This window comes from Myotis yumanensis, unplaced genomic scaffold, assembly GCF_028538775.1.
Source record: "Myotis yumanensis isolate MYYU_CA2020_CCGP unplaced genomic scaffold, mMyoYum1.0.hap1 SCAF_1, whole genome shotgun sequence".
Classification (NCBI taxonomy): Eukaryota; Metazoa; Chordata; class Mammalia; order Chiroptera; family Vespertilionidae; genus Myotis; species Myotis yumanensis.
This window is the reverse complement of record NW_027223752.1, coordinates 39700138-39988495: the sequence shown is the minus strand read 5'-3', so window position 1 is coordinate 39988495 and position 288358 is coordinate 39700138. Positions and strand designations below refer to the sequence as shown.

The window sequence follows — 288358 nt, the reverse complement described above, 5'->3', positions numbered from 1 at the left end:
GAGAAATTATTTCATATGATACTACAATGGTGGCTACCATTATACATTCTTCTAAACCCATAGAGTGTACAACACCGAGAGTGAAGCCTAAAGTGAATCAAGGACTTTGGTTGACGATGCATCAAGGTGGGGGAATCGATTGTCACATATGTTACTCTGATGGGGATGTTGATGGGAGAGGCTGGGTGGGTGTGGAGCAGGTTTATATGGAAACTGTACTTTCTGCTCAATTTTTTGTGAACCTAAAACTGCTCTAAAAAACAAGGTCTATTTAAAATAAAGTTCGGCATGTTAAAAAGGGAAAGATATGGAGGAAACAGAATAAAAATGAGGCTTTTAAATACTTAATTTACCCCTAACCGGTTTGGCTCAGCGGATAGAGCATCAGCCTGCAGACTCAAGGGTCCCAGGTTCGATTCCGGTCAGGGGCATGTACCTTGGTTGCAGGCACATCCCCAGTAGGCAGCTGATTGATGTTTCTCTCTCATCGATGTTTCTAACTATCCCTCTCCCCTCCTCTCTGTAAAAAATCAATAAAATATATTTAATAAATAAATAAATACTTAATTTAAATTTCAGTTTTGGCCACTGAGAAGCTTCAAGGGCCAAAGGGGTGCTTCGTTTGTGATGTGTCTTTTTGATGCACTCCCATCCTCATTGGACCACTTTCCTCAACATCAGAACCCCACTCCCGCCTTCCTCTGTATCAGAACCTGGCCATGTGCCAAGGTGTTAGCTGCTTGGCATGTGCCTGTGACCTCAGAAGGCCCTGAAATGTGAGTGGTAAGAAGACCGTGCCTTTCCCTGGCACCCCTTTCACATGCACCCACAGACTGTGGACCTGCCGAAGGAGGAAGTTGCTATATAGCTAAAGACTGACTTCCACGGAAGATTGGACAATCACTAAGGACACACTGGGCTGGGCCATCATTGCTCTACTGAGGTTTGAGCCACCTGCCAAGGCCTGGCTGAACACGGATGAAATACCCGCCTGAGAATGGCCTGGACTCATAGAAAGACTGCAGCTCAACTCCTTTTCCCGATTTATTTATCCAGCTTGATAGTGACACGCAGAAAAGAGACAGTATGTACGGGTTTAACGGCAAGAGTGGAACCAAGCAGTAATTTTGCGATAGGAACTGATTGATTTATCCAGTTAATTGAAAATAAGTATACAGACTTGAAGCCTACCGTGCATATACAGAATCGTCATGAAAGTATCCATTTCCCCAGTATTGCAATCCTACCTCCAACACCACAGATTCTTTCCTCATCAGTCCCCCAGGCCTGTTGTCTTTGCCTGTATTTCTTCATTCTGCTGCCTCAGAATAAAGGACAGAGTAGACAAGAAAAGGAGCCTTTAAAAAGTACAGTGGGCAAGAGTGACCCCTGCTGGATGAATGAGGACACGCCAGCAGGGCTCTGGCCTAGAGAAAAAAGAAGAAAAATGTTTTAAAGTAGTGCTTCTGGAAGGGGAGAGAAAATGTTTTTGTTTGTGTTTTTTAAACATTCTCTTTTTTAGTTTTATTGGATTAAAAACAAATCCATAAGACTTCTTCTTTTTTTAGGTTTCTAGAAACAAACTTGGTTGCGCGTTTGCTACTTCAATAGCTTGTTGATACTTAAGTGATTTTTTTAAGAGCTCCGTAAGCAGCTTAACTGCCTAATAGCTGAGCTGTGTCTTTTCTGTGTAATTGCCTGCCAGCGCTCCAAGTCATCTGCGCTCAGGCAGGCATGCATCTGCGTGGTGATGGGGAGGGATTCTGCTAAACCTGAAAGCATATGGTAGACTTCAGGGCTGACTTTTCAGAACTGCCCGGGGGAAAGGGATGTGTCTGGGATAGGTCAGTGGGGTCAAGAACACTCAAAGAAGATTTGACACATCTTGCCACACGTTTCCCCTTGGCTGCAGTGGAATTTGTGTGTTTTCAGAATCCTTAGTTCCTTAATTTGGAGGGTGAGTGCTTTTTTAAGAAAAAGACCAAGTTTCCGTGTGCACAGCAGACATCCTGGTGTGTGGAAATTGCTCTGCTTTGGGATAGGACTCACCACACTCTGTTGCAGGTGAAGACAGAGCTGGTGTTTCAGTTCACTGCTTCTCACATCAAAATGCCTAATCACAGTGGTTTCTAACCTGACTCCACCACTTCCCAGTCAGACAACGTTGGGCAAGTTTTCTAAGTTCCCTAAGTCTCAGTTTCCTCCTCTGTAAACTGGAGTTGCTTACAGCGCTCACTCTAAGGGTGAGATCATGCATGCTAAGAGCAGAGATGGTAGCTGGCCCACAGTAAATGCTCAATAAATACACGGTATAATTATTGAAAGTGAGCTAGACCTGTACACAAACAGCTTCCTTCCTTCCTTGCTTCCTCCCTCCCTTCTTTCTTCTTTCCTTCCATCCCGACACTCAAAACTCTATACTAGACACAGAGGGGCATAAGATGCTGAAAAAAAAACCTTTCCTTGCTTCGGGGGGCTTTCAGCCTCTCTGATGTCTTATCACTTGGATATTGGTTAGTGATTCTAAATCCTGTTTGCTATCACCTCAGAATAATTCCAATTAGCTTTGGGTGAAAATGTTCACTCTTAGAGGTAAAGACATAGAAAATAATGATTTCTTTTAAAAACCCATGCTAAAAGATTGGCAATCACATATGTCAATTTTTTAAAGAGGAAAATAATTGATGGCAGGCAAGCCTTCAATTTGGCGGAGGATGAAGATGAGCCGGATTTAAGGTTTCTCTGGCTAACTCCACCGAAGGAAACCTCCAAGGAATTCCAAACCACTTTTGTGGAGGCACCCCCGACTCATCGGGCAGCATCAGTTCCTCCTTCGCCAGCTTTTTACCTGCCAGGTATTGGAAAAGATGCTGATGCCTGAGACCCAGCCCCTGCCCAGGAGCCATGCACGCTCTCTAGCAGGAAGGGCAGGAGGCTTCAGAGCTCTTCATGCTCTTGAGATTTGCACTGGCCCTTCTTCGCTGGAGTCCCACGCACTCGCAGATGGGCCCACCGAGATCTATGGCAACCATTCTCGCTGCGCTGACCAGATTAAAACTAGAGTTGAGGACCCAGAGCAAAATCTATTCCTTTCAAGCCAATTTAGCCAACTGGCTTAGTCAAGTCAGGTTCTCAACATTGTCCTTTAACCTCTTGGCAGAATTAAGGAAGCATCTTTCTCTTCAATAAGCAGATTGTGGACCTCAGGAGCTCCTAGCAGCAAAGAGGTTAACTGGAAGGGTTTGGGTTGTTCTTTATCTGCCAGGTAGATACCCAGCTGGTCCTGGCCTTTACATTTGGCCATATCTCAGCAGGGATTACAGGATGAACTTGACACTTCTGGGGCTCCCGGGAGAAGCCTTGGGAGGTGGGAATACATTCTTTTGAAGTTTGCCATGCGCTTCAATCTATTCTTTAGGCCAAATCCTAATAATCACACCTGTCCTCTTTATGAGAGTTTGATTGTACACGAAGCAATTTTTGCCTTTTCTCCCGAAAGGAGAGATTATTATCGTAAAAATAAAAGATGGTCTTATAAGAGGCAAGTTCAAATACAGATGAAAATAATAATACTACTTAGCATTTCCATCCACCTTTCATCTATAGAGCTCAAAGTACTTGGCAAACATTAATTAATTCTCAAAACACCCTTGTGAGGTGAGTTAGGGTATTATCTTTATAATAATATATAAATACTGGCTGGTTCATGAAAGCAGCCACTTAAAAGGGACAATTCCACAGGATCAATTTCAAAAACAACCTTCTCACCTGGTGTAGACTTAATACTTTTGAGTAACACATTTGGGAGTGCCAAATTTACTAATAACATGCTATCCTAGAGTCGGCATATCTACCCTTTCAAAATGATTTCTGTAGTGGATTTTGACAGTGTTATCTATATTAAGGATTTTTTTTCATGTTAAAAAAACTATAATGGTGGCTTTTTCAATGTAAATGATGTTCAGCCTCTATACATGAAAGAATTCCAAAGTGTCCTAGCACATAAAGTTTAATGGTGAGAGTTTGGGATCCTATTTCGAGTGCATGTGAACTTGAAGGGGGTGTGATGATTTCAGGGTCTTGTCCTGTTTACTGCCGCCAACTTAAATTACAAATGTATCTCGAGTCATAGTTCCATTTCTTGTCAGAATGGGAACCAGCCAGAATTTCTAGGTGAGGGACATTGACAGCTGGTAAAAACTGACCCGGGTGAATGAAATGGGCCCTCCTGCCCCACTTTCCTGTCCTCAGGAGGTTCACACTGCCTGGTTCATACCAAAAGGTGGCCTATTTTTTAAAAAATATATTTTATTGATTTTTTACAGAGAGGGAGGGAGAGGGATAGAGAGCTAGAAACATCAGTGAGAGGGAAACATCGATCAGCTGCCTCCTGCACGCCCCCTACTGGGAATGTGCCCGCAACCAAGGAACATGCCCTTGACCGGAATCGAACCCGAGACCCTTCAGTCCACAGGCCGACTCTCTATCCACTGAGGCAAACCGGTCAGGGCAAGGTGGCCTATTGTTATTTGCACTGTCTCCCTTCGCACATACACAACATCCCACTTGCCAGCTGCCAACCTGGGTCCCATCAGTTGCTAATCAGAGTTGATTTGGGGGCGTGTCTCCCTGGGTGAGGCTCCCCATATGTGCGCCAGGTTCTATCATCATTTCGTTCCATCTACGTGGGCTCGTCCTGATGACAGTGCCCGTCCCTGTGAAGTTTGACTGGCTTTTTGATCCCAGAGAGTCAGTGCTTTAGGTTAGTAGAAATTATACTTTTTTCCGTGCCTCCAGACTCCCTGCACATCAAGAATTCCGCTGCCTCCAGGAAGCACTCGGTGAACAGCAATTCAGAGTTTACTTTTGTTCTGTTGAAATGGAGAGACGTCCCCAGACGCGGCCTGGAGCCTCTGTGTAGAGTCTTGGTTGGGTAAATCCTCGCCACTAAACTTTTATATAAGTTGCTCTGAATTTCCTACTTATTGATCCCCATTAGGGAATGGTTCCACGAAACCGTGTGAGAAACCGTGTGTGGACCACTTAACTGGGCCATATTGATCCACTCAGCCCATCTGCTGGCCTCTGCTGATGGCTTCGCTTAGCAGCTCCGGAGGGAAAACCTGGCCTGGGTCTCAGAACTTTGGTTGAGCTGATGGTCTCCAATCTGCAAAGTGGGATAAACCAGATTCCTTCGCTGTGTTTATCTTGGCCCGCCATGTCTCTTTATGGAGAAAATGGTCCAAATAAAGTGCTTCCTCTGTGTATTTTGACAGGAAACACTACTAATATGCTTGCCTTTTGTTCCACGCCTTGCTCTCTTTCCCCCGGTGTTGTTTAAATATTTTCAGTACAATGACATATTTATTAATCCACGACTCGGCATGGGGCATAAAACGATGGGTTCCTCTGGAAAACCCTCCTAGAGAAGGTGGTTTCTCCAGTGAGAGTTAATAATATTACCACTCTTCATGTAAAAAACGCTGAGACAATCTCTTAAAAATGGAACACATTTATCTAAAACAGCTGGTAAAGAGAGCGCGCAGGCCCAGCCAGAGGCGGCGAGGCCAGAGGTCAGGGTTAACGCCGATCTCAGTGGAACTTTGAAGCTGACATTTTACAGATTATATGTGTCTCGGTGCACAGTGGGCATGGCATATAAATTGGACTTAGAGGCCCCTATTTGTTCTCTGCATTTTTATGAGCCCACAGAGCTCTTCTTTGAAGCAGCATACATAGAAAATAAAAACTCATTTTAATGTTGTGGAACTATTCACCATAAATCACATTTACATCCTGGCTTTTCCCAAGTATAAGATCTCTCTCTCTCTCTCTCTCTCTCTCTCTCTCACACACACACACACACACACACACACACACACTCATACACACACACACTCATGGAGTCTATGTTCCAACCTGGACAGCTTATTTTTTTTAAGTCTTGCAGTATTATAAGCCCAGCTTTCCCCTTTCTCCTTGCTTTGACTTAGAGATCAGGATCTGAGAGGCAGCTATATTTAGCCCCACAAGGACACCTTTTGTAAGTCATGTGCGGTGATTCAGCGAGAACGAGCCACTCTCTACCCCCAGGAAATCCCCTGATACCATAAATGCTTGCTGTAGCCCTGGCCCTTCAGCACCAGAGAAAGCATCTGATTTCAAAGAGATTGAGTTCCACTCTGGAACTAATTATATCATTCATTTTATGGATTTTTTAAGTTGCTAGGTGTTTTAACTGGAGAAGGCTGGCGACCCAGAGAGAAACATGGACTGGCAGAGTCTGCCATGGGCACTTTAGCCACCTAATTAATTTTCAATAAAAGCTCACAATAGTTAATTTGCTCTAGACCCAATGTAAATCAAACGGAGACAAATAGGTTAAAATTAGAAATGTGTGATGGAAACCATGTTTATGGTCCAAATTACCTTTCACCCTGGAAATAACACAGATTGACAGAGAAAGAAAATGAGACCACACAGGCTTTTGTGCAAATTGATTCTTAAGTGAATTAAAGATTTTATTAAGGAGAAAACCGACCCCCCCCCCCCCAAAGAAAAAATCTGAAATCTATGAAATAATGTTACTTTAATAAAAAGTATAGTTTAGAAATTGTTACCTTAAAAAGCACAGAATTAAGACATTGTTCCTATTAAACCAAATTGCTTGGTGCCCTTCATTTTTTCCCCCAGGCTTAGCATAGTGTAGGGTGTAAGAGTAAAAATACTATAAAGTTATTAAGTTCCCAGGTCTAAATTGGCAGGCATGCCTACCCAGCACCACATTCCTTTATAGCTCCTACATTTCAAAACACAACCTTCTAACATCAAACAGCCATTTTTACTTTTATGAGAACACAGACATGGACTTCTTATGATTTTATAATGATACTGCAGGTCTCCAATTAAAATACCTAGACAATATAGATATCTTTGGCCTGGACCATTGGACAAATATTATTAGTAAGCTTCTCTCCAGGATTTTATATTTGCTCAATATTCTGTGGGCTTTCATCATTTTAAATCGCCTTAACTTTGCCCATTTTCTGTGGGCCTCTCTGTTATTCCTCAGGCAGCCATTTCACTTTAACCCACAAACTACTCCTGTGATGCAAGGTGAAATAAGCGAACTTTTTAACATTTAGGGATGTTTGTCCCAGAGATCATTAGCTTTTTCCTTGTCCTCTGCTGAACATGGCCATTTAAACCACCCCTGGCTTCCATTTTCAGTTCGCTTTTGCCAAGTTCACGAATCCCCGATTTCCCACTCAATCTGGTTTTTCTTCCTGCCCCAAAGGAATGATGTTGTCACTGTCATGCCTTCTAATGCACTATAAATGCCATGATGAATTGGAGGCAGGCTGGTTTCTTCTGAGCAGGAGTCCATTATCCTGTCACAGTGTTCCTTCCCTGTAACTTAATTTTTATTGTAACAAATGACTAAGTACCAAAAAATGAAACAGTGTGATGGGCCAATCTAAAGGGGCCTGACTCTGGTGGCTAAGTGCGGCCAAGTGACAATTGTTTGCAGCTGCCTTCCACGGCCCTCTCCCTGATGACATCCACTGTTCAAATTGAAGCTATCAAAAGCATTTTCTGGATGTTTATGAAAGATCTTCATTCACATTGACTGGCTAATGATACGAATATAAATAAAGTGCTTTGCAAAGGACATAGAATGAGAATTAAGGATAAGAGTGCAAGAGACAGTCTCAAGTTTAACTGTGTATAAGAATCACGCTCAAATTTAAGTGTGTATTAGAATCACCTGGAGATTTGTTAAGCTGAAACGCAGGGCCCCGGCTCCCATCAAAGCAGATGCCGATTCAGTTGGCTAAACTTGTGCCTGGGAATATGCATTTTAAACAAACACTCTGCTAATTCTTTTAAAGGAGTCAAGTAGATTAAGTCTTGAGAAACACTTGCCCAGAACATCTGGTCAATCAATATTTTCAATAAGTATCTACTGAATACTTGACCCTTACTTTCTAACTAGAGGCCTGATGCATGAAATTCATGTAAGGGCCTGGGCCCCGGCCCCTACCTGCCACCACTGCAGCTGGGGCCTCTGCTGCCTCTGCCTCAGCCCCCTCCTGCTGTGGCTTTGTCCAGAAGGAAGGACGTCTGGAAAGACATCTGGTCTAATTAGCATATTATGCTTTTATTATAATAGATAAGGCACCATTTTATCCCTCCTTGGATTTCTAACTAAGATAGTTTTCTCAAATCATAGTTCTAATTTGATTATGAACTGTTCACAGTTGGCACATTTACACTTCATTTATTTTATAGATTAATTATCACCAACATATCTAGAAGATTAAAAGATTCTCTATGTTACCAATGATAAGAGAATCTTAATCTGGAATCCATAAATCCCTGAAAAATCCAGTAAATTTGATTTGTATGTGACTAGAGCCCTTTTTTGGGTTGGAGGGTTTATAGATTCCACCCTATTCCCGACTAAGTCTGTGACCCAAAAGAGGTTAAGGACCACTGTCCTGAAAGTGGACAAACTTAGTTGTATTGGCCTCATTTATATAAAACTTCCATATCAAATAAATGATTGGAATGTCTAGACCAGGGGTCCTCAAACTACGGCCCACGGGCCACATGCAAATACAAATATTGTATTTGTTCCTGTTTTGTTTTTTTACTTCAAAATAAGATATGTGCAGTGTGCATAGGAATTTGTTCATAGTTTTTTTTTAAAACTATAGTCCGGCCCTCCAACAGTCTGAGGGACAGTGAACTGGCTCCCTGTTTAAAAAGTTTGAGGACCCCTGGTCTAGACAGTAGAACTGATTACATGTCTAAATAGTATAACTGATATAAAGATGATAGCTTCATAGGCAGTTAACATTTTATAACAAAATAAAGCTTATTTCAACACTTTTCAAACATTAGAATTTTTCTGATATTTGCAGTTTGACATGTAGTAGACTTGGATTGTCCAGAAGCATTGAAACTACTTCCCTAAGAAATATTTAGAAACAAAGGATAGAATCACTGGCTTTTGCCTTTAGTGTTTCAAATGGTGTCAAATTTATTGGATTTTAGAGGCAGGGTGAAATTGAATAAATTCTGAAAGATCATGGAATCTCTGCATCAATTCATCTATCAGTTAAACATTTATTGAGGACTCATCAAGAAAAATGAAAACTATCGTATGTTTACTGGAGCCTGAAGCAAGCAGATTTGTGAAATATCCCAGGTTCATCTAAACATATGCACACCTGTAAGTTCTCATGGTGGAATTTTCCAGTCATTAAACACCCAATTGGAGTGATTCCAGTAAAAAAATCACAGTTAACATTATCAATCCATGTTATTTATGGGAACAAAGTGGCTGACTGAAAAGAAGTTTGAGCATCACTTAGTAAAAAAGGATGGATAGGAGTGGGAGATTGTTGGGGAAAGAAGCAAAATAATAGGTTTCTGTGTAAAAACACAAATCCTCAATCCATTGATTCCCAAAAAAGGAATGATGATAACCTTTTTGGATAATCATTGTTGATGTTTACAAAATAATGGAAGACATATCAAAGGAATCGCAAATATGCTAGCAATACCCAAATAATTGCTGGTAGTGAGGCAAGATGTTCTTTAAATGCTCTCCAAGTATTTCATTTTAATCATAAACCTTGAGGTGTTAAAGGGGTTAATGAGGTCTCAAGTCATTGTCAACTAATTATCTTTAAGTTGTTGTCATCACATTCTAACTGTTATGCTTCTGCTAACTCCACCACTGGGGGTGCACACTCCTAGAGTCATTGATTAACAACAAACAAAACAAAACAAAAAACCCAAAACCAGGTGGCTCCCCTAGCTGCTGCTTAGTTTCTTAACCTATACCATTGCTTTTGCCAACATACGCATGTGCATGCATACAAACACACATACTTGCATGCAAAAAGCTTTTAGGAACTTTCATCTTTTTTAAAGGGCAGGGAAAAATCAATAAAGTGGTAGCCTGGCCAACAGTAGGGGATGGTTGGAGCAGCATGGGTGGCTGAGCTGTATGAGAAACAGATGTAAGCTCTTTGGGGCTAGGGCAGGTCTTTCTCTTTACAGCTAAATCAACCAGCCAATGGAAGGCAATTAATAACCCTACCATCAGTCACCGACCCCTTCCCCAAATAGGTCTGGTCTATTTGTGGATGCCAATAGCAGAAAAAGGCACCCAACCAGCTGGGGAACCTATGATTTAGGCTCACACTTCACCCACGTAGTATTCTTAAAAATGATTTGTTTCATGGCCTGAATCAGCAGGGAAGTGCTTTCTTGCGGCTCTGATGTTGTACATTCTATCATCAGACAAGTTTAAATTCATCTTTTGCCATTTACATTCACTTCTTTTGAAAAATATTGTTTTCCTGGCCTGCGAATCCTTTTGGAGTTAACAAAAGACATGGACATTGCTGGTGTGGCCAGTCAGCTTCCAAGTGAGTTGGATGTTAGAAACTTAGAAATTTGAAATGATTCAACCTCTTTGAACAATTGGCAGTTTCTCAAAAAGATAAGCAAGCATCTACCCTACAACTCAGCAATTCCACTCTGCAGTATTACCCAAGAGAAAGCAAAAGATATGTCTACAAAAATAATCATATAGGAATGTTCATAGCAGCATTACTCATAATAGCTCCAAATTGAAAACAACCCAGATGTCCATCAACAGGAGAAAGGATAATCACATTATAGCATATTCATACAACAGAATACTTCCCAGCAATAACAAATGAGTGACTGATACGATATGGAGAAACTCAAAAACATTAGGTTGATCAAAAGAGGCTGGATAGGAAAGAGTATATACTGTATGATTCATTTGTATGAAGACCCTACACAGGCAAAACTAATCTATAATGACAGAAGTCAGAAGGCAAAAAGAGGTTGCCTCTGGCAGGTGGATAGTGAATGGGAAGGGTCACTAAGGAACTTTTGGTGGGGTGATGAAAATAGTCAATATCTTGTTTTGAATGATAGATGTGTTTGTGAATACAATGTACAAAATACATCAAACTGAACACCTAACACCTGTACCTGATATTGTGTAAAAATTACACCTCAAAGTTTTTAAAAATTAAAAAGTTGAGGATATTGGAAATACAAAATATATATTAGGAAATAAAATAGTTGAAGAAATCAAGAAATAGGCGATAGAAGGGGACATTAATGATGCTGGGGGAAGTTAAACTCATTAAGGAAGAGAATGTATGTAGATATATGTAGAAATACCTAGCTAGCTATCTAAAATTCTCTTGAGTGCTTACTATGTACCAAGCACTGTGCTTTTCCCTTAATTAAATATTATCTCATTTAGTCTTCTCTTTTTCTTTGACTCTCCAGGACGTAGAACTGTATTAGTCATATTCCTTAACTTATGACACATTCTCATCATTAGTCCATGCATGCATAATTTTATTTAATTAGCTAGTTATTCTTATTTATAATATGTACTTGCAAGCCCACCACCCAAACACAAACTAGAACCTTGACTAGAACCTGTTATCTAGTTATATGATCCTATCTCCCATTCTCCTACCTCTCCCCCACTCAAATTAATCATTATCCTGAACTCTGTGTTTATAATTCCCTTTCTTTTTGTTAATCTTCACCAGAGGATATTTTTTCTATTGATTTTTAGATAGAGTGGAAGGGCGGTAGGAGTGAGAGAGAGAGAGAAACATTGATGTGAGAGAGACACATTGATTGGTTGCCTCCCGAATGAGCCCCGACAGGGGTTGGGGATTAAACCCACAACCCAGGTACCAGAAAGTGAACCCAAGACCCTTCAGTGTGCAGGCTGACACTCTCACCACTGAGCACATCAGGGCCCTTTTATCGTCTTTTTACATACAATTTTATTAATGCTATGTGAATTCTTGCACATATAGATTTAAATGTCATTTAACTTTATGAAGAAATATGCTATACATAATATTTTGGGATTTACTTTTTTCACTTTATATTATATTACTAAGATTCATCTAAATTGTTATGTGTCTCTGCATCATTTAATCTTTAGTACAACCCTGTGACAAAGGTATTTTGTCCACATTTTGTTGAAGATAAAACGGGCTCAGAGAACTTAGTTAATGTGCCAAAGGACACACAGCTAAGGAGTGGTAGAGGCAAGATTCAAAGCTGAAGCTCTTAACCAATATGTTCTTCTACTTTTTCCATTCTATAGCCTGCATAGCTCTATCTATACTTATACCTCTCCTTGTCCACATCCACTGCTATGCATATAAACATGTATATCAGCAGGGAACCTAGGTTATGGAATATGAAAGAATCGGTCAAGTCTATCTAATAATTTAGGGGTCCTTACAGTCTGGTAGAGAAATACCAGTATTAAACATATGCATATAATTTCAAGGTACTTAGTCCCCTAAAATTCAGAATATACAAGCAGGTAATGTCTTAGGAAAAGTGTCTGAAGGTATAGTAGCCTGTGCGCAAGCACACATGCACACACGTGCCCATGCACTTTCTGGAGTGTGTCTTAGAACAACATCCTTATTTTATTTAATCTCATGCACTAAAAGTCACATGCATGGGCATTGTTTAGCCCAGTCCTTGCTCTGCACCTTATAACTGTATACCAGAGGCCATGGAAACTGGATCACCCTCTCAGGATGCCATTACCGCCAAGCAGAATCTCATTAAAAATCAATTCCTCGGGTCCATAAAGCCAGTTTATTTTATCTTCCCGGAGTGCCTGCTGCTAGCAGTTACACAGTTCCATTGTGTGGCAGTCTTGTCTGTTAAGAATACTGCACAAACCAGCTATTTAAACATTTTCCATTTTTTATGTTAAACTTTATAATTTTGCAGTAGTTTAAGTTTACAGGGTTTGTTTCTCAAGTGCAGGGTCTCTTGTTACATGTGTTAGAAGTTGCACTGGCAGTCCTAGGGTCCTGCTAATTAAATATTTGCCTTTATAAACTAGATGCTGTCCAGTGTGAATGTGTAGATTTAATTGTGTAGCGGGGTGGGGGGTGGGGGGGCGGGAGGGAGGGAGGCTCTAGAGCTAAGATTTGGTCAATTTCTTATTTGTTGACGTTTCCTGGTAGTTGAATTGTGCCTATGGCCTCCTCTGGTAATAACACACAAAAATCAGGTGGGGAATTTGCTCTTTGTAAGTGACTTCAAGTGTCTCTAAACATCCTAAAAATCAATATGTATCGGCCAAGTTTTATAAATGGGGAGTTGAAAGCACATAGAGGTTTAGTGACCTGTGCAGGTCACACCCTGAATGAGCAACAGAGGTGGAAGAAATTGGAGAGGCTGCTCTGGCCCCATCTGGAATCTTTTAACTCTTCTGACCCCCTTCAGTGGGTTGAGGGGCTAGCTGATTTCAAAGATCAGTGAACTTTTTGGAACAGGGCTTGGCAGTGAAACATAGAGGCTTGGATTCCTCGGGTTTTAGCTATCCCATGATGCAGGCTCAGTTTGCATTTTAAAAGTGTCCGTATTAGTGCAGACAATAAGGAGGAATGGGGAAGTGCAGGTCAGGCTGGGATTGGAATACAAAAAGGGTTAAGATCACTAAAGCCATCCAATGCTCCTTCTCCCCTCCACTCTGGGACTAAATAAGCCTATCATTTTTTAAAAGGTTTAGAAGTTGACACTGGGAGGAACCAAGCCCAAAATAAACCTCAATATAATCTTCAACATTTTTCAATTTTATCAGATTTTAAAGGAATAGGACTTTCTTCTGTTATGAACTCTTGCAATTTTGACAGTTTCATTTCTCTTTAAGCAACCATTCCTGGGGCACCGTTCTCCAAGATGCCTTATGTGGAACCCCATGTCTGTAAGATGGTAAATGGTGTTGGAACAAAAAGAAGTACTTGTTCACATATATTTGCAGAGTTTTGGGACACTGGATCTCCTTCCTGGAGATTCATAAGCACATTAGCATTTTAAAGGTTCTGAGAAGTCCTGCAAGAAGGAACCCCTCTTTTAACTTGTTTGACCCTGAACTTCCCTCACACGTCAGGAAATCAAATGCATGTAGCAGCTCATGGAAAGAAATAATCCACAGAAGACATTTCAGGGAAATGATTAATGCTCCAACATTAAAACAAAACAAAAAAAAACGAGTCCTATGTCCAGTCCATTGTAAAATTTTCCATCTAAATCCCAAGTCACAGAATTCTATCGCTGAAAAGGAATCCAACGGCTTAGTCTGATAGCCTCCTTTACAGAGGAGGAGGCACAAAACACTCAGTGACTTGTCCAAGTCACATGCTCAGGTAGTGACAGAAATGTGACCATACCCAGGGTCTCCGCCTCCCAAGCCAGTGCTTGTCTGTGTCACGCACCACTCTGCCACTCCAAGCACCTTCAGGTCTTCCCCGCCCAAAATCATCTGTGAACTGAGAATAATTTTAGTCTGGACTTGAAAACATAAAACTGAAAAATTGCTACCTTAGTGTTCTGTGTTATGTCTGCCTAGGATGAGACTTTGTGCTAGGATAAAGTATCGAGAGAGCTCCAGGACTATAGCCCCAAGAACTCGAAAAGGGGGTGCTCCAGGATAGGGGGAGAGTTTTTAAAAAGATTAAGGCTTTTAAATATTTTATATGTTTTTTTTTCATTATTATTTCAGAGAAAGGAAGGGAGAGAGAGAGGTAGAAACATCAAAGATGAGAGGGGATCGTTTATTGGCTGCTTTCCGTGCACCCCCTACTGGGGGATCCAGTCCAGAAACCCAGGCATGTGCCCTGATCAGCAATTGAACCATGACCTCCTAGTTCACGGGTCCACACTCAATCACTGAACCACACAGGCTGGACAAGGCCTAAGGCTTTTAGGAAAATTATAGATCCAGAGAGTCTGCAGTGCCGTAGAGCCCCTGAAGCTGCGTGAAGCCAGCAGGAGAGAAAGTTTTCAAACTTAAGGAACTTTTGAGGGTGCAGAAAGGATGGAGTTCATTGCAGGGAAATACCACCACGAGAATGGTTTGCGAGTGTCTTGCGCCAGTAGCTGGATGGGGCTGAAACAAGCCTCCTGGACCCCAGGGAGGGCAGATGGAAACGTAGTGTTCAAAGGGCCAGAAAAGGAACGGTCTCGGGAGAACAGGTATCAGGAATCGACTTTTTATGCCTGAGGCATCTATTAACCTGCTGTTTCCCATATTCGCGTACATTTTATACTACTAGAGACCTAAACATTGGTGTAAGGGTCTGTGTACATTAACATTTTTTTATTCTATGAGCTTTGCTGAATGGAGCCTAGGGTAAGAGGTGAGGAGGTGGAGATAGGTGATGGGGAACAAGAAACACAATTTTTAATATATTTTTATTGATTTCTGAGAGGAAGGGAGAGGGAGTGATAGAAACATCAATGATGAGAGAGAATCATTGATCGGCTGCCTCCAACACGCCCCTTACTGGAGATGGAGCCCGCAACCAGGGCATGTGCCTAACCCGGAATAGGACTGTGGCCTCCTGGTTCATAGGTCGATGCTCAACCACCGAGTCACGCCGGCTGGGCAAGAAACACAATTTTTAAAGGAAAAACAAAAAGCCTGATTCCTTGAGCAGGGTGGTGGAGAATGGGGTTGAAGGAAGTCCTCAACCGAGTGGAGTCTAAATTGACTGGGAGGCTTTTATTTGGGCGTCTCCCTTGGCAATGTTTTATCACTATATGGTTTCCATTCTTGGTGGAAAAAAAGAGCTGAGTTGGAATGGAATTGGCTCGGTCTTAGCTCTGACAAGACAGTCACAATAATGGGAGACATCTTTTCCCTATAACTTTGCAAAACATGAAAGCGGCTATTGGCTCTGTGTATGTCTGATGGTCTCACTTTATTTCCTGTCAACAGAAATAACTCTGATTTATATTTGGTTGTCAACTTCACACACTCACATACAACTCATATGGAAAGAGCAGAGAGAGATGCACTATACAGAGCCATGATGTATGTCTATTCAGCGAAGCTTCCTGGTCCAAAGTAGACCTCAGGGACCGAGAAAGATGCTTCAATATTCTCACTCTTCTGACACTCTATCCCCCCTGTGCATCCTTCCAGTGAGGCATGTGACACGGGCTGCGGATAGCTACGTGCCGGCTTTGATCTCAGAGCCCCTCACCTATCCTCTTTGTGATCCGGAAAGGTGTTGGCTCGTAGCCAGTCATTACAGTGAGATGCTGAAGGCCACGGGGCTGACCTATGCTGGCATGTGGCACATCGTTTTATTCTTCTAGTATTTGGGTACATGAGGGGAGTGAGAGCATTTCTAAAATTCCATTTCCTTCTCAAAATTGATTGATGGTGCAGACTGTGGAAATTGAGTGAATATGCCGTTGCCATGAATGCCATCTCATGTCATCTGGTTTTGAACTCAGAGACAAGCATTCTTTCCACTGCCCTGTTATTATACTTTATAATTCACCGAATTGAAGAAGCCATCAATCATAACATGTACCATTGTTTTATGCACCATATTTTTTAAGAAAAAAAATGCTGCCAATTAAAATAGGACCTAATCATTTCTGGCATTTAAAGTTTTCTATTTTATCCTGATTAAAAGGATTCTTTTATACTTATTCAGATAGATTTTTATCATGTCACTCACTGGTGCAAATGTAAAAAGGATATATATATATATATAAAATAAATTGGCTAAGTTTCTCCTAATACTCTTCCAAATCCCTCTGGAGATAGAATCTTCAATGTCTCTGTGATTGTACATAATGCAGTGTGTTGCCTCCAAATACAATGACAGGGAAGCACAAGGACAACAGCATGACAGTGGTCACCTGGCTGACAGTACGTCTAAGTGACAGCAATTGTAAGATGCTACGGGCAGCGAGAAGCCAGGAATTTGAGATACATCCTAATGTGTGTGTGTGTTGGTGGGGAAGGGGGGGGGGGGCGTGCATCTTAGTATGGAAGAAATATGGCATTTCAGTATCTAAACATGGTACAAGATTCATGTAGACAAGATTTTTAAATATTTTACAAAATTTCTACTTCTATTTTTTAGGTTTGGTGATCAACCTCAAAAAAATAAGCAAAGTTTAAAATCATCCACACTTGAATTACGGTTTCATATAAGCAATTCATAGGATCCTGAGTGAGTATATTAGTTTCCTTTATGAGAGACTCTAGAGCAGCGGTTCTCAGCCTGTGGGTCGCAACCCCTTTGGGGGTTGAACGACCCTTTCACAAGGGTCGCCTAAGACCATCGGAAAACACATATATAATTACATATTGTTTTGTGATGAATCACTATGCTTTAATTATGTTCAATTTGTAACAATGAAAATACATCCTGCATATCAGATATTTACATTATGATTCATAACAGTAGCAAAATTACAGTTATGAAGTAGCCACGAAAATACTTTTATGGTTGGGGGTCACCACAACATGAGGAACTGTATTACAGGGTCGTGGCATTAGGAAGGTTGAGAACCACTGCTCTAGAGATTTTCTTCTTTTTATTTCTGTTGAAGTATTTGAATCTTTATTGTTGAAAGTATTATATAGGTCCTCCTTTATCCCCCCATTGACCCCTTCTAGCCTGGCTCCATACCCGCCCCCCAACCCCAGGCCTTCACCACCCTGTCTGTGTCCATGGGTTATGCATATATGCATACAAGGTCTTTAGTTGATCTCTTCCCACCCACCCTCCCCCACCTTCCCTCTGAGATTCCACAGTGTGCCCCGTGCTTCTGTGTCTCTGGATCTATTTTGTTCATCAGCTTGTTTTGTCCATTAGAATCCACATATGAATGAGTTCATGTGATACTTGTCTTTCTCTGACTGGCTTAGAGGTTTGCTTCTTGAAAGAAGTGGCCATTGACAGGTTATTATTTGTCAGACTAGCAAGCCTCTGAGGCATTTTCATATTCCCAGGAGAGGTGCCTGGCAACATTGATCAGTCTTTCATTACTCACACACACACACAATTTCTAATATAAAATAACATATTTATGCCTACTTGACAAAGTTATTTGGTAAAAAGAAGAATAGTCGCCGTCTTTTTCATTTCTTTGTGCTTAAGGTTAAAACAAAGTAGCTGACATAGACTTTTCCACCATTAGCATCAGGAATCTTTCCTTTATGACACAGCTTTAAAATAAACAGGGTTTTTTAGAGGAAAAAAATCTTAAATTGGTGGGAACCACTAGAATTATATTTGAAGAAAATATTCTATATTATTTGAATAAAAATTAAAAGAAAGCATGTCAGTTCCTTTTTTGATAGATTAATTGGAATGTATTTAAAACTCACAGAATTATTATGCAATTTATAAGCATTCATTTTTTATTTACTCTCGGGAACTTTAATTTTTGAAGCTAGTGGTTCACATGATCGTACACAATCTCATAAAAACAGATCCCCCCCGCCCCCTTCCCACTTAGGCACAGAGGTAGTTACATGCTGGTGATTCTGTCTCCGTCCAGCGGAGGGCAGTAGTGCACATCTTTCGAAGCAAGATTCCCATTTCAGGTTGGACCCGCGTCAACCTGAGAAACCGCACACCACCAGCCGCATCTCTAGTGTCAGGCTTCCTCTGGTCACAGTCCTTGGCAGGGTCAGCAGGGCCACAACAAGGTGACTTCGGGGTGCCAGATGGCAGAGTGGAAACCTCCTCTTCCCAGTTCTGTAGACTCTCCCCCCCACCCCCGCCCCCCACCCTCCACCTAACAGCCACCTCCAGCCCTGGCGTGTGAGACACAGGGAAAATGTGAGAGTCTGGGACAGATCCCCACTGCTCGGCTGCTTGAGCTCACCTTTGCAAAAAACTCGAGGGAATGTGGTTCAAATGCCACGCATTTCCTTCCCAATATTTCTGCACTTAAATGCAGGAAACAGGAGGAACCGCCATCTAAGAGACGATGGGAGGCTTTGGTTCTATGGATCCTCCAAGCGGTTCTCAACCTGTGGGTCGCGACCCCTTTGGGGGTCCAACGACCCTTTCACAGGGGTCGCCTAAGACCATCAGAAAACACATATATAATTACATATTGTTTTTGTGATTAATCACTATGCTTTAATTATGTTCAATTTGTAACAATGAAATTGGGGGTCACCACAACATGAGGAACTGTATTAAAGGGTCGCGGCATTAGGAAGGTTGAGAACCACTGCTCCGAAAACTGCCTCTTCATCCTCCCCAACCTAATACAGTATTTGGACAAACTGGGAACGCGGGACCCACCAGAATTCCCTGGAGACTGACCAGCAGAGGCGCCTGTGTTCCTAAACTTTCCGTTGAAATGGAGTACGTTGGGCAGCAATCCATCTAATATCATTTTTATTAGTCAATTTAAAGAAAATGCTAAAAGGAAAACTTCTCCAAGGTCCTTAACGAGGTGACAGATGCTTCAGGGTGACTTAGTCTGACCTTGTGCATTACTTGAGTCTGGAGAAGCCCTGAAAACACCACAGAAAGGAGTAGAATAGAAAGCTGTCATGAACAATTTTTTAAATAAATTAAGCTATTTAAATAAATAAGTAAAATAGAATAAATAAAAATAAAACTGTCATGAAGGTGTAGTTGGTCTTAGAACCCTGGCCATGCTTTCCACTAGAGCAGGGTAAAGTGCCAGGCTGTTAGTATTTTCGTCAATCCTGTGCTATACGCACAATTTCAGCCATAATCGCACAATGGACACCAGAGTTCCGTCTTCCCCTTTAAGCAATAGAGTGTTACCAATACCTTCGGTGCCTGCCCTTGCTTCCTTCCATTTGCTTCTGTCTCTCTCAGAGGTAACCACTTTCCTAAACTGTAACCCTTCCTGAGCTTTTCATCTTAGGATGATTCCTTGTCTCTTCTGTCCCACCGGTCCAGTTGTCTACCCCTGTCCTAAAATCACCCGGTGTAAATTGCTGAAACTTTATAGTAAATCTTCATGTCCTGTGGGTCAAGCGGGATTCCAACCCCTGTTCTTCTTTCTCAGGGGTGTCTTGTTTTTTCCTGTTCCTCAATAAATTGATCATTTTTTGTTTGTTTGTTTTGTTAATCCTCACCTGAGAATTTCTTTTTCCATGCTTTTTTGGAGGCAGACAGACGAGAGACAGAGAAACATCGATATGAGAGACACATCCGTGGATTGCCTCCTGCACATGCCCCGGCGTGCAACCCAAGTTGCAGGTTCAATCCCCAGAGAAGGTGGGGACTGAATCTGCAACCCAAGTATGTGCCCTTGGCCAGGAATCGAACCTGTGACCCTTCTGTATGCAGGCCGAGGCTCTATCCACTGAGCCACACCAGCCAGGGCAGATTAATCTTAATATTCACATAGGATTCTAAGTCAAGTGTCTCAGTATGTCCCTCAGTCTGACAAGCTGGTTTGAATTGTGGCTGTCAGTTACCACCTGTCCTGGCTACTTAACCTCTCTGAGGGTCAGCTTCCTCAACTGTGGCATAGAGTTAATAGTATCTATTCACAGGATGACAATGTGATACTGTAGGTGTTTAGAACATTGTCTGGAAGTGTCACTATTGACTGAATAGCAGGAAGTGTTGCAGCCACACTGACCCCTGGCTGCAATCCTGGCTGTCTCTCGCCAAATGTGTCGCCTCGGACCAGTTGATTTTTCCAGACCTCTGTGTCTACATTTGCAAAATGGGGATGATATTAGGGTTGGCAAAATTAAATGAGAAAACCGAGGGAAATTGCTTAACATATCGTCTAGTGCATGGTTAGGTGCTTAACAATTTCATTTCAGAGTTTTAGCTAGGTTTAATTTTAAGAGTGAATTGCACCTTAACACTAAAAAACTATCTCTGCCCTCACTTCGGAGTATCTACAGAAACACTTGCCTAGGAGTCACTGGCAGGGAAGTTTGCAAAACCACCTCTTGTGTCTTTGCAGCTTTTGTTTGCTTTCATCTTTTTGAGGTGCTGGGACCTCGGGAGAGAAACTGTTCCTGACTTGGGCCTCACTCTCTGTCCTCGGCCCTTTCTCTGGTGCCAGCGCCTGCTTTGCTGGCTTAGGGCTGACGATGCAAAGCTGTTTCTTAACTTGTTTTCCAGAATCAGAGGAAAGTTTAACATAACAACATTTTATAGCTCCTGCCCAGTAACATATATTACTTAAAAAAAAAACACCTTTCCCTTATCATGCATTACTCTTTTACATGTACAATTTTCCTGACATATTGGAGTAATATTCCACAGTTTGCTGTGGCTTGCAGGTTTATGGCCCTTCTGTGGCAGATCAGACTAAACATAATTCATTCATAGCTACTTCGTGCTCAGGGAAACAAACCCCTAAACTTAAATAACTAGGGGGTGACCTCTGTTAAATATTATTTATGGTTCTAAAACGGCTATTATGTAGATACCAAGATGTGCCAAGTGTTATGAACCAAACACCAGTCGGCAAATGGGACGATGAGTGTTTCCTTTTATTTATTTATTTGTTTGTTTGTTTATTTATTCATTCATTTGCTTTCCTTTCTGGACCTTTCTCTGCAAATGTTATTTTTATTTAAATGGGTTCTGGGGTAGTTATCTGGCCAAGAGAAGCGGCGTTCATTTACATTTTATTACTTAGCACTGCAGAAAGTAAAAAGGCGCACCACAAGAGTGTAAACATTCCATTAACTCACTGCAGTTTAATAGGAACGGCATTGATTACCTTTGCCTATTAAGTAACTGTCCCCGTTATTAATAGATTAATGTAACCCAACTGCTATTCATTGCTGCAAACTAGTTTATGGAGGAAAACCTGGTTACACATGGAAGAACGTTCCAATGGGAACTTTAAGCTCAGCATTTCCACGCTGTTAAGAATATGTGTGCCTCCCCAGCAGTCCTTACTGGAAGATTTTGAAGTGTTTAAGGTGTCATCTCCATGAGTTCTTTGTTTTCTCAGTTATTTCCTATGCACCCAACTATATTGTAAGAAATAATATGTGGAGTGGTAGGAAAGTAATGGAATTGTTGGTTTCCTAATAATCATTCAACAAATGTTTGTGAACCCACCATGTGCTGGTCACTCACCTTGGCGCTGGCAATGATGAAGATGAATGAAAAAAAAAAATCCTCAGCTCTCAAAGACCTAACAGTCTGGATATGGAGCTAGATAAGCAATAAGCAGTTTCTAGGCAGCACAGTAAGTGCTGCCAGCGAGGAATGGGATACGCACAAAGGGAAGAGCCGGCTGAGGCCAGGGAGTGGAGGAGGTCAGGAGGGCCTGCAGTGTGCTTCACAGAAGATGGAGGACAAACTCTGAGCATAGCCTTGAGGATGGATGGGGAGGTTTGGGAAGTCAGGTGGACAAGTGAGACCAGCACAGGCAAAGACATAAGGGGATGTTGGGTTCAGGCATTCAAATCATTCAATATGGCTGGGTTTTGAGGGGCCTTGGAGGAAAAAGAGATGAAGATTTAGAACAAGATCAACCATGAAGATTTTATAGGCTCTTCTAAGAAATGTAGACTTTGTCCTATAGGCTGTGCATGGAATGAGAGATTTTAAGTTGAGGGTAACCTAATGTTTTGGCTAACTCATTGTGGCTTGGATGTGAAGAATGAACTGGAGCCCAATTAGGAGGCTCCTTCAGTTTCCAGATAAGAAATAACAAAGCCCCAGGCCAGAGCAGTGACACAGAGAAACCTGAATGAAACTGCCTTTGGGATATAGAATCACATCCAATCTGGACTTGGAAAGAAGCAGGAGAGGATTCAAGGAGGCAGGCCAGGTTTGGGGTCTGGGTGATTGAGAGCAACAGAGAGACTGTTCTTGTAAGAATGGCTTTGGGGGAGAGGTCAGAGAGTTTCGTGCTGACCACATGGAGCTTACTCTGCCTATAGGAAATTTAGGTGTGTTGCAGAGGCTGTTGGAAATATGAGCTTGAAGAGAAGTTAGGATGGAGATACAAATTCTATCATTTATATGTGCAATGTTCAATAATGTTTTCACAGATTCATGGAAGTGAGTACATGAGCTAATCTGCCTAGGTAAAATTGGAAAAATATCATAATTCAGATTTTTTAAGGCAAATTATTTATATACTAGAGGCCCAATGAATGAAATTTGTGCAAAAGTAGGCCTTCACAGCCACGGCTGCCTGGATCCCTCCCTTGTAGCCCCAGGGCCTAGCCCCGGCTTCGTCCTGGAAGGATATCTGGTCTAATTAGCATATCACGCTTTTATTATCTAATATATAAAAACCCAGGGTCCAAAACAACTGAAGGCTTAACCTACTGGAAGTCAGTGCTGGGTTGCCGGGGTGCCCCGACCCAGCACTGACTGCTGAGGGGGCTGCAGGTCAGACCCAGAGAGAGGCCCAAAGAGAGAGGGAAGGTCTGATCCATAGCCTCTGTGGCAGCTATTGATCAGCACTTGCCTCTCTCTTTTGCTCCGGACCTGGCCAGTAGCCGCGTCTCTTTTCCTCTAGGGCAGCGGTTCTCAACCTGTGGGTCGTGACCCCTTTGGTGGTGGAACGACCCTTTCACGGGGGTCACCTAAGACCATCCTGCATATCAGATATTTACATTACGATTCATAACAGGAGCAACATTACAGTTATGAAGTAGCAATGAAAATAATTTTATGGTTGGGTCACAACATGAGGAACTGTATTTAAAGGGCCAGAAGGTTGAGAACCACTGCTCTAGGGCCTCCGCTGGGGCTGCTGATCAGCCCCGCCTCTCTGATCAGGCCTGTTGATAGGCCTGGAGACACTGACTGGCATAGAAACCAACCAATCAGAACCAAATCTGGGTGAAGTGCGAAGGCAGAACCTAAGGTAGGGGCTGAAGTGGGGTTTTAAGGGCAACAGCTGTTTGGTGTAAGGTGTAAGAAAGCGGTTTAATTTTTTAATGACCAGTTTGGCAGTATATGCATATGGCTGGCTATCAGTCCAGATATAGGGATTATGTATTTTTGTCTGCCAAGAGCATCTCCTCCTGCTGAAAAAGGATCCCTCCCCCCCCCCCCCCCCCCCCCCCCGTAAGCAATCCTATCCTATATAACCTATCTACACTACTAAAAGGGTAATATGCTAATCAGACCGGGTTGACTGGCCATCTTCTAGACATCCCACTTCCTTCAGGACAAAGCCATGGTGGTGGGGGCTGAGGCACAGGCTGTTAGGGGCAATCAGGCCAGCAGGGGAGGGCAGTTTGGGGGCGAGATCAGGTCAGCAGGGGGAAGGCAGTTGGGAGCGAGATCAGGCTGGCAAGGGAGGGCAGTTAGGGGTGATCAGGCAGGCAGAGGCAGTTTGGGGCGAGATCAGGCAGGCAGGCAGAGAGGTTAGGGGCGATCAGGCAGGCAGGCAGGCAGAGGGGTTAGGGGCAATCAGGCAGGCAGGCAGGTGAGCAGTTAGGAGCCAGTGGTCCCAGATTGTGAGAGGGATGTCTGACTGCTGGTTCAACCAGTGGTTGAACATCCCCCAAGGGGTCCCCAGTTGGAGAGGGTGCAGGCTAGGCTGAGGGCCCCCCCCACCCCCGTGCACAAATTTTGTGCACTGGGCCACTAGTTATAGATATAAAAGCCTAAGTGACTGAATGACTAAATGACTGAACGACCAGTCGACCAGTCTGTATGACATTCACTGACCACCAGGGGGCAGACACTCTATGCAAGAGCTTCCCCCTGGGGGTCAGTGCATTCCCACAGTGGGAGCACCGCTCAGCTGACTGTGATGAGCTGGGCCAGGATGAGCGGGAGTGGCTCCTCCCTGGCCACCTGCTGCTTCGCACACTACTGCATCCCTCAGGGGATGTTGGATGCCAGTTTCAGCCCGATCCCTGCAGGACACGCCAAGGGACCACACTGGTGCACAAATCCATGCACTGGGTCTCTAGTGTTGATATAACAGATAACTCTTAATCACTACAGCCCTGAAGGAAAATAGTAAAAAGTATCTTACATTCCATCACTTCCTATGAATGGGAAGTGTTGCCTTTTCCACATTGGATTCTACAACACGAATGGGAAATGTTTTGTACTTATTAAGATCCTAAGAAGAATTAATCAAGTCTTTCACTGAAAATACTCAATGGTCCGTTGAAATTACTAGCACTGCCATACCCAGAAGTTAGGTTCTTGTTTAAAGCACTGTTTAGTTCTAGAGAATTCTGACCCAAACTGAGTAAAATAGAATGGAATATGCTTCTACTTCATCAGTCTTGATGACTTTCTAAAAGCTTGTGCGTTTTGATGTGTAAGATTAATGAGACCACATAGTGTTAAGCACCTTGGACGTTCAGAACAAAGGCCTTTTAGAGAACAAAGTATCATTATTAATGACATTTCATTTACAGTTTTCATCAGCAATGTAAGGTTTCAGCCACTTTAATGGGAACTTTAATGCTCAATGTGGAGGGCAAGGCTATTAGCGAAGGTTCTTGACAGTGATACCTTGGCTTCTAAGGAAAAAGATAAATCATACTCATATGGATCAAAAAGACAAGCTGAGGGGCTCAGAAGGACGGGACCCACTTCTGGCTTACTGAGTTTCTCAAAGGCCTTGTCATCCATGAGTCTGCTAGTGAGCTCTGCCCTCTGCTATGGGCTCCCTTCCCTGCCCCCCCCCCCCCCCACCACCACCTTCTGTACACCTTGATAACCCAGAAAAATGCCTCATGCTCCAAACCTCACCTTTCCCTTTTATTTGCCCTCGCCTGTCTTTCTACACTCCCAAACAGTCTATGTTGGATTTCACCACTGCAGGATATTATTTGTCCTTTGGTGATCTGCTCATCCACATACATGAAATAAAGAAATTCTAGTGTGGGGCAGGAACAAACACTTTCCTCTACCTACAAGTTCTTTTGACTGGTCTAATGATCAAAGACAGGTGGCAGATTAGCAAGAGAAAATAACCCAATTTAACACATACATTTGTAGGAGAAACCTGCATACCTGAGCGAGTCATAGACTCCACATGCCTGAGAGGTTCAGAGACAGAAAGAGAACAAGGATGTATAAGGCATCCTGAGCTAGAGATGAGGTAAGGTGCCCCCAGGGGAGGCTGGGGGACTTTAAAGAGTGACTGCAGAATGCTAAGAACATGCTTAGTAAATAGAAATTTGCCCTATCCTAAAGACAGGCCAAAAGAGGCTATCTCTGATCATCTCTTATTTATTTTGTTAATTTTTGTTATATTTGTGGGGTGATATTGGTTAATCAAGTTATATATAGGTTTTAGGTGTACATTTCTATAATATATCATCTGTATATTGTATTGTGTGTTCACCACCCCCAGGGACATCTCCTTCTGTCACCATTGATCCGGCCTTTACCCTCTTCTGGACAAGGCCTTTATTTCAAGTTCTTCTAGATAGTTGAGGGACAGAAGTTTCTCTTGAGTCCAGGCTAAAGCTGACTTTAGCTCAAAACAATCTGCATACTACAGAGGCACATCTTGGGGTGAGTGGTTCTGAACCCCGATACTGGCTTGCTGCAGTGACCTGATTTACTCAATGATGCTAAGGTGGGACTCACAGCACAGGTACCAAAACAGTGGGGAAATATTCTTTCCTGAATACACATCATTAGTCTTAGGGCAATTATGGGAGATGGCTGTATATGGTCAACGCTGTTAACATTTTTGCAAATTCTTTACACAAGGTGCTGATTTCATGTAAGAGCTATTCAGGACCTTAATGTGTTTCAGATTCACTAGGGCCTTCTTAATGACACTTTAAAAACTACTTTGTTTTTGTCAGAGGGAAATTAAGAAAAATTATTCTGAGGGGGCTGAAGTAAAAAATTTTTTTTTAAATTTGTTATCTAAAATGAATCAGCTATGTTTTAGCTACAGAAACAATATCTGGAATGCAAAGAAATGCCTGATAAAAATAAAGAGGGAATTTCCTATTATGACAGTAACTGATTATTTATATCCAAGGGCATGTAAGAAATTGATTATATTGCAGCTCTACCAATAACTCTGAGAATTTAAGATTGTTGAGATTACCAATGACAGGAAGGGAACAATGGATTTAAAGTGAGGCAGAAGCCGGCTGGTGTGGCTCAGTGGTTGAGTATTGACCTATGAACCAGGAGGTCATGGTTGGATTCCCAGTCAGGGCTCAGTCCCCAATAGGGGACATGTAGGAGGCAGCCAATCAATGATTCTCTCTTATGATTGATATCTCTATCTCTCTCTCCCTCTCCCTTCCTCTCTGAAATCAATATATTTTTTAAAAATAAAGAATGAAAAAATAAAGCGAGACAGAAAAGGCTGTGGTTATATAGTTAATTGACATTTGTTACTAAAGGAAATCTCAGATTATTATTTTGTCTCTGATTTTTTAGAAAATATATTTGTATTGATTTCAAAGAGGAAGGAGAGGGAGAGAGAATCATCAATTGGTTGGGGACAGAGCCTTCAACCAGGTAACCCAGGAATCAAACCGTGACCTCCTGGTTGATAGGGCGACTCAACCATTGAGCACCATTGGCCAGGCTGTCTCTGATTTTTAACACAATCAGTAAATTGTTGTTTTAGTTGATTTAATTCTGGAGATACATGGAAAATCTTTGTTATATTATTATGTTTTGGGAGTTCCCACTGGCCACTTAGTTGTTTGGTTTTGTTTTTGTTTTTTGCATTCTATTTTTATCAAGATAGGTCAAAGAACATTTCCAGTCCCATTATTGAGATTCACTTTTTTTTTTTCTCATCCCAGAAGACCAGTTAAGGTAGGACACATTTATTGGGCAACAGAGAATTCAAGCCTGGCTAGAATCCTGAGATAGCAAACAAAATGCTACAGCACAGGAAAATATTTCACACATTTTTGTTTTTAAGGTTTGAGGTTTTGTGGTATAAAATACCTAACAAATAATTGCAATTCAGAATTTGAGTAAAGTGCAGATATGAATAAGACTGCTATAGTCACATTCATTAATTACTTTTAATACTAAATACATATTTTTAAATTGACCACATTTCACCAAATTCAAACAATTGTTGAAGGTCATTTAATTCATACTACATATTGATGTTAAAATAAGTTCAAATTGTTTTAAGTAGCTAGCACTGAAAGATTGAGTTCACTTTGAGCCATATTCTCAAAGATGATTTTCTTGCTGCAATATTAAGTCTGCTAATACTAAATGAGCAAAGAGGTTGGTACTGTTTGTGCCTTTAAGATCATAGTTCAAAAGCATTAAGCAAACGCGATAACAAAGGTAAAACAAACATAACCTTTATTCTTTCTCAAAAACCCAGAGAACAGGGCCTGATTCACTGATTTAATCAGATACCTTACATTTTGTAGTCTCACTTAAAATTTTACAGCAATAGACTGAATATTGTACAACTGATAGCAAAAATACATTATTGCTCTCAGCTACATAGTAAAAAAAAATGGAGTAAATTCTCTTATCCAACATAAAGAAGGGCTAACTAAGCTAGTGAGCTGCTGAATTAAACATTCATAATAAATAAAAATTCCTCTGTATAATGATCATATTTTCATAGCCTAAAATCTGACATACAATTGTGTCACCTTCAGGGTGTTGGGAAGCCAACAACACCCTGGAATTGCTAAAATATATGTATTTGTTATGCAAGTAGTGGAACAGAATCTCTGAAATCACATTCCTGAAGATCTGACCAGATGTCATGAATTTGCGTGCTATCCACCCATCATTATTTTTTAAAGAACTAGAGTAAAATAAAATTAATGTTAAATACTCAATACAATTCAGTATTTCTTTGACTACTAAAAGGAAACTCCTCCAAGGCCTTGCATTACTTTATATATAGGCCTGAGCAAAACCAGTAGTAACTGGGAAGGAGCTGTAAGAGCAGACACTGACAGGATACCATATAACCACTTTCAGCCGGCAAACTGGTTAACATGATATCACTAAGGTGTTTTTTTCTTAAGTTCCTTAGCCATAAAAAAGTGTTTTAAAAATTCTTTTGCTTCTTAGAATAACTTTGTATATATTAGGATATTTTTAGAGTAGTCAGAATTTAACATCTCAAATGTTCAAATAATTCGTATGATTCTATTTACATAAGACTACTAGTATAGTCCTTAGCATTCATTTAAACATAATTAGTAGGAACAAACCAGCTCCACTGAAGAACATAAATTAAAAAGTGTTGTTGTTTTCTTAGACCTAAGGGAAAAGGTAGGAACTTAGCCCTTTCTCTTTAAGCATAAGACATAATTTAATGACACAGAGGACTGAGTCAGAACTCAGGAGACACAGATAAGACTTAGAAAAATCACTTTCCCTCTAAGATCCCTTCCAGCCACCTGATTCTAAGATTAAAACGTTCCCTTCCGGGTTCAAGGAGGAGTGCTAGACCAAACCTGCAACACCTGTTGCCACTGGCCCTGGGAATAAAGGACTACCTGAAAAGCTGGGCTCAGGGGATTGCTTCAGGCCCAGCCCCAGGCACAGGGGGAAATTGGGGAAACAATCAGTATTTTACTTGTTTCCTGATTTAGGAGGAATCTCTGGAGGAGCTTGATAAAACGCAGTTTCAAGGGTCTCACCGAGGCCTCATTGTGTTAAAATCGCTGGGGATGGTGCCTCCTAATCTACCTACATTTTAAACACGCAAGGTCTCCCCCACATCATCATACCTCTGCAGGCTATTTGTGGGCTTCACTCTCGACCCCGACCCCCGCCAAAAAAGGAACGAAACCACTGTAGTAGTGGTAAATGCTCCGGAATCAGAGTCAGGAGCCAAAGAGTAGCTGCCTGATCTTGAATGAGTTATTTAACACCTCCAGGTCTCTGTCTCTTCATTAAATAGATGAAAAGGGAGTCTCTACCGTCCCTTTCGTTCTCAAATGCTACGGAACTTAAAACCTAACGCGTCAACTCGGTAAATCGTGAAGGAGCTGGGGAGATCTTGCAAGGTGGTCATATTCCACAGCCCAAACATCCCAACAAGTCTGGTAGCCCCCAATAGGGTGCAATTACTCTCTCTGGTCCCCTCATCCACACAGGAGGAAAAGTGAGGCTAGGTTGGAACCGGGTGAGGGGCGCAGGGGCGAGAGGGAGAAGCTTGCAAGAGAGTTTTGGCAAGAAGCAGGACAGATGCTTTGAAAGCAGGTATCACTCGTGGTCCTCAGCCTCGTCGTTCTGGTCCTGGTAGCGAATGTAGACGACCAGCATGACAAAGCCCGTGAGGATGCAGAGGGACCCGACGACCAGGTAGGCGATGCCCAAGAAGGGGTTCTTGCCACCCATCCAGGAGATGTTGCTGAGGATGATGCGCTTGTGGCCGCCGAAGGCGTGCACCGGGTAGTTGTAGGTGATGTTGACCCGGTAGTTGCCGCGCGGCAGGCCGGCGGAGTAGTTGCCCTGGCGGATGCGCGCGTACAGCTTTCGGAACCAGGGCAGCGCCGCCGTGCGCATCCACACCACGAAGTCCTGGTTGATGAAGCCGGTGTTGTTGGGGTCGGGGCTGAGCTGGTAGACCGGCACGGGCCAGTTGGGCGGGCGCGTGGTGCCCTTGAAAGCCAGCGCCAGGCTGCCGTTCACCAGCGGCGGGTTGTGGAACTTGACGTGGTAGTCGGTCCACCAGGCGATGCCGGTGCGGTCGAGCGGCACCTCGACGTAGGGCCCGCCAGGCAGGCGCTGGTGCCACAGCGTGAAGGTGTCATTGAAGAGGCTGTTGGCGATGGCGCCGCAGGGCGCGATGGGCACACCCTTGGCGCTGAACTGGTAGGGGAAGCACTCGTTGACCGGGTGGCGCAGGGCGCTCTGCAGCCCGCTCAGCTGCGCGTCGTCGCGGGACACGCCGTAGCGCCGGTTGTTCTGGTAGAATTTGGTGAGCTCGTAGTAGAGGTACACGGGGCCCTGGAAGAGCTCGGGCAGCGAGAAGTTCCAGGCGCACCGGCAGCTGGGCGGCGGCGCGCGGTCCTGGTCCGCCACGCCGCACAGCGAGCAGTCGCCGGTGCCCGTGTTGCCCGTGTAGTCGTACCCGCGCTCCTGGATGCCGTTGGACGAGTAGTAGAGGCCCAGGCCCAGGCCGATGAAGGCCAGGCCCGCGCAGAAGAAGAGCGGCAGCGTGATGCTGGCCGACAGCAGCGGCTGCCAGGCGGGGAGGCGCTGCTGCGTGAACGCGGTGTTGTCGGGCTGGTGGGCGCCCCGCGCCGTGGCGCTCCAGGTCATGGCGGCCCCGCCGGCAGGGGCGCACGGGCCGACAGAGGGTGGCTCAGGTGGGGCCAGCCGATCGCCTCCGCCTCCGCGCTGAGTAGGATAGTTTTCCGCGGGCGCAGGTGAGTTTTCCGCGGGCGCAGGTGAGTTTTGGCCCGGCCCCGCCTCTGGCCCTCGCACAGGTGAGTCTAAGTTCCCGGTTCTGGGAGCACCGACCAGACCCCACAGTTTCGCTTCGGCTCAGGTGGCCCGGGCCGGCTCCGCCCCTGACGGTAATCGGGAGCTGCTCCCGCTTCCGGAGGCGACGGGGCGGGCGTTCCCTTCCTCACCTGGCCGGCCGAGGCTCGCGTTTCCTCTGGGTCCGGGTGGGTCTGGACGCCAGCTCCTCCTCCTCCAGGTGAGTGGCGGCCCCAGGCTGCCTCTGAATGGCTCACACCTTGCGCAGGTACCACCTTCCCTCTGCCTTCCCGGAGGCTTAGAGTGCCTGGGCCAGTCTTTCCCAAAATTACAGGAGCTGCAGCCTATAGCGCAAGAGGGATTGTCCCGCGGGTCCTGGAGACTTGACGATTTCAGGTTATTAATCCTATTTTATCCGGGGGGCGGGGTGAGGGGGGGGGGTGGAGGGAGGGGAGAGGTAACTCTAGATCCTCCGTTTCAGTCAACTTTCAGCCACAAATTGTAATGCCCAGGGGATTACACTATGGGAAATCTGTTTTGAATTCAATGGCTGCATTCACATTCTAGCATATTTTTTTTTTAAAGGGAAAATGATTTTCTGGCAGGTGCCCCAACGTGACTGTATAACTAAGAAAAGTGGAAAGTTCTCTAAAAATAAAATGGCTTTAAAAAGAAAATCTGGCCTGCCTGGCTGGCGTGACTTGGTGCTTGAGCACTGACCTATGATCCAGGAGGTCACTGTTCCATTCAGTCAGGGCACATGCCTGGGTTGCAGACTTGATCCCCACTGTGGGGTGTACGGGAGGCAGCTGATCCGTGATTCTCTCTCATCATTGAATTTTCTCTCTCTCCCTCTCCCTTCTTTTCTGAAATCAATAAAATATATTTTTTAAAAAAGATTTTAAAAAATCAGGCCTGGCCAGGTGGATGGTTGGAGGGAGCATCATCCCATACACCAAAAAGGTTGTTGTTGGATTCCAGGTCAGGGCACATACCTAAGTTGAGGGTTCAATCCCCCATGGAGTATGAGAGGCAGCCAATTGATGTTTCAATCTCACATTGATGTTTTTCTCTCTCTCCCTCCCCTTCTCTCTGTCTAATCTATTTCTTTTCAGATTATTGGTCTGATTATTTGCAGGAGGCCTGATCCAAGTTCCCAAAAGGCCTAGCTGCTGTCCACAGTAAGGACCTTGGAGTGTTTGGCCTAAGGAACTGAAACTGAACTAATAAGGATTTATAGGGCTTATTATAAAGTGAGGCCAAATTAGCTCTGAACATTGCTTGGGATTCTGGCTTTTATATCTGGGTTGGTACAATATACACAGGGGGTGTCAGGCCATTTCAACTTTGTGCTAAATCCTCCCTAGCTGTTGAGGTCTTCCTGCCTCCCATGCAGTTCATAAAATGCAAATAACTTAAATATTTTCTCTATTACACTTCTGCACGCAGAATAATATACTGCATTTAAGAGTCATTCAAGACCCCTTGAAAGATGAAATGTTAAAATACTTGCTAAATTAAACAGCAGGATTTTATTTCATTTTTATTTTTTCTAGCATCTTCCAAGTGTCTAAACAATGTTAAAGAGACAGAAGAGAATGAGACTAAAAAGGACCCTTGACCTCAAGGCCTTTGCAATCCGATAGGGGACATGTTATTTAGGAGTAAGAAAGAATCAAAATAGCCAATAGATATCATGTAATCAAGTACCAAATTGTACTTCAAGAATGGTACTAAAACTAAAAAGTAATACTATTTTAATAAAGAAAATGTCATTGAATGGAATGAATACAGTTTGGAAGCTTTAACTGTTAAGAGACACCTGGGAGAGACCCAGAGGATTTGAATTCCACTTCCCTCACTTCTAATCACACCCCAAGAGAGGAAAATGCCAACATTGTCGACAGGTTCCTACAGTGTGATCTAGTCTCCATTGCACTTTCTTTTTTTTCCAGTAAGATAAAAGAATAAATAGTTCTCTGTTTCGTTGTGCTTGAGTTCCAGCCACCTCAAATCATTGAATCATTTGCCGGCTTGACATGGAGTCTGCAAAACTAGTCTCTAGAAGGAATTCCGGTCTCAAAACTTCACCTAATAGGTCTTACCTCTAAGAGCTGCCACGCCACCACTCCCCGCAAAGGGCAAGCTTCCCTCTTGAGCTGAAAGCCTGCCTGTCCAGCTCTCTCCTCCCTGGGTGGCCTGAAGTTTATTCATCCTGTTAAGTAGGGTAACACCAGAGGGTCCCAAATGCCAAATGACAGGGAATGGTCAACAGGGTGGAACACAGCTGAGGGTTCAAGTGAGATAAGAAATGAAAAGGGACATTGGGTTTGACTTCGGTGGGAACAGTCTGGTGGACGGTTGGGAGGAGCCATTCTGTATCAGGTGAGGGAGAGGGAAGTGGAGACGGCCAAGGTAGGATGCCTGTTTTGTTTTGTTTTTAAATGTGTGGGAGGGGTGAGGAGAGGCAAGTGGTAATTACTTAGAAGAGTATGCCTCTTAGAGGAAAAGCTTCCTTGTAGATGGTAGACAAGTTTATTCTGAGGCACAGTTGAAGACAGGGGTGACACGCTCATGGATTACAAAGGCCAGAGCAGGCAGGGGGTGCTGGGTCCCCGTGAGGAAAGGTCACCTCACCTCTGAAGGTGGAGGGCAGGGAGTAAGGATGGATGCAGAATGCACTGGGCTTTGGGTTGGGCTCGAGGAAAGAAAGTTTTCATTTAAGAATTCCTTCCTGTGCAGGAAAAGGCATTGGGGGAGGGGAAGGCAAGGCAAGTGTGAGGTAGAGGGAAGACTGCAAGGAGCGAGAGAGGGAACTGGCCAGGGACACGTGAAGGTGGCGTTGTCTAGGCTGTGAGATGGCAAATGACTGGCTGTGTCCAGCAGGTGGGGGTTTTCAGGGCAGGTGGATTGGATAGGTAAATGTTCAACATATTTTGGTTCTTGTGGAGGGGGTGGCCAAAATGATAGGCCTCAGTTGAACGACAAAGAAAATAAAACCTAGCTGGTGGATCAGAAGAAAACACAGGGACCAGTAGACTGGCAGTCCTAATGATGGTAAGGAGCAAGTGGGATGAAAGCTGGGAGGAAAATAGTGCCGGGATGAGAAGGGATGTTAATGATTTTGGAGGTGGAGCAGTGCCAAGATATGCCATGTATATGTCATAGTTTCTCCACTGGCTCCCAAGTCCCGAGAAGTCAAGGACTGATTGATATACATCGTTGTATCGCTGAGAGTTATTGTATAACTAGGGATACCTGGTGTCTTTCATTTGATTATACATGTTATCGTGATGCATTAAAGGTCACTTGGATCATTTAATCTCTTCTCAGTACCAATAAAGAAAGTTCATTCTAAACAACTCCTTATTGCATCTCTTAATATAAGAGAACTCAGAGTGAAAGAAAAAGACTTTCTCAACCTAAATGTTTCTAAAATGACTTCATTTTTCAAGTTTTATCTTCTGGATTTTATGTAAATATTTTATGTAAGTATTTCATTTTTAATTGGTTATACTTGAGATAAAAATTACAATTATCATTCTACTTGTTAAATTACCTCCTTTTAGAATTAGATGAAGAATAAAATAAATATTTTCCATGTTTCTTTGTGGTTTCATAATTTTTTATGGTTCCAAAACTCACGGATCTACATTTACTCTCCTGTTTTTGGGCATGTAGATTATTTCCAGTTTTTCAGTATTTCAAAGACTTTTGTAGTGGACATCTTTTTGAATGTAATCTTTTATATTACAGTTGACCCTTCAGCAACACAGGGACTAGGGGAGCTGACCCTCCACATAGTCAAAAATCCATGTATAACTTTTGACTCCCCCAAAACTTAAGCACTAATAGTCTGCTGTTGATTGGAAACTTTACTTTAAAAAAAAATTGTTTATTGATTTTAGAGAGAGGGGAAGGGAGAGAAACATCAATTTGTTGTTCTACTTATTTATGCATTCACTGGTTGATTCTTTTTTTTTTTATAATATATTTTATTGATTTTTTACAGAGAGGAAGGGAGAGAGATAGAGACTTAGAAACATCGATGAGAGAGAAACATCGATCAGCTGCCTCCTGCACATCTTCCACTGGGGATGTGCCCGCAACCCAGGTACATGCCCTTGACCGGAATCGAACCTGGGACCCTTCAGTCTGCAGGCCGACGCTCCATCCACTGAGCCAAACCGGTTTTGGCTTCTTCTTCTTTTTTTTTCTTTAAAAAAAAATTTTTTTTATTGATTTTTTAGAGAGAGAGGAAGGGAAAGTAAGAGAGGGAGAGAAACATGATGGGAGAAACATCCACCAGCTGACTCTTGCATGCCCCCTACTGTGGATCAAGCCCACAACCCAGGCATGTGCCCTGACCAGGAACTGAACCAGCAACCTTTTGGTGCATGGGATGAAACTCAAGCAATTGAGCCACATCCGGCCAGGGCATTGGTTGATTCCTCTGTGTGCCCTAAGCAGGGATGGAACCTGGAACCTTGGCGTATGGGGATGACACTAACCAACTGAGCTTCCCAGCCAAGGTCAGAAGCCTCGCTTCTAACATAGACAGTTTATTAACACATATTTTGTATGTTATATATATTACATACTGTATTCTTATAGTAAACTAGAAAAATAAAATGTTATTAAGAAAGTCATAAGGAAGAAGAAAAATACATTTACAGTACTGTATTTATTGATAGCGTAAATGTAGGTCATTTGTTTACAAGATCCATCATCTGTCAGTACCTACATTAATATTGTTTTATATGCTACAAAACACTGTAGATGTTATACATATTATTAACACTAGACATCAAAAATGAAAAGATAATGTGAAAAATTCATTTATTTACAGATATACTGATTCATGCATTGATAATGAGGAAGCAGCATTATGATTGCTTTGGTTATCCCAGTGTAATTGAAATGATTGCTGCACAGTAGTAAGGAAATCTGCAAAAATTGTCCAGTATATTGAAAAAGATCTATAGATAAGGACAGTTTAAACCCATCTCGTTGAAGAGTCAACTGTATTTCCTTGGGATAAATTTCTAAAAATAGGAAGGGGGCTAAAAGTTAAACTCTTTAAAGATAACATCCTGCTAAAGTCTTTGACACCACCACAACAATGTGTACTTTGCTACATTCACCAAAACTTTACCAACAAAAGCAGTTGTTAACCACAGAGGATATTTAGTCTATGATAATAAACTGTCAGATACTAGGAGAAGCAGAATAGGATAGGGGAAAGGGCGCTATCTGACATCAAGGAAGTCCAAGTTCTACTTTAGGATTGGTCAGGAAATAACTGTGTGACCCTGGTCAGATTGCTTTATTTTTCTGGCCTCCTGATTATTTACCTGTATTAGTGTTTTCTAATGATAGTGAATACCTCTTTTATTGCAAATATTTTCATTCTTTGTCATCTCAAGGTCTCCTTTACACTGACTTACTGAATAATTAGTATTCATTGAGAACCCACCATGGCGCACTCTGTAAGCACTTTATATACATTATATCTCATCAAATTCATACCACAAACCTTAATGTTAGGTACTATTATCATACTCATTGAATTGATGCAGAACTAAGATTTAGGCTAAGGAAATGGAGCTGGCCCGGTTCTCATAGAGGCAAATAGGAGATCAGGGAGTCTGAGATCTGCCTAATCCCAGCATCCTGTATTTTCAGTTACTACACTGTAATGCCTGGGCATACCTCTTAAAAGAACCCAAAAGACCTGAACCAGTTTTTAGTGTTGCAGTTCTTCTTTCACACCCCAAAGATAAGAGAATTCTGTCCCATTTATGCAGAGTCCGGAATGTTCTGAGTTGCCATATTTTTGTTTAACCAAAGCTTGTTTTGAAGCCAACGTTTGTTCAGCATGCCTATTTCTCTTGCTGAAGTAAAAACAACTTCACTTGTCTGGCTATGCTCAATTTTTGCATTTATTTAATTTAATTCATGACTATTTATCTTACTGTAATAGAGCCAGAATTTTAATTGGCATTCCCTTATATGAGTTTATACTGCCCAGGATTGTTGCCTATTACTCTGCCCATGGGGCAGCTTTTATTTAAAAGGAATCACATTAAAGTGCTTCATAAAATTACAGCATGTGTTGAGAAAAGTTTTAAAAAATTCACTGTGCCTGGACTTCATTTTTCATTAAGAACTGTATTCAGCAGACTTCCTGTTTCAAAAATTATGGGGTGGTACCCCCTAGTGGAAGATACAAAGAAACTTCAGTGAACTTACTGGAGGTGCTCCTTGCTGCTGTGTGTTGGTTCTTTTGCCACTAACTTAGGAAAAACAGTGGAGGCCCACTATGAGCTGAGTTAGGTGAGTTGATCTGCAAGGGGCAGTATACAATGGAACATGAGGTGACAGTAGACCAGGCATTGACCTTGGGTCTAGGATGGCCAGGTTAGGTGGGGTTGGATTTGAACTGTGTGGATGGAGTTTGGGGGGTTGTGCTGGGTGAGTTGACAGGAGAGAGAGACCCAAAATAGGAGGAGGACCAGTGACAGAGGGGAAGGAAGAGCTCTGTTACTGGAAATAAGAAAGGAAGTGACAACGGAATTGGACTGTCCAGTGTGAAGGGTGAAAGGGCGTATATACCCAGGGTGAGGACGTGGGAGGGAGGGGACACCAATGCATAGCAGTGTCTATGGAACCAGCCCATCTGTTGAGGTCCCTCCCCGGCCGTCTCCCCGTCTCTGAGAGAGTGAAACTCGCTGGTGTGGGGATGGCCTCACTGAAGGCTGTAAGGTAGATGCTGTCTCTCCCTTCCATCCAGTGACAGAATCTATTGGAAACTTTAGGGATTCTTCACTTATATACCAGGAGTAAATAAACATTTTTTAAAAAGGCATTAGATTTTGAAATTGAATGCAGTAGATGTCTGCTTCCATGTGAGGGCAAAGCCATATGTCCTAACGTCCATAAACTGAGGAGGGAGGGCTGACATCTTTGGAAACTGAGGTGCTTAACAAAGATGTGCTTAGGTGCTCTTCCCTGTATGATGGCATCAGTAAACATACTTTCAATTCCATTTTCTAGGTCACAGATTCAAATGTTTCCGTATTTGGCTCAGCACCCTGGGAACCTGTAGTTGTCATGTGCGCTGATCAATATTGACTTGTTAATATTCAATCTGGAGGGTTTTAGGGGGCCCTGAACTTTTCCTCTGAAGAGTAAATCTGAATTTGGGATGGCGATGTTTGAAGTTTTTGTTTTGTGTAGGGAAAGTACTGTGAGGATGGCTGTGTTGTGTCAACTTCAAAGCCTAAAGGGACCAAGACCTTCCTAGATAATACCTGATCCAGTGGTTCCCAAACTGGCCAGGTAGCAGAATCATTGGGGGTTGGAACGATGTTTAAAAATACATCCCCTGGAGCCCTGGCCAGTGTGGTTCAGTTGGTTGAGTGTTGTCCCAAAAGGTCGCTGGTTCGATTCCTGGTCTGAGCACATGACCAGGTTGTGGGTTCGATCCCCAGTTGGGGTGCATACAGGAGGCAACTGATTGATGTTTCTCTCTCACATAGATGTTTCTCTCTCCCTCTCACTCCCTCTTTCTCTCTCTCTAAATCAATAAAAAGATATTTAATTTAAAAAGAAAAGAAAAAACATTCCCTAGAGGCCAACTCTTGCCACTAAATTACCATCTCCAGGGCCCGGCTCCCAGGAAGCTCGCTCAGAACAATCTGATAATCACCTAGTCTGGGGAGCCTGATAACCCATGTGGAGATGCTCTTTGGTCTTAGGGGTCTCTGCAATGCAAGGAACAGAAACTGGCTCCAGTTAGTCAGTCTCAGTAAAGGGGTGGCTGTTGTTCAGAGGTGCAGAATGTCTCAGAAGGTGGGAACTGAAGGAAGTGTATCTGGCTCGCAGAGGAGTAGAAAGTCAGCAGGCAGCTCCCCTCCGTCTGCATTGTTTCTTGTTGCTGCTCTTCTCTGCGCTTTGGCAGGCCACCTTCTTCAGCAAGGTTCTCGGCTCCCTCCTCCGCCTCTCAGCCCTGTGTGTTTTGGGGCTGCCGCTGCTCTGGCTGGGGCACCAGTGCTGGGTCACCTTACAGCTCCTCCTGTGCTTTAGTTCACGAGAGACTCGAGTGTGGGTCCAGCCCTGGTCCAGTCTATTATGGGAGGAGTCGGGGGAGCTTCCTGTGACGCCTACATGGCTGCCTACACTCACCTCTTCAAAAAAAGTTGAAAGGACTCTTCCAAAGGAGGGGGCGGGGTCCGCTAAACACTGAAAGGGGGTCCACCACACCTTTGTAACTTTCCAGGGAGGGCGTCACCTGGGCTCTGCTTGGACACATCTTGTGACAAGAAACACCCATTTGTGAGGTCCATTCCTTGTCCAGTTCTAAGATTTGAAAGGTTTTTGGTAATGACCTTCGTGTAGTCTAGGTTCATTCTCTGGAGTCAGAATCAACTTACCGCCTGCCCTTTAAGAACTCCAGAGATGGCTATCATGTTCACCTCAAGGTTTTTGTTACCTGACGGAGCATGCTTGGTTCCTAGACCTGGTCCCTCGCGGGTCTAGGCCCTCAGAATTCCAGCCTCCTTACTTGTTACAAGGTTTGAGTTGGTAGATGTTATTAACAAGAATTTACTCACTTATATACAATCATGTCTTCATTTATTTTTTAGAATTTTTATGCGTTTATTTGAGCCAAACTGACAACACTGTTGGGTAGCATGACCTCAAATGTTGCAAACAATGACTGTTTTATAGTTTCTTTTATACTTTTGGAATTACAGAGGGAATGCAAGGAAGATTACATGAGGGTGGGAGGAAGCAAGGCAGGGATGGGGTTACAGGATAATTAGCAAGGTCATGTTCTCTCTTGAGGGTTCCGGGGATCTCTTGCTGGCTTTTTGTCACAGATCTCTCAGTTGAGCAGTCCTGGTGTCACCAGAAAGGGACCAGGCCAGGTGTAGGTTTGCCTCGGACAGCGTGTAGTGTGTGGGTTCTTCATGCAGGAAATATTTCACAACATGAGTCCAGGTGATTGGAGTACGTTTATTAGCCCTAGCCAGTTTGGCTCAGTGGATAGAGTGTCGACCTATGGACCAAAGGGTCCTGGGTTTGATTCCAGGTTCCTCCCTGACCTGGGCCCTGGTCAAGGCATGTACAGGAGGCAACCAATTGATGTGTTTCTCTCACATGGATGTTTCTCTCTGTCCTTCCCTCTCTCTTCCACTCTCCCTAAAAATCAAGGGAAAAATATCCTCTGGTGAGGATTAACGAGAGAGAGAGAGAGAGAGAGAGAGAGAGAGAACGAGAGCACGTCTTAGGTAAAAGGCCTGGGGTTCAATTCTTGATCAGGGTACATATCTAGGTTTCGGATTAGGTCTCCAGTTGGAATGCATACCAGAGGCAGCCGGTTGATATCTCTCTCTCTCTCTCTCTCTCTCTCTCTCTCTCCCTCTCTCCCTCCCTCCCTCCCTCCCTCCCTCCCTCCCTCCCTCTATCAGAAACAAACCAAAAAAAAAAGGAAGAGGAAGAAAAAAAGAAGAAACAGGAGAGAGCCTAGTCTTGTGGGGACCCTTAGAGTTTAGGAAAGAAAAGCAAAGATGCATGCCTGAGAGGAAGGCGTGGGCATGTTCCAAAGAGAGCCCACCTACAGTCAGGTTTTTAAAAGGATCGAGGTGGCTTTAACATATGTAATAGAACAACATACCAAAAACATTTCAAAGTGAAAGAATGAAGGCAAAGGGAATACGTTTTGTAAAATAAGGTGAAACTGGGCGGGAAGTTGATTCATAAAGCGCCTGCCATGAAATCCTGTGGCTTGCTCAGGGGGGTCTGCAGGCTTCCTTCTTATGCTTTCTAGTGGCTATAGCCAAAGAGGGAAGGATGACTCCATGGGCAAAAACAAACCTCAGAAGAATCTAAATGATTTCTGGTGCGAAGAATGGGAAACATGTACTCCTTGGGGTTCTCCCAGAGAAGATCTGAACCTAGGTAAACAATATCTTTAACAATGTCCTTGCAGTAGATGTTGCCTTTATTTCCTGGGACTGTTTCTTACAATGTCAGCCAGAGTGGGACCGTAGGCAGGCTCTTCACGATTCAGTGAAGCCATTCTAGGGAGGCCCCGTGATCCGGCCTGGCTGTGCCACTCGGCTCTCTGCCCCATGGTCTATGGATAGATGTTAGAAGATCTAGCAGTGGTTTTCAAGGTGTGCTCTGCGTGGGGGTTTGGGTGACATAAATGGTGGGACTCCAAGCTCCCCATCCCTTCTCAGCATCCCATTCTCTGACCTTGGGTTTCTAAGAATATCATGTTTTCCCCAAGGATTCTGTGGTTAAAATAAGAAGTTTGAAAACTGCTGACCTGAAAGAATGGGCGCAATGCTATATCTTAAGTAATCTTTCACAAATATTGCTCGTTTTCCAAAGTTTTCAGCAGTTAAAGAGGAATAGTGAGTTCCAAGTTTAAACGTCCAGCTAAGTCCCTAGAGCGCATTGCTTCTATGTTGCCGGTTAAACTCAGAGCCATATGTTTTAATAACAAGCAAGCTAGGGAGAGATTGACAACTTCTTATTAAATCTGAGGTACCTGATAAGGACATATGGTGGACAGAAGGCGGCTGCACACACTTGGAGGGGGGCGAAGAAAGGGCCATCAGTGCTCAGATTCGCCTTCAGAAAGACTTGGGTGTTTGATCTGACAAGATGATACACAAAGTACAACCTCAATGAATTTTAGCTTGAAAAAAAAATTTAATCTCTTATAACCAAACACCCATTTAATCCATAAACAAATCACAGTAAATCACTCATAGAACACCTAGCTTTTTTTGTTGTTGTTGTTCTAGCAGGGTATATATAAGTTTAAAAATCTAAAATCTGTAACCCTAGGAAGTTGGTGGTTTTGAATAAAGAATAACCAATAAGTAGGTCAGATGTCTATGAATGCCCTTCTGGTTCTTGATATTAAAACTATGGCATTAAAAACACTACAAAATAAAAAATAAATAAGTAAAATGATGGCATTGATGTACCAGAGAAAAGCCATCTTTCTACGCCTTGTAATTGGAGTAAACCCTGTATCTGACCCACAGGTGGGCTGTTATTCCCGACCTGGAAAGAGTGGGATTAAGTGCAGGTTTTTGATAAGCCTTGTGGCTGAGGGTGGGAATGGACCTGGGGAATCAGCCCTGAACCTGCGCATCTCAGTCTAGAACTGATTTCAGTCCTCAGAGTCAATGATTATGGAAAGATCGATAAAAGTGGCTAAGCCTCTTGGGGTTTTCTTATCAGATTGCTCCACAAAGTTGACAGAGTTTAATAATGATCAGTGGCAAAATAGCTGTGCCTGAGAGTCCCAGAACTTACAGTTTATCAAGCAGGAAAGTGATAGACACCTTAGGTAGACCACCTGGTAAGTCAGGAGGAGAGTAAATGACTGTCCTTAGGGAAAAAGTGATGGACTAAACTCTGTCTAATCAACACAGAGACATTTCTCATTGAAATACCACCAACAAGGGCCTTCCCTATCTAGTCACAAACCCACATGATAGCTCAAAGAGCTCTGCAGGAAGAGCATTTATGTATAAGGACTCCTATGTATTCACTTGCAGATTGGAGAGTGAAAGTGGGAAGTTGCAAAATTGATCAAATGTAAGCTCATCTTTATTAACCTCCCAAGTTGGCACCGGGAATCTGTTGGGGCAAAACCCTAAAATTCCTGATTGGCCACAGCTGCATGGACTGGTAGAACGTCACCTCCATGGAGGGCCTGCCAGCTGGGGCCGGAAGCGGAAGCATCTGGCCACCCATAGGCCCTTTTTACCTCGTCTCAGGCAGGGACAGCACCTTGGGGCCCAAAATCCTGGTGGGGAGCAAGGATGACAGCAACAAAGACTAGGCTTGCAAAGGTTGGTCCCAGGTCTTCCATCCAGAAGCGAGGGCAAGACACCCCATTATGCCCTTCCGAAGGCTCACACAGCCCATCTCTGGCTGTCCTTACATCCGATGGCCAGGACATCTCATTCCCAACAGTAAATGGCAGAGTTCTCCCAGCCCAGCCTGTACACTTATCAAGGAGATCAAATCAAAATACCTAAAGATAAGTGGTGGTTGTTTTTTTGTTTGTTTATTTATTTATTTTTTTGCATATAAATTAGCTAAGGTTAGAGCTCTCTATTACAGTGATCTATGGGCAAAAACTCCAACAGTGTTATTTAGCTCGATTTCAAATATGTACTAAATGATAGGAGAGAGTCTTGCCAGGTCCCAGTCTGTCACGAGTCTGCAGACTCAGAGCAGTCAGCCTCGGGCTGCAAGCTGTGGAGAGTCTGCCTTCCAGGCAGCCCCCAGGATCTGAATGTCAGGCCCTCTCCCAGGAAATCACACCAGGGAACCCCCTGCAGAATCTGCCTGGTATTAGAGTGAATGACTAGGCTCTTCCGAGGTAATGACGCATTTATATTGAGTTTTACATTTACATGTTGCTAGGTGCCTATTTACAATTCTCATTGCTTATGTTGCACCACTAATCTCGCTGCGCTTTGCTGGTGCCTGACTGAGGTGGACACTTTGCCTGCCCTACCTTTGCCCCGTCTCAGAGTCAGTATGCTCTCCACTTGCAGAAACATGGGGTTTTGATAAAGAGATACTAGACAGACACTGTTTGAAGTTATATATTTATCAAGTTTTATATTAATTGAGGGTCATAATTTTCATTCATTAAGACTTACGTTCTGATTCTTTAAATCAAGTATATTAGCCCTCTCTCCGAGCTTTGTGTCATCCAAATATTTGATCACGATACCCCTCCATCCAAGTCACTAATAAAAATGTTGACCAGATTTGACTAAACATTTACTTGTTGGCTAGGTGGTAGATTTATCTGATGGGATATAAGATGAGCATTCAATGTGCTGTTACAGACCTGTTTGTTATCATGGGAAGATGTCCATAGTGCATTGAAAACTGAAAGAAAGCATTGAGCATTATGCACTTGTGGTTCTCATGTTGTTAAACTATATATGGGTACATATAAACCCAGAAAAGCCACTGGAAAGAGGTGCCCCCAAAAAGTCAGGGTTTAGCTCTGAGTGACCAGGCTACTAGTAGTTTTTCATTTTCTTTTTTAAAAAAATATATTTTATTGATTTTTTACAGAGAGGAAGGGAGAGGAATAGAGAGTTAGAAACATCGATCAGCTGCCTCCTGCACACCCCTCACTGGGGATGTGCCCGCAACCAAGGTACATGCCCTTGACCGGAATCGAACCTGGGACCCTTGAGTCCACAGGCTGACGCTCCACTGAGCCAAACCAGTTAGGGCTTCATTTTCTTTTTAATGCTTGTATAGATCTTCTGAAAAATTATTTAATAAGCATGGATTGCTTTAAAAATAGGGGAAACAACAAAGACGTCTGGATTTTAAAAAATTCAAAGGAATAAGGAGAAAGATTAAAGAGAGTCCTGTGGAGTATCTCTAACGACCTTTCTCCATGTTTGATAAAATGCTTTTCAGATTGCCATGCTGAACAGAATTATTGGAAGAGGTTTTAAAAAACATCTTCTCTGGGAGAATCACCAGATGATGCTCCTGTTGCCAGTCTCTGGACCAGCCAGAGGACTGAGCCAATTAATTAGCTGTGAATACACCCAACTCGTCTGCCTCTTTATAGTTGTAGGAGCTTAGGCAATGAACCTAAGCTTCAAAAACGATTATTTTTCTAAGCTTCAGAATGGGATATTAACACATATCTTGATAGATGGTGGTGAGGCTTAAATTGAGTAATGTACACAAGCTACCAGGCCCAGTGCCCCAACAAATGATATGTTGGTCTCCATAGTGTCTAGCCCAGGGATCTTACCCTCATCCACAAGTCATTCATTCCTCATCACGCCTCTTTCTTCTTCCCCCTTTCTAACACATTTTAGGTTCTTATCTGAGACCAGGAAGAAGGCAAAGAAAGTAATGGCTTAGTGTTGATATTGCTGCCAATTTGTGAAAATATTGTTGTAATGATCTCCCTGTAAAGTAATAAACCCTCAATAAATAACTTCTGTTTTAACCATTTTGTTTAAACTTTTTGCTTCCTTTTTGCAGCTTTTGCATTACTGAAATCTCCCCTGCTTTCTGGAAAACCTGGAACTTAATTTAAAAAAGCATTGGCATTGAGCATAAAGCAACATGCTCTCTTCATTCCCCAAAGAACTTAAAGGCAGGTGGGAAAGACCAGTCAGTAAAATATCAGTTTTACACATCATAATATGGAGTGGAGTTTTAGGTCAGTTTAATATTCTACTTGATGAGGGAAGAATGAAATAACATACTTTAAAAAATCCCTTTTAAATTAGAGCAGGATATTTTAAAAGCATTTCTTATGGGGAGTCATCAATTTCTACAGCAGTTGGTTCAAACCACCTCAGAAGGGCTGAGATCAAAGAGATGTAGCCTTGGAAAGGCTGCTGTGCTGGAAGGCAAGGCGACTCATTTGACTTGGGAGCTCTACAGCCAAGTGAAGTCTTTGAGGCATCGTCCTTGAAGTTGCAAGCTTAGCTGCTCCTGGTGGAGACTGACCAAGATAGTACACAACTGTGTTCCTCCCTTCCTCGTCCCACTTATGCCCTCAGAGTGAGTGGCATGTGGGAACAATGGAAAATTCCTTTGATCCCAGGGATGGCTGTGGAAGGGTCATGCCATGGACTGTAAATTTCCAAAAGGGAACCCATGAATGGCAGCTTCACTTTCCTTCTCTTGAGTCCAAGATTCATATAGTAGTCCTGTAATGTTCAGGGTCTTGAGAGAGTGTTTAGAAGAATTACTTTCCGTGCAAAATACTGGTCATGCATTAGCTTTGCAGAAGTCAGGGTAAAGTCTGTCTATCGATCCCCCTAATTTTCCTTTTTTAAAGAAGAAGAATAGAATTATCCTAGGTGAATATATTGTTTCGTCCAAGATGTTTCTAATGATTTTTAAAATTTTTACAAAATGTACATAATGTATGATTACAGTTTTGTCATAAATTTAAAATGTGATCTATAGTTATCTATGCAATATGATCATTTGTAATTATATAATGATTAGGGAAAAGATAAAATTGTTCTATGCATGGCCAGTTGAGTAAACAATTTTGAAACTTGAAATTTATTGGATTTTACTTTTATCATTATCATTATTATTAGTAGTAGTAATCATCATATTTCAGTTCTGGTCCTTCTTCTTGCTCTCAGTTTATGACTTGTGGCCATTAGATGGCACTGTGCATTTCAAATATGAAAAGCATGTGAAATACTAATGCCAGGCTGTGCCAAGTACTGTAGTAACACTCGTTAGTAAAAATTGTCACCTTTGGCCTGGCCATTGTGGCAGTGGTTGAGTGTTGACCCAGGAACCAAGAAGTCACTGGTTCAATTCCAGATCAGGGCACATGCCCAGGTTGCAAGCTCAATGCCTGGTAGGGGGTGTGCAGGAGGCAGCCAGTTGATTGATGATTCTCTCTTATCATTGATGTTTCTCTCTCTCTCCCCCTCTCCCTTTCTCTCTCTGGAATCAATAAAAACATATTAAATAAAAATTGTCACATTCTTCAATAAGAATAGAAATGTTTTATTTTTCATGTAAAATTTTTCAGTACTAGCATTTATTAAACAGAAATCCAGAACATAACCCCACAGTTACATGTGAAACATTCCTTGCACAAATAAAATATTCCTTCCTATGTGACATAAGAATAATGCATCTCAGACTTAGATTTGAGAGTGGGGCTCCTGAGTCAAATGAGATAATATAACTCTTTACTTCCCCTCAGAGCATCGTGCTACTGATTTTCTAATAATATTGATGAACTTGTATCAGTGTAGCTATTCTCTTTCATTTCGTGGTTCTTATCACTGAAAGCATTTACTTACTACAAAGGATGCAAATTCATGTACAATTATTGGAAATGCTAGCCTTCACTCTGGAAAAGAATAAAATTAATTTACTCTCTTAGGGATCAATCCCAGAAGCTAGCTTTATTAATCATTGTTAACCAGCTAATGGAGAGTGTTCCTGCAGTTTCATCCCCAGACTTTATCAATCCAGGCCACGGCCCCTGCTATACTGACAATCTCCTGTCTCCGGCTCTGCCAGAGGCCTCTAGTCCTCTCCTTCCACAACCTCCCTGAGCGGTCGGTCTCGCCTGTGCCCAGGACTCTAGTTAACGTTTTGGAGTTGATGTTTCCCAGTCTGTATCTTCAGCCCATGTCTCTACTTCTGCTACTTGCATGTCTTAAACCTAACACATCTGAAATGAAACTCCCATGCCCAACTCCAAACCTGTGTTCTCTCTGGAGCAATGCCGCCTTCATTTGTGACCCACTGAAGAGATCTGAGTCAGGTTCTACCTTCTCTTGCTCTCATTCCACGCCCCCCCTCCCACCCCATCCAATCTATCTCGTAGTCTGCCAGGCCTTACATTCCCTCGGCCACTATCTTGGTCATGGGTTGGATCATCTCATTTGGATGATGATCAGTCAACTTTCACCTACTCTTGGTCCCTTCTGACCTTTTTGTTGTTGTTGTTGCAATATAGCCAGACTGATCTTTGTATAAATCTCTTCCTGTTTGGCTCCTGCTTCAAACTCTCAATAGCCTCTAATATCTCTCAGAAGAGATCCAAACTCCTTAAGGCCCGGCCCCTTCTAATCTTTATCTCTTCTGCCTCAAGATCTGTACTCTGTCCTCAGACATGCCTTTTAGCACGTCAACTCAACTGTGCTTTCTTCAGCCACTGGCTGCTGCACAGTGTTCCTCTGCTTGCAATTCTTTCTCTCCACCCCCATCACCTGGATAATTCCTACTAAATTCAGTCTAGATGTCACTGGTTCTGGGAAGGGACCCCTCCAACTGCTTTTCCAAATAGGCTGGGCTCCCCTGCTTACCAGAGCCCTTATCATACTTTGTAATAATTATCTGTTAGTCTACCCTGCAGACGATAATAAACAGATCTATCTTACTCTCCATTATATTTCCACCCTCCAGTGCTTAACATGTAGTAGGCCTTCAATAAATATCTTTTGAATGAATGAATGAGTGAGTGAATGAAGACCTGGAGTACACAGCTCACTTCTATTCATTCTCCATAACCCCAGTCAGTTGTCTTCCCAGCTCATCCAGGCAGGAGCTAGTCTCTCCCATCAACGACTGCCATGACACTTTGCACATACCTCAATCAGCATGTGTGTTAGGTTGAAATGGTTCCAGCCCCTGTTCACTAGACTTTGCACTCCTTCCAGGCAGAGACAATGTCCTCATCAGCTATTCCCCGATAGTGTTTAGAGAAGGAACAGATTGTCCTGCTTCAAAAATCATGAGGCAAAGGGTGGTTAAGACAGGATAAGGTTTTCACCTGATTTGGGAGTCACTGATTTATTGTCTCCCATATGCACTTAGGTATGTGCCCTGACAGGTAATTGAACTGGCTACCTTTTGGTCTACAGAGCAATGCTCTCACCAACTGAGCTACACCGGCCAGGGCTCTTCCACTTACTTATGCATTTATGTGTTGATTCTTGTATGTGCCCTGTCTGGGGATCAAACCCACAACCTTGTCATATCAGGATGATGCTCTAACCAACTGAGCTATCCAGCCAGGGATCTTTTATTTTAATTTATTAATTACTGTATTATTTTCCATGCAAATACCTGTAAACCCACTTTTGCCACACTGTGTATATTGGACATCACATCCTTATCAGTATTTTACCCCGTTCTGCCTTCTCTCCTATTAGGACTCCAAATATATATATATATAACTTTAAATATTTAATTTTTATTTCTAACATATCTATTTTGTTTCTTTCTTTGCAGATACTCCTCATCTGTTTACTCAATATATTCATCTTTTCCTGTGCATCCTTAAACATATTTGTAATAGCTGTTTTAAGGACCTGGGGTGCTAATTCCAACATTTGGGTCTTCTTGGATTCTGCCTCTATTGACTGTTCCTTTTCATAATAACAGATCACATTTTCCTGCTTCTTCACAAATTTAATATTTTAAAAAGTATTGTTTAGTGTTGTTATAAGGAAGTTATAGAGAGTCTGGCTTATCTTTCTTTAAAGGGTGTTGAGGTTTCCTTTATAAAGTTGTTAAATTATTGGAAAATCCTCTCCATCTTGTTAGGCTTTGTTTTATTATTTGTTAGAGCAGTTTTTTTCAGTTTCATCATTAGTCCTGAGTTATGATCCTTTTTCCGGGGCATGGTACTTACCCCTAAGGTGTAGATTCTTTGGAGTTTCAGTTGAATGCATGAACTGCGTAAGAAGGCCTCTCTACTTTGGTCAGGCCAATATTAATGTGTTTCCAGCACTGCACAGCTATAGTATCTCGGCCAGCTCTCTTACATATAGCAGCCATTCTCTGCTAGACCTCAATGAACTCGCATCCTGTACATGGGCTGTAGGGGACCACTCATGAAGTCTTCTTTGTCCCTTTCTCTGCACAGTTCCTTCCTTTCCAATACCCTACCTTAAAAATCCCAGGGACCACAGCCAGTCTAAACTCTATGTGTACCTCTTTAGCTCAGCAGGACTTCCGTATTCCCTTGGATTCCACTTCCTTGTAGTCCAATTGGTGTCCCGAAGGAGAAAGCTGAAACGACGTGGAGCTCTCTTGTGTTAACGGAAACACAGTCCTACAATGTTTATTGTCAAATGCCTGAAATCAGTTACCTCAGATATGTGTAGCTATTTTCCGTGGGAAGACACATCCAGTACCAGTCACTCGGTATGACCAGAAGCACACATCCTTTTATATATGTTTTGGTGTATTGTGTATACCTTAATAAAGTACTAAATTTTTTTAAAAAATCACTTTCCTTTTTTATTGAAAGATCTTTGTTTTACCTATATCTCAGTGCTGTTCTTAATGAGTATTGTGTATTCTTTGAGTTCGCAGGCCGATGCTCTATCCACTGAGCCAAACCGGTCAGGGCGAGTATTGTGTATTCTTAATCTATCCTCAATAATTGGTAGTTTGTTGACGTTCATTTGAATTATAATTAACATTTCTAAATCACAATGCTTAATAGTTAACATCAATATATGTAAGACTCCTTACAGTGTTTATTGAGAAGATATTTTTTAAGCGTTTAAAACAAAATTTGGGTAGAACAAAATGTATTCTAATATCCTTCTGTTTTATTTTTTTATAAAATATTTTAAAATTGATTTTAGAGAGAGAGGAAGGGAGAGAGAGAAAATTCAATATGAGACTATTTAGGGCAATTTCCTTCTGTTTTAAAAAGTGGGATACAATAAAACTAGAAGACAATAACACAATCTGTGCAAACCTTGTTGTGCACTGGCACAAAATTTAACTTGTAATTTTCTTTAAAACAATAAAAATAACTTATTTTCACTGGTTATAATTTAACTGGAACATCAAAGGAAAATTCCAAAAACAAATTTGCCTGACATTGTATTTCTAAGAAAGCTGATATAAATCATGTAATTTATGTGTTCTACTTTATTGTTTAACAAAACATATCAAAGCAATATAAATGATACTGCTGTTTATATGTATCGATTAGAGATAAGACATGTGGAGTCAGTAGTTTACTTGAGACTAGAACCTGCTCTGCGGAGCTCTGGCCCACATTCTGAAGACCAGGGAGTGCAAAAACCCCCTGGGAAATGCTCAACTTATGGTGTTGACTCCTCATCTGTAAAATAAAAGTTTTGTCTAGAGTTCTCTAGCACACCTTCCAATCAAAGGGCCCATCCTTTCTGTATTTTATTTTATTATTTTTAAAATCTATATTGTTAAATGTATTCCATATATCCCCTCTCCCCTTTCTGTATTTTAATTTTTACTGTCTGACCCACCTTCACATCACAAGGCTGTGTTTTTATCTTTCATCTTCAAATGTTCGTCCCATACATTTATTTTCATCTCAAAGTAATGAAGGCCATATTTCTGAGCAGTTATAGCAATCGTTGAATAATTATAAATGGGAACAAAACACAGCATGTGGCTAAATGCCAGGTAATTTTAAAACAAAAAATATAAGTTATCCCATAAACATAATGCATTGCGTTTCCCATTGCTATTAGAAAAATGGATGCAAACTCAGAGAAACAGCTTGTGTATTTACATGGAAATATAGACGCTGGAATGATATCGCTGCCTGCCATCAGTTCTCTCAAGCTGAGTCCAAGCTTTTAAAGTCATTTCCTAACTAATGTTAACAAGCACAGGTGTTTCCTGATTTCAGTTGTTCAGAGTCTTTAAAAAAAATGAGTAACTCAGGGAAATGTGTAAAATTCCTTTGTCGGCTTCCTTTCTCCTGTATCAAGCCCAAGTTTCATCTTAGCACTGTATGTGGTGTTTGTATTTCCACACCCATTTAGCCCATGGGCTTATTTTCTCCCCTTCTATTTGTTATACTCATCAGATCTCTCTTTTGTTTTCTTGTTATTGGTGGTATTTTTTTTCAAGTTTTCCTTCATAATTAGAATCTCAATGTGAGTGGTTGTACTCCAATTAAGAGAATGTGTCAAAACTCTGCCTTTGATTGAGAGGGTCTCCAATGTGGGTGTCAGGTCTTGAGCACCAGAGCAGCGGTTCTCAACCTGTGGGTCGCCTAAGACCATTGGAAAACACATATATAATTACATATTGTTTTTGTGATTAATCACTATGCTTTAATTATGTTCAATTTGTAACAATGAAATTGGGGGTCACCACAACATGAGGAACTGTATTAAAGGGCTGCGGCATTAGGAAGGTTGAGAACCACTGGCATAGAGTGTGAGGCAGCAAGGTTGAGGTAGGGGGAAAGGAAGGGATGAGTCCCAGTGTGAGGCAGAGCAGATAGCATTTATATAATGCTGTAAGATTTTACAATGTGCTTTAAAGTTGGTTTCTCTTTAATTCTGTGCAACTGTATGACTTGTCTGAGGTCATCTAGCAGTTTTGAAGTAAGCAAACCCAAGTCTTTGAATGCTATTGTTGTGGCAGAAAAGCAGCACCAGGAGTGAGCCTCGATTCAACAACCTCAGCCCCTGAGTTCTGGCTAAGAGAAGAATTCAGAGCCAAGACTCAAATTATAATAGAAAGTTTATTTAGAAAGTCACAGAGGTAGAAGTGAGCTGTAGAAGAAATAAGGTACAGCAAAAGAAGCTTGGAGCTTAGGGAGGGGAGGGTGGAGAGAGAGAGAGAAGAGGGTAGGAAAAGGTGCCTGCGTACTCCACAGAGAGAGCTTCACAGCTTCTATCTGAAGGTCTAAGGCAGCCGTGGGCAAACTACCCGTTTGAAATGAATAAAACTAAAAAAAAAAAAAGACCGTACCCTTTTATGTAATGATGTTTACTTTGAATTTATATTAGTTCACACAAACACTCCATCCATGCTTTTGTTCCGGCCCTCTGGTCCAGTTTAAGAACCCATTGTGGCCCTCGAGTCAAAAAGTTTGCCCACCCCTGGAGGGGAGGATCCAATAGGATTCATCAGCTTTCCAGGGTCTTGGTCTCCACTGGTTGTTCGGCACCAGGGAAGGGCGTCATCAGTCATTGCAGCTGATCCTGATGTCAGCCATGGCATTGCTCCACCTAGTTTTGCTGCTTTTCTGGGCCTGGAACTGAAACACAGCTGAGGCCTAAATGTCATCTCCAGAGGTTGATGCTTAAGGGTCGTGCAAGGGCTTGTAGTTTTGCCTGTTGCTAAGCACCCAGGGCTCTCCGCCCTGGTGACCCTCTGCCCCTGCCCATCATTCCTGCTCTGCGCATGCCTAGCAAATTGCCTACTACACTACTATTTCTTATGCCTGAGGTTCTTAAACCTGAGTGCAGAGCAATCACCCAGGCTTGTTAAACTTTGTCCAAAAAAACTCCAATTCCTGGGCCTTCCAACTTCCCACTCTACTCCAAAGGTCCTGGTCAGAAGGTCTGAATTGCCCTTTTATAACTTAGCTTCTAGAGCTAAAATTATGTTGACTGAATAGTGGGACTTATTAAATTAGTATGGAAAATAAGCAATGCCTCGATTTACCTACTGTGCTCCTCTAATACAGAATCTAGAACAAACACTTGGTAACTTTCCATGTTCAAAATTAATTTCTCAATTCAGAGTTCTAAATAGGGAAAAGGGGAAGAAATTTGGGGGGTTTTAAGGTAGGATTATGTCTTGATCAGTTCTGTAGAAAGTTAAATTTTTCTCCTTGCATGAGAAAGATGGTTGGGGTTGATGTGAAAATGTAACATTTCATTACTGGGATTTCAAGGACAAAGGTCTTTTTTTTCTGCTTCCTCATTATGAACTATATGCTCTTGGCAACAGAGACAAAACTGCTTTTTCATTTCCAAGAATCAGAAAACGTTCAAGTTTCACCAGAAAGACAACGGGAAATGATTACAATTTGAAAGGGTTAAAGTCAACCTTATCTGTGATTTGGTGGGCTTTAGCTCAGAAACTTTTATTAAATTGCTAAATATTTCATTACAGAAAAAAAAAATCACAAAGTACGAATAAATGAAAAGAAGAAAAAGCTATCCATAATAAACGTTTATAAATTGCTTACAGCATGCAAGGCACTGTTCCAAGTGCTTTACAAATAACTTCTTTAAAACCCATAGTAACCCAATTTACAGATGAGAAAACTGAGGCAAAGTAAGGGAAGGAAGAGTAGAGCCTGATGTCACACAGCTTGGGAGCTAGGATTTGGGTGGAGGTAGAGACGGGATTGTGTGGACTCTGGCTCCAGAGTCTCATTTTCAACCTCCAACACTAGCCAGACTCTGCACTGTAATCTATGACCTATGATAATTACTGTTCACATTTATGCATATATCTCTATTTCCACATTTGTACATGTGCACAATGTACACATGCACATTTTATACCCAACAGGATCCTGCTGAATTACAGATTGATAGCCTGCTTTTTCACTAACAGTACACTGTGAAAATCTGTAATGGCTACTATAGTCAATAGTTTATGGCTACAACCTGGTAAAATATTTAAACTGAAGCTCCCTTGCCCCTCCCCCATCCTGTGTACAGTTGTGAAAAAGCATAGCCTAGAAGGCCCGAGAGCTCTTAATACTAAGATCATTTGATTGGGTGGGGGGTACACAGTGCAACACACAGATCTTGTAACATAGAAACCCACACCTGAAACCTATATGATCATATTAACCAATGTCACCTCAATCAATATGATTTTAAAAAAGGAAAAAAGATCATTTGAATGGACGAAGACCATTTTATGTATTACATTTTATCACTTACAAAACTGTTCAATTCAAAGGCTGAAAGAATGTGTAGAGCAGTGGTTCTCAACCTAGGCTGCACATTAGAATCACCTGGGGATCTTTTTAAAATCCTGATTTCTGGGCCTCATCCTCCGGAAATTCTGTTTCTTTGTTACTAATGTTGTGGCCCCACCACATAACAAAGAAACAGAATTTCCAGAGGATGGGGCCCAGAAATCAGGATTTTAAAAAGATTCCCAGGTGATACTAATGTGCAGCCAAGGTTGAGAACCACTGGTGTAGAGGGTTTTACAAATGACCTAAAGGCAATTCCAGAGGACTTTAAAAAGTCTGTGTATGATGCTCAGTGACCAGAATGGAATTACCGAATTGATTGGTCACGGAATGAATCAGAGAAGGCCATCAACAAGAGGTGGAGAAAACCCAGTAAAGGTTGTGAGAGAGACGCTATTAGACCAAAATAATAATTTTTCCTCTCACAGGTTTCTTACACAAGCCATAAAATCTGCTAACTCAGTTGCTACTTGTAGCCAATAATCACTCATTGAACTAGAACCAAATGACAAAAATTAATGGGACAACCTGACCATTAGCTATATTAATAATAGATATAGAGAAAATGATGACTATATTTAAACCTTATTCACTTGTTTCTATTATTATTTTAAAATGCCAAGAAAAATACTAAAAATGAGTTATAGTAAGTTCTGCATTCAGAACTAAGGAATTATAAACTATTTTAGTTTGAAAAAATATTTTGCCTCATTTGGTGACAAGCTACATTAACCTATTACTACAGAAGTGGACACAGAGACATGTTTAGATGACTAAAGGCAACGTGTCTTGGCCTTCCTAAACTATTTACTTCATCTTTTACTGTATGTAAGGTATGTCTTATTTTTTTTAATACACAAAAATGTAATTCAGCTAAAGACATTTATGAATCTGTTCCTTAATAGAATGTCTGTGAGGTTTTCCAGGTCTTCACATTACTACTAAGAAAGACACTTAGGTAATGGAAAAGATTCCAATGAAAAATTTTAATATGGGTTGATTCAAGTAGATGAGTTATGCCCCAAATAAAACAGTCATGGTAGAGATTTGTGTTTGTTCTCTTTACACACATAACATAGTTAATGTCACTTGATTTTCCTGTTAGAAAACAATGGCAGAAATGTTTTACGGAGTCATTGCTCTTGATCACCAGGCCATGCCTGGGCAGTCGTCAGTACAAAGCGTTACCAACATGACTGTGTTTTCTGGGGGTATTACTTCTATGCAGGCTCCTCTGTTCTCATCTCAACCTCTGGAGTCTTACTTAAGTGGGCTGTTGAGACAAATAGTAATTTAAGGCCCCCTTTTGGGGGGAAGCCTGAGGAAAGGAGAGAAGCTCTGCCCATCCACTCTGTCTGCCCTGTTAAGATTCTGGCTTTCAGATTCCCTTTCCCTCTTTCCCTCTCATTATGAGCTGTTCGCATTGATACACGGACTGGAGACCTTACTACTCTGACCTCATCTCACATTCCTCCCACCCCCCAACTTTGCCTCATTTCTTTCTCCTAGTCATTGAAGATCTTCCTTTTATGTGAGTGTTCAGAAACATCACAATGATGTGTCTAGACATGGGCCTTTTTTTTCACTCATTCTGCCTAAGTGTCCTTTTCAATATGAGACTATGTCTTCCTTCCATTCTGAGAAATGTTAGTATATTTGTGAAATATCTTACCTTTTCCTGTTCTTTTTGGAACACCTACAAGTAGGACATGGTGGCTTACTTTTGCCACATTAATGTACCTTTAATTTTTTTTTTTTACATGTACTTTTCTACACTTACCATTATATGTCCCTTTGCACATTCAGAATTAGATAAGGAACAGTCGTACCTCCTGGTGTGTCTCCCATTCTCTCCTGCTGGCTGGGAATCTCGATCTGCCTCCTTGTTCTCAGTGTGCAGCAGTAGTTTGCAATCCTGCTATGCATTAGAATCATTCTGGGGTGGGCTCAGGCATTTGAAAAATGGGTCAAATCTCAGCTCTACCATGTATTCGTTATGTGATCCAATTCACTTAACATTTCTCACCCTTGGTGTCCTTATTTGTAAAGTAGAAATAATAATACTTACCTCAATGATTCTCCTGAGGATCAAATGAAATTAGTCAAGTGCCTTGTTACAATGCTGGCAGGTGCTCAATTAAAGATAATGACAGCCAAGGCAACAGCTGACATGTAGCATGTACTTGGTGACGTGTCACATGATTTGTGTGAATTATTTTCTCTTCCGAGCCCTTTTAGATAGCATGTTTATTATCTGTGTGTAAGTCCAGCACTCTAAGAACTACTTTTATTTACCTGTGTTGCATTCCAATCTTTATCCTTTGGCATACATATTTTATGTACTACATAGCATATTTATATATCTTATTCTAGATTTCTAAAATGTTATTGACTATTTTTTTTATGTTGTTTGCCATCTGTCATTTTCACAACCCTGTACTATTCCATTGAGTTGCTATTCTGTAATTTACTTAGTCATGTCACCATCACTGGACCTTGTCAGGCAAAGAACTGCTTTCTTACTCTGAAGCTTCCGATGTATGATGTCAAATGCCCTCCACGGCCTGTGCCATTTCACAGTAACACGGGCTAATTTTTGACCTGGCTGTGTCCATTCTAAAGTCTCTAACTCTGTTTTAAAGTGGAACTGGGATTATGTAAAATGTTCCTTATGAGAAAAATAGCAGTGATTCAATCAATTAGGCAATCAATCAGAAAAGCATTTAGAATTTGTACTAGGAATCGTATATGGAGAAGTCCAAAGTTATGGTGTAACTAAGACAAGAAACAGTAATAGTGATAAGGGAAAAAAAAAGTAACCTCTAGTCTACAAAAGAACCTATGCTACAGATTTTGAAACAGGCAATACAAGTATGCAAGTTGCTATATTGCATTACATACAAGCTGCTAGTAAGCAGGATGGGATGTATATAGAGAAGGGACTTCTTGCTCCCCTGCCCTCCGTAAAAATTAGGACCAGCTCTGAATAAAAGCTGTAACACAGGTGAGGTTTGTTGGCAGACTGTCCCCTCCTAAAGGAACCTTGAACCATGCGCTATCTACTACCTGCCTAGTGTCCCCCAGGAGCCACTGAACGACACACGATGTAGGCTGGAGACAATCAGAATCTTCCTCCAGATTGATTTAAGGATGTTGATAGAGAAAATCTTCATTCTACTGGGACCCTGAAGCTGGAAATCTGAAGTTGTAGCTGCTGGTGACCACCTGCCCTGGTTGAATGGAGGCAACTTTGGACAGCAGGCCGAGAACCACAAACATAGATGCTTCTTTTTAAACTAAGGCCCATTTCTTCACCTGTGCCTTGGCTGGCATTCCCTCCTGAAGTCTCAGAACTGTCTGACCGCTCTCCTCTCTTGTATTGCTCATCCATACTACAATGGCCTCCATCTAGTGATTCCATCTTTCTCCCCAGTGTAGCCAAATCTCTTAAACACACACACACAACACCATTTAATCACATTTATTTATTGTTTGTTTTTGCTAATCCTCACCCTAGGATATTTTTCCATTGATTTTTAGAGAGAATAGAAGAGAGAGGGAAAGACAGAGAGAAACATTGATGTGAGAGAAACATATCGATTGGTTGCCTCCTGCAGGAGCCCTGACCAGGGCCAGGACTGGGAAGGAGCCTGCAACCAAGGTACATGTCCTTGACTGGAATCGAACCCAGGGCCCTTTGGTTCGCAGGCTGATGCTCTATCCACTGAGCCAAACCAGCCAGGGCGCCAAGTCTCTTGAAAGATTGTCTACGCTCTCCACTTTCTTATTTTTTACCTTCACCCATTCTAAATGGGCTTCATCCCCCAGCCCTCTATCAAAACAGCTCAAAGATGACTAAGGACCTGTCCATTGCCATCTCCCTATGGCCTTCTTTAATCCTTGTTTCCTTAATCTCTCAGCATCATTTGATCGAGCTAATTCCTTCCTGCTTGGTTGGTTTCCATCATACCTGGACACCACATCCTCCTGGGGTTTCTCCCAACTCCCTGGCTGCTCCTTCTCAATCCCCTTGCCTATGTCTCCTCCATCTGTAAATGTTAGAGTTTCTGCAGAGCTCTTCCCGAGGCCCCTTCTCTCATGCTACACTCCCTGTTTTGTCCACTGTTCTAGCTCCCATTGCTATTTACATACTGAACGCTCCTCAATGTAGACCTTTAGCTCAGAACGCACCTCTCAGCTTCACAGCCACAGTCATTGGCCCACTTCAGATTCTCACTTAAATGCTTTAGAGATATTCAAACTTGACATGCTTGCTGAATGTTTCATCTCCCTCCACAAATCTGCCCCTCCTCCAGTGTGTCCTAATGACTAATGACTCTCCAATCCACACAGTTTCTCAAGCTGGATTCCTGTAAGTCTTCCTCGATGCTTTCCTCTTCCTCATTCCTTTCATATAGTCATTCACCAGGACCGGTCAATTCTACTTCCTAAACACTTCTTACATCCATACACTCATCTCCATCTCCATCACCACCACCTAAGTCCCAGTACCATCTTCTGTCCTCTGGACTTTGGCAACAGCCTCCTAGCTGGTCTCCCCACACCCATGCTTGCTCCTTCCAATCCATTTTTTATACAGCCCTAGAGAGATATTTTAAAATACAAATCTCGTCCTGTCCTGGCCCTGCCTAACAGCCTTCACAGGCTTTTTGTGGCCCATAGTGAATGTCTGAAGACTCCCCATGACTTACCAGTGTGGTCGGTCTTGGACGCTGACCCACCTCATCAGGCTGGTTTCAACCACTCTCCTCCTTACCTTTCTGGGCTCCAACCACATGGAGTTCTCCCTGTTTCTCAAACAGGTCAAACTGTGCCTTTCCTCAGGACTCCTGGATAAGCTGAACCTTCTGTGCTTCTCTGGGAGCCCTTTCCTGACCACCCCCTCCAGGATCCACTGTCCCATCACACCAGAGGCTTTTCCTTCACTGCCCCTCCACATGTGTCACCTACTTGTTGTTTTTCCTCCTGGTGGGACTGTAAGCCCCAGGAGCACAGGCGCCAGGACCGTCCGGCTCCCTGCTCTGTCACCACTGCCTGCCTGTGGCTGGTGCTGATAGGGCAAAGATGGTCCATGTCCTTCACATCCCAACCCCAGGGCACCTGTGCAGCTGTCCACCATTTGGGGACAGTCTTCTTTCAGTGGTTCTTAAAGCTACAGTCCTGCTCTATGGAGGAGATGGTGACAGAGCTGACCCACGTGGTCTCCTTGACCTCTTCCCCTGGAGCACAAGAGCCACCCAGGAGCTCCCTGGATGTTTGGGAGCTTGCTTTACAAACCCTGCCTACAGCTAAGGTGTCATTAGGGCGATGTGCTGCAGCCCTGCCCTGTTCTCTTAAGGATGTCTTGGAGTTTTAAGACAGGCCCTCCCCCACCAGCCCATTGTTATTACTTGTTTTCATCCTAGAGTGCGCCTCCATTCACTGGCTTGAAATTGTGAGAAACCCCTCGGTTTGAGAGTCCCAACAGGGCACCGGGGAAAGGGTGCTAGAAGAACAATCAGCTCCTATGGGGACCTGAATAGCCAGACAGAATGTAACTTAGCATCTTAAGAACGGCCTAGGCTTCGTGAGAGACTCATTGGTTGTGGCTGGTCCTCAGGGAGAAAGATCTGTCATAGAGGCGAGTAGACAAAAAACTGCTGGTGCCACGCGTGGGACGAAGCACTCTGACTCGAAAACACAGCAACAACCCAGGGGGTTCCTTGAAGAGGCGACTTCTTCGGTGCCCCGTGCCAGGGACGGCGCGCGTATGCACGCCTTCTGGCTTTGCCAGGCAGGGCCCGGTGGACAGAAACCGCCGGCAAAGGAAGAGCCTTATTACATCTCGGCCATGGCTGTCTTAAGAACCAACCTTTCCTGCTCTTTGTGCAACAAGACACACCTCCCGAGGAAGGAGGCGGACAGGATTTCCCTCATTACTACTGCCCTGTTTAAAAAAAAAAACAAAAAAAAAAAAACCCCGTGTAATTACTCTCCGCAGGAAAGGCGCACAAACAGGATGGGCCCGGAGTTGAACCGGGATGAGCCATCCCCGTAAAGATTAGGAAAAGGAACCTCCCCGCCGGGTGCCCTCCTCCGGCCAGGGCCTCTCCCAGAGGGCCAGGCAGAGTCACCAGCCCACCTTTCAGGGTGGGAGGGAGGGCGCGGGCGACCTCGCCGCTCGGGTTCCCTGGTTCCTCCTCCTTCTCCTCCTCCTCCCCGCCTTCCAGCCCGACCCGAGCCTGTCTCCCGCGCCTCAGGTGTTGGCTCGCTAGGCTGAGAGCTCTTCCCTTTTCGGCCTGCACCTGGGTGGCCTCCAGCCGGCTCGCACCAGCGGGCTCGGCGCGGCAGGCAGGGAGCGCGCAGGCGGGGCGCGCGGGCGGACGGGCGCGGGGCTCCCGGCGGTGCGTGCCCGGCCTCGGGTCCGCGGCTGGGCAGGCGGGGCGCGCGCCACGCCCCCGGAGTTCGAAAGGCGCGGGAGCCGGCGGGTTTCGGTGAACTTGGAGCCCGGCGCCGAGAGGCTCCAGCCCGGGATGCGGCGGCAGCTGCTTCCTGGTTTGCAGCTCGCCGAGTGGGGGAGAGCGTGAGCCCGCGGAGGCGGGGGCAGGAGCAGCAGCAGGAGCGGGAGGAGGCGGGGGCAAGAGACGCTGGGGCTGGAGCTCACCGGACGGGTCGCTCTGGCTCTCCGGGGAGAGGAGCCTCCCGGCTCCGGAGAAGGGGCGAGTCCCGTGCGAGACCCCGGGAAGCGCCGCGCGCTCGAGGCGGACGGTCGGGCTCCCCCGGCCCGCGGCCAGCCCAGCGCCGGGCTCCCCTCCTTTCCACCTCGCGAGGGAGAGAGGCCGGGAGGGAGGGGAGGGGAGGGTCCCGCGGGAAAGACAGCATGGCCCGGCGAGGGGGACTCGGGCGCTGCGTTCCCCAGGAGCTGCCGCCACTCCTACCGCTGCCGCGAGGACTGGCCTGAGCCGGGGCTCCAGGATCCCCCACCGCGAGCCAGGGCGGCCCCCCGGGGCCGGGGCAGCGGCGCCGGCATGTCGTCCGACACCATGAAGTTCAATGGCTACTTGAGGGTCCGCATCGGCGAGGCCGTGGGGCTGCAGCCCACCCGCTGGTCCCTGCGCCACTCGCTCTTCAAGAAGGGCTACCAGCTGCTGGATCCCTACCTGACCGTGAGCGTGGACCAGGTGCGCGTGGGCCAGACCAGCACCAAGCAGAAGACCAACAAGCCCACATACAACGAGGAGTTCTGCGCCAATGTCACCGACGGCGGCCACCTGGAGCTGGCCGTCTTCCACGAGACGCCCCTGGGCTACGACCACTTCGTGGCCAACTGCACCCTGCAGTTCCACGAGCTGCTGCGCACCGCCGGCGCCTCGGACACCTTCGAGGGCTGGGTGAGTCGCTTGTGACCCCTCCGGGCTGTGTCCACTTGACCTCAACCCCCTCCACCTGTCAAAACTCCCGGGGGTCCCGCTTTCCCATCGTGCCCCCCCCCCCTCGCCCCCAGCTCCGCGGAGGTGGGAATTCCCTCCAGACTTTGGTCCTTGCCCAGCTGGTGACGCGCCCGCGGTGGGTGTGTGAGGGCGCAGGTGTGTCTCCAGGAAGCGGGTCTGGATACGGTCCCCTTTCGGGATGGCAGCTTGGGCTAACGGGATGTCAGGGCGGGGACGGTCACCCACCATCTGTCCAGACTTCTGGTGAGGCGCCCCAACTCCCCGGAGCACGCGGTTAACACGCAGGAAAGGAAAGGAAAGTGTGAGATGAAAAGGACTTGATTTGGCTAAAGTACTTTAAACGTTTCTTAGGAAAAAGCCATACATTCTCGCAAGTATTATTCATAGTGTTTATGGATACGTGTTGGCTCAGCCGCCCAGCCGTGCACACGTGTTTCGGCATGCCGATCCTTTCTGTCCCAGAGATGCACAGCCCGCACTGGCGGGGATCGCAGGACCTGGGGCTGCACTTCGGCAAAGTTTTATTGTTTAGCAGTTTTCTAAGGAGGTGAGGTTTACAGGTGTTTGCAAGTAAGGTATCTAGTTCAGTCTGGATCTGAAAGGTGTGAGTCCTGTGTTGTGCGCTTCTGCTGTTGGGTCGGGGGAGAGCAGCGGGAGCCCTTTGGAGTGTGTGGATCCCGCCACACCTGCTGGCATTCCTGCGTACTGACCCGCAGCTACCCGCAACTCCCCCTTGCCTCTGCTTTTCACATAGTTCCCACGAGGCAGCACGTGTGCTGTCAATAAATTAAATTTTCTAGGGCTCTCTCCGCAGTGCAAACATGCTTTTGCTTCTTAAGCCTCGTGCTGACTTTATGGTGCAGTTGTTATCCTTCCCACTTTTGCTCGATGAGATGGTAATTATAATGAAGTGGTCTGTCTCACTGGGCAAAATGGAGCAAGCTGTGTGAAGACCCTCAGGAGTCTAATGGTTTAAGTTATGGAGGACGTCAGTTCTGAACCCAGAAGGTGAAGCAGTATTGAAAATCTGTTTGAAATTTACAAGTGGTAGAATCAGATGAGTAATAATGAAGACTTATTTAGATATTTATTTTACACTTTAAGGAACTGATCATTTTGTTGTAGATTCTCTAAAATTACGAATGGCTTGTGGAGCTATCCCTTTCATTGAAATAGAAGTAAAACAAAACACCCGTAATGACTGTTTAACCCTGTCATCAAATTATGTTGAGTTAATTTTCCTTCAGCCAAACTTTGTGGAATTAAAAAGTGCCCTGGAGAGGAATGGCTAAACTACAATCAGAGATTGACATTTTATCCTGGGAGTTTCTGGATAGGAAATAGAGCTAAGCCTAGGACTCCATATGGAATTGAGTGGCTGATGAGGAGTTAGGTTGGGTAGAGCTCTGCCTAGGAAGTAGGTTGTGAAGGATGGTGGTGCAGACTGGCCAATGGCCAGTTAGAGGCATGTCTTCCCAGAGGGAGGTAGACTGGTCCCTCTTACTCTTAGTCTGAACATTTCAATCACTCGGGGAGCTTTTAAAACTCCCTACTTTTAAGTACTCTAGATAAGCACCCCTGCCGGTGGGACCCCAGCATCAGTACTTTTACGCTTCCCGGGTAATTCGAATGTGCAGTTGAGGCTGAGAACCTAAATGTAGGCCAAAAGAAGAGAATTAGAGGAAGCATAAGTGTAGGAATCTTAGGTTACCTGACAAGGTGTAGGTGTGCAGAACTGCTTATTGGCCCACCGGATGAAGAAAGATTTAAATGTCCATTCAATGTCCATATCTACAATTAATTAATTACAAATATAATTAATTATGCTTAGATGTTTAACATAACCCACTGGTGGTGTTTTGGAAAACATGAGTGTTTGGTAGGGCAGGTCAGCATTTAAGTGACCTTGAAACGTGTCATATGTCATGCATTTATATTCAATTAGGGGCAGAGATTTTTTTTTTTTTAAGTTCTGGGTATTTTGAACCAACTTTGATGATAGCATAGATAGAATGGTTAGAGTGTTTCCTTTTTTTCATATTTTTTAAGAAAAAATAATCTTAGGAAAGTGTTTGGCAACATTATGCATGCTTTTAAAAAAGATTCTTTATATAAAGTTCTAAAGGTGGTTTTGAAGTTTAGAACTGCAAAAATACTTATTTATCTTTACTATATTAAATTGAAATATGTAGTTTACTTGGACAGTTAAAAATGGAATAATCAAATTTACTCCACAATAAAGTTATGCTGCAATTGGAATTATAAATTGTTACTTTAAAAAAACCTAGCAACTTAGTTTTTGCTAGAGTATGTGAACAGATGAAAACAGAAGAAACCTTTATCGTTAGCGTAAACAAGAGTTGTTATGCCTTCTGACTTACTGTGTACTTTCGGAGTATCAAGGAGATAATTTAAATTGATTTTAGTATCAGTTTTGTCGATATTACCTTCTAAGCTTGATGAGAAAATGTTTTATGTGGCATATTCTTAATAGCAAACACAGTGCCTGACAGTCTTTTTTTAATCTAGATAAAACCTAAGGAGATGGGGATATAACTAAAGAAGTTCTTAAGCAGAAATTCACAGTATTAAACACTTTAATTTAGAAAGGTTCTCAAAAGACCTAAGTTTCCACCTGAAACTAGAAAAGAAGAGCAAATTGAACCCAAAGTAAACAGAAAGAAGGAAATTGTAAAGATAGCAGAAGTCAGTAAAGTAGAAAACGGAAACAATAGAGAAAATCAATGGAACGAAAAGCTGGTTCTTTGAAAAAATTAATACAATTGACGAACATCAAGCAGAATGATCAAGAGAAAAGAAAAAAGAGAAGATACTAATTACCAATATTAGGCATGAGAGAACATCACTATAGATCCTACAGACGTTAAAAATATATTTTGAACAATTTTAGGCCAGTAAATGCCGCAATTTAGAGGAAATGAACAAATTCCTTAAAAGATACAAACTACTCAAACTCACTCAAATAACTTGAATGACTTTGTCTATTAAGGTAATTGAATTTGTAGTTAAACCTTCCACAATGCAAATTTATGGTCCTCGTAGGCTTTATTGGTGAATTCTGTCATACATCTAAGGAAGAAATGTTGCCAACTTGACACAAACTATTTCAGAAAACAAAAGGAAACACATCCCAACTCATTCCATGAAGCCAACATTACCCTTATACCAAAACCTGATTAAAATATTAAAAAAAAAAAAAAAAAAGTACAGACCAGTGTCCCTTGTGGACAGAGATATAAAAATTCTTAAATCTTAGCAAATCAAATTCAACAGTATAGCAAATGGGTAGTACACCATGACCAAATAGGGTTTATAACCAGGACAGCAAGGTTGATTTACATACAAAAAATCAATTCGTGCAATTCTTTATATTAACAGGATAAGAAAGGAGATTCATATGATCTTCTGTATAGATCACATTTAAAATGATCTATTAAAAATCAATGAATTGGACTTAATCAAAATTAAGAAGTATTGCTTTTCAAAAGCCACTTAGAAAATGAAAACACAAGCCATAGACTGGGAGAAAATATTTACAACATGTTAATCATATAAGGAATTGTAACACCAGTATATAGAAGAACTCTTACAACTCAATAATAATTAGAAAAATAGCCAATTATACAAAGATTTGAATAGGACCATCATTCACAAATAGTACATTAAAAGATACTCAAAATCATTAGTTGTCAAGGAAATGCAAATTAAAACCAAAACCCATTGTAAAAGCTAAAATTAAAAAGACTGGCCATCGAAGTGTTGGTGAGGGAGTGGAGCAACTAGAACTTTCATGTCCACTGTGAGAAATATAAAATGCTATAGTCATGTTGAAAAATGGTTTGGCAGTTTCTTAAAATGTTACACATACACCTACCATATGACCTAGCTACTCTTAAGTATTTGCCAAGAGAAATTAAAGCATTTATATAAAGACACGCACATGAATGTTTATAGCAGCTTTATTTGTAGTAGCCCCCAAGCTGGGAACAACTCAAGTGTTAGTGAACAGTTGAATGTTTAAACAAATCGTGCATCCTAATGCTAATTAGTAAAAAGTGACGAACTATTAATACCTGCAGCAATACTGATGAATCTCAAAATAATTATACTGAGTGGAAGAAGCCAGACAAAAAGGAGTACGCACTGTATTTATGCAATATTCCAGGAAGTGAAAACTAGTGTGTAAGTGGCAGGAAGCACATTGATGGTTGTCTGGGAATGGGAGGATGGAGGTGAGGGTCGGCTGGATTACAAAGGAGGCGTAAGGAAACTTCTGAGGAAATGGAAGTATCCATTGTTTTGATTGTGGAGATCATTTCACAGTTATATACATATGTCCAAGCTCATCAAATACGTTCCCTTTTAAGAATGTGCATGTTATTGAATGACAGTTATACCTCAGTAAAGCTGTGGAGCAAAACTATGAGTAACTATTATCCCTCTCTTATGAAAAAGATGTTAAATAAGAAAGTGAATTAGATTTAAGCCAAGGTCGACTTAAAATGTGCCTTGTCTTTTTAGTGCAGAAAATATTTATCAGAGTAGGAGCATAAAACAAAACAAAACAAATCCATTAAAGACAGTTTCTGATTTTTGGACACAGTGTTGTTTTCTAAATTATCCCTGTCAATTTTCTTTCTGTTTATTCTGGAACTTGTTTATTTTGCATAATTTCTCTAACTTCTGAAAACCGAAGTTGTGTCTAAATTAAGACCTTATTTCTGTCTTTCATATATTTGCTCATGATTTGCTGGTTTTCCAAATGGGGACGGGCATCTGATACTTAATGCACAGCATGGGGACGGGGGAGGGGGTGGGGGAGACAGGGAGGGAGGCAGGAGGAGCTGGAGGCTGCGTCATGGAAAGACCTTGGCATCCCCGCAGGAAGGAAGGACCTGCTTGGCGCGCTCCCAGGCCCTTTTCCTGGTTCAGCCCTCTTGAAGACATTCTGTTCCCTGCAGCCCTGGGGGGCTGCTCTCTTCCAGCTTCTCAGCGAGGTACCTGCCTGGTAGCCTTGTCAGGTGTAGCAGCCAGGTTACCACTGGGCAGCCTTGGACTGTCTTTCCCTTGATTCCTGAATCCATGTGCATACATTTATAGCATCAACATTCTTCTAGATCAGGGGTGGGCAAACTTTTTGACTTGAGGGCCACAATGGGTTCTTAAACTGGACCGGAGGGCCGGAACAAAAGCATGGATGGAGTGTTTGTGTGAACTAATATAAATTCAAAGTAAACATCATTACATAAAAGGGTATGGTCTTTTTTTTTTTTTTTTAGTTTTATTCATTTCAAATGGGCCGGATCCGGCCCGCAGGCCGTAGTTTGCCCATGGCTGTTCTAGATTCATTATCTAGCGCTTCACTCTCTTTTGTGCTTTGTAGTGGTTATTTATTCTCAGTTATTTTTTAAAAAAATATATTTTATTGATTTTTTACAGAGAGGAAGGCAGAGGGATAGAGAGTTAGAAACATCGATCAGCTGCCTCCTGCACACCCCCTACTGGGGATGTGCCCACAACCAAGGTACATGCCCATGACCGGAATCGAACCTGGGACCCTTCAGTCCGCAGGCCGATGCTCTATCCACTGAGAAAAACCGGTCAGGGCCCCAGTTATTTTTTTCTGAGCCAGCTGGTGAGGCACGTCTAACACTGATGGATTAAGTCAGTGTTTAGGGGAAAGATGTATTTTAGCCTCTCCGGGAGGTTTAATCCTATGTACATGAGTTGTATTGGATATATTGTTTCACTGTAGGAACTTTGCTGTACTGGGGCTGCTGTTTATCATGCAGGTTGTGGCTCAGATGTTTCCTCCTCAGAGAGCATTTTCCTGACCATGTTATTATCTTGCCAGCCTTCATTGCACTCATCACTCTCTGAGTCTGTCTGCTTATTGTACCTTTGTCCTTCAGAGTGTAAACATCTTGAGACTAGGGACCCCCGGCTCTCTTATCCACCATTCAAGGTTCTAGCTCCAGCACCTTGAACTGTGTCTGTTATATAGTAGGCACTAAATATTTGTCAGAAAAAAGATTAAAACAATTTTTGTCACCCTCACTCGAAGAGTGAGGATATTTTTCCCATTGATTTTTTTTTGGGGGGGGAGAGTGGAAGGAATGGCGGGGGGCAGGGGGGGGGGGACAGAGACAGACATAGACATCAACTTGAGAGAGACACATCAATTGGTTGCCTCCCACCCGCACCCTGACAGAGGACAGGGATTGAACTTGCAACTGAGGTACCTGCCCTTGACTGGGAATCAAACCCATGATTCTTTGCTCAGCTGGCTGACACTCTAACCACTGAGCAAAACTGGCCAGGGCGAGAATGATTGTTTTTAATGTAATTTTGGGGCAAGTAAAATGTAAATATTTTGGGGACATCTTTCTTTAAACATTTTGTTTGTCTTCCTAAAGGAAAGAAATGAAAATAATTGGGGAGTGTCCAATAATTGTGGCTATTGCAGTGTCCCTCTTTTACATCAATTAATGATGTACCAATATGTGCTTGAAAGACTGGACCAGATTTCTCTGCCCTTGGAATATGGTAATGGATTGAAAACTCTGGGTACGGGAAACTCCTTGCTTTTGTTTCATTTTCAAAGACTATGACTTAAAAACCCATTAAGATGTTCTAACTTTGTTCACTAGTAACTTGAGAGCCTGACATGTTAAATTAGGAGCAGCAAGAAAAAAGCATTAAAAGGCTGTACTTGAACCTCGAAGAGCTAATGAGGTTGGTGGGCAGAGTGTGAATCATTTTATCTTATGCAACTCTTAGCACAGTTTTGATATTAGCAAGTGCTTAGAATGGCGACTAGTTGTAATAGTAAAAATGCACTACACTTTAATGAGATGGGCAGCATTTACTTAGATTAAGAGAGGTGCCTTGGGTTTCTGTAGTCTCTTTTCTATTTTATAAAACAATTGGCTAGATCAGGTTCTCTTTCTGTGTTGACGGCTGAGCTCCATTTTATTAGAATATGATGAAAACGAGGCCTGAGTGGAAACTCAGTACTAGTCTCCTCTTTTTCACTGTCATCATGACTGTATCTAAAGTGATCTTTCTCAGTGGCCAAGCCGACAGTCATTACTTGACTGCTCAGTGGTTCCCCACTGCTTCAGATAAAGCACAGCTCATTAAATGGTATAGAATGTTCTCCATGATGTGGCCCTTGGCTTTCTCTCGAGCCTTATTCTAACCCACACTGAGCTCCAGGCACCGTGAGCGTCTCTCAGGTCCTCCAGGCTCACATTGCTAATTCCCACCTGTGCTTCATTGTGGCATCACTTACCCAGAAAACTCCCGGACGTGTCAAGCCTGGGTTTGGTCCTCCTCCTTGGAATTCCCTCAGCACCCTGAGATCCCCACGGTCCACCGTCCCCTCCATCCTGAAGGAATGGATGTATGAATGGATTGGGCTCTCATGGGAGTGTGTGATATTGGTCAGAGGGAGTTCAGGATGTAATAATATGGGAAGTGCACTGATTCGTCCCCTCAGCTTCTGGGGTAGCTACTTTAACAGAGTCGTGCATGTTTTTGCACGAAATGCCAAGCCCTAGGTGAGCATTCGTCCACCCCTGAGCATGACCTGTGTCCTGGGCCTGTGCTCTGCCCTGGGAGGCAAAGTGGACAAGATGGACATGATCCCTTCCTTTGTAGACCTCATAGTTCCAGGAGTGAGACAGATTGAGGGGCGGGCCGATAACCAGGAGATTATAGAACAGAAGTACGTACTAAGATACCGCTGAGCACCTGGGACATTTTCCTGGAGGGGAAATAGCTGATTTTTAGGCCCCAGCATAGATAGCCACAGGCCTGCTTTATTTAACACTCCGGTGTGGGGTGAATTTCCCGCCAAAATATAAGATGGCGCGGGCAATTATTTAGGTTTCCCGCGCAAAATCAGGGATTTTTATGATACCTATTACCCCAATGGGTATGAAACGGTTCGCATACGCAGGTAGGTATCTTTGTGAACGGCAAACAAACAAATATTTGGTAATACGCAGTTACAATCGGCCCGAGTTTACACGTTTCCCGCACTCCACCGCAAATCTATATGAACCGAGTTAAAGACGGCTCCCGCGGAGTACGCGCAATTCACGCGAGCCGACTTAACTCGTTTCCCCCACTCCAAGTGTTAAATGCCTGTGGAAAATCATTCCTCAAGAGAAGAAAAGGAACTTCTGATGCAATAATGCTTTCCTGGAGAGACATCACAGGTGCCCTTTTGAAAGGTAAAGGTTCCTGACCCATGGAAATGTTTCCATCGTTGGAAAGTTTGGGAGGGGATTAAGTTGTCCTGCTTGCAAGCAGATGGCCTGAGAGAACATTTGAGTCTCAAAGGCAGAAAGCAGTAACACACTAGGTGAACCAACTCACACCCTACGCTTTGTATAGATCATAAAGGACTCACAGGTCCTGAAGCAGGAGAGTCACCTCGTTCAGAACAACCACAAAGCCGGATAGCTCTTAGGCCCCTGGACAGCCTGCAGATGTAGTCATTTGGCAGAGGTGTTTTTAATGTTGAATCCGGAGGCATTTAGCTCTTAGGATGTGCTTCAGTTTGCCACAGACCACACCACTCCCTATTACAAACCCTTCCTTCTGATTCATTCCATGCTTGGAGGTTTTTGAGGGTTTTTTTTGTTTGTTTTTTTTTTTAGACCTACTATAGCTCCAGCCTTAGTTTTCAGTGTGGGAACCAAAACTTCAGCTAAAGCACAACTGTTGCCTTAGCTCACGTGATTTGTGACAAATGGACACACACACACACTCAACATCTACATACATAGGTAGATCGACTTACTTAGATGTATTTATATATCTTTATTCATTTATAAATACATTCCATTAGATGTATGTTTATTTAGATACTTACGTATCTACAATTGTAGAGCAAGCTGGTTTATTATTATCCTATATAATAAAAGGCTAATCTGCAAATTGACCAAACAGTGGAATGACCAGGTTGCTATGAATGCACACTGACCACCAGGGGGCAGACGCTCAATGCAGGAGCTGCCCCCTCATAGTCAGTGCGCTCCCACAGGGGAGTGCTGCTCAGTCAGAAGCTGTGAGCCAGCCTCTCCCGCCTCTGTGGCAGTGCTAAGGATGTTCGACTGGCAGCTTAGTCTTAAGCTGTCAGTCGGACATCCCCCAAGGGCTCCTGGACTGCGAGAGGGCACAGACCAGGCTGAGGGACCCCCCCGCCCCGAGTGCATGAATTTCATACACCAGGCATCTAGTTAAATATATGGGGAGTTAACTGCAAATTAGTATTAAGTATTAATTTTAAAAAATCTCTTTGTATTTCATTATATAATGTCCAGCAATATGTAAGTGCATTGTCATCATGGGAGTAAGGCAGTGATGGTGAACCTTTTGAGCTCGGCATGTCAGCATTTTGAAAAACCCTAACTTAACTCTGGTGCCGTGTCACATATAGAAATTTTTTTATCTTTGCAACCATAGTAAAACAAAGACTTATATTTTTGATATTTATTTTATATATTTAAATGCCATTTAACAAAGAAAAATCAACCAAAAAAATGAGTTCGTGTGTCACCTCTGACACGCGTGTCATAGGTTGGCCATCACTGGAGTAAGGAGAGCTGGGTTCAGGTTGTGGCTTTGCTGGAGCACTTTCCTTCCCCGGACCATGACCCATACCTTCCCCTTCCCCCTCTTCTTTCCTCTCAGGAGTGCATCTCCTAAATTCCAAGGGTCCCCACCAGATTGCAACCAGGGCAGCAATGGGCAGGGATAGCTCTTCCCAGGCTAACCTCCTGACCCTATCTCCAAGGCCCCCTTTCTCTGACGTTCCAGTGAGCCCATAGTAGCTCCCTCTAGGCTCTCTTCTGTTGCTTCTTCTAAGCCCTTTCTTGATTCACTGCCCCTAGCTTTAATAAATGTACTCAAAATTAAAAAAATAAAAAGATGTGGCTTTGCCACCTATCGCCTTTGACTTTAGGCAAGCCTGGACCAGCAAGGTCTCAGTTCCCTGGTTTATATCATGAGGGGGTTGCACTAGCATATATCTGAGGACCTCCCATCTCTAAAGCCTCGGCCTCCATGTGTTAGGCAATTGCATCATTTCTTCTCTTTTGCAGTAATTGGTTTGGTTTTAAGTAGTCAAAATGAATTATGTCTTATCAAAGTTATTAACTCCCAAGAATTAAATTGGTGTAAATCTAAATTGCTCAGGCTTAGGGAAGACTTAGCTCAGGTCTAAATAAATTTTAGTGTTGATAGTGATGTTGATGCTATTTCCTTGGCTTAGAATCCTACTTAAGGAATTACCGGGGTCTTCATTTTAAGCCATGCAGCTATATTTCTACGGGAATGGCTGTAAGTCACGTGAGAGAGACTGAGAATCCCACTGTTTGAGCTTTTGCTAGAAGCCATTCTCACTAGTGCTGTAATTAATGCTTTGTAGACACAAAGTGTCTGTAGCCACCTTTTACATATCCACCCTAAGTATTGACAAATACTATAAATCACTTGTAGAACAGACATTTTAATTAAACAGAGGAATGAGCCCGAGGGTATTGGCTATCTAGTGTTTAAGTGCTATGCTGAAGAATTTCAGGAGATGGGAAATTGTTATTGAGAACGATGTTGCTATCCAGGGAGACTGATCAGAATTACTATGTTTGTGTATTTCTGTGGCATCAGTAAGTTAGTAGTGATTGTCAAAGCACACAGGACTTTTTAGTAGAAAGACTAACTATCAGTGCTTTTGTAATGTACTGTCTTCTAGAAAGTTCCTTTGCGTTTACATAAGTTTTATCTTGTACACCTTTGTCCTTATAGGGAGATGTTTGGTTTGTGCTTATGGTTAAAAAAAAAAAAAGAGAGACAATTGCCAGAGGATAGAACCACCCATGGCCACCACAAGCCCCTCGTAATTACATGAATAAACTCAGTTTTATGGGGACAGTGTGAGCATGTTCTAGACAGAGCCTTGTTCTCCAAGTGCTTAAACCCAAACCACAAAGCTGCATGTTCCTTTGAAAGTCATGCTTGCCCCTTGTACTTGCATAGCACTCTTCCTACACCTCTCTCATAGCACTTAAATACGATGCCGTGCCTCCGTCCTCACACTGGACTTTGGTGTTCTTGTCTGTGATGTCAGAGGGAGGGCAGCCTGAGCTCTGTGGCTCCTTCCAGCACCCGTGTTACATGGTTCTAGTTATGGTTCCTTTGGTTAATGAAAATTCTGCTCCCTTGTGAAGTAGCTGCTGGAGACTGTTCTGCTGATGCTCAGATTTGTTCTCGGCACTGAAATTAGTATTTCTGGAAGAGTGCACAAAAGTCATAAATATAGTAGCATAATTCCCTAAACAGAGTGCATTTGTTAATCTGGGAGCCATGGAGCTCTTCCGTGCTTTATTAGACATAATCATTGTTCCATCACAGCACAGAAGAGTGGAGAACAGGTCCTCAGCAGAAGCAGTGCTTCCGAGAAGGGCTTTGAGCCCTGGTCACGTTTAGTGCTGATGAAAGCGGTGGACTCTGTATCTAGGAAAGTGCACTACATGCATATTGACAATATGCTGGGAACAGCGTCACCAGAGCGGTGATCCCTGAGGCCTGACGTGAACACGGGGCCGCGGGTTAAGAAACACCAACTGAGAGAGAGGTGTCAAAAAGAAGGCCTCTGAATTTCTGATTCCCCGGGCATGGTTCTAACGTCTCCCCCTGTATTGGAGGACATTTTCACTGCAGTTAATCATGGAAGACAAACAGTAGAAAGGGGGAGCTATGAATTTTAGCGAAAAAGAGGTGCTTAAAAATGTATTCTCACCTCTGGCTCCTGGTGAAGTATACCAAATGATGACCCATTTTGGGACCTATTGAGTTTGTTATTTAGGTATGTTCAAAAGCCTCTATTTTTGTAGGCGTTTCTTTGAGGTTTGCAGATGAAAAGTTAAAAACACACACACACACACACACACAACCAAAAGACTAGGACAGTTTGAGTGACCTTGGCTTGGTACCTTTTGTTAATATAAACTTTTCCCCTGTAAAAAAGAGATAGGATTTATCTGTACTGGGCATTATGGTGCACACTGGGGTAGTCCACAGCAAAATGATGAAACCAGTGATGCTTGTCTGCTCCTCTTGCCCTGTGACCCCTGGTCTGCTATGGCCTGGGTCCCTTGACCCCACAAGATTTTCTGATCTTCTCTTGAGTTCCAGCTCACCTTGCCAATACCTTGGAAAACAACCTGATGATGGTAGAAACTGAGCTGAATGGAGGTCGCCTGCAGCACGGCCCCGTAGCTAGCAAGAGGTGACGCTAGAATCTAGCTCTCTGGACTTCGGCCCAAGCTGTTTTCTGGATGTCCCTCAGTGTGTGGCAGAGGCAGCAGGAGCGGCATTCATTGGTTTTTATTGAGTGCCTGCTGTGTGCCCGACTCTGTTCTAGGTGTAACAGATAGGGCAAGAGAACAAGACACCCAGAATCTACCCTAGCACGGAGAGGTACCTAATAAGCAAGCAAGCAAGCAGGGGATTGCAAATATAATAAATGGCGGTTAGATGCTAAGTGGAGAATTAACATTGGGGGGTGTGATAGAGTGGACAGAGAGGGACTCGCGGAGAGGGTGACATTTCAGTTGAGAACCGATAGACAAGTAGCCACCATATGAAGATTAGAGAAAGGGCATCCCCCGCAGAGGGAACAGCTAAGGCAAAGGCCCGGAGGTTGGAACAAGCTTGACATGTGGAGAAACAAACAGAAGCATTGGGAAAAGGATAGACTTGGTGTGTGTTGGCAAGTTCTTGGCATCACCCCAGCTCGGCTACAATAAGGGAGTCCCTTGATCTCTGACTATTTTCTCCTCTGGAAAATGATGCTAATGTTAGTACCTCAGAGGAGTGGTGTGAAGATTAGATTGACTACGTTAAACATGCCCAGCACAAAATAGGCCCTCAAGAAATGGTAGTTTGGGTTACTTTCAATCTCCCAAGGAAATTCGTATTTTGACAAGGGCCTTTGGAAAATAATCATATCGGCCAAAGAAAGCCCTTCATAAGGTTGCATTGTAGACAATGGGGGTGGCAACGTAAAAGTCTCCTGGGGATGGGGTAGGGTCTAGTCTTGTTGGTGCCCCTCAGATGACATAGAAGCATCTGTTTACATTCTGCCTCTTTCAGCACCATATTTTCTAAAGGGAGAATAGAGGAAAGGAAACAAAGACCAGGAAGTTTATTCCAAATTTTTGAATGATATATTTGTTTTCTACAGACTCATAAGTATTAGTGGAAAGTTTCAATATTTAAAAGAATAGGGTAATTATAATAATTGATAGGACCTGAAAGTGTTCCTTTTTAAAAAAACAAAAACAAAACTATAAATTATGGATGAGAATTAATACACATGGTGCCAATCATCATAAAGGAAATAAAAACCTCAAAAATTATGAATAACTACATAGAGTTGATTCTTGCTTACTACTGAAAGCTCATTTACTTTATTGACTATCATTTTGTGAATTAACTCTGGATAATTTTGCCTATTTTGAACAATTTTGGATAATGTCTATTTTGGCATCTTGCTGATTTCCAGAATATTTCTGACCTCCCCTTCAATATCCATTTGTGTGTACTGTAAAAAGACACACTAGCATTCGCCTAAGCCACATAAACTAGGATGCAGAATCTGCAATTACAGAGGAATAGTACACAAATACAGGCTTTGAGGAATATTTATTGGACGACTACCATAATTATCAGTGCATCATCGTGTGATGGTTGGGTGTCAGCCAGATTGGGGCTTAACTATTAGGTCTGCCTCTCATTAGCAGAGGTTATTTAACTTCTGCCAGTCCTGGCTTTCTCATCATAACATAGTCCCTACCTCACAGGGTTATGTGAGAATACAGTGAGGAATTATGTAAACTGTCTAGCTCAGTGTATGACACATACCGCTGCAGAAAAATTATCATTGTCACCACCACCATCACTCTACCCCAGTACTTAAATATGAAGTCATGGGTGCAGCCTTTTCTGAAATTATCTCTGAAAACAGTAAGACGTTTATTCACATACAATTTTAGAGTTTTTAATTTTAGAGAATTTAAAGTTTAGTAGAGTTTTTTAATAATAGAAACTTTCATAAGAGGTTTATGAGTTCAGCCTTCCCGTTTTCGCTTTTTATTTGAGATTCTGGGGTGTAAATCAGTAGGATGGTGACTGGTAGAAGAGGAGATGGTTTGCTTACCCTAGAAGAATAGGAGTTTGGGGTGAATTCTACACATATGTTCATTCTGGTCTTGCAAGGAATATGTGGAAATGAAGTTGGAATCACTATAGCTATAGTGTTGGCCAAAGTTAGTTTATGGAAAACCTTGAAATTGAGTATTGGTTTGTTCATATGATATTGGACAGAGATTCTGAGTTAGTGTGTATAACCAATGAGAAAGAAGTAAAGTTACACTATGCAGTTGCAAAGGACTTCAAAAAGTTCTTCATCTTTTAGTTGCAAAAAGTGGGCACTTTTATTGATGCAGTTAAGGGAAATGATGGTAGATGGCCTCTTTCAATTGGCATTAAAAGATGTTTCCTCAATTTAAGTTTGAGCCTCTAATCATTGGATATGAATTATTATCATGCTTCCAAAAAGAAAAACTATAGTTTTAAAAGTGCATCATTTGAACTTGTAGATTTGTGGATAAAATCAAGGGCACCAACAATTTTGACTTGGTTTGCAGGAAATATGAAGGTTTTCCCTCTATCTTGACTTATCTTAAAGCGAATTACTTCTAATTTTAACCGTTGACTGGGTACTTGTTTTGGGTTTTAGAGCTTTCACAGTGGTCAAGTTAGAGGTTTTCTGAAGTGCACATATTTAATTTTTCAGAAGAAAAGTTTCCTTTGCTCTATAATAAGGCCCAACAGTCTCTGCAATGATGTTTAGCACGGCCTTGGTTTTGGTTGTTCACATGTCTTGGTTAGCTCTTGGGCTATGAGGAGGATATATCTTTGAATCTCCCTGCTGGGCCTCCTCACCTTCTTGTCATGCACATCCTGTACCTGGGTTGTGGTTGCATTGATCTGCCGGGGCACTGTTGTTACAGAAGTCTGGGGGTGACTGAGAATGTGTCTGTGGGTGTCTGCCCTCCCTTCAGCCTGACCTGCTGCTTTCAGCCCAGGGTTACTGCTCTCTGTGTGAGCACTAGGGACCCTCCGCCTCCCCCAGCCCCTGGCAAAGTGCCCTGCACATAGTAGGAATCAGGAAACATTTGAAGAATGAAGAAATTCCTCACTGTTCTCATATCTTGAGTCTGATCAGGATTCAAAGACTGTCATCCCCTTTTGCTGAAAGATTTTCTCTTTATAAAATTCATATTTCAGCTATAGATAGTAATACTCTGTGTATGTGTGTGTGTGTGAGAGAAGGGCGGGGGAGGGAAGAGTTAAGAGTAGCTTAGAGAGAATGAATCTGCTAGAGTGATTTTTATTCTCTTGATTTAAATAAGTGTAAAATGTGTGTGAAAGGACCAGTTGAATCCCAGGTTCCCCAAACAAAATGTTAACTCTTATTTAGATGATAAAAGGTGCTTTTCAAAATAGGAAAATCTGAGAGACTTACCCTTCTAGCACACCAGAGGTCAGGAATATTAATGACAGTCTGCCCTTGGGAGGAACAGGATACCAGCAGCGAGAGGGTATAAACCCGATCATGGTTTCACTGTGACCTTGAAGTGGTAGTTGCCATTTAAGCTTATTTTCCTTAAAATATCCTGTTATGGCAAAATTAAGTGATTTCTATGTTGCCTCATTAGGACTCTAGTGTGCATTTTTCTCCCTGAACTGATTTTCTAATGGCTCATTGTTGACTCCTTCTGCTGTAATTTGGTCCTATTGAACTTTTATATGTGGGATTTTGTTTCAAAACAGGAAAAATAATGATTCTGAAAAATTGTTCCCGTCAAGATAGTAAGTGTCTTCCCATTAATATTATTTCCATTTATATCTTGAAGTCAGATTCACCGGGTGATAATTCTACTTCAATGACACGTTAAAAAAGAAGAAGCCAACTGACAGAATTGGAAGAAAAAAATCATGGTCTTACCACTCTCCTCAACCCCTTGTCTTCTAACACTGCCCTCCCCCCATCTTACTCTGCAGGCCCCAAACATCCTTACTTGTTTTCTCCTCGGGCTGTTATTTGGAAGAGCTGAGGTTAGAGTGTGAGGTATAACCAGGGGAGCTGGTGTCCTTGCACTCACATTGTTCTCTGTGAGCAAGTGCACTAGTCCCCCCGGAGCACAGGCGCTGACAGGTGTGAGCTTTCTGCTCCCACCTGTGGCAGGTCCTGCAGGCAGTCTTCCGATGAGGGGAACTGCCTGTTCAGGCCCAGTCCTCCACCTGCTCCGTCTGGGTCCCCTCTGTGTCTTCCCTGGGTCACGTGTTCCCTTTCTAGTACCTTCATCCTCTCCCTTCCTCTGGCACCTTCCCTGCAGAAACAGACCCAGATCTCTCCAAACACTCGTGTCCCCAGCTCCACTGGACAAGCCCTTCCCTTTTGAAGTGAGGCTCAGTTTCTCCCCTTTCCTTCTCAGACACTCTCCCGAAGAGCTGTCTACATCTGCACCGCCCCCCGCCCCTGCCCCATCATTCTTCTCCCCAATGCAGGCCGGCTTCAGGCTCTGTCACTGTGTGAACACGGTTCCTGCAAAACCAGGAATAACCACGTGTTCCTACCACTTACCTGTCTTGTTGGCTGCTACAGTCTCTTTGAGACAGTTTGCTCCCCTGCTTTTCTGTTACTTTAGCACCTTCTTGGATTTTTTTTTTTGGTACCTCATCCCTTAACCTCCTTCAATATTGGTGTTTCCTGGGCTTTTGTCCTTATATTTTTGTCTCTCTCATTCCAGATGTCTTATCTGTTCTTCTGGTCTGAACTATATAGCACACATGCTAAGGACTTCCAAAGCTGTGTCTCCCACTTTTGTCCCTGAGCCCAATTCTTGCTTCTAGGACTGGGGCAGGCTCAGGGCAAAGGGCTTTCTACTCCATCTCCTTCAATCCTTACAACAGCCTGTGTGGGATGAGCAGCTACCACAGTGCCTGCATTTCCTACCGGAGCAAATTGTGGCTTAGGGAGGTTCAAGAACGTGTACAAGGTCTCACGCCTTACATACTTGCTGGACAGACCTACTTGGAACTCCTTCAGGTATCTCTAAGTCAATATTGTCCATAATTAAATACTGTATCTTTACCCCAACCTGCTCCTCTGCCCATTTGCCCAGTCAGCACCGGCCTCACCTTTGTCCAAGGCATTATTGTGGAATTTTCTCTCTCCTTTCAGCTCTTTCCCCATTTCAGTTCAGTGTTAAGTCCTGCTGAATTGGCTTGCAAAATACTTCCTGAGTCAATCACCCCCCGCCCCCCCCCCGCCCCATTAGCACCCCACTTGTTCAGGCCCTTGTCATATAGATGGATTATTACAATAGCCTTGGAACTGATCTTCCTCCCTCACACCCACTCTCCACAGAGCTGCCTGGACAAACTGTCTAAAGCTCAACCCTAACCTTCCTCTTGTTAGAAATCTTTCCAAGGCTTCCATAGCCTATAGAGGTCAGGCTCCTTGGGAAGATTTGCAGTAGTCTGGCCCTTGCCTACCTCCCCCATTTCATTTCTCACCTCTCCTTGTCTCTCAGTTCATCATCTAGGTACAAATGAGCAACTCAGGCTTTTTTTGCTTCTGCTCATGACTAATTGCCTTCACTTATAGTAGCTGTTGGGGGAGGAGAGCAGATAATCCTTTGTACAAAGGACTTGTTATTAATATTGGAAAAGATAGGGGTGAAGGAAGTTGTATAGCACAGGTATGTCACTCTCCATGTAACTACAGATAGGCCCGAGCATGCACATACCCCCACACACTTCCATGGGTCAGTTCACAGCAGCCCCTGAGTACCTGAAATGGCCAGAGACCGTGTTAGGTGCTGGGGTTGCAAAGCTCAAGGAGCTCACCCTATGGTTGGGGAGATGGCACAAACCCACATCATGGGGTAGTTGAGTTTAGAATAGAAATGTGTGCAGGATAGGATGGTAGGGGATTGTGAGCCTGGGGAATTCAGGGAGGACTTCCTGGAGGAGGTGATATTCAAATTAAGGCTTCAGGGAAAATCAATATTCACCAAGTTTAAAGTGGCACAAACTTCTTTCCCTGTTCCCCCTTGAGGATTTGTATTTTTTTCTATGGAATTTTACCCACGTGGGTCATTTTACATAGGGATTGCAACACTTACGTACCTTTCAAAAGCAAACTGTACCTGGTTCGTACCATTGGCAGGAACTTGCTTTATGAGGGTGGGGAGATTGTCTTGGTCTCTGTTTACTCCTCGTGCAGGGACAGGTGCTGAATAAATGGTTGACCTGGATGCCTTGAAGTGACAGGTGAGAAAGTGTTCTTCTCTCTTCCCCAGAGGTGGTAAAAGTCAGTGTGATACTTGAGGCCTGTGTGGGGGTGGCCCTGTGAGGTTCTAAGCCTGGTGGCCTGCCTCTGTGGTATAACTGGGCTATCTCATGGGAGGGGCAGAGTGTAGTCTAGATGCCCAACTCTGTTCTGAACACAAGTGCCAAACTCATTTGCAGGTGAAGGGAGTGCCCATTTAAAGGCCAAACTGGTAATTACATTCAAGCAGAGGGATGGTGAAGGTGGAGCTAACTCATTTATTAGCATAGAATATGATCAGCCTAACTCACATAAATGTAGATTGCTGTGGTTTGTCCTTTTCCTAACTGCAAAAACAGCTTTGGAGAGAGGATCTTGGTTATGAGTTTGTCCATGAGCTTAAAGATCTCAAAATGCCAGAATATGTCATATCTGTAGGCTTTAACCTTTAGTTAATTACAGACTTTTATCTCCGTAGATGTGAAGTTAATGAGTATCTTGGTTTGGGCTCCGAGTGCTCTGCCCAGACCCCTGTTCCATAGGGCTTCGTCACTGCCTATTATTGGTGTGAAGCCTCTGTTTTTTCAGAGGCCTATTTCCACCAGAAGATTCGCACAGTAAGTGTTTCCACAGGAACTGCCCTCTGCCAGTGTCATTGTTGTGGCTGTATGGCAGAGCCCACAGGGCGGAGGTGTGTTAGCCCTCATTGAACATGCCACAGATCTTTCCATCTCTCACTGCAAACTTTCCAGTGTGTTCTGGTCCACCGTGGAGTCTTCAAACCAGTTTTACTGATTACCATATGAAAACTGGTAACTAGATATCTTAAATTGTCCGTTGAAGACTGGCATCAAAGAGGGTAATTTAGTGTTTAACATGAGACAATGCCATGTAGAAGGCGTTGAGATAGAACTGTGTGTAGCATCACTGCTAAGACAGCCAGAGAAGCATACCTATGAGTAAGGCAATTTTGTCTCTCTCACCTTCTCCACGGACCAACAGATATTGTTCCAAATGAATTACTCGGTTCATTGATTCTTCTCGCACAGATTTCTTGCTTTTACTTTTTCCCCGAGTGTTTGCAGGATGGCCTGGCATAGTCACCTGTGAACTAGACTTCATGTCACTGCCAGGTTGTCATTACAGTGGAACAATTGCCAAAGTGATCTCGTTATCTGGGTTGATAAGTCAGAGGAATGGTTTGGAGGCTAGTGTCCTGTCTCAAGAAAGGTTTACTACAACTTCTATTAAGAAATGAATGAATCTCAAATGATTATACCCCAAGTGAGAGAGCTTCCAAAAGAATGGTCCTGAAGAAAAACAGCTCGTTGAAAGAGAAGACACTAGATTGGATAGAGAAGACTTACGTGTTCAGACCCATTGCTTCCTCTTATAAACCTATGAAAAGACTAGACTATAAGGAAAAGAAGGTCTTACATTTTATTGGGGAGATATTTATTTGTTCTGGACTGGGATAGAACAAGGACTAGACAATCCAGGGCAGAATGACAGGTTCTTTAGACTTTTATCTTAAACATAGAGCTAGAGGCCCAATGCTCAAAATTCATGCAAGGGGCTCGGCCCTGGCAGCCCTGGCTTTGTCTAGAAGGTCGTCCATAAGGACGTCTGGAAGGTCATTTGGCTGTCTGTCTAATTAGCATATTACGCTTTTATTATTATAGATGGGCCAACGTAAGACCTGGCCTCTTTGTGTAGTCAAGCAATATTTTGAGTAGTATTCATTGTGTAACAGCATATGACACACACACTGTTAACGTATAAAACTTGGTTTATGAGTGTGAAGACGTTTAAAAAGAGTTTTGTCCAGGCAGGCCAGCGTGGCTCAGTGGTTGAGCGGTGACCTATGAACCAGGTGGTCACTGTTCAATTCCTGGTCAGGGCACATGCCCAGGTTGTGGGCTCGATCCCCAGTGGGAGGTGTGCAGGAGGCAGCTGATCAGTGAATCTCTCTCATCATTGATGTTTCTATCTCTCTCTCCCTCTCCCTTCCTTTCTGAAATCAATAAAAATATTTTTTTTCAAAAGAGTTTTTTTCCATAATCATGTTAGGCTGAGATGAGTGGAATTATCTTTGGTACCAGGAGACTGATCTGGATTATTTTGAACAGGTATTTTCTAGGTCCCCATCTTCTGTGAGAAAGCACAGCCTAACTCCTTGGCTTTCTCCCAGGTCCAGGGTCCCGACAGTCAGGTCTTAAATGTGAATCTTCTATCCCCAGAACCCCATCACCTTTATGCTGCACTGTGCCTGCATTTTGTAATGGTGGCTCTTTTGGATAGTGACTTCCTACTTCTAGTAATCTTCACTCATCGTCCTGGAATAATGTTACTATACCTTTGGAACTCCATGAAGCTTGTCTTTTGAGGCACCTGGCTTGCTTGCGGGCCTGGGGAGGAAGAGGTAAGGCCTTGGTTCAGGCTGTTGATGAACCAGGTGATCTCTGGAAGTTCCCCCACCTCTGAGAATTCTGATGTCATCCACACCTGTTGCCACAGTTGCAGCTTCATGAGCCTGGATGCGGAAGAGAAAGGGAAATAAACCTGAGAGACCCAGCTCCACCAAGCCTGTGGGAAGTGAGACAGGAGTTGGGTGAGAAGGTGCCTGGCATTTCCAGGCCACATCAATACAGATGTGTCCTGTGATGCAAACAGAGGCAGGTGAACGGCCCGTTGTGTGTTAGGTGCTCCATGAAAATAAGCTGCTGTGTGATAGGTCCAACAGGCTGCAAGCTGGGATTCTAGTAACAGCACTAGTCTTTTCTTTCTTGTTGATCTGTTAAATGATGTGCTTAATGTTTGTAAGTAACTTAACTTTCGAGAAAAAGAGTGGTGGAGAGTGTGGGACGGCTGCTGGGTGACCAGACCTGTTCTTTCTCAAGCCTGCAGGGCCAGCTGTGGGGCAACTGGACAGCTGCAGGTGCAGCTGGGCAGCACTGGGCCTGTAATCAACAGGTTTGCTAATGAATGAGATGGGTGGAGTGGTCACTTGCAGCTCTGCTCTGATGAAAGTACTGACCCTGCTGGTCTTTGCTTGGGCGACTCTTTGTGTGTGACTTCTGGAAGTTCCTTTCATGGCCTGCCTGTCACCTTCTATTTTCACCAGATCCACATACTCATTCTCCCCCAGTTCTCCTTTCTAGTATACCGTATTTCCTCACAAATCATTTTCCTCGTTCCACTAATTTTAGGGGAGCAGGTCCTAAAATATTCACATATAGATGACCTCTCCTCTCAACCTCTTCTAGTGAGCGCACTGATGCAAGGAGGTTTCTCTCCAGGGTCTCCTGTCACTTGTGGTCTCTTCAAGGCTGGCATGAGCAGGGTGTTTTCAGATCTTTTGTAAGAGTCTCCACTTAATACTTAACTATCCCCAGACTAAGTAGGTTTTATCTTCTTTATTTTTTAAAATTTTATTGACATTTTGAGAGAGAGAGAGAGAGAGAGAGAGAGAGAGAGAAATATCGATTTGTTGGTCCACTTATTTATGCATTCATCAGTTGATTATTGTATGTGCTCGAACCTGGGATTGAACCCACAACCTTGTAGTGTTGGGATGATGCTCTAACCAACTGATCTACCTGGCCAGGGCCAGACTAGATTGGTTTTAGACCTCATGTAAAAAGAGAGGGCCAGCATTCAGTGTCTTACCTCCCATAGCCTCTAGTTATCAGTGACCAGTACGTGGGAGAATTATGACTCTTGTATTCTTTCCCCATCCATAGATTAAAACTTTGAATATTTGTACTTGGAGACCAGATTGACAGAGCCTCAAGCAATAATGTGATTGTGGTGGAAATGAAATGTGTACTGTGCATGTTGAAGGGAACAAATGATACTCCACCATGAGTTTCAACTGTTCCTTCTGTCTTAGGTTCTGCTGCAGTGTCCAGAGGCGGCAGAGCAGTGCTCAGTGAAGTAGGGTCAATGCATAATAGTAGCAGGTTACTCAGTAAGGGCTACTTTGATGTCAGGTTGAGTGCTTTACATGCATTAACTCATTCAACCCTCAGAATACCATTGAGATAGTAGATAGATTCTCTTATTACCTCCTCTTTGTGAGGTGACTGAGGTCCAGAGAGGGTAAGATACTTGCCCCAGGTAATGGTGGAGCGGAGAGCCCCTAGGATGCATTATACCTGCTTTACGAGATGAATAGGCAAAATGAAAAACTTGGAGATGAACTTCTGTGTATTTGCTCTTTAAAAATATATATATTTTATTGATTTCAGAGAAGAAGGGAGAGAGAGATAGAAACATCAATGATGAGAGACTATCACTGATCGGCTGCCTTCTGCATGCCCCCTACTGGGGATCGAGCCCACAACCCAGGCATGTGCCCTGACCAGGAATCCAACTGTGACCTCCTGGTTCATGGGTTGATTCTTAACCACTGAGCCAAACCAGCCAGGCCATTAAAGGTAAGGATCTCTTAATTCTGATAAAGTGGGAGAGAAATGACTAATTGTTGAAGAGTTTATAGAGAGCCCTGGTTTAGGAAAGACAACTTCCATGTGCCTTGTAAGCTTCTGCAGCAGATGACAGACAGGTCCCTGGATAGCACAGTGCTTCCCTGGATGACGTGCCTGTACTGGCAGTATAAGGAGTGAAGTATCAAATTATCACACAGCACCAATTTGATTTGCCTTCCCTGGGATTTATCTCCCTTCAAACACGGTGCTTACTACCCTATATATTTCTGCTACCTTTAATTTTATGCTCTATTAATAGAACCCTGAATTACTAAGGTCATAATTCAATTTATCACTACATGGGCAGTGCGTAAAGTGTTGGGTACACTCTACAAAGAGTAACTTAAGGTAGCCAGTGGAATTTCCAGTGCTGAAGCCTGTAGTCTATAACAATGGCCTCCTCCCACTTACCCTTTTGAGATATTTAAAAATGAACTATTACTTTGCCAATAGGGTCACCACTTTATTGGAGCAATTATTATGTGTCTGGGGTTGTGTTAGACATAGGACACGCAGACATAAAAAGATAGATTCTCTGCCCTCAAGGCCATTATCATGTAAGGGAAACAGATACATAAATACTTTTAGGGACCACAGGTTATATTTTATGTGTCTGGTATGGCCTTGATGCAGAACTCTGTAAAGGAACAAAACATTCATGAGCAAAGCAAGCACGAGCAAACATTTCTCTCACTTTCTTTTCTGCCTTCTCTTATTTCTACCAGTCCCTTTGAAGCTAGAGGGTGAGAGGTGAGGGCTGGTGAGGGAGAGGAACCAAAGATAGGTAGTATTTCTAAAACTCTGAAGGTATTTTAGTGAAAACTCAGGATGCACTGTCATGTGGTTGCTTATCAAGGCAGTTTGGTTTGTGCCAAGTTAAAGAAGGGCATACTGATTTAATTACTTTAAAAAATGCAATTACTTTTTACTTAATTGTTTTCTCAGGAGTCATGGGGATGGGGTGCTGTGGTTAAAAGTGATTTCCTGGTGCTGTTAATATTTTTCTGATTCTCTTCAAAGCTGCATGGAAAGTAATAGCACAGGCCCATCCATGCCCTCCTCCCCCTCCAGTGGCCTCTATCGGCTGTCTCCCAGGCCTTGGTGCCCATACCCAGTGGTTGTCAGCCAGAGTACCTCCTCCCTGCTGGTGGGCTTAACCATGGTGTTTCTGGGCCTAATGCAATTGAAGCATCTATAATTTATTCCAAAATTCTATTTTTGTGGAGGTTTGTGCTCTTAGTGTGGATTTAATCACCCCTAAGTGGTGGTCAGTGTTAACCAGAAGCCATGGGGAGGTAAAACACCTAACGTAGGCCCTTCAGAGAGAGGTACTTCATCCTTTTTCATCAGAATTTGTTTAGTAGTCCTTCCCTGTTTTATATACCAGAAGCCTAATATAAGTAGTAATGAACCTCGTTAGGAATTTATATGGGCAGATCTGAGGTGTTAGATATTAAAACTTTTTTACACCGTGAGTGTTAACATCAGTCAGTCAATGAAGTGTCCTGGGGTGAGGAGGATGCAACCATTATTTACCAAAATAGAAAGAAAGAGAGGACCCCAATTTTTCAGGGAACTGTATTAAATGCACTGTAATGAGCATGGCTGGAAATTGGGGTAGGAGAGGGAGTTACAGGCCTTGGGAGGGCAGAGTATCTCTGGTTTCCCAAGGCTGATTCATCCAGGTTCCAAGAAAGCTGTAGAAACCCACAGGGGAATTCCCCGGCTCCTTTCCATTCCTCTTTCTGACATGATCTTAGATCAATTGATTTGCTGGCCAGCCTTCCAGTTTTGTTTGTATTGATTTGTTTTTATGTCCTGAATGGCAGACTGTCCAGTTTATGATTGGGGGAGGGTGTCACAGTCATAGCAGGGTGCCATAGAGAGGACCGATTGTCTCTATGTTTTGGGCAAGTCATCAAGGGCTCACCCTGCTTATTTATTTATTTATTTATTTATTAAGATTGTTATTGATTTTTAGAGAGAAAGGGAGAGGGAGAGAGAGAAACATGGATGTGAGAGCAGAACATTGACCAGCTGCCTCCTGCAGGCCCCCTACTGAGAATCAAGACAGCAACCTGGGCATGTGCCCTGACTGGGAATTGAACCTCAACTTTTTGGTGCATGGGATGACACCCAACCAACTGAGCCACACTGGCCAGGGCTCGCCCTGCTTTAGCAAGCTCTGGAGCTATGTGGCCAGAAAATGAATTTGAATGAATAGAAGGAAAGGGCTGGGTGGATAAAAACATGAAGCTACCTAAACCATGTGTGGCATCTGGAGAGGTGGGAGGTGTAGGACAAGGTTTATTGGCAGATGGAGGGAAACAAAAGCTTTGCCTTTACTTCTAATGTATGGGCTTTGGTATGTAATTTACGTGGCTGACCTATTTTTTCTCTCCTCTCCTGTCAGTCACCAAAAGCCACTTTCATTAGACTTTGGTTAATATCTTTCCTATGAATCCCCCAGGCTCAGTTAGGGTTAACTCCCCACCCCTATATTATGCTTCCATTGCAACTGGCGCCTCTGCCTTGCATGTTAAGTATAGTTGACCCCTTAACAATGCGGGGGTTGGGACACTGACCACGTTATGCAGTTGAAAATCTGCATATAACTTTTGACTCCCCCCAAATTTAACTACGAATAGCCCACTGTTGACTAGAAGCCTTACCAATAACATAACAATATATACTTTATATATTATATGTGTTTTATGCTATAGTCTTACAATAAAGTAAGCTAGAGAAAAGAAAAAGTTGTTAATAACACCGTAAGTTAACACATTTATAGTATTCATTGAAAAAATCTGTGTATGAGTGGACTTATGCAGTTCACACCCATGCTGTGAAGTGCATTTATAATTGGCTATTCATCCCCACTAGACTGTAAGCTTCATGAAGGCAAGGGCCACCGTCCATCAGCATCGTCAGCTCCCGGCACACGCGTGGCACACAGTAAGTGACCAGGTCGTGTTGGTTGTCTGACTGACAGACCGACACAGAGGCAGCCTTCAGAAGTCTTGTTCAATGGAATCAGTCTAATAACTGATAAAGTGATGATATCAGTTTACACCCTTAAAAGTCTGCACTTGAGACTTCTACGTGGCAGTCTGTTTGCTTCACCCTGTATGGGCTCCAGTCTTTGCCTGTTTCTTTTCATTTCCTTTTCTACTTCGACTGTCAGGGTGATTTCAGCTGAGGAAACATAGGAGGTTCCACAGCATGGAACGTAGGGGCACAGCTGGCACTTGATGACAGATCTTCTGAATCTAAATCTGGTGCTTTCCGCTGTCTCATGCTGCCCTCCCCATGTTCACTGAGCACCTGCTATGTACCAGTCCTTAATATTTTTTATCTTATTTAATCCCCCATTAGTCCTGTTGAGGTAGAGGTTGTTATCTCCATTTTTTAGATGAGGAAATGGAGGTTCTGAGAGGTTAAATAATTTTTATGGAAACACACAACCCAGTTCTCCAGTGCTGAGGTCGGGGGTGGGTACAGCTGTTGCCTGCAGAGAGAGCCAACTGAAACCTTTTTGATTCTCTGGTAGGGAATGGGGAGCAATGCTGGTCACTTCAGAAATTCTGGTTGATGCCCAAGTATATGTTCATTTGTATGTTCAGGGCTGTGTCGCAATTATTAGCTAGCATCATTGATGTACCAGGACTGTGCTTGGGATACAAAGGTACAGAACTATATCAAAATATGTTATAAATGTCCTCAAATGGTCTATGGAAAGTACTGTGGGAATGTAGAGCTGGGAGATAACCAACATTTGCATAGTGTTTTATATGTGGTCTCTTGTTTTCATGCTCACTCCTGTTTGTATAGTGTCCCCCCCCCCCGCCCCCACCTTCCCACCCTCCCCATCCCTGGCCAGTCGGCTTAGGTGGAGACAGTGGCTGTCCAAAGGCTACCTGTCAGCCACTGGGCACCAGAAGACAGTCAGCACAAGCATTTGCCTGGCCTGTTTTGTAGACAAATGGTATATAAACAGAGAGAAGAGAACTGACAGATATCTAGACCTATGGCTTTTACAGAAAATAAGAATTACTTTTAATGGTCAGTGTTGCTGCTTTGTCTGCTGGTTCCACATTCCTCTAGAGCAGTGGTTCTCAACCTTCCTAATGCCGTGACCCTTTAATACAGTTCCTCATGTTGTGGTGACCCTCAACCATAAAATTATTTTCATTGCTATTTCATAACTGTAATTTTGCTCCTGTTATGAATCGTAATGTAAATATCTGATATGCAGGAGGTATTTTCATTGTTACAAATTGAACATAATTAAAGCATAGTGATTAATCACAAAAACAATATGTACTTATAAATGTGTTTTCCGATGGTCTTAGGTGACCCCTGTGAAAGGGTTGTTCAACCCCCAAAGGGGTCGTGACCCACAGGTTGAGAACCGCTGCTCTAGAGACTGAGAACAGCTCATTGCCTCTCAGGATCATTTTTGAAACGGAGACTAGAAACTGCAGTGGAGTCTCTCTCCTCATCTCTTCACCAGAGGCCCATGCCTCGTGATGACACTAAAAGGATGTCTTCCCCCCGCTGCCCCTCGTCTGTCTCCACCTGGGAGCCAGAGCACTTTGCACCTACACTTTCCCCGGCATCCTGGGGAGCGAGTGAAGGGAATATTGTCAGTGCTCCTTCGTGGGGCAGAGATGTCAACTGTGTCAACCCTTTAAAAAGCTTTTCTGTTAGCATAGACCAGTGGTTCTCAACCTTGGCTGCACATTAGAATCACCCAGGAATCTTTTTAAAATCCTGATTTCTGGGCCTCATCCTCTGGAAATTCTGTTTCTTTGTTATGGGGTGGGGCCACAACATTAGTAACAAAGAAACAGAATTTCCGGAGGATGAGGCCCAGAAATCAGGATTTTAAAAAGATTCCCAGGTGATTCTAATGTGCAGCCAAGGTTGAGAAACACTGGCTTAGACCCTCATGTAATTCCCAAGTACTAGTAACCTCCCTGACTTTGATCTTACAGTGCTCAGAGACCAGTCCTTTAGTGTCCGGGGTGGTAGACATTTCTGTTGAGGGATGGTAGGTTATTTTTCTACTCTCCTATAAAAGTTGGTCTGTCTCCGTCGCCTCAGCCAAGGAAAAGGGTAGGTTCTGGTGCTTCCTCGTCACACGATCCCTTTAAAGAAGCATCACTTTGCTTTATATGTCAGGAACCCAGGGTCCAGGAGTCCACCACATGTGTTTTCAATCTTTCAATCAATTCCCACAGTTTAAGCAGTGTTCATTTAAGATCTGCAGAGCTTTCATGAAATGACTAGTGACCCAGTGCACAGATTCGTGCACATTGAAAGGAAATTAATTAGAAGGTGGCCGGCGGGGTGGATCTGGGTGAGACAGGTTGGACCCGCCCTGGAACCAACCTCCCTTGGTCCCTCTCTGACCTGCTGCACCTGGGGTAGTGCGCTGTGACTCGAAGGGCATCTGTGGAGTGAGTGGGGTCCCTCCAGCAGGTGGGATCCCTCGGCCTGGCCTTCAGGGATCCGGCCAAAACCGGCTCTCCGACATCCCCTGAGGAGTCCCAGAGTATGAGAGGGCACTCTGCAAAGTTGCTGTCATACAGGGTGTGGAACACAAACGCAAGTGTGCAATAAACCAGATTCAGGGCCGATAATGCCCCGGCAACAACATAACCCACAGCTTAAGGTGGAATCATGCGGCCCCGCGAGGAATCAGGCTCCCTCCTCTCTGGTTTTGGGGTGCGTCACCTGAGAACTGCTGCTGCCAACTCATTGCAGCTCCTGCATTGAGTGTCTGCCCCCCAGTGGTCAGTGCACTTCATAGTTACCGGTCAGATGGACACTTAGGGTATTAGCCTTTTATATATATAGATGTTCCATTTAAAGGCTTTAAGATAGCTTCTGATTCCCCCAAATAATTGATTGGGCTGTAGCACCAGGTGTGTTGAGAGAGGGTTGCATCACTGTGACCACCTGCTGCCTTTGCTGGTGGGGTTAGGGAGGGCCATGGGTTTCTGGAAGAATGTGTTTATAAGTCTCCATCCTTGCAGATGGCTTCTAACTAAGGTCCTGCAGAGATGCATTCTGCCACCCTTCCTGCATGAAAGGCTGGGGAGTGGGGTGTGGAAGTGGTGGAGGTGTTGGTGGTGGTGGTGATGGGGGCCGAGTTAGAGGATGAGAGGGAAAGGCAGACCAACATTTGGTAGCTTTAGTCTTTCTTCTTGCCTTCTCTACTTTTCTATATTCTGAATTTTAGCATTTGGATGCACATGGACTTTTAAGATTTGCTCTACATAAATGAAAGCACACTTGCTTACTGGAGGGGCATAACTGAGTGAGCCAGTGGTGTTTGGAGGTGCTGTGAGGGGTGGGGAAATTCTGGGGGAGACCCATTCAGAGTAGGTGGTTTTCCAGTTAGTAGAATAGTGCCATCGTTCTTATCTCTGATATAGGTTTAGCTCTTTGGGGCCCCAAAAGAGAAATGAAGATTAGTAATGAAAAATGCTTTTAGCACGCTGTGGCTTGTGCTGGAGGAAAAGGTGACCCAAATTTGTATATCCAACTTGAATTCTTAGTCATTGGTGATGGCTTCTCCTCTCTCTTTCTGTTTAGCTGTAAAACTACATAAATACTTGCTGTGAAGTTTGGCTGGCCACGCCCAGTGCCAGGAGACAGACTTGAACGTAAACAGCTTGGGCCAACCCTGGGAGCAGTCTGCGCTCCTTCACAGGGGCAGCTGCTGTCACAGTTTTCACAGTCACCACGTGGCCTCGCTGTTGGGGCACAGAGACTCAGAGCACCGCACTGGGGGTAGAAAGAGTGGGGAATCAGGACTCCCCAGTTCCAGGCCCAGGTCAGCTGCTCACTCACTGTGTGAACTCAAGGAAATCATCGCATTGTATACACGGAGATGATCTTATCGACAGAGGAATCAGGCCATTACCTCTAAAGTTATTTTCTGGCTCTGAAGTCTGCGAAATCTACTCTTCATGTGTATGCTCCCTCATGAACCACTTTTGTAGGTCTGTTTGTTCAGTTATTTACCCTGTCCTGAAAATCAGGGTTCTCCTCATTCTTCTGGTCCTTTTACCTCTTCATCCATGACCCAGGGCTCTTAAAGAACGCAGCAAATTGATGTGGGATGATGGCCCTGATTAAGAAAATCTACCTGCAGTAAAGTATGCATGGTATGATCGACTTCTGAAATAATAACGATCATGATAGCAACATTAGTACAAGTCCACAGCTTCTATTATTTGAACTGTTGGGGCCAGATGGGTTTTTGAGTTCAGGATTTTTTAAATTTTAAATAAAGCCGTGTATCATCTATTCAATGGTACCTCTACTAGGCACTGGGATGGTACCCTGTAATCAGAAACATTAATGCTTCCGTAGTGAAACACGAATAGTCATGCTAAGTGGGATAAAGGTTACAAATTGCCTGAAGTCAGTTTAGGTCAGATTTTGACAACAAATGTTATAAAAATTTGGGGAGATTTTGGAGCTTTTTGAATATTAGGGTTATGAAGGATTGTGGACCTGTAGAGCCAAAGGGAAAAAAATATTATGCACCAAATTCTTAGCGATAGTTTTCTTGGGTAGAGAATGGAGTGGGGTTATGGAATACTTTATTTTCCAAATTACGTATTTTTTCTAGTAAACATGTACAATTAGTAATCAGAAAAAAGATTTAAAATAGGCATAAAATAGCTAGTAACACATTTAACAAATCTGTAGCAGTGTTTATGCTAGGACATTGAGACTTGAATGACTTCTTTTCTTGATTTTACAAACTTTGGTAATGTGATCATATTTCACATATACTTAAGATTTTTACTAGATAATATTATTAGAAAAAATAATATGTGATAGTAATTAAAAATTCAGTGGTAGAAATAGTCCCATGAGTCCCATGTGGGCAATCAGGAGCCACTTCTTTCTTACAACTTTGTAAAGCACATTACATGACTATTATATAGCAATGGTCACATGGAGGAAGTAAATGATGATAGCCAAAATATAATGTATGAGAAAGCACTTTATGAAAACTCAAGGCTTATAGAAATATGAGGTGTTATTAAAGTAACATTGTAATTCTTAGGGACCCCAGAATGAATGGCTGGAAGGTTTTTTTTCAAAATAGAAAGAACTTGCATTGTTACATATGCAATGAAATAGGATGATTGATAGGTGATTGTTTAATTTTATCAGTCAATCCATAAGGGCCTATATTATTTTCATACTTTTCCATATTTCTGATAAAAATATATTCATTCATTATCTTTTCCCACTTATATAATAGTTTGTATGTTCATGCATAATAGCTGCATAATATTTCACTCACTGCTTTACATAATTTGCTGTCTTCCTATTACCATTGCTAATTTTACTTTGTTACATATAATACCTCTGTGTGCTTGTAGCTCTTCCTCTTCACCTTACCCCAACCCCCCATATCGAGGGGTTGTTTTCTGAGGAAAGGTTTTTGGAATGCAGTTAGGACAAATTTTATTCCATAAGCATTTATTGAGCACCTACTATGTATGAGGCTCTGAAGATACAAAAATACAGTTTTAGGACTTAGGCATGAACTGTGTTCATTGCCTGGGGCTCTCTCCCTATCACTGGTTAATTCTTCATTTAAATTCCACTTCACTAGGAGCCTTCTGTGAGTCCCCCAAAGTAGTTTAAACTTTCTGTACTTTTCCCTCTCCTTTAATCATAGTTGTAAATACACAGTTATTCAGGGATTGTTTTATTTGTGTTTTTCTCATAAACTCTCAGGACAGGTCTCATGTCTGATTTATTCTCTATACCCAGTACCTTGTACTGGCATGTGCTAGGTGCTCAAATATCTTTAATAAATAAATGCTTGAATAAATGAATTCAGTGAACATATGTTCGAATGTGTTCCCTGCTGTGAGAAACTTAGAACATTAGAAGTGAACAATGATTGGATTGATAATTTCAATGGTAGTGTTTTATAGAAAATAAACATTTTCCCCCTTTGCAAAGAACTTGGAGGAGAACTCAATGCCAGCATCTTATTCAGTGTCTTATATGGTGACATTTGCCCATATTCTGCAATAGGAGTGGGTTCATCTTAAATTCTTTTCTGCTAATGCTATTGTTTTTCTGTTATCTGTCATTATCTGTCATTGCATTGTACATCATTAGCATTTACTTTTTGGATTTATTTTGACATCTTTGTTTTCTTGTTTTTTTTAAAAAAATATCTGCTTTTTTGGATCTCATTTTACTGGTCTTATCTGATAGCTATACCTATTTTGGTCTTTATGCCCTTTTAAAAAGTGTTAGTTCCAATGGTGTCTTGTACAGATTCATGTGGAAGAGGCTTGTTAATAAAACGTTGGTAGGCGCCTTTAACAGGGGTGGGGAACGTCTAGCCAGTAGGCCCCATAAGGTGTGTGAAATCATTTGGTCTGGCCTTGCCAAGGCATTAGGGGTGGGTTAATTAAATGTTTGACCAAATATAGCAGGCTGATTTTTAAGTAGATAATTTTGCAGGACCCTCGAATGTTGTTATAAATATCCAGATGGCCCTTGGAAGAAAAAAGGTCCCTCCCCGGCCCTGCTTTAGGAGCTCCCTTTTCTTATGTATGCTTTAAGGCAGGGGTCCTCAAACTTTTTAAACAGGGGGCCAGTTCACTGTCCCTCAGACCGTTGGAGGGCCGGACTATAGTTTAAAAAAAAAAACCTATGAACAAATTCCTATGCACACTGCACATATCTTATTTTGAAGTAAAAAAACAAAATGGGAACAAATACAATATTTGTATTTGCATGTGGCCCGCAGGCCGTACTTTGAGGACCCCTGCTTTAAGGTATCCCTTAGGTCAAATGGAGGATTCTTATTCAATGTATAATCATCAAATAAGTATTTAAGTCCAATATTTATCTTCTTACCTTTTTATTAAAAAACATACACTAGTTTTCAAGGAAGATTTTGTATTCTCTCATTCAGGATTGAAATCTCTTGAAAACTATCGCTTTGACTTAATGGTTTGCTTCATGGGTGGCTTCTGAATTTATTTCTTGGAGCAGTGGTTCTCAACCTTCTGGCCCTTTAAATACAGTTCCTCATATTGTAACCCAACCACAAAATTATTTTCGTTGCTACTTCATAACTGTAATGTTGCTACTGTTATGAATTGTAATGTAAATATCTGATATGCAGGATGGTCTTAGGCGACCCCTGTGAAAGGGTCGTTCGACCGCCAAAGAGGTCGCGACCCACAGGTTGAGAACCGCTGTCTTGGCGGGTTACTACTCAGGGCCGATGCTGTTAGCGTGACTTTGTTGCCACTTCCACATTTTAGCTGACCTGGAACCTGAAAGATCTCCGCCAAAACATCTGTATAACCCAGTCTGAATTTCTAAGTGTCACTTGCAAGAGGCGATCTCAGGCCCAGGAGACTCAGACGAAGTCTCCTTTAATCACAGATCTCCTTGTACATGATAGAAACTGGCAGGTGACTCACCAGGGGTGGAAGCCTGGAGAACAGCTTGCTGAGGAGGGTAGTCTTTCCGGTAACACATCGCCACCCTTTTGAAGCATCCAGAGAACCTGAAGAGCAGGAACTGCCAGTCAGACTGACTGAAACGCTTGGCATTCTTTCATGGAAAGATGATAACTCATCCAGGGTGAAAGAGGAAGTGAGGGGGCGGGGCAAGGAACCGGAGGGTGACCTGACATTTCCATTGTTTTGTAGGCTGCCGGCTCCAGTGCAGAGGTTGTTAGGGGAGGGGAGGAGCTGGAATCATGTACTTCTATTGTTGCCGTCCCAAGTGGATGTGCTGTGCCATTTTGTAGAGGAGAGGAACTTGTGTTTATCTTATCCTTGTGTTGCTCCAGAATCCAGATTGCTTCCGATCCCAGCTAGCCCCCTCACTCGGAGCCCTGGACTCTGCTGATTATAATTCTAGTAGCATTTTGAGAACTGGGATTCTCCTGTGCCAAATTTCTGAGAAATTTGAGAGCTAAAGACTTATTAAAAGCTATTTCTTATTTTGCCACTGACATGTTTTAAAGGTCAGTTGATTTTTTGTCGCAATTTATAAACTTACATAGTAAGTGTTAAATGATTTCACTGCAGCAGGAGTGTTATTTTGGTAATTTATTAAATGTTATCTTGGGAGATGTTTGGGGGAAAAGATTATTTCTTTAGTTCGTTGTTACTATGGGTAGAACCCACTTGGAAGTAGAATGAAGACATCAGTGGACAACCAGCGGTAAGGAGGTTTTCTAGGGAATGATGGGGTCATCTGAAGACTGGTCAGCACCCCCCAGTTCAATTGTATGCCTGTACTTCTGCCATCCTTGGCCGGCAGCACTCCAGGCCCACGCTGAAGTCTGGACTGCCTTCTCCACACCTGCACCTGGGCCTCCAAGTCATGCAGGAGAGAGTCACAGCTGGGCAGGGTGATCCTGCTCTTGTCTCCCCCATTCTACCGATTACTCCAAGCAGTTATGGTTCTCCAGAAGGCCTCTCCCCTCTCTTCACTCAGATGACCTTGTACTTGAGTTCATTAAAAACTCGAGACTCCCTAGAATGATCTCTACCAATTTCCTGTCCTGATGCCTGCAAACATATGTGTAGTCACAGCTACCCTTACCTGTTTGTCTTCAGGTTTCTTCCATCCCCTCCTGCTTCCTTCTAGGACTTACTCAATTAGTCATTGTGCCTCCCTCTCTCTCTAATTTTCCATCTTTGCATGTTTACTGTCTCTTTCCCCTGGGCTGTGAAATGTTTTCAGTGTTTCCCACTTTTGCATTCCTCATTTTTATTAATCATCTATGCATCAAATCCGGTGAATGTGCAATAGTCCTTATTGTTCTCATCCTCCTTATAAGCATTCAGAGCATCTTCTTCACTCTCTTCTCTGAGTCTTGGGCTTCTAGTTTTCCTACCGCTTCTCTTCCTCTACTCACCCCTTGCAGTTGGAATTCAGTTCTGGGAGTTTTGCTCCTCTCTTCTGACATACTCTGGTTTCAGGCTTCATCTGCTCACTGGGTTTTCATAATGTGCCATGACGCCCCAGTTTTCTGCCTTGCACTGTAGCATGGTGTCCAGCATCTGCTGGTTATACCTGTATCTGAACGGCTCCTTAAATGTACAGGGGCTGAACGCACAACCTTCCCTACTAAGCCTTCCCTGGCTCCTATCTTCAGAGGATATATTTGCATATTGGTGAAGATTTGAGCTCTGGAATCAGGCAGACTCTGACACTTGCTGATGTTTGATCCTGAACAGGTCACTTAATTTCCAAGCCTCAATGTCTTTCTTTTTTAAAAAGGGGGATAAAGTAAGTTCATATGAGATAGACCCTAACGCATCCATACAGTCCTTGGCTCAGAATAAGAGTGCAGTAATATTAGCGGCTACTGGTGGTGCGGTCCCTTTTTGTTACCCTTATCCACTGAGTCATCCTGAATGCTGGTTTTCTTTAGCTCCTATATCCAAACGACTATGGCTGATTTCTAATTACTGTTTATTTGCTAGTTCTGGAAATTTCTGAGTTTCCTCTTATCTTGTTCTCACGACCACCACCTGCATGCAGGTCCTCATTGTTGCTCTCCAAGATAAAGCCACCGTCTCCTGCCTTTTGTTCTTGTAAGTCTAGTATGGTACCAGGTGGTCTCTCTCTGTCTAATATGACCTCTCCCCTAGTTGAAGTCTCCTGGTGATTCCCATTACATACAAATCAATGATCAAGCTTCTTAACATAGTCTCTCCTGGCCCTTAGTGGAATTTTAGCTTCTTTCCTCACCTTGACTCCAATGTTATACGAACACTGTCTTGCTATGTTCCCTGTGCATGCCATGCCATTTAGACTGTGTGTCATCTTTATTATCTACACTTTTGGGAATGATTTCTTCCCTGCCTTTGCCTTACTAACCCCTCCTTGTTCTGAGGACTCAGCTCAGGTGTCACTTCCTCCAGGAAGCCTTCCTTGACTCTCCCAGGATAATTTATGTAGCCTTCCATAGAATGCTGTAATTCACCGTGTTCATCATGCACTTACCATATTGGATCAGTATCTATTTGTGTGTCTTTCATTCCAACCTAAGTCCTGAAAGGCAGAAACTATGTCAGTCAACTTCATATTCTTTTGTGCTTAACTTGATGCTTGATATGTAGTAGGTGCTCATGAAATGTTTGTTAAATGAATGACTGAATTAAAAAAAATGAGCAAACCTCCAGATGACCTTGGTTTCCTGTTTGTGTACACCTGGGGCAGGGCTGAGTACCAACAGTTCAACTGAAGCATACATCCTAATGTCCTTTCTTCTGAGTCACTAGTCGTAGGTGACAGCCCTGAAGTGAAACTGTCAACTCAGGATTATCAGAACCTGAAAATTATTTCAGTAAAGAATAAAATGAAATATTTCACGTTATTGGTTTAATTCTTATGGGGTTCCTCCCCCACCCCCCAGGACACTTCAATATTTTAAAACCTATGGTAATGTTAACACTTTCTATTTGCATGATAACTTCCCTGATGGGAGATACTGCAGGTGTAAAGTTTTCTGAGTAGTGTTACACCACAGTGGAACTTCTTTCCACTGAAATGGAGAGAACATGTATGCTCTGAGACAGAACTTCTTTAGAGATGTCACTAGACTGACCTATTTTAGAGGCTGTCTATATCCCAATTTTCTATTTTAAAAAGATGATGACTGAACACTAAGAAGCTTAAGACATTTTAGAACTGTGCTGCCACTAGCCACATGTGGCTACTTAAGTTTCAATTGAATTAAAATTAAATGAAATTAAAAATGCAGACCCTCAGTCACATTAGCCACATTTCAAGATCTCAGTAGTTGCCACATATGGCTAATGGCTACCATTTTGGGCATCTCAGATACGGAACATTTCTGTCATTGCAGAATTTTCCATTGCAGAGTGCTTTATCTGAACGTGAGTCTTTTTTTAGATGTATTTTTATTTTTTCATCTTTTAAAATTTTTATTGAACTTATTGGGGTAACTTTGGTTAATATTATATAATTTTAGATGTACAGCATTATAATATGACATCTGTATACTCTATTGTGTGCTCACCACTTGAATTCTAGTTTCCTCCAATTATCATATATTTGACACCTTTTACCCTCTTTGTGCTCTCCCTGCCCACTTCCCGTCTGGTTACCATCATTCTGGTGTCTGTATCTATGAGTTTGTTTTTTGTTTGTTCTATTTGTTCATTTGTTACTTTTTGTTTTATATCACATATATGAGTGAAATATGGTTCTTACCCTTTTTCGGCTGACTTGTTTCACTTAACCTAATACTCTCAAGGTTCATCCATATTGTTGAAAATGGCAATATTTCATTTTTTTATGACTGAGTATTCCATTGTATATATATGACTCATCTTCTTTTTAAAAAATTCTTTATTGTGTAAAGTATTACATATATTATTACATAAGTCTCCTTTTCCCCCCATTGACCTCTCCACAGCCACCCCCAGCCCCCAGCACATGCCTTCACCCCCTAGTGTCTGTGTCCATTGGTTATGCTTATATGCATGCATACAAATCCTTTGGTTGATCTCTTAGCCCCCACACTCCCCTACCTTCTTTCTGAAGTTTGACAGTCTGTTCAATGATTCCCTGTCTCTGGACCTATTTTTGTTCATCAGTTTATGTTGTTCATTATATTCCACAAATGAGTGAGATCACGTGATATTTATCTTTCTCTGACTGGCCTATTTCGCTTAGCATTATGCTCTCCAGGTCCATCCATGCTGTTGCAAATGGTAAGAGTTCTTTCTTTTTTACAGCGTCGTAGTATTCCATTGTGTAGATGTACCACAGTTTTTTTAATCCACTCATCTGCTGATGGGCACTTAGGCTGTTTCCAGATCTTAGCTATTGTAAATTGTGCTGCTCTGAACATAGGGGTGCAAATGATCTTTCTGATTGGTATTTATGATTTCTTGGGATTATTGGGTCAAATGGGAGTTCCATTTTTAATTTTTTTGAGGAAACGCCATACTGTTTTCCACAGTGGCTACACCAGTCTGCATTCCCACCAGCAGTGCAAGAGGGTTTCTTTTCTCCATATCCTCGCCAGTACTTGTCATTTGTCAATTTGTTGATGAGAGCCATTCTGGGAGGTGTGAGATGGTATCTCATTGTCATTTTGATTTGCATCTTTTGGATGATTAGTGACTTTGAGCATGCTTTCATATGTCTCTTGGCCTTCTGTATGTCCACTTTCAAAAAGTGTCTATTTAAGTCCTTTGCCCATTCTTTGATTGGATTGTTTATAGGAGTTCCCTATAAATTTTGGAGATGAGGCCCTTATCAGATATAACAGTGGCAAATATGTTCATCCATACAGTGGACTTTCTTGTTGTTTTGTTGATAGTTTTTGTTTTGTTTTGTTTTTGCTGTGCAGAAGCTTTATATTTTGATGTAGTCTCATTTGTTTATTTTCTCCTTAGTTTCCATTGCCTTAGGAACTGTATCGGTAAAGATATTGCTACGACATATGTCTGCTATTTTGCTGCCTATAGATTCTTCTAAGAATTTTATGGTTTCTCATTTTATGTTTAAGTCCTTTATCCATTTTGAGTTTATTTTTGTATATGGTGTAAGTTGATGGTCCAGTTTCATTTTTTTGCATGTATCTGTCCAATTTTCCCAGCATCATTTATTGAAGAGACTGTCTTGACTCCATTGTATGCTCTTGCCTCCTTTGTCAAATATTAATTGAGCATAATGGCTTGAGTCGATCTCTGGGTTCTCTGTTCTGTTCCATTGGCCAGTACCAGGCAGTTTTGAGAACAGTGACTTTGTAATATAGTTTGATGTCTGGTATTGTGATCCCTCCAACTTTGTTCTTTTTCAAGATCGCTGCAGCTATTCAGGGTCTTTTTTATTCCATATGAATTTTTGGAGAGTTTGTTCTAGGTCTGTGAAATATGCTGTTGGTATTTTAATGGGGATTGCATTAAATATGTATATTGCTTTGAGTAGTATGGACATTTTAATGATGTTGATTCTATCAATCCATGAACACGGTATATTCTTGCATTTTTTTATGTCTTCCTCTATCTCTTTTTTCAATGTCCTGTAGTTTTCCAAGTACAGGTCTTTTACCTCCTTAGTTAAGTTTATTCCTAAGTATCTTATTTTTTTTTGGTGCAGTGGTAAATGGGATTGGTTTTTTTTGTTGTTGTTGTTTGTTTTTTTCTCCTTCTCTTTCTGTGAGTTCATTATTGGCGTATAAAAAAGCCATAGATTTCTGGGTGTTAATTTTGTATCCTGCTACATTGCCAAATTCATTTATTAAATCTAATAGTTTTGATGGAGTCTTTAGAGTTTTCTATGTCCAATATCATGTCTTCTGCGAATAAGGACAGTTTTACTTCTCCTTTTCCAATTTGGATGCCTTTTATTTCTTCTTTTTGTCTGATTACTCTGGCTAGCACTTCCAGTACTATGTCAAACAGAAATGGTGAGTGTGGGCATCCCTGTCTTATTCCTGTTCTTAGGGGAAATGGTTTTAGTTTTTGCCCATTGAGTATGATGTTGGCTGTAGGTTTGTCATATAAGACTTTTATTATGTTGAGGTATGATCCCTCTATTCCTACTTTGCTGAGAGTTTTTATCCACTGATGTCAATGGGGTATTAAAATCCCCAACTATGATTGTATTGCTGTCGATCTCTCCTTTGATATGTTCCAGAAGTTTTTTTTTATGTATTTGGGTGCTCCTGCATTGGGTGCATATATGCTTATTGGAATTACATCCTATTGTTTTATTGATCCCTATAGTTTTATGAAGTGGCCTTCCTTATCTCAGTATGGCCTTCTCTTTGAGGTCTATTTTGTCAGATACAATTATTGCTATCCCAGCTTTTTTTTTCATTTCCATTTGCCTGAAAAATATTTTTCCATCCCTTCACTTTCAATGAGTTCTTCATTCTGAGGTGGGTCTCTTATAGACAGCATATATATGGGGCATATTTTCTTATCCATTCAGCCACTCTATGTCTTTTGATTGGAACATTTAGTACATTTATGTTTAAAGTTATTGATAGGTACTTGTTTGTAGCCATTGTTATTGTTTATGCCTGTGTTCCTTCTTCCCTTTTTATTTCTTCTTTTTACAACAGTCTCTTTAGCATTTCTTGCATTGCTGACTTGGTAGTGATAAACTCTCTTAGCCTTTTTTTGTCTGCGAAGCTCCTGATTTTCCCTTCAATTTTGAATGATAGCTTTGCTGGATAGAGTATTCCTGGGTTCAGTCCCTTGCTTTGCATCACTTTGTATACTTCATTCCATTCCCTTCTGGCCTGATGTATTTCTGTTGAGTAATCATTTGGTAATCTAATGGGAGATCCTTTGTAGGTAACTCAGCTGTCTCTCTCTTACACCCTTTAAGATTCTCTCTTTGTTGTTAATGTTTGCCATTGTAATTACAACGAGTCTTGATGTGGGTCTTTTTGGGTTCATCTTGTTTGGGACTCTCTGTGCTTGTGTGGCTTTTTTTTTTTTTAACATTTGGGGTTTTTTAAAATATATTTTAGTGATTTTTTACAGAGAGGAAGGGAGAGGGATAGAGAGTTAGAAACATAGATGAGAGAGAAACATCGATCAGCTGCCTCCTGCACACTCCCCACTGGGGATGTGCCTGCAACCAAGGTACATTCTCTTGACTGGAATCGAACCTTGGACCCTTGAGTCGGCAGGCTGACGCTCTATCCACTGAGCCAAACTGGTCAGGGTGCTTGTGTGACTTTTTTCTTCCTCCAAACAGGGAAGTTTCTGTCATTATTTCTTCAAATAGATTTTCTAATCCTTGCTCCTCTTCTTGTCCTTCTGACAACCCTATTATATGTATGTTACTTCATTTCATGCTGTCTCAAAGCTCCCTTAGGCTCTCCCCCTGCTTTCTAATTTTTTTCTCCAATTGCTAATCAGATTGGGTGTGTTTTTCTGCTCTATCTCCTAACTCACTAACTCAGTCCTCCGCTTCCTCTAGTCTACTGTTGAAACCTTCCATCATGTTTTTTATTGTACCTATATCACTCTTTATTTCCTCTTGATTCTTGCATAAGTTGATTTTTTCATCCATCCGGTTTATGAACTGTATGACCCTTACTCTGAATTCTTTTTCTGACATATTGCATGCCTCCATTTTATTTAGTTCCTTTTCTGGTGATTCCTCCTTTTCTTCCCATGGGTATTATTTCTTTGTCTCCCCATTTTTGCTATCTCTTTCTGGCCCTGGGCACCCTGCTTGGGGTTGAGAGGTTGAAGACCCTATCAGGGCAATGGTCCAGAAATCGTTACTCCAGAAGCTGGGTCTGCCTTGAGTCGTATGCCTTTATTGTCTCTGCTCTGAGTTGTATCCCCTATTCCCAGGGATCTGGTCCCTCAGTTGTTTGCTGCAGATGCTCAGGGTGGTGGGGATGCGTGCACAGTTCCTCTGGCTTGCGACTCCCTGTGAGGACCCAGAGCCCTCTGGCATGCAGTTTGCTGTGCATCCCCGGCACCCTTGGAAGGGGGCGCCCTAGGTCCCTCTGACAGCGCACTTGCAGAGTGGTCCTTGTGTCCCCTGTCTGGGCACACTGGCTTGCTCTGGGTCGCCCCGGCAGCGCTCTTTCCTGTGGCCCAGAGTGAGGCGTGTGCTGCGTTGCTCCGGGTAGCCCCTGCAGGACTGTCCCAGGGCCAGGGAGAAGAGTGTGCAGGTTGCTCTGGGTCACACAGTCCTTGCTTTCTTATAGCCTGGAGTGAGATGCATGCTGGGTTGCTCCAGTTCACCCCTCCTCAGTGTGAAGTGGGGGTGGGTTGCCCTGGGTTGTTCAGTCTGTGCTCTACTGTTGCCTGGAGTGAGGTGTATATTGGGTTGCTCCAAATGGCCCTGGCAGAACTGTCCTTGGGGCTGGTGTGGAGTGGGTGCAGGTTGCTCTGGGTTGCACAGTCAGAGCTCCCCTGTGACTCTGAGTGAGGTGTGCACTGGGTTTCTCTGGGTCACCCCTCCCGGGATGGGGTGGAGTGAGCACTGGTTACTCTGGGTCACAGAGGTTGCTCTAGGTCTCACAGTCCACGCTCCTCTGTGTCCTGGAGTGAATCGTGCTCTGGTTTGCTCCAGGTCGCCCAGAGCACAGGGTGAAGCAGGCACCAGGGGCTCCAGGTCAGGCTAGCAGCATGGTTCTAGGGTCCAGGGTGGGGGTGGAGCACAGAGTTCCCCTGGCTTGCACTCACTGCAGAGTCTTGGTAGCCAGATCCTAGGATGTTGGGTCCCAGTGGGCTGGTGAGGAGGCCTGGTGCGGGAGCTCACTCTGGTGGCCTGCACTTCCTGCAGACCTGTGGGAGTCTGATAGGAGGTACTGTGCCACTCACTGCCAGGGCACAGTGGTGGTCCTACTTGGTTTATAGCTGGCAAGCAGCGTTCTCTAGGCATCCTCTGCCCTTCCTTACTGAAAATTGTCTCTTCAGCTGCGTCTAATTTGTTAATTCAGGGTGGATGTTCTCTGATTTAGTTGCTTTTCTGGCCTGGCCCTAGGAGGAGCTACATGACATTGCTGCATATTCGGCCACCATTTTCTATTCCCCATGACTCATCTTCTTTATCCAATTATCATCAAAGGACACATAGTTTGTTTCCATGTCTTGATTATTGCAAATAACGCAAGAGTCTTGGATAATATGAAAACTTCCTTACTACAGAGGGAATTTTACAGAATGAAGAAATAAGAATTCTTACTGAAAACACATATAATTGCTCTATCATTTTATATATGGTGAATATTGTGTTACATCACCTTACTATTTGGGGACAACAATATTCACACACCAATTAATGTTATATTATTTGTCTGGCAGTGTTTTCTTATATAACTCAAAAGTGAACAGGAAGAATGTGGGTTAAGTAAATTATTATTTTTTTCTTTGCCTCACATTATAAGAAAAACTCAGAGGCTAAAATGTATCCTGGAACTAAATATTTACAGTTCTTAAAGAAAGTGTGTGTGGATTTATTTTTATGTTCAGTTTTTGATGAAAGGGAAACAAGTATTTGTATTGTTGAAAAATACTTTTTAATTTAAAAGCAAAAGAAAGGGAAAATTTTCCACTTTCTTTTATTTTTAATTAAAAATATATTTTTATTTCAGAGAGAGGAAGGGAAAGGGAGAAAGAGATAGAAACATCAATGATGAAAGAGAATCATTTGATCCCCTTTTGGGGATCAAGCCTGCAACCTGGGCATGTACCCAGACCAGGAGTCGAACTGTGACCTCCTGGTTCATAGGTTGATGCTCAACCACTGAGCCACACCAGCTGGTCCTTCCACTTTCTTTTATCTTTCTCTTCAGTTGCCTAATCTCCTTGGCTCCAGTGGCCTGAGGAATTTAAGAACTAAGCACATGGGTTAGTTCGACTGGAACCATGCTTGGACGCTCTAGATATATTTTAATATCACTGAACTCACTAGAATATTTATTGTGGATCAGCATATGTTTACACTCAATAACTTAGATACCAAAGCTATAGAGGGAAGGAAGGGATTGGAACAGCCATCCAGAAAGAATAAGAATGACAGACCTGTGCAGTCCATCTCACACATACACAGTTGGTTTACCCACAGTTGCCATGCATGAGGAAGTATGAGTCATTCCAGGATTAAAGACTCGGGGAGACCACAGGTGATTCCCACCTGGATGGCTTCTGAAACCCAGGTCAGAGTTTTGCAGCAGGTGAATTTTATTTTTATTTTTTTAAAATGCTGTTTGGTTTCATATCAGCAGCATTTCCCCAGCCTGTTCAGAACAGTGTCTGGGGAAGTTCTTAGGTTTAACTTTTATTGAATGGAGGGATGTGAGCTTGAGGATGAAGGGAATTGAATCCTACTTTTATCTCCTGTGCCTTTTTCCTCTTAGGGTTCCTCTTTATTAAGGAACAAAATAGAGGACTTGTAAGTTGGAGTGTAGTGTGGAAAAGTTTGTAAGGGGGCCGTGGCTGTGGTGGAGGAGATCATTGGGAGGGAATGAGAAACATTTTTAATACTTTCAACAATCTTTTAAAAGGAGAGTAAAGAACAAAGGGTATCTGTTTTATAATTGCAGTGTTTGTTATAGTATAGGCAAAATGGATTCCTGACGAACACTAAAGTTTATTTTACCAATGAAACTTCGGGTTACCAGTGAAACATTAAAATTTTAGAAAGGTAATTACTAGGTGTACTGGTTAATAATAGCAGATTTTGTAATCAAAGAAAACATGATAACTTCAAGAGAAACATCAAAAGTGCTTTATTCAAAGTAATGTCCGTCGCTAGCTACACATTTCCCCATCTTTCAGGTAATTTATGGATATCGCCCCAATGGAATTTTTCTTGTTTTGAGGCAAACCATTTAGAGACCCAATTTTCCACTTCTTCGTATGCTTTGAAGTGCTGCTCAGAAACTGCGTGTGCCATCGATCGGAACAAGTGGTAATCTGAAGGAGCAAGGTCTGGTGAATACAGTAGGTGGGTTAATACTTCCCAGGCAAGATCTTTTAAGGTGTCTTTAACTGGTTTTGAAGTGTGTGATGGTGCATCATCATGAAGCAAAATTACTTTGCCGTGTCTTCTGGAACATTCTGGTCATTTCACGATCAAAGCATGGTTCAAATTGATTATTTGTTGTTGGTAGCGATCAGTATTAATGGTTTCACCTGGTTTTAGAAGCTCATACTACACCTTCCTGATTCCACCAAAATGCAGAGCATTGTCTTCTTTCCGAAGTGATTTGGCCTTGCAGTCCATGTTGATGGTTGACCTGGACCAACCCATGATTTTGTGCATCTTGGATTCTCAAAATAAATCCAGTTTTCATCACCAGTCACAATTCGATGCAAAAAAGACTTTCGTGCCGTTGAAGCAACATTTTACTGATGACTTTTCAGTTTTCCATTTGTCTTTCGTTCAGTTGATGTGGCACCCATTTTCCTTCCTTTAAAATCTTTCCCATTGCTTGTAAACGATCAGAAATTGTTTGCTGAGCAACGTTTAATCTTTCTGCAAGTTGTTTTGGAGTTTGACACGCATCTTCATCCAATAATGCTGTAATTGTTGGTCTTCAAACTTTTTTTTTTGAGCTGGACGTTCTTTATCTTTCACATCAAAATCATCACTTTTAAAGCATTTAAACCAGTGTTCACAACTATCTTGAAATGGAGCATGTTCACTGTAAGCTTCCCGAAGTATACGATAACTTTTTCTTCAAAATAAAGTAATGAATTAAAACTTCCCGCAAGTGCTCTTTTTTTGGCACGAAATTTGACATTTTTAAGTGTAAAAATATCTATGATGTTAACACCGTCAGCAAATTTGACATATGAAGTTTTGAAGCTTGTTGTCAATACAACAAAATAGCATACATATCAAATCACATATATATCAACATATGTGTAACTCTATTGAGAAAATGCGCATTATTAACCAGTACACCTAGTATTTGTGGAATTTGTTCATAGTTTTTCAAAAATTTTAACTGTCTTCTTTAATCTTAATGAAACTCATTTTATACCCTTTCTGCCCTCGTTTTAGAAGAGGCGCTACAGCCTGGTGTTATGAATTAGGACTTTGGACTAGAGATACTGGGGATGGAAATCCATGGTCATTGCTTGGACAAGTTATTTAAATTTCTGAACCTTAATTTTATGATCTGTAAAATGGGAATAATAAAGCTTACCTCAGAGACAAGAGGAGGACATTTCCATGCATGGGTTAAAAAACTAAGTAATTGACTCATTTTCAGAAAGACCTTTAAAAATTAATAAACATGATCACTTGTATTATTACATTTGGGCATATATTTTAGTTGTATCACACATAGCCACTTAGTGTTATAAAACTATAAAGAGAAAGGGCTCTTGGTGAGATCTGTGAGACAGTCACAGAGTGTGCTACTGTTAGGGAATTTATCAAACAAAGTTGAATACGATCAAAAGAATCTGTCTTAATAGAAAATTCCTTTTTGGGACAAATCACTGTATTTAAAAGAAAACAATGGGGGCGAGGGAAATGGGGAAACTATGAAATTAAAAAAATATTCATTAAAAAATCCTTGATTATTTGAATTTTTGCTGCTTTGAGTAGTATCATTGTTCACTGATTTCAATCTAGCCTAAGAGAGATAAGTAATACAACTTATCTTCTAGTGAGTTTTTGAGGACAGACTACTCAGTTTTGGCTGATCACATACATCATTTCAAGTTTGTAAAAGTCAGGTTTCATGTGACTTTGACACAGAGGAGGTGGAATAATCAAGTGTTCCTTTCTGGAACACTGTGCAGTGATCATCACAGGAGGAAATGAAGTTCCCTTTTCTTTAGTGCCTGGGCTGCTTGGGCCAGCATTACTGAAGATTTGTGTTCTGTTGAAGTTACATGTGTTGACCCTTTTTGCATCTGATATTGTATTAATCTCCAGAAGTTTAAGTATAATCTCAACCTTTGAGATGGATATCATTTAGAAGGGGATATGGGTATGATGAATGCCACGACAGGGAGATAATAGAAAATAGTTTCTTAGGGCGTAAGAATGACTCCTATAGTTCTGGTGTCATTGTGGATCTAGGAAGTGCAGGAGGAAGAATTTAGCATGGAGGCCAAGGTGATATATTGATTTTAAAGAGCCCACCAGCCAATTGACTGTGAGTCTGAAGCTCTGGGAAGATGAGTGGCTGGAGATATGCCTCTGGGAGTCATCCACATAGAGGTGGTGGTTAGAACCATGAGTAGTCTCATACCTAAGGTGAACATGGAATGAAGAAAGCAGTGGACAAAGGACAGAGTCCTAGGGTGTGGGAAAAAGTCTGAATTTGTGTCTCTTTAAGGAGGAAAATAGGAGAAAGCTTTGACAATGAGTATAGTTTATGATACTACTTATATATATTATACTTTTCAAAGTTATTTCATTGTTTGCTATCAGTTTAGTTTGGTGGTTCTAGGTGCTCTATTAAAAATCAATTTTAATGTTACTTGGTGCAGAGAGGATAGGAGAGAATACATAAACTATGTGTTTCACAGTAGGAGAATGTGTTATTAACAAAGAAAACATTAAAGTTCTAAAGTAAATTTAAGTGTTTTCTCAGGCTTTGGAAAGCAATAGGTTGATGCCAAATTATATGCACTTCTGTGCACTCCCACCTTAGGTTTCATTTTCAACTTTATATATTTATGTATTTGATTAAAAAACACCTTGCAGGCATCTATGTCTTCTAAGATGAGAAGAAATCCAAACAAATCACAGGAGCATATGTATTTTCTGGTCTCCTCTGTGCTGGGTGGTGTGAGGACACAAAGATGCGGAAGACTTGATTTTTGCCTCCAAAGAGCTTCAGATTCAGTTGGAGAAACAAGACATAAACAGAGGAAATGTTAGATAATTGTGCAGCATTTGACTGGCAAGGCATTCCATGACTAATGGGCAAATGCATTGTTCGGGCAGCAATTCCACAGGAGTGCAGAGGAAAGGTCATTTCAGGCTGTGGCGGGAAGGGAAGGAAGCAGTGACTTAAAAAATGGAGAGAAAGAAGGAAAGGGACTGAAACTTGGGAGTTACTGAAATCTTGTTCTTCAACTTCTGCCTGACTCTTGCCTCAATTTCCCAATCTGTAAAAGGGAATGATCATGTGTTGCCTCTCAGACTGTCAGGCCAGACAGTGATTGCAACGCTCCTTGCAAATAAGGCCTGGTCCTTCCTTACTGCGTAGGAGGTGCAAATTACACCCTTTGGAAGGTATGCGAGGTTGTAAACTAGGGTGTCAATTTCTGTTGTCTTAAATTTACCAAGTAAGGTGAAAAGAATTAGCATTTTGCCAAAAATTTGCCCTCCCCTCATTCCCAGTAAAGAATGTCTCATAAAACTCTGAAGGCATTTTAATCAAACTACTAGACAAATTACTACTTTGGAAAGAAAGTTGTTTCCATGGCCATATACATTGTCTTTTATTTCTTTATTTCTTTTGAAACAAGATAATGATTAATAAGGAAGCAAAACAGGAGAGGGGCCAGCTCCCAAGTTAGGAGCAAAATTTTTCGTCATTCATCTGTTCACCTGGCATCCGTAAGGATGTTCTGTTCCCTGGAGGTTGCAAGCTGGTGGGTGGCCACTTTGGGTGAACCCAGCCTGGCCCCTGGCATTTTGGAGACTGTAGCCTCAGAGTTCATGGGTTTCCTGAATATTAAGGACATGGCAGTCATGTCAACCTTATTGTTCATTGGTTTGGGATTATGAATGGCATGCAGTAGGCAAGGAAGCTCTGCCCTGACTGTAACTAATGTGGACTCTTCTGATACAACCAGCCATCCTTCAACATCTCTACATTCCATGTTTATGTGTATGTTTATACTTGTCTCAATTGCCAAAGCCTTGGAGGCATTCAGGGCTTCTGGGGCTCTTAGTGTAATTATGATGAAAATTGGACCCTACAACATTAGCCTTAAATCCACTGAGCGTGGCTGTCTGTCTAGGGAGGTGTCTCCTCCTGCTGCGGTCTTTCCTTCTCCATGGTAACAGCAGCAAGATGCACTAACTGTGAAATTTCTGAAGCAGATATTTTGAGTAGGGAACTCTATTTTCCTGACCACACCCACTCTTCCCGACACATCCTATTGCTCTCCCACTTTACTGCTCCTGGAATTGGTGACTCCAGGGTCAAAAGCAGGACTTTTCCTTCTTTGGCAGAGTGGGGACCTAGAGCTAAGAGAAGGCAGAAGGTGTGACAAAAAGATGTGACAAAGAACAACAGGAGAAGAGGAGAGAGACAGGAAGATGAAGAAAGCATGCATTGCAAGCACAGAGACAGGGTAGAGTCGGCTAGTAATTCTCAAAGTCATGTCTAACTGTGACTCAATGTCCTCAGAGGACACACACCCAGGACCACCAATATGCAAGTGTGTGTGTGTGTGTGTGTGTGTGTGTGTCAGTCAGTGTGTCAGAGGTCAGCCCTGATGTAATCACCACCTAGATCAGTGATGGCGAACCTATGACACGCGTGTCAGAGGTGACACTCGAACTCATTTTTTTGGTTGATTTTTCTTTGTTAAATGGCATTTAAATATATAAAATAAATATCAAAAATATAAGTCTTTGTTTTACTATGGTTGCAAATATCAAAAAAGTTCTATATGTGACACGGCACCAGAGTTAAGTTAGGGTTTTTCAAAATGCTTACATGCTGAGCTCAAAAGGTTCGCCATCACTGACCTAGGTCATGGTGGGTGAGGCCACTGGGTGAGGTCACGTGCAAGAGGCACAACACGTCTAAGCTGCCCTTAGTGCTGCTCTCCTTCCATGATTCCCTATTTCCAGCACCCAGTTTGGTACCTGACACATAGTAGATGCTCAGTAAATGTTTACTGAATGACTAACTGGACGAATGGGTGCTGGCTGTGTCCCCTGTTGGAAGTTCTGTCACCTGAATCATTCTAGAAGAAATGAGACAGCTCAGCAGATTTGTGTTCTGCTTTAGACTTTCTTGTGCCTTCAGGCTCTTATTGGGGCCCGTGGTGGAGCCTCCAGGTGTCGTGAAATGGGATCCTAACTTAGGACTTTCTAGGGAGAGAGTCAGAGGAGTCTATGACCCAAAGAGGCTGAGCAGCAGTGCTTATACTCACCTCATCCTCCTTGGGCACGGCCCTCTAATTCCAACATCTGCTATAGGCTTCTGACATGCTCACCCTTCACTCCTCCCTGGCTATTACCCCTCATTATGAAAAAAGGAGACGTCAGAGTTCCAAGATGATCTTGGCTTTGAGCCTTGTGTGTCCTGATGGGGAGAAGGTCAGCACTCTGCTCCCCTCCAGCTTCTGACCCTTCTACCTAATGCCCAAGATGAGAAGACTCCTCCAGGCTGATTAGCAAGGAGAGCCCTTACAGACAGAGCCAGCGGCACTGTGGAGTCACTGCTCAGCAGACACATGGATGTTTATGAAATAACAAAGGATGACCAATTAGGCCAGAGGCCAGAGAACTTAACGCTGAAGTGCCCTTTGGCAAACCATGTGACTCTCCTGTAGGTTCTCTGTCATCTGTAAAACTAGGGCTAATTATCTCCTGGCTGTAGAGTGAACATGGGCTGATAGCTGGAGTGTGCTGTGCAGGTGTGAATGTTTTTGCACTCAAATTTTTTTAATAGAAATATATTTGATGATTAATAGTAATTTCTCCTCCGAAAATAAACTCATTAAAATTTTTGTAGCCTTTGGAAATGATATAGTTGATGTAGACATCCGAAACACAGTTGATAATAATTGATACTTAGGTGGAATTATTTGAAGGATATTCAACAGTGCAGGCATCCATGCATTTATTCACTATTCATTTATTCAGAAAATGTGTAGATGTCTCTATGTGCTAGACCCTGGGAAACATACTTCAGCCCATGCTTCCTTTTGACACCCAAACTATATACCTGGCCACATGGTTTCCAGTTTTGTGGATGTGTTTTTACTCTGAAGAACACTACAGGAATTCGCTCTGTGAAATACACCACTGACTGATCATTGGGGTATTTCTGAGCAGGTTTGTAACCACTTTGAATGCACCCTGTGTGAATACACACTAAAACAGTGGTTCTCGGACTGTAGCCTGGAGCAGAATCACCGGGAGGGTCTGTTAACACAGACATTGAGCCCTGCCCCAGAGTTTCTGATTGGCTAGTTAAGAGGGAGGCTTGATATTTTCATTTCTAAGAAATTCCCATGCCATACTGATGCTGTTGGCCTGGGGACCACACTTTGAGAACAAATGTATTAGAGACATTTTTTAGACCTAAGGGCCTTGGAAGCTCTACTCCTCCTGAGAAATCGGTGTGGTCTTATTATGGTTAAAGCAAGTCATGTTAGCGCAGTGGTTCTCAACCTTCCTAATGCCATGACCCTTTAATACAGTTCCTCATGTTGTGGTGACCCCCAACCATAAAATTATTTTCGTTGCTACTTCATAACTGTAATTTTGCCACTGTTATGAATCATAATGTAAATATCTGATATGCAGGATGTATTTTCATTGTTACAAATTGAACAGAATTAAAGCATAGTGATTAATCACAAAAACAATATGTAATTATAAATGTGTTTTCCGATGGTGTTAGGTGACCCCTGTGAAAGGGTCGTTCGACCCCCAAAGGGGTCGCGACCCACAGGTTGAGAACCGCTCTGTTAGTGATCCTGGTTCTCTGTGCTTTGCTTCAGAAATTCAGAATCAGATTTGCAGCTTAACTTGAATAAAAGTTAAATTGTTGACATTTAAACTTGGCCCCAGCCTTGATTTTCATTTTCCCCATTCTATTTTTACCTGTTTATATTTTGCAAATGTATTATATAAATCCCATAAACTGACTTTTGCGGGATATTGTTTATATTAATAACTATGGTTGCTTTCAAATTTGGCTTTCAAATAAACTCTAAAGTTTTATGTTTTGACTGTTTAATGTATTAGCTATGGGAATCGTTTCTCCAGAATTGTTGGATTAGGAATAGCACCTAACCAAAATTGATTAGAAAGAAAAAATTGGATAAGTAGGTGAGAGAGTTCTAATAAATAAACTTCTAGTAAAAAACATACCACTCTTTTTTTAAAGGTGGTGCATAGCTAATATGATCTGCAAGCAGATACTTATGTTTTCTTTTATTTTTATACTAGAGGCCCGGTGCACGAGATTTGTGAACTTGGAGGGAAGAGGGGGGTCCCTCAGCCTGGCCTGCACCCTCTCGCAGTCCAGGAGTCCTCAGGGGATGTCCAACCGACGGCTTAGGCCCATTTCTAGGGGAGTGGGCCTAAACCATCAGTCAGACATGCTTAGCACTGCCAGAGAGGCAGGAGAAGCTCCTGCCACCGCTGCACTCCCCAGCTGTGAGCCCAGCTTCTGGCTGAGTGGCACTTCCCCTACGGGAGCACACTGGCGTCTGCCCCCGTTGGTCAGTGAACATCATAGTGACAGGTCGTTCCGTCAATTTGCATATTAGCCTTTTATTATATAGGATTTATTGAAACACTACTCTAGTCATGTGCCACATAGGGATGGTTTGGTCAATAGGAACTGCATATATATGACGGTGGACCCATAGGTTTATAATGGAGCTTAAAATTTTCCATTGTCTAGTGATGTCATAACCATCTTAAAGCTGTAGCACAATGCATGACTCACGTGTTTGTGGTCATGCTGGTGTAAACAAACCTATTGTGCTGCCAGTCCTATAAAAGTATAGCACGTACAATTATGTACAGTACATAATACTTGATCATGATAATAAACTATGTTACTGGTTTATGTATTCACTGTACTTTTTTTTTTTTTTTAAATATATTTTATTGATTTTCCACAGAGAGGAAAGGAGAGAGATAGAGAGTTAGAAACATCGATCAGCTGCCTCCTGCACATCTCCCACTGGGGATGTGCCCGCAACCCAGGTACATGCCCTTGACCGGAATCGAACCTGGGACCCCTGAGTCCGCAGGCCGACGCTCTATCCACTGAGCCAAACCGGTTTGGCTTCACTGTACTTTTTATCATTATTTTAGTGTGTAGTCTTCTTGCTGTAAAACAGTACATTGTATTACACTGGCAGGGGCTTCATACACCCGTGTTTACCTAATCTCTTGATTATATCATTTTCTACTGCTCTTGACTTAATCTCACATTGTTTTGTACAGTCATGTGCTGTGCAGACTTGTAGCCTAGGAGCAATAGGCTATACAATATAGCCTAAGTGTGTAGTAGGCTATATACCATCCAGGTTTGTGTAAGTACACTCTGTGATGTTCTCACATCTGCGAAATCATCTAACGATGCATTTCTCAGAACATAGTGCCCCTTGTTAAGCAGTGCATGACTGTATATAAAAGCAAGCTGTACAGTTTCTTAGGTTGTTTGACAAACAGAGAAGGGATGGAGTGACAATAGTGAAGGAAGAACTAATTATAGTGGTTTCCCACTTTAGTGGACATCAGAGTCAGTTACCCAGGAGTTTGTTAAGTTGGATGCTGATGGGCTTGGGGCCTGCTTTTGTACGGAGTGTATCCGGAGATCCCTGATGGGATGGGAGAGAGGGTGCTTGGAGAATTCTTGAAGCTCTTCCTCCCTTAGCACTGGGGAGGAAAATGAAACGCTGGGCTGTCCTGAAAACCTGCTCCAAGTCTATCCATTTTTAGGATGGGGCGTTCCTGTTCAGATTTTCTGCAACTCTGTGAAATCAGATAGTGTAATAGGCATGATGTCATTCGCATTACACAGCCTTAGCTCCAAAAAACACTCATTATGGTGGACGGTATTTGGAAGTGGTTTGTAGCTGATTTCTCTGCCCCTCTCTTTCCTTTCCCTTCCCTCCTTCTGTCCTTTCTCTCTCCCCTCTCTTTGCCTGTCTCTTTCTCTTCTTCCACTTTTAGCTTAAGGAAAGACACTTTAACAGCTTGTCTGAAAGCAATTTGGAAAAAGGGAAATGTGAATACTTAAAAAAAAAATTTTTGAAGTTCTCCCCATGGGCCTTCTCCAGGAGTGTGGAGTAACACTAAATGCTACAGTAGGAACTTCGGCTCAGCTTGGGATGTGCTAACTTTGCACCAGATGGGGAAACTTGGGAACTGGATAACTTAACATTAATATGCTAATGTTACATACATAAGCTAAAAGGTCAAGTATTTTTTTGCACTGATGCCTCTGGCTCCCTCCTCTCTCCCACATCCATTTAGAATCAAATCTATCCCCTGTCATCTTGTTACTAATTCAGATTTAAATTTCTCGATTACCTGGATTTAGGGCTCAGTGGAGGCAGTTTTTATTTAAAAGTCATTTTTCTTAAAGAGATGTTTAATTTTAGGAGAGTTTCAGATTTACTGAAAATTTGTGAAGATAGTATAGAGCAGTGATGGCGAACCTATGACACGCGTGTCAGAGGTGACACGCGAACTCATTTTTTTTGGTTGATTTTTCTTTGTTAAATGGCATTTAAATATATAAAATAAATATCAAAAATATAAGTCTTTGTTTTACTATGGTTGCAAATATCAAAAAAGTTCTATATGTGACACGGCACCAGAGTTAAGTTAGGGTTTTTCAAAATGCTGACACACCGAGCTCAGGAGGTTCGCCGTCACTGGTATAGAGAGTTCCCATACACCCCACACCCAGTTTCCTCTATTATGAATAACGTACATTCGGAAGGTACATTTGCCACAACTAATGAACCAATGACAATGCATTATTACTAACTCGGTGCCATCGTTTTTCACACTCCTTTAGTGTTTACCTACTGTCTTTTTCTGTCTCAGCATCCCACCAGGACCCTACGTTATATTTAGTTGTCATGTCTCCTTAGGCTCCTTGAGGTTGTGACAGTTTCTCAGACTCTCCTTGTTTTGGGTGAGCTTAAACGCGTGGGGAGTACTTGTCAGGTGTTGTGTGGAATTTCCTTTAATTTGGGATCGTCTGGTGTTTCTCTGTGGTTAGACATGGGTTATGGGGTTTTGGTAAAGTGCCACATTTCATCCCATCCCATCAATGACATCCTTACACAGTGTGTACGTACATACTATCAACACGACTTCGGACTGGTGATGTGAACCTCGATCATGTGGCTGAGCAGGAGTGTATCAGGTTTCTCCCGTAACGTTACTCTTTCCCCTTTTTCCGTGCTGGGGGAAGGAAGTCACTACGCATAGCCCACCTCCCGGAGAGGGGCAATATGCACACATTTACTTGGTATTCTTCTGCTTGAGAGATTCGTCCCTCCTCCACTTATTCATTCGCTCAGTTATTTATTTAGATTAGTACAGACTCATGGATATTTATTTTATATGTCAGCTTATAATCCATTATTTTGTTGCTTAGACTCTTCCAGTGGAACTCCTTCAGGCGGCTCCCATGTCCCTTGGGGACATACCGCATCATTGCGTTTCTGTTTGCTTGCCCTTTCTTACTCATTCTGGCACTGTAAGATGCTACAGTTTCATTATATATATTATTTGCTCCATTCCTAGAATTAGCCATTTTCTCAAGGAGCCCTAGTTCTTTTACTGAGGAATGAGATTAGAAACCAAGTTCTAGACACTGGGGTGTCATTGCTTCTGGGTCCTCTTAGCTGACAGACAAGGGAATAGATATATGTATACTAACATATATATATATATATATATATATATATATATATATGTATATATGTATATATATACATATACACATATATATATAAAATTTTCTACAAGTATGTCTATATATATCATATGTATCTATAACAAACCAAACATGAGTTCATACTGATGTCTTCAATTCCAATGCAGATCTTTCTCCCGTACTTGTCTTCAAACTCCCATTCTAACAATAAAAAAAAATGGGCTCCCACCATCCGCCATTCACTTACTTACACATACAGTGGTTTCAGAATGGTTACTGGTACTATCCACCATCCCTCAGCTTTTCCAGATGAGGTTCCGTGCTTATGTGAAGTTCCTTTGCCTTTCATCTTAGAGTCTCCACTCACTCCCAGAGTTACTTAGGTCAGTGCCTTTTCCCTCACTCCTTAGAGTGAGGTCATTTCGTAATTTTAATACAGTTGATTCTCAGATTGCAGTCTTCATTCCATCTTGGGATCTCTTGACTCCCTACATGCTTTTTAAAACATGTGTCATAAATTCAGTTCCACTATGCTGTAAGGTTCCATGGATTTTGACAAATGCTTCTACCCTTGCAGCATCATACGGAATAGTTTCATGTCCTAAAAAGTTCCCTGTGCAAAGGAAGGCATTATTGAGAGCTTTAAAGTGCTGCTAGGTGGGAGAAATAGGGATAAATATTAGAAAACCGTTTCCTATAGGAAAGTCAAGGGCTGGAGGGGTCTTGTCGTTTGATGCTTTCGGGGAAGGCAGGACCTGAGGACCAGAGAATGTGTTTGGGTTACAGTGAAGTGACAGAGGAAATTCCCCTGAAAGCCCCGATTTACCATGTTTTAAAATCTCTGATTTAGATCTGAGGTGGGAGGTGGGTGGTGGACCTACTGTCTCAGGCACCTCCTCTTCACTTCCCAAGCCCTGCGATGGCCTGAACTCAGCATTTGGTTTAACATCCTTCTGCAAGTCCTGCCAACCAGTTGCTTCTGAAAGCAGTTCTGCTTTTCATTCCAATTGATGTTTCAAAACTGGTCTGCTGTCAGGCTGTCCCTGCTGGTGCTCTAGTTGGGTTGCAGCTGTAGATGGAAACTCATTTCTGAGAGCAGGCAAATTTAATTTCAGAAGAAGTGAGAGAATGGAACAGGTGAGCTTTATGAAACCCCTTTGTGTAGCAAATATTCATCAGGTTTATTTTTTAAAAAGCCATAAATGTATTCGGATTCTGTTTACAGGATTGTGGGAATGGGAATTAAGACCCCCCAAATTCAAACCTAGTTCAACCTGCCGGCAACTTATTAAGTCCTTTACCTCGGGGTGCCTGTTCACTACAGTGGGGATCATGGTGCTGTACTTTTCCTCACTCAGAAGGTGGTTGAAAAGATAAATGGGGCAAAAAAAATGTGAAACTGCTCAGGTGAATATAGTGCACTCCCTTCGTTCTCTTTGGCTGGGACTTTCTCCCATTCTCTAAACTTGGCTTTGGTGCTTGACTCTGCTCTTTGGACTGTACCCTCTGCCCTGGGGTCAAGTGCCTTGTGGTTTAGTTGTCCTTGTTATATGGATGACTCCTATGACGCTGCCCAGCCCTTTGTTTTAAGTTTCAGGCCCCATCTATCTTTTGGCCAAACAATTTCCACCAGAATGTCTCTCTACAAAATCAGTCTGTTTAAAAATTAGAACCATCTTAAACCAACTGCCCTTCTAGATTCTCTTACTTTTTCCAGGATAACTCTTCCAGGATTGCAGATACTGGAGCCCTTCGGCTTTTCCTCATCCCTAACCCCCAGCCCCAAGTCATCTGGAGCTCCTTTTGTAATGTTTCCCTCCTGTCTCCTCCACCACTGACCTGCACCATTGGAATCAATTCCTCAGTTGCCAGCCCTTTCCGCGCGCACCTCCATACCTCTGCACTTTACTTCCGCACCTCCTTTGAGTCTCAGTGTGCTTTTCTCTTTCCTTCTAGTTGTAGAATTTCCACTCAGCCAGCCTTCCTGTGGTTCGGGATGATGTCCATTTTGTCTTTTAGTTGTATTTTTGAAGTGGTTGTTTGAGGCAGCAATTTCAGGTGTTCACCTATGCCGCCATCTTGGTTTCTCCGAGCATGGACAACTCTTTCGATTCTTTTAAAAAATATATTTTTATTGACTTCAGAGAGTAAGGGAGAAGGAGAGAGAGAGAGAAACATCAATGATGAGAGAGAATGATGATGATCGGCTGCCTCCTGCAAGCCCCCTACTGAGGATCGAGCCCGCCACCTGGGCATGTGCCCCCCACCAGAATCAAACCCAGGACCCTTCAGTCCCCAGGCTGACACTTTATCCACTGAGCCAGTCCAGCCAGGGCTGGAATAGATTCTTAACTGTGCCCACTACCCTCAGTCTAGTCTACCCCCTTCCCACACATACATACACAGTTTATCTTCCAACCTATCCTTTACTGTTTTTAGAATAATTTTTTGAACTTAAATTTAAATTCTTAACTTGGCATTCAAAGCCCAACTTGCATATCTAGCTTTACCTTCTAACCCAATGTATATAAACTACATATAGTTTAAGCTACATGTTCCTACTTCTCTCTCTCTTTCTCGTCAGGATAAATTTTAGAGGTAGGATCAAACTTACAGGGAAAGGTATAGAGCTGTGGATCAGCTTTAGCTTAGCATGAAGAAGACCTTTCCAACAGAACTGTTGACGATGGAATGGGTACCATGGAGGAAGCCCACTTGTTTCCTCCCGGTTCCCAAGCCTAGGGACCCCATTAAAGTCCTCATCTTCCTCCACCACTGCAGTGTGTGGCTTCTCTTTTGTGAAGTTGTTTTCTTCCATACCCCACGACACTGCCCTTGGATGCATCCTCCCATCTCTCGGATTGCATATCTAGTTCTTCCATCCACCTCCTAAATGAACTTCCTTCCTGTCTTTTTTCCCCATTTCCCGTGTTCTTTCTTGAAAAGTTTCAGGCTCTTAGTGATCACCTTTTCAGAAAGATTCCCAAATAAGAACCCCAGCCCTGTCTTCATAGTTTGTATTTTTTTTCCCCAACTTTTTGACAGATGTTTCTATTTGGGTACCTTTGTGTCCAAATTTGAGCTCATTTCCTTCCTTCTGAAACATGTTCCTTCCCTCCCCGAGTTCCCTGGTTGATAATGGCAACAGAGGTTGGCAGACTTTTCCTGTAAAGGGCCAGACAGTAAGTATTTTTGGCTCTGTGGGCCATAAGGTCTCAGTCACAACTACTCATCTCTGTCTTCGTAGCACAAAAGCAGCCGTAGGTAATATGCAAACAAAAATAGGAATGGCTGTTTCAGTAAAGGTTTACTCACCAAAACAGGCAGTGGGCTAAAATGGGTCCCTGGGCCCTAGTTTGCTGACCCATGCATGATCTAGGTCACCCAGGCCCCAAATTCAATTCCTTTTACCTTTCTAGAATTTGTGTTTGATTTTTAATTTCTACTGCTTCCACCCTTATGAAAACTCATATTGCTGGACCATAGCTTTCCCCCATTCATTGGCTTAGTACAGTGGTCGGCAAACTTCGGCCCCTTGAGTGTGGCTCTTTCACAAAATACCGTGTACCGGCGAGCACGTACAGTGCAATTGAAACTTCGTGGCCCATGCCACGGGGCCAAAGAGCTGCATGTGGCTCGCGAGCCGCGGTTTGCCGACCACTGGTCTAGTAGACAAACTGTCCTTTGACATGCTACTCTCCATCAGTTTATATAATCAAAACCCTCTAGTGATTCCCCTTTGCCTGCATTATGTAGTTAAAATTTTCTAGGTGCAGCTCCTTCCATAGTTTTGCCTCCAACCTTCTCTCATTCCTCTGTATGGACACTCCTCCATCAGCGCTAGTCTGGTTTGTGTTCTGCTATTGGTTCTATCTCTGCTCACCATGTGCTCCTGACTCACAATGGCCTCCCCTTCTGCTTACTGATTTGCCTTTGGGCCTCACTGGGGTCTCATTCCCATGTGAAGCTCTGCCCCAGCACAGTGATTACTCCTTCTCTTGATCTGAATAGTGCTTTGGATGTTGTCACTTACCTGTTCAGTTGAGACTGCATTGGGTTATATCTTCATGGTGTTTTTACTTTTCCATCTCAACTTTACAAAGCGGTTGAGGGCAGCCCAGTAGATGCTCAGCTAATGTGGGTAACACACACATTGAACTTTACATCTTTCCTCCAGATCTGTTTATCTCTTGCAGTGGTTCTCAACCTTCCTAATGCCGCAACACTTTAATACAGTTCCTCATGTTGTGGTGACCCCCAACCATAAAATTATTTTCGTTGCTACTTCATAACTGTAATGTTGCTACTGTTATGAATCGTAATGTAAATATCTGATATGCAGGATGTATTTAGGCGACCCCTGTGAAAGGGTTGTTCGACCCCCAAAGGGGTCTCGACCCACAGGTTGAGAACCACTGCTTTAGAGTCTCTGTCTCAGTGAATGGCCCCAGGGATCATCAGCCTTAGGGGCTCTCTCTGATCCCTTTTCTTTCACCTTCCACTCTACCTCTGATTGCAAAGTCCAGCTGCTGCTCCCTCCATTGTCTTTTCCCGCCTGCCTCCTCCTCCCCATTCCCTCTGCTGCTGGCTGAGCTCAGGTCACCTCTGTCCTTCACTGAGACCATTGAAATAGCCTTTGAACGTGTGTCCCTACCACCAGCTTCTATCCCTTAGAACCCCAACATTCTATCCGTAGGGATCTGACATGCTGGCATGATCTATCTGTAACTTCTCAGATTGAAACCCTTCAATGGCTCCCCATTGCCCTGGGGTAAGGTCTAGCCTCCCAGTGTGCCATGAGACCATTATTAATCTGATACCCTGTACTCTCCAGGCCCATTTCTGACCCATGTCATTACATAGCCTACATTCAACCATATGAAACCCCTAATAGGTGCTGGGGTCCAATCCCAGCAGGTCCAGGGGTCCCCAAAGGTGTGGACGGAGTCGGCGAAGAAGGAATGACACGAAGACAGCCTTCAGTTGGTCAGCAGCCTAGTCAGGACCTATAGCCAGGATCTCCAGCCAAAGTTCTGGTCGGAGTTCTGGTCAGGAACTGATGAGGATCTGATGTTTATTGTCTTATTACATCCGTATTTATACCAGCCGATTCCAATCCCGTCAATTTCTATTACAAGGGTTAAGGTGTTTCTCATCTCCATTCCAGGGAGTAAAGACCATGTAGCTTAATTACCCGCCTGGCACTTAATTAAGGGGTTGTATCCCCTCCCTAACCTCAGGGAAAGATCCCCACCTGGGGAAACAACCTTTCTCGGAGAGGTGACCTTGGTTAAAACACATGGCGCTAAAGGGAGCAAACATATTAAAAACAGTATGCTACATACGCCAGGTCCCCTGAAACACATGCTGTGCAGATGCCTCTTTCCTGCAGCGACTGCGTCATGCAGCAAGGATGGACCGGCCTCCGGCAAATAGGTTCTGTACATTTGAATGTATTTCCTCTCTGTCTCCCTTTCCTTGGCCCACCTGGAAAACTGCCACCTGAATCTCTAAGCAGGGCACGAATGTCCTTTCTTCTGCAGAGCTTTCATTTTTCCTTCCCCACCGAAGACCAAAAGGAGTGAAAGTGTTACTGTAAGATAACCAGTGGGAGAAACACTTGGGTTTGATAATTTTTTAAAAAATTTTATTAAATTTATTGGGATGACATTGGATAATAAAATTACATAGGTTGCAAGTGTACAATTCTATAATACATTGTGTGTTTACACCCAAAAGATGGAAGTTCAAGTCTCCTTTCATCGCCATATATTCGACACCCTTTAGTCTTTTCTACCCCCCCAGATGTATTTTCTAATTCCCTCCAAATTCTAAAGTTAAGCTAGAGCCTGAGCAATGACTAAGTAGACAAGTCTATAATACATCTTGAATGCTTAAGTATACGAAGTATGTAGTTTAAACGTATTCCTTGTTTTGAGTTTGCTAGAACTTTGCCTTCTCCTTCCATTACAGTAAATAATAAAAATCAACAAGGTAGAATAATTCTAGGTTTATTTATATCCTTCCTTTTAAAATTTTTATTAGCATTTATTTTAATCCTATTTACTCCTAGGGCATATGTGTTTTTTTTCTTCAGTTTCTTCTGAGATATTTTTTTCTTCTGGGCAACCTCCTCTTCCGGTTCAGGAACAATCTGCACTTTTTAGGTAGTATCATCTCCATGGAGCAGGGCGGGCGAATGTGTGGGTTAATCCTCCCATGAGCTCTGTAAGTTCTGTGCCACATCTTGGGAGCTTTGTTCACCTGGATGTGCTCAATGACCAGAGAATCTTTCCAAACCCTTAAGTTCAGCACTACTCCCTGCATTTTTAAGCATGTGCAGCAAAAATTCAGCATTCTTTTGGGCCACCGACCCTGTGACCAGTCCCACTGTTTAGCCTGGGCTCACCTACCCACTCTGCCATTGTAATGACGGAATGGCACACATTGCTTCTGCAAAGTGACATCTTTCAGGTACTTGGTGGTTTTTCAGCTATGCTTACCCTTGATGGCCTGGGCATTGTCACGTGTGTTCTTCAAGTGAACACGAAGATGTAGCCTCTTGACTTTCATGATTTGTGGGATCAAGTGAATAGCAATCCATTTTCAGAGGTTATCTTAGGCCACTTGGTGGAAGAGGAAGCTATGTCCTTTTTTTGTTTGTTTTGTTTAAGCTGACATCTTCAGTTTAAAAGGTTAGGATGAGGGCAGAGTCAGACGGAATAATTATTTCATTGCAAATATTTGATATGTACCTGTGTTTCCCTGAGAAAAGTAACTTCGCATCCCTGGCAAAACTTACTAGACTCTCCCTGTCCTAGTATTTCTCCTTTCTTATGGGAATTTCCCCTCTGAGGAGCTCTCACCAGGCAACCCACAGAGGCTGTGAAGAAGGAAGGGGGCTATGAGGCTGCTGAGCAGGAGGGTGACCATGAAGTACATTCCTTACCTCCAGCCATGGTCAAAGGGCCACCTGCCCATTTTGTTTAGGACAGACTCTGCTTTCTGAAAGGACAGACTCTGCTTTCTGAAAGGATCTGCTGAGCAGGAAAGAGAAGGCATGAGAGCATGCAGACAGTGGCCTTTGAAAGTGCTCTTTACTGTGGGGGGTATGCAGTATGGAGAGGAATTGCCGTTACTGTGCTTCCTCTCTCACCTCCTAGTTAGCCTGCACGAGGTCCTTGCAGCACCTTATTAGAGGAGAAGGAGGTGCTGGAGGTAGAGAAGGGAAAATTGTAGTGGAGTGTTTTGAAGAGCTTAAGGTATCCTTCATTAACTTACATTTTCATTGGTGTTAAAGATTGAGAGACATAGCAGTTTAACACAGAGTGGACCATTTCTATCTATCTTTAGTCCTCTCCTTGGCAGAGAAAAGATATTTTAGTCCTCAGAGATATCCAATCCTGACTATTCCTGATTTTTCATGTTGGGCAGAGAAACATTGAAAATTTTATTTTATTTATTTTAATAGAGAGAAAAAAAGAAGTTTAATTAGATTATGATTTAGCTACTGAATATTTATGCCTTGTGTTGTATGTAGATTAACGTCAGCTTTGCATATTTCTGAGCAAAGAAAACTGTCTTCTTCACATTTTTTCATGGATGATGATTAATTAACAGTTCCTGGATATCTTACATAAAACAATTTCATTGACATATTTTTACAAATAAGAATTTTGAAGCAGTTAATTCCTTACAAATATGATGTGTTTTCCGTGTTCTGACACTTTTATTCCTTCTGTGCATTTCGAAAAATAAATTGTAATATTTGGATCATTAAGTCTGTGAATGATGATGGCTTAGATACAAAATACGATAGCTATCAAGCTCTTTAAAAATTGATAAAAATTAAAGATTTCATAATGTAGGTATATTAAATAGTATTGCATTTATTTTATTTATATAAATTTTAATTAAAATGTCTTATTTTTAAAGTATCAATTTAAGCCTTTAAAAAGTAAATATTTTTCTGAACAATGACTTTAAATTATTGTGAGGTTTTTTAAAATCTTTATGTTGAAAGTATTACAGATCTCCCTCTTCCCCTCCTTTGACCCCTTCTAGCCCACCCCTGCCCCAGGCCTTCACCACACTATTGTCTGTGTCCATGGGTTATGCATATATGCATACAAGTCCTTTGGTTGATCTCTTCTCACCCACCACCCACCCCCACCTTCCTTCTGAGATTCAACAGTCTTTTTCATGCTTCTATGGAAAACTTAATTTTACTGTAAAAGATTTGTACTTTTGCCAATATATATTTTTTATTGATTTCAGAGAGAGGAAAGGAGTGGAGGAGAGAAATAGAAACATCAATGATGAGAGAGAATCATTGATTGGCTGCCTCCTGCATGCTCCCTATTGGTGATCGAGCCCACAACCCAGGCATGTGCCCTGATTGGGAATCAAACAAACTATGACCTCCTGGTCCATAGGTCGACGCTCAATCACTGAGCCACGCTGGCTGGGCAATGATACACCTTTTTAATGCTAGAATATAGGCTCTGGGTTGAAACAATTCTAATTTTAAATTTATAGTGGTTTTGTGGGTATGTTGAACTAGGATGGGGAAGAGTTGTGAGCATTTTAGAGAAAGACTCTTTAGTAGTCTTCAAATGTCTTTCCTGGCTCTGTGGAGTTCAGAAACTTTCTGATTTGGAGTTATAGAGTTTAGATATAAAAATTAGTTAAAGGCTTAGTCCTCCTTCATTTTCCAGGTGTAGGAGCCAGATGACCTGCCACCTGAGCTGTGGTCACGGCCTCTTTCCCCGCCTTTCTCTCTCACCACACACTGGGTCCAGATTTAGCAAAATGAGAATGTAATCCCTGAAACAATGAGAGTGTTTTCCTTCACTTTAAACCTCAGTCAGATTTGATTAGCCTCACTTTTTTTGTTCAGTTTCTGCCTGATCATCTTTTTCAGATAGGTTTTAATTTGTGGTACTTCTTAGTGTGCTTTTAACACATAAAACTTGTAGAGATGAAAAAAAAAAATTAGCAGGGACGTAGGGTTTGCGTCACTTACCCCTTTTTCTTTAAATTCTTTCCCAACAGCGAGGGGATGTGTTGTGTGTCTGCAGCACATGACACTGACTTGGGTCCCACAGGCAGATGACTAATGGGGTCCAAGCTGCCCGCTGGGTTTCAACAGCCCCAGCACACACTTGCCACGATTAGCAGCTCCTGCCTCTCACCCCTATTGAGAGCTGTCAGGTGACACTGTCAGCCTGGTGCCACTCTTACTGGCCTTGGCCCTGAGGAGGCAAGGCTGGAACACAAGGGCTGGTATTTGGCAGGGAGCACCCTCAGGTGCTGATGGCACGAGTCTTGACCGAGTTCCCAGGGGAGACAGGAGATGTGCCAGAAGCCAGGCAGGCTGGCTGCAGGTGGAGCAGAAAGAGGCGGGCAAACCCGCAGTAATCCACAGGCAAGTGCAGTCACAGCAGCCTGAAAGGACTTTCCCTGAGTCTGGGTCTTGGCTTGGCCTTCACTGCTGGGTGGCCTCAGTCCATTCCATCGCCTCCGTGAGCCTCCATCTTCCTGTCTGTGTAATGGTGGCGGTGAGACTTACCTTGCAGGTGGTGAAGGTGAGAAGTAGTGTAAGTCAGGCAGGGTTCCTGCATGGTGATGAGCTCAAGACTTAGTAGCTGTTGTTTCTGTTATTAAAGGACCCAGGCCCATGCTTCCTTGCTGATTATTGGTATAACTTTTTTTTTTTAAATATATTTTATTGATTTTTTACAGAGAGGAGGGAAGAGAGATAGAGAGTTAGAAACATCAATGAGAGAGAAACATCGATTAGCTGCCTCCTGCACATCTCCTACTGGGGATGTGCCCGCAACCAAGGTACATGCCCTTGACCGGAATTGAACCTGGAACCTTTCAGTCCGCAGGCCGACGCTCTATCCACTGAGCCAAACCGGTTTCGGCAGTATAACTTTTGTAAGAATGTTTTTCCTCTAGAAATTTGAACTCTCATTTTTAAGCCTGATGGTTTCAGCTGGAAGAGAATTGTGAAATGCTTCATCATGTTTTAGGTTCCTTTGTGATTTAACCCTAGAGCAAGGCTTAGAAATGCTCTAGAGTCCAGCCACCTCACCATCACAGATGTCTGGCTCAAAGCCCATGAAGTCTAGGTGAAATGTTAACCTTTGCCCAAATAAAGGATTGGTTTTTTTTCTCTTAACATGCTAAATCCCCCTGCGTACCTCAGGCTGAAATGAGTATTAAGTATCCAGAAGTTTCCTGTCTGTGATCAATTCTAATGCCTTTTGTGAAGGGAAATTAAATTAATCAAATGAGGGTTTCCGTTGAGTCCCATGTACAGGCTTTTATCCAAGCCTGTTTAGAATCATGCAACATCAGAACCAGAAAGGCTTTTGGGCAACCCTCTCATTTCATGGGCAAAGAGACTGAGTCAGGGATATAAGTGATTTGCCCAACTTCTGCAAAGTAATGCCAAGGGAAAGCCAACATTGGCTAAGAGGGTGATGTGGGGAGGAAGGGGTTGGTGGAGACCTGCTGGGCAGGTCAAACATAGCATATGATTCCTAGGCAGTGGGGCTGTGTAGTCCATATACTCCTGGTATGCCTTGGGGCCATCTTGATGTGCTTTATTACATAAAGTGCTGTCACATAATATTTATTATGTGAGAAAATACTGTCATTCCTATGTTATAGGTGATGCAGTTGAGGAGGTCAAATGACCTTCCAGTTCAACTCATTAGACCAAATCAATAGAAGTTTGTTGAGTGTTTACTTGGTTCAAAGACCTCTGCCAGGGCCTTTGGGGAATATAAAATTGTCAGATCTCATTGGAATGAAGCTTACTGCAGGTGAGGAGATAAAATTTTATGAGGATATGAAATTTTATCTAATTGTTCAAGGGCACAGATGAGTGGTGAGATAATAATTGAGGGAGGGATTTTGAGACTGGGGGATCAGTGTGCATGTTAAGACCTTCCTGGCAAAAGTTCCTTCATTCAGCTCCCGTGGCTGCATCATCTTCGCCAGGTGCAGCTGTTCCCCGTCCACCTGCAGCCCCAGGGAGCTGTTCTGGGCATCCTGAGCCCTTGGCAGTGATCCCAACCCTAGGAGTAATTCAATTAACATTTGAATGAATGAACAGGTGAAGTGAAGAGAGAAAGTTTTTCCAAGCAGAGACCACAGCATGAGCAACGGTTTCGCTATGAGGTAGTGAGGAGACGGGCCCGACTAGACAAGCAGCTTTATGGAATGGATATTTGAAAATGAGGTTTGGATAAATTAGTGGGGAGGCAGTCAGAGGGGTGTCCGGGTGGCCCAGAAAGCCAGGTGGAGTAGTGAGTGTAAAGGCACTGGGAAACCACTGAAGGCTTGACAGGAAATGTTGATGAGAGTGGCACTGGAAAGGGTATTTGGGCAGTGAGGTACAGGCACTTTCTGTGTGTTTGCTTTTTTTTTTTTTTTTTAAATATATTTTATTGATTTTTTTACAGAGAGGAAGGGAGAGAGATAGAGAGCCAGAAACATCGATGAGAGAGAAACATCGATCAGCTGCCTCCTGCACATCTCCCACTGGGGATGCGCCCGCAACCCAGGCACATGCCCTTGACCGGAATCGAACCCGGGACCCCCTAGTCCGCAGGCCGACGCTCCATCCACTGAGCCAAACCGGTCTCGGCTGTGTGTTTGCTTTTTACCACAAACGTTTTAAGTTTTAATGTAGTCTAATTTGTCAAATTTTTGTCATTTGAAATTTTGATGTCATATCTAAAAAGCCATCGCCTACCCCAAGGTCAGGAAAATTTGCCTCTGTGTTTTCTTCTAAGAGTTGTATACTTCTAGCTTTTCTACTTAGATCTGTGGTCCATTTTGAGTCCATGTTTACATATGGTATGAGGTAGGAGCCTGCCTTCATTCTTTTGCATGTGGAAGGCCCGTTGTCCTAGCACCATTTGTTAGAAAGAGTTTTCTTCCTCCATGTAATTGTCTTGGGACCGACGTGCCCCTTTTGTATCCCTCCCTACCACTTGTCTTACTTTTATTTTTTTAATCCTCACTCAAAGATATTATTTACATTGATTTTTAGAGAGACTGCAATGGAAGGAGGAGGTTGGGGAGAGAGAGAAAGAAACATTGATGTGAGAGAGACACATCAACTGGTTGCCTCTGGCATGTGCCTCAACCTGGGCTGGGGATCGAACCTACAACTGAGTTACAGGCCCTTGACCGGAATGGATGTTCTAGCTGGGGAGAAACTATCTCCTATAACTGTAGAGGACAGAACTGGGGTCAGTGAGTGAAAACTATTAGTGGCTGCACTTCTGCTGTAAGAGAAATATCTTTCTATGACATAAAGGAATGAAGGGCGTCATTTGTGGGGTAGTGAGTTGGCTGTCACTGGGGGTATCCAAGCAGCCACTATGAATAGATGCCAATAGCCCATCAGCACTGTGTAGAGGAAACGGATAACCTCTAAGGCCACATTTTTCAAATTGTTTCTCTGTGACAGGGATGAATACATTTATACATTGAAACCCAGTTAACCCTTATCTTATATTTACATACAAAACTGCAAATGGTTTGACGTAGTACTTCATTACTTCATTATTGTTATTATTATTATTTTACTACTTGATGGGTTCATATTTCCTGTTCCATTTTATTCTACTTAAAATTCCAGTGGTGTGCAACCCACTCCATTGTTTTCATGTCCCATTGGTGAGTCTCAACCTGCAGTTTGTAGAACGCTGTTCTAAGGTCAGAGATCGTAGATGGACGAGGCTTGAAGATGGCATTCGAGTCTGGCTTTCCTCCACAATGGTGGCAGGGGTCAAAACGTGGACACAAACAACACACACAGCCAACCAAACAACAATAACAGAAGAAAGTGGAAGCAAGCCTGTTCTACTTGTGAAAGGTCCTGGTTCTAAGTGGCGGAATGCCCTGCTCCTGTCAGTGCAGCCCTGACGGTCGGGGTGGGGCGGCCTTCCTTGCCAGCCCTGACAGCATGTTGGAGGGAGTCTATGGGCTGGCCATGGGCTGGGGAATCACAGAGCTGGGGTCTTGGCAGTCTGTCCGTCTGGGGGGCTGGCAGCAGCTCCATCTGTGCCTGTAGCAGTTTATCTTGTGAGGTCAAATGTGTGTAGCACTGCCAGGCCTTTAATATTGAAGACGAGGGAGTGGCTTTTAAGAATAACATATTTTTGCCTTGAAACAAGTCAAGGCAGAGAGTGGGACAATTAGAGCCTGACATCCTGTTTAGTCATCTCTCCAGGGAGCTCTATTTTCAGAACTGCATGAGGTATGAAGGTAGTTAAGGGGGTATAGTTAACAGTAGTTGTAATGCAACTAGCCATTTTGAACACGGGGGTGATTTAAGGGGTGGTAACCACATTGATGGCAGACTTTATGCAGAGAAAGGGAGAGTTTACTTTACGAATAGGCTGCTGAATAGATCAAGCTTTCTGAGTCAGTACAAAATAGGCATCTTTTATTTTGCAAAGTATGTGATCAGGATGTGGTGTTAAAAAGTGTGTGGTGGTGAGCGAGGGTGAGGTCAGTGCTTCCCCCCCAGCCTTCGCCATCTATGGGTGCAGTGAATAGTTAGCACTGCTCATGCTCTTTGAGATAACCTGACAGCGGCCATGTCAGACATGCTGAATAATGACATCACGGGCATTCAGATGACAGTGGTGAAGCTTGGGGTGGTGAGGGAACTTGCCCAGAGCCAGCTATGGCTGTCCGGCTAGACGCAGCAGTTCTCAACCTGTGGGTCGCGACCCCTTTGGCAGTCGAACGACCCTTTCACAGGGGTCCCCTAAGACCATCCTGCATATCAGATATTTACATGATGATTCATAACAGTAGCAACATTACAGTTATGAAGTAGCAATGAAAATAATTTTATGGTTGTGTCACAACATGAGGAACTGTATTTAAAGGGCCAGAAGGTTGAGAACCACTGGGCTAGCGTCTGTGCTGATCTAGTTCATGGCTCTTTCTACCATCCCGTGTGATCAGCCCCTTATTTAAGTTCGTATTCTACCAGAAATGGCCATCCGTATCCACACTCAGCTTCTCTACATCTCTCTATCCCTCTCTTAGATGAAAGATCAAGAGCAGAAAGGGGCTGAACCTGACAGACTTTTCTTTAAAGACAATTGTAAATTCATGTATTTGGGTCCAAAAACCTTGGGTCTTACAATCCCAGGCTTAGAGGTGTTGATGGGTAGTTGAAGGTTAGCACTGGCACGAAGAGGGCAGAGGCTGCCTACCAGGCTAGTGTGATAAGAGCAGGTGTGGAGGGCACCGCCCCGTCCCGGGCCATGCGGTGTGAAGGTCTTTGGGAAGCTGGAGCACATGCAGAAGATGGGACCTACCGAGAAGACTTGACGCTGTCTCTTTTGCAGAACGTGTGTCTTGATATCTCAATGATAGGCAAGAACCTTAAGGCACGTTGAGACTCCTGGGAACAGTAGAGAATGCAAAACCTCTGAGCTGCCTTCCCTGGTGCTCCCTGGAGATTTCCTACATTCAGGTGGAAGTGTATAGACAGAGATGGCACCCCTCTCCTTATGCGTTTTACTTCCTAAAAACTAAAGGTTAGCAATTGACCAGGTCACATTTGTTCATTACCTTATCTGTTGCCATTATTTCTCTATTCCCTATACTTACCATGTGGTTGAACAAAATGCTGCTCATAGAATGGGGTGCAAAAGATAAGGACATCTCAGACACAATGGCCAAGTTTATGGGAGCCTCTTGATATCATGAAGAGCCCAAATGGAAGATACTAAAATTCAAGAGAAGAGAAACATCGAAAGAACTGTCACTTTTAGATTCGCTTTTCAACCATGATGGTTTCTTGTGTTTTTACTTGATTCTTGCCCCTCTACTGTTTAATGAAAGACTTAGGTCTGATTTATGGCTGTGCTCTGCACGTTTAGCCCTCTCTGTAAGACTATTTGAGGCCCATAAAATGTATGTTAAAATTAGAATATAATATACAATTTTTTTTTCTCTCTTTCTAGGTGGATCTGGAGCCAGAAGGAAAAGTGTTTGTAGTAATAACCCTAACAGGGAGTTTCACTGAAGGTAAGAACGAGATTTGGATTGTTTCTGCTATATGTGTATCTTGGTTCATACGCAGTAGGAATTTCTATCATGGAAATTATAAAAAGAGCATTTTGTAAAAGACACTTTAAAAAAAATTCACTGTTTTAAGTTAGGCTGGCGGATATTTTGTTGTCTAATGGTCTGTTGGTTGGAGTTGCCAGATTAAATATATTTGCTGAGTCTGGCAATCGCCTGTTTTATATAACATGCTGAGTTTTGTTTTTATTCATCATCATCTTAGCTGAATTGTTTTTTGTCTGTTTTAGTTCATGAATATTAAATTGTTCTTTAGAGTTTTGTTTTGGGGCCAATATTCAGTTTGCTCCTGAATGTGTTAAAAATTTAGGCATTGTGTTCTTTTCCTTATAATCTTATACCTCGTTCTGTCCTTGATGTGATTCTGTTTCTCTTCCCTTGGTACCACCCCCAGCTCTCACTCCCCAGTTTTGTTTTGTTTTTTGTTTTTTAATTGAGGCAAAATTTATAGAGTTGACCCTTGAGCAACATGGGTTAAGGGGTGCCAACACCCCATCTCCACCCCCCACAGTCAAAATGTGTGTGTAACTTTTGTCTCTATTATACAATAAAATGAACAGATCAGAAGTGAAGAGTTTGAATTTTGATAAATGCTACAACCCTGTAACCTGCACCCACCCCAATAAGCACATGAAAACATTTTTTAACATCAGGGAAATGCAAATTAAAATCAGAAGGTATTATTTTATACTCGCCAGAATGTCTAAAATTAAAGAGATTGACCATACCTAGTGTTGGTGAGGATATGGAATAATTGGACCTCTCCTACATTGCTGGTGGGAGTGAGTATAAGAACACACCACTTTGGAAATCAATTTGAGAGTTTCTTATATAGTTAGATATACAGTATATGTACTATGTACTCTATTACCCCACAATTCCATTGGTAGGTTTTTGCCCTAGAGAGATGAAAGTGTATATCTACAAAAATTCATGTACAAGAAATTCATAGAAGCATTATTCATAATACCCCAAATCAGGAAAAACTCAAGTGTCCATCAAGAGGAGAGGAGTTAAACAAATTGTTTTACTTTTATATAATGGAAGGACTACTCAGCAATAAAGAGAAATAGGATACTGTTATTTAAAATGACTTGAATGGATCTCATTGAAATCATGCTGAGGGGAAGTATCAGACACACGAGAGAATGTGCTATATAGATCCATTTAAATGAACTTCCAGAATAGACAAAACTTATCTACTGGTGAAAAAAATCAAACAAAACATTTTGTTTATTGCCTCTGGAAGCAGGGGATTGACTGGGAAAGGTCACGAGGGAACTTTCAGAGTGATGGAAATTTCATTTTGAAGTTGTTTATTACCATCCTATATAAATGAAAAAGATTTTTTTGTATCTTGATTTTGTATTGTGTGACCTTGAAAAATTCATCTGTTAGTTCTAGTTTTTTTTGCATTGTTTTTTGTAGATACCTTAGGATTTTCTCTGTCAGCAATCATGTTGTCTATAAAGAAGGACAGTTTTCTTTCTCTTTTCTAATATTTATGGCTTTTATTTCATTTTTGTTTTTTATTGTGCTTGAAGGCCTCCAGGACAGATCTCCTGGTCTAATAACCAATCCTGGGAGGAAGGAATTTAGTCTCTTCCCATTAAGTATGGCATCAGCTCTATGCATTTTGTAGATGTCCTTTATCACAATTGGGGAAGTTCCTTTGGCCCTAGTTTTCTGATAGTTTTTTGTTTTTGTTTTTTTGTTTTTTAATCAAGAGTGAGTTAAATTTTGGCAAATGCTTTTTCCTTATCTATTGAGATGATCACGTGTTTTTTCCCCTTTATTCTTTATTTTCTAGCAGACAGCTACGTTACTATTACTTTAAAATTATGAAGGCTTTTAGGATTTTTAGTCTTAATTTTTTCTAAGTTCTTTGGGAAATTCCATAGTCCTGGGATGGTCTTTACTCATAAAGTAGAGTCAGTTTGGGGTTTCAGTGGAAAGGTGGGGTTTCAAGTGGGAAATAGCTGAAATCTGAGCTCGTTTTGTTCAGGGTTCTAGCTCTTGCTCTTTCCTGGACCTCTCCGAGCCGCCCTTGCGCATGCACAGTTCAGGAGGACCACAGATTTGAGGAGTTAATGGGTTTGGGAATTCTTTTCTCTGTGGGCCCATCCTTTCAGAATTTCTCTGCTCATTTTCCAGTTAGCATGGCAGCCCTGAATCTCGTCATGTCACTCTTCAAGCCAATGAAGAGGTAGCTTTCTGTTTGAAGTCTATTCATCCTACCCCGTGCAGCCTGGAATAGTCTTGGGAAATGGCCTGTCATGCGGATTTTTAAATTAAATTTATAGGGTAACATTGGTTAATAACATTATATAAGTTTCAGATGTACAACTTTATAAAACATCTGGAGACTCTATTGTGTCTCACCACCCAAAGGCTAGTCTCCTTCTGTCACTATGGATTTGACCTCCTTTTGCCCTCTTTGTCCACCATTATGTTATCTATATGTGTGAATTTTTTGTTTTGTTCATCTTTTGCTTTTTGTTTTATATTCCACATATGAGTGAAATTATACAGTTCTTGTCTTTTTCCACCTCACGTATTCTACTTAGTATCACACTCTCCAGATTCATATCTTGCCCCATTAAATTCCCTTCCAGTGTCAAATTCTCTCTGATTTCTGCTTTTTTGGTTGCTCTCCAGAGTTTTCAATTAATTGTTTAAAAATAATTTTCTAGAGATTTTCATTTTGTTTTTGTTGTTGGAGGGTAGTTCCTTATAAGCTACTCCATTATTAAAATCCTGGTGAAGATTTTTAAACATGTGACTCCATGGTTTGTCTGTTTGGTTGTCACATTTTGCTGCTGGTGACAATTCATCTTCTTTGAGAAATGGTTTTCTCTCCTCTCAGCCAACCGTTCTTATTCATGAAGATGAATTGTTTTAATGGTAATATTTTTCTATCTGTTGTCTTAATTGTTGCACACAATCTCATTGCTCTAATAATGAAATTAGCAGAACCTAGGATACTTGAACATGAAAAACTATCCAGGTTACAGTTTGGGGGTCTTCTGCCTGCTCAGAGGTCTTTTTGTTTCGTTTGGTGTCTTGTGCATAACAGGACTTGCGAGAAAAATAGTCTGCTCACTGCTCAGTTGAATAAAATGTAATGTAGTATTACAGAGCACTATTGATAGAACATTCTCCCAGCGTATGGAACATGGGCACAGTCAGTCTATAAGCAAACCCAGCAGTGAGAAGTGAGACAAGAGTGAGGAGAGGTGAGCTCCTAGGTGCTGATGTATCTTTCTGCATTAAGTTACAAGGGATCAACAGAGTAAACCCATGCATGGTAGACCAAATCTGGTTATGCTGTAGTCATTACATGATTTCTTTTTTTTTTAGAGCTACACCAGCTTTCTAGAACTAAGTTTTATTTAGGTTCTCTCTTCCCCCCCCTTTTTTGTTAACCCTCACCCAAGGATATTTTTTCCCCAATGATTTCTAGAGAGTGGAAGGGAGGGGGAGAGAAAGAAACATTGATGTGAGACACATCAATTGGTTACCTCCCGCACACTCCCCGACCAGGGCAGGCATCGAACCTGCAACCCAGGATCATGCCCTTGACTGGGAATCAAACCCACAACCCCCCAGTACATGGACCAATGCTCTAACCATTTAACCCACTGGCCAGGGGTAGGTTCTTTCTTCCTTAATTGTACACTAGAAACATCAGAACACTGGCACCAGAATCCTTCTGGATGTTCTCATTGTATTCATTGATTACAGTTTTAGTGATTGATAGAAAGAAAGGAATGTCAAATCTTACTAGGGATGAGTTTTTACCAGGTCATTGAAATTGTATTTCTTTCAGAGGTGACCCTGGATATAATTGAGAGGCAGGCTGAGTTCATCTTTAGTAATTCCCCCTCCTGTTCAAGTAGTTTTTCCTGCTCTCTGCCTTTAACTGTCTCTTACTTCAGTAAGATGCTCAGTGTTCTCCTCTCTCCAGGAACAGTTATGAATAAGGAAGATAGTGAATTCATGGACCAATTCATACCAAAGTTATAGTGATTGATATCTTAGTCCTCTCCCCTTTTAGGTGTATTGCAGATTTTAAAAGATACTAAAAGAGCTGTTTTATCCACAAGACATAGATTTTTTTAATGTTGAAATTTCAGGAGCTATAGCGTCTCTGAGTGGGATATATTTTAGAACCTCAGATCTGTTCTCTCTGTGGGAGCTTTGTCTCATCAGTTTGGCTCCTAGGCTATAGTTCACTGTGAGCTTGCATACTGCTGCTGCCTTAGAGCACTGCTTTCTCTTCAAATACAGACGACGTGACGGCTCCTCTGTGTGTGTTAGAAGAGGGAGGAATGGGGTCCCTCCATCATGCCAGCCGCAGCTGTAGCAGCAGCCCGGGCCAGGCACTGTGAGAATGTCCCTGGCTTGGTTTCACTCTGTCAGCCACTCTAGAACATCCCCAGCCATAAACTGACAGGTTGGCTGATAGAACACGTGGAGCTCTAGTTCCCATTTTGGATGCTGAAGGGCTTTACATAAAGAGCACTATGAGGTCAGGCCTGCCTGGTGTGTCTGGGGCTACAAAAGGGACATTGGCCTGGAATCCCAGAGGGATTGTCAGAGCTCAAGAAATGTTGGTTGAGCCTCAGGATGCATCTAATCTATCTCACAGGATTGTTTCGAAGGTCAGGTGATATAATGTGTAAGAAAATGCTTTGCAAAATGTAGAGTGCACTCTGAAGGTACATTCTCCCTACCCCCGTCTGGGGTCCCATGTGTATTCAGCATGTTTGTTTCATTTTGGCACCACCTTTATTTCATACTAGAGGCCTGGTGCATGCATGATATTTGTGCATTGCGGGGCGGGGGGCGGTGGTCCCTCAGACCAGCCTGCGCCCTCTCACAGTCCGGGACCCCTCAGGGGATGTCCACCGAGGGGTCCTTAGCACTGCTGCAGAGGTGGGAGAGGCTCCGGCCCCCGCAGCTGCACTCATCAGCCGTGAGCCCGGCTTCTGGCTGAGCGGCACTCTCCCTGGGGGGGGGGGAGTGCACTGACCACCAAGAGGCAGCTCCTGCATTGAGCATCTGCCCCCTGGTGGTCAGTGCACGTCATAGTGACCGGTCATTCCACAGTTCAGTTGATTTGCATATTAGGGTTTTATTATATAGGATAGGACACCTCAGGAATTTAGTGGACAGTTACTAGTATAATGTGGGCTTATATCTATGCCTGTCTTTCTTTCGTGGCCTCCTATAAGAGTTCTGCCATCAGCTCAGATTCTGTAATCCCCAAGCTCTCTTTTAAAAAAGAGATTGCTTACTGGGGCTGTGTTCTATGATATATAGGACTGACATTTAGAACTACTGATAACTACTTATTTTATCCTGTCTCATATTCTTATCTTTTATTAATTATGCTGAAACAGCAGCCAAGGCAGAAAGTTTTTCTTAACCATAAGACATGACTGAGAAATAACATAAGAAATGCCTGTTGGGCGCAGACCTTTGAGTCATCATGGATGCTGGGGAGATAAAATGAACAAGACAGAGACATTTTCCTGACGGAGCTCATAGGAGGGAGCGGTGTGCAGTGTAGAGCTGACGTCTCCAGGTGGGAATAAGTCCAAGACCAGGTGTTGGCCCTTGGGGATATGGAATCAGATCAGCAGAAGGTTTTAGTGAGAGCTTCACAGAGGAGGTGTAGTTCAAAGCAAGTTTGATGATAAATAGAAATATGCCAGGACGGGAAGCTAGTTCGTACAAAGTCACAGAGGTGAGAGAGCAGGAACAGGTTCCAGAAACTGAAAGTAGTGGGGAGGTGACGAAGGTGGGGGAGTGGCAAGGAGATGTGGCCAGAGACATGGAACATGTGCCCAGGGCAGTCTGCCTGCCATACCAGCGTAACAATGAGTAATACCATCTCGCCCTCAGAAGGGTCCCGGGTTAGATGATACATTTCTACTTTGAGGTGAGGGGGTGGGGGGGAGGCGGGGCAGTGAAGGGTTTTAAGCAGAAAAAAAAAAAGATCTGATTTGATAGCAGTTGGTTCAAGGAGGGGTTGTTAAAACATAAGAGGAGACAAGGGTGTGAAAGCCGTTAAGAGACCATTAAAGTTGTCTAAGCTTGAGATTAGTAGAGCTTCAGTTAAGTTGGAATCTGTGGGTATGGATGGGGAGGAGGGGACAGCTATGAGAGATGTATATGTAGTGGAACCAACAGGAATTGTCAGTTCATTGGCTGTTAGGGATATGGAAGATGAGTCTCAGATGACTTTGTGGAATCATTCACCAGGATAGAAATATAGGGATGGAAGATGATGAATTCAGCTTTAGGCAAGTAGAGTTTGAGGTGCTTGTGGAAACCCAAGTGGACATGTCTAGGAGGAATTGAAAATAAGAGTCCGTCGTTTGGCAAGAGAGGTGAGCCCAAGATAGTGCCCTAGGTGTCCGTGATAGCCAGGCACATGGGTAAAGGCGCCCAGTGGAAAGATTTAGAGAGAAAACCCAGGTGACCAATCGCAGAACTCTATGGAACACTAGCATTTAAGGACTCTGGGCCATGGATTATGATTTGTCAAACTCACCAAACTATGTTGAAGGTTTACTTAACACCCATCTTGCTAATGTATTCATTACTCATTCAATAATATTTGAGTGCTTACTGCATGCCAGGGACTATTTCACCAGAAGGCATAATTTCTTCCAAATTGTTATCAAACGTTTTGTAGTGAAGTTTAAAGAACAGAACATAAAACCCTTTGAAAAGTAATGTTTGCATTGCTGTTAACTGTAGTATTTTCAAAGTTGGGTATATAGTGCGCTGTGTGCAGGTTTAGCAGTAGAACAGACACAACAGCTCTAAAACTGGGGGAGGGCTCTCCATTGAGCTATGATAGAACAAGCCAAACTCTTTGTGGAAATCCCTCACAGAGCTGAAGGCATTGTGTTATCAACTGGATCAGAAACCCATGACCATTGTTCATTTTGAGAAATGTGTTATCACTCTTGATCGGAGGCAGAATTCCCCCAAGCACTGCTGCTGAAGTAGACACCATCGAAGTGATTTATTATTTTGAAAGCGCTGTCTCATGCCACTGTGTGTTTCACTCTGGCTAAGCCTTTCTGGAGCAAACAACTGGATCTGCCGCCTAATCGAGCTGAAATTTATTATGGTGATGAAACAGACCTGGATTTTAAGGCAACCTCTTGACGCTGTGGGAATGTCAGAATCTGGCCCTGTTTATGGTGGTCACTATGTTGGACTAATTTTTACCTGGAAGAGTGGAGTGGCAATAAAAAGGCTGAAATAAATGAAACTGATAAAAAATGCATCGAACTAAATTCATAGCTGCTATACATTGGAAGGGAAACAACAGAAATGAGGTCAGGTCATGTTATCTCCTCATGTGAGAACAAATCAGAAATGATATTGGTGCATTGTTATGCTGTTAAGAAATATGGTGTAAGATTTTACGATTCGAAGAGGATGTAGTTTGTGTAAGTGAACTTTGCCTGGACTCAGGGAACCTCCAACTCAAATGGTTGGCTCACAGAGAGCAAACCAGACATTATGTTCCTCCTCACGGGAGCACACCACACTGTCTGTGGGGCACATGGAAAGGCAGATTAGCCATGAGTTGATTTTTGAAAATGGGTGACATGTGGGTTTATTGTACTGTTCTATTTACTTTTGCACATGTTGGAAATTGTCCTCATTAAGAAGTGAAATTTTAAAAAATAAACTACACATTTTAAACATGTCTATTTCCTAGATAAAACACAGAATCTGGGTTGCCTCTATGACATCAAAATGATCCTTTAACGTTGAACCCCTGTTATTTATCTTCATTTATAATTTAAAGCTGTTTTTTTTCCTGTCTGTATATATTTTATCCTTAATTCCCAGTTTTTAAATCTTACAAAGAGGCAAGTTAAACATTGTAAATGACTAACGGACTTCAGGAAGATTTTTAAAAGTTCCAGATGAATACTAAGCAGTGAGTCAAAAGCTGCAGGTAGGAAGGGCTGAGTAAGACAGTTCCCTTCATTCCAGCATCAAGTGCCCACTTACAATGAATGACAAGTACTCATCTCCTACTAACAATTACATAACGCTTTGCACTTGCAAAGTTTAGGATAGTTTCCTAAAAGAATAAAGCAAATCAAAAGAATTCACGGTAGAAGTATCTTTATGGAGATAGTAAGACAAACGTTCTGTGAGCCCGTGCTTTTTTCCCTAGTTCCCAAGGCAAACATGAAGATATTCCGTACCAGTTTGTGTTGTTGTTTTTGTGGGGGTTTTTTTTGGGGGGGGGGGGATTTCTTAAAACGCAAACAAAAACACAGCGTGACGACGCACCTGTCATTTGTGGATTTTGCAGCATGTCTAGAAAACTTGGCTCAAACTTTGCATTGCCCACCTGGTCTTATTGCATTAGTGAAGCCGATACACGTTTCTCCCAGGGAGAAGGTGGAACGTGCACTTGAACTTTGGTATCTGCTCATTCTCTCTGCTAAGGCAGGCATAAGAGCATAGAGTAAGATTCTGATCCTTTTTTTGGTTGGTTTGTTTTTGATACCATTGCCTCAGTTTTTAGCTCAGACTTCCTGCGTCAAACCCTGGTCTACAAATAATTATGTTCTCTGCTAAATCGTTGTGGCCACACATGCACCGAGGCGCAGGAAACGTGTCACTGCTTGAAAACTGCACCCACAGTTTCTCACGGTACCTCACACTCACAGAGCAGGGGGAAAGCAATCTCTGGTGGCAGTTCATTTCCAGTGCCCCTTCTCATGTTTCAAGCCTGGTGACAGTTTGCTGATTTAATTTTTAAATTTACTTTATTTTTTAAATATGTTCCTTTGATATATTCAGCCCAAGGAATGAGTGACCACTTCAGTTTTCCTTATGGTCCAAGCAGTTCATGGCTACCATTGGAAATGATAGCCAGGTTTAAGACAGGATAGGAGAGAGAGAAAGAGGCATTAAGGGAAGGGGAAATGACTTGGTTTCTTGGGAAAAAGAAGAAACGATCATTTTAAAGGATTGAGGCTAATTGTCCCCTGTCATAGTACACTTGTTCCTCTTCTCTGCCGCAGCCAGCTCATTTATTTAAAGCCGCCTGAGGACCAGAGACTGTGCTGGGCCTGTAATTCAGCAAATGACAACAGCAGTCTTGTTCTGTTTTCCTTCTGGTAGCAGGATGGGCTCCTGGGCTGGTCACCGATTCTCTCTTTGTGGTTATGGAATCCTGTCTAGGATTTCCTTTGTTCTCACAACAACCTTCCGAGGCTCATGCAGTGCTCCGTCTGCATGTGGTGAGTGCAGCTCAGAGACACTGATTTGCTGCTGTCTGTGCCAGACCCAGACACAAGCTCAGATGGGGATGCTGAGGTCCAAGATCTTTCTAAGCCATCCATCTCTCTGGGATGCTTTTTTTGTGTTTTCTCTTTGTTCTACCTTGGAAGAATACTGTATGCTCAGTGGTATAATCCCACCCACCACAGAGTGTTGTCATCTTTGGGGATGATGTATTTTTGCAAGTCTCCCCTTAGGCCCCTCCTTCTTAAACCTAAAGGTTGACATTCACCTGGGAAAGGTGCCACCTTCTCAGATATCAGGCATGGATCAGAGCTCTGGGAGGAGTGGGCTTGAGATTTGCTTAGGTTTAATTGCAATTGTCAGTAGGATTTCTTTTTTTTTTTTAAATTATATTTTTATTGATTTGAGAGAGAGAGATGGAGAGAGAGACAGAAACATTGATGAGAGAGAAACATCAACATCGATTGACTGCCTCCTGATCTCACTGGGGATCAAGCCCACAACTGTCACATGTGCCCTGACCAGGAATCGAACCGTGACCTCTGGATTCATGAGTCGATGCTCAGCCACGGAACCACACCTGCCGGTCATCAGTAGGGTTTCTTAATGCAGACCTTCAGCTAGAACTCAGAAGAAATTAAAAATTAAATAGATGAGTTTTGTTTCGGACATGACAGCTATATTTGCCTAGTTAAACCCCAAGTTCATCCTGACTACTTCTCTTACTTTCATTGACTATTGACAAAAAAACTCTTAAGTGATGGTTTTGTTCAGAATTTAGTTGGTTCTCAAAGTATGGCCCTGCAGACCTTTGGAGGTTCTAGAGATGTTTTCAGGAGGTCTGTAGTTCAAAACTATTTTTCTTATTATACTAAGATGTTGTTTGCCTTTTCAAATGTGTTGACATTTGCACCAATGGTGCAAAAGGAATGGTGGGTAAAACTACTAACACTTTAGAACCAATTAAGGCACCAAATGTACAGTCATCAGTGTACCAGTGTAATCTTCATTGCCATATAATTGCAGGGAAAGAAGAAAAGAACACAATTTCACTTAAGAATATATTTGATGAAGCAGGAAACAATTTCAATGCTGTTACTTTATAATATGCTGTGTGACAAAGTGGGAGCTATGCATAAAGCACTTCCACATACTGAAAAATGATCATGTCTCAAGGAAAAACACTTGTGTGATGGAGTTGTTAGCTGAGCTAGCCATTTTTTCCATGTAACACCATTTTTACTTGAAAAAAAATGACAAACTATAGTTATGGAGACTTGGCAACTTGTCAGGTATTTTCCTAAAGGTGAAGGTAGCAAGTCTGTTATTTCAAGGAAAACAACTCTGACTATTTGATGCCAATGATACAATTGGACCCTTCCATTTTGGAAAATTTATATCCACCGTTACTAGCTTTTCAGCTTCCAATGCTTAACAAAGATTTTCTCAATGCATCTATTGTTGATGCTAATGAACAGTGTGATATTTTAATCTGTATAGTGAAATATGTCAATGGTTGGAAGATCTACATAACTCAGCGAGCCTGTGTTTTCGAAATGACCCATACAAGATGTTTCAAAAACATCTATGAGTCAAGGGTCCATTGAAATAATAAAATAGGCTAATGGACTTAATGTAGTAGAGTTTGAAAAGCTCATTGATGATGGGTTTGGAATCCACATTGCAACTAACTTTTAAGAAGCTACCACTTGCTAAGTTTTGATGTAGTATCAACAAATACTCATAATTATAAGCTATTAAAACACTCTTTTTCAATTACTCTATGTGTGAAGCTAGATTTTATTCTTTTGTTGTTGTTGTTAATCCTCACCCGGGAATATTTTTCCATTGATTTTTTTCCTTTTTTTTTTTTTTTTTTAAGAGAGAGAGTGGAAGGGAGGGGAGAGACAGGGAGAGGGAAACATTGGTGTGAGAGAGACATAATGATTGGTTGCCTCCTGTATGCATCCAGAACAGGACCAGGGATGCTGCAGCCGGGGTACCTGCCCTTGACCAGAATCGAACCAGGGACCCTTCAGTCCTTGGGCCAATGCTCTACCGTTGAGGCAAACCAGCTAGGGCTAGATTTTATTCGTATACTTCAACTAAAACAAAGTTGCAACACATTGAATACAGAAGCAGATATTAAGAATACAGCTGGGCCTTGGCCAGTGTTGTTCAGTAGTTAGAGTATTAGCCGGAACACCAAAGGGTCCAAGGTTCAATTCCTGGTCAAGGGCGTTGTACCTGGGTTGCAGGTTCGATTTGGGCATGTACAGGATGCCACCAATCGATGCTCACAGAGATGTCTCTTTCTCTCTCTCCCTTCTCTTCCCTTCCACTCTCTCTGAAAATAATCAATGGGAAAAAATCCTCAAGTGGGAATTAACAAAAAAAATAAATAAAAAAGAATCCAGCTGACTCTAAGATGAAAGATTTGCAAAATCATAAAAATTACCACTCTTCTCATTAAGATTTTTGTTTTGGAAAATATAGTTATCTTTCATAAAAATGTTATTTATGTTAACATACAATGGATTTCTTAATGTTTTAAATGAAAAAATTAAATACCTCAATTTTAATTTCTAATAATGGCAAATATCAATAGAGAAAAACCCACATAAACCAAAATTTTGAGTTCTCAATTTTTAAGACTATAAAAGGGTCCTGAGACCAAATGACTTTTAGAATTTTTAGGTTGACCTTTCCTTTTATCTTTCTTCCAGAAATCCAGCATTTTTCATCCTAGTGACCACAGAGAGAAGGAACTGACAAATATCAGTGTATGTCATGTTGGGGACTGATTATTATGTAGGCAGCAGGTGATACAGGTGACAGAAACTGTAATCCTTTTTTTTAAAAACTGTAACGCTTTTCTTTTTCTCTAATCATTTTTACTGTGCAAGGTACTTTCTCAACCAGTTTTTGTTATAAGCCTTTCTCATAAAAAGAGGAAGGTCAGGAAGTAACACCAGAACAACCCAAAGCGATGGTGGTTTCTAAGTTTAGGGATCGCCTGCTGCTGGTCGCTGTATGCTAAACCTTTGCTTTATTTGAGCAGAATGAGGTCGTGGCAATACTTCTGAGCAAGTGGTCAGAGCCATAAGCATTCAAAGCTGAACCGCAAAAATAGCTGCAAGATCTGTGGACAGAGCATCAGCAGATCGACTGCGTGTGGCACTCCCTTTGAAGTCAAAATTCTTGCAAAATGCAGAATCTGACTTTTCTTAATTTTCTCAAGGATATCATTGAAATGACACTAATGTGGTAGTCTCTCGGTGGAACTGAGATTTGGGTAAAACAAAAGTGATTTAATTTTTTGATAGAAAAATTAATTGCTTCAGAGTCTATTTTCATTATGCTTCAATCTCACTTCCAGCAACTCCTGATCTCTCTGCCCGCCCCCACCCCCCCTGCACCTCCCCAAATGAACAAGGCAGCTGAGGTTCTGTTTTCAGGCTAGTTATAGTGATGTTAGGTTTTCTCCAATAACGCCCTGGATCAGTGGACAGCTAGAGAGGTGGGCAGACCTGTTTCTTCCCTTCGCCCCTGCAGTTTCTCTTCAGCATCACGATTTCATCCTGGTGTCTGAGATTTCTGTTCTGGGTCTCACGTCAGTGCTGGATGACTCCTTGCAGGAGGTTGAGAGGGTGTGTTTGGGGTGTGGGGTGCATAGTGCCCTAGGGTTGCAGGCACATTCTTTGTGTATGTCAGGAATTGCCTTAGGTTTTGTAAACTTTTCACACCGTTTTGGAAAAACTCAGTTGCTTCCTCCATGAATTTATATTCAGTAACAAAAATATACTAGGTTGAGCAATACTTCTAAATTATTACCACTAGAGCCCAGGGAATCAAGAGAACTCTGTATGTATACACACACAGAATACTTATGTATGGCATTATGTAATGTATGTATGATGAATGTGTGTGTGTGTGTGTGTGTGTGTATGCATGCATTTACAATGACACTGGTTTATTCTCATGGAACTCAAAATTTGGTGTGTGGCTGGAGGTTCAATTAGACAAATTAACATAATATGTTAAGTGATAAATGCTGTGGAAAAAATAAGACAGGCTAAGGCAGTGGTTGGCAAACTGCAAGCCACATGCGGCTCTTTGGCCCCTTCAGTGTGGCTCTTCCACAAAATACCGACTTCTGCGCATGGGCCACGAAGTTTCATTAGCACTGTACGTGCGCGCCCGCACATGGTATTTTGTGGAAGAGCCACACTCAAGGGGCCAAAGAGCCGCATGTGGCTCGCGAGCCGCAGTTTGCCAACCACTGGGCTAAGGGGACAGAGATGAGGGCTGTGTGTGTGTTCTGTGCAAATGTTTGAGCCACAGGGTTGTCTAGGGGAAGAGAAAAGAAGTAAAAGACCTGAAGGGGGAGCATGGTTGGTGAGTGAGTTTGCAGCAGGGAGAGGACCACGGCTGAGCCCTGAGCTCCTGGGGAGGTGCCCAGCATCGCTGGCACAGGGTCAGCACCCTGTTAATGTCACTTTCCTTTTCAGGAACTTGCCTTTGTTACGTAAGTGAAATTCACCTATAGTTGATGCTGGTTACCATTTGTCTGATTGAGCATAATCTTTTTTCTCCCTTTGGCTAGGAGCCTGGAGAGCACAATATTATTCCCATTTACAATGATTTAATATACGTTGCTAAAACACAAACTATTGTAAGTTTATCATGAAGACTTTCCCAAGGTCTGTGAATTCCATCGTGACTTCTTATTGTGCTGAGCTAAATTAAGGATCCATTACACAGCTTAATAAGCATTAAAAGTTCAAATCGTCTGTCTGGAGATATATAACATGTCCATGCACTGCTAAATATAATTAGCCGTAATTCCATTCTAGTTACAGGTTATTAAGAAATTATCCTTGTTTGCGCACCTCACCCATCTTAAACACAGTCAGAAAGTTTAGGTTGAGCTGGAATCTTCCGTTCTTGAACGTGGTGGGAACTACCATGGTTGTGACGTTTTAATAAATGTCAGCGACATGTCTGCTGAACACCTGGAGGAGTCAATCGGTTGGAGCTCAGTCGGGGCACACTGGAGGTTAATCTTATTGAGTCTTAGTACTACTTCCTGTTAAGGACACTTCCATTATCTGAGTCCTTAGATTGGAATTTGCCAAGTACTAAAAGCAGGGCCTTCAAAAAGCATGAGATGGTAAGAGAGGATCTGTGCTAGAGCAATGGAATCACTTGAAACTTTTGAACAATACAGATTGCCAGACCCCAGCCTGAACCAGAATCTCTGGGGAAGAGGCCAGGGAAACAGATTCCTTAGAAGCGTTGTGGCTGGTTGGCTGCGTTTGAACACCGCTGAGTATCCTAAGTCACATCTAATTTGATGAGTGGAAAGTTTCGGTGATTGGGAGGTTTGATAGTTGAAGAAAACACAGAAAAAACAACAACCTGCAAAGCAGAGTGTATCACTTTGGTGTTGTCTTTTAAGAATTGACAAAACCCCAAATGGCTTCTTTGAAGAGTCATTAGAAAGGCTGGGACACAGGGAGGCCAGGTTACGTTTTTGCACTTTTAGGAGGAGAAAATGAGACTCGGAGGCTAAGGCCCTTGCCACCGTGTCAAACCTTCCCTGCTAATGCTGGACTCAAACCAGGCTTGAAAGGAGTAAATTCAGGATAGGAATGTTGGCTATACTGCCTCTCCGCTATTGGACTGGACACACATAACAGGTATTTCCCGTCCCTTAGAGGAAGGAACTAGGACCAGAAAAAGGCAATTTGATGTGACTCTGGTTACAATGGGAGCCAACACTTTTTTGTAGTATATATGTTTTTAAAGGGTTGAGTTACAGTATGCTCGTTATTAAAACCAAGAACAGATTACATAACTTGGTATGGACTTTTCTGACTGGTTTGAAGGTATGATAACATCTTCCACTTCACGCTGACTTTCTCAGCACTCTCATGAAAAAGAAAAAAAGGGTTATTTTTGCAAAAGTATTTGAAAATGTCATCAATTTTCCAGAGTCTGTGCACGGCTCCGCCAGGGGTGGTCTCGTTTTCACCGGTGATTTCACTGGTGATGGACCTGCGGCCCCAATTTCCTGAGTCAGGGCTTTGCTGTGAGTGTAGCGGCTTGTCAATTTCATGACCTGCATGAGCTGCACGATTTCACTTTTACCCTGCACCCGATTTTTATTGTGTAAGTTGTATTGTGGGACAGACCTGATTCTTAGAAAGAAATTTCAGTAGCCGTTCACACGGTGGGCAGGAACAGGTTTCATCAGGGAGGAATGTCAGGGAAGGGCCTAATTTAAACATGGTCAGTCTGTTCCTTGGCAGCTGTTTCTTATGCTTTCAGCCTTTGGCTTACCTGTATCAATCTCACCTTTATGGGGATTTTGGTTACAAAAATTCACATGAGGTCGGGTGTCTCGGTAAAATGAATCACTTATTTCTTAGAAAAGGTGTAGCAAATCATATATCTATAATAATAAAAGCGTAATATGCTAATTAGACTGGACAGCCGAATGATCTTCTGGACAACCTTCTGGATGAAGCAGGGGCTGCAAGGGCTGAGGGCAGCCGCCATGGCTGCGAGGGCCAAGCCCCTTGCACGAATTTCATGCATCGGCCTTTAAAATATATGTGTGTATACACACACACACACACACACACACACACACACTGGTAGTGTTCAGATACCACTCTGTAGAAGGGACTGCCTGTCTGGGTACCGCTGTCTTACCTAATGCTCTTAGGATCCACCCAGGCAAAGGAGTGCCTAACAATACGCAGAGGGTTCTTTCTACCAGTGGACTGCAGGAGGGGTTCATTGCAAAGACTGAAGCTTAACTCTGGGAGGGAACCATCCATTTTAAGTGACGATTCAGTAGGACGCCGTTGTCTCCTGCTGGCTCCTGTGAGGACACCAGGAACACTGAGCAGGATGCAGGAGGAACAGGTTCAGAGTCCCGCTCAGGTGCACCTGTGATCCGTCAGGTCTTGTTCCACTCCTCTGCCTCATGTGTTCTAGGCCCTCACCAGTGGTCTCTAATTCCTGCCTTTTTGGTCTTTGCATCTATGAATGCTTGAAGGGCACAGAGTCCAGTCGTTATGGGCTGTCTCTAATATGCAGAATATCGATTGTGTGCTGGCTGGCTGTTTACCATCTCCCCTACCCCCACTGCCTCCCCACCCCCCCCACACACACACGCAAACACACATACACAGCTCTAATCAGGGAATGCAAACTGCTCGTGGGCTGAAATGGCCCACAGACTGGCTTTGTTTTGTATGTGGCATAGTACAATGGTTAGAAGTTCTTCACCTTGAACTCTTCAGTCAGGGCAGGGTTCTCCAGGGCACCCCTTTCCCAGCACTCCCTGTTGTCTGAATTCCCTGTGATGTCACACCTCATGGCTCTCTCTCTCCGTTTGTAATCCTGAATCTGCGTATGTGTTCAGTGTGTGTACTTGGCAGTGTGAGGTAGCCACGGGGGCATTTTTAATTGTCCTTTAAGAAGAAGGATCACTTCTTTGCCAGAGTCAACTGAAAACACTTTCCCTTCACTGAATGCCCTAAAGGTTCCTCTCTGGCACCATTCGGCATCCCAACCTTTCCCCAGCGGCACTCCCACTTCTGGTTTTGAGTCATGCAGAGTCTCATTGTTATGGGGAGCTTCATGGGGGTGGGGAGGGGTAGGAGAGAAATCTCTCTTTGTTTTTAATCCAGAAAATAAGTCAGGCTTTCAGATAATGCCTTCAGCTTCCTGAATATCCCTCCCCTCTCCCCCCAATTAATTTCTGGTGTTAGTATTAATCCCATTCTTAACAGAACCCTACAGGCGGAACCCCCCTGGGGAATTGCCCTTGAGAATCTCTTATGGTGCTGGAGATATAGGGTGGTGGTGGAGGGCATCGGCTTCAGGTCAGATAGACTTGTGTCTGCTTCCTGTACTTCCTAGCCATGTGACCTTGAACAATGTCTGCCTCAAGTGTGAAACACGGAGCTAGTGGCATCTACCCCCAGGGTTGCTGTGAAGGTGACATGAGGTTATACATACATGCACACACCCACAAAGTGTTATATTAAGGCCTGATGCAGATGATACACCCACCCGTTGTGAAAGGAAATTTGTACCCAATTTATTTCCATGTACATTGTGGTGAATCATCTAAAAGGCACTGGGGAAAATATGATGACATACACCCCCTTTCTCAGTCATTGTCTCAAGTCCTGGACAGCAACTGAAGTTCACGTGTGTGTCACACTCTGGGAGGGGGCACGGTACATTCCCATCTGTGTGCCTATGTGCTTTTGGTAGTAGCCCCCATCCGTGATGCCATGGCTGGGAGAGAAGGTGTGGGAAAGATTTACTGCCTCTATAGGGGTGTTGCTTTGCCAGTTTCATGCTTGCTGGGTCCCACAGAGAACATATGTTGCCCCTCTTTTTAGATCTGCCCCCCAGAGCCAATTATACACCTTGTCCCAAGTCCCTCCTTGAGGATCTGGCTAATGCTTGGGTTGATGCTGCTGGCATTACCTTTCCTTGTGAGTGCCAATTGTGCCATGGGTCATAGTGTGTGTGTGTGTGTGTGTGTGTGTGTGTGTGTGTGTGTGTGTAGACCAGCCCTATTCATGGGCAGCCCCACTGCTCTGGGTGCTCCATAGGAATCTTGGAAGAACAACAGAATAGGAAATTGGGGTTTACTCCCCTGCCTAGCTTGACCCAGGGAGCAGTAAGTCCAGGAGATTGCTCTTTGGGATCATATTGAAAACCAGCCCCCACGGCTGGCTGGTTCTTGTAGCACAGGTCTAATGAGTACCTTCTTCCTATAGCCATGTTAATGTTAATTAATGCTTACAAGACATTCCCAGGTCCCAGAAAGGATGTGTGTTTTAAAAGCAGATCATATGTGCAACCTGCAGTTACTTTCTTGTCTGTAGAGGGTCGAATTTTAAGTGCCCGGGCAGACGTTGTACATTGCCAGGCAGCAGAGGCCCCTGTCCCCTAGTTCTCCTGGGGCCAGGATTTTGTTAGGTCTCGTCACCAGCCTGTTGGCCTGACCGAGTGCTGTCCATCACCATGGAGCAACTCTGCGTGTTTGCTTTGTTATTTATTCACAAATTGCAGTTGGTTCATTCCATGTGGAGGTTTTTATAGCCTTTGGTCTTTCCCAAATATTTCCTTAGTTTATTGAATTGGTTCCTCATTTATAAATTAAAGTGTGTGTTGACTTTTGTGGTTTTAATTTTACAGGCTTGGTTGCCTTTGTATTATCACACGGTGTCTCTTGTTTGAGTCCATAGGCAAGGTCTGTTTGCTTGCTGCCTTGCTTTGTTTAGGGCTTAACCATTACCCAGTTCCTTCTTAAGTTAAAGATGGTGTTATGTTCAAGGGAAAACCCATTTTAAATCCAGTACTTAATTATTAACTGAAATACAGTGTGTATTTTGGAGGCAAAATTACAAGTTTGTTGTATGTGAAGGAGAAACCTGCGCTGAAAATCCATTTTGTGTGGATTTGGGTTAGCCTCTTTTTAAAAATATATATATGTTTTTATTAATTTTAGAGAGAGGAAGGGAGGGAGAGAGAGAGAGAGAAACATCAATGATGGGAGAGAATCATTGATCGGCTGCCACCACCCCCCACCCCCCGCACGACCCCTACTGGGGATCGAGCCTGATACCCAGGCATTGTGTCTCCAAACAAAGTTCAAGAATATTTACAGGAATACAAAACTATTCAGTACTCAACAAGTAAAATTCACAATGTGTGGCATCCATTAAAAAATCACCAGAAATGCCCTCGCTGGTGTGGCTCAGTTGGTTGGGTGTTGTTCTGTGCACCAAAGGGTTGCCAGTTTGATTCCTGGTCAGGGCATATGCCCAGGTTGCAGGCTTGATCCCTGGTGGAAGGCGTGCGGGAGACAGTCGATTGATGTTCCACTCTCACATGACCTATAATGGGAGATAAATCAATCGATTGAAATTGTCCCAGAACTAGCACAGATGTTAGAATTAGCAGACAAGATAGTAAAACAGTTATGATAACCATTCCATATGTTTAAGAAGATAAATCCAGAGATGAAAGATTAAAGAAAAAAAGACAAATTGGATCCCAAACCTGGTGTGCCTTTCAATCAATCCTAATGTTACTTCCTTATGTTGTTACTCAATCCTTATGTTACTTCCACCAAACCCACATGACCTGAACCTGGCCCCTACTAATGTATCTGATCCCTAAGCCCCTCCTGCTCCACTCAGTGTTCTCTCGAACCCAGACTCTGGGGTCACCACTGCAGTGCTAAGTCGGTGATGCCTAAGAGTCAGTTGACCCTTTAACCTTCCTTCATCCCAGTGCCAGACTGAGCAGTCAGCCTACAGTGCTGCTCCTGGGACAAGGAATGCTGCTGGGCCCATTGGCATGTGAATGCTGGTGTATAATCAGGCACCCAGCAGAAATTCGAGTGATGTTCTTGTTGACTTTTCAGCAACTCCAAAACCTTCACACTTGCAAATCTTCTTTTTTTTTTCTCTCACCCAAATTTCTGGTTCTGATACTCTGTTGAGAAAAATCCTGCAATGACTTCCATCTTTATGTCCCCGCTGCCTCTCAGATGGCCATCTCCTTTCTTTCTTTCTGCAAGTTGCCAAGGAAGCCTCTTTTGCCACAGCGGCTACATACACCGTTTTCCTGGGCAGATCCATCTTCTCTGGCATCTTAACATACTTTGCTTGCTCACTCCTCTAGTCTGACTACTCTGTGTGTAGTGCCTTACTCTCCCCTGATTGGTTTTCCTTTGGTGATGTGGATGGAAAGTAATTCTTCACCGGAACCTCAACTACTGTCTGTTTTTCCCCTTTTATGGCCAACTATCTTGACAAATATTCTGTATCTGCTCTTCACCACCCACTTTCTCCTCAGCCTCTGAGCCTCTTTTGTTCAGACACCTCTTTATTCAGACACCACTGTGACCTTGCTGCTGTATTTTGTTCCGTTTACTGTCCTTTTGAGAGCCTCAAATGACTGCCACAAATCTGTGCCCTCTCTTGTGAGTGGTGATCCTCAGCACTTCCAGCTCCTCGTCCCATTCTCTTCAGTGACAACTCAACCTTCATCATTCTCTTCAACACCCCCATGTACCCTGTGCCTTCATTCTGAGCAGATGGCCTGCTTCCTACATGATCAGGAAGATTGCATCAGGTGTGACCTCCCTCAACTACATCTGCTCTGACTATTGTCCCACCCATCCTGTTCCTTAGCTTCTGTCCCAGACAGTAGTTGTCTGCTTTTGCCGAGCATCTGTGCTCTCTCAAGACCTCGCTTCCCTACCTCTAAATCCCCCATTTCCCTATTTCTTGGTTTCTCTCTCCAATCTGTAAACATAGCTAAGCCTCCTCATCCTAAACATCTTTTCAGCACCTTCTTGGTTACTTTCCAATTTGTTTCCTCTTTTTCATCCAGATGCCTTTAGAACGTAGACTTTGTACACACCCTTTCCTTCTCTGCCTTCTGTTTTCTCCTCTAGCTCTCTGGCTTCCCTCACCACCATTCTGCTCAAGTAGCTCTTGATATGGGTCATCAAGAACATGTTGCCAAATCCAGTCAGGATTTTTCAGTCCTCACCGTACTAGACATCTCTGCTGCCTTGGAAAATGCTCAGCACTTCCTCTATCTCAGGGCCCTTACACTCTTTGACTTCCACATTCTGGAGTCTGCTGACCATTCTTATACCTCCCGGACTCCTCCTTCTTTGTATCTTTGGGCTTCTCTCCATCCCTTTCAGTTTGTATTCTCCAGGGATCAGTGTTCAGTCCACTGCTGTTCTCACTCATGTCCCTGGGGACCTGTGAGAGTCTGGGGATTTCACTCTCCCTGTGGCTTTCTACCCTGCCTCTGTGTCTACAGTCCAGAGCTCTCTCCTGTCAGCTTTCTGTATACAGTCATATGCTGAGCACACCTCAGCACTCATTCATTCTTGCAATTAGCACTCTTCTATCCCCATGTTCTGTTGGATATGAACTGTTGACTATGATGAAGGAACATACCCCTCTCTGCTACAGTATTCTGATCCCGCCTCCATATCTTTGTCCTTCCTCGGTTTCCTTCATGGGCCTACATTCCTCCTTGAACATCTTACAAGTATGCATCCATCTTGATAGGATCTGTCATCTTCAGGGAGACTTTCCGTTATTACCTTCAGCCTCAGTTCTTCGCATAAGCCCTAGTTCCGTGATATCTTTCAGACACCTCAGACTCAGACCCCAGTCATCATTTTCCTCCCATATCAACTCCCATGCTTACTCAGTTTCTGCCATTGCGACCTCTTCTCCTCACACCTAAGTTTCAACCCACTTATTTCCCCTACCTAAATGTTTCATCTCTCAAATAAAAGCAAAAGCCATTTGAAGTTAGCTTCTGTGTGTATATCTGTACCCCACCCCAACATGCTGATATGAAAGAGCATAAAGTGAGACAGAGAAGATAGAAAGAGAAGTGGTTCCTACCATTTCCCGTTTTAACAAGCATCTGCAGAGCTCCACCCCCTCCAACTTTGACATTATGTAATCACATAGAAGTGATATTTTTGGAAGAGGTTTCATCCAGACTTTCATTTCTAGCTAGAAGGAGAGCTAGGGAAGAGGATTGGCCACTTGAAAGATTGAGGATATGGAATCAGTTTAATGAGGATTCTCACTCTGGATATTTATAAGAATTTTTTAAAAATAACATTTACTTTACACTATGCTATGTGGAATCATCTTTACCTTTGGGTAGTGGATTTATTTTTAATACTCACCCAAGGATATTTTTCCATTGATTTTCAGAGAGAATGGAAGGGAGGGAAGAAAAGAAAGGAGGGAGAGAGAGAGGGGAGGGAGAGAGAGAAACAATGATGTGAGAGAGACACATCAATTGATTGCCGTCTGCATGTGCCCTGACCCGGGCTGGGAATCGAGCCTGCAACCGAGGTATATGCCCTTAAGAGGAATCGAACTTGAGATCCTTTGGTCCATGGCCAATGCCCTAACTACTGAGCAAAACCGGCTAGGGCTGGGTGGTGGATATTTTAACACTGTATTGGGCTAATGCCATAACTTTCCTGTTACCTTATGGTTTTTTTCACAGCTTTATTGAGGTACAGAAGACAAATAAAATCGCAAGATACTTAAACTGCACATGTGGTGATCCTTACACATACATTGCAAAAGGATTCCCACCAACTAGTTAATTAACACATACATCACATTCTTTAGTTTTATGAATTTATTTTTAATTGTGGAAAATTTATATATTATAAAAATTTAGCATTTTAACCATTTTAAGTGCACAGTTCAGTGGTATTTAATATATTTGCATTGTTGTGCAACCATCACCACCACCCATCTCCAGAACTCTTTTAAAACCTAATAGAACTCTTGCCAAATGAAAACTCTACCCATTAAATAATAAAGCCCCATTCCTCCTCCCACCAGCTCTTGGAAATCACTATTCTGTTTTCTGTCTTTATCAACTTGACTGTTCTGGCTGTCTTCTATATGCTTATTTCACTTGGTATAATGTCCTCAATATTTCATCCATGTTGTAGCATGTGTCAGAATTTTATTCCTTTTTTAGGCTGAATAAACACTACCTTTGTTCATCTGTACATGACATCTTCATGACTTACTTATTTTATAACCGAAAGTTTGTACCTCTCTTCAGGGAGGGTGAATTCTTGTCCTGAGGCCCCACATCCCCTCCCCTTCTTCCTATCTTCCCTCTTCTCCCCCTGAGAGCCACCGTCTTGGAGCTTCCCTCTCTCAGCTTCAGGTGGGAAGGGAATGGTCTCACACCCCCACATGCTGACACCCCTTCCTTTCTCAGACACGTTCTGACTTTGGGGCAGTGGTGCAGCATTGGTGGTGGGGTTAGAGGTCCTGTCTCTAGGAAGCCTTGATGGGAGGAGCCTCTCAAACTCAGATGATAGGTAATTAGTACCTTTTCCTCAGCTAAAATCCTGGGACAACAGGATAATCTGACCCAACGTTCTGCTGCAATTACGCAATTAAAGGGGACCTCGTTCTCTACAACATTTATAAGGGCCATCCATGGAGGCCCTGAAATTCTATCTTCCCCTTCTCAGTAACCTCCATACCTGTAAAGGAGGGGCTGGGGTCCAGGATAGGACGGGGTTAAGGCCCCTTTATTAAGCGTTGACAGATACTTCAGTCTCTGTAGAGGCGAGATTGTCTTTAGGGCAGACTTCTTTGAAAGGGCTTTCTCCTATTGTGTGCACCCAGATCTCTTCACCAAATAGAACTCCAATTAGGGACCCCCATTCTTGGCAGTCTTTCCTGATCTCTCATTATCAGTTTAACTAAAAAGGCCTTATTTCTAGGGCTGTTCGTAGAGCTCAGCAGCAGAAACTCTTTACATGGGCTGGCTTTATGCATTCTGACCCTTTCAGTTATCAAAGGCCTTCACTGAAGTTCCCAGCGTCTCACCTAATATACCTAGTTAGACTCCATGTTTGGCTGGACTGATAATATACTTAATGGCAAATTTTAATAAATTCAGTAACGTCTCTAATTTTATTTTTTAATTTACAAAACTATTTAAACACTAATTGTGTATACATTAGACATATTTTGTGACCTGAGGCAGGAGTTGGTGCATTGTGGATTCATCTTCCCTTATAAGGAGTCCAGCCCACAGCTTGAGAAAGGTCCCAATAGCCAGTTTTCATTTAAAAAAAAAAGTAAATGAAAAGAAAAACTGCCTATAGAGTGGTTGAATCTTTACCTTACAAAACTTGAGTTTAAGTGAAAGCAACTAGGTTGAAAGTGTGTTTGTGTTTGCAGATCCTTTGTGTGTGAGGGCTTTTTTTTCTGGATGCTTCTAAGGAAGGACTGACGAGGAAGCCACACCAGGGTTGTTTCTCCGCTGAAAGGGTAGCAGCAAGGTCAACTGACCTGCTGATTACACTTGAAAAGGGAGAGTGTGTCTTTCGCCACCTCAAAGGCAGCTGTTTATTGAATTTCTCCACCCTGCAATTGTTTTACCTGGGGAATGGTTCCTGGAGAAACATCTAACATCTGCACAGTTCTATCCTGTTCCTTGGCAGTGTTTACTGAAGCGAGTTCTGTGCTACGTCCACACACTGCAAACTGCACGTACAGCGTGAGGGAGGATTTGGCCAGTCGTGCAGCATTTGGGTAGGTCATACTTGGAAACCCGTTGCGTATTTGACAGGTCAAGACCATTCACTTATTCATTATATGTTACATCCCTCATGTGCCAGGTACTAGTTTGGGTCCTATTGTTAAAACGTGAATGTGACAGCATCCTTGCTTGCAGAAAGCTCAGTCTGAATGGGAAGGTGGTTATCTACACACAGTTCAGCATGACGCAGAATGACTAATGCACAAGGGAACTGGGGCGCCTCCTGGAAGAAGGTCTGATGGCCTCTGGAGAGAAGATGGGGATGAAAGATAAAGCTAGGCTTATAGAGAGAGTGATGTGTGATGTGGATTCTGTCTTTATATCTGGAAGGACTCGCCTAAGCACGGGGTGTTGGTTTCTTTTTCTGAGAGATGTCTTAGGAACCTCAGAGTAGCAGGAAGCCTTCGTGACAGGTTGGGCAGCTGCATTTCTGCCCTTGGCCCCAGAAACGGAATTATTCTTTTGGCATCAAAAGATACCACTTAGTCTCTGGGTTTTGCATTGGAATTAATAAATAGAGAGTCGCCAGCAATGATTGAAAATCTCTTGAAGGCTGTCCCAGAAGAGCAAGGATGTTAATGCTGAAGCCCGAGCCATTTTCCATCCTGGGAATTATGCTCTGCCCTTTCCTAAATTCCCATGGTGGTTTCAAATGCAGAGGCCATTGTTCACTTTCCTTCCTAAAAGAAACAATATATTTAACGTCTGGCTCTCTGCCTGACAGATGGAGTTGATCTCTGTGAGGCCAACACCCGTGGCTTCCCATCAGGACAAGCCCTCTGCCTCCATCTGATCTCCCACTTTTGTTGGAGTCATTTAGATTCTACGCCAGCTCAGTAGGAGTCTTGCGTTATGTCCTGCTAGGTGGCTACAGCACCTTGATTCCCACCCCATGTTTAATAGAAGAAAAAAAAAAAAGGCAAGGTCTCAGCTCTTTATAGCAGCTAGAGATTTTCCAAAAGACCTATTATGGACATTTTAAAAAATCTGTACTATCATAGGACTTTGAAGCTCAATACAAAAGAGTCTTTATCATGTTGTTCCATAGTTTGGGTCCAGGCAGGTGTCCTAGACCAGAAGTTTTCAAATTTATTTTTAAAAATATATTTTATTGATTTTTTACAGAGAGGAAGGGAGAGAGATAGAGAGCTAGAAACATTGATGAGAGAGAAACATCGACCAGCTGCCTCCTGCACATCTCCCACTGGGGATATGCCCGCAACCAAGGTACATGCCCCTGACCGGAATCGAACCCGGGATCCCTCAGTCCGCAGGCCAATGCTCTATCCACCGAGCCAAACCGGTCTCGGCAAATTTATTTTTAAAACAACAAAATACTCCCCCCCCCCCGCCCCAATGAAATCTACAGAATCCAAATACCACAGGGTTTCTCAACTTCAGTCCTATGGCTATCCAGAGCTGAGAAATCTTTGTCCTGGGGCTGTTCTGTGTGTTGTAGGATGTTCAGCAGCATTCCTGGCCTCTACAATCTAGATACCAGTTGCAGTTCTCACTCCAGTGGCGACAACCCAAAATGTCCCCAGATATTGCCAAATATCCCCTGGGGGCCAGAATCACCTTGATGAGACCCAATGCAATCCTATATAATAAAAGGCTAATACACAAATTGACCAAATGGTGGAACAACTGGTCGCTATGACGCACACTGACCAGCAGGGGGTAGACGCTCAATGCAGGAGCTGCCCCCTGGTGGTCAGTGTGCTCCCACAGGGGGAGTACCACTCAGCCAGAAGCTGGGCTCACGGCTGGAGAGCGCAGTGGTGGGAGCCTCTCCCGCCTCCAAGGCAGCACTAAGGACCCGCGGGAGATGTCTGCCTGACAGTTTAGGCCTGTGGGGAGTGAGCCTAAGCCTGCAGGCTGACATCCCCCGAAGGGTTCCGGACTGTGAGGGTCCCAGACTGAGAGAGGGCACTGGCCAGGTTGAGGCGACCCCCCCCCCCCCCCCCCCCCAGTGCACAAATGTCATGCACCAGGCCTCTAGTATCTATATGATAAAGAGCCAGGGTTGTACCGACCGAAGGCTCGACCAGACCGGAAGTCAGTGCTGGGTTGTAACCCAGCACTGACTGGGGCCACTGCGGGCACCTGACTCGGCACTGACTGCCTGGGGGCTGTGGATCAGGCCCAGAGAAAGGCCTGCAGAGAGAGAGGCAGGGTCTGAGCTGTAGCCTCTGTGGCAGCCATTGATCAGAACTTGCCTCTCTTTCTCTCCCAGCCTGGCCAACAGCCGCACCTCCATTTCTTTCCAGGCCTCCACAGGGGCTGCTGATCAGCCCTGCCTTTCTGATCGAGCCCTGTTGATAGGCCCAGAGACACTGACTGGCATAGGAACTGACCAATCAGAACCAAATATGGGTGAATGTAAGGAGCCAGTGGCTGCCTAGGAGGTGGAGCTTTTGACACTGACTGGCATAGAAACTGACCAATCAGAACCAAATTGGCTGGCAGAGGAGGGCAGTTGGGGCCAAGATCAGGCCTGCAGGGGAGGGCAGGTGGGATTGAGATCAGGCCAGCAGGGGAGGGCAGTTAGGGGTGATCAGGTAGGGAGAGGCAGTTAGGAGCAATCTGGCCAGCAGGGGAAAGCAGTTAGGGGCGAGATCAGCCCAGCAGGGGAGAGCAGTTGGGGACAACCAGGCTGGAAGGCAGGCAGAGGCAGTTAAGGGCAATCAGGCAGGCAGAGAGGTTAGGGGCGATCAGGCAGGCAGGCAGGTGAGTGGTTAGGAGCCAGCAGTACCAGATTGTGAGAGGGGTGTTCGACCGCCTCTGCCTGCCTGCCTGATCGCCCCTAACATCTCTGCCTGCCTGATCCCCCAAGGGGTCCCCGATTGGGGTGGGTGCAGGCTGGGCTGAGGGAACGCCCCCCTCCATGCACGAATTTCGTGCACTGGGCCTCTAGTAGTATATAAAACTGGTTTTTAAAAAGGAAGGGTCCTTTGCTTTGGAGGTGGGATTAAACTCCTGCCCAGGTCCCTAACCCTCACTCCCTCACTGGTGGTGGTTGAGGAACTGATGTGGAGCTCTGGCTACACAGACACACCATCCTGGGCATGGGGTGGGGTGGGGGTGGGGAGGGGAGTATCGTTTAAAAAATCTGGAACATGGGAACTGGTTACAAAGATAGCAAAACAGCTAAAATTAGATAAACCCATTAGTCTTTTGAACCCAAATGTACACTGAGCAGTTCTGTATGTGTTTGCAGGTGTACTTGTGCAAGTACTTAGATGTGTAGAATAAGGGAATAGAGAGGGTTGGGTGATGTTCATCTAACTCCTTATGCATTAGGGTTTGGCTATCCCAATTTTGCCCTGTTTTGCCAGAGATGCCACCTGAAGGCTTATGGCTCTCAGCCCAATAACAGAGCCCACCTTGGCTGTGTGAACCCCAGCTTCCATGAGACTCAGCAGAACTGGCCCTGCTCATGGGGGCTCCGAGGGTGGGCCAGTGCCTGCAGCCTCTTGCAGCCAGATGCCAGCTGGATCCCAGTGTTAACAATAGTCGTTTGAAATCATCAGATGGATTATTACACTTCTGCCCTTTGTCCTGAGGGAGTAACATGTGTTTCTGTGCATGTATGTGTGAGTGAACGCACGCCTCTCGTTCAGGAAGCCCGACGTTGCCTCCTCTCCCCTGTCACCCTGAGCAATGATGGGGGACTCTAGGAGCTTGGCATGTGCCACCCCTACTGTTTCCTCTCTAACCAGGCTAATGAAAGTATTGTGGGAGCCTGTCCTACAGGCAGACACTGTACCCCAGGTATGTGGGTGTCAGTTGGTATAAAAAACAATACCACTGAGTAAGTTACTCTCAGCTGTAGGAAGAGGCATGGCACTTAGAGCAACGTTTTATTCCCCCCAAAATCACATGACCATTGCAGTTAGACTTGGGAGCAGAAGTGTGAACAGACTCATTGTATCTGTATGTCCATCTGTGGGTCTCCAGCCCTTCTGAGAAACACCACTCCCATAAATGCCTCCGGAGTCCTGCAGAGGTTTGCTTAGAATTCCTGGAAGAGGCTGATAAGAGCCACTTCATGCTCCTTTGTCCCCCTCCTTTCTCCCATTGCCCCTGCCATGGCTGGAGGAGAGGAGCTCGGGGCGATGTCTTGAATAGGGAACCTGAGACCCCACATCCCCCTCTGGCCCAAGTTGGGGGAGCTAGCTGTAAGAGTATTTGTAGAAAAGATGTATAGCCCGGGCTTAAGGTGTGAAATCAGTTTCATTTATTTAAGTCTCTGGTGTGGATCATTGCTATCATAAGTATACAAACCATTGAACTGAAAATAGAGGCTCAACAAAGGTTACCACGGATGTACTCGTTTATAGTTGACATTATCATGTGGGGGGTTTGATGAGTGACTCGGAATACAGTTGGTTTGTTCTGAAAGGGGCAATTCCCCAGGATGCTTTCTTCCCCACAGTGCCCTAATAAGTGACTGCATTTCCTGAGCCCTACCCTTTTGTCACCAAAATATGCAACCAGTTTTAGGTAATGCTGATAGGGACACAAAAACTAAACACTGTAAGACTGAATGGATTTAATAGCTAGGAGCCATAGAAAATATTATTTTTGTTGTTGTTAATTCTCACCTGAGGATATTTTTTTCATTGATTTTTAGAGAGAGTGGAAGGGACGGGGAGGGACAGAGAGAAACATCGATGTGAAAGAGACACGTCGATTGGTTGCCTCCCACATGAGACCCTACCAGTCTGGGGATTGAGCCTGCAACTGAAGTATGTGCCCTTGACCAAAATTGAACCTGCCACCCTTCAGTCCGTGGGCCAACACTCTAACCACTGAGCAAAACCAGCTAGGGTAATATTGTTAAGTTTATACTTTATAATGTATGTATTGTTCTTTTGAAAAATACGTTTTTATTGACTTTAGAGAGAGAGAGGAAGGGAGATATACAGAGAGAAACATTGATCGGTTGCCTCCTGCCGCCCCCTACTGGGGATTGAGCCCACAACCCGGACATATGCCCTGACTGGGAATCAAACCCATGACCTCTCAGTGCATGGGATGACGCTCAGCCACACCAGCCAGGGCTGTAGTGTTCTTACATGTATTCTCTCGTTTAATCATCACAAACCAGCCCTATGACCTAGGTTTTCTCTTGGCCTTATCTTGAGAGAATTTAGGGAATCTAATAACAAAAACTTCTCAGTGCCTTTCTGTGATCCGGGAAGGCTCATGCTCCTTCTTCCTGTCCAGCTCTGATATTGACCTTCCTTTTAAATATCATCTCCCACTGGCCCGTTATTCTCACTGTAGTTCCAGCAGCAGTAAACCAGTTGCACGTGCCTGCATGTGGCACATTCTTTTATACTTCTATTCATTTGTTCATTCATTCAGTCAGTCAGTCTTTCCCCTGTGACCCGAAGGCAACCATTAAATGGTTTTTAAATAGGGGCCTGACAGGGTGTGAATTGTTCAAAAAGGCCTTACTTGGGTATTTCTGTTCTTCCTGCTTCTCTCCCTAAAACAGTCCTGCTCCAGCTTCAGATGCAGTTCAGACATCACCTCCTCTGCGTGGGCTCCAGACTCCCCACACTGTCCAGCTCCCTCCTCTGGACTCATAGCACCCTGGATGTGCAGACTAGGGATACGACAACAACTGCTTTTGCATTTTAACTGTCTACGTACTGTGTGTCCTTCCTGCAAGACCACTGGGTCTCAGAGTTTAAAATGCAGATTATTGGCCCCCACCCCAGATATTTTGATTTCGTTTGAAATAGAGTTTGGGAATCTCCGCTTTTTAATAAGTAGTGTAAAAACATTCAAACCTGTAAAGAATTTTTATGAGTTTATTTGAGCCAAACTGTTGACAATTGCCAGGAAGCAGTATCTCTATGGATTGGGGTAATGCTCCAGAGAATGGCGGGTTTTTTCATCTATTTTTATACATTGCAATCAAAGGAGGGGACATAGGTGTGTTACATGAAATTCATTGGTGATAGATTGGAGAGGTGGGAGATAGCAAGGCCGGGGGGAGGGGGATCTCTGGAATTGGATAAAAAGTAAAATGATAGACACATACTTAGGTGGGTGCAGGATAGCCAACAGTCAACAATTAACATGATAGAACAATGAAGGAATTTGTGTTATCTGTCCTGGCACCCAGGCACATTAGGTTGTGACCCAAGGGGTCTGGAAAAAGGGAAAAGGGGAAGTTATAAGTTACCCAGACATTTCAAGGATATGTTATCATAGATGCAAAGAGACAGATAGGCTCAGTTAAGGTAAAGGTTGACTTTGTCAGTGAAGATACCAGCCTAGGATGTAACTACCGACCATAACTGCTTTTACTTAAAGTTTAATTTCAGACCATCCTTTGTGGTTACTTTAGGTCTCTGAGTTTGCAAGACTGACATGCAGGCCTTCCCTGAGCTTGTCAGGTTAGCATGTGTTCCCTTTTGTCCATAGTAGAAATACTACAATAGACAGTGAGCTTAATGAGTCCTGGGCATTGCATATGTGTGTACATGAATGTGTACACATGTATACCCACACACTTTCTCTTAGTCCTACTTAGAAACCTTATTTTATAACAGTGTGCCTGGTCTGGATTTGCTATGCTGAAAATGATGGATTTAATGAAAGAAGTTGCCTAAATTTATATATGTACGTAGTGTTGGCATCTAAATTAAAGCTTCCAGATGACTCTGAGCCCAAGCCCTTTGACAGATACCTACCTCACAGCTGCCCCATTACAATGGCTTCTGAGAAGCAGGCAGTCCCATTGAACCCCAGCATCCTAAAGTCCAGGAAATGGGAACAAGGATCTTTAACTTGCATCTTGTAAATTTCAGTTGCTTGTTAGTATAAATTCTCAAGGATACCACTAATGGGCGCAACACATTAATTATGACAGATCCCTGGAGGATACAAAACTATAAAATTTAGCTCTAGCCGCCAAGAAATCTTTGGTCTACTTGAGGTAAAAGGCAAAAATGCACAAGCAAGCGAAGGCTAAATGCAGTGTTGTGCGCAAAAGAGCATCAGATCTGTGCAGAGATAACGAGGAAGAAAAGGGGAGAGCGCTGTTAGCTGGAGGGTTCTGCAGACCCTTCAGTGAGAAAGCACTTTTATGAGGATTGGCTTTGGGAAGGTGAGAAGCCATTCCTGGTGAGAGGAATGACCTGGGCAGAGTCCGGCAGGAGGAAGGGCCCTGAGTGGCCAGGACACCAGTTGGGGAGCACAGATTTGTTAACCTGGAAGGACCCTGAGTGAAAGGCTGGGGTGCATCAGCTCTTTAAAAGTCTGTTGACATTGTCCATCACTTCATTCACCTCATCAAAGTCATGCATTTCTGAATGTAAGATAATAACCCTACACGCCTCTTTTTGGAGAGCCTTAGCCACACTTGAGTTCCAGGTCAATGGAAAGCAGACCCAGGTGCATCCTGGGACAGTTTCGATTGGCTTTTTCATATGGAGGAATGTTTTCATGTCCCTGCCCGTCCTCTGTACACAGCACGAAGTTGTCACATCCCCTGTTGTGCAGTGTTCGTCAGTGCCTTCAATGAAAACATTTTCTAAATATCAGAACTATGATTTCTTTTGTTATTAATCCAAAACACAGCGCTCAAGCTACCAGACACATGCTCGAATCACGGTTTCCGTTCACACCGACCCTGTCATTGCTGAAACAAAATTCTTAGCTCGTTCACAAGTCTGGGCAGACAGCCTCGTTAGGAATGTTTTCATCAGCGGTGTCACTTCTTAATAACCCTTTGATCCAGGATCTTTTCTTTATAGTCTTAGATGGTAATTTTGCCCCAAGGAAGTCTAAGAGGTTTCCCATGAAGATTCTTGTTTGGTTTAGAGTTTGCCACAAATGCTGGAAGAAGAGTCTTCTGTCATTACTCCGATTTACACAGTTTCAAGTGGAAGGTTATAGCTTGTTGAAAAATAGTTTCTCTTCAGGGTCTTTTACCTACTGTCTTCGTCTGAAGCTAAAGTACCCTGTCCTTGTGTTCACAGAGGAATGTTCTCTGTACAGCTACAAGAAAATGCGGAAAGTTTTGTTTGAGGAAATTTGACTCTTTCATCTCTCATGAGTTATTGCTTCAGGAATGCAGTTTACCAGAGTGGTTGAGAGACAGGTTGTAATGGGAAATGCATGCATTCACCAGAGCAGGCATGCGGCTCTCCTCCCCAATCCCCACTGTGTTACTGGGCTACAGCCTGAGGCTGAGGATTACTGAGCCTGTTTATTCTCTGAGTTGAGACCACAACTGTGTGTTGTAAGCCCTTACCAAAAATGAGTTGTTTGAGAATTGAGCCACATTATTTCCATCAACAGAGCGTTAACCTGGCACTTAGAGTAAACAACAAAAATGCTTCATTTGTGTTAGTGGGAGCTCTTATTTTTGGCAAGTGGCAAATTTCTGGGTCTATTAATCACAGAAAATATTCCCCACTGGTTTGATTTTGAGTTCAGTCATTGCCTATAAAAGTTAAAAAAATTTTGTCTTGCCCTGGACAATGTGGCTCAGTTGGTGGAGAGTCCTCCAGTATCCCGAAGGGTCGAAGGTTCAGTTCCTGGACAGGGCACATGCTCAGGTTGCAGGTTTGATCCCCAGTTGGGGCACGTATGGGAGGCAACCGATCAATGTTTCTCTCTCACATTGATGTTTCTCTCTCTCCCTCTACCTTCTTCTCTCTCTAAAAAAATCAATTAAAAAACATATCTTCAGGTAGGATAAAACATACTAATAGTAATACTTGGTTTGCTCTAGTTAGTCTGTTTTGTAAATGTCTTTTTAAAATTACCCCTTTTTGGAGGGGAAGTGGAGATGGATCAAACTTTCAATAGTAATAACTTTTCCTTTTTTTTCAAAGATGGTCTAAAGGATTCTGAATGTCACAGTTCACATCACACCCTTATCTTGGGTTCCACCTTCAAGCCTAAAGATTAAAAGAAGCTCTTAAAGGAAGCAAAATTAAAGCAAGAGAGAACGATTTCTTACTGTTATAGAGTCTTACCATGATTGTCAGTTTTACCATGGAGAATAGAGGGAAACAGGAAAAGTTTCATTCCTTATAGATCAAGAGAAACTGGCTGCTACCTCCTCATCCCATACAAATATGAAACTGAGAAAAAGTAGACCTGAGGGCCAGACAGAACACAGTCGTTTATTAGGTGCCTTTCACAGAATCACTGTGTCACATGGAGGAACGGATTTGTAACTTTTTCGCAACAGCTACAATAGAAACCTGTAGAGCTGTATCAGCACTCTGGTTCTCTGGGGCAAACGGTGAAGGTTTAGAACTGGTTTACAGATAGAGGGCATGCTCACATCCATTGTTTTTGATCTTTCTGATCAAAGATGGATTTGAGGATTTTTTTAAAAATATATTTTATTGATTTTTTACAGAGAGGAAGGGAGAGAGATAGAGAGTTAGAAACATCGATGAGAGAGAAACATCGATCAGCTGCCTCCTGCACATCTCCCACTGGGGATGTGCCCGCAACCCAGGTACATGCCCTTGACCGGAATCGAACCCGGGACCTTTCAGTCCGCAGGCCGACGCTCTATCCACTGAGCCAAACCGGTTTTGGCGAGGATTTTTTTTTTTTTATCCATCTGTACAATAGCTGAAGATGCTATTTCGAAAAAGATGATATTCCGAAAAAGGAGGTGAGCAGTCACACCCATTGCTGATGCTTGCAGAGCCTCAGGGAATCCTGGAATATACTGGTGGACAAAAGTAGGATTACAGTCGTTCATATGAAAAAATACAAATTAATAATAATAATAATACACGAATAAACTCTGTGTTTCACATACTCACAACTGTAAACCTACTTTTGCACACCCCACGAACTATGCCATACTTGACTAGTTGCAGTGACAGTTGCTAAAATCAAATGCAATTCAGTTAATAATGAACTTGATAGTGATGTTAACAAGACCCATTCTAAAGTGGCCAGAAAAAAATCTCTGCGTGTGTGCTAAGAATTGTAAATGGAGATGAAGTAGAATGCGTGTAATTTGGGTTATTTTATCAAAATTTTAAAATATTAAAATGTAACTGAATTGTGTTACTCAGCTAGAGATGGTATAAAAAAACTTGGCCAAAGTGTGATTTTCTCTGCTTTTGGCCAGAATAATACTATATACATAGAATTTTAAAGCATATAAATCCAGATTTTCTTCTCCCTTCCTCCCCCACTTTCCCTAAGCTGTTATAAAAAGTAAACATGAGTCCTAGTGTTTCCGGAACCTTCTTTGTCTTTTTCAGTCTCGACACAATCTTGGGCAGAGAGTTCTCAGGCGAATTCCATGGAATTGATAGTAGAGGCATGTGTTTCTGTTCTCAACAGGAAAAACAGTTGCTAACTTCTCTCCCAAAATAAACGTCTCCACCAGAAAATCATGGAAGACAACTCAGTTTTTAAAAAATGGGTGAAAGATTTGAACAGACTTTTCTCAGAAAAATTAATAAGCACATGAAAACATCCTGAACACTATTAGGCAGTGGGGAAATTCAAATTAAAGCCACAGGAAGATACCACTAGAATGGCTAAAATTAAAAAGAACAACCACACCAAATGTTTATGAGACTGTGGAGCACTAGAACTCTCCATATTATTGGTGGGAGTGGAAAATGGCACAGACATGTGGGAAAAAGGCCAGGCAGTTTCTTTCAGGACAAAATATATATCTACTCTAGGATGCAACGATTTCTCTCTTAGATGTCTGCCCAAGAGAAATGAAAACACATCTCTATGAATGGAAAGTAGATGCCAACCATAATATGATTTTAAACAACTGCTGGACTAAAGGAATAGAGAATGTAGTTGAGCTTGAAATTTGGAATATTTTCTTTAGAGTGGTCCAGCATGGATGCATAAAGAAGAGAACGTAATCCTATCATACTACTCAGCTCCACAGTGAACAATGTTTATATAATCAGTGAATGCTGGTTATTCATTTCTGTTAAATCTATGCTATTAGACATAGGCAAGTACATTATTAAATTCTCCTGGTGAAACAAACCTTTAATCATCATATGCTCATTTCTTTTTACTTCTAGTAATGCTATTTTTTTTTTTTACGGTGTGTTTAATCTGACACTGATGTGGTGACACTGCATTTCTTTTGGTTAGTATTTGTCGTATCTTTTATTCTTTAATTTCTTCTTTTTCCCCCCACCTGTTTTAGGTTTCTGTCTTATAAACAGCAAGTAGTTTTATATATAAGTTGGTTAAGATTCTCCCCATCACCATCTCTACCAACTACATTTTCCTCTTTCTTCCAAGTTGGGTGATAAAATCTTTTTTTTTTAAGTGGCTATCCTTGGAATTTTAACATGTCTCTGTAACAGATTCTGAAGTTAGTCACTACTCTATCCTCCTACTGGGCAAACAAGGATCTTAGGATGCTATAACTCTAGTCACCTTCCTTGTGACTCATGTGCAATTGGTTGGTATCATAGATGTCCTCTTATTTTTCTTTTGAAGCACCACTAACTAGACATTATTACTTATTCCATCATTGTTTGTTAGTTTTTACCGTTATGTTTATAATGATTTTACTCACCTTTTTCTTCTGTAGTTCAGACCTTTCTTTGAGGATCATTTTCCTCCTTCTTGAAATGCATCCTTTATTTCATGGCGGTATTTAGTGAACTATCTCAGTTTCCTGAAATACCTTTCTTTTGCGCTTATTCTTTTTCTTTTTTAAAACATATTTTTTATTTATTTCAGAGCGGAAGGGAGAGGGAGAGAGAGATAGAAACATCAAGGATGAGAATCATTGATCGGCTGCCTCCTGCATGCCCCACACTGGGGATCAAGTTCACAACCTGGGCGTGTCCCCTGACTGGGAATCGAACCATGACTCCTGGATAGGTCAATGCTCAACCACTGAGCAACACCAGCCAGGCTTGCCCTCATTCTTGAAAGCTGGTTTCACTGGTAACATAGACTCTTACAAGTTAGAAGGGAACTTCACTGACTATTTAGCTCAGCTTTTTTCATTTCCAGAGAAAGCTTGTCATGACACAGAAGGAATACATGACCTTTCCAGGTTCCCTACTGTCCGCAAGATAGAGTACAATTTCTTAGCCTGATACTGAAGATGTTGTCTGTCCTGCCCCCATTGTCTTCTCCAGGATTCCCACTGTAGTCCTGCTGCTTTGTGAGAACCTGTTGTATTAGACAAGTGGGTTTTCTCATCATTCCCCAACGCCCAGGTACCTGAGTTTATGTCATGCTTTGCAGGTAGAATGTCCTCCCTAAACTTTCTACTTGATCTAAGTTATATTCTCCCATCAGGACCTAAGTTAAATGCCATTTCTGCCATAGAGCCTTTCACAACTACCCCAGCACTCAGGAATCTTTCCTTGCCCCTTACTCCTCCAGCACCTGCAGATAGCACTTAGCTTTGCTGCTTGGTACTTTTCATCTCTTTATAGCTTATTTCTCCAACTAGAACGTAAACCCATTTAGATTAGTGGCCTCCAGACATTTTTGATCATGCAGATATCAGTGAATAATTGTTGAGCATTCATATATGTATATTTCCTTGTAAGTTTTATACATATGCAGTCATATGTAGTACTATATACATTATCCACAGAAGTGAAATGAAGAATGAGAGAAACCAGCAAACGGGAGGTCCAGTCATTTCTTCCTGTACTTCAATAATGATTTGAGAATCTTCTTGTTACCCTATTGCTTGTTGTTCTTGACCCTAGTAAATAGTAGACATTTGATAAGTATTTGATGATGATGGGGCAGCTATGAGACGTTAAAGTAACCAGGAGAGAAGGTGAATATAGGAGTTCCTTGAACCTTATATTCTCTTAAGTCTGGAAATTGGTACATTCAGTTTTCTCCTGAAATATTCTTTTCCATTTTTTCTGATCCACCTCCCCTTCACTTGTTTTGAAAATTGTAGCTTTATTGTCCTTCTCAAGAGAAGCCACCCATGATTCCCCAGGCCTTGGTAAGGCTCATGCCTTTCCACACTCCTATGGAAATTGACACTATGCATAATAATGGCCATTTACAATCTTTCTCCGACATTAGACTTTCAGTTGTTGAGGGCATGACTGTATCTTCTTCACCATTGAACCCATCCCAATGTTCAGCACTTAATAAATGTTCAAAACCTGTTGGTTGAATAAGCACATGATGGAGAGGGAGGAAAGAGGTTGAGTGGCTTAGAGCCTATGTGGTGACCAAGGCCATGGCAAAAGAGAACCTGCTATTTAGTGTCCAAAATGGGGACACTAAATAGTGTCTACTTGTCCCCAAATTATTTGCGAATTGAAATTCAGCTTAGGATTCAATTAAATTGAGAGGTCTGTTGCTCTTTATTTTTCAGTGAGAACCCTAGCCGTTCATTGAAATGTTGTGTAGACTACATGTTTACTAAATTATGATAAACCTCTAAATTTAGACTAAAATATCCAGATTTTTGTTAATGTGGTGTGTTGAGCTGGTCCTAAATACTTCAGAAGTTGTATCCAGCTATTTGGAGTATTATATACATCTGCTTTTCCTAGAAAACTATGAACTCATATTCAAGGATGTAGACTGGGTTATTCATAGTGATAAAGCCCTTTGAATGGATTTTAAGAAAAAAGAATTCATTTGTCCTTGACTAGTGGGATTTTCTCTTTCTGGTAGCACAGGGATAACAACACCAGATTCATTGCTAATCCAAAATCTACTTTTCATCAGAATTTTCAACACTGGTCAACACCAAAGCTTTGTTCACACTATTTTTAAAAGAAGCAAGTTTAATTTCTTCATCTCTTTTAAATATAATTTTGTTCCTGTTTAATTGAAAGCATAATGCAGTTGTAAAAAAACAAACAAAAATACTAACTGGTAGCCAAGATATGTACTTCCAAATTGTTAGCCCCCTGACAGGAAGTGGCCATATGATATAAATGACATCTGATTAAAGCAGCTGTCTCTTTGCCTTTTTTTTTTTAAACTATCATAAAAACTTGGCTGAGGTTCAAAGCCCTTTCATCAGTGTTGCAGGGAATTTGGTCATGTGATAAAGGTATTTTACCTTCAGTATTAGGTTTTGAATTAGCCTGTTTACAACCAGCAGTGGTGCCGAAGTTTTAAAAGTCATGTTGAATCAGCAACATGAGGGAGGCAGCATTGCTTTCATTCCAGCCATGTAGTTGGAGAAGGAAATGATTGGGCATCATATTCCTCGTGGCTAATATCCTGCAAGGTTTTTTCTAAAATTGTAGAATCAGAACTTGAGAGCTTAGAAGGGACCTTAGAAATCTACTAGTGGAAAAGAGAAAAAAATGGAAAGGGAAATGGAATTAGCCAAATTCAGGGGCAGGATTCTTTTCGTTCTCAGCAGGAAACACATGTTTATCTGGAAAAGATTTTGGTTGGACAGGTTGTTTGTATAAGAATCTTTTTTTTGTGAGGAAGGAAGACTAACCTGAATTTGGAAGCTGGGGTGGGGGTGGAAAGAGCAGTCCCTAAGCTTCCAGGGAGTGAGAAAAAAATACAGATATTTCAAATAGGAAAACTCTACTTTCACAGAGATGATATGCTAATGCTATTAGTTTACTTTTAAGTTAGTCGTGCTGTATATTTATTTTATAAGAGATGGTGGTTAAATGGTAACTTTAGTATTAAATGATATAAAAACAGAAATGGCAACTTTTTAAAAGATGTGAAAAACGTATGTCCATACTAAAACCTGCACACAGATGTTTACAGCAGCTTTCTTCATAATTGCCAAAACTTGGAAGCAACCAAGATCCTTGTCAGGAGGTGAAAGGATAAACAAACTGTAGTACATCTGGACAATGCAGTGTTATTCAGCGCTGAAAAGAAATGAACAATCAAGCCATGAAAAGTAAAAAAGAACCTTAAATGCATATTAGTAAGTGAAAGAAGCCAATCTGAGAAGGCTACTTACTATATGATTCCAACTTTATGACACCCATAAAAGGCAAAACTATGGAGACAGTAAAAAGTTCTATGGTTTCAGGATGTGGGAGGGGGAGGAGATGAATAGGCAAAGCACAGAGGATTTTTAAGTAGTAAAAATACTCTGTATGATATTATAACGATGGGTTTATATAATTTCACACTTGTCCAAACCCATAAAATATACAGCACCAAGAAAGAACCCTAAGGTAAACCATAGACTCTGGGTGATATATGTCAGTGCAGGTTCATCTTCCTAGCTAATGTACCATTCTGGTGAGTGATGACGATAATGGGAGAGGCTGCACATGTGTAGGGAAGAGGGTATATGACAAATCTCTGTTCCTCCTCAATTTCATTGTAAACCTAAAACTGTTATAAAAAATAAAATGTTTAAAAATTATGGGAAGATATATTGGGAAAATAGCACAGAGTATGACACTATTTATGTAAAATTGTATAGCTATACAGTGTATATATATATTTGGCATGTTCACCAAAATATTCGAAGTGATTCAAATTATAGGAAGATTTAAGATGCTTTTTAAAAAAGCAACTTTTTCTTTGTAATTTTTCTGTGTCATTTGAGTTTTCTCTATAGTGATCATATGTCATCTTTGTGAAAAACAACAACAAAAGAGCAAAAAGTGACATTTTACATGTTGCCTCTGCTCTGCCAGTTGAAACCATATTATGTCCTCATTGTTCTCTTACGTTAAGTTCAAAGGTTTATTGTCAGGGAGGGCAGGAGATAGCATGAGTGGGACAATTTCTCCCCAGTTAAGCTTAGTAATGAAGGAGAAAAGAAAAATAGCCAGATAATTGGAAAATGCTTCCATTTTTAAACATATAAAATAAAGATACCTTCTCTAACGTAAGCTTGGAGTCAAAGATAATGCCATTTTGAGGTCTTTTCCAGGTAGTGAGGATGACAGTGAGATAATGACCCAATCCAAGTCTGATGGCACAGAAACACGTTTCCTCTGCATCCTGAAAGCTGGTGGTTATGATCCACTGAGCAATGTTTAAATTTCATTCTAAAAAACGGAAGAATGAAGAAGTGGCAGCTGGGGTTCTATTGATGGATGAAATCAGTGGCGGGAAATTAAATATTTATAGAATCACACAACAGAGTAGAAATTCTCACCAGTTTTGTAAAGGGAATTGTAGGATTCTTGTTTTTAATCTTAAGGAAAAAGAGGGAATTTCCGTCATTAAAAGATGTGTGCAGAGAGAGGAGTAGGCACGATACTAGTTGAAGATTATTATTGTAAGAATTTTCTATTTATACTTGACCTCGTTCCAAAAAGAGTTTGAAGCAGCTTGTTAGGAAATACATGTAGTAGCAAAATATAAATAAGAAATCAGGACCAGGGTGAGTATAAAGTTATTCTATGACAGATGACATGGATGCCTTTCTCATATTTTCTCTCAGATCACAAAGGAAGGCTGGAAATAAGGGAGAACTAATACCCCTTCCCCTGAAGCAGCCATCAACTAATGACAGATGGGAGCTAGAGGATATATGTCCCAGTTTCCTTGTCCCTTGAGGATGCTCTACCAACTTCTTGAGATCCCCAAAGGAGCCCAGTCTAATGGCAGGATGAAAGAGAGGAGATGGGATCCTGAGAGACATGGGTACCTACTGAACAGACTTAGTAGAGGAGTGTAAGATCTCCTGGCTTCTTTATTAAAGGACCCCTGGTCCTCCAAGGTTGACAACAGGGAGACCTTGCACCTAGGCAATGTGGCTAGACCTTGTCTCACTTTTCACTAGGACCCTCTCTTCACCATGATAGCCCCCAGAGGGTGGTGGCTCCCCCTTTAATGCTCTCTCTGAAGCAGAGCTCAGGCCTGGCTAAACCATGTAAACTAGGCTTAAACAGTGAAAAGTGAACCGTACACAGAATAATATGCACTGGATGGTCTCTCTTAACAAAGGACAGTTAACATTCTCTGTGCCATAGTTCCTGGGTTTACTTCTAGCCTACCTCAGTCTGCCTTTGCAGGGCCTTGTAGACACCTCATTCCTGGAGCCTCAAATTCAGACTCCAGAGAGTGAGGACCAGGGAGAAAGACTAGTCACCTGACCAAGGCCCCCCCTAAAAGTCATTTTGCTCTCTGAGGACTCAACTTTCCCTCAGATGTTAGACAGTGGAAACAGCACCCTTTGGGGAAAATCTGTCCCTATTACCTACCTATGGTTCAAATAGGACAACTATAGGAAGCCTAACTTCCATACAGGAGACTCACATAGACTGTTGCAGGGAAGCCGCCTACTAAGAGTATAACATGACCCAATCCTATTTCATAAATATAACTGGATGACTGAAGGATGGATTGCAGAGGGGAGCAAACTTACTAGTATGTAGGGAGACTAGTTAGAAATTATTACATAGTCCAAATGAGAGGAGAGAGAATGCATTAACTGTACCCAATGAGCATGGGAAAGAGGGATCCAGTCAGATCATGGCAGGTTTAGTAGAAATTAATGATTGGTTGTGGGTGGAGAAGAAGGATCTGGAGATATCACTAAGTGTTTTTCTGGGTGACTCCAATGATAGTGGTATTATTATCTAGGAGAAAGAGTAGGTTGAAGAGTGGGAAGCAGGTTCAGCCTAAAAATGTCAAGTTTTAGGTAACTTAAGAATATCTTGGAGAGATGCTGAGAAGCTACTTAGAAATAAGTTTAGTAGTTAGAAACCAGAGCTAGAGCCACAGATTTAGGAGTCCTCCATGTACAACCAATTCTTAGAAGCCAAGAGAACATATGAGACCTTTGAGGAGATGAATGAGCATCCATAAAGACCGGAAGAATGATGTACAAAGAGCCTGGGGATACACAGTGAAGGGTGGGTGCAAGGGTAGTGAGAGGAACCAGATGTTGTTGGAGCCAAGGTCTCTTTCTTCAAGGACTAGAGAGAGTTTGTACTTTGAACAGGACTCACATACCAGAGGTGAAGAAGATAAGAAGATTAGAGGACAGTGGGCGGTCGGGGCTCTCTTCTTATAACAGTGGCGTGAGAGGCCTTTCCTGTGGCTCTTGATGGAACTTTGGTCCCTTGGATCCAGGCTCTGTTCTGATCTTTCTGCTGACAGAGATGGTTGGAGTGATGTGTGAGGGTGGGATCGGCTTTCATGGTGTGATGAGCCATGCATCCTATTCAAGAGGGTCAGTCTGGTAACACATTATTTTTCTCTCCTGCTTGTGCCCATGATGGTCATCCTCATTTGTTTGCATGGTAGTAGGTATTTATTTGTAGGCTGAGCTTCCTCAGAGGGAGCCAGGTCCCTGAGAAACACCTGTGTATAGCTCCTGTAGAGTCAGGTCTCTTAATATAATGGGTCTAATCACTTAGTCTGAATTTGGAAATTATTATGAATCATGTGGTTAAGCTCTTCTCAAAAACCAGAGAAGAGTCAGTACTACTCAGTGCCATTGGGGGGCTTTCGCTTGCCCTTTTTAAAACATCGACACCCTTTGTTGCAACCTTTGTGACTGTTGCTAGCACGCATTCCAGGATCCCTCCCCTCTCCTGGTTCACTAAGTCTTCTTTCTTCTTTTCCAAGCAGCTGCTAATTTCAGCCCATTTATGAAGTCTTTCTTAATTAATCAGAGGACTGGGTATGCCACTCCTGTGATTCTCTCATCACTCAACACCCACTAAATGCTCTCACCCCCTAGTTGTGTGTACTTATTGTAAAGACTCATATAAGTTACATATTTGCTTAATGCATGTCCTAATCTTTCTCTATTTATATCATTATTGTCTCAGGCAGGAATTGTTATGCATCATTCTTTATGCACACAGTTCTGTAATCAGATGGTTGCTTATTCATGGGTTTGATGACAATAAGCAAAATTATCTCCCTACCATATCTCATTACCCTTTCAGGGATATATGTTGGAGACATAAACAACATAATGGTGTCTGGTTCTTTTTAGACTACTAACTTCTGGTCAACTCGAAGGTTTTCCTGTTTGCTTTTCTCACAGTTATTCCCTCCCATGTGCACAGATGATAAAACCAATATCTCAGGAAGAAGAAAAAAAGACATTTGATAGCATAACTCAGTGCTTCAACAATAGTAAATAGAGTCTGGCGTCCCCACTTCTATCATTGGCTGCTTGACCTCTCTTAACCTTCCTGTTAGTTTCTGTTTCCTCACCAGAAAACGTATTGCTTTCCAGGAGACCCAATGTTAATAAAGGACAAAGTACAGTGCAGTGTTACCCAGAGCCTTTGGATAAAACAAGAGTGGGGGGGGTACTTGTCATCCTGGCACTAGCTAGCTGGGTGAACCTTGGGCATGGTGTTCAACTTCTCTGGGTAATGGTTTCCTAGGTATTGATTTCTCTTCTAGGCAATGAGGTGGTTGAATTAAAAATTCTTCCTATTCCTAGACCTCTATGATAGTTGGAAGTAAGGGATTTAACGACTGTTATAATAGGTAACACTTAGTTGCTACCTGCCAAGTGCTTCTCTAATTACACTACAGATTTTAGCAAGTCCTCAGAATGGCCCTGTGAGGCGGGTTCTCTTGCCCTTCATGTGCAACCAGTGAGGAAACTGAAGCATAGGGGATTAAACCACTTGCCCAAGGTCACTCAGTTTATAATGGGGAGAAGCGGGGTTCATGTCTGGCTCTGGATCCTGTGCCCTTGACCGCCACAATCTTGGCCCCTAAAAGACAAGCCGCAGAGGGGAGTAAACCTCAGTGCTTTTGAAATGAAGCAAGTTCAACTTAAAATTTAGTCACATTTGATGCCGAATGCAAGTTATTTCCTTTATGCATTTTAGTAGAGGTCCGGTGCATGAAATTTGTGCACAAAGGGGGGGGAGGTTCCCTCAGCCCAGCCTGCACTCTCTCCTATTGGGTCCCCTTGGGGGATGTCCAACTTCTGGTTTAAGCCCAATCCTACAGGGGACATCCGTCTCGCAATCTGGGACCGCTGGCTCCTAACCACTCACCTGCCTGATCGCCCCTAACTGCCTCTGCCTGCCTGCCTGATTGCCCCTAACCCCTCTGCCTGCCTTCCTGATCTCCCCTAACCTCTCTGCCTGCCTGATCACCCCTAGCTGTCCTCCCCTGCCAGCCTGATCTCACCCCCAACTGCTCTCCCCTGCCAACCTGATCTCTCCCCCAACTGCCCTCCCCTGCCAGCCTGATTGCCCCCAACTGCCCTCCCCTGCTGGCCTGATCTCACCCCCAACTCCTCTCCCTTGCAAGCCTGGTGCCCCCAACTCCTCTCCCCTGCTGGCCTGATCTCGCCCCAACTGCCCTCCCCTGCTGACCTGATCTCGCCCCCAATGGCCCTCCCCTGCTGGCCTGATCTCATCCCCAACTGCCCTCCCCTGCTGGCCTGATCTCACCCCCAATGGCCCTCCCCTGCTGGCCTGATCTCACCCCCAACTGCCCTCCCTTGCAAGCCTGGTTGCCCCCAACTGCCCTCCCCTGACAGCCTGATCTTGCCAACTGCCCTCCTCTGCTGGCCAATTTGTTTCTGATTGGTTGGTTTCTATGCCAGTCAGCATCAAAAGCTCTGCCTCCTAGGCAGCCATTGGCTCCTCACAGTTGACCCAGATTTGGTTCTGATTGGTCGGTTTCTATGCCACTCAGTGTCTCTGGGCCTATCAACAGGAACTGATCAGAAAGGCGGGGCTGATCAGCAGCCCCTGTGAAGTCCTGGAGAGAAATGGAGGGTGCGGCTGCTGGCCTGGCCAGGAGAGAGAGAGAGAGAGAGAGAGGCAAGTGCTGATCAACAGTTGCCACACAGGCTATGGATCAGACCCTGCTTCTCTCTTTAGGCCTCTCTCTGGGCCTGATTCGCAGTCCCCTCAGCAGTCAGTGCTGGGTCTCCATGGCAACCCAGCGCTGACTGCAGGACTGACTTCCGGTTGGTCGAGCCTCCAGTTGTGACAGACCCAGGGTTTTTATATATTAGGATATCAGTGATTCTGTACATTAAAAAGTGCCATGTCATAGATTTTCTTTCTCTGATATAATTTGCTCACCATCATTGGAAAGTGAGGGGCTATGATCTGTGCTTCAGAATTTTTTAGAAGTTCTTGCATAGACTTCTCCTGCTGGAATGCAAAGCCTTCAGTTCAGAGACCTACAAAAAGACTTAAGAATGCTATTACTGTGGGTTGTTTATTATTATTTTTTTTTTAGATAAAGTTAAAGCAGTTTTACAGAGACTTCAGAGACATTCCTCCCCCGCAAAGCTTCATGTTAGCAACACAAGTTTAAGTCCAGCAAAACTTTTGCAATAAAAACATACCCTGGGGTATTTTGGTGGCTCCAAATCCCATGTATTGTAAAGTTCTTCAAAAGAATGTATGGGATGACAATCATTTTTTTAACGAAACAGAATTTATATCAAAATAGTTCATCTTCATTATATCTGACATAATTGTTCTCCACCCTGTTGGTGGCATGGCTTGTGAAAACCAACTCAGGTCAGGGCTCCAGGCCCGAGTGCCTCTGGCGGCTGGAATGCGTTTCCATGCTAGGGGCACCCAGCCAGCTTCCTATTTACTTAGAGGCGTTGAGTGCCTTAGGAGCAAAACAGAAGTCGTGATGCAAGTTTTGGCTGCAAAGCATGTTAGGGTTGCCTCACATGTTCAACTAACATGTGACCTGAAAGTTCTCAAAGCCCGAGTTGGTTTAGGGCAAACCCGGATTAAACAGCCTTTGTAGTCCTTTTAACCCAGTCCTAAGTCAACAGGAGGTGCAAGCGATGAGGAAGCTCACATTGCACACTGTGAACACTGTGAAGAGGGTTGAGTCTGCACTCAGGGAAACATCGTTCAGTATGAACGCTCTCTCTTCCTGTTCATGACGTCAACCAAGAGGACCGTGTCAGAGAAAGCCATAGGTTTCTTAAATGACCAGACGTCTTACAAATTCCCAGGTGTGTGAGAGCACATGGTGAGTGTGTTTGCTTTTTAAACAAAGAGAGGCCCATGTGCGAAAGAATATGCACAGAAAAAGGGAAGAGTGATGTTTAGTTACAATGGCCATGTATGAGGTGCTTGTGAGGCACCTGGGATACAGAGGTGAAAGGGACACAGCCCCCAGTGTTGTGGAGATAAGAGAGAAGATTGAGGTGCACTCCCAGGTTGCTATGGGAACAAAGGGCGGGGGGACGTCACCTTGATTCAGGAATTGTGTGAGTCTGCTTAGGCTCTGAGGCAGATAAAGTAAGTTTAATTGAACTAGTTAATTCCAGGCGGGGTGACAGGCAGTGGCAGAGGCATGAAGGGAGTGCCTACAGCTATAAGCAGTTTCTTCCCAAGTCCTTCTGGCTATAAGAAATCACCAGGAAAATTCCTAGGGAATGACATTGCTATGGTAATAGTTGTTGAGGGGGAAAAAGGATTCTATTTATGGAATATTAAAAATGCAAGTGAGCTGACCTTTTAACCAGTCTTTATAGTATTAAGGGATTAAATAAATAAATTCTTGGTAATTAGACCCCTAGGGAGAATTTAATTTGCATCTAGATGTGATATGTTGAGTAATTCAATACAAGTTTTGTACTGGTCAGCACTAGGATCTCAGGTTGGTGATAACATAAGCTAGATAGGGTGATACCATGGGGCCAATTTTTATCATCTGCCCCAAGGGAACCTTAAAATCTGTTTATTTTTTGGTTCCTAAATGGCTTTTGTGAAAGAGAGCAGTACAATGGAGTGACCCTTCCTATGTAACCTTTATCTAAAATTGTAAGAATCTCTCAGGAATATTGATTGTGACACTATCGCCACAGGGGTGAAGGGCTGAGAACAAGGGTCTATTTTATCTTCTTTAGACAGATGCAAAACCAGAGAATGGAAACAATTAGATTGCTTGCTGAAGATTTTACACACACACACACACACACACCCCAAAAAACTGAAGCAGGCATAAATTTGGCTAGACCTTCTGAAGGCATTGGTGTCTTAGCCTAATTTATTTTGCCTATTTCTGCATTTCATTCTTTGAGATTCTTGTGTAAACCCTAATTTTTACTGTTAGAAAGAATGTAGCAATTATATGTATATAGGGTATATTCTTGTTTTTTGATATTCTTCATAGGAAAAAAATGTATTAAGTTAAATTGCTAAATGAAAAGAAATGTGTATGTAAGACATTAACAGATATTGTCTAATGCATGCCCAAAAAAATGATGGTTGCCCCAACTGGTTTGGCTCAGTGGATAGAGCCAGGTTCGATTCTGGTCAAGGGCATGTACCTTGGTTGCGGGCACATCCCCAGTAGGAGATGTGCAGGAGGCAGCTGATCGATGTTTCTCTCTCATTGATGTTTCTACCTCTCTATCCCTCTCCCTTCCTCTCTGTAAAAAATCAATGAAATATATATTTTTTAGGAAATGATGGTTGGCCCTTGAACAACACAGGTTTGAACTGTGGAGGTTCACTAATATGTGGATTTTTTTTCAATAAATACTGTAAATCTATTTTCTCTTTCTTATGATTTTCTTAATATTTTTTCTCTAGCTTACTTTATTGTAAGAATACAGTATATAACAAATAGAACATAGAACATTAATTGACTGTTAATATTATTGGTAAGACTTATAGTCAACAGTAGGCTGTTAGCAGTTAAGTTTTTGGAGGAGTGAAAAGTTATACATGGATTTTTGACTGCATGGAGTAGGGGGTGTCTATGCCCTAAACACATTCTGTTCAAGGGTCCTGTGCCTAGTTCTGTGCTAAACACTTTGAATGCATTATTTCATTCAGTCCTTGGAAAAACCTATGAGGACAGCACTTCCTGGTTTATCTTCTCATCTTACTTTTCCAAAGGTTTGTGGTTGTGGGTTTTTCTTTTTATTTTTTCAAGTTCTATTGAAATGATCATACTTATTTTCTTTCACCTGATACTACAGTAAGCTGTAATAATATATTTTCTTATACACTCATGGTTATGCTCCTGGGAAAATTCACGCTTGGTCACGTGGTTTTTCTAAGTTAATGCTGAATAGTATAGAAGTTCCCAGTTATCTAAGTGTAATTGCTACTGGGCAAAGTCTACATAAAATGAATCCTTCAAACTGAGGACTAAGTTTTGTTAATAGTTAAGAAGTGGAAGAAGGGGTTTGGAAAATGAAACTAAAATGATGAAAGTATTATATTGAACAAATTTTGTTATTTTTCTCTAGGCACTGATTTTTAGAATAAAATATTTTTTCAGACAATTTTATTATGTTAGAATACTCCCTATTTTATTTTTAATTTTTATAGTACAGTTGTAAATAGGATCTTTTTAACACGTGTTTGAGGCATTATTTCTCAGGAGTCTTTCCTTATATGTCGGCATTCAAATTATTCTCTCTTAAAATGCCTATCATGTCATATTGTGTATCAAATTTCTTTTGTTCAGTTGTTAACTGATCTGCCTCTGCCAGAGCCTTTTACCTGCCATTGGCTTTGGGTGCGGATTCTCAAACATCACTTTCCCTAGGCTGCATGAAAATTCTTCACCTTGTGCAAGATTTTCAACTTTACTTTGCGGTTAGTTTATATTACATATCAAGATGTTTGTCGCATACATTACCACATCCAATAAACTGAGAAGCCAGTGTGTGCTGGGCAGGAAAAAAAATGCTGTTATTAAGTGGAAAGGAATATTTGTGTTGGGGACTAATTATAAAAGAATAGGAAAGCAAAGACCCCATAACATGACAATTCTCAGCAATATTTTCTTAGTGTTTTTTTTTCTATTCACTTTGTAGTTAAACAAACTTCAGTAAGGAAGACCCCTGCATCAGTACTTATGAGCGAGGTTGATATATCAGCAGAAGGGGGTTACTTTTACTGGGGTCCATAATTAGAATTTAGATGGTCCAGAAACTTGATGAGAAAAAAATTTTTTCACCTATAATATAAATTAGCATTTTCTTCCACTTAAAAACAAACCACAGTGGTATTAGTAGTGCTTCTGTTGTAACAATAGAAGTCACAGATTATTTCCAGTTTTCACAGATATTATGAAATGCAGTTTATCCATATCACTGCTTCAAAATTATTATAATGACCAGGTCTGCCACTAAGTATTTAATTTGTAGAGGAAGCTCATATATCATTCTATCTCACTTAAAATATATTTTGATACTTGATTTTCTTTGCAATCTTATGTATCTTAGTTTCTTAGATTAGAAAGCTTCTTTTTGATAAGGCATCCATAAGCGTCACGGATTCTCTAAAGGACCCATGACATAAAAAGTGATTATTAACCTTGATTTCTTTTTTTTTTCTGTGTTATCTTAGACTATATCAATTATATCTTTTATTCCTAGTGTTGTCTCCCAATTTCCTTTAAAATTGGGCTCTTTCCTTCTTCCTCTCTCCTGAAACCAGTTTAAACACTAACACTATCTTGTTCCTGAAGCCGTAAAACAATCCCCTGGTGAAACCATCTGGGCCTGGATGGTGTTTGAGAGGCAGCCCTTAGAAAACTTTCTCCATTTCTTCCCCCAAAATTAGTCTACTTGGTTTCTTTAGCTCTTCTTCAATGAATTTTGATAATTTGTATTTTCATAGAAATCTATTTCTTCCAGGTTTAAAATGGATAAGCAACTTATTCTTGATGATTCCTTAATTTTCCTTTGCATCAGTGATGAATTTAAAAGCAGTATTGAAGACGTCATTTTTATTTTATTAATCACAAGTCTATTGTGATTTTTGGAAAAGTTCTAGTATAATTATGTGGGAAACATCACTTACTGTCTTTAGATGGCACATCGTTTTCAGTCTTTAAATTAGGGGCCACTATTTTGAAAACATGAGGTTAGAAAATGAACTTTGCACCTATTCCAGGTTAATTTCTACTAATTCCCAGTTAGCAGAGGTGGTGTTGGGATTGATGCTTTGGGGTAGCTCTCTCAGTGTGCTGTGAGCAGTTCCCTCAGTTTGTAAGGACCCCAAAATGAAAGCCGAATATGAGAAGCCCTGTTTCACCAGCCAGTAGTTGCAGCCATTACATGGACTGAGTCCCAGACAGCGGGACCGGGGGTAGGAGACCTGGCTGCTGCCCATGCCGGAGCATCAGAACCTTGGGAAGCCCGTGGTCTGTGCCAGGGAGACTGACCCAAGAAAGCCAGCCGTAACCAGGCAGCGGGAACCTCAGGGCTCACATAGGTCTAACCTTAAAAATTAAGAGTCTTAAGGTCACTAGAAAAGCATAATGATTGTCTGAGGTGCTTTGCATCTTGAAGAAAAAATTTAGGGAGTATTTTGGACTATCCAACTTGCTCAAACATCAAGTGCAGGTAGATTCATTACACATTTCCCCCCTTTCTTTTATCCTGCAGCCACTCTCCAGAGAGACCGAATCTTCAAACATTTTACCAGGAAGCGCCAAAGGGCTATGCGAAGGCGAGTCCACCAGATCAATGGACACAAGTTCATGGCCACGTACCTGCGGCAGCCCACCTACTGCTCTCACTGCAGGGAGTTTATCTGGTAAGAGGTGCCTGACTTCGCTCCAAAGAGTCCCATCTCAGAAGGAGAAAACAGTTTTATATCTGCAGCATGAATGGAGGGCTACGTTTTTGTGCAAACCTCTGTCATTTTTTTTTTTAAGGCAGAGGCACTTGGTTCAGAGTAATTTCTGAATATCATTCAGTTACTTTGTGTTCTGTTGGGGTTTTTTTGTGTGATGACTTTGGATTTTATACCCTTCAGCAGTCATAATCCAAGGTTAGTTGGTATTTCTATCATTTTTAACCAAGAATAGAGTCTTGTCTAAATGAAAGGCCCTAACCTAGATGTTGATAAAAGGCCTGCAAATGTGCTATCACAGCTATAGTCTTTAGGAAAAAGTTCCAGTTGCGTTTTCTGTTGAAAAAATCAAAAGCTGCAGCACCTTTGAGCCCATTTTCTCCTTTGCAGCAGTCTGTGCATTCTCGTTAGCTGACACCCCTCCTCTCCCTGTGGTTTGCTGACCCAAAGGGTGACTGTCCATTCACACCATTCTGCTTCCCTCCTTCCTGTGACCTGCCAGCCCTGTAGGCATTTGTGCTGACAACCTGTGACCTCAACTAAGGTTCTGAACGGAAACTTGTTAATTTCACTAAATTTTTTCCACCAAGGAAACATTAACTCCCATCCAACTAGCCTTGTCCGCCTGCCTCCCTCTCTCTCTCTCTCTCTCTCTCTCTCTCTCTCTCTCTTGCTCTCTCTCTCACACACACACACACACACAATATTGGTATATGTGTTACATATACATGGTTAAAAGTACGAGCTCTGGAATTCATTATCACCGACTAGATGTGTGAACAGAGACAAGTTATATAACCCATTAGTGTCTCCTCACTTATAAAATAGAGTCAATAATTTTATTTTGTCTATATAATAAACTTTTTAAAAATATATGTTTTTATTGATTTCAGAGAGAGGAAGGGAGAGTGAGAGACAAACATCAGTGATGAAAGAGAATCATTAATTGGCTGCCTCCTACACACCCCCTACTGGGGATTGGGTCTCAAATCCCAGCATGTGCCCTGACTGGAAATGGAACCCTGACCTCCTGATTCATGATTCAACGCCCAACCTCTGACCACACTGGTCAGGCTATACAATAAACTTTTATATAGTGAGTAAAGTGCCAGGCCCTATTCTTAGTATTTTTCATTACCAACTCTTTTTATTTTCATGATAACCCTATGAAGTAGCTCCTGTGACCATTATCCTTTTTTATAAGCAAACTATGGCTCAAAGACATTAACAACCTGCCCTAAATCACACTCAGGTCGTCTGGCTTCAGGGTCTTTGCTCTTAATATCATCTATCCTGTGGGCTTAGTAAAATGTGGTCTTTGTTCATTGGAATAAGAATTATATCACCACCACCAGAGCCCATACTTGGGAGAGAGAGATGAAAGCTGTAGGCATATTGTGGCCACACTTCTGCTCTCCTGGACTCTGGAGTGATGTGGGCAGAGGGGAGAAAGGCACTTCAGGTCAGGCAGCTGCGGTGGGCTCATCTGTTTGTATGGGTACCTGCATCTGTTTACTTCACCCTCTGCATGTGGGAGAGATAATGGGAGAGAGAATGCCATGCAAGGTAGTGCAGTAACACTTCAGGCTGAGGCTCAGACACACTCACAGATGAGGGTTGGTTTTCAGGAGGATTTGGGAGGTTGCCGTAGAGGCAGTGGAATGAGAATTGCCAATACCCACTCGTTTCTACCATCTAGAACAGGGGTGGGCAAACTTTTTGACTCGAGGGCCACAATGGGTTCTTAAACTGGACCGGAGGGCCGGAACAAAAGCATGGATGGAGTGTTTGTGTGAACTAATATAAATTCAAAGTAAACATCATTACATAAAAGGGTATGGTCTTTTTTTTTTTTAGTTTTATTCATTTCAAACGGGCCGGAGTTTGCCCACGGCTGATCTAGAACCTTCTAATCCATCACATGTTTCCTCTGTGTCTTGTGGTAACAAACAAGGGCTCAAGAAGCACATATCCCTGCTTCTTCTCTGAAAATGTGTTTTTCATCAAAGACTAGAGGATGACATTTGTGTTCTTGAAGTACTGTAATTATAGGAGCATTCTTGCTGAAATATTCAACTGATGGTAATTTTTTTTCTCTGTTGTCTTGAACAGGGGAGTATTTGGGAAACAGGGTTATCAATGCCAAGGTAAGAAAATGTTTTTAAAACTACATTTAATCTTGTTCCTATGTTAAAAAGTGTTTACAGCAAGAGGAAATAGGATGTATTCCATTAATATTGCAATAACTCTCTGAAGCTCACATGAGACCCCCCCACACACACATACAATAGAATTATGTACAATTCCTTAGTTTTTACATTTTGGCTATGTTTTTATAAAATATGTTTTGAATGATTTCAGAAAGAGGAAAGGAGGGGGCGGAGAGAGATGGAAACATCAACAATGAGAGAGAATCATTGATTGCCTGCCTCCTGCATGTCCCACACTGGGGATCAAGCCCACACTGGGGATGAAGAATGTGCCCTGGTTCATTGAAAAGATCAATAAAATTGATAAGCCTCTGGCCAAGCTAACTGAAAGAAGCCAACATGCCTCAGAATAAAGGATTTTCTTTGTGAATGATGGTTTTGAGATCCCCTCATATAAAAAGATCAGTTCTCTGGGAAGGTTCAATCTGGTTCTTCTGAGAATTCCATCTGATGACAGCTATATTGGTCTTAAAGTGTAGTTCTATTTGTTGACATGTCATCTGTCTTTATGTATTTAATCCTAAAAGCTCCCACATGTCTTGAACGATCTTTAAAATTATGCATATTTTCAGACTGCTTCATTGCACATGTTCATCCTTTAGCGGCAACCCGGACTACATCTGCACGATGCCAGATGTCTAAATGAAAATGAAAAAGTTATTCAGAAAGTTCTAAATATTCAAACAACTGATTGCATTGTTCTGCAGATATTTAATGAATGCCTACTTTGTTCAAGGCATCATGCTGGCTGGGAATTCTGAAGGCATTAAAGGCTATAGGTGGACAATTTGAAATGAGGGGGCGGGCTAAAGGTAGGAGGTTGGAGGAGGGAAAGATGGCTCCAGCCTAGAAGGGTAACCACGGTGGTGTATTTTCATGGAAGAGACATTTGTAAAAGTTGTGCCTTGTTATAAATCTAAGATTTAGTCAGGTGATAGGATTGTGAAGGGCCTAGAGCAGGGGTGGGCAAACTTTTTGACTCGAGGGCCACAATGGGTTCTTAAACTGGACCGGAGGGCCGGAACAAAAGCATGGATGGAGTGTTTGTGTGAACTAATATAAATTCAAAGTAAACATCATTACATAAAAGGATATGGTCTTTTTTTTTTTTTTTTTTTTTTTAGTTTTATTCATTTCAAACGGGCCGGATCCGGCCCGCGGGCCGTAGTTTGCCCACGGCTGGCCTAGAGAGTGTAGGGGAGGGTGAAGCCTTGCTCCCAGAAGAGCAAGAGTTTCGTTTTTATTGGAACAAAGAACTCCCTTAGAAAAAATATGACCCGTGAGCTTGGGATAGACTGGGGGCCCTGAAACCTGGCTGGAAGGTTTGAAAGCTATTGATTGACAGTTCAGCTCAAGGGGTGAGGTAACTAAAATCATGCTGTGAGAAGATTCCTCTGGATATGGAGACAGGAAGGATGAATCAAGCTCAGGACTTGAATAAGAGTGGTTTAGCATGAGCAAAGGCTCAGTTAGGATGCTGGTAAAGAAAATAGGGAGGACAAGAGGCCTGGATGCTGTCCTGTGGGGCGGACATCCAAATAAGCACCTTGGCTTGGTGCAGCCCTGTTGACACTAGTGTCACTGACAAGATGGTGAGCCTCGATAAATGTATTAATTGTGGATTTCATTTCCTAGTGTGCACCTGTGTCGTCCATAAGCGCTGCCATCATCTAATTGTTACAGCCTGCACTTGCCAAAACAATATGAACAAAGTAGATGCAAAGGTAAGAGGATAGCAGTTTGCCAGTTAGGTCCCTGCATGATCTTTCTCTCTCTCCTTTTTCTCCCTCTCCTTCTCTTTTTCTCCCTCCCTCCAATTACCACATTCCTTGAAGCCAATGGTGTGATCAGAATTGAAATGCCTCTCCTTTTTACTTGATGGCATTTGTACATCTGTACTTTCTGTACTTGTGTAGCATGACTGTTAGTGATGACCTTGAGATGATCCTTTTAGTGATCAGCTGCGTATAGGCGGGAGGGGTTCAGTTCTTCTAATTTGAAGAGAGCTTTGAAGGAGCAGAAAGATCCGTGAGTATAGCATCAGATGACTAGGATTTGAGTGTAGAACCGTCCTCTGCTAGCTAGCTTCTCTCTCAGCCTCATCTTTAAAATGGGAGCAATGCTCCCCTCATGAAATTTTTGTGATGGTTACACAAGTTGGAAATGATGTGATGAGTATGCTGCTAACTATAAATTGTGCTTCCTAAATAAGGTGACTGTTGGCTTCTTCCAGCCTCTCAAAACATTTCAGGGAGGATGCATATCTGTACATGAGTGACCCTCACTCGCACCACTTGCATCCCATTGAGCTGGGGTAGGCATTATTCTAAACTCTGGAGGTAGAAAGCAGGATTGTTGCTGACAGTTAGCTGTGGATTTACAGGTGCATTGAAATGTCTGACTCTGGAACTCACTGGTTCTTTATTGTCCACAGACTAGGATTGCTAAAGAGTACACATAGAGGAGTGTGTGCTCTCTTTCATGAGAAAAGTTGCAAGAGGAGTAATAATTGCCTCATTCTTTGGGTGTGTGGATGTGTTGTTGTTGCTCTAAATTGTGACATAGACTGTAGACCCCATGCGTAGTCTAAATATTTGCTGGAAATAGTGAGATTACACTTGACCTTAGCCAAAAGGCCGGGAAGTGCTTATATGTGAGATTAAACCTTTGCACTCAGAGGTCGGAATGCAAATGCCACATAAAGGCAGGAAGGGCTGACTGTCACTTAAAGGTCACATCGGAATGAATTCCTTCTGTGGTCCCATGTCCTCTGGGTGCCACCTTCTCCCCCCCGCCACACACACACCTTTTGACACAATATCTGGAAGAACATGTGATGATAGCAAGTGTATGTATTCTATGAAAGACCTGTTTAATTAAAAAGTTCTAGGAAATAGATATGGGTGTGAGGGCACTGGCAGGGAGAGAAATACAGCCTGAATATAAAAGATGAAAGGAAAATTTTCATTTCTGTTTATCTCCCCGAATGGTGAACAGTCTAATTAATCCATGCCACACGTTTCTTTCCAGTCCTTCTCATTAGAAAATGTGCTTAGTCTGCTCAGTAAGGCCCAAGTAATTACTTGTGGCTGAGCAGTAAAATAATATGCCAGCTCGGGTGTCATAGTAACACTCTGCGTTTGGTAGGCTCCTGTTACACGTTTTACAAAAGATGTTGGTGTGGGACTTTAGTTCTTGGCCCCTGTTTCCTTTTTACAGATCGCTGAACAGAGGTTCGGAATCAACATCCCGCACAAGTTCAGCATCCACAACTACAAAGTGCCAACATTCTGCGATCACTGTGGCTCCCTGCTCTGGGGGATAATGCGACAAGGACTTCAGTGTAAAAGTGAGTTGCTGGGCACCCACTTCTTCATGAGGCCACCAGGATGCAGGCTTTTGGAATTCTATAGGTTCAGAATCTGACCCTGGACTGATGGTTTTAGATCCTTTGTCAATTAACATCTTAGTAGTTCTATAGTTGTGTATCCCTTGTCAGGCATGGGCAGGGAGTTACATTTGATTCACAGATTTCCTAACCACGGAATACTAAGTCAGTTGTTAAGCTCAATGTTCTAGCTAGCTGGCAATCGTGCATTTAGTGCTGAGTATAGACTCGTCCTTGTGTGTTTTAATAAATGTTTAAGAGGAAAAAAAATGGGATCTTCATCAGAAATGGAAGGGGTAGGGAGTGAGGTTGCCCAGAAGAGAAGCTTGGGCGGTGAGTAAGGCCTGGCAGGAGAGCTCACCGAGATGAGCAGGAGGTGAGTTGTAAATGTAACTCAAGCTGCCCTGGTCTCTTCAAGGAGTATGCGGTAGAGACAGAGGTAGGTGGAGTGAAGGACACTTAGCTTCTCTCACTGTGCCCAGTGGAACACGCTCTTGAAGCTTTTGACTCAGCAAAGTTCTGGGCATAAGGGCTGACCCCTGTCCAGTTAGGGGTTGGAGAGCTCTTGGCCTTGAGTCACCTCCCATTGAGTGTTGCTATGACAATCTGGTTGTCATGGGCGCACTGTTGAAATACGTGTGAATTTCATCCAGATGCTTGAGACATACCCCTAGTCACAAGGGGAGGCATCCGGTCAGCTTCCATGGACTGCCTGGACTTCCCGAGCCTGCTTCTGTCAACAAAAAGGGACCGGTGACTTGTTCTCAAAAGGGCGATTCTTTTCTCTCTCTAGAACACCATTTCATAATACTTTTTTCATCTAATCAAGACAGTTCATGTGTAGCTTTGGCTTCGGCCCTGCTTGATCCTGCGCTGGATGGTCTCCCTTGGGGGTGGGTTTCCAACATGAAAGTCGTGTTCTGCTTTTGTGTAGTTGTTGCTGCCAGGCGGAGCCAGGAGCCACACGTGGGGCTCATCTGCATCGGTCTGGTCCCTGGTGGCCCTGAGGGTAGCATACCTACAGTGGCCTGGCTCTTACAGTTTGTGCTTCTATTGTCACCTGCGGCTTTAGAAAGGCCACTGGAGGCTTGTGTGTCCTCATAGCAGCTTCCTCAAGGGAAAGAGGGGGACTTCCCATGGAGCTCATAAAGCGTGGCCTCAGGGCCCATCCCTTGCAAGGACACCCCCCCAGAGCCCTCGACTCGACTGGAGGTTCTTTCTCTGAAAGCTCACCGCACCCTAAATTACATAAACCCAGGCCCCCAAAACCTAAACTGCATCCCTGCTCCAGTCCAGAGATGCAGGAACCCTCCCGGAAACGGGTTCCTTGCAGCTGCTTCGGGGCCCCTCCCGTCAGCAGGCCGCGGGAGGGAGCTGGATCAGAACTCTCTGCTGGTGAAACCTCAGGCCCTTCGTCATCCCAAGTCAGTTTCCTCTGCACAGGAGTCTAGCTTGCTTCACTCTCCTCTTCCGACTGCCATTTACTCTGACCTTTAAAAACCTGGCTCCGCCCCCGCTACTCCCCACCCCCATGAAGAAGTTAGAACCGCAGGCTTCGAGCTCTGAGAACCACACCCCACAGGATGCAGGCCCCAGGCTGCGAGGGCTCTGACCACAACAATACTCAGAAAGAAAGCTTCACTTAGAGGTTTTTCTCTCCCAAACACCATTTCCATCCTGTTCGAACAGCGATCTCCACGTGGCCTGTAGGCTGCTACCTTTTATTGACAGAGAGAAGGCAAAGCATCGTCAGTTGGCATGATTCTTGTTACTCAATTGACAATTGATGGAACGTCCTCATCTCTATTGAATCGTGCTGCTAAATCGGCAGTAGCTGTTACACATGATTTAGATGCACGCCTTTCATCCAGTCACGGTGGGAGGAAAATGTATTTGAAATGTATTATTCTTCAATATGCCAGGCTTTCTGCTTCTGCACAAAGCAGAAAGAGATGAAAATGCCAGGGTTTGTTATGAGTGTTAAGTTTAATTTTATGAGAAGGCGGCCGCGTTGTTCAGCCCATACAATTCCCCTGTCAGCGTGGCGCAGGTCGCTAGCGTTCTCCTTCGCTGCGCACGTTGCCCCGGTCCTCTCTGAGTGTGGTTCCCTTCTCTCCCCCGCAGTCTGTAAAATGAACGTGCACATCCGGTGTCAGGCGAACGTGGCCCCGAACTGCGGCGTGAACGCGGTGGAGCTGGCCAAGACGCTGGCAGGGATGGGCCTCCAACCCGGAAATATTTCTCCAACCTCGGTGAGATTTGCTTTCTTTCACGATGGCATTCAGTTGTTCAGATGTGGGAAGCCTGAAGGCGCGCACGTGGCATAATCAAAGTCCCTAATCTCAGCAAACACAATAAAGAGATTTATTGCATTTTTAAAGAGCAGGTTTTTTTCCGTGAATCAGAGTCTATATACAATTATATGACAAGAAATAATGAGCATGCAGATAGAGCAAGAAGCAGAAAAAGGATTTTTAAAAATCAGCTTCCTGTGAGTGTGATCTGGTAAAAACTCATTTTTTTTTGGTTGATTTTTCTTTGTTAAATGGCATTTAAATATATAAAATATAAGTCTTTGTTTTACTATGGTTGCAAATATCAAAAAATTTCTATATGTGACACGGCACCAGAGTTAAGTTAGGGTTTTCCAAAATGCTGACACGTCGAGCTCAAAAGGTTCGCCATCACTGCCTAAGACCATCGGAAAACACGTATATAATTACATATTGTTTTTGTGATTAATCACTATGCTTTAATTATGTTCGATTTGTAACAATGAAAATACATCCTGCATATCAGATATTTACATTACGATTCATAACAGTAGCAAAATTACAGTTATGAAGTAGCAACGAAAATAATTGTATGGTTGGGGGTCACCACAACATGAGGAACTGTATTACAGGGTCACGGCATTAGGAAGGTTGAGAACCACTGTATTAGAGCCTCGGACACTCTCCAGGCCCACGACCTATTGCTGCCTTCCTGGCCGGGGGTCCGCAGAGAGCTGGGAGGGAGCGGTGGCTATGGCTGTGATCTTTGAAAGGCAGAGCTTGATACTGACGGCCGATTCAGTAGAATTCTAGACTTAGCTACTCTCAGGGTGTCTGGGTGCTTAGGAAAGGAGGTACAGTCCCTGTCAGGTTCTTGGTTATCCAGAACATGTCAGCGAAGCACCATTTCCTTCTTACTGACGGATACCTGGTAAACGTTGTACGTCTTGATATTTCAGGAAGGCATTGGCAAAGTCCTTCGGTGTCTCTGTCTTGTGGAGAGACAGGCAGGATGCTAATACCACGGGAGGGCGGGGGGGGGGCGGGGGGTATCTAATGCCCAGGACAGCTGCTCCTGAAGGGCACAGATGAAAGATCTCAGCCTCAACCAGAGCTTCTAAGATACGACGGGAATAAGATAGACCATGCGGCCACCTGTCATATGCCACCAAGTGTCTTTCATATTCTGATACTTAATAATGAGAAAACCAAAGTTACCTGTTACTTGATAGTACACTATTAAAAAGAGGCAGAGAATCTTAAGTCTATCAAAAGAGAAGAATGGGTTAAAAAAATAGATTGGGAAACACTGGCATGGAGCTTTCTGCCAGTGCCAACGCAGCCAGGGGAAGTATTGAAGTGGAGGAAGTGAAATTCAAGTGGGTGAAATTCTTCTGTCTTTGAAAAATGTGTGATCAGAGATCTGGAGGAGAAATTATTAAAACAATTGGATTTGTAAGATGATCCATTTTATATCTTGCTGTCACTGTTTTATTGGGTTGAGCAGATAAAATCCTTATCGTTTTGGGCTATTGCACAGTTGTTTATTGCAAACATCGTTTAGGCGTTGCCCCAGATAAGCTTTTTTAAAAAAATCGAAATAGGTCAGAAAGTCCAGGATGTTCGACTTTTGATCTGTTGTTTAGTGGTAACTTGTATCATAGATGTCCCAAGGTGGACATCTGCAAGTCACCTTGCCTTTAGGGAGCGCCCTCACCATGATGGGGCTTATCCCACTGGGATGGGGCCATACTTCTGGTTTGGTGTGGGGAGACTGGGACATGCATTGTGCTGGTGGTCGACCTTTCTAGCGGGCAAGTGCCTCTGTATCAAAGATCTTCAAAATTAACACGTTGGCTTAAAGAATTCCATTTCCAGAAAATTATCTTAAGAAAATAGATGATGAGGAACATGATGATAATGATGATGATGAGGAGGACAACACAGCTCATGTTTATTGAATGTTGCCTATAAAGCACATTCAATAATAAAGCACCAACCTAAGTGCTTTGTATGCACGTATTCCTTTACTCCTCATAGTAACTCATGTAGCAGGTGCCATAACATCCCCTTTGTTAGAAGAGGAAACTGAGGCACAGAGAGGCTGGGTAGGCAACTGTGCCAAGGTCACTGGGTTAGGTTGCAGAGCTGTGATTGGAACCCAGGCAGCCCGCTTGGAAGTAGGTTAGACTCTTACTCACCCTGTTGACTGTGGTATTACTTATATTAGTAAAAATGGGAGGTAACCTGTATTTCTAATAGCAGGGGAATTTGTGAATAAATTGTGATACAAGCACAAAATGGAGCCCTTACAACTCTTGTTTTTTGGAGGATATTTAAAGATACGGAAAATACACGAGACAAATGTTAAATAAAAATATGTTATGAAACGATTTTATTATATTTTTAAAATATTATCAAGTATAAAGGCAGACGTGTGTATGTGTGTGTGATTGCTTTTACGTTTTTGGTTTTTGAGGGAGGCTGGTGAGATCATAGGTATTTAAAATTTTATCCTTCATACTTTTATTCATTGTACAAGTTTTTACATTGAATTTTATTTCTCATGTAATTTAAAATATTGTATAAATAATGTTGCTTTATTCATTCAAGTCCTCATATGGAGCCCTTGATCCTCTAAGCAATTATTGAAGATATCTCTTTGTAGGCAGTGGACACCAGGTGGCGCTCTTGGAATCTGACCACCCTGTAGAAATACACTGCAAAAAACCAGAGGGATCAGACTAAGGCGGTTTTTTTTGGGGGGTGGGTGGGGGTGGGGGGTTGCATTTTTATGCGTGCCCACTTGAGCATAAATTGAAAATCTATGGCTTAGGTATATTTTTAAATGATTTTTTCCCCAAATACAGTAAGCACAGATCAGGGGATAGTCTTGAATGGCAAAACCTGATCACATGTCAAGCTCAATTGATCTTACCCGACCTGTTGTATTAAGTGTTGAAGCTGCAAGTAAGATCTTCTCCACCCATAAATGCTTCACGCGCACACTGTGAGTTCTGACTCCATGTATTCCTTCTCTTCTTTACAGAAGCTCGTTTCCAGATCAACTCTAAGACGACAGGGAAAGGAGAGCACCAAAGAAGGAAATGGGGTTGAGGGTAATTCTTCCAACCGGTTTGGTATCGACAACTTTGAATTCATCCGAGTGTTGGGGAAGGGGAGCTTTGGGAAGGTGAGTCTTGGTTTTCACTGTTTGGATTAAAGTAAGCATGTTATGTGTGTGTGTGTGTGTGTGTGTGTGTGTGTACACACACACTCACATTTCCCATGTGTCCTTCCCTTTCTGCCCTGTGCGTGCCCACACCCTAAGAACTGCAAGAGTTCTCATGCTCCTCCCACCACTTTGCCACAGGTGATGCTTGCAAGAATAAAAGAAACAGGAGACCTCTATGCCGTGAAGGTGCTGAAGAAGGACGTGATCCTGCAAGATGACGACGTGGAGTGCACAATGACGGAGAAAAGGATCCTGTCCTTAGCCCGCAATCACCCCTTCCTCACTCAGTTGTTCTGCTGCTTTCAGACCCCTGTGAGTATGACTCGGATTCACCGCCTCCGTGGCCTCCTTTCTTAAAGGGTTGAGACAATAAGATGTCAAAGATTTCATAAAGTAGAATATCAGAAACTTTGAGGGCCTGAGCTCCCCTGGTAGGGCCATCTGAAGGTATGACTGTGGGAGAAAGTTGAAACCAGTGAACTAACCAGTTTCTTTCATGCTGTCCTGAAGAAGAATCACTTTGAGGGTTGTGTGTCCTATGGTTATAAAGGTCTTTGTAATAAGTCTTCTCTAGCACAGTGAAGGTTACCAAAATCTAAGAATAGAAAAAGGTCATAGGCTGCTTATCTTGGTGACTTTGACCTTGGCTTCACTCCTAAATGTTTAACAAGACCTCAGACCAGGGTAGGCCCAGAGAGGGCACCTTGATCTGTAAGGTCCCAAAGCATTGCTCCTGGCCTTGATCAGGGACACTTGCCTTCATTCTGTGGACTGATCCTGGGATTCAAGTCTGTCTATCCTCTAATGGTGTGCAGTTAGAAATGCAATGCTTTTGGCTGCAGTTAACAGAATACCCAACCAGTCATAGTTTATGCAATAAACAGAAAGAATGAGTTTAGTTCTTAATATAAATGTTTTTCTGGAGGATTCTGGTGGTAGCAATGTTAGGGTTGACTTAGTTGCTCAGTGACATTGGTCATCTCTTCCCCTTGGGGTCTCACGTTATTTGCCACAATTGTAAACATCACACCTCCTGGGGCAGCATCCAGAGGAGGAAGCATGGGGCCAGAGGCACAGGGCTTCATGGGCCACCCTCGTTTTATTAGAGAGAGAAACTTCTTTCTAGACTTGAGTCACCTGCTCACCCTTAGCTGCAAAGGAGGCTGGAAGAGCAAATATCTAGCGAAGGTAATCTGCTTTACCATGACAAGACTCCCACCAACCATGACTCATCCCCTGGGGCAGGCCACTGTGCTGCCCAATTATCACTGAGCTTCTGTTGTCAATGAAGAGGGAAGACGGCTCCTGAGAAGTCACCAAGAGAGTCTGCCAAGGTATTTAGAACCTTCTTGTAGTCAAAGGCATTCTGGGAAAGTGAATTCGGGACATGTCCCTTGACTGTGCTACCATCAGGGCAATAGAGGTGGGAGCAGGGTAGGGACATCCCACCTGATCCAGGAATAATGCAGTGTAATTCCAAGGAACCAGAGGGTGAGTTAGAATTTAGTTAGGCAAAAAGAGAATGAAGGCGGATATGCCGTAGAGGGTAACTGCAGTTGCACAAGTGTGGCCGTGAGCAAGACCATGAGGGTGAATACAGCCAGTGTGTGTGACGTATGGAGGTTGAGGAAGGGCCTGGTGAGAACTGAAGCTGCAGAGGTGGCTGGGGCCGGCCTGTGAAGGGCCTTGTGGGCTGTGTTAAGGAACATGGATTCTAGTCCTAAGAGCAAATGGAAGAAATTTAAGCAGAGATATGGCATATCAGATTGCATTTTTCAACTGGAAAACTATTTTTTTGTAATAGGTAATATAAGCATCCTCCAATATCCATATCCTCTCTCTGAAAGACACAATTATTACTGATTTCATGAGTAGACTTTCAAAGAATATTTTGCACATGAAAACATACATGCATACCAATTATGCATTCATATTTATTTTTAAAAAATACAAATGGTGGTATACATTGCCCACCATTCTATACCTTATTTTGTTGAAAATGTAATAATATATCTTGGTGATTGTTTCATATTTGTATATACATAGCTGCCTCATTTTTAATGGCTGCATAGTATTCCATTTTGAGAACATGACACAATTTATTTTACTTGTTTCCTGTTGCTATGTACCCAGTTGGTTGTACCCAGTCTCTTATTTCAACCAGTGTTGCAGGGAGTCCCCTTGTGCTTCTATTTTTATATATTATGCTGTTATTTCTGTACTAGTGGCCCAGTACACGAATTCGTGCACATTGAAAGGAAATTAATTAGAAGGTGGCCGGTGGGGTGGGACTGGGCAAGATGGGCCAGACACGCCCTGGAGCCAACCTCCCACGGTCCCTCCCTAGCAGGCCACACCTGCAGCTCAAAGGGCATCTGTGGTCACCGCAGCTCAGCAGTAAACCAGATTCAGGGCTGACAGTGCCCCAGCAAAAAAATAACCCACAGCCAAAGGTGGAATCACATGGCCCTGAGAGGAATCGGACTCCCTCCTCTCTGGTTCCAGGGCATGTCACCTGAGAACCATTACTGCCAAGTCACCGCAGCTCGGCAGCCCCTGCGTTGAGTGTCTGCCCCCTGGTGATCAGTGCACGTCATACCTACTGGCTGGTTGGATGGTTGGATGGTCGCTTAGCCTTTTATATATGTAGATGATACACTATATGAAGTTGTGTTGCTTGTTAAGATTTTGACTGAGTCCAATTGGCCTTTTCCCCCATAGCGCTTAAAGGCAGCTAACATTTTACCACCTAAACGCTAGGCATTGTTCTAAGTGCTTTCTGTATACTGTCTCATTTAATCCTTACAGGAACCCTGTGAAGTAAGTTCTATTAGCATTACTCCCATTTTACGTATGAGGAATCTGAGGCACAAGGGCATTTAGCTTCCAAGTGGCAGAGGGTTTGGATCCAGGCAGTCTGACTACAGAGCCCAGGTTCTTACCACTTGCTTGCTGAATTTCTAAATTCACATGCTCAAACCATGAGAGGACCAATTTTCCCCCACCCTCCATCACAGCTTGCTATCTATCGTTTTGATGATCTGAGGGATTGAAAAATGGTTCTTCCGAGTTCTGATTTGCATTTCTCTGACTGTGAGTGAAGCTGAGCATTCACAGGTATTTAAAGGTCCCCTGTGTTCAAATCCTTATTGTAAACGACCACGTGCAGCCTGGAGAATGGGTGGGGCAGGGAAGGCTGGAAGCTGGGAGCCAGGAGGATGCATTAAAGGGGACACACAGTGTGTACTCCATGCTGTCCAAGCACATTGGAAAGAACGGGAGTGGCAGCTAATAGCTTCTTAGGCCACGTGCCCCCTGCACTCGTTCCTTCCTCCTCATGGTCTGGGCTCCTGGAGGCCACACCCTCCTCACCTCATGGTCTGTGGTGCCTCCAGGCAGCCCTGGCTCCCATGCTGCCCTGTCACCCCTCCCCTGGTTCTCTGTTCCCAGGCCTGGGGTCCATGGTTCTTGTGGAATTCCAGTCCTGCTGTCCTCCACTGCTGCCTGCACTGTCCCCGAAATCCTGTTTCCTGTGCTCTGCACTTTGCCTGCTATAAAGCCTTTTCCCATCCTCACCCCCTTCATCCAGGTGTTTTCTCGGAGACGAGTGGGGTGACAGCTCGTGAAACACCCTCGTGGAAAAGGATGGTACCATTTGGTGGGCGATACCGGTCACCCGCCTGCATCTCAGGCTTGAGCCTTGTGCTCATATCATGAACCAAATGGCAGGGCAGCTATGGCTCAGGTCATCCTCCCAGGGCCTGAGCCAAAGAGCAGATGGCTTCCTGTGACATTAGGTTAGATGATCTCATCAGCTGGTAACCTTTGAGTCAGACAGTGGACAGGCATTTAGTGAGCCTAAGTCTGGTTGTGCAGCGGCTGTTGTCTCAAGTTACTCGCATGAACAAATAACGATGTGTCTCATACCCACCTCCAGGGAGTCCCTGCAGTTCCTCGGAGGCAGGCAGAGGTGTCACGGACAGTTAGCCTTCGTTATGGCCGAGCAGAACAAGAAATTAACTTGGAACAGATTAGGAGCCCGATGAAAGTAATGTGTACAATGCAGACTTTTCTAGAAGAGCATAAATTACACAATATGCCACAATATCAGTGGCCACATGGTTTCCAGTGTGCATCAGGTTAAGCCTTCAGTAGCATTGGCCATCTTTTTCCTAGTGGCATTTCCTGTGTGGCCACAAGGTGGCAGTCCTCACTGCAAGGTGATTTTCCTTTCTCCACCAGAGACAGAAACTGACATCGGGGTTTAGAATCTGTGCTTTGTAGTAGACGTCTCCCAAGCAAAGGAGAAAGGGCATTTTCTGCTGCCCTAAACCCAGACCATAAAATAGGAGGAACCAACTTAAAAGAATCGAGTGGGTTTTTCTCATGCTGAGGGCAGAGATATGCAGTTTTCATTCTGCCGTGGTTTATGACTTCTTTCAGGTTTGCAAGGTACCAGACTCCACAATATGTGCGGCATTTGCTCGCTGTGCGTCTGCCCATCTGTCAGAAATCCTCAGTGACTATCCCCATTTGCTGTAGAGAAACTAACTGTAACGAACAGAACAGGTTAGTGACTCTGAGACATGACCACAGGCAGATCGTTACTGTCCAGCTGCTGAGCCTGGCCGGCCCTGGCCTCTAACGTGAGATGCTCGCCAGTCTGTAATGCTGGGCTGTGACAGTCTCCCCGGAAGAAATCTGCAAAGTTTCGTTTCACTGTGAAGCGCCTGTAGAAACGGCTCTCCTCTCCTGCCCAGCCCTCCGAAGGCCAGAGAAAGGGGGAAGGAAACTTGCTGAGGGTTCCTCAGACTGTAAGTGGTGGAGACAAGGTTCGGCCCTGGGTCAGGCTGGCTCTGGGGCCCCCGCTGTGTGCTGGGACCCAGCAGTCATGGTCTTATACCACATGTAGGTCATTGATTCAGCATCCCCTTAAGCACCTCCTCCCGTCTGCCCTGGCTGCCCTCCAGCCCGCTGGGAGGAAGCAGCATTGCCCTTGGAAAGGGCAGACCTGCGTTCTTCCCACTTTGTGTTGCTCCGTCTGAATGGCGTGAGTGAGCCTGCCGTAAAATGCCTTTGAACCTTAAGGTTCTCGTGGTTAAAATGAAAGCAGGACTGCTGTGAGGGCCAAAGGAGAGGATGCAGACACGCTTTGTACACACGCAACACTATTCACAAGTGAGTAGCTCATTGTGGTAGCGACCACTTCCCTCCCACACCGAAGGAAAATGTCCTGGGGCTCCCCCCCCCCCACCCCGGGGCCAGCACAGACCCCACATCGGAGGATGGAGCAAACACCCCCAAAGTAGGAATTTTGAAGCTCCTGTTGTTCTTGGAACAAAACAATAAGTAAGCAAATTTCATATATTCAGCTAGGATTGTAAGCCCATAAATGATTGCCCCTGATTTTTGCATAATAATACATGTTACCTGCAAGTACTAGTATATCCTAGTATATCGTTAATTGGCATCCTCTTTGTTTCTGATAGCATTGTAAATCCTAACACTTTGTGAGTTATTTGACCATCTGAATCAGGACTCGTAAAAATGTTTATACTCTTGGATCTGCTTATTGTGTTTCCGATAATCTAGCCTAAGAAAACAACATAAGGAATATAGAATAAGTGTTATGCATAAAGAAGTTTAATTTTCAGTGTATTATTTTTAATAATAAGAAAATATTGGAAACAACTGCAGCATTTAGCAATAGAATTTTACTTAATTACTATAGCTTTTGGTGAAGATTTTCAGCCACTAAAGAGATCACTGAATGTTAAGCAGTTAAATGATTATGTGTCAGACGCTGTCATAAGCACCTAACATGTATTATTCACAGTGCTTACACCAGCCCTGTAAGACAGGTACAATTATTGTCTTCACTTTGCTGAGTGAAAAAGTGAAGCACTGAGGAGTTGAGTCACTCGCCCAAAATTCAGTACAGTAAATGGTAGAACTAGGAGGTTAGAACCCAGGAAATAACACAGAATCTGTGATGATTACTGGCCCGTATTCATATCAGTGAACTGCCACACCTGGCCCCTCCTCCAAAAAAAAAAAGATTAGAAGGAAATTATGCCAATAAGCCATCAGGGACTGTACGAAGGCAGTGAAAGTATGGGTGATTTTCTTTCTTTTTCCTATGTACCCATTTCAGTAATGTGGTTATATTTCTTTAACAATGGGGGTGAGAGGAGGGAGGCATTATTAAGCCAGGGAGGGCCCGTCAGGGGTGCAGGCCGCCTTCCCCACCCTTTCAGGTTACATTTCTGTCACACGCCTTTCATCTTCACCAGTGACTGCTGTGTCAGCAGCTGGGCCCCGGCATTTATGGCCTGGAATCCGGGACCCCCCACCCCCAGCTCAGGGCTTCCACTCTGGCTCTCCTCCTGGTGCCCAGAGGGAAGAACAAAGGCTCGGCAGTAGCAGGAAGGGGAGCGGCAGAGTAAATACTGGTCAGATGCTTCCGTCTTTGTTCAGAGACCCAGTTTATTGAAGCAAAGGTTTCCATTTGGAAAACATATGAGGCTGCGCCCTGCCGAGAACTGCTCTCCTCAGCAGGACCCGGCCAGGTCTGCACAGTGAGCCATGCAGAGCCCGTTCTTTGGGGGATGCTCAAGTTTGCATTGGGACAGGTTGTGTAGGCAGGTGGGCCACAGACTGCAGGGCCGCTCCCTCTGCAGGGACAGAGGCCCAGTGCTCTCCCCTCCCTCCTGCTCTCTCTCTGCCCGTTGGTTCTTTCCTCAGGACACCCGGGCTACTGACTGATGTGTGTCCGATGTCCACTGCGTGTCAGCCTGCCAGGGTCGTCCACAAAGCAGGTGCCCAGAGCTCCTGGCAAGGCATCGCTTTACATAAGAAGCCACTCCCCCCGTGTCACTCCGCAGAGCAGAAATCCTGCCCCTGCAGGGCAGGGGGTCCTGGAATCCTGTGAGCTAAATGCTGCCCTTACACGGCTTGTGCAAAATGCTTTCAGTCGACTGAAACCGTGCTTAAAACATGTCACCAAAACATTCTTTTTTTCTGTATTATTTTCTCCATAGCAAAGGTGTGTGTGTATGTGTGTGTGCATGTGCATGTGCCTGTGTTGAGACAGACAGACAGGCAGGAAAAATAGACACAAGTGAGTCATGTGGCCCTGGAATGACGAACCTTCCAGAATTTCATCAGACAGGTGACTATGCTGCAGCCTTTTGCACGCGAGTCCTGGGTCCTAATTCTGGCTTGTCTTGAGGAAGGGTCCCTGCTTTTGATGTTTTTCCAGAGAAGCCCCTCCACTTGAATCCTGTGTTCTTCCATCAGAGGCCTGTCAGCAGAGATACCTCCAGAAAGTGACCCTCGGGCTGGTTTTTTGCACACGGGGGCTGGGAGGCTGCCCCGCAGCCCTGCGCAGCCCTGCATAGCCCTGCACAGCCCTGCCTTTCCTTGCTGAGTGTTCAGGGAGCATCTGGCAGGGGCAGCCACGCCTGTTTGTCTGCTGAGCGGCTGCCAGCAGCTGGCCTGGGGACGAGAAGGCACATGTGGCTCCTGGAGCAGCATTGCCCCTCCCACTCCCCCGTGCTCGGAGTCGCAGTGATGCCCTGGGTTAAGGGGACGAGGCTCTGAGATGGTGGGTTAGGTGAGGAGAGGGGCAGTGCAGTGGAAGAAGCTGGAAGACTTGCCCCCCGAGGGAGGAGGGTTCAGGAGGCCTCTGTCGGTGCCTCGGGTGAGCTGGTCATTCTCGGAGCCTCAGTGCATGGGCTTTGCAGAACGGCTGGGTGAAGAAAGAGCAGCAGCTGCTCCCCTTTGAGACCCTGGCATATGTTTTAGATGCATGATATCATTACCAGTGTCCATAAAACTGCACATTATCGCATTCCATAAATACCTGTTGAATGAAACATTTCATTTAATACCCCAAACAATCCGGGGAGGTACAGAAACGGTTATCCTCATTGTAAAGATCCGGAAACCAGGGTCCAGAGGAGTTAAATAACTTGCCCCGGGTCCCACAGCAAGGAAGAGTCAGACCCTGGGTCCCTGACCAGGTCCTCCGGCTCAGCAATCTATGCCAGGGCCGTTACGCCACAAACAGAAATGTGCTCTCTGTGGAATGTGCGCAGCTGAGAATAGTGACATTCGCCAGGAATAAAGGCAGTTTCTCACACCATATATATATATATATATATATAGTTTTGTGGCCTTTTATGAAATACTGGAGGATATTTTCCCTCGTATGTTTGGAACTAGGTTTCCTCTTATCCCCTGAGCAGTGACTTACTGCAAATCTGATTCGGTCCCCTTATGGGTCATTGGTTGTAGTTTGCCTTTGGCTCAGATAAAAATAGAAAGTGAGCCAGAACACGGTGTTTCCCAGTTGGGCATGATCCCAACTATCAATAGCATTCTGTCTGGGGACAGAGTGCACCCAGGCCGTCTCCAGCCCCTGGTTGCAGCGGGTTTTTGGGACCTCTGCCTTGTCCTCTCGAGCCTGCAGGCTTTCCAGTTCTCAGGGGGAAAACAGGGCCGTGGAAATGAGAGAGGCCGAGGTTCGTGCTGTTCCCTTGGCTCGCTCTGTTTGGGTGGGAGTGCCAGAAGACTCCGTGTGACAAACGGGTTTGAAAGGGTTGGCATGTGCTTTTTTTTTTTTGCAGTTTGAGGTTATTCAGTTGTAACTGGCCTTTATGTCACTCGCCACAGTCATTATGGATAACGTAGACAAGGGATCCTCAAACTACGGCCCGCGGGCCACATGCAAATACAAATATTGTATTTGTTCCCATTTTGTTTTTTTACTTCAAAATAAGATATGTGCAGTGTGCATAGGAATTTGTTCATAGTTTTTTTTTAAACTATAGCCCGGCCCTCCAACGGTCTGAGGGACAGTGAGCTGGCCCCCTGTTTAAAAAGTTTGAGGACCCCTGACATAGGCCCACCAGCCCTGCCTGTGTTTGGGAATACGGCTCATGGACTGTGCACAAGCTCTGTTGATGTGTCTGAGACATGCCAGGGTCAGACTTGGCCCCCTGTTTCCCTGTGACCCATGAAGCTCGATGGTGGGAGTCTCAGTTATGATTTTCCCCGACCATCTGGGAGACTGCCAACCAGAGCTCCTCTGGCCTCACAGGGCCCTGCATGGAAGCCCTGGGCTGGACGTGCCAGGACTGGCTCTGGGAATAAAAATGTGATGGGCTGCCCGGGTGGTGTAGCTCAGTGGTTGAGCATTGATCCATGAAGCAGAAGGTCATGGTTCAAATCCCAGTCAGGGCACACGCCTGGGTTGTGGGCCTGATCAGTGATCCTCTCTCATCATTGATGTATCTAACTCCCTCTCCCTTCCTCTCTAAATCAATAAAAACATTTAAAAAACTTCTTTAAATGTGATGGGTTATCTGCCAATTAGGTTTGTGAAAGTCCATCATTCTGGGGTCACACCGATTGAGCACCAGGCGAGAGGAGCCGTTCTTTTACTCCTCAGTCTAGTTGGGGAGAGGAGAGAATACACATGGAACAGCAGTGTGCAGCAGCTTGCACAGAGCAAACGCAGGCATCGTGTGCAACAGGAAGTGGCATCGAAAATAAACACTGGATGCAGTGGGACAGCCTTGCCTGCGTCTCAGTCTTTCTACAGGAACGGGCCAGTGTGGCTATAAGACTAACACACCAACGAGCACCTGAGCTTCGAGCAGCATTGGGATGGGAGGTGTTTCCTCAGGACGCTGGGTGTCTCCAGCCTTGACTGACGGGGGCCTTTGGGCCAGAGCCTGAAGCTGCACCTGGAAGTGGCTACAGTGGGTCCTCCCACCCCCACACCCCACCCAGAAAACAGAATCGTGCAGTGTAAATAGCTGACTGCTCTGGTGGAAACCGCAGACCATAATCTATTCTAGCTTTGAGATACGTGCGTTTTCCACAATTACTTCATCCCTGGTAGAAGCCCAGCTGTGTCCACCCCTTCTAGGCCAAGAGCTTGCCAGGAACCCTCCTGGCAGAAGGCTCTGTCTGGCCACGTAAACCCAGCCCACCTGTTAGAAGAGAGAACGGCCCCCTGCCAGGTGAGGCCCGAAGGTATGCTTTCAGTCAGCAAACCTGCTCCGAGTGCCTTCACGCTGCAGGGAATAAGGCACAGCGTGGACCCTGCCCTGGGGAGCTGTGCCCGGGGCCTCCGTGGGCCTGGCCGGCTGTTCACATGTATCTGGATGGCTGGCGAGGGCAGGCTCAGAGCAGCCATCTGCTTAGAAGGGACTTGTCTGGAAGTCCATGTGCAAATGCAGCACACTTTTCTTTCATGGGTGCAGTGAATTTGGAACCTGATGGGGATTATCATCGCGAGGAGGCCCAAGCAGCCGGCACTGCCTCTGTGGGGGTGATGGGTTCCCTGGCACTTTGGGGCTGGGAAGTAATGGGAAGAGCCGCCCAGTCTGCTTCCGTTGCTCACTGTTGCTCTCTGGGGAGTCTTCCTTGTCCCTCTGGGGTGACTGGTCCCTTTACCGACAGCCCCTGCACGAGGCTACAGGGACGCTGCACACCCCAAATGAGCTGTTGTCCCAGGGTGGACTGTTCTTCCAGCCTCTGCTGTCAGCGAACACCTTGCAGATCCTCCCTGCTCGGCTGGAGGGCTTTGGCAACACTGTCTTCCCTTCAGGGCCACCCAGGGAGTTTCTGTTTCCTTTCTGTGGGAGTTGTCCAACTTTTAGTCTGTTTGTAGAGCAAAAGAGCAGGCTGTATTTACAGCTCACCCCTACCTGTTTTTCTAGGACGGCCTGTAATGATTTATCACTTAGGTGTTACGAAGGGAGTCTTGGAACTCTTCCCAGAGCCTCTTAATTCCATTCTTATGGCGTGTGGTATATGATATTTTAAACATTCAAATGATGTCACGTGTAATTCCCAACCAAAACAAGAGAGGAGAGCTCTCCCAGCAAACCCCTCCCCTCCCCAGCACCTGTTTCTCTGTGTGCGTGGACACGTCTGCTTCCCTGTTCTTCTTCAGCGCCTCTCACTCCTGGGAGCTCTAAGCCATGGTCTCCTTGAGCCATGGAACTAGCCGGTGTCCACACCTGGCCAGACCTTCTGAGCCGGTGGTGAAAAGCAGTTCAGTTGAATGAGACACAACTGACAACGTAGGGAACAGATAAGGGGGAGTTGACCTAGAGCCAGTGAAGGTTCTCCTCTGGAAGCCTGTGGGAGTGCCTGTCCATTAGCCTGATTTCTCCTCTGCACTCGGGCTTCAGGACCGACCTGAAGGAGGGAGTTCCCTTCCTCCTGGCTCAGGACTCTCCCCACCACGCTGACCTCACCGACAGGTCTAATGGCTCACTTTATTTTTTCCATCACCATTTATCCCCTCTATGCCCTCTTCCACCTCCCTCCACTTCCCTCTCTCCTCCCGCAGTCACCACACTGTTGTCCACTAATAGTTTTAATAATCAAATGGCTAGTGAATTTTCCAGCAAAAAGATATAATTTTAAAAATCACTCATTTGCATAATGTGATGTCATCTGCCCCCTGCTCACATTTGGGGTGGGATAACCCCATGTCAGGGGGCCTGTCCTGTGCATCGTAGAGTTAGGAGCATCTCGGGCCGCTGTTCACTACCTGCCGGTAGCACCTCCCTTGTTGTGACAACCAAAAATGTCTCCAGATGCTGCCAAATGTCACTGCCTTGTGAGAATGTCAGTTCAGTGGCCTGTCGTACATGAGAAGTCAAGTGGCTAGATGATCACTTTACTTATTAGGGGCCAAAGCAAAGAGTGTCAGATCTTCCATATAAATATAAGCATTATCTTTTCCCCCTGAATTTGTGGACAGGCCAAGTTCCTGTTGGGGGCCCAGCTATAGGTGGCTGCACTGTGGCACTTTCGGGGACTGGGGCCCTGGGCTGGGAGGACAGCGAAAGTGCACAGGGTCCGTGGACTATGAGGGAGGGTTCTCAAGTGCCAGGGGTTCTGGACGGGGAAGCCTGCTGTGATAAGGCAGAATGAGCAGACCCTGGGGGCGAGTAGGGAGCAGAAGATTAGCTCTGTGAGCATATATTTAAAATCAGTTGTGTTTAAAAGCCAGCACTTGAAATACCACAGCTTCTCTTGTTTTGGCATTGAATGTTTCTACTTCCACTTTACCATCAAGGCGTAGAATCGGTGGTATTTTATGAAAATCGTCACCTCCACCCTGAATTCACAGGGATGCCTATCTGTGATAAGCAAAGCTTGAAGAAACATTTTTCGATCAGTGTAGACAAATGTGTTGGTCGCAATACAAACGTGCTTTGAGGAAAACAAACAGCTATTTTCTTTCTTTTGTTTTCCTCGCATGGAAATGTCATTTCATCTTAAAGATACAGATAGTTTCGATGCTCTTTACAAAACTGAGTGGTCTCCTAAATATTGAAAGTAAACCCTAGCCACTAGAGACACTGGCTGTTTCTATATTGAATGGTAATATTGTATCTATCTTGCCTTTTTAAATCAACTCAATAAGTGTTTACTGAGCACACACATGTGCCAGGGATTGAAGACATATAGGACAAAACGTGGACCCGTCCTCCAGTTACTTTCAGCCAAGGGTCATGCTAAACACAGATACCAGCAACAATGTGTGATGGAGAGAAGAGTCATAACGTGGTCCTTGGGGAGGATGGAAGGGCTCCAGAGGAAGGGCTGTCTGAGCTGGGTTTGGAGGATGAATAGGAGCCCTGCAATTGTAGAGTGGGCGGGAAGGACAGGCCTCCCAGACAGGTGATTCAGTGCAGAGGCAGAGAAGTAAAATGTATGATGTGCCTAGGAAACCCCAAAAGACTTGATGGAGCAGGAATGTAGGGGAGGAACAAGGGGTAGTGAATAAGAAGCAAAGCCATAATTGGGTCTGACATCCATTGCTAAGAAGCTTGCCCTCAATCGTGGAGGTGAAAGGATCTGGCAGGTCAGGGAGCAACATGAGATTTACATTTGAGGAGGTGCTCCCTGGTGGCTGTCTGTAGGAGGGGGAGTTGGGGTGCTCCCTGGTGGCTGTCTGTAGGAAGGGGAGTTGGGGGTGCTCCCTGGTGGCTGTCTGCAGGAGGGGGAGTTGGGGGTGCTCCCTGGTGGCTGTCTGCAGGAGGGGGAGTTGGGGGTGCTCCCTGGTGGCTGTCTGCAGGAGGGGGAGTTGGGGGTGCTCCCTGGTGGCTGTCTGCAGGAGGGGGAGTTGGGGGTGCTCCCTGGTGGCTGTCTGCAGGAGGGGGAGTTGGGGGTGCTCCCTGGTGGCTGTCTGCAGGAGGGGGAGTTGGGGGTGCTCCCTGGTGGCTGTCTGCAGGAGGGGGAGTTGGGGGTGCTCCCTGGTGGCTGTCTGCAGGAGGGGGAGTTGGGGGTGCTCCCTGGTGGCTGTCTGCAGGAGGGGGAGTTGGGGGTGCTCCCTGGTGGCTGTCTGCAGGAGGGGGAGTTGGGGTGCTCCCTGGTGGCTGTCTGCAGGAGGGGGAGTTGGGGGTGCTCCCTGGTGGCTGTCTGCAGGAGGAGGAGCTGGGGGAAGAGGACTAGGAAGGATCTTGAATCAGTCAGCTGTTGGACCTGCTTGCTCCAAGGCAGTGGTCATGGGAGGGAGTGAAGTCAAGGAAACACTAAGGAGGTGAAATTGAGAGGAAAGGCCAGAGTTCCAGCCAGTTGGGAGAAGAGAATATGATGAATTCACTTCGAAAGAAATCCAGGGATAAGATGTTTCTTGCTCAGAAACGGGGTTCAGATGGGAGATTAGATTTTGTTGTCATCAGTGTCCTCTTGGTAGAAGCTACAATTTAAAATAGTTCAGTAGGTGTTAGTAGATGGAGGAGAGAGGAGAGCTGGAAAGGGAATTCTAAGTAAGAGTGGAGAAAGGTGGAAAGGAGTCCTCATGAAGAATCAGAAGGAAGTGATTTCACAGGAGGAGGAACGAAGTGGCCAGATGAAGTCGGTTCACAAAAGACTCAAAGTACCCGTGGATGTGGCGTGAGGTTTCCGCCTTAGTCTGTGCTCTCATCCTTGCGCTTTAAAGGGTCCATCTGAACTCCACGTAGCCACCTGCAGCTTCTCTATGAAGTTAACACAATGCCCTCTCTTCTGGGCAAACGTTTCATCCATTTCTGATCTTGGCGCCTCGTCCGATTAGACTTGCCTCTTTACTCTGGTCCCCCTCCCGCTGTAGCAGAGTCTGCATCTTCCTTCCTCAGTGGACAGTGGAGATCAGTGTTTCACCCATATTGCAGAAAGGTTTTGGGAAGAGGTTGTGGGGAGTCATTTGCTTGAACACATCTCGTTCCCCAGCCAGAGAGAGGATCCAAGGAGAGCATGTTGAGGCCTCACTGGAAGAACCAAGCTCAAAATAGCACTCGGAATGCACATTCTAACAGACTTCAGGGAGCCCTGTGCACCGTGGGGCTGAGGAAGGAACAGGCTCTCGGCCCTCGGATTCCCAGGCATCGTCTTGAGGCAGATGTGGGATATTCTTGGCCAACTCACTACTTGTCTAACTGGGCAGATGTTTAATCAGACAAATGAAGGGTCTCTTCCCTTGAGGCAGAAAGATCTCAGTAATCCACAGATCGGAGGAAGAGATGAAATCTTGGCTGCTTTGAGAGGTTGCAAAGTTAGGAACCTCTCATGTAAAAATGACCTAAGTAAATGCCATTTCTACTCTTTATTCTATAGCCTCATACAAACTAAATCCATAAATATCGTCAACAGACCTGCTGCCATTTGGTGCTTAGACCAAAATCTTTATAAAGAGAATTGCTCTATGTGAAATAATGGTTTAAAGGAATCCTATAGTGCATACTTTTAAGTAAATAAACCTTTTTTTTAAAAAAAGTAAATAATCACCTAAGCTATCTTGACTGTGAATCTAAACTCAGAGTTTAAATTTGGGAGTGTAATTCAGAATAAAACACCATGTTCAGTTAGCAGTAATCTACTCTGAGATGCTTATTGTTCCAGACTGAATTATCTTTAAATTATATTTATTAATGAGACTATTAATACCATGTCCCCTCATTTCCATTGCTTGATTAGAAGTGCAGCTAATTGTAGGCCTGCATAGAAATGGCATTGAGAATAGTATGTAACTGTTTTAAAAAAAATCATCGTTTTGATGACTAAGTACATCAGGAAATAGATAGTATAAGTAAAAAAGGAAGAATATATTTGTTTATTTTCTCTTTCTTTAAACATGCTATCGTGTGTTAAGTATAAATAGGATGTAAGGGGAAAATAAATTTTAGTTAAAATCATTTTGCCCTGAAATCTCCAGTTCTCTGGATGCTAAAAGCCATAAATATTTTTGTTTCTTCTTGCATTTGGGCTTCTGTCTCTCAGTGCCAAGGTTATGGGCCATTGTATTTAGTATTTTTCCTCAATTTTTCATGTATTTACTTTACAATTACATTTGAACCGTAAAAGAGAAAATCCAAAATTTCATAAAGGGGCCAAAAGTGGCATCAAGCAGACCCGCTTCTTTTCTTCTAAACACTCCAATGCCAATTTATGTTTTTAAAGGGTTCTGTGTAATTCTATGATTGCTTTGCCTTTTGTTTGTACAATTTTGCAACCTTTGAAAGTTACCTAAGTTGTAAAAATGTTCCCTCCCTCCCATCCAGGGGTAATTAAAAATCCTGAAGAGGCCAATTCAACGGGGCCTCTAACGTAATAGAAACAAAAAAGCAAAAAGATGAAAACAAAACAAATTGACGAAGGTATGTGGCCAGTGTCTCTCAGGAGTGGGGCCCTGGCTGCCACCTGGGGTCATGAAAGGCAGAACCCCAGCATGCAGTACAGTAGCGGGGAGATCTCACAGCCACGTCTTGCTTGCTCTAGCATGTCCGTGTCCAGCCTAGGTGTCCTGGCCCTCCTCTGCTGCTCGGCTGTGTGTGCCTGGTTTTCCAAGTCCCCTCTGTCATAGCTGTCTGCACACTCCATTTTCCATGACAGGTTTTCAATCTCAGCCTCCAGTTGAGCCTGCTGGTATTCAAACAGCTTCTTCCTGGGCCCCGACTCCATGTAGTATGCACATGGGTATGTGTATTGCAGGCTGTATCGACACTTGACCAAGAGCTTGGCAGGGTTCTGTAGGTACTGCCCATCAATCTACGTCCCCAGATCATTCATGATCCTCTCCTGGATCTTCTCATGAATCCCCTGGTATGTCTGTGCTTCCAGCTGCAAGCTCTTGGTGTGGTTTTCCCACCTTTCAAAGTAGAACAAGTATTTCTTGAGGGCCTCCCTGGCTGGGCCTGCTGGCTCTGGTTGACGATGTTGGGGTTCTCCTTATACCTACTGCACTCAGAGTCCTCGCTGCCGTGGGTCTTCCAGTCTCCTAGACACATCCAGCAGAAGCTGTATGGACACTTGGAGCATTACACGTGATTGCAGCCTCTGTTCTTCTCAATGCAGATGTTGCACTTGGGACTGTCTTTAGTGTGAGCACTAATGTAGTTGGCTGTTTCAGAGTCATCGGCACACTTCCGGAGCCATTTCCAGATTGTGGCACAGTCTGTGGGGGCGGGATACATCTGACGACACTTGAAACAGAAGACCTCGTTGCGCTGATAGCACTGGACTTGGCGAGCACTGGGCTCTGACACCTGGATGAGCTTGGGGCAGTCTGCACCAGGGCACAGCTGGAGCTGGCAATGATTGTCCACATAGTTCCTGAAGAGGTAGCACCTGTATTTGTCTCTTAGCTCTTCATTGGGCAATAATGGAAACAAAGAGTCCTCTGGTGTTCAAAGTGGGCAGTCCTGAGCCATGCAAGAGACTCCCACACCCACCCCCATCTTTGACAAGTACTGAGCAGTGCTGCTCCCAGCAGCTGCAGCAAAACTGGTGCTAGCAGACCAGTGAGAGTAGGTTTTCCTTCCACACAAACTGCATACACGTTGCACAGTGGTGAGGGGATGGGCTGTGGGGACATGTTTCGATGGATCGGGCTGAACTTGAGCCTCAACGAGCAGCTGAGCCAAATTAGACTTGTATCTGTCCATTATCTCTGCAACTTGCAAGTAGAAATAGCCAATAGAAATTTAGCAACTGAATGAGACACCTTTAGCACAGCCAAGCTGGTCATGTGCTCATTGAGAGCATCCTCAGACCCCTTGTAGGTCAAGCAGATGAACTAGTACTCCCTCAGGATCAAAGGCATCGGCCCCTGCTGCTCCACACTTCTGACTACTCCCACAATAGCCCTCTATGTTCCCAGGGTCCTCGCCCTCTTCCTCTTCTTTGCAATTTGGGTCACAGTCCTCTTCATTACTGTCAGACCCCTGGCTATTCATGTCCACAGACATCTTAGCATCCAGCCAAGTTGCAAATCAGGAAAGCAGGATTTTCCCCCCTCCCCCTAAACCTTACCACCTTCTCAACTGCATTAGTGTTTTTATCTTCTGTAATCCTTGAAGATCTTTCAGGAAGATGTTACCCAAATATTCTGTCATATAATTTACATCAGGAGCCGCCGCCCCACGGCTGCGGCTGCTGAGCCTGGGCGGGCCAGACCGGGTTGTGCCAGGCCAGAGGGATCTCCCCGCTTCGCTTCTTGAATCCTTCCACAAACTATTTCAACTATGGGCAAGGCACTTCAACTATTTGCACTTTAGTCTCATAAAACATGTGGATGAAAGGAATCCATGCAGTTTGTTCCAGGCTTTCATACCATTCTGATTTAAATTGTATCAGGAAACAAAAATCACCTCCTGCCATGTTAGTTCCAAAAGGGTTTATGAACCCTCACCAGGGTGCAGGCACTATGCTCGGTGGCATCTGGGCTCTGCCTGCGAAGGTTTCAGGTCCTCCATGGAAAACAAGATCAAGTGCACAAGCCAGTGTGGCCAGCACAGAGATACCGGGCGAGGTGTGTGTGGACCAGGGACATCAGAGGGCCTCTGCCAGGAAGGGAAGACTTCACCGTGTCCCTGATTATATGTTTGCTGCTTATTTATGCATTAAGAACATCCTGGCCAGATGCTTCACAGTGTGTTGAACTGCAAGTTAGATCACCTCATAGTTTCCCTAGTCTGGTGTATATGCCAAGAAGCTTTGTTGAGTTTCATGGCCACCGTCTAGTCAGCATAGCTCAGTGGTTGAGTGTCAACCCATGAACCAGGAAGTTATGGTTCGAATCCCAGTCAGGACACATGCCCCAGTTGTAGGCTTGACACCCACTAGGGCAGTGATGGCGAACCTATGACACACGAACTCATTTTTTTTTTGGTTGATTTTTCTTTGTTAAATGGCATTTAAATATATAAAATGAATATCAAAAATATAAGTCTTTGTTTTACTATGGTTGCAAATATCAAAAAATTTCTATATGTGACAGGGCACCAGAGTTAAGTTAGGGTTTTTCAAAATGCTGACACGCTGAGCTCAAAAGGTTCGCCATCACTGTACTAGGGGATATGCAGGAGGCAGCCAATCAATGGCTGTCTGTCATCATTGATGTTTCTATCTCTCTCTCCCTCTCCTTTTCTCTCTGAAATCAATAAAAATATATATGTTAAAAAAAAAACATGGCCACAGTGCATCCAGTTTATGAGGACAATACTTGGTCTCTGAAAAGAGAGCCATGTGTTCCTCCAGGTTTGCAATGCAAGTCCCTAAGGGCTCCTTCTACTGGAGACATATTGCTCCTCCACAAAGACGAGGTCTCTGAGCTAAGGCAGGATGGATCATGCCCAGGGGCTGATGGAGGGGATGCTGGTAATTGAATTAACTTCTGCTATCTTCTGGGCTGTGCAAAATAAGTCAAAAAATAAAAGGTAGGCATTAGATTCTCTCTCATTGTTTCTGCCTTGAAGCCTTTGTAATCGTTCTTAAGGTGTTTAAATTCCAGTTGTTTCTGGTTCAGGCATGGTGCAATGCGATTTCCTCACAAGGGTGCTTTTCCACCCTGACCTCTTTGACGTCAGTAACGGTTTCCTGTTTATTTGAACTCCCTATTCACCCTGTAGCTGACTTCCTCGGAGAGCAATCACAATGCAAGGGCACTTATAAGAAATGCAGCACAGTGCCATTGCTGAGATGTCCTCCTTGTCCACGGCGGTCAATGGCACTTCACAGCTTTTGATACAGGGTTAGTTCATTTACAAAGAATTCCAAAACAATTCTTAGAACACGGGTAGGTGAATCTAGATGTGGCTCCCAGGTTGACGTTGCTTTAAAGCAATAATTAGTCATTAACTTTTACTGCTGTTTCTAGTCTTTGAATTATTTCCAAAAGATAAGCTGCATCTTCACTGTAATACATCTTTAAATGAGAGTTATATTTGTCGATTGTAGGGACTATGGATTCTTTCTGTAAACAGAAAAGTCTTTCTCATTCTGTTGATAAAAGTGAACCAACTTTATAGAGGAGGAGAATAGCTACTACAAAGAGTCTCACTATGAAGTGCTTGTGGGGCAGCACAAGCTTTGCAATAATGATTATGATTATGCGTATGAACTCCTGAAATAGAGAATATGAATTACAATCTGATCTCAGAAAATTAGAAAACTTTCTGGAACTGAAACTTGGTTAACGTATTTTCATTATCAAATCTAGTTTTGTAACCCTTTGCTTAGCTCTCACTTCCCAGAAGGAAAGTCCTCCTCACTAGGTCAAGGTCATGACCAAGTGTTACAAGGAAATGCCCCTTCGCCCCAGCCACTGGCCTAGGCGTCCTCCTGATATTTTGAACCCTGTAGATTCCTATCTCACACTGAGTTGGCGGGGGTGCCGCAGCTGCTGTTCCTGCTGTCATTTTATTCCTCTTTACTTGCCCATCCGGGAGCTCCCTGAGCGAGGCACCATCCCATCCTCAAGGTTGTGGGCAGCTCACTGCTGTGTGGGCTGCAGCCCTCCCAAGGGCCCAGAGCCCCAGGAGCAGGTGAAGGGACAGTGGAGGTGGAAATGATGAAGAAGAAGGTGGTAATAATCATTGCTAGCATTTATGGAGCACTCTCTATATGCCAGGCACTGTTTGAGACTCTTAGCTTAAGTCATTTCATCCTCATACACCTGTCCGTCATCTTATTATCCCCATTTTGCAGATAAGAGTTTTGAGATAGAGAAAATAACTACAGCTTAGCGGGAGCTGCTTTCACATCTCAGGCATCCTGGCTCCGGAGCGCAGCCCTCGCCACTGGGCTGAGCTGCCTCTTCTAACACCAAGACTCGGGCGCTGGGCACAAGGTCTCCTGGAGGTAGTTTTAGTCCCTGTGTGTGATGTAGAAATGACAATGGCTTCTGTTTGCTGAGATTCTCTTCTGGGCCCCGTGCTGTGCGAGGCGCTTTGCTTCTGGTTTAATCTTCTCACCATCTCCGTGATATGTTATTACCTCCAATTTATAAATAAGGAAACCTCCTGCCCCTTAATAATTGGTGTGTGTTGCAGTTAAAATTCTCCTGGTAGCAAGTAACAGAAAGCAACTTCACTGGAGTCATGCAATGAAGGGAGAGCTGATAATAATGACTGAAGGATAAAGGGGAGGTCTCCTGGGAACACAAGGGCAGAAATTGGCCGGGTCTCTCCAGGGATCTGAAATGTGAAGACATAGGGAACCCAGGTTATCTTTCTCAGCTCACTCCTGCTGCCCAGTTGCTTGTCTGCCTCACTCTGTGTTTCTTCTTCATTCTCCTCGTCCATCTGTTCCTTCATTCATCAGGATTTCACCACTCTGATATACATACGCAGACATCTCACATGCTCACACCACAAAGGCAGCCTCAGCTCCAATTCATGTTTCCTCATTTCCTGCCTAAACTAAAACATCTCCGTTCCAACTTTCTGGGAAAACGACTGTGGTAAAGCCCAGCTTGGTCCAATTAGCCGTTTGCAGGGATCAGTGAGCTGCACAGTCACCTCCAAAGGTGTCTACCACAGTGACCCGAGGGGAGCTCCTCTCTGGCTCCTGCTCGCCTGCTGGTCACCCTCCTGAGGCAGTGTCACCCTGTCGCAGGTACCATCTTAACACATCACTTTCATCCACCCAGCCGGTTAGTCTCGAACTTTTCTTCATGCCAGTGCCCATCCATTTGACCTCTTAAGCAGCCATCCTTCTGGCTTTAGGAGTGCACACCGCTTATCCTGACAGCCACTATCAGTTCAGGGGATATTTTTATCCCCTTTGGCCTGGCAAATGAACAGTCCTGCCCTGATAACAGCGGGGCAGACGGCCCAGGCTGCAGAAGGTTAATGGAGCCAGGCAGGCGATGACAGGAGTTCCATTATTAACTGGGCACCAGCTCCTTGGCTTCCTGTAACTCACACCAGCAGGGCGAGGGACCAAGGGATGTCTGAGTTGCTTTTTTCCCCCCAGGTGTTCTTCACCTGTCTTAATGACTTGCTTTCGTGGTTGGTTGAATCAGGGACAGACCAAGGGTGGGGCCCCCTGGCTTTAGAACTAAGGTGAAGCCAGTCTCCGGAACCTTAGGTTTCTGCCAGGCAGGGGAGGGCCAAATTGACTTTAGAGCGGCTGGAGGCCTCAGGGAAACTGAGCAGATGTCCAGGCCCAGATTCTGGGAAAGGGACTTTGGAAACACTGGGATGGCTGTCTACACAGGCTTGGCTAGCAGCACAGATTCAATGCAGAAGCAGCCGCCTTTGCTATGGCTACCCAGTGTGGGATTTGGGAGTTCTTCCCTGCCCCAGAAGTGAGTCATGACAGTCTTAACCCACACTGCCCTGCCTCCCTCCCCAGAGGGAGCCCGGAAGGCTTCCTGCAGTTGCTTCACAGTTGGGTTTGTGGAGCATGACCTAGTGTGGGTCAGGTACTCAGTGAGACCCGCTCCTGAACAGCACAGGGAGGGAGTGGAGCTGGAGGCAGGGGTTACCCTCCTCTCGGGACTTAACACACAGGCCTCTGCCTCCTAAGGGGCTGGCGCCGCCTGGGAAAGGTTTCCTTCAGGCCCCTGGAGCTCATGTGGAGGAGGAACACGCAGCTGGAGTGACTTTTTTTTTTTAGATTTTGAAAAATATATCTTTATTAATTTCAGAGAGGAAGAGAGAAGGAGGGAGAGATAGAAACATCCATGATGAGAATCATTGATCGGCTGCCTCCTGCACGCTCCCTACTGAGTATTGAGCCCAAAACCCGGGCATGTGCCCTTGACCAGAATCGAACCTGGGACCCTTCAATCCACAGGCCAACACTCTATCCACTGAGCCAAACCGGCTAGGGCTGGAGTGACTTGTTTTTGTAGTTGATGCTGTTTTATTTCATGTGGCAGGGAGGTGGGTTCTAACACCCACTGGAGTCCTTTCCAAGCCAAATCCCATAGCTGTCACCTGTTTTAGCTCAGACACCGGGCCTGTAATTATGGTAGAGACCAATAGCTGAGTGACCGTGTGTTCATAGGACTGAGTCCTACAGATCTCAGCTGTGGAGACCTGGGGAGGGGGTGACTGGAAGCAGCCTAACCAGCCTTTTGCTTTTTCTACCAACACTTGATTATGAAAGGAGTCGTATGTGGTACAGGGATGCCCCAGGCCCACAGCCTCAGCCCTGGGGGACCTCTCCCTTTGCAGTCACGACATCCTGACCCACACCTGACACTTTACCTGTTCATTCACCGAGATTTCTGCCCCCTTTATCCATGCTCCAGCCTAACTTGTGCTTCCTCATCCTTCAAGCTGGAGAATTGGCTCCTCTTAGCAGCCTTCAGTAAGTCCCACCCCTGGCTGCTCAGCTGTCCCTTCTGTGTCCAGGTGACACCCTATGACCCCCTGTACTTAGCACCCTGTGGTGTGTGCTCTGTCTACATGTCTGTGAGCTTCCTGAGAGGTGTGGGATCTCATTCCTTTTACAACCCTTGATTCCCACCCGTGTCCTGGCAGAGTGAGTGCTTAGAAAATGTCCCTTCTTGTTGAGAACCTCAAAGGAATCATAAAGGATCTCTGAAAGCCTCCAGTAAGCCTGCAGACCAGAGCTCAGACCCTGGCTCCCAGCGGAGGCTGGGAACAAACCAGAGCCAGTTCGGTCTCTCGCTGCTTGTCGTTCCAACAAGCCTGGCGTTGTGCGCGGATGGAGGGGGCAGGGATCACAGTGACTTAAGGCACCAGAAAGACCGCTGAGGGAGAAGGTGGGCAATAGTGGCCCCGATAGTGGGCAGCAAGGGAGTGAAGGCCCCTCGGTCTGAATCTGCTTTCCGACGGCCCCTGCCCAGTAACTGCTCTCGAAGACCGCCTCGTACTACCCCTTCAATGTCCCAGTTTTCATCCTTCAGATGAAAATTAGAAAACCATGGAGGAAGTCCACATGGCTTTGGTTTGTTTCTAATTATAAAAAGTAATTCACACTTAACATAGAAATCTTTAGAGATACTGAAAAGAATAAAGAAGGAAAAAGTGTCATCCCACATCCCATAACTGAGAGCTGACTTCTGTCACTATCTAGACATCCTTTCTGTCCACATCTGCTTCTTTGGCTATAACTGAAATCATTCCCATTTATTATCTTTTTCTTTTTGACTGAAAACATCTTCATCATCACAGTCACCGCACAACAGCCACTACTATTTGTTGCACCCTTTCTAGAAGCCTCACCTGAGGATATGCTTAATGACATTTTATTTCTTTTAAATATATTTTAATTGATTTCAGAGAGAAGAAGGGAGAGGGAAAGTTAGAAACATCAATGATGAGAGAGAATCATCGATCAGCTGCCTCCTGCAAATCCCCTACTGGGGCTGAAGTTCAAAACCTGGGCATGTGCCCTGACCCAGAATCGAACCATGACCTCCTGGTTCATGGGCTCATCCTCAACCACTGAGCCACACTGGCTGGGCGATGACATTATATTTCTGATAACGGCCCCTATCTCACTTCACTCATCACCATTGCCACCACCCATTGATGAGTGGGCCTTCTTTGCAAAAGGCTGGGGATTTTGGGTATTTATCTCCTCTGCACAAGAAATGTCAGAGAAATTGCTGCCAGATTTTAACTGCCTCTGTAGCAAACATTTTAAGTAAGACAAAGGGTTTAAATAAACAAGGGTTGCCACAGAGCAAAAACATTTGGCTAGGTGATAAACATGTTTTTATTTCTCTACCTTGTGACATTATCTTAGGTCTGTAAGAGGATGGACCATTACTTTTCGTTAAATATCATATCTCAGCTGGCTTGTTTCCACTTCCTGCTTACTTAGAGTTCCATGTAGCCCGCAGGCTGTGAGTTGTATCCACTGTTCTAGGTGGTGCCAGACAGGAGGTGAGAAATGAGACTGGAGGGAAAGAAACTCGGATTTTCACAGTTCTAAAGCGTATGACCTCCTTGCTGTGCATCACCTCACCCCCCCACCACCCCCCATTATCTGAGAATCTGCCTATAGGGCTGGGGGCGGAGCCTGAGAAAGATGAGATGAGCAGGATTGGAAGACAGTATTTCCTTCTCCCAGATCTGGAGTTTAGACCAGGGTCTGGCTTTTCAAACTTGAGATAGGAGAATGTTTGGGGAGTGTGGGGGGAGGAGGGGTGTGGGGGACTAGAAATGGATGACATTTCCCTTGGAATGCCCTCATTGTTTCTATGCCTGCTGCCTTAGCAATTCCAGGCCAGTACAGACTTCCAGAATAGCCACTTACCTACTGACCCCATTCCAGTAATCAGGTATTTCTGGTTATTGGAATTCACATGACTGCCAGTAACAACCACGAAAGAACTGAACAGTCTGGTTAGCAAAAATGTCATAGGGGCCCAGCTGGTGTGGCTCCGTGGTTGAGCATTGGCCTATGAACCAGGAGGTCAGGGTTCAAGATTCCACACCCGTCAGGGCACATGCCTGGGTTGCAGGCTCAATCTGTAGTGGGGGGCCTGCAGGAAGCAGCCGATCAATGATTCTCTCTCATCATGGATGTTTCTCTCTCTCCCTCTCCCTTCCTCTCTGAAATCAATAAAAATGTGTGTTTTTTAAATGCCATACGGGTGGTTCAGGGCCGCTCATCTTCGCCCCCACCTTGGCCACGCCTCCAAAGGAACACAACATCAGCATAACAACTGCCAGTGTGGATGCAGCTCTCAATAGGACAGTTACCCTCCACCCCATCGCTAACCCGCTCATCCCACCTGAGTCCTTCCCAGGCAACAAACATGGAATACCACTGCACTCCCAATCTCATCCCACCCAACCCTGCCTCTCACTCCTTGTCAGTCACACCCAAATGAAGGCCCTTCGCTTCGTCAGACAGCTTGCTGTATTTAGTTGTCTGTTGGCTTATATTGGACAACCTTAAGAGTTATTGTGCTTTTCAATGGAATACTATGCTGCTGTAAAAAAGAAGGAATTCTTATCATTTGCAACAGCATGGATAGAACTGGACAGCATTATGCTAAGTGAAATAAGCCAGTCAATGAAAGAAAAATACCACATGAGCTCACTCATTTATGGGTAATAAGACCATTATAAACTGACGAACAAAAATAGATACAGAGGCAGAGCAGCATCGAACAGACTGTCAAACTACAGCGGGGGGTGGGTAAGAGATCAACCAAAGGACTTGTATGCATGCATATAAGCATAACCAATGGACACAAGACACTGCGGGGTAGGGGAGGTCGGGGGAAGATCAAGGGGGAAAAAAAGGAGACATATGTACTACTCTTCATAATACTTTAAGCAATAAAAAAAAAAAGTTGTTGTGTTTTTGCTGTTTGGTTTTTGTTTTTGTGGGTGTGGATCCTGTCACTCCCTCTCACTCTTAAATTCTTGCTTGTCCTGACCAGAGAGAGATGTGTTTTAGATACAGAGGACTGTCACCACCCCCTTCTAATCAAGGTCTTAAAATCAGGACTAGGAGGTGGGAAAATGTAATGTCTTCTCATCAGGATGGGCCTGATTAAACTAGTGATGAATAGGTGAGCGAGAACACACTATCTTTGCTTACAGCTCAGCTATAACACTCAGAGCAAAGCTGACAGCACTTAAAACTACAAACGAAGATGGGTTCTTTGTGTACACAGCCTCTGTGAGTTGGTAAAATACCAATTTCTTTACAAAATGACATCCCACCTCCCTCCTACCTCAGAGGAGGCTGGTCATCAGCCCTGATGGTGCTCATCCTGCAGGTCTTATATGCTACTAGCTCAGAGAGACCTCCCCTGACCCCAAGCAGATGACTGGATCTCATGACTTCCTCCACAGGATTTACCAGGATTTGTAAATTTGCTTGTTTATATGACTTTTGGGTTTGCTGTTGTTTTAAGGAATGTGTGTCTCTCACACCGTACTCTGTATGGGCAGAGGCTGTGTCTGTGTTTTGCCTGTTTACTCTGTTGGGTTCCCAGCACCTAATTTAACACTGGCTAACCCGGGACTCATAAATGTTAGTGGGAGGGAGGGAGGAAATGGATCTTAGAGCTTCCAGAAACCAGGTGTTTAACACTGTCAGTCTCAGAGACATCACTTTGTAATTGAGACTTAAACATTAATTCCATCGAACTGTCTTAATTTCCCAGCCCTTGATCACACCACTTACACAGTGCTTAGTACACAGTATTTATTGGTCATTTTTTAAGGAGCCCATTTTGCCTGCTGGGTTGAGAGCTCCTGCCAGTGGAGATGGCATCTCCTTGTCTACATTCCCACTCCTGACTCAGGAATCTTCTGACGGACTGAATGGGATTTCTAACGTTGGGGGTCACTCCGAGGCTGTCGTTAGACTACTGTTTGGCTGATTTGTCCAAAGCATATTCTTTTTTCTGTGGTTGTTCTCTGCCCAGGTGCGATGGCTAAAGCACCGTTAGATGTCCTTACTTCCTGTGATTAACGCTGAATGTTCCAGGCGAAAGGCATGTCCTTTGCAACTTATGGTGCTCTCTTCCAGCTCATAAAACCCTGTGATTTGGGTAGAGATAGCATCAGTGTCCTCGCTTTAATAAAGGCCCAAGTAATTAAGCTCAAGGTTGCATGGCATTTAAGGTACAGAGCGAGAACTAGAACGAAAGGCTTCGGCTGTCTTCTCTACTTTTCATTTAATGTAGACATTGAAGGCTGTGTGGAATTACTTAAAGGAGACCGTGGTCGTACTCCCTACCTCCTCCCAGGGATCTAATCCTAGCCGACCCAGCCTGCTTTCCCCAGAGCCCCTGTCAGGACGTTGCATTGAGAACCTCCATCTGACAGCCTCTTCTCCCCAGGCCGCTGCCCAAGGTAATTGATGCTGATGGGATCCTCTCTTGTGCTTGTATCCAGGATCGGCTGTTCTTTGTGATGGAGTTTGTGAATGGAGGCGACTTGATGTTCCACATCCAGAAGTCTCGTCGTTTTGATGAAGCACGAGCTCGTTTCTATGCTGCAGAAATCATTTCGGCGCTCATGTTCCTACACGAGAAAGGCATCATCTACAGGTGAGTTCTGATTGCTTGTAACTCCTCCCATAACTCATTGCCTGTTCCCTCCCCTGGCTTAACCCAGCCTTCCATTTCTCAGGATACTGAAATCTTTGGGGAATTAAATTCACAAAGGTTTGAGTGTCCATTAGAATAAACAAATAATGTAGTGATCAACATTGCCTGTAGAGTAAAACTTGTCCCCATGTGGTGTGTGTAAAATAGGCTGGGAAGAGACTACTCATGAGTTCGCTCAGCTGGGGTTTGCTAACGGGCTGGTATAGCCAAATTCTGCAAGGTGCTGAACACATTGTTGCTCTCTCTTTTTTTCTTCTTTAATGTTGGAAATGATTGGTTCCATTAAAAAAATTCCTGCCTAAACAGACAGGTGTGATCACTGTTGCCCTGAGTTGATGAGAATCCCAGTCAGATAAGGTGGCGGCTCACCAGCTGAGACTCTGAGAGGTGAACTATTGATGGGCAATGTCCCGTTTGACGATATTTCTCATTTGGAGCCTCCTCCCAAATATTATTTGACTCCATTTCACAGCACACAATCCTTTGATCATAATACAACATACATTGAAAGGGCTTGAAATCTGGTTGCTGTTGTTAGAGCTCAAGGAATATCAGATGACACTTTAATCAGACAGAAGAAGGTTAGGTAAAGTGGGAACGTAATTGTGGATTTCAGACAATCGTTAGTCTTAAATGTCCCTCTTTTCCCTGTTGCCACAGTCCCTCTACTCTTTAAATCACTTTATAACTTAATTGCCACGTATACTCTTTGTTTTCTCTTGAGATGCTATCTCTTGAGAAAAATTCTCTTATAGGAGGAAAATGAATGTCGACAAAGAACTTCCTGATTGAAACTTGCTACTTGTCAGCCTTGCTATTGCTGTTCCTTTTGCGAACTCATGACAGAATTGGCATCATTATCAAAGTTCGGGAGAACTCTAGCAACAGGGCATTTGCTTAAATACCCCACGAGTCAGCAGAGGAGGGGAGGAGGGAGACTATTAAAGATTGGAGCAGGATGCTGATGATGCCAGAAAGACGTGGGAAAGTGATAGAGGGAAACAGGCGCACTACAGACATGTCTCCTCAGCTAGATGTAGCCACGCCCCAGCAGTGAGGTATAGAAGGGGGTGCAGAGCAGGAGCCAGGCCGCATGACCCGCACAGGGACTATCCTCAAAGGTCCTCAGGGATCTCCACTCATTCTTGAGTCAGGGAGCTGCCCAGGTGACTGTAGACAGCGGCGCTGTGAGCTTTCTTTTTTTTTTTTTTTTGATGTCAGAGAGGAAGGGAGAGGGAAAGAGAGATAGAAACATCAATGATGAGAGAGAATCATCGATTGGCTGCCTCCTGCATGCCCCCCACTGGGGATTGAGCCCAAAACCCGGGCATATGCCCTGACCAGGAATTGAACCAGCGACCTCTTGGTTCCTGGGTCGACGCTCAACCGCTGAGCCACACCCGGCTGGGCAACTGTGAGCTTTCTTAACCAGGCATGGTGTTCCTCTGGGGGCTCTACCATGGAATTTCCCGTCACAGTGTCCTGCCCAACCCACAGTTGGCAGTGGTTGTTGATACAATCTCTGATGGCAGAGGGAGGTCAGAGTCCTTCCTGATGCTGCTGTCAGATTCTGGGCCCTGAACTCATTTTTGTTCTCCTGTCCATGGCTTATCCACCCACTTCTGCTTTGTTTAACCCAGAGAGAGCCTTACGCACATTTAATTTTTAAGAACAGTGACTTCCCTACTAGATAGGGACTTCTGTTATAAATCATCATCATCATAACAATGGCAACAGCAGCTAAACTGAGCTCTTGTTACAGGCTCAGCACTTTGTCTGCATTTCTCCCGGGATCCCTCTAACAGCATTATTATATAACAGTAACATTGTTCATGTTATTTAGATGAATAACTGTGTCTTAGAAAGCCTTAATAGCCAGATCACTACCTGGTAGTGAAGCCAGAATTCAAACTAAGTTTTTAAACACTGAGTTGCACTGTCTCCTGGGGAGAGACTTACATTCTAGGAGTACCACTAAAGCGTGCCTTCTTATAAACCTCCTGGTGATCCGGAACTTTATTCATGAAAATGAGGCATAACGGGTATTTTAGCCCACTTGGGCTGCTATAGGAAATGCCATGGACTGGGTGGTTTATAAACAACAGAAATTTACTTCTCAAACTTCTGGAGGCTGAAAGTCTAAGATCAAGGTGCCAGCTTTGATTCGGCGTCTGGTGATGGCGATTGGGTACTAATTCTATATATGAGGGCTCCACCCTCATGGCCTAAACACCTCTCAAAGGCCCACCTCCTAATACCATCTCTTTGGGGTTTGTATTTCAACACATGAATGTTTTGGCATTGGGGTGCTAGAGGGGAAACATTTAGACCCCAGCAGCGGAGAGAAGCAGTAAGGTCTAAGTTCATTTTCTTGAATACTCAGAGGCTTTTCTTAAGCACCATGTTACATGGCCGAGCGGCAGCAAGCTTGGGTTCCTGTGTAGGATGTGCCCGCCTCTGCGTCTGCTTGTTTCATGTGTCCCGAAATGTGGAAGATGGGCATTGATTTGATGTGGTTTCTGGTGAAGCGGTATCAGCCACATCTTGAGAAGTTTTCAGTTCTTGGTATCCGTGGTTCAATTCTGAGAATTTATTTTAGTTTGCACTTTGTCTTCAATCCCACACGCAGGTTCTAGCTGTGATGGTTGACTTTGAAGGGAGCACATTGCGTGAGGATAGATGCAAATGCTATTTTTATCCTGTGGATTTATTTCACAGGATAGTTGAATTCCATTCAAGGTACTGGCCTGAGAGTGAGTCTTAAGGATAAGTCTTTGAAAGCCCTTGGACTTCCCACACTGTAAAGAGCGCATTGGAATCATAGAGGGTGTGCATTTATCCGGAAAGCACAGTGAGAAACTTGGGAGCACCAGACAGCCTCATATATTGTACATGTCCCAAGATGGCCTTTATTGGAGTTTAAATGATCTTTCTGTATTGGATGATATCTCTGACCTGTCCAAATGGAGTTGTTGTTGTTATTTGTTTGTTTGTTTGCGAGGCCTTTCTCTCTCTCTCTCTCTCTCTCTCTCTCTCTCTCTCTCTCTCGTAGAGGTTTATTTTCCAGCAAATATAAAGATGGCACCATCTGCAAGCTATTGCCCCGTAGGACTTTAGAAGATAGTACCTTAGGTTCCCTCTGACATGACTTTCTTCTCTCTCTTAGCTGACTGTGCCTATGTGAGAAGAGACAGGCCAATTACATTTCTGTGCTTTTCCGCTTGTGTCCTGACCCAGATTCTCAATGAGTTCACTTACATTTCATGAAGGAACAAAAACCCAGTTCCCAGGAGATACAGCAAGAGAAGGGTCTGCCCCATTGCCTTAGGTTGGAAAGTCTGGAGCCGGCCATGGGCAAGAAGAGAAGGTTGGGAAGTAAGCAGTCAGTGAGTCACTTTGCTAAGGGAAAAAGGACTGTTCATCCCCTGTCCTGGGCTTGTTGGCTGTCTGAGAGCCCAGATAGTGCTCATGAATAATTTTACGTGCGCATTGACTTTTTTCCAGAGTCAAACCTGACAGAAAAGTTAGGGAAACAAAACGGCATGCATCCCATTGGCCAGCATGATGGGCACTATTTTCTGTCATGTTTCATGAGCTGTATTCAAGGGGAATTCAGCCACCATTGACATTTCAACCCAAACTCCTGGCGCCAGCCAGCGTACATTGGATTTGCTTTTGTTGGCAAAGCGTGGACTGTATCTCAGACATGTTGAGTGGGGAAGACGTTACAGAAGAGCACAGTTTGTTTTTATTCTTCCTCACCATGTTACACTTGAACATACAGCACATTTCAACACAGTTTTCAACTCATGGGTCTGACCACTTTGGGCTGTATGCAGTTCTTGGCATGCTGGATTCTTGAGTACATGATAACCAATATTTAGTCTTAAAGCCTGTCAATGTAGGAAACATCCAAACCTGTAGAGGATTTTTATGAATTTATTTGAGCCAAACTGACAATTATTGGGAAGCAAAATCTCACAGGTTAAGAAAATGCTCTGGAGAATGGCAGTTTTACAGCTTATTTTATATATTAGGATAAAAGGAGGAGATGTAAGGAGGGTTACATGAAATCCATTAGTGGTAGATTAGGAAGGTAGAAGAAAGCAAAGTGGGGGAATCTCTGGGATTGGATAAAAAGTAAAATGAGACATCAGTGGGCATACTAAAGTTAACAATTTATAGCACATAGAGATGGTATTCCAGAAACAAGATAACAATGAGGGGTTCTTTGGTCTGGTGTTCTGGTGTGGTGAGTGTACCCTGAGAGGTCTGGAAAAGGAGGCTGAGTTTACAAAGATATGTTATCCTAGATGCAAAAGATAACAGACTTACTTAAGATAAAGATTGCACTTTGTCAAGGAAGCTACAGGCCTAGGGTGTAACTACCAGCCACGATCTTCATCTGCTTTTAGGAATTTTTATGTTCAGAGCATTCTCTATGGTTACTTTCGGTCTCTGGGTGTGTAAGGCCCTCTCCATGTGGCCTCCCCTGAATTTGTTAGGTTTAGGCTGTGACCCCTTTTTCATCCACAAGCTCCAAGTGCTTACTGTGGGAATTTGCTCTAATATTCCCCATGTGGAACTGGCCCACAGCCTCTGACTGCTAGACCTGACATATTGTCTTGTACCCATATACCTATGCAGCATAGTACTTTTAAAGAAAATCACCTTTGAAATCTCTTCCAATTGAGAGAATAATCTCCACTTAATTTGACTTTTTTTAAAATTCAGAATTTGGTAAGATTTTCAGTATCCCTCCAAGATAAGATATGTTAAGCTAGGCTTTAAACATAACTATTGGATCTGCATGAATATACCAATCTCTAATATAACCTGACTCCTATTTCTCAAAATTATCATGAAGGACCATCAGCTGCTTTGCTGATTCCAGATACCCATGTGTTCTGAAGCTAGCTGAGCATCGCTTTGCTCGGAGAGCCCACTGTGAGGCCATCCCTGTGAGCATTGCTTTCATGTCTAATATTCACAGGTCATCTGTTTCCAAATCACTTTGCATGTTGGTTCAGTGATGAATATCCCATGCTGTGTCATTGTTTTCTGATATCTTCCTCTCCCCCTCTTGAAAACTGTGGCAATACCTTTCTGATTCCCATCTCCTGGCATCTTTCTTATTCCTCTTTCTTATCAGCAGACTTTCAGAGTCCCTAAATGTCTTTCTGTGAACCAGGAATTTTTTACTCTTACTGTTACCTCACCTATTTTGGAATTCAATTCCATTTATTCTACTCATTCTAGTGAGAAAAGTCTTATTTTTAGATGAAGATGAAAGTCAAATATAGGAGCTCAGTTTTCCCTTTGCCATCTGATAACATTAGTCCTGCTTCGAGAACTGGGTCTGCTCTTTCTTGATCTGAAAATATTTGTTATTTTCTTATGTCAGAGATGACATGCTAGCTAGTGGGATTCTCAGTACCTTACACTTTCACATCGGATTTTGACTGTGAGCCCTTACCTTACCCAGGTTATTACTGGGACTCTGAACATTTTAGTCATAATCCTGTCTCCCTTCCTCTTTTTTAAAAAATTAAAATAAAATTTTAATTGATTTTTAGAGAGAGGAAGAGAGGGGGGCAACATCCATAGGCTGCCTTGGGGATCAAACCTGACACCCTTTGGTGTACAGGATGACATTCCAACCGAGACACACTGGCCAGGTCCTGTCTCCCTTCTTAGCTTGTCATGCTTGCTGTGCCACATAGTGGCCTCATCCAGTGCCTGTTCTTTCACTGTCACCAGAAAGTGACTTCAATTCTTCACTCCTAAGATCCTTTTTCAAGGATGTGAGGGGCAGCTCAGAGTCTTTCTAGCTTATTAGCATAGCTGTCTTCCCCCCCAAAATGAACCTCATTGGCCACTTTTCTTCTTCCTTATACAATCTTTGGAGATATTTTACAAATATTTATTGAGTGCCGACTCTCAACCAAGGACATGGACATGATGATGAGCAAAAACAAAAATGCTCCCTTGTGTAGAGTATGGTCTAGTGAGGGAGAAAGACATCATCCTAATAATCATACCAATAGAAAATTCCAACCGTGCAGAGGAGGAATGCATTGCCATGAGTGAGAACCTCTAATAGGGTGACTTGATCTGATCGTGACTCTTCAGCTGAGGTAACTAGTGAAGAGGGAAGGAAAGAGCATTCAAGATAAGGAATAGCAAATACAGGTGCCCAGTGTCAGGAGGGAGCATGGCAAGTTCAAGGGCTTTTAAAGAAGCCTATTGTAGTTGGAGACTAGAAGCATATCTTCCCAAGATTGGCATTTCATTATCCTAGTGTTTCCATTGTTACCAAGATTTTATTGGGTACTCTTTATAAATAATTTATTTAAAAGTTAGGTCAGCCTGGTCATGTTGCCAATCCCTGGGCGAGCTATCCATTCACAGTGAGTTCCTGTGTCCAGTTCCCCATGTTTATCTTCAACAATGGAATTATAAAATATTAGAGTCAGCTGAGACCTCCAAGAGTACTTACTAGTAGTGCCAAGTTCTCCTTTACAGATGAGGGAATCAAATCAGAAACATTCCGACAGTGATTGGCTTCTTAGAATGAATGTTTTCCTAAGATGATTCACGATTTGTTTTTCATCTCCAGAGTAAAAAAAATCACCTTTAGAAACTTTTGTTTCAATCTTCAACTTACTGCAGACATGAAGAACTAATCAGGACATCTGGAGGCATTTGATACTGTTCACTCCATTTCAAAGAAGAAAATGCAATTGGGCTCAGAATATATTTACTGAGCTCCCACTTGTGTTGGGAGTAGATACAAAATGAGTAGATGTGGTGTCTACCCTTTGAGGTTCTTTCTGTGGGTGGGAGAGAAGGTCCATAGTAAGTAATGGCAGATGAATTCTAAAATTGGAGCATGCCCAGTGTATTATGGGAGCACAGAGAATGGTCACTTAGTCTCAAATGAATACTAGCAAGTAGAACAACCAGGACTGGGTGGATCCAGGGGATAAAAAAGAAACCTGAGATCATTCCCAGGAGTTAAGTGAAAAGGTTCAATGGATAGTGGTACCACTAGCTAAAAGAGATTATGAGCTCAGGAAGAGATCAAAGTAAAAGATAATGATATGTAGAGACATAATATGCCAGGTACTTGAGACACATGCCAGTGATGCTCAACGGACAGGTGGATATGAGTCTGAAGTCCAGTGAAGAAAATGGACTAGAACTAAATATTTGGAAGTCATCAGGACATAGCTGTTAGCTCATATCATGGGACTGGGTGAGATCACTCAACAAGAGTTTATTAAATGGAACAGTGAGCCAAGGACAGAACCCTAGAGAACCAGGCCCCATTAGAAATCTGCCTACCTTTGGCTCCAAGGTAAAAAAAAAAACTTGATATACTGGATCATTTACAGTTGTGTCCACAAAGTGCAATTCCATTGAAAATATCCTATATCCGTGGTCGGCAAACTGCGGCTCACGAGCCACATGCGGCTCTTTGGCCCCTCGAGTGTGGCTCTTCCTAAGCCTTAGGAGTACCCTAATTAAGTTAATAACAATGTACCTACCTATATAGTTTAAGTTTAAAAAATTTGTCTCTCAAAAGAAATTTCAATCGTTGTACTGTTGATATTTGGCTCTGTTGACTAATGAGTTTGCCGACCACTGTCCTATATAATAAAAGGCTAATATGCAAATCAACTGAACTGTGGGATGACCAGTCGCTATGATGCGCACTGACCACCAGGGAGCAGGTGCTTAATGCAGAAGCTGCCCCCTGGTGGTCATTGCGCTCCCACAGGGGGAGTGCTGCTCAGCCAGAAGCTGAGCTCACGGCTGTCTCCGTGGGGAGTGGGCCTAAGCTGTCAGTCAGACATCCCCTGAAGGCTCCCGGACTGCGAGAGGGTGCAGGCTGGGCTGGGGGATCCCCACCCCCTCCCCGCTGAGTGCACGAATCTCGTGCACCGGGCCTCTAGTAATGCTATTAAAAAATAGAAAAAGATCACTCATTTTAAAGTAAGTTTGAGAGTCAACATACAGGAGTGGGCAAAAGTAAGTTTACAGTTATGAGTACACAAAACACAGAGTTTATTCTTGAATTATTTATTAATTATTGTAATCCTTATTTGTATTACAACTGTAAACCTACTTTTGCCCACTCTGGTATATTCTTTCAACTGAAAGAATGCAGGGCATGGTTTTCAGAAGATCTATGTGCCAGACTAAATTCTGCTTCATGCTGGGCCTAGGGATGTGGGCAGGCTGCTAAATGCCCTGGGCCCATTTGCCCATCTCTCCATTGGGGGCATTGTTGACACGGCTTCCCTGTAGGGTGTTGGTGAAGCTCAAACCTGATGGAAGTGAAAATATGAGAGCCCTTTGAATTGTGCCAGATCAGTATAAGATACTATTCTTTGCATGTTTGCTATCAGCTGATGTGGGTTTTCTTTGTAGCCTTGGCTTGAGCTGAAATTATAATCAAAAAACTTCCTTAGGAATAGGTAATTTTCACAGAAATTGGAGTTCTAGCTTGTAAAGCCAAACCTCTGAAGACCAATCCAATGGTGCTTTTCTTTCTAATCAAACCACTTTGTTGGCATTTTAGCAATATCTTGAAAGTGTATGTAATTAGTATACTTACCATGTAGCCATCATAAATCCTTAAGGTAGTTTTCTTAGGAAGACCTGCAGCATATAAGACTTGAAGACCATACTCTTGTATTTTATTTACAATTTCAGCTGTTTCTCTAATGTTTGGGGGAAGCAATTGAATTCACTTTGAGTTCACCTTTTTCAGTATTGAAGTAAATTTTTGGTTTTCATTTGAGGGAAATTCAGAAACATTTTCAGACCATTGGTGAATTTCCTGGTGGCTTAGTCCCAGTAATACAGTTTCTTAAAGGACCCAGATTAATGGCAGAAAGACATCTCAGCCCTGGAACGCCAGGATTGTTTTTCTGTACTTCACATTTGTTAAATCAGAGTACTCATCAGTGTTTGACCTTTTGTATCAACAAAGGCTCTGGTTATTTGCAACTAATTGATAAATGTGCTAATGGTTTCACTGGCTAATGAAATCAGACCACCTGTTTTGCTCTTCTCCCCACAAAATTGACCAAGAAACCTAATGCTTCATTATAATTAAACACAATCTTGGATTTGAGCAATAAAAATATAGTCAGTTGATCTTTAGGTACTAGATAAACACGGCCATTTGTAAAAAATAATTCAATTGTGCACTTGAACAAATGCTTATGAAATGTCTACTCAGTGCAAAAGCTTTATGTCAGGCTGTCAGAGAACAAGAGAATAAAGAATAGCCATGCCCTTGAGCTCAGGGTGTTTGTTCATTCCTCTAACAAGTATATGTTGAGCACCTGCTGGGTGCCAGGCACTGTTTTAAGCTCTGGGAATGCACAGGAAATAAGGCAGACAAAACCCCTACCCTCTGGGAGCTAAATTCTATTGTAGGTAGCCAGACAAACAAAAAGTAAATATATTGAATGGGGTTTTTTGGTTTTTTTAAAAAATATGTATTAAATTGGTTGGGTACATTGAATTTTGGGGTGATGAATTCTATGGAGAAAGAGCTGTGTAAGGGGAAGATAAAGTTCAGGGAGAATGATTTTAATGAGTTACACAGAGGATTTAGAAAAGCATCTTTGAAAAGGGATATTTGAGCAGATGAGCAGAGACCTAAAGACGTGATGAAGCAAGCTCTGTGTGTCCATCTAGAAGAGAATCCCAGATGACAGAAGGAATGCCAGGGACTGGCAAAGAGAACAGTAGGCTGGAGTAGGTGCACTGGGGCACAGTAGAGGGAGCTGCTCCAAGCTCTCGCCTAGATTCTTCCATTTGGAATAATAGCCACGTGTTGAGCATGTAAGTCATAAGGATAAGCACCTCTGTAAGGAGGTTTTATCTACTTACTTTTAACTTCTTCTGACATCTCTCCAAGGTAAGAGGTATTACCCTCATTTTACAGATAAGAAAGTTTGAGGCTCTGGGAAATAAATGACTTGTTCAAGGTCATACAGTATGTGGTGGAACTCTACAATCCCGCCTCAGTTTTGAATGCACGAAGGTTGCCAGGTTCCCTCGAGTTCCCACGAGGTGGGAGCACGTGCACTTTTTCCCTTGGCCTTGAACCTTTTCTCCTCTTTGCCAAGCTGGCTCCTGCTAGCCTGTGCTGTCTCAGCTTAGTTGTCATCTTCTCTGGGGAACTTTTCCAGATTCCCCTAACCTCCGATCTCGATCTAGATGATGTGCCCATCCTCTGCTCCCACGGCATCCTGTAATAAGCTCCCCACAGCACTGTCACTGGCCGGGCCTCCGCCTTGGGGTTGCTGTGTGAGGATAGGGACTGTCCATAGCCCACCATCTATCCCCAGCATTACACTGGTCCAAACCCATGATTAGCTCAGAATTCAAGTAGTGCTTTTAAGGAAAAAGTCAATGAAAGCCTTTCAATAAATTTTTCTGATCTGAAAAAAAAAGAATTTTGAGCATCCATAATAGCATTTGAAAAATGATAGTTCTAATTCTTTAAGAATTTTAAAATTTTGGATTTTCATTTTGATCATATTAATCATTCTTTTATTCACTATAAAGACACAATTTCTTCTTCCTTGTGATTGCAATTCTCAAATGAGAGGTATTTCTTAGGAAGCGACTCATTGCAAATGTTTCTTCAGATGTCCTTTAAAAAGGAGCCACCTGGTACTTGGGTTTGAGAAACAGGGATCTCTGCTATGGTTCTTCTGCCACATTGTCTCCCTGGATAACGTGGGTCCATAGCATTTGCGGCAAATTTAAGTTGTGTACTTTTCTGCTTAAGGTGATGCTAGTCCCTCTCAGAGTTGCATTAGATCTGTCTGCTATAATCAGAGGACTTCACAATAGTAATCTATTCCAATTTTTATGCCTTTCTACTAAAAGCAAAGGTAATAACTTCCTCAAGATTATGTTATAAACTGGACATTGCTTTGTAAGTTCCTTAAACCTACGTGTATATTTTACACATATGACTGGGGTTTCACTTTTCTACAGTTATGTGTATGTTATTGAATAACATTAATACCCTAAGTTATAAAGGGGCTGCATCTTCAAACGAGGCTATACAAAAATATTCTTCTTATAAAAATGTGTATATATAATCTTCATTGGGTATATTTTCATTAGTGAGAGAAATTTCCCCCTGTTCATTTTAAAAATAAAATTATTCTCTAATTATAAAAGTAACACTATAATAAGTATTGCCATTTAAAATATAAAAAGTAGCTGTAACCAGTTTGGCTCAGTGGATAGAGTGTCGGCCTGCAGACTGAAAGGTCCCAGGTTCGATTCCGGTCAAGGGCATGTACCTTGGTTGCGGGCACATCCCTAGTAGGAGGTGTGCAGGAGGCAGCTGATCAATGTTTCTCTCTCATCGATGTTTCTAACGCTCTATCCCTCTCCCTTCCTCTCTGTGAAAAATCAATAAAATATATAAATATATAAATAAATAAAATATAAAAAGTAAAAATGAAATAACTTATAATCCTGCCACAGGAAGATAATAATTTTCTTCAGTTATACTTCCTTAAAGTTTTTAATGTCTTTTTAAAAAATTTTTATTTTTTAAAAATTTTATTTTATCTTTTTACATCACCATTTATTCCCTTTATGCCCTCTTCCACCTCCACCTAACCTCCTCCACCCCCTTTAATGTATTTTTTAAAACAAAATTGAGGTCATACTATATATTTTTAACCAAATTTTTTACTTACCATTTCACCTACTATGAAAGACATTTACATTCTTTTTCAACTTAATATTAATTGATAGAGTGGTTTATCATATGGACCTACTTAATTTATAGTACATTTAAGTTGATTTACTATTACTAATGATGATGTATACAACTATTTGTGTCTGTCTTTGATTCTTCCCCTGGAACAGATTGCTGGAGGTATTGCTGCTGAGTCAACAGGCATGCATGTGTTACAACTTTCCCCCAGGGTGGAGGGACTGGGGTTCCTGGCTTGGCCAGCCACTTCCCAGCTGGGGAATGTTGAGTGGGTTACTTAACCCCTCCAAGCCTCAGTTTCTTGATTGATAAAGTGAAGGCCCTGAGGGTAGTTCTTAGAATTAAAAGGGGTTCCTGTGAAGCCTTTGTTGGGGCCTGCTATGTAATACATCTCAGTAACATTTACCTTTTGAACATTTTTTGGAAAAAATACATCAGGGCACATGTTTTAATGGTGGCTGTTGGTATTATCTTTCCATATCACTTTCCCCATACATCTTAAGTGTACAATTTGATGCATTTTGACAAGGGTAGACAATATTTAATCAACATCCCAAATAATATATTGAACATTTCCATCATCCCACAAAGTTTCCTGGTGCTACTTCCAGTTAATCCCTAACCACCCCCTCCCCTGCCATAGGCAACCAGTGCTGATTCTGTGATGGATATTATAGGGTGTGAGTATCACATTAGGATCCTGAAAGTAAAAGCACTTCTCAGTAACATCCTTGTGAGTATAAGAGGATGGGGTGCTTTAAGGTGACTGCTTCATGCAATGGTGATCATGGTCAGAAGAAATCACCCAAAACGAAGGCCCCATTCTCTTAGTTGGGTTCACCCTCTTGCAGGGAAAATGGTTCCAGGAGGGTAAATACCAGCATGTCAACATCTGAGTGTAGGTGATTATTTTATTTTTAATGTTTTTAAGGCTTTTTAAATGTTCTCTTAGAATAAATATTACCTTTCTAATCATGAAAAATGTTATTTTCAAAAGAGCTCGTATATGTGATATTGAATATACCCCAATAACCCATTCTGTCAAGCCTCGACCCTCAGGCTGTGTGCAGTCCTTGTCTGTGAATACCAGTTCTATAGAAGTCCTGAAGTCATCATTTTAGTTCACTCAGACTGCCTAACAAATACCATAGACTGACTGACTTAAACAACAGAATTTTTTTCTCACAGTTCTGGAGGCTGAGAATCCAAGACCAAGATGCCCGCCAATTGGTTTCTAGTGAAGGCTCTCTTTCTGGCTTGCAGACAGCTGCCTTCTTGCCGTGTCCTCCCATGGCTGGCTGGGGAGAGACAAGCAAACTCTCTAGTGTCTCTTCTTATAAAGAGCACTAATCCCACCTGGGGTGGAGGCATCTCATGATCTCATCTAACCCCAGTTACTTCCCAAAGGCTCCATTTCCAAATACCATCATGTAGGGGAAATGGGGAGGAGGGGGGCGGTCAGACCTTCAACATATGAATTTGGGTGATGCAAACATTCCATTATAGTCATTCACTTATACATGTATTCAGTTTTTTAAAATGTTTTCTGATACATTAAGCAAGGTGCTTTGCAACTACTTAGCTTGATAGTGCAAATTCTACCTGGAAATGATTTCATCTCTAAGGAGACTAGCACCTGCTGGAGCTGAACACACAGTGGACTGATTTGAGAGAATGGCCGAGGATTAGATGGAGGCTTGTCATGCTTTTAGCTCACTGAGCCGTGTATGGTCTTCGTCGAGCGATGTTTTTCAGGCGTGCTGAGGTTAAGTTTTGATCCAATTGCCAAGAATGGTAATTATTGGGAATTACCGTGGGAAGAGAAATAGCTAAGTGGAGCGTGGCGTTATAGTTTGCCTTTTGATGTATAGTCTGCAGCATGTGCCTGAACATGGAATTTTTTCCACTGTCTCATAAAAGTCAAATTTTACTTATCAGTGAACCTCCTAAGAAGAAATGTAACTTGGTGCAAGCACCCTGTTTCCGTTTGGCAAGAATGCTCAGACTTTGATGAATTTCTGGGTTCGGTTGCAAAGAGTGAGTGAAACCTGACAGGCAAACTGCCCCACACCCTGGACAATGACAACATTGAGGGGTTTGGTTCCAGAGTTTTGTGCATGGTGCACACCTGGGAAGGGGGCAGTGACCACATGGCCTTTCATTTCTCCTTCCTTCCTGCACACTGCTCCTCCTACCTCCAGAATCCCCATCCAAACATGCCCTCTGCCCTACAAGAACACCGTTCTGGACCATTCTTGATAATTGGATCAAAACTTACCTGTCCCGTGTCCCACTAAGTCTCGGGGTTGAAAGGGAGTTCAAAGTTACATACTCTTCTCATTCAAAGCATGAATACATAACAACCTGCCAAATGGTCATTTTTCCTGATGTTTAAACACCTCCAAGCAAAACGGGACTTGTTACCTCCACTGCGAGGCATCTATGATTATTGGAATATCACCCTTGTGTTGAGTCAAACAGTGTCTCCCCAGTATCTTCTGTTCACAAGTTCTGGACCACCCTTAAGGAGTAGACTGAAAAAAACACATCTTCTACAAGAACACCTTTCCAATATTTGAAGCAATCTGGCAATCAAGTTTACCTATCAAAGAGGGAAATACTTTTATCGTGATATTGCTCATTCTGGTGTGTGTGTGTGTGTGTGTGTGTGTGTGTGTGTGAGAACCAGATTTCTGAGCAATCATAAGCCAGTTGTGTAATTTTTCATTCAAGATTATTGGAATGATATCCAGTTGACTTGTTACATTCTTCTCTCTGAATATTTGAAGTGTCTTAACTGGTAACTAAACTAATATGATTTGTGGTGTTAGTAGGTCATGTTATCTCTCCCAGATAAGACTTGGGCTTTCACCGAATTTTGTTGCTGCTGAATAGAGGGTGAGAGATTAATTGTTGGTGTGATCTCAAACTAGGGTGTTCAAGGTTTCCTTTGGTGTAGATCTCAGAGGAATTGAATCCCTACCTACATTTGTGAATATAGCTTCAACCTCTGTGTGCACATGAAAATAGAGAAGGTGGTAGTGAACCCCTGGACATTATTTCCAGGGAACTCTGGCCACAGTTCCCTCTGCAAAGGTGAATGCTTTTCACTCTAGTCCACCAGTGCTGTGCTCCAGGGTGACTTGCCAAAGATTTGGCACATGGTGAACACAGGTGTTAGGGTGGAGGCGATAAAGACTTAAACACCTCGAGTCAGACACCTGTGGAACTCCTAGTCAAATGATCCATCTCAAAGTTGTAAATACCAAGCTAACCTTGGCCCATAGACTCTGGGTGGGTTGCATGGCAATGGTGAAAATGAGGCAATATTGACTTATAGTTTAGACAGGCTTTGAAAGCAAACTTGGATTTAAAACTTACCTCCACAATGTACTCGCTCTGTGATCCTGGCTAAACTCTTTCATGTCTCTAAGTCTCCATTTTCCATTCTAAACACGGGGATAGCAGTACTCCCTGTCCCATGGGATGCTTGTGAGAACTGAGTTCATGTGGCTTGTTTATTCCGGTGTCTGGTATCAGTTAATGCTCCTTACACATTATCAGTTATAAAGAAGAAAAGTGATCCAGAGAAGAAAGTTGAACAGTGAATTCACTTAAAAGGTGGACAGATTCAATAAGGAAATGGTTGAATAAATTAGGGCATACGTCTATGGACTATTATGTAGCTACTAGAGGCCCGCACACAAAATTTGTGCACGGGTAGGGTTTCTAGGCCTGGTCTGTGATCGGGGATCAGAGCCGATCTTCCTCGGCTGCTGGTAGCAGCCCCTGCCCCCCACCACCGACACTGGTCGCCCTCTGTATGTGGGGCGACCAGCGGGGCAATTGGAGCACTGCTCGCTCACACCCGCCTTGGCCTGGTGCCTCCGACATCCGCTGTCACCCACCCCTGGTTCCCGTTCCCCATCAGGCGATCGGGGCCTGCAGGCTGGGGGCAGCTCCCACATTGAGCGTTTGCCCCCTGGTGGTCAGTGCATGTCATTGTGACCAGTCGTTCTGCTGTCTGGTCAATTTGCATATTATGCTTTTATATATAGAGAGAGAGATTTGAAAGGGAAAATGAGTTAGATCTACATTTAGGGACCTGGGTGGTTTGTTCCTGATGGACAAATAAGTGGGGGGAGGGGAGTTAAAGGTGGTATGTATGCTCATTTTAGTGCCTTTTTTTTTTTGGTTAAAAAAAAAAAAGCCATCTCTGTATAGATATGTACAAGGAGAAAGTTGTGAGAGACCACAACTTTTTAGGATGGGGTGAACAGTTATTAATTTTTTATTTTGTATCCTCTTATTGTATTACTGAGTGTGATAAAAGTGTATTACTTTTGTGATTTTTGAGGACAAATTTTAAAACATAAGTGAAAGGCATGGGGGATGGACGGAGAAAGGAGAAGTGGGCAGGTGTGGGAGGGGATGTGAGAGGGCAGAGGCGTTGCCCAGGGGCGTACAGGCTGAAAAGCCAGGACTCACACTTTCCCTCTCATTTGTCAGGACTGTATTAGGGCTTGTCATCCTGAGCTCTGCTTTCTGTATTCGTTTTCATTTTCTATTCCTCAATTTCTGGTGCAAGGTATAGCACTATTTCTTATTTCTTCTCTTCCTTTCTGTTTTGTTTTTTTTCTAGCAACTGAGCCGATGCTTATCTGTGGGGATACATTGGGAGCGATAAGTGATATGAAGATGGTTCTGAACGTGGAATTAGTTATTGACTAAAGAGCAATGACAGTGTAATTGATTTAGATGAGCTAATCCATACGTATGATTGAAAGAGAAATGTTTAGCCATTCTAAAAAGATTACAGTGAAAGGTAACTCCAACCTCCCAGTTCCTCTTTCTCAAGGCAACCAGTTACCCATTTCTTATCTGTCATTCAAGAAATAGCTTATACATACACACGCTCTGTGTTTGAATGCGTTTCCCACTGAAAACCAAGGGTATTGGTTACCATTGAAGAACAGAGGTTTCCCTAAGCCTTTAGAAAAACCAACCCTAAACTCCTATAAGAAGGTAGCAGCTGAGCCTTCTTTTCTTCTCCAAGAGGGTCTGTGGGTGAGGCTGCCAACCAGCCAAGAGTCTAGCCCTTGTTAGAGAAACTGCAGATTTGTTCAGATCATGTAACAGGCTTATAAAAGTGTGTTGCAGTTACATAGCTACAGAGAGAAATTTATTTCCAGTCCTCCACATAGCGTCATTGCATCAGTCATTATAGCTGGATTATGGAGCAACATCAGCACACACCTCCACCCTTGAGGGTGGGGCCCGGAATGGGTGCAGAGTGCCTTGCTTCTTTGGTGGCGGGGGGAGGGGCGGCTTTGCAAACCCCCTTCTCTGCAAGGAGCCCAAGCAAACCCCGGCAGGAGGGGGAATCATAGGTGAGCTCCTGACCTCTGAGAACACGAGGAACACGTGCGGGCGTCCAAATCTTGCAGATGATGCAAGAGGAGGTATTAAATCTTAGTTTAATCCAAGCAATGAGAAGCTCGCCCCTCCCAAGTTCATCTAATCAGGATTCTTAACACCCCTCCGACAAAGAAAAGGAACTGTGAGCAATAGAGGAAGGCAGGTGACGCTGAGTCACAAAATGCACCCTTTGAAGAACAGGTCATGTCATCATGAGCCCTTCCTGAGGTGCTTGTGGCTCTGTGTTCATTCTCGGAGGGAGGGAGGGAGGGAGGAAGGCAGACCTGGTGTGGGGGGCGTTGTTTGTTTGTTTTAACACCTACAGAATTGAGAGGAATACCTGGGCAGTGAAATTAATTTACAACCTCATTGACAGCTCGGGAGGGAAATTTTGACAAAGCAAACCTGTGATCTGATGTGGTCCGGCTGGCCGCTTTACTGGCAGAGGGAGGCTGGGGATGCAGTTTGGCCTGAAGAACACTGCAGTTCTGTTTCCTTGTCTGGGAACAGACAGGTTCAAACCTGTCAGAGGTGGCCACTGCCTTTCCTTGTGACTGACTTATATGTGTGGTGGTGATTTTTTTTTCCCGTAAGAATTCTGGTTGGGTAACTCCGAAAGTTAAAGATTTTAAAAAGAAATGAATGAGAAAAGTTAGCCAAGGCCCCCACAGATGCCAGGAAAAGAAAGTCCACACAGACCGGCGGGATCTGTGAGGTCTTTGTTCAGGGCTCCCCCTGCAGATCCTCAGCCCCCGGCGGCGCAGCTTGAGGGCAGTGTCTGTGCGGCTGCCACTTAAGAACTGGGACTCTGTTCTCTGGCGCGTATTCCTCAGGGTTTCAGAATGTAAAATATGAAGTGTGTGTAATCACAGTTCCCAGCACTGCTTGGCATTTCGGCTTTGGCAGCGAGAACGGGAAAACTGAAGTCTTTATGGCCAGGCAGGCTGTTTCATCTCTGTGCTGTGGACACACGGCCCAAGGGAGTGACGTGAAAAAGCGCTCTCCCTCTGATGTCCGTCTGAGGAGCCATGCGCTCTGATCGATTCACTGCGGCTGCAGGATAGTTTTATTTATTTATTTATTTTAATTTTTTTTTTTTTTATTGATTTCAGAGAGGCAGGAAGGGGGAGGAAGGGAGGGAGGGAGGGAGGGAGAAAGACAGAGAGAGAAACATCAGTGATGAGAGAGAATCATTGATAGGCTGCCTCCTGCACAACTCACTCTGGGGATGGAGCCCATGACCGGGAATCGAACCGTGACCTCCTGGTTCATAGGTTGACACTCAACCCCTGAGCCACGCTGGCCGGGCTACAGGACAGTCTTATCTTCTGTTTTCACCAAAAGGGAGAGGGAGCGTGGAGGCTCCCCTTGTGCAGCACTTTCACAGCGTCTCCCTTGAGACAGGACCCAGGGAGCCTGGCCTGAGTCACACATGTGTGTAAAGGGTTAACTGTAGAACCAGCAGCTTAGCAGAGGTGCTCAAGGTACTGTACTTTCTAAGAATTAATTCTCCAGATAAACACTCACCAAAGAGTTCAAGATGAGGAGTCAATAAAGAACACGCACTTTCAACCAAAGAGGAAATTCGAGAGAGTGCCCGCGTCTGAGAAGGCGTAGAGGCACAGTGTCCGCAGGGAAGTCCCGGTGGCTCCTGATCCCCCTGCCTACCATCCCCTCCCCGCGCAGAGCCCCACTTTGGACAGTACATTGCGCAGTCACCCTACGAAGAGGTGGTTATGTGCTACAACTTTTTCTTTCCCTGTGAGATGGCAGAACCCAAGGAAAAAAGATATTTCTACAAATTGAGAGGGTCCCCTTGCAGTAGCAGGGGAAATCTCCAAGCATTTTCCTTTCATGGACTTTTCTCCCTTAGTCCATGGCTTAAGAATTTAGTTACTTACCATTTTTTAATGGTTTTCTTCAGCATTGGTCATGGTCTTAGTTTCAGACAGATTGGGGGAAATTGCCTTTCCTTGAGTCCCATGCACTATCTCCGACACTGTAATATTTACATGAGATCTAAATGTGTCACATGCATCTATGTAATCATGCGTCCACTTATTCATTTACTCATGCAACAAATATTCACTCTGAGACCTACTTTGTGCCTGGGGATCTCATAGTGAGGCCTACAGGAAGCATGTACCCGAGTGTAACAAATAAAGAAGTAAAAGTAATTACCAGTTGTGAAAATTACATGGAGGGAAATAAGTGAGGTGTGTGTGTGTGTGTGGTTTTTATTTTAGTTTTACTCCATAGTTCTAAAAAAAGGGAAGGAGGGATGGAAGGCGAGCATGAGAGCTACTTCTTTCATTGTTGAAAATCTAAAGTATTTTACTTGGGGTCTCAAACTTAAATACCTTCAGAATGGGGAACCCATGGAGACACTCCCATCACCCAGTTCTAACCAAATAGAACTCATATGTTTCTACAGCTAAAGTTCGTGTAAAAGAGAAAGACCAGGAGCCCAAGGCCAGACCAGCAGGAGTGTCCCACTCCATTTGGCCTGAGCACTCATTCACGTCCTCCGAGGCCTCTAGGTGTCTTTTAGCTCCAAATCGATGCCCACCGGGCCGGGTCAGTCTTCCATTTCAGTGGGTCCCCTAGCGGGTCTCTCGGAGAAAAGGAGGACAGCGTTAGGATTCTATAACCACGATGAGCTTTTCCACCTCACTTTGGAAATAGTGAGCCATCCCTGTGCCGTTGGGACGACAGAAAGACGGTGCTCAAGGAAACCCACTGGAAAGTCTGAGTGCTCGGAGAAACGTCAGGCGCTTAGTCTTCAGCCTGGAATGTCTCCACTCTGCTGTGGTGCTCCTGTGAGTCAGCAGGAGGAATCTCACCACACCGTGGCCTCAGGCCTCAAATCAGCAGGCCCTGGCAGAGTCCCAGCCCCGGCGGGAGGGTGGGGTCAGTGCTGTTCCGGACCACGCCAGCCCAGGGATGCAGGCTGCTTCCAGCAGAGCATGAGGCACCCACCCTTCCAAGCCAAGTCCCACCCCCTCCTGGGTTCTTGGGGGGCTCTCTCTGCGAAGTTCCTCTTCCTTTGTCCTTCAGCCGATGCCCTCTCCTGCCACCCTCCCAGGAAGTTTAACATCAGTGCCAAGAGTGAGTCTCTAGAGAAGCAGCTGACATCCTCCAGGAAGGATGGGCAGGGCCACCCTGCCCTGTGGCTCCCAGGTCTAAGGCTGAGAGAGAAAGGAAAAAACCCTAGAAAGGGGATCCTGACCGCCTCATCTTTCCTTTGGCCACGCAGCGACTCTTCCTGAACAGACGTGTAGTGAAATAGTTTGGTCCTAATAGTAGGAAAGTTCCCACAGGCAGTGGCCTTCCACGAAACGGCTCCTAAGACATTGGTGTCTCCAGGTGGGATCATGTAGACTCGCTTTCCTTTGAAGGTGAGTCTATACCAGTGATGGCGAACCTTTTGAGCTCGGCGTGTCAGCATTTTGAAAAACCCTAACTTAACTCTGGTGCCCTGTCACAGATAGAAATTTTTTGATATTTGCAACCATAGTAAAACAAAGACTTATAGTTTTGATATTTATTTTATATATTTAAATGCCATTTAACAAAGAAAAATCAACCAAAAAAATGAGTTCGCGTGTCATAGGTTCACCATCACTGGTCTATACCCTTAAGCCTTACATTTTCCTGTTCCCTTTAGTCCACAGCCTTTAACAGCCATTGACAAAGGGAATGCATACTAATAACTACACTATTTCTTTGATTCCAAGGAACGACGTATCTCAAAATGTTGATGAGATCTGATGTGATAAAAACGAGTGTTCTGGCAGCTGGCAAGTTTTTTGGGGGGGCGGGGGTCACAGTTTTAAGGAACTTGCCTTAGAGAAAAGCATTGGAGGGAGGGCGCAGGCACAGTCTGAGAATCAAGGCAGTACAGAGGTCGGAGTTTTGTTCTTTATGTAGCAATAGAGGACTTTTTTCCATGTAGGCACGAGGATAGAAGGTAGCTGGGTGCATGTTAGTAAGTCCACCCAAGTGACAATGAAAGGGAAACAGAAGCCTCGATGGTCAGGGAACTGTTTCATCAGCTGGATTTGAGAGCTCTGCCCTTCGCCATGTGCCAGCCGGGCTTCTGCAGGAGGAGGCTATAGAAAGAGCGGCGGTGTGTGCAGACAGCCACATTTTCCACGGGGTCAGAAAGGCAAAGTCAGTCCGCCCCTCCCAGTCTCATCCTGGAAGATTTGGTCTCCCAGTCATTTCTTCCCAGAAACTGGGGAGCCAGGTCTCAGATAAGTGTGGGTGTGGATATCCCAGCATTACATGAAAGCAGGAGGAAAAAGCAGGTCAGGCGGTTGAGCTGTGTTTCCGATGAGGCCCAGTATCGTAAATGGTCTTTCGTTGCTGGATTCCTCATCTCTGTAAATGTTCTTGAGGAGTAGAGCTGAGGACGAGCTGAGGACACGGTTTCACCCAGGCAGAGCCTATAGTCTCAAGACAGTGCTACTGGTAAGCATCTCATTGCTCATTAGCATCTTATCGTGTCCTTCAGTCCCATCCAGGTTCTCACCTTCACAAGGTGAACATTATCCCGAGTAACATTCATGTGTTACTAGCATAGGTGGTGCGGTTGGGCGGGGGCAGAAGGGGACTCCGGGAAGAGGCCCTGAATCCTGCCAAGCCTCCTGCCAGAGTCGCGGTTTCTAGGAACTGCATCTGATGCGAGTTGTGAGTTATGGCATGAATGTGTGTTTGTTTAAAATGGACTTTTTGGTTTGGAAAGTGCCCTTCACCCCCGCCTGACATGCTGCAGTGCACTCATTTGCCCTGTGTGGCCGGTGCTTTGAAGCACGCAGGCTCAGAGTAGACCATCGTTACAGTTAAGTCGTCCATGGGCTTGCTTTGACCATGAAGGGACTTCTCCACCATTTAGTAACTCATTCAACATGTCCCAGCATCTCCTTTGTACCGGGTTTGCCTCTGAAGACCAAAAGATAAATAAAATAGGATCCTTGCCCTCAGTGTTTTAGTCTGTTGGGGGCCCCGAACACATCCACAAATTGACAATTTAAAACATGGTACCAGCCCTAGCCAGTTCAGCTCAGTGGATAAAGCGTCGGCCCTCTGACTGAAGGGTCTCGGTTCATTTCCTGTCAAGGTCACGAGCCCTGGTTGCAGGCTCAATCCAGGCCTTGGTCGGGGCACATGTGGGAGGCAACCAATCAATGTATCTTTCTCATATCCTATTTCTCTCTGTGTGTCTCTCCCCCTCCCTTCCACTCTCACTAGAAATCAGGAAAAATACCCTCAGGTGAGGATTAATACAAAACAAAACAAAAACGTGGTACCATAAGTGCCCAAAGTCAAATGTAAAGAGTGCAATGAGGTCACAGGAAGCTCTTAATTCTGATGGAGAAGAGGTGGCATTTGAGCCGCAGGTTGTCAGTTAATAGCAATATAGGAAAATACATGCCAAGTAGATGGAACAGCAGGGACGGTGGCATGGAGGCGATATAGCTTCCTATGCTTAGGAACCTCGAGGACTCGGTGTGACTGGGGGGAGAAGGGAGTGTCAGTTACAATAAGGTGATGTGAGAAGTGGATGGCTTTGAATGCCTGCCTAGGAAATTTGGCTTTATTTGCCTGTCAATAGAAGCCATCAAAGGTTTTTGAGAAAGAGACTAAAGGGAAGTAAATGTAATGTGTTAAATAGAGTGAGGAGCCCAGAAGCCTGGAGTTGGGGTGGGAGGCCTTAACATAAATCAAGCAAACTAGAGCCACAGTTTGAAGCAAGCCAGTGACAGTGGAAAGGCCGAGAAGAGGAATGGGGGTGACCCAGTGGAGGAAAAGCTGGGAGGACTGCGAAATGGATATGAGGACCAAGGCGTAGGCATGAGACGTGACGCCAAGATTCCCACTGGAGAATGCTGAATGAAGCTTTGCACTGAGGGAAGACAGCGGCTGGATAAAGTCCAGTGTTCATCCTTTTGTGTTTGAAGGGTTAAAACGCCCCTCGTAGCTGTGCCCCCAAAGCAGTTCATTTCTAACTTCTCATGCAGGTCTGGATCTCTGGAGAAGGGTGTCAGGGTGCAGGTTTAGATTTGGGGTCCATCTGTCTAGGGCAGTGATTCTCAACCTTGGCTGCACATTAGAATCACCTGGGAATCTTTTTAAAATCCTGATTTCTGGGCCTCATCCTCCAGAAATTCTGTTTCTTTGTTACTAATGTTGTGGTCCCACCCCATAACAAAGAAACAGAATTTCCGGAGGATGAGGCCCAGAAATCAGGATTTTAAAAAGATTCCCAGGTGATTCTAATGTGCAGCCAAGGTTGAGAACCACTGGTCTAGGGCAGTGGTCAGCAAACTGCAGCTCGGCAAACCGTGGCTCAGGAGCCACATTCGGCTCTTTGGCCCCTTGAGCGTGGCTCCTCCACAAAATACCGGCTCTCCCACAAAATACCGACTTCTGCGCATGGGCCACGAAGTTTCAATTGCACTGTTCGTGCGCGCCTGCTTGTGGTGTTTTGTGGAAGAGCCACACTGAAGGGGCCAAAGAGCCGCATGTGGCTTGTGAGCCGCAGTTTGCTGAGCCGCAGTTTGCCGACCACGGGTCTAGGGTAACATTTGAATCCATGGCGTTTAACTGCACAGGTAGAGAACCATGCAGAGCCACTCACAGCTGGGCAGCCAGTGCACTGAGCAACTCCAGGGAGGGCCGCTCCATCGGAGCCACTGGAGACTTGTATGAAGACTAGGAATCTTTCTAGGGGTTGGTGAGCACATGTCTTCAGAAAGGGGTGCCTTTTTCTAATTTGCACAAAGGCGCCATATGGTCTAGCAGCAGTGCTGGAAATAAGCCTAGGCAAGGGCCGGAGCAGCACCTTGGGGAGCCGCCTCCCCCTTGAGGGAGGGTGGAGGGGGCGGAGCCCGCAAAGGAGACACTTAGCAGTGGTTAGAGACTTAAGTAGGGTTGTGCTTCGTTGCCTTGGAATTTACCTGAAAACAGAGTCACCACTCGGTGAACTGTCATCTTTGGTTTAATGAGTCAGAGCAGCTGCTAATAATACCCGTCAGTTCTCCCTCTTCGCATTTCTATGGTTTTTTCTTGGTCTCAGCAGTTGGTACAGTTAACTGTCTGCGTTTGGTTAGGATGTAGAATGATCAAGCCTGTTCCCGAGAGCCCGTGCTGGGCAGGTGAGCATCATCCAGGGTGATAGCTGCCTCCTCCGGAATGCCTGCTCCAGAGCCTGCCCTGTGGGTGCCCAGGACAGCAGGTCGTGTTCACTGTCCATAGGGAAGGGTGTTCCCTCAGGCCACTCGCTCCTGTCACATTTGGCTCTGGCCGGCCAGGAGTCAGGAGTAGCTGGGACAATGTCCAACCCCAGAGCAGGCAGAACCTCTCGGATGGCGCTGAGTGCTGATCTCCGAGGACCTGGCAGGGCGGAGGGAGCCTCTTGCCGCCTGAGGCGCACAAGAAAGTAAAGGCGTCCCCAACACAGTGGCTCGGAGGCTGTCCCATCTCCTGTGTGGCACAAACTACAAAGCTCACAGCCCCCGCCCCCCTACATGTGCCAACAGGATGGTATAAATGTTTCTTGCAGAAGAGGAAGCATGTGCCCTGCCTTGGCCTGTGATTCTCCGCCCACACAGACCTGTCACTGATGCCTCCTGGCACTTGTGACCTCGTTTGCATCAGTGGAAATTTACAGGAGGAGAGAGCACCACCTTCCTGCCCAGGAATTCGGCACATAACTCAGATCAAAAATTCCAGTTCACGCATCTGTCAAAGGGATCCAGGCTCTCGACAGGCAGATGACATATTAAAACAGCCATAAAGCTCCGAGGGAACACAGGGGTTCTCTCAGTGGGTGGGACCCGATTGCTTGTACATGGCCTAGATCGCTCAAAGTGTTCTGTTTTCAGAGTAATTCACTTATTTTAGATCTGAAATTTTGGTGACTTTTTTGTCAGCTGACTGTCTGCTGCTTCATTTGAATAAGGAAGACCGTCTCTTTTTCCAATGGGGAAAAGATCACCTGTCCTGTCTTGGGCGTACTTGTTTTTTCCTACCTGCAAGTCAGCCGAGGCTCCCTGGCTCGGGGTGCCATGCCCTCAGACAGCTCCGGGATGATTTCATGCTCTGCACCCTGTGAATGGGCAGGTGATCACGTCAGCCCTCTTTAAGGAAAGGACTCTGAAGCAGAGAGGATTTTTCCATGATTTCAGAAGGAAAATCTGTGAGGTTGGAACCCAAGAGGCTGAGATGCAGGAAATGTGCTCGCAAACTGCCTTTTCCGCAAGACGCAAGGAACCGACCATTTCCCAGTGAAAAGTTTGCTTCATCAACTTTCAAAAGAAAATTAGTTCCTCATGATGGGAATCGTGTGCTTTAGTTTGGGCGTCAAGGATTTTCTGAGCTTTTAAGTTATTTCTTATGTAATATTCCATCTCTTCTGGCTGGGGCTTTTTCCATTAAATGGCTTCTTTTTTTTTTTTAATCAAATGAGCTTTTCAGCTTGATCAAGGACTCCAGCAATCTCATGTCTCTGTTTCCTGGACTGACCTTTCCATTGCATGCAAGATGCACAGGGGTGATTTGTCTTGTCTGGTTATAACGCCACACTGTTGTAAGGATGCTTAATCACCAGGCACACGCAGTGGTCACTGGTGGTTGCACCTACAAGCCCAGCTTTCTTATCTGTTAACTTTAGGACTAGATCGAGAGCTGGAGAAGGAAGAGTGTGACTGGATGGGTGACATAAAGAATTCACCCCCAGATACAGAAAGCAGTGCTTACCATTTCTTCCTCCTTTTCTCAGTAGTGTCATGTACAGAACACCACGCAGTGTTGGAGGGAGAGGCCAGAAGGACTTTACACTCAAGGGAACGCAGCTAGACTTTAGGGTAAGAAACCGAGGGGGGCTTGTTCACTCCAACCAGCGCTTGATTGCCCACTCAGACCTGTCTCAGGCACCTTGTTCTGAGGTTGAGAGCTGACATAAGCATGGGAAAGGCCTGCAGGGAAACCAACAATCACGGTTAGTGCAATAAACACTATACTTAGAAGTACGCACCGAACACCACCAGGGCATGGAGGAGCGATACCAGGCTTGGCCTAGGAAGGGATACAGAAGGTTTCTGAGACAGAGACTTTGGTGAGACTGGAATTGGCAGCCCAGGAGACAGGAAGGAAAGAAGGTGCTGGCCAGAGCTCCTCAAACTATATGTGGTGGTAAACCAGCGGGTTTTTCCTTTTTCAATCCATTAGGACCAATACCTTTATAAGATATAATAAAAGTAAGTTACTAGAATAATCAAAAATTTAAAAGACATAAAAGCCCACATTTTTATTAGTTTCAACAGACATAAAATTACTGTCAGGTAGTTATAAAAGTTTCTAAACGCTTACTCTCAATGTTTCTACTTTATTGCTACTTGCTTCATTCATTCATTTCTACTTCCTTGCAGACAAGTAGCAGTTTACAGGCAGGGACCAGCCCAAGGACCACACTCTGAGCAGCACTGCTTTAGGCACAGGAGGGCATACATGACGGCAGAGAGGTCAACGAGAGGGCACGGTGCTCCTTCGGGAACCTGAAGCGGGTGGAGAACAGTGCGGGAGGCAATAAGGCTGGAGGCGCAGCCAGAGAACGCCTAGTGGAGCATCACAGGTGCTAAAGCCAGAAGGGGCCTCATAATGGTTCAAACATTCAAGAATCAAATTTCAGAAAGACAACTGATCCAGCATGGAGAGTAAAAAGACAGAAAGACGCTTCAGGAAATGCAGTGATTCGGCTGGGATTGGATGGGGCTGAGTGGAGGCCAGGGCCTTGTGGTGGGAAGAAGGTGTCTGATTCTTAATGCAACCAGGAGAAGCAGTTGTCAGGTCTCAGTGAGTGACTGGACGGGGACGTGGGGAAGGGATATCATCCAGCCCCATCCTTTTACAGAGGAGGAAACAGGCCCGGCAAGGCAGCAGGACTGAGGCTAGACGCTCTGCTTTCCGGCTCCAGACAAGCATTCTTGACTCACTGACCAGATGGTGCACCAGACAAAATCCAGTATTCCAGCTTGTCCACCTCACCCCCTGTGCTGCCTGTGTATCCATCAGAAGGTCCCGGATGCACTGAGATTCCAGCCTGCACACTGTAGTCCGCCACCCCCACTGCCCAGCTGCTCTCAGCCAGCCTTTCTGACCCCTGTGCTCTCTGCTCACAGTCACTGTCATAACGACAGAAGCCGCTCCAAGGTTCACTGTGCCCTGTAGCGGCCAGTTAAATTCATGTAAATCCTGTTTGGGCAGTTGACAGAAATTTTCATATCCTTCTTTTATGGGAACAAAGGTTGCTCTCACCCCCAAGCCAGACATGAACAGGCAGTCAGCAGGCAGGGCAAGTTTTCTGGTATCTCTCGGAATGGGTTTGGTTCTAGATTGGTGCTGAAGGATTTAATGGCTGGAGTGGCATGGACCTGAGAGAGTTCAGAGCCACAGTTTCCTGGGGTGCTGCCTTGATGCTAGGCCATCCCCAAGACAAGATCCCAGCAGACAACGCCAGCTTCGTGTTGGCTCCAGAGGTGCCAGAGGGGAGCCAGGGTCCCAGAACAAACCGGAATCGCCCCACTTCCTAAGAGTCCCCCATGTCTTCCCTAATCCAGCCTCACTGGGGTCTCAGAACCAAACCAATGCCAGATGGCAGAGAGGGGGCTTGCTGCTCAGATTAACAGCCATCTATTAGGACCTACTATGTGCAAAGCACTGTGTTAGACACCCAAGGGAAGCCAAAAATATAAAGAGAGAAAAATGAAAACAGTGAAGCACCTCTCTTCATGGAGATCACATTTTATTCGGAAAAATATGAATCATAAAGGAACAGCAGCCCAAGCCAAGATTTTGGAAATGACATTCCCTGTGGGCCCTTCCTTTGAATACTCGTGTAATAAAGGGAGGTGAACACCCGGGCAGTGGCAGAGATGGAAATGCTCAAATGTAAGCATGGACCTGGACTTGACTGCTTATTTGTGATAAAAAATATTAATAGGTTTGTCCATGTTGAAAAAATACCTTCATTTATCATAGTGTTCATAACGGTGAAAAATTAGAAACAACATCTCCCCAAAGTGGCCTCGAAGGATCTGGATTTTGTCACACCCCTGAGTGTTCCAGACTGATATCCACTCCTGGGTCTGTGCCCTAAATAATTAGGCAGGAGGGGGTAGGAACGAGGACCGGCTGTTCCGGTTGAGCTTTATTTGGATGCATTGCGGGGTACAGATACCACACCGCTTCTCAGGAATTCTGTGTTTTATTTCTGGAGAATTTCAGCTCTCCAGAATAGAAAGAAATTTCTCCAGCCACCAGGGTGTTAGACAGCAGCAGGGTCCAGGGGCTGCTCCCATCCCCCTTCAGCTTATTCTGCCTAAAAGAACAAGTCACTGTGGTGAGCTGCCTGAGCCCTGACAGACCAAGATGGAACTGGACAGACCGCAATTGATAGATTTTAATTCCTATATCTTAATGCTTCAGAACTTGGTCTTAGCAAGAATAAAGGAAGGAGACAATGATGTTGTGGCTGATGGAGCATAACCAGTTCTGGAGACATTGCACTCAATGCTGGTGTAAGGTCATGGCCCTGTATGACCAACCCTCTTTGGCTCCTTGCCCCATTTCCCATAGAGCAGTTTATAACTGGACGTGTCACTTCATAAACTCAAAAGCTTGCGATACTTATTTAGAATTTACAAAGTTTGTATATTCTCTATCAACTTTTTTTTTTCCTAAATATATTTTTATTGATTTCAGAGAGGGAGAGAGAGATAGAAACATCAATGATGAGAGAAAATCATTGATCAGGTGCTTTCTGCACACTCCACACTGGGGATCGAGCCCACAACCCAGGCATGTGCCCTGATCAGGAATCAAACAATGACCTCCTGGTTCGTAGGTCGACGCTCAACCACTGAGCCAGGCTGGCCGGGCTGATTCTTCTAAAAATCTTAAGCACTTGGCCATGCAGTTCTATCAGTTTTTTGTTGATGAGGAAATAATAAGACTTCTGTAGCATTTAATGCAAAAAGAATGTCAGTCTCTTCTGAAAAGATGTGTTCGTTCATCAGCTACTTTTGCTTTCAAGTTTGCTGATACTTCCTACACTAAAAATAAGGCACATAAGCTAAAAAAAAAAAAAAAAAAAAAAACCCTCACCCCCAATTTATGAATTCTATTGACTTTTAAAGATTTTAGGAAGTTGTGATGGCTCTTACTTATTTGTTTAATAGATTGCCTTTATTAAGAAGAGTACTACTACATAAAGTTGGAAAGTCTTTAGACAATATCTCCACATCTAAATATTTAAATATTTTAGTGCCCCACAGGTGTGGCTCAGTGGTTAAGGCTCAGTGGTTGAGCACTGACCCATGAACCAAGAGGTCACCAGTTTGATTCCTGATCTGGGCCTGGGTTGCAGGCTTGATCCCCAGTGGGGGGTGGGGGGGGACAGGAGGCAGCCAATCAATGATGTTTCTCTCATCGGTATTTCTATCACTCTATCCTCCTCATTTCCTCTCTCTCTAAAATTCAATAACAACATATTTTTTAAAAAACAAATAAATACTTAAATATTTTAAAAATGAACAACTAAATGGCTGTCAGGAAATCTGGGCTTTTTGGTTGTAAAACCCAGTGCTAGGACAGAATGGTGGGTGCTCAGGAAGTATCAGTGAGTTCTCCCAAAGGAAATTTCTTAGGGAAGTTTTTATATCATTTGCACATTTTGCTATGACATGCTCTCTGCATTAGGAGGAAATCAGTTGAGTTCCATGGAAAGGGACTCAGATGTTTATTGCTGTCACATGTCCAGCCTTGATCAGTACTCTGGAAATGACTACATAATATGCTAGGCCTAGGTTGGAGCTTGTAATCTGTTTGGGGAAAGCAAGCTTTTTTCAGCTAAATATTATTAGGGAACAAAGCAATACCCACTATAATCCAGAACTAAAATGCGAGGTGTGTAACTCCACGGGCCTTGGAGTGATTCCGACTACAAGTATCCTCTTGCGTTTTTCAGACTTCTGTTTACATGGTTCTGGTTTAGTCTCTGATGGGGATAGCCCGTAACCAGATGAGACCTGCTGATATGGCCAAAAATTCTGAATCAAGTCAGAAGGCTTCCTCTCCTCTCCTCTCCCTTCCCCTCCAATATTGCATAAGACATTACCAATGCTGGCAGATGTTTTTGTTTGGCCATTTGCCAAAAGCAGCCTGCCTATCTCTTCCTGAACTCTACTCCTTCCTGTCATAAAGCATTCCTCATCACCTCTTCCCAGCGGTACCCACATCCCCTTTCACATGTTATGTAAGACCACATGCTTGCACAGCTAATGGCTGCAACAACTTTTGTTTTCTCCCAGCCAAAGAGAAGCTCTAACCCTGGCAAAGCAAGGACATTACTATTTCCTCTCAACGGCATGTCTTCAGGGAACCAGCCTAAGTGCTGACAGGGTCTAGTGCTCCTAGTCAGAAGATCCCTGGGTTTCCAGGGAGCGAACCAGCCATGGCTAGACAGAGTATGATGTCTCATTGTCCCTTCACTTGTTGGTCTGTGTATTTGTACTGACCTCTCAATTTCCTAGCATATCTTTCTGAGGACAAGAGCTATAGCACTCATTTACTTACAGTAATAACGGTGACAACTATGGCTAGTGTTGACCCCTAGAGAGCTGTGGGGCCTCTAACATTTAACATAGTTTCACTCTAAGAACCTGTTTGTTGGTATTGGCGCAGTATGTCCAACGTCAACCTAATAGGATCCATCTGCCTTTGCCCATCCCCACCTCACAGCTGCCCCAATTGTCATTCAACTCTTCTTACTTAAGAGGGGACTATGTTCTGAATATTCCTCCTTAGATATCTTTCCTTCCTTCATCTTCATGCAAATGCCCTGCACACATCCAGCCAGTAGGGACCTCCTCCATACCTATCCTGTCCCTAGCTTGCAGGCTCTTAGAATCCCCATGACTCTCTAATCCTATTCGGGGTCTTGCTATAGGAGAACCTCCATTGCCTTGTTGGATTTCTGCAGCCAAGAAGCAAAGCTGGCCCAGCAGGTGGTTGTCCATGGGTCAGCTGCACTTGGCTCCCTGCCCTGGGGGAGCTGAGGAGTTAAACAAGATTTAGCTTGTTGACTACCTTATCCCCCCTGGACTATCAAATTGAATGCCTTATTGGCCCCAGCATTCTTTCTGTGTTGTTGCAGCTGGGCCCAGTGGTCAGGAGGCCCCTACCTGCCATGGTCTGTCATCTCCTTGTGTCTTTGTCTGAATCCCTCCATCCTGCCTCCTGCTTTCTCTCACTGAGTTGCAGATGCACGCCCAAAGCTGCCAGGTATCACGTAGGAAGCATTTTGGCAAGGAGAGTCAGCGAAAGAGATTTTCTTGGCAACCGTAAAATAAAAGTACTGTAAGGAGCTGCTTAATAAATTTGTGCCACTTCAGCTAGGGAATTTCAGCCCTCCTGTGGGAGTTGCGGGAGTGGAATGAAAAAATATATATAGAAGGCTCAACTGTTAGCTTGATGGCTCATTCATTTGATGGCCCTAAGGAGATGTATGATCTGCACACTGTGCACATTAATCATATTCATTGCACCCTGCATCTGTCCAGAGAGTCAATGAATGTTTTCTTTAGACATTTTTTTCCTACTGTAAGACAAGGCGAGGGGAAATCTCTCGGTCCCTTTGCTCATGTTAGGTTGGTCCTGTGTATACACAGTGGTGAAGGAGAAAACACGCTACCTGCACACCTAGTGCATCAAATACCAGGACTGGACAGAGACCAACACCTGGCTGGAGGGGACTAGTTTGTGAGTCCCTGTCCCTGTTTTCAATAGAGTGAATAGCCAGACCTGCATTGAGTCATTTTTATGATCATTTTCAAGTAGCTGTTGGGAAGAAATATGAAAGGGTAGGGGGGAAAGAGCCTCAGAGGAGCCTTGGTAACACTTTCTGGGTTGGAAATTATTTTATTTAAGTTCTTCATTCATTAGAAAATGAGTTCTTTTGCATGCAACTTTTTTCATTACAGCCTACATTCAATAGTATTCTGTATTAATTTCAGATGTACAGCATAGTGGTTAGAAAATCATGTACTTTATAGAATGGTCCCCCCAATGTTTCAAGTACCCACCTGGCCATACATAGTTATTATGGTATTATTGACTACATTCCCTATGCTGTACTTTACATCTCTGTGAATACTCTGTAACTCCCCTCCACTCTGTCAGCTGTCAGTCTGTATCTATGAATCTCTATTTTTTTGTTTATTTTGTTCTTTAGACTCCACATCTAAGTGAAATCAAATGGTATTTGTTTCTCTCTGTCTGACTTATTTCACTTAGCATAATACTCTCTAGGTTTATCAATGCTGTCACAAATGGTAAGATTTCATTCTTTTTATGTCCAACTAATATTTCATTATATAAATCTGCCATAGTTTTTTAATCTAATCATCTATTGATAAGAACTTGAGTTACTTTCAGATCTTGGCTATTGTAAATAATGTTTCAGTAAACATAGGGGTGCATATATTTTTTTGAATTAGAATTAGTGTTTCGGTTTTCTTTGGATATATTCACAGAAGTGGAATCACTAGGTCATAAGGCAGTTCCATTTTTAACTTTTTGAGGCCCCTCCATACTGTTTTCTGCACTGTCTGCACCAAACTGCATTCCCAACAATAGTGTGTGAGGGTTCCTTTTCTGCACATCCTCACCAACACTTGTTGTTTAATGGTTTATTGATGATAGCCATTCTGACACGTGTGAGGTAATATCTCACTATAGTTTTTTGATTTGCATTTCTCTTATGACTAGTGATATTGAGCAACTCTTCATATGTCTATTGGCCATCTGAATGTCTTCTTTGGAGAAGTATCTATTCAGATCCTTTGCCCATTTTTCAATTGAATTATTTGTTCTTCTGGTGTAGAGTTGTCTGAATTCTTTATAAATTTTGGATTTAATCCCTTGTCAGATGTATCATTGGTAAATATCTTCTCCTTTCAGTAGGTTTTCTTTTCAATTTGTTGATGGTTTCCTTTGCTGTGCTTAAAACTACAGGGACACATCATGGGGCTGTTGAAAAGATTAGAGCCATCACAACAACTATGTATATGGTAAAAAAAATGAGCTGTGACAAAGGTTCAGATTTCTGAGTCCATGAATGTTTGGGTTCCCTAAGCATATAAGGTGATTTTTATCCACATGGCCTTGCAGACTGGGTTCCAGAACAAATCCTTTCCATTCCCACCAATGAGTCATTTCCCCTAAACATCTTCCTTGGGAATCACGGCCTTAAATGGTACAGAAACCATAGAAAAGACTTAAAGCTAAAATATATATTATTAATGATTTTTTTCCTGGTATCAAAGTATTGCATAATTCCTATAAAAATTTAGAAAATACAATAAAGGAAAAATTATTCATAAACATATTACCTAGAAATAGGCTTTCAACATTTTTCTTTTATCTTTTCTCATTTCTTTTTTTTCCCTCCTCTTTCCCTGTATTGTAACATAATTAACAGAATGTTGAAAATACAATTTCATATCCTGCTTTTACACTTAGAATTGTGTCAGCCTACAACTAAGTCATGAAACCCAGAAGCTATATAGGAAAGATTGATAGATTTAAATATTAAAATATAAAAGTTATTAACAAACGTTAAAAACAAACTGGGCAATAATATTCTCAACCCATATAACAAATTACTACTATCCATAATATTAATTTCAAAAACATAATATGTAATGAGCTTCTTAAAACTAATAAAAAAAGATAACTGAAAATTGAAAATGGGTAAAACATGTGAATAGGTATTTTCCCCTAGCAGATTGGCAAGGACATAAGGATGAGTACAGCTAACCTGAATAAAGAAGCCAAATAGACACTCTCATACACTATTGGGAGGAGTATCAATTGGTGCAAACTTTTTAGAGGGTAGTTGTTCAATATATATTTACATTTTAAACACTTAAACCCTTGACATAGCATATCCAATTCTAAAAATTTATCCTAAATAAATGCTCCTACAATGTGCAAATAATTTTCACTAATCCATTGTTTGAAGTTGCAAAAAATTGGGAACAACCTAAATTACACTACTTCTTTATAATGGAATTTTATGTAATCATTACAGAGAATGAGGCAAATCTTTAAGGTGTAGAAATATATCCAAAATATTTGTTAAATGGTAAAAGCAAATTATATCATAATATCATGTTAGTGTAGCATTGAGAAGAAAAGTTTAGAAGACTATGAATTTGTCATCGTTTTCTTCATAACATTTTTAGGAATGATTGAACTTTATGCAATTAAAATATAACTTTTATAATCAGAAAAGAAATAATTTTCAAAAGATAAGAATTCTATCATAAACATTTCCCTATACTTTATTCCCTAAAATTTTAGCAGCTTTTATAAAGTTCTATCATGGATTTATCATAATTTATTTAGCCATTCCCCTATTTGGGTCGTTTTAAGAATAAAATAATATAGATAAAGCTCTCAGCATTTGTAACATTCACTGTATGTTACTGTTAGTTACTGTTAGTAGTCACTGTAGTTACTGATTACACTGTTATTCTTATTACCCACTTTTTCAGGTTCTCTGAATCCATACACATGCACAGATGAGCAAAGAGACCAAAACAATCTATAATAATAAAAGCATAACATGCTAATTAGACCGAACAGCCAAATGACCTTTCGGATGGCATTCCGGATGAAGCGGTGGTGGTGGGGGCGGGGGGGGGGTTGGGGGGGAGCGCTGAGGCAAAGGCGGTTAGGGGAGATCAGGCAGACAGGCAAGTGGTTAGGGGCAATCAGGCAGGCAGGCGAGCAGTTTGGAGCCAGCAGTCCTGGATTGCGAGAGGGATATCCGACTGGGAGAGGGTGCAAGTTGGGCTGAGGGCCACGCCCCCCATGCCCCCGCCCACTCTCCCGTGCACAACTAGTCTACACTAATAAAAGAGAAACATGGTAATTAGCGTACGACCACTACCCTTCCCATTGGCTAATCAGCATATCCTTATGCAAATTAACTGTCAGCCAAGATGGCGGCCGGCAGCCAGGCAGCTGGAAGCGAACATGAGGCTTGCTTGCTCCAGTGACTGCAGACTGCAACGTTCCCCGCCTGCCTTGCCGGCCTCTGAGATGGCAGTTTGAAACATTCTAACAAATATAGGCCGGGATCTCAGAGCTGGAGTTATACATTGTTTCGATTATAGAACCGAAACAAACCAGATACCTGCTCTCAGAGCTAGAGCCAGAGCAAAAGCTGGCCCAGAATAAAATTAAAAAAAGGAGCGGTTGGGAGCTTCAATCAACAACCGCCAGCCTGAAAGCAGCCCTCAGCCCCTCACCCAGACTGGCCAGGCACCCCAGTGGGGACCCCCACCCTGAAGGGTGTGTGACCAGCTGCAAACAGCCATCATCCCCTCAGCCAGACTGGCCAGGCACCCCCGTGGGGACCCCCACCCTGATCCAGGACACCTTTCAGGGCAAACCAGCCGGCCCCCAGGCCTCTATCCTATATAGTAAAAGGGTAATATGCCTCCCAGCACCGGGATCAGCGGAGCCGCGAGGCCTCCTGGCACCGGATCAGCGTGACAGGGGGCAGCACCCAAATCCCCTGATCGCCCTGTGGCTCTGTGTGTGACAGGATGCGGTGTCCCAACCCTATGATCAGCCCTGCTCTGTGGGTGATAGAGGGCGGTGCCCTAACTCCCCTATCGGCCCTACTCTGTGCGTGACGGGGGAGCTCCCCAACCCTCTGATGGGCCCTGCTCTGTGCATGACAGGGGGGAGCTCCCCAACCCCCTGATGGTCCCTGCTCTGTGCGTGACAGGGGGCAGCGCCCCAACCCCCTGATTGGCCCTGCTCTATGCGTGACAGGGGGTGGCACCGCAACCTCCCCATAGACCCTGCCTTGAGTGTGACAGGGGGCGGTGCCCCAACCCCCCAATCGGCCCTACTCTGAGCGTGACTGAGGGTGGCATCGCAACCTCACAATCTGACCTGCTCTGTGCATGACAGGGGGCAACGCCCCAACTCCCCAATCAGCCCTGCTCTGAGCCCGACCACGGGCTGCACCTAGGGATTGGGCCTGCCCTCTGCCACCCAGGAGCAGGCCTAAGCCAGCAGGTTGTTATCTCCCGAGGGGTCCCAGACTGCAAGAGGGCACAGGCCGGGCTGAGGGACCCCCGCCCCCCCCCCCCCCCGCAGTGCACATGCACTGGGCCTCTAGTATACTTATAATAGTATATTGACTGTATACTATTATTAAAGCATTATTGTCTTTTAGATTCAGATATTGAAACATTTACAGATGAGTTGATTTTATATCTTGAATTTGCTTCAAAATCTGAAAAAAAGATGGCTCGGGAAAGGATTAAATGTATAGCTGAAACAAGATTAGCCTGCATTCATAGCTGCTGAGGCTGTGTGATCACTGTGGGAGTTCTATACTTTTGTGTATGTTTGAGCTTTTCCATGATAAAAACTTTTAAAAATACATTTAAAATAGTTACCGAATAGCCTCATGGATTCATTCTTGTTCAAGGATCCAGCTCTCAACTTAGTTTCGTTTATTTCTTCTCGAAGTCACTGATATGAGCAGTAAGACTGGTGTCATTCTGTTTTATGACTCTTAGAGTAGCTCGAGGTGGAAACAAAATAAATACAGGTTCTGAATTTCCTTTGTCTTCACCCACTTGGGAATCCTCTCTGAAACCATTTGGGCATTTTAAGTAACCCTGATTACCCAGCAACAACAATGAACCTTTCAGGCGACCAGGGAGGATAAAATAGCTCCTCTGCCCTTCTGTGCTTGCTCAACAAAAGGCATAGCAGCTATTAAATACGGAGTGCTCAATGAGTTCATGAAGAATGAGCCTGGGACTGTGTATTTGGCATCTGGGGATCTGAGCCTGTGCCCCGTGTGAACTTGTAATCTTTGTAGTGTGGCCTTTTAAGTTTGGCTGCCAGTTAGATATTGGCATAGGAGGCTGAGGAACGCCAAAGCCAAAAACTGACCTCTGAATATTCCAAAGTTAGGAGTCATAGGGTGACTTTCCTTGCCTTTTTTTTTTTTTTTTTTTAATGAAGATAACGATTTATCCTTAGAGCGGAAACAGAGCATGGCTATATTTGGCTCTGTAACCTTTGGACCTGTTTGACGGATACTCTCAATGCCCTTCTCTTCCAACTGAATGCAAGTCAGGGTTAGTACTGGGGTCCTCTAGCTCTAATTGCCTCTCTTGAAGCAGTTTCCCTGGCCCCAGCTTCCCTAAAGTGAGTAATTTGAACTTATGTTTCAGGATTCTTCTTTTCCCTCCGGAATCCATCTCTAAGGGACAAAGCACATGGCGTTCTATAAGTTGAATACTTGGAGCAAAGGTCCCAGTGAGGTTTATAGAATTTCCTCCCTTTCCCTAAAAATAAGACAGGCTCTGAGGGCGGCTCACTGAAATGCGCATGTTTCTCTCATTGGCCAGCGCCTACTGCAAGGCCGAGCTGGAGCTAGGGAGGAACAGGCTCAGCCCCAGCTAAGTGGGGAGAGGGTGCTCAGACAGAGCCTTCCGGAATGCACTGCAAGGTATGCTGACCTAGAGACATGAATGGGGCACTCTCGGGGCAGAGTTGAGTGTCTGGAGACATCAGGACAGACCTCACAGTGGAGGTGTGAGATAGCAGGACTGAGTGTAGAACTGACAACCTGGGATTGTATCATGTTCTTAATCAAACCCCCTTGGGATCCTAATTTGAGGGGTTTGTCCTGTTGGATCACACCCGCTGTAAAACCAGCAGTGGCATTTGCTTCGGGGCTCGTACAGTTCTGGGGATGCCTAAAATTAGACTGACAAGTCAGGACTGCAGTGCCTCTGTGCCCCCGGGCATCCTGTGCCCAGGATGAGTTGCATCGCCGGTACTGCTTAGCTCTGTCTCTTGAGCAGTGAGGCTGTGCAGAAGGTATTGTGACGGGCGACAAACAAAACTAATTGCAAAGCAGTTTTCTCTCCCGAAACAATGCCTGCTACCCATGACAGCAGCTGAGTAATAAGCCATCAAGTCACACACTTGGCTTGAGCAACCGCAGGTCAGCTTTTAGACCATTGTGGGTTTCTGTTAGCACTTGTTTCTATTACCTGGGAATATCCTTCCCGGGCTCTTAGCAGGCATAAGGGCTTCAGGCGAACTCAGAAACTCAGTAACCTTGTTTGGCAAAGTGAGAGAGTCAGAATGCTCTGGGCACAGGTCCACGCATGCCTGGGCGGCTGGGCTAGCCCAGGGTGCTGATATAGCCGGCTCAGATCCCCCACAGCCTTGCCTCTCCTGGGGCCGCAAACCATGTATAATCTCTAACCTTGTCCAGCCGTCTGTAATGTGCCCTCCGTCCTAGAGGAGCCAGACAGCCAGAGCCTTGAGTCTGAAACCACTTCTGAAGGCCTGAGGGCCAGCGCTCCGGGCAGTGGCCTCGCTCCCGTGCACATGACCACAGTCCTCCTCAGCCCCGCCCTGTGCTCCTGTGATTCCACTTAAATGAGTCTTGCTCGGGTTGTGGGTGAGGGGTGAGGGGCGGGCAGTGGGAAAGGAAAGCTTGTGTGGGAAGCAGGATTCTACGTGCAGAAGGGTGCAGGAGGCTGCTTTGCGGTCTCGGGCGGGGTCTGGTTTGGAGGCAGAGAAGGCTTGCTTTTCTGAAGTGGACCCACGGGTACCCAACACACCTTCTCCTCATGCCCCTCACAGCCAGGGAGACGGCTGCCCGGAGCAGAGAGGAGCTCAGGTCTGTGTTCCCACTGGCCTGTGCCAAGAAAACTGCTGCTCTCACCTCCCTTATCAGGCATTCCTGGAAGGCAGGGCTTTGTTTTCATTCTGGGTGTCCTACAGTGACCTCTCCCTGTCAGACCTGCGTGGTCAGACTCCCAGGTCACAGTGGAAACCGGTCCCGTCAGGTCTGTCATCACCTCCCTCCCCCAGCTGAAACGTGATCCCGGGCTGGACAGAGACCAGCCTTGTCCCTGGGGCCAAGGAGCAGGGAGAGGAGAAAGGACCATGAGTGCCCACCTCAGAGGGGAAGCAGAATCACAGTCAGCTGTGGCTACCGAAGATGCTCTAGTGAGGGCCACCACCACCCCAACAGCACAGCCCCCGGAGGCCGGGCCAGGGCAGCTCTCCAGCCTACAGGGAGGGCACCCAGCATCTCTCCTGGCTGTGCAGCTCCCTCCTCACAGATAAGGCCGCATGGTTTGCCTCTGAGTGTGTTGTTCCTTAGAAAAGCAAAGCATCGAGGTGTCACCCAATAGGCCAGGCTGTTTCTCTTATCCTCTCCCCGGTGAGCCTGGCGGTTGTGTCAGTGCCTGGGACGCTGTTCCAGCCGGCTTGGCGCCTGAATGCGCATGGTGCTAGGTCCTGTTGGGCCGGGTGTTTCAGGACAGTGCACCTTTGATGGGCAGACGTTGATCAGTATCCAGCTGTGTTCCTGTCTCCATTGAGGCCCATTACCAAACAGTTCTGCTGCTGGGAATTCACTTCCTCAAGTGAGGTGGATTCTGCTCCTACAGGTTGGGGGAAGGGTGCAGATGCCTTTGTCCTGGGTTCAGCATAGTCCACTGGGCCTCTTAAGGCTCCTGTGTACCTGGGGTACAACCAAGCAAACCCTGTTCTTACTCCTGTTTTTCCTTTTCCTGGTTATTAACATCCCCACTAACCCTTGCGTCTGAGAGAGAAGCACAGGAATCCTCAACTCTGCTTCCTCTCCCCTTCCTTCTCCAAGTGGTCATCAAATCGCCATACTGGTTGTGTTTTCGCGAAAATGCTGCTGACTGACCCCTCAGTTTCCAGTCCATTTGTCACTGTCCCAGTTCAGGTCTTAACATCTCTTCCCTGGACTGACTCAGTCGTCTCTCGCTAATCTTTTCTGTCCACCTGGGAATCTGTTACTCCGTTAATCAGAGAGCTTTCGTAGATCCCTTTTGCTTAATATCTAAATATCAGAATTCCTTAGCGCGGCCTCCATGTTCCTTAGTGTGGCCTTCGTAATCTAGACCTAACTTTCCTCTCCATCCCTGGCATTGGATGGCTCCAGTGTTCCCTGGCTGTCTCTCCGGCCTCACTACCACGTGAGGCTCCTGAGCCTCCCCACACATCACACCTCAGTGCCTGCCTCCCTGCCCCATCCACCCTCCCATGCTGACCTTATACCCCTTCCCTGTCTGGCAGACTATGTCTACTGTGGCATTGTCCCTCTCTCCTCCCACTAGAAGGAATTAATTGTTTCGTCTTGTATTTCTCTCATAGCACTTGGCTCAGACGTCCATCATGCCACTTGTATTATATACTAGTTGGTTCTCTCTCCCTCTCCTTTTAGTGAGTGCACTATGCTAGGCACAGTGGTGAGCCACATCAACCTGATGCCTCCTCATGGACTTAAAGTTTAGCAAAATTGGTCTCGCCATTGCACAGTGAGGTCCTTAGGGATAAAGAACATCTGTTCTCTTAATGCCTATCGCAGTCCCTGGCACACGGTGGCTACTTGCTTCCTGGATGGTCACTGAGTGAACTCCAGTGGGCAGAGAGATACCAGAGCGGAGGGTTGGAGTGGGTGGATGTCCCTTGGGTACAAGGTAAGTGGGAAGCCTGGAAAAGTCACATTCTGCCCTCAGTTTCTAAAGGGCAGCCCGCGTTTTATATGTGGTTACCCATTCATAGGGAACCATCTCCTAGGGACCATGAGGCCAATTTTGTGAGTCGATCTAAATGTTTTTATCGAGATAACCCAAAGAAGTCTGGTGTTTTGTTTTGTTTTTAAGTGTGCGCTCATGCTCCATCACCCATCCCCTGAGCCAGCTCCTCCAGGTGGATGGTTTCAGGCCTGGCTGCCCTACCACTGCTGGTCCTTGTTTTTTCCAGGGATCTGAAACTGGACAATGTGCTGTTGGACCATGAGGGTCACTGTAAACTGGCAGACTTTGGAATGTGCAAGGAGGGGATCTGTAACGGCGTCACCACGGCAACCTTCTGCGGCACGCCCGACTATATTGCTCCAGAGGTGAGTGCTTCGGGTACCGGGGCTCTGCAGGAGCCTGATGAGAAATGCCACAGGCTGCTTTTGTGGGCGGCGTTGAAAGCTGATGCCTCCAGACTCCTGTATGGCTCGTTGGCTGAACAGTGGCTAAAAATGTCCTCAGTTCCTCTAAATAAGAATTCCAGTCCAAGATTTTTTGGGGTAAACTTTGCAGTTGCTTCTAGGCTTTAGCCCTGAATAAGGACAGAGGTGCTCCACTCACAGCCATGTATCTTCTTGTCACTACTCAGTGCTTTGATCCCAGCCCCATTTAGCAGAAGTAAAGGAAAGCTCTTGACCTTTTCCCACACGAGTGAGTGAGCCCAGCCTCCTTCCTTTCACATAGCTGTAGTTCCCAAACCCTCTGTGTTCTGGATGTGCACATGCATTGCCTTGGCCTAAGCAGGTCACACATGTTTGATCACCTGGATGAGAAGTGGCCTCAGAGTTGACCACAGGGAAAAAACAGGCCACCCTCCCTGGAGATAGAATGAAACATGCATGTCAACACAGGAAGCTCCATTATTTTACTTTGATATTTCCTAATCCTTTCTTTTCCCTTGTTAGGAAGGACACATTTGTTAATCAGATATGCGGAGCACTTCTCACGCTGCCCTCTCTCTGCACAGATCCTGCAGGAGATGCTCTATGGGCCCGCCGTGGACTGGTGGGCGATGGGCGTGCTGCTCTATGAAATGCTCTGTGGCCATGCGCCCTTCGAGGCCGAGAACGAAGACGACCTCTTCGAGGCCATACTGAACGACGAAGTGGTCTACCCTACATGGCTCCACGAAGATGCCACGGGGATCCTGAAATCTGTAAGTGTGGCTTACCCAGCCAGCTCCCAACCTCCAGCAACCAGCTTCCTGGATGGGATTCTCTGTCTCTTTAAACTTAGAGCCTCCCACCAGTCAGCTACCAGCTTTAACTGAGACACGTGTTTTCATCTGTAGAATCAAAGAACCAGAGTCCTCTTTCATGCAATAGCTCTTCCCGAGCCAGCTATGATGGCAGTAGGTAGCATTGCCTGCCAGATCGCCAGCTTTTCTAGCACTTGTGGCTTTAGTGCAGGTGAGGTGATGCTCCCTTCAGTCAGGACAGTCCAGGTGCTGGGTCCCAGGACCACCATTCCCAGTGTGTTGCACTATCGATTGTGTTTCTGCCGGCAGCGTCCAAGGAGCAGGGCCCAGGGCCCTTTCCCTTAGTGCTGGGAGGTGAGAAATGTTATCCTTCTGCAAACCAGATTCCCAACCCAGGATTCAGGTGCAGTGAGGTAATACAATACATCATGTTGGAAAAGGTTTTTTTGTTTTTTTGCGTGTATTTAAGGCACTGTACTGGAAGCCTTATTTTGAAGTGAGGAAGAAAGATGGATTGATGGCTTTATGTTGAAAATAAGAAAGCACATGTCACTTGGTTCATTCTATAACCACATTAGTTGAGTTCCAAAATCATGTGTTACCACCTACTGTGTGCATGGGGAGTCAAGAGGAATACCAGGGCAGATCTTCAAACAGCTGGTTCATTCCTGAAAGGTGTCAGTGGTGCTGGGAGCTTCAGTAAGGGGCCCATGGAGCAGCTGCATTTTCTCCTATAGGAACCGCAGTCCTGGAATAAAATTCGCTGTCTTAACAGTTTTTAAATCTATAGTTCAGCAGCATTAAGTACATACATATGGTGTGCAGCCATCACCACCATCCATTTCCAGAACTTTTTTCATCTTCCAAAACTGAAACTCTATACCCCTTAAAAAACACTAACTCCCTCCAGCCCCTGGCATTTTGCTTTTGGTCTCTATGAATTTTATTATTCCAGGTCCCTTGTATAAGTGGAATCATACATTTATCCTTTAGCAATTAAAATCAAAACAAAACAAAACACAAAACCCTGGGATACAGAATCCAGATTTTCCTGATTCCCAGTCCAGGGTTCCGAGTTAGACTACATCTAGCCACTCCCTATTAATAAGTATCTTTTAAACTTTCAGCCTCACATTTTTAGCACCTAAATCACTCCCTGATGGGATTCTTTTCTATTGTACCAAAAACATAAGCCACTGGAGGAAGCTACTAGAATGCTCTGTACTTACCATCCACATATCATGAATCTGTTACCTATTTAACTTTCAATAAAGTAGGATATAATGCTTATGATAATAATGTTACAGCATTATTTAAAGATTATACATTTAAATAATGCCATAATACCAGAAATAATTATTATTCTATTGACCTGAGATGAGTCTGCAACCCTGGAAGATGAGACTGATATATTAGTGAACTAGAATCCTGGTTTAATTCCATTAAGCAAATACTTGTCCGATGCCTTCTCTTTGCTTGGCCTGTGCTTAGTGCTGGAATGCAGAGATGAAAAGACATGGCTTCTTATGTTGCTCACAGTCTGGTAGAAATGAGAGCATGCAAACAAATACTTAGCTTGCTGCCAAGGAGAAATGATCAGAACTGTCTCTGGAGGCAAGGACAGGAAAGGTGATATAAGGACAAGACCGAAGAAGTGGCATGTAAGCTGGGTGTTGAGAAAAATTAAGGGTTCAGTAGGGTTAATGGTCGGGGGGAGCGGGGGAATAGTATTCTAGGCTGAGGAAATAATGTGTGCAAAGCCTCAGAGGCGTGGTCAAAGACGTGGAGTGTTAGATGCAGGGTGGGTGCAGCGAAAGATTAGTTTAGGACATGGGAACTTTGAAGGGACATGTGGAAAGTGGTATATACCTTACAGTTGGTCACACAGGGCTGGAGCTGATCACTCAAGCATGGCAGTGAGATGGGAGCAGATATTGACGAGGGGAGAGGATGAAGAGGGTGATGGGGCCTGGGACACATCAGTGTTTAAGGGTGACAGTGGAAGAGCATTCAGTGAGAAGGTTAGGAAGGAATGACTTCATGTTGTATGAACATTTATAGCTGCAGCATGTCTACAGTTTTACTTGTGATAAATAGGCCAGGGGTTTTACAACATGAGTTATAGACACTGGTGCCTGCATAACTTTTGAGTAGCACTAGCTACGTAGGAACAAGTGGGCCTAGGCCAGATAACTGCGGGCTGATGCAATGTACCTGTGCTAGGAGTTGAGTAAGTTGAGATATTTTTAAGGACTCTGAACAAGCTTTCATTTTGTTGTACGGTTCCAGATCAAGGAGAGCACACTGTTTTCTTTAAAAACACAAATTTCAGGTGTCTTTCCAGGGTTCTATGAGTTTGGTGACTTCCAAAGTTTCTCATGTTGAAAGTTGACTTCATTGGATGGTGTCCTGCATAGTCCTAAAACCCATTGGGAGGTCATGCTTGCTAAGTTTTGGATTGTAATTAACTTGTCTACCCATAACTTCATAGAGCCGGGTGACTGTTAGAAACACAGAATTTCAGAGAGGGCAGATCCTTAAATTATTTGGTCCACATCCCTGGTTGAGAGATGTAGCTGAGGCCCAGAGACGTGAACCAGATGGTAGAATGGAGAGAGCAGGCACTAATCTGAGAGTCAAGAGACCTCAACCTCATTCTACTCCTGCCATGCTTTCCAGTAATGTAAGGTGGTGGTAACACCTGCAATGCCCACTTCAAATGAGGTGGTACACATGAAAGCATTTTCAAAGGGCCTGCACCATACGGCAGTAAGTTACTAGTATTGTTGAGTTGTGAGTAATAATTTCACAACATGCTGAGAGGTGTCATTATCTTCATCCTCTCCTTGAACAATTCGCCAACATCATCAAGATTATTAAGCGCTGAATTGTACATGAGACGGTGTTCGATTTTTGTTCTGGAGAGAAGAGGATTTCTGTTTTTCCAGGAGCTCTCTATCTAAACCAAAGACACTTATGTGGGATCCAAATAGCCAAGTAGATATTGACCCTCCTATTCATTTGACAGGCCTGTATCAATGCACAGTGACCACAGGATTGCTAGGTTCACATGCTGTGCAAGGGGCTGGGGGCCAGACATGAGCAAGACAGGACATCATCCCAGCCCTCATGGAATTTACAGTCCAGTTGGAGTGGGAAAACAGATGTTTAAAAAAGAAGTTATATGAGTAGCTACATAGATATGTACAATTTGACAAGAAAAAAGTCTGAGGTACTTTGAGAATCTCTAACAGGCAGACTAATCAAGGCCATCAAGGGAGGCCATCCTGAGGAAATGAGTTTTAAGCTAAGAGCAAAGGCTATGGAGAAGTTAGTCAGGCTTACACGCATGCAGAGATCTTGAAAACAGAGAAGCCCATTTGAGTAACTGTGGCTGATGTGTCCCCAGCAAATGTTTGGGATGATGGTGGACAAAGTGATGAGGACATGAAGGACACAGGAGACCATGCGCAGGCGTTTAACCTTTATCTAAAGTGCCAAGAGTCAGCACTGAAAGATTTCAAGCAAGCATGAGTGACAAGATTATTTTTTTATATTTAAAAGATCACTCTGGATCAAATAGACTGAAGTAGTCACAGATGAAATACCTGGGATTTTTTTCCAAAATAGTCCAGGGGTGGCAGGGAGGAACCAATTAAACAAGATTGGGCATGTGTCAATAACTTGCAAGGCTGGGCAATGAATACATACTAACATATGCTTGAAAATGTCCATAAATGATAAAATTTTTAAAATTAACACATGAATCAAAGTCTATGTATACATACATGCCTATGTATGTATATTTATATATGTATGTATACATGCACACATGTAGATGTAGAAAAAGCGAACTTAGCCTTCATGAATGAAGTGAGATGGTTTAACAGTACAAATATAACAGAAAAAATGATGTGAGCCATGGATCTAGCTACATCTTTATGTTTAGTTTTGAATTTATTATGAAATATTTCAGTAGGGATGTATCCAGCTACATTTTTTTATTCTCAGTAAGAATCTCAAGGTCCTGGACTGGGAGTCTACATCATCCTGGTTATACTTATGCTACAGACAAAATTAGTGGTTTTTCATATGCTTATTCTTTAATATCCTTGAACAGTCCTTCTCAAGAAGTGGATTTTTAATAAATAGATGGAACAGAGGAGAGCCCCCTCTGGTGCACTTGGCCCTGAGCTGCTGCCCTTGCGACCCTGTGCACTTTTTTTCTTCTGGGCTGGGTCTGCCTTTTCCCACCCGAGAGGCAGGAAAGGTCCAAGATCTCTCAGCCAGCCCTTTACATCCGCTCTCACCAGTACCACAGGGACAGGTCGTCCCTATGTGGCTTCCTGAGATTTCCTGATCTTTTCTTTGGAACGTAAGGTCAGGACTGTCACTGGAATTGCTGTCTGCTGGGTATTTTACTTTTTTTTTTTCCTTCAAAAGAAAATGCTTTCTGAATTCCTTCCTACCTTTTTAAATGGAAAGTATTTTCCATATCTGTAGAAATTGTCTGGATAACCATTTATAGTAAATAACATACCATGGAGTTACAAAGATCTCAGGGCTTTGTATGGGTGTAGCAGTGTCAGTGAATCTCCTGAATTCAGGGTAAGGGGAGCTCTTGTCCAGCCTTCAACAGAAAGTGGTTGATCCAATGGGCAGCAGTGTCTTCCCCAACGTCAAGACTCCTAACTAAATATTACTTTCCTACCGTGGCCCTTCCCCATCTCCCGCCTGCCCCCCCATGGGGAACCTTTGAGTTGTTTGTGTATGGATGTACAAACATTTCATATAGACATGGATAAAGAGCAGGCCCTTGCTTTTGAGAATACTCCCTGTGGAACACAGAATCAGGAGAAGGAGTTCACATACAGCTTCAGCCCAGGACTTGTACTTGAAAATATTTCTCAACTTACTAACTAATGAGCCTTGCAACTAAAAATAACCAGAGTATGTACTAAAAAAAAAAATGCAGTGGGAAGACTATTCCTTGCCTTGGCCTTTTGTCTCTCATTTCTCATCTTCCCTTTAAACATATATGTTAAATGCTCTCATGTGGGTGTTCGGAAAGCAAACAATATCCACCCCTACTCTTACAGAATAGCTCACAACATCCACAGAAGTTACCAGAGAAAAAGTATGCACTCTTGTGCAAAGAACAGATATAAGCTTTCCAGATTTGACCATAAAGGTGATATTTTTATGGTGTTTCTAACCTGGTTTTGGAATAAATATATTTTCAATTGGCTACCATGTCACTGAATTTCCTAAACTGGCACTACCAAATCATCCCAAAGTACTAATAATCATGACAGAAGAAAATGTATAGTTTTCTTTTAAAGCTTCTGTGGTTGGCACTAAATTTTGCCTAGAGCTAGCTTCAGAAAGACTTGGGGAAGTCCTCACAAGTCCACAGAGCTTAGGAAGGCGAGGGCCGCTGGGATGAGTGTTCCTTTGTGCTAAATCATCTCCTGGAAGAGATCACGAGGCTCAGTGCTGACTCAGGTGAGGTCAACACCCCTTCCTCGGAGCACACACAGGTGGCCAGGTTCAGCAAGTGGTGAAAGGAGTTTGGGGCATTCTCCTGAGTCACCTCTGTCAGTCAGGAGGCACTGTAAACTTAGCATCAGAGGAGATTATAGAGTGCTTTTGTTCCTAAGCTTTATAGAAATTAAAGTGTGTGTGTACATGTGTGGGTTTATCTGGCATCACACCTATCAGATTTCATCATCTGCATTGTCTACAGCAGGCCTGTTTGCCTCTGCGAACAAAGAGGGAACCATGACTTTGAGATTCTTTTTGCCACAACTGTCCTATATTTGTCACCATGCAGTTGATCAGAGCAGTAGTGAGTTAGATGCTCTCTATTTCCTACTCCCCTCCTGGTAGAGATTGGAATGCTCAAGGGAGCAACCAAGGTGATCGGCCAGGGGGAGGAGGAAGAAGCAGGGGAAAACTGGACTGGAGTAATGCAGAGGATCCCACTGTAGACCATTAGAGCTGATTTTTCAAACACTGTTTACTGAACGTTACTATAGATCCTTTAATAAGAGGGATGGTTTGAAATTGGACTTCTGGTCAAGATGACAGAGTAGATACATGCTATGCTTACCTCCTCCGATGACCACATCAAATTTACAAGTAAATTATAGAACACACATCACTGAAAACCACCTGGAGACCAGACCAACAGAAGTCCTATAACTAAGAATATAAAGAAGCCACAACAAGACTTGTAGGAGGGGCAGAGAGGCAGAACGATAAGGACCCATACCCACAGTGTGGCAATTAAGTATTGGGAGGGAGACCTGGCTGGTGTGGCTCAGTGGTTGACCATCAGCCTATGAATATGAACCAGGAGGATGAGGTTTGATTCCTGGTCAGGGCACATGCCTGGGATGCAGGCTCAATCCCCAGTTGAGAGTGAGCAAGAGGCAGTCAATCAGTGATTCTTTCTCATCATTGATGTTTCTCTCTCCCTTTCCTCTCCTCTCTGAAATCAATAAAATTATATATTTTTTTTGAAAAAATTGGGAGTGAGCCATGACCAGTGTTTCTCAATGGTTATAGTGTCAGCCCGTGAACCAAAGGGTTGTGAGTTTGATTACCAGTCAAGGACATGTACCAGGGTTGTGGGTTCTCTCCTCGGCCCTGGTCGGGCCAAATGCAGGAGGCCACCACTCAGTATGTCTTTCTCACATCAATATTTCCCCCTCCCTTTCACTTTCTCTGAAAAGCAAAGGATGTAATAGCCTCAGATGAGGATTAACAACAACAAAAAAGAATTGGGAATTGGGAGGGATATTTAGGTTGTGGAGGTCCCCCCTGAGGAGTGAGGGGTCCCAATGCCACACTAGTCTCCCCAACCTGGGGCACCAGTGCTAGGAAGAGGAGGCTGCATAATATCTGTCTGTAAAAACCAGTGGGAATTGTGTCTGAGTGAGATGGAGGGCTGCTGGAGTCCCAGGCATTCCTCTTGAGGGGCCTAATATATGGACTTACTCACAAACTCACTTGCTCTGAGCTCCAGCCCTGGGGCAGCAGATCAAAAAGTGCCAGGGACACATGGGGAAGAACTGAATTGACTAGAGTCAGGGTGAGGGCTAGAGGGTCAGGGCAGCTCTCTCCAGGACAGAAGCCCTGGCAGGCATCATTGTTCCTTTGTTGAGTCCTCCTCCCACCCATACAGCAGGTGCAGTTGGGCACCAAATTTCTGATCTCTTAACCTGGCTGACAAGTTCACCACACTGATTCCCTGAGACCCCATCCAACTCAACCTGCCCAAGCTGTTTCCACTGGCTTTTCTACACAAGCAGCCCGCCTTAGGCTCATGCTGCAGACTTTCCTAAAATCTCTCAAAGCTTCACAAACCCCAAACAAGCAGTAGCTGGCCTCAGCGTGCCTTCTATCTCTTGCTAAGCAGCCTCAGGCCTAGCACAAGTGGTTACTGGTCTCAACTTGCATTGTAACTCCTATTAGGTGGCCCCAAACATACCATGAGCTGTGGCCAGTGTTGGCTTGGAAAGTTAACTTCAACTCAGTGTCCACAAGTCTGGCACAAATGGCGGATAGACTCAGTTCACACTGGTACCCACCAAAGGGTCCCAAGCCCGGCATTAGTGGTAGCCAGCCTCAATTCACAGCATAGCCTCTTCCAAGCATCTTTAAGCCCAGAACAAGCAGCAACAAACCACATATCACTTTATATCTTCTACTAGGTGGCCCCAATCCAGGCACAAACAGTGGCTGATCTTGGCCTACACTGGAGCCTCTCCTAAGAGGCTCCAGAACCAACATACCTGGTAGCCAGCTTCAAACAACACCAAAGAACTATGCAACCAGTCCCACAAATGATACACCTGAAGGGCAGATTCGGCAGGCACCAGAGCCCTGCTAAAGTGACTCCCACTCTGCACAACAGCCTATTGTTGTAGTCATGGCCAGCCCTTACAAACAACCAGTCAGCCTGAGGGTCAGTCCTTCCCACTACTATGCAAACAGCAATCAAGGCTCAACTACAACAGATGACACACAAAACCCACACCAGGGACACCTAGCTCAGGTGAGCTGGGAGACTGCACCACTGAACCTTACAAGATATGAACTACATAAAGCCATTCTGCCAATACAAGGAGATGTAACAGAGCTAATACACAGAAACAAACACAGGGAGTCAGCGAAAATGAGACAAGCATATCCCAAATGAAGAACAGGTCAAAATTCCAGAGAAAACAACAACACACACAAAAAAAGAACCAAAATGGAGACAAGCCATCTACCAGACACAGAGTTCAAAACACAGGTAGGATGCTCAATGAGTTTAAGGGAAGAATAGATACACTCAGGAATAACCTCAGCAAAAAAGATAGAAACTATAAAAAAGAACCAGTCAGAAATGAAGAATACAATTACTGAAATAAGAATACATTAGAGAAAATCAACATCAGATTAGATGAACCAGAGTATCCAGTCAGCAGTCTGGAAGATAAGGAAGTGGAAAAACACCCAATTGGAACATCAAACAAAAATAAGAATTTTAAAAAGGGAGGATAGTTTAAGGGGCTTCTGGGAAAACATCAAGCATACCAACATTGCATCACAGGGAGACCAGAAGGAGAAGACAGAGAGCAAGAGATTGAAAACCTATTTAAGAAATAACTAAAAACTTTCTTAACCTTGTTAAAGAAATAAACATATAAGCCCAGAAAATGCAGAATCCCAAACAAGATGAACCCAAAGAGGCCCACACCAAGCTACACCATAATTAAAATGTCAAAAGTTAAAGACAGACAAACTTAAAAGTAGCAAGAAAAATAAAGCAGTTATCTATAAGGGAGCTCCCACAAGACTATCAGCTTATTTTCAACAGAAACTTTGAAGGCCAGAAGGGAGTGGTAGGAAATATTCGAAGAGATGAAAAGCATAAACCTATAGCCAAGATGATTCTACCTAGCAAGGCTATCATTTAGAATTGAACGACAGATAAAGGGCTTCCCAAACAAGAAAAAGCTAAAAAAGTTCATCACCACTAAACCAGTATTACAAGAAATGTTAAAGGGATTTCTTTAAGTAGAAAAGATAAAAAATATGAATAAGAAAACATGGGAAAGAAAAAAAATGCTCACTGAAGAAAGCAAACACTCAAAAGCAGTGGATCAGCCAACTATAAAGCTAATACAAAGGCTAAAAGGCAAAAGTGGGAAGATCATGTGTAATTTACAAGAGTAAATTAAGAGATACATACAAATATATACACAAAAGTAAGGAATGATGAAAACAAATGGGGAAGGGGTGAGTAAAAATGGTAGTGATTTTTTTGTAGCAATTTTAGAATATGTTTGAACATGAGCAACTTAAAATAGATTGGTATAAATAATCTTCGTATATATGAAGCATGTGGTAACCACAAACCAAAAATCTGTAAGATTTTATACAAGAAATAAAAATAAAGGAATCCAAGAACAACACTACAGAAAGTCATCAACATACAAGATAAAATAGAAGAGAATAAGAAAAGAACAGAGAACTACAAAAACAACCAGAAAACAATAAAATACCAATAACTATATACCGATCAATAATAACTTCAAATGTAAATAGACTAAGTGTTCCAGTCAAAAGACAAATGAATAAAGATGTGGTACATATACACAATAGAAAATTACTTGGCCATAAAAAGAATGAAATCTTGTAACAAACTCACATATAAAGAACAAATTGATGGTTGCCAGATGGAGGTGGGTATGGATAAAAAAGGTGAAGGGATTAAGAAGTACAAATTGTCTGTTACAAAAGTCATGGGAATGTAAAGTACAGCATAGGGAATGTGGTCAATATTATGGGTGGGCAAAAGTAGGCTTACAGTCATTTGTATGGAAAATAATACAATAATTAATAATATAAGAATAAACTATGTTTTTGCATACTCAGAACCATAAACCTACTCTTGCCCACCCCTCTCTTGTAATAACTATGCATGGTGTTAGATGAATACTTATCAGGGTGATCACTTTGTAAGGTATATTAGTGTCCAATTACAATGTTGTACACCTGAAACTCATATAATGTATGTCAACTGTAATTGAAAAAATAAAGGTAAATAAAAACTATACCATTCTCTTTCCCACTCCAACAGCTGTCCCCTGCCCAAACCAGGGACCTCTGTGTGCAGTGAGAATGGCAGGGTAATGGACTGCCCTAGATGTGCAGATTACTAATTTCAGCCCTGCCTAGTCTATTCCACACAGATCCACTCTGAACAAGCTAGAGCAACACTCCTTTTCTTGGCTCCTCTAATATTCCATAGCAACCATTGTGTATAATAACCTGTCCAATATTCCATAGCAACAATTGTATATAATAACCTGTCCTTGAAAAGATGACAGTTTGTTTCCTCAGAGCTATTTTGAAAATCCATTATGTATCCTCCCCCATCCCAAGCACCATCCCATCCCCCGTGGTTTCTCATCAGCTTCATCTTAAGTTGAAATATTGGTCCCAGCCTTCTCCTATAGAAAAGTGACTTATCGACACCAAGTCAGAGCCCTGGTGTCTCTTTCCTCCCATGCTGTCCATTAACTCACATGTCTGTCCTCCCTCTTACCACTGCTCTGAACTGGATGGTGCTACTGGCTCAGGTCATTCTCATGCCTGTGCCTCACCACCACAGCTGGCATGGAGGGGTGTGAAAGGAGGTTTGATGACGGGTCTTCCTAACTAGGTCAGACTGTCTGTGCCAGTGGCAAAAGACAGACATGTGTAGCTGCAACATGCACACACCAGCATGCGTTTTGTCAACCCGGTGTTGTGCGCCCATGCTGGCTGAGGCTGGACACCATACCGTGCACCATACACTCTTCTGTGTCCTGAGCTCTTTCTCTGCGCTCCTTCCCCAGGACTCTCTGTAGAGCCGTACAATGCCTTCTTCCATTTCAGGGTGTCTCCCTGGAATATTGATGGGCATGTCCTGTGGCACAGTTCCCTTCCCTCTGGCTTGCCAGCACTAACAGCTAACTCTCCCTGCTCTTTTGTCTGAAATCGAATGAAAGGAGAAGGTCATTTTGTTTGCCCAACAGCCAAATCCAGCTAGTAGAAAGAAAATACAGTGTGTTCTCCCTCCTGGAAGAAAATCTTATTAGACTGATGGCTCTATTTATATAACTAGTCCTCCTCCTCTGAAGTCAGACAGATTTTGAAAGAGGAAAAAAAAATACTGTTAGCCATTGTCTACATTATAAAGAGTTTCAAAAGAACATTTGGATCCTGTTATCTCAAGACACATTATTACACAGCGTTAGTTTGAACTCTATCCTGTAGAACATCCAACAGCTCTAAGCCACAGCCTCCTCCGGTGTACCGAGCCCATGAGACATGGAGTGCTGTGCCCGACACCAGACTTACAAGGAAATGGCTCCATTGCACCCTCATCCTGCATTCATTATCTTCCTCCTTTTGTTGCTGCAGATACAACAGCACGTTAAAACCCGAGTATTATTTGTCTTCTTGTTTTAAGATCGTCTTTAGAAATCTGTTCTCTCACAAAAATTGTTTCCCAGAGACTATTACTACCACTGTTGGAGCCTGGGACTATGAGAGCAGACCTTGTTCTGTCTCCACTGGCTGCACAGTGGAGGAACAGAGAGAGCCAGATGAGCTTCAGGGTCAAGGCTGACCTCAGACTCTCAGTCTCTCAGGCCATGCTCCTGCCTTTAGGTAGAACAGGATGGACCTACAACTGGTTTAACAAGATGCTTACTGATAGGACCATTTATCAAGGGCTTCTAGGTGACGTGCATTTTACATGAATTAGCCCATTTACTTGTCATAGCAACCTTCAGAGATACAGGGAAATCCCCACTTTATAGTTGGAGAAGCTGAGGCCCAGAGAAGTTAAGAAAATGTGTACAAGGTCACAAAGCTCATTGGCGATAGAACTGGTAGACCGACACAGATCATGGACCTGCAGAGCCTCACCGTCAGAGGAGCTCTTATATGTTTTACACGTTTCCCTAGTTTACGGTATGCTTCCCAGGGCATTCTCCTACAAACCTGCCCTCAATCTCTTACATTTCACTGTAGAACTTCTTTCGGGAAGACGCGTGGCTGACTGCTCTCCCCTGTGGTCAGACTTTCTCTGCGGCCCTGACAGAACTGCTGAGTGCCTCGTTCTGAGGTCAGGGGTGCCTCTGATTCCTTCCGCAGCCTGCAGTTAGATTCCACTTTACCGAGGGCCACAGGAGGCGGGGGAATTCGCAATGAGCCCATGCATCCTTGATCGCTCTCGGGCCCTGCTTCCCAGTCAGCTTGACACTTATATTTGGGGTGGAGTCAGACTTTCCACCCGGGCCTCCTCACTCTTTGCAGCTTGTAAAGTGCTTTTATTGACCCTAGAAAACATCCTGCCTCCTTCAGTAAATGTGTCCAGAATCTTTCATGAAGACACTTTATTTTCCGCCTTGGCTGACTTTCTCGTTGGGCCCACGGTCAGGAAGGAGGTCAGTTGAGGTGAGGCAAATTTTAAGTAGACCTTAGACACAGACAAATGATTGCTCAAACATTGTTAACTTGTTTGGCATTTGGGTCCCCTTAGGGACATAAGCAAATAAAGGAAGCTTTCTGTGAAAGGATTATGCCATTAACTTCTCAGCAGCAGGAACATGGTGCTTAGGAGAGTCCTATGCCTGGCTCCGAGGCAGCGAGCTCCATGGTCCCCAACCCTATACACCTCTACCACTGTGTCCTGTGAAAGACTTCAGGCTGGGGACTAATGTCACCTGTTCCCTTAACTCCCCATCTCTGAATCTGTAAAGGGGGGTAGTCATAGAGGGGCTGTGACCTCCTCCTTGAAATGGTCCCTGTCCACGTTTCTGTTTCTTGCGGTTTATTCTCCTCTTGCTTCTTCATGAGCCCTCCCGCTGCCACCCTGCCTTTCTTCTCACTCTGGGCCAGGACTCAGGAGCCATGCCAGTCAGGGAGCAGAGCCAGCCAGGAGTGGTGGGACGTGGCTGACCAGGGCCCATCTGCCCCTCTAAAGAGGCAGCCACTGTTCAACCCCAGGCCACTTTTATCCAGAAAAAGGTCTAGTGTTCCAGAATATCCCATTTTCCAAGAGAAATTGGAAAACTTGACTTTTATGTGATGAGACATTTCCTAGTCTTTAAATGTGTGGCAAGTAATTAAAAGTATTTTAAAACACACGATATGGGCCAAACAAAATGTCTGAGGCCTGGGCCAGTCTCAGCACTCTCTCTCCCTCTCCTTAATCCTGTGGCTCTTGCAGTTTTAGTTCTTGCTCTCTCACCAGATGTTGATGTCTCAGGGTTAGCTCTCTAACCCCCGGCTGCACCCGGACTTACACAGCCAGTCATCTCCATGTGGATGTCTCTATGCCTGAAATGCAAAGCTGAGCTCATTAACCTCCCAGATCTGTATACTGTGGGTCTTGAGACATGTTCGATGGTTTGGTTTTGTTCCTGTGACAAAAATACCATTACTACTGCTACTACTTCCATTAATATTTTATTTATTTAGTTAGTTAGTTAGTTAGTTAGTTAATCCTTACCAGAGGATTTTTTTCCCATTGCTTTTCAGAGAGAGTGGAAAGAGAGAACCATCTGGATCTGTTCTCCCATCCTTGGATCCTGAGTTTTTAGAAACACAGATTTTTGTTAATTAGTTTTTAGAATAGACACTACTCTTCTATCAGGGATGGTATCCCATTGACTTCCTAAGGAGAGAATCTACCTGTTTCTTTTATGTGTGCATTTCCCTTTCCTTGCTGAGCGGCTGATAATGATACTCCCATCATCCAGGGAGAGCCCACGCAGCAGAACCCCTCACTCTCACAGAACTCAGTTACCTGTGAGCTATGTATCCCCTGACTCCATGCTGACACTGCACCTGCCTGGAGAGCCCACTGCTCTGGTTGGGCCCGTGGAGCTCGGAAGGCTCCTTTCCCTTTCCGGCTCCTCTTCCAATCCTGTGGCTGCATCCCTTGTCAACCCCGTCCGTGTCTTCCCTTTTCATTGGCTCCCCTTTAAAGCTGTTTCTGCATTTTCTGAGGCCCATCCTGTCGGATTTGCTTAGGGACTTTTGCTGCCACCTCCTTTCTCCATACGATCCTTTTCAGCTGAAACAACACTGGAGGCTTTGCAGCTGGACACCTGGCGTGGCGGCACGGCTGCCTCTAACCTCTAACACCATCTTTTCACGTCTGCACCTTCCACAAGATCGCCTTTGTATTGACTCTGGAAATTTCCACTCCAAAGCAGTTTCTCTGAACACAGCATCACTGTTGTCCTGTACCCGTAAATCAAACCTGGAAAGGGGTGCTCAGGGCCTGTCATCGGGTATCATAAATTTGTTCAAAGATAATGCAATTTAAATTTAAAACCAAAAACAAAACATATTATCTGAGGCAATTTTCTTTTTAAAATGGGAAATTAAGTTAGATTCAGGGTCTTTGAAATCCAAAATCACATTCTGGCCGTGAAAAGCGAATTATCCCGTATAGTCCCTGGTCAGGATGTGATCAGAACACCTTTCATTGGCCGTTTTGTGAAAGTAGATTTAGCCGAAACATCTTGACAGGAGCACAGCCCCAAGAAAGTTTCCCAATTGCCATAAAGACATGAGGCTTCTATACACACGTTGAATGTGTGATGATGCTTCTTTTAATTTTTGGCCCATGTAGCAAGAGTCTCAGTCATTCAACATTTTGAAATGGAAGAACAGGGGAGAAGGAAGCATCTTGAAGGAAAAAACAAAACGAAACAAAACACTTTTCATTTAAAACTATGATATCTTTGTTACTTAAAGAAAAGTGGCCAACTTTGTCTATCCTAGAGCCAGAACACAGAACGTTTAAGTTTTTCACCCTTGGCGGCTTCTTCACAGAGATCTTCAAAATAATGGCTCTCACTCTTCTCTCTGTGGTCTTGTCAGAGAGCGGGAATCCTGGCCAGCCAGTCGGGTCTCAGAAAAATGGCACAGCTGTTCCTAAAAGTAGCCCCATTCATAAGATGTGGGCTGTCTACAACTGCGGAGTTGGAGAAAGGCTCACTACTTTATAAAGAGTTTCTTTTCTTCAAAGAGGAAAGAAAAATACATGGTATTTACAGAAAACTGGACCCTTCAGCTTTATTTTAGTGGCCACGTCTGAAATGGAAGTGGGGAAGGCCATAAATATACAAGCAGTTGTGCCTTTAAGGGATGATTCACCGTGGCTGTGCTGCCCTTGATGGAAAACTCAGCGAGTTGAGCAAAATCAGCCCGAAAGCCTCACGGGGCTTCCCTGCCAGAGCGGGTGCCCACCATCTGTGATGTACTTGTGGTAAATGACTGAATGATCGACTCTCTTTCTCCCCCTCTCTCGCAGTTCATGACCAAGAACCCCACTATGCGCTTGGGCAGCCTGACTCAGGGTGGCGAGCATGCCATCTTGAGACATCCTTTCTTTAAGGAAATAGACTGGGCCCAGCTGAACCATCGCCAACTGGAACCACCTTTCAGACCCAGAATCGTAAGTGTCCAAGCCCATCACAGCAGACTTGCCTCTTTCTTTAATATCATAGTGTTCCACCAAAGTCTATTGAGCAACGGGATGGTTCCCCATGGGATAACCACACCAGAAGTTCAGCCTGACACTTGGCAGGGCAGCCTCACCCCGGAGTCGACACCACGTGCCCAGGTTACTTCTCACAAAGTTCTCACCTCTTGCATGCTACTATAGCACAGAGCTGAGGCCAGAACAGGCCAAGACCCTTTTGTCTGAAGAAATACCTAGAGCACAGAGGTACCTCCCCAAGCTGAGTGGGGCAGCCTTCCTAAGGGTGGCCCAGCTCTTGGTCTGAGAAGTAAGCTCTTTCTTAGCTCTGTGTCTAGAGATCCACACGGGAAGGCAGAGATGCTGGGTGAGTAGTAGATCAAGGGTTAGGGGGATGAGGGATGCTCCAGAGGTGGAGAGAAAAGTATCATTGACTCAAGTAAGAGCAGTGAGAGGTCTAATAGCAGCAGAAATGACCTTTTCGGCGTAGTTTATAAAGATGTAAAAATACCAGCATTTCCAAGCACACAATTAGCTTAATCTAGAAGAGCTTACTGGGTTGGACACCAAGCACCCAAAAGTAAAGCCACTGCCTTTAATGGGCACCCACCTGCCATCTTCCTTGGGATAAGGGAAGCTCTGCCAGCTGGGCATAATGAATCTCACAGGTGGGTAAAGGAAGAGGCCGTTGTTCCCTAAACTCAGCATTTCCAAGAAGTCTTCTGAGAAAATTCCTCCAAGCACACAGACCTGGGTACAAACAAGAAGTGGGGCGAGTGTGAACTCAGCCTCCATTGGCAAATACGAGCTTGTGTGCCTCTCAGTAAGGCCTGTGGAGAAGTGGCACCTCAGTGAAATGGAGAGGAAAGGGTGAGTGAGCCAGCTGGTTCAGGTGACCAAGTTAATCCCTTAGCCTCCCAGCCTACGGCTGGCCTTACTCAGCAAGATTTTCATGGGGTGAGTGAATTGGTGGTTACCAAATGCCATAATTATACACAATGTAGTACATTTGCTCTAAAACGCTGTGTAATCATAATTGTTATAACTGTAAATAATGCTACAGTGTGAGTGGCAGAGCAGTTCTCTGAACTCACTGGGCTAAGGCTCAGGGAAGACGAGAAAGTCCTCAAGTGCGTGATCTGACCCTTGTTTCCTTGTTGACAGAAATCCCGAGAAGATGTCAGTAATTTTGACCCCGACTTCATAAAAGAAGAGCCAGTTTTAACTCCAATTGATGAGGGACATCTCCCGATGATTAACCAGGATGAGTTTAGAAACTTTTCCTTTGTGTCTCCGGAATTGCAACCTTAGCCTGATGGAAGGAGAGAGTGACGTGAGAATCACAAGGGGATGCCAGTTTTCCAGGGATTTCCTTTGTGGGGAACTCGCCAGCATCCGCCTTAGAGCAAGAACCTTAATGTCAGGGAGCAGGTGGTGAACTCCGAAGGACAGAACTTCAAGAGAGCAACTATTTCAGGTCCCGAAGGAGCCATGGCACTGGAAATAGCACTGAAATGAGAGTTCATGACGAAATACACTGTTCAGCCTGTGAGTTGCCAAGGCAATTTCAGGCTTGGGATATTAAGAGGAACCAAAAGGAGAGAAGTTGTGAAGAATAAACAAGATCCTAGAGAATATTCTGAGCCAAACAGAATATTTTCAAGTGACAAATCAAGACTTTGTATGAACTTGTCTGTGCTCTTTAAATCTTTAAGCCAAAGAGCGCCTAAGACTGGCAGTCTGCAAGGAGTCTCTAAATGCTAATGAAGAATCTAAAGATAAGGAAACGGGTGGCTTTCCAAATAGAATGATTTACTCTGAAGAAACAAAAATATGGTATGCAAAAAATTCATAACCTAAAGCTCAATCTTGAAAACAGATGTTGGGCACCAAGACAACATTCCAACTTATTCTCTTATCCTTACCTTGATATTTATTGAGTGCCCAGTGAGATGGTGCCACAATATTGAGTGCCCAGTGGGCTAGTGTAAACAGATGTGCATTCACCAGGCTTTCATTCCACAGTCCATTGATTTACCTGAAGGGTGTTTGCATTTTGTGAAATGCCTCTCCACGTTGCAAATGCCATACTTCTTTGTCTGTACTCGGCTGTTTTCACACAAGGCTCACTGCCCCACAGCAACTATCCACACAGTCAGCAGGTGAACTAGAGGTGCTTGTTGCCTGCTGACTTGTGGAATCTCATCGTTGCTCTGGACTCCTCCATGAAGAATTGCATGCCACTCATGCCCGTGACCAGACTTATGGCTTATACATTAGTGGTTTATTTAAATTATATTTTAAGAGATGGAGATGTTTGTTTGGTATGCATTTTAATAATTAGAAATGGCTCTTGTAAACAGGACATTTATCAAAGAAGGACCTTATAATATGTACCCATGTATGCAGTTGGGGAATTTTATCTGGCTGGAAATAAACGCATTTTGTAGCAAAAAGAAATTTTTTTTGTCTAGGAGGATTTGTTTCATCCCCTCTAGAAGAGTAGATATCCAATGAATAATAGCTTTGAGCAGAATGGATAGAACTCTTAACTTAAAGTAAACTCCTGAGAGGAAAGGTGGACATAACCTTCTGTGTATCCCTTAAATGAACATGGCCTGTCTCTTACCAAGATGTCTGTTCTGAATCACAGCAATGACTGCTAAGCATTGTTGTAACAGACCAACCCTTGAACTCTCAGTAGCTCGATATATTTATTTCTCCTTCACATAAAATATAGTGCAAGTTCAGCAGTCCTCTTCCATCTTATAACTATGCCATTTGGAAAATGTAGCTGCCAAGGTTGCCATGACAAAGAAGAGAGTGGATGGAGGAGGTGCTTGCTGCCTAACCACCTCTCTGAGAAAAGACAGACATCAATCACTCGCATTTGGTTGGCCAGTACATGGCCTCCCTCTAACTACGAAAGGGATGGGCAATTACAGAGCAGCAAGGGGTGTGTGGCCAGTAGTACCAGTCTCTGCTGGGGGTTCTTTTAAAAAAAATTATTATTGACTCTATTCCCGGTGTAGTACTTTATTTTTATTTATTGATTTGAGGATTTCAGAGAGAGAGAGAGAAGCATAGATTTGTTGATCCACTTATTTATGCATTCATTGGTTGACTCTTATATGTGACCTGACTGGGGATGGAACCCACAACCTTGGTATATCCGGATGATATGCTAACCAACTGAACTACCTAGCTAGAGCCCTTGGGGGTTCTTTTTCTCATTCCAAGGTGGTAAGTGACTTTTGAATGAGTAGAGTAGCTAGGAATCTCCCTTTTACTTTTGTTTAGCACTTAGCCCTTCCAAGGCACTCTCACCTACACACTTTTCACTAGATCTTCCTAATATCCCTGGGAGGTGAGGCAGGTCATTCTACCACTACTTCCAGTGTGAATACCATGGCACATCTATACTAATAAAAGAGTAATATGCTAATTAGACCAGGAGACCTTCCAGACGTCCTTCTGGTCAAAGTCAGGGGCTTGGCGCGCCTGCAAGCTGCCCCAGGCCCCTCGCCCAGGCCGCCCGCTCCCCAGTGGGGACCTCCATCCAATGGGGGCATGGATGGCTTGCAATGGCCCTCAGCCTCTCATCCAGACCGGTCCCACCCCCAGCGGAGACCCCCACCCCGATGAGGGTGTAGATGGCCTGAAAATGGCCCTCAGCCCCTCACCCAGGCCGGTCCAGCTCCCAGCTGAGACACCCACCCCGATGGAGGCATGGATGGCCTGCAAATGGCCTTCAGCCCCTCGCACAGGCCAGCCACGCCCCCCAGTGGGGACCCCTACCCTGATCCGGAACCCCCTTTAGGGAAGACCAGCTGGCCCCCACCTGTGTACCAGGCCTCTATCTATACTAATAAAAGGGTAATATGCTAGTTAGACCAGACATCCTTCCGGACAAAGCCATGGTGGCGGGGCCAAGGCAGAGGCAGTTAGGGCTGATCAGGCCAGCAGGGGAGAGCAGTTAGGGTGATAAGGCCAGCAAGGGAGAGCAGTTAGGGGGATCAGGTTGGCAGGCCGGTGAGCAGTTAGGAGCCAGCAGACCCAGATTGTGAGAGAGATGTCCGACTACCAATCCCCACTGGGATCGGGCCTAAACCAGCAGTCGGACATCCCCCAAGGGGTCTCAGATTGGAGTGGGTGCAGGCCAGGCTGAGGGACACCCCCCTCCCATGCACAAATTTCGTGCACCAGGCCTCTAGTTTTATAAATAAGAGGGAAAGAGAGGCTCAGAGGAGTTGAGTTATTGGTTACCCAAAGGTTTCTGACTTGGTAAGGAATGAATCTAGTCTAGAGTCTAAATCTTTGAAGTACTATCCCAATAGACTTCTGGAAAAGGAGGGGTCATTCTGATCTTGGGACTTTTTGGCCTATAACATAGTTACTTTGCAGTTCAGGGTCTTCTACTGCTCTGTGGGGTGATTAGCTTGCTATGGTTTATCCCACGCTGGTAAGGAACCATGAAGATGAAAGCGTGCCTCCTGTGCATCTTTACAGAATCCATTATCACAGCCCTGTGAGGGACCCACAGTCCTCTTTGATGAGTCTGTGATCACTCGGCAGTCTCCCTCTTCACAACCTGTTCTCCAGCCTGCTACATGAGTCAGTTTGGGCTAAGTCCACTCTCTTAAGATAATTGCAGATCTACCAGACAGATTATTGACAGCCAATCAGTTTGCTATGACAGGATTCCATTGCTTCTTCCTCATTTCTCTTTTATATGTGAGGAGAGAGGATATTCAGGATATTTACTAACACTCAGTCTCTTACTCCAGGGTCAGAGACCAGTTTCACATCTTTCATCAGTTCTCCTAAACCTTGCATCCTTTCTGAGGATCACAAGGCCAGTGGCCTGCCTGCACTTCCTGTGCAGACTGGCCACAAGCCATTCGATCAGCAAGTGCTGAGTTTGCTGCAGGAACTGATGGGTTCCCTGAGCCCACATGGCAGCACGAGGTCACACTAAGCCTCTCCCCCAACCCCTCTTCCTCTTGGATAAGGAATATTTAGAGATCCTCAGGTCTTATCCCCCTGTCGTCCTCCCCAGCTAGTCCTCATCCCCACACCCATTTGTCCCCACCCTCTCAAGGCATTCCACACTGCACTAGACATGCAGGCCTAAGTATCTGAAAGGAGAATAACTACAAAGCATTTGCTTTGAGATGATCAGTTTGGGGTTTTGTTTGTTTGTTTGTTTTTTTGTTTGTTTGTGTTTTGTTGTTGTTTTTTACCTGGGTTGCAGGTCTGATCCCCAACCCTGGTCGAGATGATCAGTTTTTGACTGCAAAGATGTTTTCACTTCATAATAACTGCTAGCATTTAGTGAACATTTAGTATCTGTTCCAAACACTTTAAACTCATTTACTCATTCAATACCCCAAGAGGTATATACTCTCATCATCATTGTACAGATAGGGAAACTGAGGTATACCAAGATTAAGCAACTGTCCAAAGTCATACAACTAAAGCAGTGGCATCAGGATTTGGACCAGGCAGTTTAACTGCAGAGTTTCTACTTTTATAGCACAATTTAGTGAGGTTTTTCTATTAAGGCCAATTCTACTTTTCCCCCACTTTTGGGGGTTTTAAGAATAAAAAGTGTGTAAAACTGGCGGGGAGCGCTAAATAAACTGCCAACTGGGCAGGACAGTACTTAGTCATCCTGTCTGTAGGACCATTTATCAGCAGTGAGATTATAGAATTTGCATGTCAAAGGCCTGGCACTGGTAACCCCCCTGAAGGGAACTGGGGCAGGCCAGAGTGATGCAACTGGGACTTGGGCCTCCCCAAGGAAGAGGAAATTGTCTGGTCATATATCCTGTCGACCCCTTCTGAACCCTGGGTAACCTCTGAGTCTTGGTGGGGTTTCCAATCCTTTCCTTTCCCTTTAGGGGAGTGAGCCTCTTCATGGTTTAGTAACTCACCCACCCTGCTGTCTCCTGGGGCATCACAGGAAGAAGGCATGTAGCCTGGGTCCTAACTGGGCAGCTGCGTTCTTCCAGCTACAGAGCTGATGTAACTTGGTAGCAAAGAGCAAAAATAAAACACTCCATTTACCATTTATTGACCTTAATTGGGTACAGGTTGCCTTGAAAATATTCCAGCCGCAGATTTGGCCTTGACCATATCATGGGCCAATGCCATAAAGTGTTGTGTCTTTTTTATCTCCAGATTGAGTCAACCTCATTACTTCATCTGGCTGTGTTGACTCTAAAATGACTAGACAGTCCACTGCGACTGTCCCTGGCTCAGAATCACACCAGGTCCTATCACTTCTCATTTCATGTCATCTGAGGCTAAGACTCAGATACAGCCTAAGACATTCACGGAGGAAATGAGGCCTGTGGTCATAGGTTCTCCTGAACTGAGTTGCAGTTGAATAGAGTGAGCCAGGCTGCAGCTATAAATGGGGCTTGGTAGTTTCCCCTCACTCCTGTGTTGAAGCAGAACCAAAGCTATGAGTGCCACCCTCAGCTTCATCCTGTCCCAGCTGTCCCCATTGCCCCCATCACCCCTACTCCCATGTCAGTTGTCCTTTCTCTCACCCCCTTCCTCACTCTTTATTTCCCAGTATGGCTGTTCTGTACTCTCTTCCTTCCTCTACCATTTGATTTTCAGGGCCCAACCTGACATATGAGCCCGTTTCCCCACCACCAAGATGATATAAAATTCTTATTTGCATATTTATATTATAGGTTCTTTTAGAGGCCAAAAATGGCAGCCGCCATTGTATTTCTCCCATGTATTCCTGTACCTTCGGCGTCACCCTGTGACAGCTCTGGCCCTGGCATTGACTGCCTATCAGAGCAACCCTGCCTACACTGCCCACCATCATTCTGGGAGGCAAGACGCCACAAGGGTGAAGACCATAGGCTTGAGTAGAACGCAGACCTATGTGCTGGATCTGCTACTCACTGTGTGTCCTTGAGGAAAGTCAGTTTTTCCCCCAGATCTCAATGTCATCTGTGAAATGGGAGTGAGAATGGCACCAGCCCACCTCATATTATTACAGCAGGCATTAGCTATGATATTCTATGTGGAGCAGGAACCCCAGGGCTGGGAAGTAGAAAATGTTCAATCACTGTTAGCGATTATTATTGTCAGCCATCCAGAGAACCAGGGAACATTGCATGTTAAAGCAGCAGAAAATGGGTAGACTTCATGCTGCCCGTCTCACCTGATGGGGATGCTATGCCAGCTCCAAGTTGGAGGGGCTTACTTTTCTAGCTAGTTGGGGGCAGAGATTGCTCAGGAGATTCTGTCAAAAACTTACAAGTTTTGAGTCCCTCCTGACCTGACTGAAATGCAGGATCCATATTGAGTATTGATCAGTATTGAAACTGTGCTGCTCTCCCTAAAAAACAAGGGCGAGAAATATCCATGGTTCTCCCTACAATGGCTCTTCTCTCAAGCCTTTCAGGAATACTTTTGTTCCTACAGATTTTTTAAAATATTTTTTTTATTGAATTTTTATAGAGAGGAAGGAAAGGGATAGAGAGTTAGAAACATCGATGAGAGAGAAACATCGATCAGCTGCCTCCTGCACACCCCCTACTGGGGATGTGCTGCAACCAAAGTACATGCTCTTGACCGGAATTGAACCTGGGACCATTCAGTCCGCAGTCCAACGCTCTATCCACTGAGCAAAACCAGTTAAGGCTGTTCCTATGGATTTAACCTGATGGTACATTTAACTCACTTCTGACCAAATAACACAGAAACTACATCCTAACACAATATCTACTGGGTCTAGACCAGGGGTGGGCAAACTTTTTGACTCGAGGGCCACAATGGGTTCTTAAACTGGACCGGAGGGCTGGAACAAAAGCATGGATGGAGTGTTTGTGTGAACTAATATAAATTCAAAGTAAACATCAATACATAAAAGGGTACGATCTTTTTTTTTTTTTTTTTTTTTTTTTTTTAGTTTTATTCATTTCAAACGTAGTATGCCCACGGCTGGTCTAGACACTCAACATGCCTGTGGGTGCATTCAAAAAAGCAAGGACATGTACTCAAGCAGTTGATCAGGTCCTGGCATACCTAAGGATTTGAAGCTAGTTAAAGAACCAAGGCTTTTTCTCCCTAGATGAAGACATATGTGAAGAAGTTTCTAGTAATGTGAGAAACCCTGGAGTCCTGTATATTCCTACTAGAAATGGCCACAGCACCCCATCCTCACACACTAGCCTTCCAGACCACCCAGGGCTGCCTTTCTCCTGCCACCAAGGCAGTGCTTGCCTCACAGGGGTTTCATTCTTCTAAGGGCTTGGACCAAGCTAGAAAACTTCGGGCTAGACAAAGTGGAGATTGTGTAGTCAAATGTCCATGTGGGTTGCAGAGGTTAAGACAGGGATCTTCTTTGGACATATTTCAAGATAGAAACCAGGGATCATCTAATAGTCATTTGATCTACGAGTGTCAGCAATAACCTAGATAACCCCTCAAATTCTTCTAGCCTTATGCTCTCATGACTAATGGTGAGCCGAGGGATATTGTTGACCAGCCTCCACCAGCAGACGTCAACCCTATATTACTCTCACCACACATAAAACCTCCATCACTTGAATTATCTCCCTGTCCATCTCTATACAACCTTTGCACACTAGCACACCCACTCTGTGTGTGTGTGTGTGTGTGTGTGTGCACTATCAATCCCAAATTCCCTGTATTCCCCGTAGGCTGACACTCACTTGTTTCTAAAATCACATAGCAATATTTCATACCTGGATGCCTTTCATATTTCTCATGCTTGTTCATACACGGGAAGGAAAAATGCTTTCTAAAGTTAAGATAAGCATAAGATCACCAGTAAGATAAGCCCCTTCTAGCCACTGATGAGTACTTGTGAATGAAAGAGAAAGCAGTATTCCTCAATTCTGTTTTGTTTTTCCTCGAAGAAAGTGATTTTCAAGAAGAAAAGGTTACAATGAATTGTATAGTCCAAGGTAGATAAAGAGATGATATAAAGCATTCAGGTAAGTACAGGCAACATTTCAGAACAGAATTATTTAAGCAGTAATTTATGAGCACCAGAAGGGGTATGATCATTAGGACTGAGCAGAGGTTTATGAAAACAAGTCTGGAAAATCGGA

General features: G+C 43.7%; 2 protein-coding genes and 1 pseudogene across 2 annotated transcripts; 1 reads left to right on the top strand and 2 right to left on the bottom strand.

Moving 5' to 3' along the window:
• Positions 1–28123: 28123 nt before the first annotated feature.
• On the bottom strand, positions 28124–31415 carry TMEM30B (transmembrane protein 30B). The gene has a single exon (XM_070418839.1). The coding sequence runs from the start codon at positions 31080–31082 to the stop codon at positions 30021–30023; it is 1062 nt and encodes a 353-aa protein (XP_070274940.1). The 5' UTR covers positions 31083–31415; the 3' UTR covers positions 28124–30020.
• Positions 31416–61170: 29755 nt separating this feature from the next.
• On the top strand, positions 61171–281711 carry PRKCH (protein kinase C eta). The gene is made up of 14 exons (XM_070418825.1): positions 61171–61913; positions 132051–132114; positions 182927–183077; positions 185229–185263; positions 186962–187050; positions 188546–188675; positions 190839–190966; positions 194037–194180; positions 194361–194534; positions 221363–221517; positions 262694–262832; positions 263477–263665; positions 279084–279227; positions 280416–281711. The coding sequence occupies exons 1-14, from the start codon at positions 61551–61553 to the stop codon at positions 280560–280562; spliced, it is 2052 nt and encodes a 683-aa protein (XP_070274926.1). The 5' UTR covers positions 61171–61550; the 3' UTR covers positions 280563–281711.
• On the bottom strand, positions 209943–211483 carry LOC139009509 (E3 ubiquitin-protein ligase ARIH2 pseudogene; annotated as a pseudogene).
• Positions 281712–288358: the final 6647 nt, after the last annotated feature.

Coding starts and splice junctions, on each gene's coding strand:
- TMEM30B (XM_070418839.1), bottom strand. CDS start 31,082: ATGACCTGGAGCGCCACGGCGCGGGGCGCCCACCAGCCCGACAACACC.
- PRKCH (XM_070418825.1), top strand. CDS start 61,551: ATGTCGTCCGACACCATGAAGTTCAATGGCTACTTGAGGGTCCGCATC. Junction 187,051..188,545: donor TGAACAAAGTAGATGCAAAG/GTAAGAGGATAG, acceptor TCCTTTTTACAG/ATCGCTGAACAGAGGTTCGG. Junction 221,518..262,693: donor GAGAAAGGCATCATCTACAG/GTGAGTTCTGAT, acceptor TGTTTTTTCCAG/GGATCTGAAACTGGACAATG.